At 43.4% G+C, this 272,698-nt stretch overlaps 38 protein-coding genes across 73 annotated transcripts in view; 15 read left to right on the forward strand and 23 right to left on the reverse strand.

Annotated features, from left to right (window-relative positions):
- Positions 1-5,559: 5,559 nt before the first annotated feature.
- LOC6553985 (cytochrome P450 315a1, mitochondrial) lies at positions 5,560-8,180 on the forward strand. The gene is made up of 6 exons (XM_001980464.3): positions 5,560-5,921; positions 6,493-6,702; positions 6,790-7,016; positions 7,079-7,431; positions 7,493-7,699; positions 7,754-8,180. The coding sequence occupies exons 1-6, from the start codon at positions 5,680-5,682 to the stop codon at positions 8,072-8,074; spliced, it is 1,560 nt and encodes a 519-aa protein (XP_001980500.1). The 5' UTR covers positions 5,560-5,679; the 3' UTR covers positions 8,075-8,180.
- Positions 8,131-10,971, reverse strand: LOC6553984 (sphingomyelin phosphodiesterase 4). The gene is made up of 7 exons (XM_001980463.3): positions 10,819-10,971; positions 10,463-10,762; positions 9,583-10,409; positions 9,258-9,521; positions 8,883-9,195; positions 8,566-8,823; positions 8,131-8,506 (listed from the first exon to the last, which is right to left on the reverse strand). Exons 1-7 carry the CDS (start codon positions 10,849-10,851, stop codon positions 8,204-8,206), a joined length of 2,298 nt encoding a protein of 765 aa, XP_001980499.1. The 5' UTR covers positions 10,852-10,971; the 3' UTR covers positions 8,131-8,203.
- Positions 10,972-11,174: 203 nt separating this feature from the next.
- Positions 11,175-20,807, forward strand: LOC6554056 (RNA helicase aquarius). 2 transcript variants are annotated; one of them, XM_001980461.3, is made up of 8 exons: positions 11,175-11,405; positions 11,467-11,947; positions 12,009-12,352; positions 16,927-17,961; positions 18,025-18,479; positions 18,573-19,788; positions 19,847-20,215; positions 20,276-20,807. In XM_001980461.3, exons 1-8 carry the CDS (start codon positions 11,292-11,294, stop codon positions 20,723-20,725), a joined length of 4,464 nt encoding a protein of 1,487 aa, XP_001980497.1. In that variant the 5' UTR covers positions 11,175-11,291; the 3' UTR covers positions 20,726-20,807. The 2 variants fall into 2 exon arrangements, with proteins under 2 accessions (XP_001980497.1, XP_026831685.1); XM_026975884.1 differs by lacking the exons at positions 11,175-11,405; positions 11,467-11,947; positions 12,009-12,352 and adding an exon at positions 16,839-16,862.
- Positions 12,354-15,633, reverse strand: LOC6554057 (probable G-protein coupled receptor Mth-like 5). 2 transcript variants are annotated; one of them, XM_001980462.3, is made up of 6 exons: positions 15,048-15,633; positions 13,844-13,968; positions 13,610-13,780; positions 13,371-13,552; positions 12,812-13,312; positions 12,354-12,742 (listed from the first exon to the last, which is right to left on the reverse strand). In XM_001980462.3, the coding sequence occupies exons 1-6, from the start codon at positions 15,298-15,300 to the stop codon at positions 12,484-12,486; spliced, it is 1,491 nt and encodes a 496-aa protein (XP_001980498.1). In that variant the 5' UTR covers positions 15,301-15,633; the 3' UTR covers positions 12,354-12,483. The 2 variants fall into 2 exon arrangements, with proteins under 2 accessions (XP_001980498.1, XP_015009895.1); XM_015154409.2 differs by having other exon boundaries at positions 12,812-13,315.
- On the reverse strand, positions 20,720-21,886 carry LOC6554055 (putative inner dynein arm light chain, axonemal). Of its 2 annotated transcripts, XM_026975885.1 has the most exons (3): positions 21,717-21,886; positions 21,256-21,649; positions 20,823-21,203 (listed from the first exon to the last, which is right to left on the reverse strand). In XM_026975885.1, the coding sequence occupies exons 2-3, from the start codon at positions 21,626-21,628 to the stop codon at positions 20,824-20,826; spliced, it is 753 nt and encodes a 250-aa protein (XP_026831686.1). In that variant the 5' UTR covers positions 21,629-21,649; positions 21,717-21,886; the 3' UTR covers position 20,823. The 2 variants fall into 2 exon arrangements, with proteins under 2 accessions (XP_001980496.1, XP_026831686.1); XM_001980460.3 differs by having other exon boundaries at positions 20,720-21,203; positions 21,256-21,886.
- A 37-nt stretch (positions 21,887-21,923) lies between these two features.
- LOC6554054 (cadherin-87A) lies at positions 21,924-78,686 on the reverse strand. Of its 7 annotated transcripts, XM_026975878.1 has the most exons (19): positions 78,196-78,683; positions 77,275-77,337; positions 76,794-77,082; positions 66,251-66,269; positions 47,143-47,172; positions 30,625-30,687; positions 30,212-30,558; positions 30,004-30,149; positions 29,636-29,943; positions 28,507-29,570; positions 26,960-27,976; positions 26,850-26,900; positions 25,363-25,962; positions 24,701-25,299; positions 23,858-24,641; positions 23,524-23,799; positions 23,198-23,460; positions 22,797-23,139; positions 21,924-22,733 (listed from the first exon to the last, which is right to left on the reverse strand). In XM_026975878.1, the coding sequence occupies exons 6-19, from the start codon at positions 30,677-30,679 to the stop codon at positions 22,659-22,661; spliced, it is 5,928 nt and encodes a 1,975-aa protein (XP_026831679.1). In that variant the 5' UTR covers positions 30,680-30,687; positions 47,143-47,172; positions 66,251-66,269; positions 76,794-77,082; positions 77,275-77,337; positions 78,196-78,683; the 3' UTR covers positions 21,924-22,658. The 7 variants fall into 7 exon arrangements, 6 of the variants coding, with proteins under 6 accessions (XP_026831679.1, XP_026831684.1, XP_026831682.1 ...); XM_026975883.1 differs by lacking the exon at positions 77,275-77,337 and having other exon boundaries at positions 76,794-77,126; positions 78,288-78,686; XM_026975881.1 differs by lacking the exon at positions 77,275-77,337 and having other exon boundaries at positions 76,794-77,134; positions 78,288-78,686.
- Positions 26,006-26,848, forward strand: LOC26526728. Its single transcript, XM_015155030.2, has 3 exons — positions 26,006-26,324; positions 26,384-26,584; positions 26,646-26,848. Exons 1-3 carry the CDS (start codon positions 26,080-26,082, stop codon positions 26,770-26,772), a joined length of 573 nt encoding a protein of 190 aa, XP_015010516.1. The 5' UTR covers positions 26,006-26,079; the 3' UTR covers positions 26,773-26,848.
- On the forward strand, positions 60,234-62,481 carry LOC6554053. The gene is made up of 2 exons (XM_001980458.3): positions 60,234-60,898; positions 61,215-62,481. Exons 1-2 carry the CDS (start codon positions 60,234-60,236, stop codon positions 62,479-62,481), a joined length of 1,932 nt encoding a protein of 643 aa, XP_001980494.1.
- A 271-nt stretch (positions 78,687-78,957) lies between the features above and the next one.
- LOC6554052 (arginine/serine-rich protein PNISR) lies at positions 78,958-83,260 on the forward strand. 3 transcript variants are annotated; one of them, XM_001980457.3, is made up of 9 exons: positions 78,992-79,663; positions 79,736-80,087; positions 80,167-80,323; positions 80,561-80,761; positions 80,985-81,087; positions 81,415-81,471; positions 81,866-81,990; positions 82,048-82,276; positions 82,334-83,250. In XM_001980457.3, the coding sequence occupies exons 1-9, from the start codon at positions 79,114-79,116 to the stop codon at positions 83,146-83,148; spliced, it is 2,589 nt and encodes an 862-aa protein (XP_001980493.1). In that variant the 5' UTR covers positions 78,992-79,113; the 3' UTR covers positions 83,149-83,250. The 3 variants fall into 3 exon arrangements, with proteins under 3 accessions (XP_026839494.1, XP_001980493.1, XP_015010083.1); XM_015154597.2 differs by having other exon boundaries at positions 82,048-83,260; XM_026983693.1 differs by lacking the exons at positions 82,048-82,276; positions 82,334-83,250 and having other exon boundaries at positions 78,958-79,663; positions 81,894-81,973.
- A 121-nt stretch (positions 83,261-83,381) lies between these two features.
- LOC6554051 (major heat shock 70 kDa protein Ba) lies at positions 83,382-85,746 on the reverse strand. The gene has a single exon (XM_001980456.3). It carries the CDS (start codon positions 85,490-85,492, stop codon positions 83,564-83,566), a length of 1,929 nt encoding a protein of 642 aa, XP_001980492.1. The 5' UTR covers positions 85,493-85,746; the 3' UTR covers positions 83,382-83,563.
- Positions 85,747-87,029: 1,283 nt separating this feature from the next.
- On the forward strand, positions 87,030-89,330 carry LOC6554050 (major heat shock 70 kDa protein Ba). Its single transcript, XM_001980455.3, has one exon. It carries the CDS (start codon positions 87,264-87,266, stop codon positions 89,190-89,192), a length of 1,929 nt encoding a protein of 642 aa, XP_001980491.1. The 5' UTR covers positions 87,030-87,263; the 3' UTR covers positions 89,193-89,330.
- Positions 89,331-89,391: 61 nt separating this feature from the next.
- LOC6553791 (zinc finger protein 345) lies at positions 89,392-91,406 on the reverse strand. 2 transcript variants are annotated; one of them, XM_001980454.3, is made up of 2 exons: positions 91,128-91,406; positions 89,392-91,074 (listed from the first exon to the last, which is right to left on the reverse strand). In XM_001980454.3, the coding sequence occupies exons 1-2, from the start codon at positions 91,281-91,283 to the stop codon at positions 89,614-89,616; spliced, it is 1,617 nt and encodes a 538-aa protein (XP_001980490.1). In that variant the 5' UTR covers positions 91,284-91,406; the 3' UTR covers positions 89,392-89,613. The 2 variants fall into 2 exon arrangements, with proteins under 2 accessions (XP_001980490.1, XP_026834740.1); XM_026978939.1 differs by having other exon boundaries at positions 89,392-91,061; positions 91,128-91,190.
- A 248-nt stretch (positions 91,407-91,654) lies between these two features.
- Positions 91,655-93,333, forward strand: LOC6553790 (aurora kinase C). Its single transcript, XM_001980453.3, has 3 exons — positions 91,655-91,952; positions 92,012-92,342; positions 92,404-93,333. Exons 1-3 carry the CDS (start codon positions 91,839-91,841, stop codon positions 93,222-93,224), a joined length of 1,266 nt encoding a protein of 421 aa, XP_001980489.1. The 5' UTR covers positions 91,655-91,838; the 3' UTR covers positions 93,225-93,333.
- Positions 93,334-93,594: 261 nt separating this feature from the next.
- Positions 93,595-96,116, reverse strand: LOC6553789 (putative protein tag-278). Of its 3 annotated transcripts, none has more exons than XM_026975786.1 (5): positions 95,808-96,115; positions 95,425-95,753; positions 95,084-95,368; positions 94,171-94,912; positions 93,595-94,111 (listed from the first exon to the last, which is right to left on the reverse strand). In XM_026975786.1, exons 1-5 carry the CDS (start codon positions 95,965-95,967, stop codon positions 94,053-94,055), a joined length of 1,575 nt encoding a protein of 524 aa, XP_026831587.1. In that variant the 5' UTR covers positions 95,968-96,115; the 3' UTR covers positions 93,595-94,052. The 3 variants fall into 3 exon arrangements, with proteins under 3 accessions (XP_026831587.1, XP_001980488.1, XP_026831584.1); XM_001980452.3 differs by having other exon boundaries at positions 95,117-95,368; positions 95,808-96,114; XM_026975783.1 differs by having other exon boundaries at positions 94,171-95,368; positions 95,808-96,116.
- Positions 96,117-96,320: 204 nt separating this feature from the next.
- LOC6553788 (mitochondrial glutamate carrier 1) lies at positions 96,321-100,455 on the forward strand. The gene is made up of 6 exons (XM_015154598.2): positions 96,321-96,525; positions 97,886-97,945; positions 98,789-98,923; positions 98,984-99,469; positions 99,539-99,679; positions 99,738-100,455. The coding sequence occupies exons 2-6, from the start codon at positions 97,887-97,889 to the stop codon at positions 99,880-99,882; spliced, it is 966 nt and encodes a 321-aa protein (XP_015010084.1). The 5' UTR covers positions 96,321-96,525; position 97,886; the 3' UTR covers positions 99,883-100,455.
- Positions 100,456-100,489: 34 nt separating this feature from the next.
- Positions 100,490-101,610, forward strand: LOC6553787 (mitochondrial glutamate carrier 1). The gene is made up of 3 exons (XM_001980450.3): positions 100,490-100,536; positions 100,600-100,734; positions 100,798-101,610. The coding sequence occupies exons 1-3, from the start codon at positions 100,496-100,498 to the stop codon at positions 101,564-101,566; spliced, it is 945 nt and encodes a 314-aa protein (XP_001980486.3). The 5' UTR covers positions 100,490-100,495; the 3' UTR covers positions 101,567-101,610.
- Positions 101,611-101,683: 73 nt separating this feature from the next.
- On the reverse strand, positions 101,684-103,594 carry LOC6553786 (solute carrier family 35 member F6). Its single transcript, XM_001980449.3, has 4 exons — positions 103,163-103,594; positions 102,937-103,084; positions 102,691-102,844; positions 101,684-102,629 (listed from the first exon to the last, which is right to left on the reverse strand). Exons 1-4 carry the CDS (start codon positions 103,228-103,230, stop codon positions 101,854-101,856), a joined length of 1,146 nt encoding a protein of 381 aa, XP_001980485.1. The 5' UTR covers positions 103,231-103,594; the 3' UTR covers positions 101,684-101,853.
- A 251-nt stretch (positions 103,595-103,845) lies between these two features.
- On the reverse strand, positions 103,846-105,940 carry LOC6553785. 3 transcript variants are annotated; one of them, XM_001980448.3, is made up of 4 exons: positions 105,713-105,940; positions 104,836-105,232; positions 104,064-104,355; positions 103,917-103,952 (listed from the first exon to the last, which is right to left on the reverse strand). In XM_001980448.3, the coding sequence occupies exons 1-3, from the start codon at positions 105,810-105,812 to the stop codon at positions 104,157-104,159; spliced, it is 696 nt and encodes a 231-aa protein (XP_001980484.1). In that variant the 5' UTR covers positions 105,813-105,940; the 3' UTR covers positions 103,917-103,952; positions 104,064-104,156. The 3 variants fall into 3 exon arrangements, with proteins under 3 accessions (XP_026836397.1, XP_001980484.1, XP_026836396.1); XM_026980595.1 differs by lacking the exon at positions 104,064-104,355 and adding an exon at positions 104,665-104,780 and having other exon boundaries at positions 103,918-103,952; XM_026980596.1 differs by lacking the exon at positions 104,064-104,355 and having other exon boundaries at positions 103,846-103,952.
- A 1,393-nt stretch (positions 105,941-107,333) lies between these two features.
- LOC6553784 (L-galactose dehydrogenase) lies at positions 107,334-109,343 on the reverse strand. The gene is made up of 4 exons (XM_001980447.3): positions 109,037-109,343; positions 108,342-108,783; positions 107,897-108,273; positions 107,334-107,456 (listed from the first exon to the last, which is right to left on the reverse strand). Exons 1-4 carry the CDS (start codon positions 109,180-109,182, stop codon positions 107,384-107,386), a joined length of 1,038 nt encoding a protein of 345 aa, XP_001980483.1. The 5' UTR covers positions 109,183-109,343; the 3' UTR covers positions 107,334-107,383.
- A 387-nt stretch (positions 109,344-109,730) lies between these two features.
- Positions 109,731-111,204, reverse strand: LOC6553843 (L-galactose dehydrogenase). Its single transcript, XM_001980446.3, has 3 exons — positions 110,710-111,204; positions 110,114-110,652; positions 109,731-109,916 (listed from the first exon to the last, which is right to left on the reverse strand). Exons 1-3 carry the CDS (start codon positions 111,136-111,138, stop codon positions 109,856-109,858), a joined length of 1,029 nt encoding a protein of 342 aa, XP_001980482.2. The 5' UTR covers positions 111,139-111,204; the 3' UTR covers positions 109,731-109,855.
- Positions 111,205-111,531: 327 nt separating this feature from the next.
- LOC6553842 (periostin) lies at positions 111,532-119,980 on the reverse strand. Of its 7 annotated transcripts, none has more exons than XM_015154408.2 (10): positions 119,897-119,980; positions 119,375-119,508; positions 118,638-118,709; positions 115,799-115,929; positions 115,258-115,399; positions 113,860-114,051; positions 113,504-113,789; positions 112,970-113,438; positions 112,219-112,901; positions 111,532-112,156 (listed from the first exon to the last, which is right to left on the reverse strand). In XM_015154408.2, exons 1-10 carry the CDS (start codon positions 119,978-119,980, stop codon positions 111,671-111,673), a joined length of 2,679 nt encoding a protein of 892 aa, XP_015009894.2. In that variant the 3' UTR covers positions 111,532-111,670. The 7 variants fall into 7 exon arrangements, with proteins under 7 accessions (XP_015009894.2, XP_026833681.1, XP_001980481.1 ...); XM_026977880.1 differs by having other exon boundaries at positions 115,799-116,124; XM_001980445.3 differs by having other exon boundaries at positions 119,375-119,486; positions 119,897-119,968.
- A 1,139-nt stretch (positions 119,981-121,119) lies between these two features.
- On the reverse strand, positions 121,120-122,621 carry LOC6553841 (tachykinins). 2 transcript variants are annotated; one of them, XM_026984009.1, is made up of 3 exons: positions 121,952-122,621; positions 121,589-121,799; positions 121,120-121,353 (listed from the first exon to the last, which is right to left on the reverse strand). In XM_026984009.1, exons 1-3 carry the CDS (start codon positions 122,606-122,608, stop codon positions 121,340-121,342), a joined length of 882 nt encoding a protein of 293 aa, XP_026839810.1. In that variant the 5' UTR covers positions 122,609-122,621; the 3' UTR covers positions 121,120-121,339. The 2 variants fall into 2 exon arrangements, with proteins under 2 accessions (XP_026839810.1, XP_026839809.1); XM_026984008.1 differs by having other exon boundaries at positions 121,589-121,823.
- Positions 122,622-125,988: 3,367 nt separating this feature from the next.
- On the forward strand, positions 125,989-130,016 carry LOC6553840 (beta-galactosidase). 2 transcript variants are annotated; one of them, XM_026984010.1, is made up of 6 exons: positions 125,989-126,144; positions 127,432-127,623; positions 127,759-127,980; positions 128,037-128,251; positions 128,315-128,732; positions 128,800-130,016. In XM_026984010.1, the coding sequence occupies exons 3-6, from the start codon at positions 127,760-127,762 to the stop codon at positions 129,857-129,859; spliced, it is 1,914 nt and encodes a 637-aa protein (XP_026839811.1). In that variant the 5' UTR covers positions 125,989-126,144; positions 127,432-127,623; position 127,759; the 3' UTR covers positions 129,860-130,016. The 2 variants fall into 2 exon arrangements, with proteins under 2 accessions (XP_026839811.1, XP_015010085.1); XM_015154599.2 differs by lacking the exon at positions 127,432-127,623.
- A 4,645-nt stretch (positions 130,017-134,661) lies between these two features.
- LOC6553839 (kelch-like protein 18) lies at positions 134,662-138,107 on the reverse strand. Of its 2 annotated transcripts, XR_003408368.1 has the most exons (5): positions 137,902-138,107; positions 136,956-137,809; positions 136,635-136,893; positions 136,029-136,561; positions 134,662-135,564 (listed from the first exon to the last, which is right to left on the reverse strand). XR_003408368.1 is itself a non-coding variant. In XM_001980442.3 (4 exons), the coding sequence occupies exons 1-4, from the start codon at positions 138,031-138,033 to the stop codon at positions 136,079-136,081; spliced, it is 1,728 nt and encodes a 575-aa protein (XP_001980478.1). In that variant the 5' UTR covers positions 138,034-138,107; the 3' UTR covers positions 134,662-136,078. The 2 variants fall into 2 exon arrangements, 1 of the variants encoding a protein (XP_001980478.1); XM_001980442.3 differs by having other exon boundaries at positions 134,662-136,561.
- A 248-nt stretch (positions 138,108-138,355) lies between these two features.
- LOC6553838 (GRIP and coiled-coil domain-containing protein 2) lies at positions 138,356-142,643 on the forward strand. 2 transcript variants are annotated; one of them, XM_026977966.1, is made up of 5 exons: positions 138,356-138,562; positions 138,622-138,724; positions 138,785-141,843; positions 141,907-142,024; positions 142,087-142,643. In XM_026977966.1, exons 1-5 carry the CDS (start codon positions 138,533-138,535, stop codon positions 142,164-142,166), a joined length of 3,390 nt encoding a protein of 1,129 aa, XP_026833767.1. In that variant the 5' UTR covers positions 138,356-138,532; the 3' UTR covers positions 142,167-142,643. The 2 variants fall into 2 exon arrangements, with proteins under 2 accessions (XP_026833767.1, XP_001980477.1); XM_001980441.3 differs by having other exon boundaries at positions 138,625-138,724.
- Positions 142,519-144,523, reverse strand: LOC6553837 (DDB1- and CUL4-associated factor 12). Its single transcript, XM_001980440.3, has 4 exons — positions 144,121-144,523; positions 143,497-144,051; positions 143,036-143,440; positions 142,519-142,974 (listed from the first exon to the last, which is right to left on the reverse strand). The coding sequence occupies exons 1-4, from the start codon at positions 144,385-144,387 to the stop codon at positions 142,822-142,824; spliced, it is 1,380 nt and encodes a 459-aa protein (XP_001980476.1). The 5' UTR covers positions 144,388-144,523; the 3' UTR covers positions 142,519-142,821.
- Positions 144,524-144,705: 182 nt separating this feature from the next.
- Positions 144,706-146,094, forward strand: LOC6553836 (transcription initiation protein SPT3 homolog). Its single transcript, XM_001980439.3, has one exon. The coding sequence runs from the start codon at positions 144,798-144,800 to the stop codon at positions 145,953-145,955; it is 1,158 nt and encodes a 385-aa protein (XP_001980475.1). The 5' UTR covers positions 144,706-144,797; the 3' UTR covers positions 145,956-146,094.
- Positions 146,095-153,756: 7,662 nt separating this feature from the next.
- LOC6553835 lies at positions 153,757-154,371 on the reverse strand. The gene has a single exon (XM_001980438.3). It carries the CDS (start codon positions 154,369-154,371, stop codon positions 153,757-153,759), a length of 615 nt encoding a protein of 204 aa, XP_001980474.1.
- A 201-nt stretch (positions 154,372-154,572) lies between these two features.
- LOC6553874 lies at positions 154,573-155,311 on the reverse strand. Its single transcript, XM_001980437.3, has one exon. It carries the CDS (start codon positions 155,239-155,241, stop codon positions 154,573-154,575), a length of 669 nt encoding a protein of 222 aa, XP_001980473.1. The 5' UTR covers positions 155,242-155,311.
- A 158-nt stretch (positions 155,312-155,469) lies between these two features.
- LOC6553873 (band 7 protein AGAP004871) lies at positions 155,470-157,105 on the reverse strand. Its single transcript, XM_001980436.1, has 5 exons — positions 157,054-157,105; positions 156,852-156,996; positions 156,438-156,797; positions 156,217-156,382; positions 155,470-156,153 (listed from the first exon to the last, which is right to left on the reverse strand). The coding sequence occupies exons 1-5, from the start codon at positions 157,103-157,105 to the stop codon at positions 155,470-155,472; spliced, it is 1,407 nt and encodes a 468-aa protein (XP_001980472.1).
- Positions 157,106-158,565: 1,460 nt separating this feature from the next.
- LOC6553872 lies at positions 158,566-160,948 on the forward strand. The gene has a single exon (XM_001980435.3). It carries the CDS (start codon positions 158,690-158,692, stop codon positions 160,823-160,825), a length of 2,136 nt encoding a protein of 711 aa, XP_001980471.1. The 5' UTR covers positions 158,566-158,689; the 3' UTR covers positions 160,826-160,948.
- Positions 160,949-165,841: 4,893 nt separating this feature from the next.
- Positions 165,842-168,660, forward strand: LOC6553871 (band 7 protein AGAP004871). The gene is made up of 8 exons (XM_001980434.3): positions 165,842-166,049; positions 166,109-166,259; positions 166,319-166,681; positions 167,255-167,420; positions 167,471-167,906; positions 167,972-168,013; positions 168,214-168,276; positions 168,343-168,660. Exons 1-8 carry the CDS (start codon positions 165,908-165,910, stop codon positions 168,399-168,401), a joined length of 1,422 nt encoding a protein of 473 aa, XP_001980470.2. The 5' UTR covers positions 165,842-165,907; the 3' UTR covers positions 168,402-168,660.
- A 5,418-nt stretch (positions 168,661-174,078) lies between these two features.
- Positions 174,079-175,023, reverse strand: LOC6553870 (ubiquitin-conjugating enzyme E2 H). Its single transcript, XM_001980433.3, has 2 exons — positions 174,950-175,023; positions 174,079-174,890 (listed from the first exon to the last, which is right to left on the reverse strand). Exon 2 carries the CDS (start codon positions 174,782-174,784, stop codon positions 174,173-174,175), a length of 612 nt encoding a protein of 203 aa, XP_001980469.3. The 5' UTR covers positions 174,785-174,890; positions 174,950-175,023; the 3' UTR covers positions 174,079-174,172.
- Positions 175,024-186,959: 11,936 nt separating this feature from the next.
- LOC6553869 (probable citrate synthase, mitochondrial) lies at positions 186,960-188,696 on the reverse strand. Its single transcript, XM_001980432.2, has 4 exons — positions 188,551-188,696; positions 188,275-188,504; positions 187,427-188,198; positions 186,960-187,374 (listed from the first exon to the last, which is right to left on the reverse strand). Exons 1-4 carry the CDS (start codon positions 188,584-188,586, stop codon positions 186,961-186,963), a joined length of 1,452 nt encoding a protein of 483 aa, XP_001980468.1. The 5' UTR covers positions 188,587-188,696; the 3' UTR covers position 186,960.
- A 5,478-nt stretch (positions 188,697-194,174) lies between these two features.
- On the reverse strand, positions 194,175-216,335 carry LOC6553868 (phospholipid-transporting ATPase ID). Of its 4 annotated transcripts, XM_026979780.1 has the most exons (20): positions 205,487-205,894; positions 202,742-203,378; positions 202,525-202,583; positions 202,219-202,431; positions 201,612-202,148; positions 201,329-201,550; positions 201,016-201,264; positions 200,272-200,730; positions 199,130-199,420; positions 198,899-199,072; positions 198,553-198,829; positions 198,335-198,487; positions 198,067-198,253; positions 197,182-197,328; positions 196,956-197,107; positions 196,675-196,898; positions 196,289-196,618; positions 195,942-196,190; positions 195,760-195,876; positions 194,175-195,694 (listed from the first exon to the last, which is right to left on the reverse strand). In XM_026979780.1, exons 2-20 carry the CDS (start codon positions 203,316-203,318, stop codon positions 195,356-195,358), a joined length of 4,956 nt encoding a protein of 1,651 aa, XP_026835581.1. In that variant the 5' UTR covers positions 203,319-203,378; positions 205,487-205,894; the 3' UTR covers positions 194,175-195,355. The 4 variants fall into 4 exon arrangements, with proteins under 4 accessions (XP_026835581.1, XP_026835579.1, XP_026835572.1 ...); XM_026979778.1 differs by lacking the exons at positions 200,272-200,730; positions 202,742-203,378; positions 205,487-205,894 and adding exons at positions 208,332-208,656; positions 215,930-216,335; XM_026979771.1 differs by lacking the exon at positions 200,272-200,730 and having other exon boundaries at positions 198,109-198,253; positions 205,487-205,893.
- A 4,247-nt stretch (positions 216,336-220,582) lies between these two features.
- Positions 220,583-238,034, forward strand: LOC6553892. Of its 5 annotated transcripts, XM_026984003.1 has the most exons (8): positions 220,583-221,502; positions 221,841-222,831; positions 233,482-234,446; positions 236,529-236,766; positions 236,898-237,112; positions 237,188-237,293; positions 237,425-237,622; positions 237,693-238,015. In XM_026984003.1, exons 2-7 carry the CDS (start codon positions 222,462-222,464, stop codon positions 237,574-237,576), a joined length of 2,046 nt encoding a protein of 681 aa, XP_026839804.1. In that variant the 5' UTR covers positions 220,583-221,502; positions 221,841-222,461; the 3' UTR covers positions 237,577-237,622; positions 237,693-238,015. The 5 variants fall into 5 exon arrangements, with proteins under 5 accessions (XP_026839804.1, XP_026839802.1, XP_026839805.1 ...); XM_026984001.1 differs by having other exon boundaries at positions 237,425-238,034; XM_026984004.1 differs by having other exon boundaries at positions 233,485-234,446; positions 237,425-238,034.
- Positions 238,035-248,074: 10,040 nt separating this feature from the next.
- On the reverse strand, positions 248,075-254,794 carry LOC6553891. Of its 3 annotated transcripts, none has more exons than XM_026983774.1 (6): positions 254,437-254,794; positions 249,992-250,390; positions 249,820-249,905; positions 249,466-249,549; positions 248,670-248,920; positions 248,075-248,384 (listed from the first exon to the last, which is right to left on the reverse strand). In XM_026983774.1, the coding sequence occupies exons 2-6, from the start codon at positions 250,386-250,388 to the stop codon at positions 248,258-248,260; spliced, it is 945 nt and encodes a 314-aa protein (XP_026839575.1). In that variant the 5' UTR covers positions 250,389-250,390; positions 254,437-254,794; the 3' UTR covers positions 248,075-248,257. The 3 variants fall into 3 exon arrangements, with proteins under 3 accessions (XP_026839575.1, XP_015009876.1, XP_001980464.1); XM_015154390.2 differs by having other exon boundaries at positions 249,992-250,393; XM_001980428.3 differs by lacking the exon at positions 249,466-249,549 and having other exon boundaries at positions 249,992-250,393; positions 254,437-254,793.
- A 12,444-nt stretch (positions 254,795-267,238) lies between these two features.
- LOC6553890 (mucin-5AC) overlaps positions 267,239-272,698 on the reverse strand; it is a 16,361-nt gene continuing 10,901 nt past the window's right edge. Inside the window, exons 3-6 of the mRNA XM_001980427.3 lie at positions 272,667-272,698; positions 271,470-272,212; positions 270,755-270,860; positions 267,239-267,602 (exon numbers count right to left, since the gene is read on the reverse strand). The exon at positions 272,667-272,698 is cut by the window's right edge and continues 203 nt beyond it. Of these exons, the coding sequence (XP_001980463.1) occupies positions 267,292-267,602; positions 270,755-270,860; positions 271,470-272,212; positions 272,667-272,698 (1,192 nt within the window). The 3' untranslated portion in view covers positions 267,239-267,291. The remainder of the gene's footprint in view (positions 267,603-270,754; positions 270,861-271,469; positions 272,213-272,666) is intronic.

Here is a 272,698-nt window from a genome sequence, read left to right on the forward strand (position 1 = left end):
AAATAATACAATAGGGATCTCTTGCGAAGGTGGGCAACGTTGTAGAAGAGTAATTAAAACAATAACGCTCTGCTGAAAATATGAAAATTAGTAGAGGACAACGAACATATCAGTTAAAAGGTACTTGCTTCCTATAAATGAGAAATGGCTGAATTCCTGTCAGACTTTTTGGACAATCCGCATATGAAATGACTTGTTTCGCGCTGGTTCCATTCAAATTGGCTGTCGTTATCCATGGACACTGACCAGTGCCCCCTTCTAAGCCCGCCCTCCCCGCGTTTGTCGCACATTTGTGGGCTAATTAGTTGCGCCGCAGTACGGATCCAAGTCGGGAAATATTATAGTGCCGGCTAACTGATAAAGCCCTGCCCCTGGCCACAAAATGCCATCATCATCGATGGCGCCGCAACTGTCAGTGCAGTTTGGGCCATGATTTATGTGTGGATTTGCCAGGGGAAAGGTGGTGGAGGAGGGGAGGAGGGGAATCCAAATAAATATTACGGCCCGAACCGAACTGAACCGAAAAGCAGACAAAGCCAAACAAAACTATTGCTAATGAGGTCCGCAATGCGCGACGCAAATAAATTCTGAAGGGAGCTGACCTTTAACCCTTGAACTCGCATTCACGCATTCACCCCTTTCGCCCGACCAAAAAAAAAAGGCTACTCCGCTAATGACCAAAAGCGGATTTCGCATTGCAGGCAATTATTATTTCTTGTGCTTCCTTTGCTTTTATTTTTATTTTTTAACATAAATTAAACTAAGCCGCTCAAGTGGTGACCCCACAAAGCACCCTCACTTGCCACTTTCCTCAGAGAAAATGACCTCCGAAAGTAAATAAAACCCGGTGAAGCGTTTCAGTTTTGTACGTTGCTTGATTCACGGCTAATGCGAGGATATCAAATTTAATTTTGCGTAATTAATGTTTCCCAAACTTCCATTCGCAGCCCTTTGCAACCTTGATAGAGGTCCACATCATGACCAAAAGAAAATTCATTAATATGATTTAGGCCCGCAGGATAAACAACAACAACATCAGCTTAGAGGCAGAAAACAAACCAAAAAACAACAAGCAAAAAAGGGAACATTTTTGTGCCCATACTTTGTAGGGCAAAATGGGTATGCTAAATTCTTGGATTATTTATGGGATTGAGCTTGTAGATTTAAGTGATGGACTGCCAAATTTAGTCAAATTGCAGGAATAGGTAATGCTCAAGCGTGAATGTGTATCGCCATCTTCTTAGCTGCGTAAGTGGTATCTGATAGTCGAGGCACTGAACTGAGGCGCTTTTCCTTGTTGTATATTTGTATTTTGGGTCCCTTATCGTGCATGACTGAGCGAAGAAATAAAACCCTTTGGCCAACGTCTGGCAAAAAAGGCAACTGAGGAAAAAGCAACAGAACAGAACGAAGTTGGTGATAAAAGTGTTAATTTTGGTCACCTAAATGTCAAAGGAACTGGAAAAATACGACACTTCGATTCGAAAAAATCCCTTAAATCACATGTCTCTATAAAAAATTGAAGCATACAAATTAACATTTGATTGGTCAATTACAAAACAAGGCAATTTTCGCAACGATAAGCTGGTTTAATCTAATCCTTTTTTTTTAGTTATTCAGCAAATAATTTTATTGGTATGCTAACGGTTAACACGTTCTGCGTGAAGTAATAAATATTTCGCGTAATTAAAACGTTTGTTACACACCGTATTGCTTTCACACTGTCCAAATATGGAAAATTTACATTTCCAGTATTGAATTCGCGCCAATTAATTATTTTTGCGGCTGCACACATGTTTGCGCAATAGGAAGTAATATAGCCCAGTACTGAAGCCCCAGCAACCAGGTTCTTCCAGAAGTTCAGGCAGCATATCGAAAAGGTTTTAGTCAGCACGTGGCATGCACCCTGCGCAAGTCCTCGAGGGTCTGCGGATCGGTTGTTGTTTTGACGCTTGGCTATCTAACCGCTCCACCACGAATACTGCCTCCTGCGACCAGACTGTCAGAGAGGCTTTTCTCATTTTCCGACTGGTCTGACTGTCAGCCTTGTTTATTTGTATTGGCTGCGGCGATGGATTTATGAGCGAAGCCATTGAACTCGCTGCCCGCTATCGTTCACTATGCCTGGCTGGCTTTCCTGGCTGGTCCTTACTATCACTCATACCTACTCAGATGTGTGCTGTTGGCACACAAATATGCCAAAGGCACGCACATAGCCTAAGTCACTCGTGGGAGCCAGAACAGCCACCCACCCACACGCCCACCGCCACGCCCCCTCGCACTTGGTGGAATCGCATCCCATGGCACACCCCTTTTGGCCATTTGACCCGTCAGCCTGACCAATTTTGACATTTGCGTTATGACGCACACGGCGTATACGTAATTTCTGACTCTGACTCTTTAAACCCTGTTTCCGCTCACGCTGCTGACCACGTGACCAGAAAATTGTTGTGGCTCCTTTTACTTGGCAAAAGTTTTCAATTCTAAGTATGGACGCGGTTAAGTTGAACGCTGACTGTAAAATACACCACGTTTCGCAACTGATAAGGCATCCGAAAATAGGAGCAATATCCAAAAGTACTGATATTATTTAACTATGAATTCGAATTTCATAAATTCATAGAATATACGAAGGCAGTAAGCGTTTTATAGGCAATTTAAGCCGACAAGGACTCGAGTAGACGTTATATAAATGAAAATATGCTTCAAGTTATTAAAACCAGCTCTGGCCATTACGACCATACTGCAGACCTCTCAACTGTCATCCGATTATGAAACGCACTTTATGTACCATACACACTATGGATGCGTGCGATTTCTCATATATCATGGCCTGGCCTCTCCTTCTTTAGCCAGTGGTATAAATTGTTTGTCCTGTTTGAGCACTGTTTGCTGTTGCTTTTGTGTTTATTTTTATGACCCAAATGTTGGCACGTATAAGCGGAGGGGTCCGAGCAGCTGCCTTATAATACTATAACCAATATAAATGTCATTTATGTTTTGGACACATTTTTTGGTAGCGGCAGTCCTGGCCCAGTGGCTGCACAGGAGGTGGAGCAGCATGGAGGGTCCCTTGGTGGGGAAAAAATACAGTAAAGAGTGAAATTCTGTTGTGGTCAGCGATACGAAAACCACAGCGAATCGAGGATTTGGAAAGGGATGGGGACGGTGAATTAGAATCAACAAACACTTGAAGCTCACAAACATAGAAACAGGATATATGCAGGATGCACAGAGTGCTGGCTCCACCCGTGGGTATCTGTATCTGCGAATCCAAGTGTATTTGTATCCCTATCTGTACGTGAATCCAAACGCTGTTGTGGCGTGTGATAACCATCACATTCCGCACACATGAAAGAATGATAGCACCACTTAGTGGCACTTTAGGATATGCAAAAGCTGTAAGGACTTCCGCTTCAACCGAGTTGGAGTAAACCTAAAGTTCTCCTGGATCTGGCTGTGTTCCCCACTTACCTTTTGGCCTGAGAAAGTATTTGGATTTGCGTTCTCTGCTGCATTTTGTGGCAAGGATGTACTTTTCTAGGGAATCCTTTTTTGTGCGTAAAGGTATGCTATTACCTTCGAATAAGCTGGTTGAAGAGTAACAACGTTAATTGACATTTAGATTAAATATACAAGCCAGAAAATCAATTTACCATACCAGGAGAATATAGTTTCAGCCGTTTAGCTAAATCACCAATCTACGTGCCTATCTGCGAACTATTCAGACACAATATTAATGGACAAGGAAATCCTGGCTCATCCATCTCGGCATTCTCATTTCCAGCTGAGCCGAAGACAGTCTTCCATTTGCTCCATGTGAACTGCATGACACGCGGCACGAGGATGGGCCCATCCTTTGGCCCATCCTCCAAAAAAGCTCGTTCCAACTTCCGGTCTCCCGCTGCCGCTTTCCCCTACCAAAGTTGGCAATAAAAGCGGAAGGCGTCGCTTTCCAAATGGCGTCATGCTGCTTGGAGCTTTGTTTTCCGCCCCCATTGCTTTTATACTTGTATATTTTTTTATTTATGCTCTTTGCGCATCGGTCTTATTATTGCATTAAGTGAAGGGGAAAGAATGGCGGGGGGTCCTTGTTATTTTTGGTTGTTTGTTGTCCTTCGTGTTATTTTCCATTATCTTTATATGAATTGGGGAACCCCCTGAACCCTGTACATTTTCCCGATATTATTACTTTTATTATTATGCATGTCGCGTGTGTTGCCGCAAAGACGGAAAACAATATTTATTTATTTTAACCCTTTTCGCTGCTTGGGCTGCAGTAAAAGTTGTGACACTGCTCCCCCTAATAGACCATAAATATGACAAGTCTTAGCACAAGAATTTGCACAACCTTCGTCAAGAAGTGAAGTTTATTCCCAGGTCACGATTCTGGTCGTCCTTCGTTTGATAGCCCAATTCAAATTGCAACTATTAATGCATAAATTTCATTACCCAATTCGCCCACATTTAACTCGCTCTGTCGACTTTATTTGCTGCTTGTTTTGTTTCCTGTCAACTTTCTGATGGTGCATTTGCTGGGCTTATCTGGCTTTAGTGTGTTTCTATTTGATTTATTTTTAGTGCCAACTAAACGTGAAACATGCAAAATATGGCACTTTTAATGCAGCATTCAAAATATATGGGGGCTGTGAAAAAAGCGCATTTTAAGCTGTCACCGAGGTGATTTAAAATAATGCGATTGCATAGGCTTAAAACGCACAGGACGCACACTTTAAATAGTATTTATTGGGTTAATCTATTTAAAATGACTACTTAGACATGTTTATTTAAAGAGTTGAATATTTCATTAAAAGTCACCAACAATTAGTGTGGTCTAAACACAATTTTGGGTACTGCTTTAGACAGTGGATTCTGGAAACTTTTAAGGATTTTATAAATATATAAAAGCTAAACTAAAACCAATCAAATATATTAAAATAAATTAATCCCCTTCAAAAAAGACTTTAAATAATAAATGAGCGGGAAAACTAATTCAAATTACCAGAAACCGACTTGGTTCTTTGAATTGTTATGTGCAGAATTATCTGCATTGTGCATTGAATTGAATTAAAATGAAATTTTGATCGCACGTTTTACATTTTTGCTCAATCATATTACATGGGGGCATATAAACAGCACCAGTCTGACACAGAATTGACCAAAACAATGGAGGAAAAGTTGGCCATTACCTCAACTTTCTCGCTCTCCTTGCCCTTCCTGTCGCCTCGCTCCCCTCACCACCTCCCATGAAATTTGCATGGCCAGCAGAGTTTTGGTGTCCACTCAGCGCTTCTGGCCAATGCCGATCGCATTTGATTTGCGCATATACATATATCAAGCCGCAGCACTATCCATCCATATATCGAATATGTCGGATATGTCCGATTCGATGCCCACCGGCATCGCCGTCACACTGATCGTGGGCAGGCAGCGCAGGTAGCCGATGCGATGCGATGCGATGCGATCCGCTCCGCTACGATCCGATCCGATCCGATCCGATCGGCGATTTGGTTGCCGGCTCTCGATTCTCGATGGGTTAAAAGGCCCGCTCCGGCCGGCGGGTCGAGTCAGTCTGCCCCTGGCCTGGCCCTTTGTCGGGACGCGTTTTCCAGAGCGTTTCACAGCCGAGAGCAGGTGCAGGTGGTTGCCCCCCGCTGCCACCGTGACGTACATACACCGATGACCGAGAAGAGGGAGCGGCCGGGCCCGCTGCGCTGGCTGAGACACCTGCTCGACCAGCTCCTGGTGCGAATCCTTAGCCTGAGCCTGTTCCGCTCGCGGTGCGAGCAGCCGCCACCTTCGCAACGTTTACCCGCATCGGAACTACCGCCTGCCGTCAAATACGTGCCCATTCCGAGAGTGAAGGGGCTTCCGCTAGTCGGGACACTTGTGGATCTTATAGCCGCCGGAGGAGCCGCGCAGTAAATCCGTATAGTTGAACTTCTGAAAGTCGGAGAGCTGCAACGTTGACTTGACCAGCACTCCTGAAAACGCACTCTTGAAAATGCATAGTAATACTTGTCTCCAAGAACTCTATAAACTTGGCTTAAGCCGGACTAGTTCAATGTTAAACCATTCAACCTTAATTGGCAACCTTTTGGAAAAAGTGATTATTGGTAGTTTTTTCTTGAAGGAAAGTGCTTAACTCTACTGAATTAACCAAATGTTCGAAACGTAAAAGAATTGTTTATATGCGGTTGTGTTAAAATCTAAAATCAAAAATGCTACATGGAATAAAAAATGTATTTTAAAATCTCAACGTTTCATACAAAGTAAAATCGAAATAATTTTAAAAATATCAAAACTCAAGCAAAGATAAATATCAACATTTTGAAATATACAATAACGAAATATCAATTCATGCAATGAAAAACTATTTACGAAGCCTGCGACTTAAGGGAGTTCAACTATTAAAAGTTGATAATATGATATGTCCTTATATACCCGACAAAAGGATCCCCACTATAATCCGTATATCCTCACTCTGCACAGCCTTCATAAATACATCGATGCGAGGCACAAGCAGTATGGACCCATTTTCCGGGAGCGATTGGGCGGAACCCAGGATGCAGTGTTCGTGTCCTCTGCGAATCTGATGCGCGCAGTCTTCCAGCACGAGGGTCAGTATCCGCAGCATCCGCTGCCAGATGCCTGGACGCTGTATAACCAGCAACATGCCTGCCAACGCGGGCTGTTCTTCATGTAAGTGGAGTGGATCAAATGAGTCCGTTGAATTGCAAATTCGGAGCCGACGATACCGATCTCTTGTCTCTTCTTCGTTGGGATTAGGGAGGGCGCCGAGTGGCTGCACAATCGACGCATACTTAATCGACTGCTGCTCAACGGAAATTTGAATTGGATGGACGTGCATATTGAGAGCTGTACCAGACGAATGGTGGATCAGTGGCGAAGACGCACCGCGGAGGCGGCGGCGATTCCGCTAGGGGAGAGTGGTGAAATCCGAAGCTACGAGCTGCCCCTGCTGGAGCAACAGCTCTACCGTTGGTCTATAGAAGGTACCGACCGGCATGCATTAAGTGCTGATCCCCATACAGAATTATCTCTTATCTACTTGTAGTACTGTGCTGCATCATGTTCGGCACCAGCGTGCTCACCTGCCCCAAGATCCAGTCGTCTCTGGACCACTTTACTCAGATTGTGCACAAGGTGTTTGAGCACAGCTCGCGACTGATGACATTCCCGCCCCGCTTGGCTCAGATTCTGCGCCTGCCAATCTGGCGGGATTTCGAGGCCAATGTGGATGAGGTGCTGCGCGAGGGAGCTGCCATAATCGATCACTGCATCAGAGTGCAGGAGGACCAAACGAGCCCGCACGAGGAGGCCCTCTACCACCGTCTGCAGGCGGCGGATGTGCCAGGCGATATGATCAAGCGGATATTTGTAGACTTGGTCATTGCAGCAGGTGACACGGTAAGCGGGCGATCCGATTAATCGTGGAACCAATTACTAATTGTAGTTATGCTTCATTTAGACCGCGTTCAGCAGTCAGTGGGCTCTATTTGCCCTTTCGCAAGAGCCCCAGCTCCAGAAACGGCTGGCCAAAGAGCGAACCACCAATGATTCGCGGCTGATGCACGGCCTGATCAAGGAGTCCCTGCGTCTGTACCCCGTAGCACCCTTCATTGGCCGATTTCTGCCGCAGGACGCGCAACTTGGCGGTCACTTTATCGAAAAGGATGTAAGTGAAAGAAGTTTCTTTGAGAGCTTAATCGTTCATGCATTCCGCTTTCAGACCATGGTGCTGCTCTCCTTGTACACGGCAGGTCGCGACCCATCACACTTTGAGCAGCCGGAACGTGTGCTCCCGGAGCGCTGGTGCATTGCAGAGACGGAGCAGGTGCACAAGTCACACGGTAGTCTGCCCTTTGCCATCGGCCAGCGGTCTTGCATTGGTCGCCGTGTGGCCCTCAAGCAGCTGCACTCCCTGCTGGGCCGATGTGCCTCCCAGTTCGAGATGAGATGCCTCAACGAGAAGCCCGTTGATAGCGTGCTCCGCATGGTCACCGTGCCTGATCAGACTTTGCGATTAGCCCTTCGGCCGCGAACCGAGTGATACAGTCATACACGCATAAACATAATCATAGAACTAACAGTAATCGTAATTGTACTCGTAGTTTCTTTAGTTTTATACAAATATATAAATGTCACATATTTAGTAATCTATCTAGTTAAACATTTCAAACTAGGAAAACAATGCCTGCAGCAAGGTATAGACTAAGAGCACAGTGGCCAGAATAAATATTCCCAGGACTGGGGCACCCCACAACAGTTGCCCCAGGATCAGGGAACAACCGATCGCTGTGAGAGCGGGTATAGAGCCCAATGGTCGTAGGCAAACTCGCGGAGGAACCAAGTTTTCACATATGTCTACTTGGCCGGAGCTTTTGTCAAACCACTGTTCCGTCATCGGAGCATACAACAGTTGCCGAGCAACTTTTCCGCAGTAATCGTCGCGGACGTAGAATCCATGTATCTGACTAGCATACTGGAACCAATATTTTATTATCATCAGGAAAAATAAAGGGCCATTTTATTGAAACTTACCTTCTTGTTTATCTTCTCAGATACGAAGTGCAGTATTCTTACCAATGCCTTAACTTCATTGGTCTGGATGGGCAGCATTGCGGGATCAACGGTGGCATGCATGCTAGACGCATTGAGCGACATTTGGTGCGGGTTCAGTTTGGAGGTGTCCAGGGAATTGCTGGCGTCGAAGAAGCTGAAATTTTGCACCGCAGTCGCAGTAGGCAAAGATGGTTCCTCTGGCAGATTTTCATGCATTGATAGATTCGCTTGATCAACCTGGTTAGATATTCAAGTATTTAAATGCTATGTTAATCAAAAACGAACTGTAAACTTACATTAAACGTTCGACAGAATGCGTCGATGCATTGACGCAAAACCTCCGGAATGCGACTGAACTCGCGCAGGGTCACTTCTTCCTGGGTGCACTCGCCAAAGAGCTTGTTAAAATAGTTCTTGAGAAATCCCTTAGAGCGCTGTCTCTCCGCGATTTCGTTGCGCAGCTTAGCGATGTCTCTGAGCACCGAGTTTCGGGCTATACTGATCAGGAACAAGAAGCTTTCCATTTGCGTTTGCATGGTATAACTAAAAAGCTTGGCGGAGCTTGTGCTAACCACTTGATTCCACTGAGAGCCTGGAGAATAGGATTTGCTAAAAGAAATAGGATTGTTTCTAAATGAGAAAAATTATTTAATTAAACAGTCTTAACCCACTTCATCATGTTGACTTGACGCTGGGGCGAGTCAAAGCCATAAGCATTGCCTCCATGGAGACGCTCAAAACGCTGCAGTCTATCTACTAAATCATGTTGAGAGAAGATTGTGGCCAGCCGGTATAGCATAGATGCATTCCGATATACGGTGTAATCCAACCGCCCAAAGTGGGGCAGCAACTGCATAAATATGTGTGTGTACATAATAAGATTGTCGATGATAAAGCCATCAAAGCAGGACAAATTGGGCGGCATGAGAAATGGACTGAGAAGAAAAAAAAAGTGTTATTCTTTTCCAGCATTTGAATCTATGAGTGTGATCTTACGTTTTATTGTTCAGCGCTGCCATAGTGTATCTCCATGGCTGAATGTAACTGAGCCAGAGATCCAGCACCACCATCAGCGAGCTGTCCAGAGGCCAACGATCGATCAAACCACATATAAAGGCGTAGATCCTTGCCTTAACCATGCTCAGCGATACCTTACGCAGCGCGCACAGCGAACTGTGATCGTGCTGCGCCCCATTTGCAAAGAAGTGGACCTGCTTGACCAACGTGCGTACGCCGCGCACAAAATCGCTGCTAGGCAAATGATGCTCCGACTCGATGTCGTAGCGCAGCCAGATGTCTACGAAAAAGTGGAGTACACTTTCAGATCGCCAGGCGTAGGCCCTGTTCGCGCTGGCATTTGGGCTGTTGGACTGTGCTGATGTGTTCCCGCCGCCAACGCTTGCATTGGGACTGCCACCTCCTCCCGACACGTTTCCGCCATTGCGATAGGAACTGGGGATCTTAATGTAGCGCGGTTGTCTTTGCGGCTGTAATGCCTGGGCTGGCAGCGGCTGTGGAGCCTTAACCCCGCTGCTAAAGTGTACCGGTTCTATGCGTGCATCTGGTACCAACGGCAGGAAGTTGTTAAGGTACTCGGACACCAGTTTCAAGTAGATCGTTTTGCTGCGCACGTTGTGGATTTGCATGGCTATGGGATTGATAGAGTGTAGCGGCTGTAGGGCGTACAGCACAAAGTGAATCACGTAGAAGTCGAAGGCATTGAGCGAGAGCGTGGACACCTGCTGCACCATCGAGTCTACATTGATGAGTTCCGCATAGAACCTGGGATTTTGACCGTTCTGCAACAGGCTAACGAATTTGGCCTGAAACGGATGAAATTAGAGGGAGTCAGGGTACTCCTTTTTAAACCACTTACCGGCAGCAGATTGATGTCCAGCTCGAATTTGTACTGGTCGAGGAGCAGGCGGTGGCAAACGTGCATCCAGGGCCCACAGACGCCGAAGAACTGCTGCAGCGTTTGGAAGTGCAGCGGATTGTTCTCCAGCGTCGTGGTCCGCAGGCCCCAGCCCAAAGGATTGCTACTGATCCCGAAGATGGAGTGCACAATGTGGGGGAAGATCTCCTGCACTTGGCGCAGGGAGCACCGATCGAACAGGATGCTCAGCTCGTGCACGCGCTCGAAAAGAGGCAAACTGAGCACCGTCAACAGGCGGCTCTGGAATGGGATGACATTGGGGCTCAATCTGTATTGGCTGGATGCTTGCTACTCACACTTAAGTTGTCTGGCGGCATGGTCTGCGACATGGCGAGTTCGTATGTGTAAAAACCGTCTTAAATTACAAATAAATATATCTTTAATGCTTAAGAACTGCAGCCGGCGTGCTGTAAACAAAAACCTTTTGTCGTGCTGCCGGACCTGTGGAAAATGGTTCATAGTGCTGCCACTGCGGTGGAGATAACATAAAGGGTATCTGCAGTTTTTATAATAATTATAATAATTTTATAATGAAAGTTGTTAGAAGTTCTAATAAAATACTGCCCAACTATATTGATCTTATTTCTTGGATTTTTAAATTTATGATTTTTACAGTGGGTACGCACTGAGGTGGGAACAGTGGATTTCAGATTGAAAACTTTGGTGTATTTTGCCGGCCCTGCAACGGTCACACTAGCGACCGGCAGCGTTTGTTTTGCTGCAGATTTCTGTGTTTATTTTCGTTTTTGTGCAATTTAATAAACGCAACATGAAGCGAAGAAGTCAAACTAGAGCCCAACAAGCCGTCCCACCAACAAAAGCTACAAAGGAGAAAAGTGGGTCGCTCACAGTGGCCCAGCTCAGCTCCGATGTCATTTGGCAGGTGGGTGCTCCGCTGGACAAATCTAAGTGGGAAATATAAATCTAGAATAACCTATTTACAGCTGGCATCGCAGTACTGGACGCCGGATACGAAGGCAGATCACCTGCCGTACAGCGCCAAGATCATCGAACGCATCTACAAGGAGGAGATCGGCGATGGCGGTGGCCACAGTGCGCGGCGGATCAACATGCTGGAGTTCAGTCAGTATCTGGAGCAGTATCTGTGGCCGCACTACCAACGAGAAACCGCCACCCATGCCCACCTTATGTCCATCGTTATAATGGCCAACGAGAAGTTCCGGGAGCGCGTCGAAGTTTGGACCGTGTTTGAAAAGCTTCCGGAGCAGTATCCAGCCTTCTTCCGCCACGTGCTAGAAAGCTGCTTGCCAAGCAAGAAGGCAAAGGAGGCAAGCAGCACGTTGAGGGAGCGAACAGCGCTGTTAATGTTCATTAACCACTGTTTCAACAGCATGGAGATAGAGCTGTGCCGAGAACAGGCCAAGCGACTAGTCTCCTTGTCCATGTGGCATTGCCTGCAGCCCCGTAAGTTCTCCTCAAAAGTCGAAACACCTTTCGAAGTGATCCTAAAAGTATCTTCTTGCAGGCCGCCGCGAACAGGAGCTTCGAGAAGTTCCCGAATGGCGAAAGTACTGGAAACGGCTGCTCAAGAAGGAGAAAGACAGCAAACCAGAGGTCCTCTGGGAGAGACACTTTATGCAGAATCTTATTATTGACTTCCTGCACATACTCGAAAGCATTCCCGCCGAAGGCGATGTGGCATCTAACGTGGTTCACTACTGTGAGCGCTTCCTGGAGTTTATCATCGACTTGGAGGCACTTTTGCCGACGCGGCGCTTCTTCAACACGGTTTTAGACGACTGTCATCTGATTGTGCGGGCTCTTCTGTCACCCTTGGTTCGTCGCGAGGAAGGAAAACTGTTTGGCCAGGTAGGTGGTCAGACTTCTCTTTACAGCATAAATATCTCGTACAGCATAAATTAGTTAAAATTAAGTACAAATCTCAATGTTGGACATTGCTAAACTACGAAAACACTTATATTAGTGTGGACGGTGGCTCCTCAGTAATCGTTGCCATTCATGTAATGCAGCTCATCGCCCCAGTCGTTTGCCGAGGGCGGCTCATTGTAGCAACAGGTCTTCTTTAGCAGAAATGTTACATGTCGCTGGCGCAGCACGCAGATGTAAAGCAAAAGCGGTGTCTGCAGGGCGTTGACTACGATGTGGGCATAGAGCAGACCTTCCATCTGCAGCCAGGACATTATGAGGAATAGCCAGGCTATCGACATTACCAACAGCATCAGCGAGAACATGATGAAACTGGAAAAAGAGGATGTTTCCATATGCTTATGAGTCTCACGAGCAATGTCGAGAAGTAGATTTACTTACTTGGCCTTCAACTTGTGCGCAATGCGGCCGTATACCGTCCGGCGGTTGATTAGCTTCCTGGTGGTCACATAAAAGAATATGTTAACCAAAATGGTACAGGCAATTGGTGCAAAGAATATGCAGATGCCAAGCCAGCCGATCGTCTCTTGCTCGCCAACCATGTTCTCCTGTTTGTAGGAGTCGGCGTCGAGGAAAAAATGTGCAAAGACGGCCAGTGCAGCCATCATGGCTGTGCATCCCCAAGCATACGCGGAATAGTAGCAGTACTTCCTGCCGTCGGTGACTCGCAGGAAGACGTTCCTCGAACGAAAAGTCTTCCAAATATAAAAACCGAAACTGTTCAGCCAAAAGAAGGCTGCTAACAGGCTGAAGCACAGAATAATGTCTGCCACAATGAAGCTCACATGGCTGGTCAGCTCGGTGAATATTCTCACCAGGTCCGCTGCCTGGCTAACCATAAGGCAGACGGCTATCGTTGTCACGATGTTGCCAACCAGATCTCTGCTGAATGGATTTGGAATTAACGCATGAAGGAAGTCAAATTCAAACCATTGCTCACCTGAGAGTAGGAAGTATAAAATAGATGATGGCGATAACCAGCAGGATAATAAGCGAGATGCCATGGAATATGGGGTTTAAGATTTTGCGCAGCAGGAAGTTTGAGTCACTCCACTTGATCTCCTTGCGGGCCAAGCAAATCTTGGCGAAGAGAACATTTTCCTCTCCAGTACTGGAGGTGGCCTGCGAATGGATTTTATGTTTATCTATGCAATTTACTTGGACTGTAGCTACGCTTACCCTGTCGATACAATACAATTCCTTATCGTAGTCGTGGTATAGGGGCTCCAGACTGCCGGCAATATCCTCCTCATAATCCGACTGTATCCCATGACGCTCCTCCCCTTCGTTTTCTGCGTTGGTGTAATGCCTTAGCTTCCCATCATCCAGTAACACTAGCTTATCAGAGCTCTGGAAAATATTAAAATATACATGACTATCCAACAGTTTCGGGCTAAGGGACTCAAAACTCACGCCAGCATAGTGGTATATGGGCCACATCTGCATGGATCCACAATTTGGAATACCGATGACGAATTTGAAATTGACGGGCCTGTTTTGCTCTCCTCCATAGCTGGTGAACATCGGCTGGAAGTAGTCTGCAAATGGAAACCAACGATAAATAGAGAACACAGACCGTGGAAAATCATTAAGGCAGTTCAAGTTATTGCTGCCTTTGTTGGACTGGTGGATCAGGGGTAGCCAGATTTTCTTTGCTCTCCACGAATATCAATATGTACGCTTCTGGGCAAAGAACTTGAGCTGTGCAATGTGTCTTCATCAGCTGGTTTTGCCATTTGTACGGACTGGTCCTTCTCCAATTATCGGAGTTCGGATACATTTTTTCCAACTCAGCCATTGATATGTTAATCTTAGCTAATCACACGGAAATAAGATTGCATGTTTTGATTATGGGCCATGTTTAAGTATTGGAATAACTCAAATGAAAACAATTAAAATCTGATGAGATCAGTACAATGCAATGATTCAACGATTCGTATAAGTTACACTTTTATGTGTCACCTATATGGCCAACCATGGTCGTAAATGTTTTATTCAGTTCTAGTTGTTCGAGCTAGAATTTCGATATAGTTGCTAGAGTATGATTTTCTATTTTCCACAATTGTTGCTATTGTTTGTCAAACATTCATCCAAGGCGAATAGTCAGTGATAATTATATAGGCATTCCCTTCCTTGGCAGTATTATAATTTTTGTATTCTTTGTTTCACTATATTCAGCATTAGCTCCACAAACAATAAATATGGGGAACAGAAGCATCTACAGTACCTTACTAATGGCTTTTCCGCATCATTTTACTTCCAAGAGATGATATTCCCGATTGGGGAATCCCTCATCAAGTGGCTACTTAAAAGTTTAAACAGAAGCATGCCCCACAGCATAACTAATATTTTCCATCAGGATTGGGGTCACCCTTTGTTTGTTTTAAGAACTTTGTTGGGGGAGTACGACCGTGGAGTTGGGGATATATAGCTGTTGGCTTCGTTCCACTGATCCACTGATAGCCAACAAATGGGCCATTTAATGTTGGGCATACATATGTTGCATGCCAGGAGGGAAAATCCATAAAGTTGAATGGCCAACAAACTTGGTAGTGGTTGTTATGGCAACTTTTTCGAGGGGCTAGGAGTTTTCCGCCTCGCCAGCTGTTGAACTTACCCGTTTCGTTGACCTGCCGGCACCCATGGTCCACGTGTATCTCGAACTTTTCGCAGCATTTGTAGACCAGCACTAGGTGGGGATCGGAAGATAGCCCCGGTGATGATCCGGCGTTAGTGACATGACTGTTTACTGGTGAAGGGCTTAGACTAAGGAGTAGTACGCAGAGCAGGGGAATCAGCAGAGCGGAGCAGCTGCATTTTTTTGCATTTTGCCCGGCTGCAAAATGCGCGCCAAGCGTTTTTACGAGCATCTTTCGCTTAGTAACACAGACACAGATACAGATACAATACACAGGTAAAAGGCAGTTGCTGTTGGTGTTTATGTGGATCTGCGCTTGCTAAGAAATGCGTCATCAAGGTGCCGGCTGTGAGCCAAGATCATGACTTGCATGCCAGAACTCAAGTAAGGCGACACTTTTTTGTATCAACACACACCCACAAAGGCACTTTCGTCTGGGATTCTGACTCGTATTCGGTTAATAAACAATGCGCGCTTTACTTCCTCTTTAAACAGTATTCAAATTGAAATAAAACTCGAAGAAGCAACATCAACCGACTCGAAGCGACGACAAAAAGCGAATGGCTCTCTGTCCCCTGCTCTTAATATCAAGTCACTTAGGCGGCGAGAGAGTGGTGAGTTGGGAGAGCAGCGCTCTCCCCCTCCAAAGAGCTCCCTCTCTCGCATTGAAAACCAGACTGAGCGTTGTGCCCGAGTGCCCCGACTAATCATTGCCCTGCCTGAAGGAATTCAAACCCACATATAATATCTTATTTCGTTAATGTATCTTATTAGATACATTTTTGGGACATGAAAATATATATAGTCTTGCTATCAAATACTACGGCTTCTATAAAATAAATGCCGGAGGAAAGTGAAACCCACATATAATACCAAAAGTAGCATTGCAGAATACCCTTTGATCAATCGAGGGTATAAAATGTTGAAGCAGGGCTTTGAATTCGCGTCCTCTTTCCCTCTTCGTGCTCTCTTTTTTAAATTGAGCGGCGGAAATTATCAATTGGAGCAAGTATTCAGTACGAGTGAAGCAGGAGGAACCGGCAATGTCTGGCTGTATGAGTATGCGACGGCTTTGTTTGCTCCTCCAGCGCGCTCTAGTGCTCCCCCTCCCCTCGCTTCCTGCGCCAGGATGGGACTTGATGATGCGGTGCGATAAGATGCAGCTGTGTGCAGCTCTCTATTGACGCGTGCTCTGTCATCACACTTGTCCTCTCGCACCTCCACAAACTCTGAAATGGAAGGGAAGATAGGAAAGACAGGAGTCTTTAAAGTTCTATAAAGACTTCCCTTTAGTCAAATGTTAGCCAGCAACACCCTTCAGCTAACCTTCAACACAGATTTGTATTGAACACACACGCATGTATTGGGTTTCAGGGAATGTCCCCCACTCCAAAAGCAAGGACTTCCGCTTTCCGCTCACCTGGCTGGTCTAATTAGCACTACCTCTCTCGCACACATAGTCAAACTTAGCTGGTGCAACTGTGTGAGTGGTCTTGCCCAAAATGATGACGTATCAACCTTTTTGGGGTAAACCAACCGGCTTGGCTTATATAGTGTGTCTGGCTTTGAATACCTGTAGTGCAGCTGAAATCAAGAGAAAGAGAGGAGAGAGTTCGACAGGGAAAGAGAAACGCTCAATGTTTGCGTGAGTTTGTAGAATTCACGAGGGCAGGTAGTAATACAACAAACACGTTCCATTCAGCACGCGCATTTGGGCAATCGAACAGGAGCGGATCAGCCAAAATGGGGGTTACAAATGATTGATCATTCAATTGTAATATCCCATAATTAGATGTAACTACATTTTAATCAATTTCCTTAACAATATGATAAGCAAAACGCAATTTCATACCTACAGCTCCTGGACATGCTCAAGTTTTATACCCGCTTCGAGATTAACGACGTTACTGGAAGTTCGCTCACGGATCACGACATGACACAGCTGCACTACAAGAAGATCACCTCGCTGCAGCGAGCGGTGTTCGCCAAGTTTCCCAGCCTGCGGGTCTTTGCCTTGTCCAACGTGGCCACTGTGGATAACAGGGAGTCGCTGGAGCAGCACTTTGGTGGGTTGGATGGCAAGGGACTCCTTCAGATTGCCACGTTCTTGAATCTGGTGCCAGAGGAGGTGGTCTCACCCTTAGACTGGCATCGGGTAGACGAGCAGTTTCTGCGTGAGCTGCTGATTACGCGCCATGAGCGACGCTGCTCGCAGTTGGAGGCGCTCAACGAGATGCCCCTGTATCCCACGGAGCAGATCATCTGGGACGAGAATGTCGTGCCCTCGGAATATTACTCCGGTGAGAGCTGCCTGGCGCTACCCAAGCTTAATCTGCAGTTCCTGACTCTGCACGACTACCTTCTACGCAACTTTAACCTATTCCGCTTGGAATCCACCTACGAAATCCGGCAAGACATCGAGGATGCTGTCAGCCGCATGTTGCCATGGCAATCGGAAGATGGCGATGTTGTGTTCGGTGGCTGGGCAAGAATGGCTCTGCCCATTGCCAGCTTTGCCGTGGTCGAAGTGGCCAAACCTCATCTGGGCGAAAAGAAGCCCTCAAGAGTGCGTGCTGATGTGGGCGTAACTCTCTCCGTGCGCCGAGAGATCAAGGCGGAGTGGGAGAATCTTCGAAAGCACGACGTGTGCTTTCTCATAACGGTCAAGCCCACGCAACCATATGGCACTAAGTACAAGCACCGGGAACCTTTTATACCGCAGGTGGGCTTGGTAAGTGTCCGTGGATGCGAGGTGGAGGGCATGCTTGATGCCAATGGTCGAGTCATAGAAGACGGTCCGGAGCCAAGGCCACAGCTGCAAGGTGAGAATCGTTGTTATCGCGTTTGGCTGGACTCAAATCAGTACCGCTTGGATATGGACGACCTTCAGGAGGTAGGTTTCCGACTATTTTCTGTTGAATTTTCAACAGTGTTAATTAAAAAGTTCTTCATTCAGGGTGCTGACGATGTCTACGAGAGTTTTAACATCCTGATGCGCCGCAAGCCCAAGGAGAATAACTTCAAGGCCGTGCTAGAAACCATACGTCACTTAATGAATACAGAATGCGTGGTTCCGCCTTGGCTGCACGACATCCTCTTGGGCTATGGTGATCCTGGAGCTGCGCACTACAGTAACATGCCCAATCAGGAACGCAGTCTGGAATTTAATGATACCTTCTTGGATTACAATCATCTGGAGGCCAGTTTCCCCAACTACAACTTGAAGTGTGAGGTGCCAGAGGAAAACCGCCAACCTCCCTTTAGGCTAATATTTGAGGATGTGCCTATTGAAAAGGAAAGCGATGGAGAGGATCATGAAGAGACACCTGAAGGGGAATTGACCAAATCTATTTTGGTGCAGCCCTACAAATATGAAGCCAGGGGTCCATATCCCAGCGACAAGCCTAAGCAGTAAGTATTGTAATCTAATATTCAGCTTATATTTTATACAACATATATGATTGAACCAAATTGACTACAAGTGACCCTACCATTTCGTTTTAGAAACTCAATCCGCTTTACACCCACTCAAGTGGAAGCCATTCGAGCGGGAATGCAACCGGGTCTGACACTGGTGGTCGGTCCGCCTGGTACTGGTAAAACTGACGTGGCCGTGCAAATCATATCGAATATTTACCACAACCACCCTAATCAACGAACCCTTATTGTGACCCACTCCAATCAGGCGCTGAACCAGTTGTTCGAAAAGATCATGGCCTTGGATATCGATGAGCGGCACTTGCTGCGTCTTGGACATGGCGAGGAAGCCCTGGAGACCGAGAAAGACTACAGTCGATATGGACGAGTTAACTATGTACTGGCCAAGCGTATGGATCTTCTTAGCCAGGTGCAAAAATTGCAAGAGGCGCTCGGCGTGAGTGGTGATAATGCTTACACTTGTGAGACCGCCGGCTATTTTTACCTCTACAATGTCATGGCGCGATGGGAGAAGTTCCAGAGTCAGATATGCGTACATGAGGAGGAGACGGATGCAGGGAAGCTGAGAGCGGAGTTTGAAAAGGAGTTTCCCTTTGGAAAATTCTTTGCAGATGCCCCGCAGCCATTGTTTAAGGGTGCGAATTATGACGAACTTATGGATATAGCCTGCTCTAATTTCCGATACATTTCGGATATATTCAACGAACTAGAGGAATTCCGGGCTTTTGAACTGCTGCGCACGGGACTGGATCGATCGAAATATTTGCTAGTCAAAGAGGCAAAGATCATTGCCATGACTTGTACCCATGCGGCACTCAAACGCAAGGAACTGGTTAATCTGGGTTTTCGATATGACAATATCCTTATGGAAGAATCGGCACAGATCCTAGAGATCGAAACGTTTATTCCCCTGCTCCTGCAGAATCCGCTGGATGGACTTAATCGTCTAAAGCGTTGGATCATGATCGGGGACCACCATCAGCTGCCGCCCGTGATTAAAAACATGGCCTTCCAGAAGTACTCTAACATGGAACAGAGTCTGTTTACCAGGCTGGTACGTCTCGGAGTACCTACCGTAGATCTTGACGGGCAGGGTCGTGCACGAGCCAGTATTTGTTCGCTGTACAAGTGGCGCTACAAGAAGCTGGAAGATCTGCAGCATATTTTTGAGCGGGATGAATACAAACAGGCTAATCCAGGATTTGTTCACGACTACCAGCTTATTAATGTTGAAGACTTCAAAGGAGTGGGTGAAAGCGAGCCCAATCCCTACTTCTACCAGGTGAGACGAAAAATGAAAAATTCCAAGGGTTTCGTTCTCTGATCCTTTAAACCTACAGAATCTTGCCGAGGCGGAGTACATTGTCGCCGTATACATGTATATGCGTCTGCTGGGCTACCCTGCAGCTAAGATTTCCATTTTGACAACTTACAATGGTCAGAAGCATCTCATCCGCGACGTAATCAACGCCCGCTGTGGCAACAATCCTCTTATTGGTTGGCCACATAAGATCACCACCGTGGATAAGTACCAGGGTCAGCAGAACGACTATATTCTCATCTCTCTAGTACGGACCAAGGCGGTTGGACATCTGCGGGATGTTCGACGTTTAGTGGTGGCCATGAGTCGAGCGCGTCTTGGATTATATGTATTTGGCAGGGTCTCCTTGTTTAAGAACTGTCTGGAACTTCAGCAGACTTTTAAGCTTGTAAGTTTTAATGGCACTTAATAATTTGTTTCGGGGTTTATAATTCTGACACTCTTTCAGCTAACACAAAGACCTTTGAAGCTGAGTCTGGTACCGGAAGACAAGTACCCCACGGATCGTTTGGCTAGTGCTGATGTGGCCAGTCAAGATATGAGGACGGTCGAAAACATGTCCGAAATGGCGCAGTTTGTTTACGAGCGGTACATGGCCAAAATGGAGGAGCTTAAGGACACTCTACCTTCCGAAGAAGAGTTGCAAGCAATGCGCAACCAGCTGCCCCAGGAAGATGAGGAAGATGTTCCAGAAGAAGCTTCCGAGGAGCCACCGGAAAAACGAGCAGCTAAGGAGGAGCCATTGTCCAAAAAGAAAACAACAGAAGCCTTTAAGCCCACCCCTATTCTTAACGAAATAAACGTGGACGACACGGAGATGACTCAAAGGGAAGAAATTCAACAGGAAGCTACTGATGAAGATCAAACCCAGGAATCTGCTCCAGCTGAAGAGTCTTAGTTGTTGTTCGATTGCTCAAATAATTTAATTTAAATAAGTTCCAACAAAGTTAAAGTGACAAATGGAAAACGCATAGACCACACACCATTAATCTCCGTCTACTTTTTGGGTGCGGTTATGCCCTCTAGCTGAGCCTTCAGTTGGGCGTTAGTCTTCTTCAGGAAAGTTATCTCCTCCGTGAACTTCTTCTCTTCAGAGGCTCTCAGCTCAGCATTACGACGTTCTGCCTGTTCCTGCTTAAGCTTCATATCCGCGATTATTTCCTCTAGTGCCTCTTTATCTAGTTCAAGAGTCTTGACCCGATCCCGGAGCATTTCCTTTTCCTCATGTGCCTGCAAAGCCTTGCGCATGCCGAAGGCTACGGAACTGCAGTACAATGTTTCATAGGCCTCCATAGACATGGCGATCTCATCGCGGATGCGCAGCAGTAGCAGGCCACGCTCTGAACAGTTAATGGTAACCTGCCGAATGATCTCGTCTGCAATGAAGGAGTTTTAAAAAGATGGAAATTGGCATAAAAGTGATCTTACCAAAACACTGGGAGTAGAGCTCGCGGCGCACGGGACAAATACCTGTCTCACGAGCTTGGGTCTGCTGCAGCCTAGTATCAAGCATCTCCTGCAAATTTATCACATCCTGGCGTGTTGCTGGAGTACTAGACACAGACTGCTGCCACAACTGGCCATCCTCTTCCCAGCAGCGCGGTGGCAATATGGAATTTAGAATCTCCTCGGTTTCCCTTTTGGTATCTAGTAAAGCGCCCGCCGTTTGCGGCCTTTTCATCTCTATCTCTGTTAGCGGAGCGCCCCCCTTCTTATCCGGGTGCTTCACCACCAGCACCGGGTTGTTGTAGCGCACCAGAGTCTGGAATTGACCCACGCTTGTTATATCCAGCTCCTCCATTTTGTTGGTATTCTTCAATTTCTATCTCATAAAATATATATATTTAATGTAAACTTGTGTGCTTCTGGAATTCAGCAGGTTTGTTCACCGCTGTTGTTGATTAGAAAATCAGAAATGCCTGCGCTAAGAAAATTCCAGGGGATGTGAGTTTTGTTATTTTCCCTTCTAGCAACCATGCGCAACTCGGCAACGGGTTCAGTGCTTGTTTATAGATGTATCAAACTTGCAAATATCAACAGGTGTTAAAATCCGCAGTTGAAAACGACGCCACATTTCAGATAAAACCACAATTGCCTTATGTATGTGTATATGTTTAATGTAAATGCAAACATAAATGAGTTTCTGGCTCTGCCCGTGAGGAGTCGGACAGCGGTCAAAAGTAACTTAGTTCGTTGCACATTTCCAATTCACTCCAACTTAAAATATGAACTTATAAGTATGAGCAAGTTTGGCTAATTAAACTAGGATCTAAGTAACTAATTGTTAACACACAACTAAACGTGTTACGGAATTGGAAGAGCAAATAATTTAGTCTTTTTAGTGGTACAACTTAGGCTGTAGACGATTTTGATCGCCATTAAAACTAATATCGCGGAAGTTTTCGAGTACAGACTGAATTGTGTAGATGCAGATGTAGATGTACATTAGTAACTCTTACATATTCATATCGTTTCATTACGGCTAGACATTGTCAATATATAATAGTACATATATATTATTGTCATTAATTATGCGGGAGAATTTCCTCTATGGGTTCTTGTAGTTCTGTTTCTGTTCCTGGCTCTCTATCCTGATTACTTGAGTTCTAGATAAACGCTGGCTTACCAGTTACAACTACGCTATTTATATAAGTATTTATATGTGCTATGTACGTGTCTAGAATATTGTTGATCAAAACGCAACGACGAACTCAAAGGTGCAACAGAACAGATTCGGTTGAACTTAACCACGGCGAGGCTTTGTCTACAACACAGATACACAGCTACTACATAATTTACACGTCTTCTTGGGCAGCAGTTTCCATCGACCCTTAGATCAGCTCGGCCACGGCATCATCTCCGTCCCGGATGGGAGCCTGGAATGTGGATCCTGTGAACTCGTACAACTGAAGGCGGGAGGAGTGTAAATATAAATTGTATTCTTCACTTTCCGCTTCGTGGATTCTTACCGATGGCGCTCTATTGTTTCGCAACGTGGCATAGTCCGCAAATTCATTCATGTGCGGATCAACGCGGGCTAGGAGTAGACCAGCACCTCCCACACCTCCGGCGCTGGCACCTCCCCCGCTGCGCATTGACCCACCGCCGGCACCACCGCCGCCAGTTAGACGATTTTGATTATTGCGCGGCTGAATGGTGGCATACGTGTTGTCCACCGTCTGGCCCACATGATGAACCTGCTCAAGAGAGCTGCGATGGTCCATGTGGCCCGGTGCCTCAGAGTTTGAGATGTGATCGGGCTCCGAGAAAACCTGCATTGTCAGTTCTTGTTCCTCATACAGTTTCAGTTTCCTGAACGAAAATAAAGAAAATCACGAACTATTCAAAACATTTTCCTATAAGGTCTCACTGTTCTATCCACAGCGGATTTTCGGTAGTGTTCAGGTCCTCTATAATCTGTTTCTTAATCAGGGCCTCCTTGCGACGTGTCTCCACGGGAACAGACAGATTCCAATGCTTTAGGCAGCAGCACAGGACAATAAAACTAACAACGCCTACGAAAAGAACGATGACCAACGCCACCAAGCCAGCCACTGCTAGATCAAACTCATCTTGCACAATAGCTATGTAGGCGGGCACAACGTTCTCTATGGCTAAGCCAGCATAGTAGTCCTGAAATAAAACAATGTCAGTAAAAATAACATACATAAATGAAATCAAGTTTTAAGGAATTACCTTTAGATAATCGTAGTTTCTGTCGATATCCTTGAGAATCTCATCAACTGGTGCAATTTGCTGGGTCTGAGGATCCACTGCATGGAAGTACAGGTCACACCAGTCCATACGTATGCGGCCAATCGAGTCCAAATGGAATCTTATCTCATCGACGATGATGCGATGCTGGGTGGCATTGCGCAACTCAGCAATGATCTCCTCCTGTTCCTGGTAAACCTCTTCCGGTGGACGGGACAGTATGACACGCACCAGCTGAGTGCCATCAAAGACCCAGATCTACATGAGATAAAAAAATATTTAAAAGATAGTTGTGTAAAACATTACTATCACTTACATTCACTTTAGTACTGGCCGAGCGCTGAGGTTGCTCCAATTCTCTGGCCACGATCTCCAGCTCGAAACGATCCTGGTTGTACTCAGCCATGATCGTGTTTGCTGAAATGCGCCCATCCTGCGAAATGGCAAACGGACTGGGCACAATCGAGCCGGTGGATTTGGTGGCTCCAAACTTATACAGATTTGAGGCGACGATCATGAACTCGATCTTGGCGTTCTTGCCCTGATCTGCATCCGTTGCATTTACCAACCTAATAGATACGCCCATCTTGGCATTGGCATTTACTCCGGCATAGTAGGTGGGCTTCTCAAACACAGGAGGATTGTCGTTCACATCCAACACCGTGATGGCCACTTTTGCGACTGTGTTATCCCGATTGAGGGTCTTAATCGAGAAAGAGGCGCGTTCCTCCTCGGAGATATGCAGATCCGCCTTGATGCTGGCTAGGATGTATAAGGTGTACACATCCGTTTCTTCGCGATCTAGGCTCTTGTTTGTGTAAATATCGCCGGTCAGCTTGTCCACATAAAACGCACCATCCTCATTGCCCAACAACATGTAGTAGAATATATCACGGTTGTGCTTGCTTCTTGAGGCCGCTTGAATGTGTCCAATCTTCACATCACGACCGCTATTCTCGTTGATTGACACCTTGTAAGGATTGGAGGCATCGGGAAACTCTGGTCGATTTTCATTGGCATCCACAATGCTTACGCTGAGGAGACGTAGGGACTCAAATGGAGGATTGCCTGCATCTCGGGCAACCAGTATTATATCGTAGCTAAAGGATTTGAGGATTACACATTATGAAAGCTTTACGTAAAATGAATGTACACTTACTTGGCGCGGTTTTTACGGTTCAGCTGGGTCTTGGCTCGCAATTCTCCCGTCACTTCATCGATCTTGAATTCCCCGGTCTGCTGCTCGTTCCGATTGTTCACCTGCAGGTGGTAGCTAATTTTGCCATTTTCCTCCGTATCATTATCCATTGCTCTGACGGTGAGCAGTAGATAATCGGGCTGGACAATATCACCGGGTATCTCAATGGTGGCATTGGACAGCGCGGGTATAACAAACTCCGGCTTATGGCGGTTTACCCTTAGTACTGTAATAATCGCTTTCGTTGTGCTTTCCATGGTGCCCGATCCCTGGGTGTCGCGTGCCGAAATGGTTAGCTCGTAGGCTCCATGTTTCCCGGACAAACTTTGCGCTGGATACACAATGCCCGACTGCGCATCGAGCTTGAAGAGGCCCATTTCGTTGCCAGCTGTAATGATATAGCGCACATCCCCATATAGACCCTCATCCTGGTCAATGGCCTGAACTTGGAGCAATGCTGCTGGTGGCTGATAGGCCGCATTTTCCGCCACCGTAGAGTTGTATACATCTCGTGTAAAAACGGGGACATTATCATTGACATCCAAAATGTTAATGTGAATCTGTGGGTAATAAAGTAACTAAGGTTAGGTAAAAAGTAAATCGTTGATAACTTTTCAACTCACCGTTGCCGTCGCCGATTTCTGGACGGCAGCTGGAGCTTTATCCTGTGCCACCACGGATAGTGTGAGCTCCTTGATCTGCTCTCGATCGAGAATAGTGGAATTGGCCACCATTACGTTGCCGGTATAGGCATCAATGCTAAAGTACTTGTTGTTTTCTCCGATAAGCGTGTAAGTGATTTCCCCAAAGACGCCCACATCGCCATCTTGAGCCTCCACTTTTCCCGCCACCGTGCCACGGGGTGAATTTTCCGTAACATTAAAGTAGTAATCAGATTGAGAGAACTTAGGGTCATTATCGTTCAGGTTAATAATGTCCACCACCACATCAGCGGTGGCTGTTAGAGCGGGCACACCCGTATCACTGACGGTTACTTGGAACTTGACCTCCTTTACCGCTTCGTAATCAAGTCGGGCAATGGTGTAGATCATTCCGCTGGTCTGGTTAATGGCAAAATAGTCGTTGTCACTAATATTAAACTCCCCAATGCTGGAATCCTCATCGGTTGCCTGAAGAGTGTTCAGTACGGTGCCCACAGGCTGCTCCTCCACCATTTGCAGCTTGATTTGCTGCTGCTCCAAACTCCAAGGCGCATTAAAACGCTAAAAATATATATTATTATTTTCTTATTAGCAGTGGCTTTGAGAACAGTATCAAAATTATTGGCTAAAATTTCACGTACATTTTCTTCCTATGCCATCAAACTCCTCTGCGGAATAATGATCAATGAGCTATCCGCTCCTAAGCTTAAGCTTCTATTCATCAATGTATTTTCGATTTTGCACAATGCCACTTATTTAAATGTATACCGTCTATATGCAGACTTGAAAAATGTTAAAGCTGGCGTGGATGGCTCTAATGAGGAGATTTGGATAAGGGAGATCTTCACATTCCTTATCAGTGGTCTCATAGTGATTCGCTTTTGTCTATGCTTCGTAGGATTGGCCTCTAACATTGTGGCCATGTGAGTGAATCTATTATGCAGATGCCCCATTTAGTAATTGCAAAAATCTCTATATTTAGATACCCAGTTCTAACAAATTCGCAAGCTGAGATGCTTATGCCTACCATCATAGTGCAGGCCATTGACAATGTCATCCTAAATCTCTACGAGATTATTTTGGGCTACGGCAGCTTGTGCTATCTCTACCCTGAAAGTACAGCTGTTTTTATCTTCTTCGTCATAAAGATGGGAGTGAAGATTGTCTGTAGCATCTCCGTACTGTAAGCTCAATATAATATATTTTAGAAGGAAAAAGCTACATAACATTTATATTCGTCTTAGGAATATTTATTCAGATCAGCACAATCACTTGGCAAGTCTAGTTTCCTTCAACGAGGAATCGCGTAGTCTGGGTCCAGACAGTGTGGATGAAATCGAATTGGCCAACCAAAACTTGGATTTTTCCTAACTAATTTTGAAAGACAACCTTCTTGCATTTCAAATTGTAATGTTTGACCTATTAAATCGGAAATATTTTTCACTCACCGGTGGATTCTTGTTGACATCAATGATTTGAATGATCAGCAAACCGCGACCCTAGAAAATTAGAAAACGATTAAATTGTTAGTTTAATGCTTTTTATGTAACTTCCCCACCTGCTGGACATTGGGAGCCGTGCTGTCCGTCACCAGAACGTTGATCCTCATCACAGCAAACAAATTGCGATCCAACTGCTTGTTGACCGAAACCTTTCCGTTTCTGGAAATCTTAAAGTACTCCTTGAACTGATCATTATGCGGCAACTCCTTGCCTTCCTTATCGATTGCAGTGATGTCGTCGGTGCCGGCGAACTCCAAAGCATTGTGGCTGGCAACATCGGGATCCAAGGCGATTAAAGTGTAGACCAATTGTCCGGGTGGAGCGTCCGCTCGCACCTCAGCATGCTGTGTAGCTGGCACAAAGTAGGGATCCTTATCATTGCTGTTCTGAACATTTATCGTCAGAGTGGCGGTTCCCGTAAGACTGGGCGTTCCCAGATCGGAAGCCTGAATCTGCAGCTGATAGGTGTTGCGTCGATCAAAATCCAGCTTCCGGGAAACAAACACCTCGCCGGTGCTCTCAACGATGCCAAAGTCGTCAAAGCTGCCCTGTTGTATGCGATAGCGTAGTTCGGCATTCTTGCCCGTATCCAAGTCGGTGGCATGCACCCGCTCCACGCTCGTGCCGATCTCCGAGTTCTCCTCGACGACGGCACTGTAGCTCTGCTGCTCGAAGTTGGGAGCGTGGTTGTTCACATCCCGTACCGTGATGTTCACCCCGCAGTGAGCAGTGAATAATCCATCGTTGGCTTCCACAGCGAAGATGAGCTGATCACTATGCAAATTGGTCACGTCTAGTGTGGCATTCGGCCTGATGATGATCTGCCCGGTCTCACGATCAATATCGAAAATGCTCTCCACCTGCTCAGAGCCCCGGATTCTGTAGCTTATTCTGGACATGGTGTCCGCATCCCTTGCCTTGACAATCAGCGGTGAATCAAAGACCACGGCTCCCTCATCTACGCTCGCCCTGTACAGAGGACTTTCACAGATTGGCGGGGAGTCGTTGGCATCAGTTACAGAAATCCGTAGAGACACTACGGATGCGGAGCCACGTCCATTATCGTCGGTGGCCTAAAGAAGAAGATGGAATAATTTGAATCAAACTTCATAAAATTCGAAAAAATGTAAGTGGAATAAGCATTATGATCTTGGATTAATTTCAGAATTTCTCATTAAATGCGTATGCACATAATAGTTAATTAGTGTCATTTGGAATACTTAATAGGATTATATATATGTTAATTGTTCAATTGTTAATTGTTCATTCAGGTTTTCATATTTGATGTGCAGCGAACTGCTCAGATTTTTTAAGAATACGTTTTTGAGTGTAAATTTGAAAGGGTAAAAAAGAAAACTGGTTACTGAGCAGGATATCTAAATGATAAAATCGGATGCATTTGTTTAAATTAGATTTAAGGCGTTAAGAAAGTATCAAATGTATGAAAACGCAGGCCTGAATTTCAATCCTCTTTCGTTATTTATATTCTACATGTTATGGAGGGATCTGCCACGCGAGGCATATCCCACATGATTCCCCCACCAGCTAACGTACATAAAAAAAAACTTGCCACCCGCACACGAAGATTGAGACAGTCACTCACCTTGTATGACAAGAAGTACGTGGTCTCCGATTCGTAGTCTAGACACGTCTGCGGTGCCTTGTCGTCATTAGCAGTCGCTGCGGGAACTCCAGATGGAGCTGCGTGTGGAACAGGAGCTGATAGTGGAACCGACGATGCCTGCTCCTCTGGCGCCTGGGTGATTAACGTGTACTGGACGGTGGGCTCTGTGCCAATTTCTCGAGGAGCCGCCTCCATGGAGAGCATTTCCAGGTGACTTTCGCCATCGCCTTCCTCGACATGCTCATCCTCGTTCAGATCACGTCGCTCGCGTCTATTGCTCTCCCCTTTGCCATGGCAATTGGCTAGGCTTATAACACCAGTCTGCTCATTGACATGGAAAAGTTCAGCACCGGTTCCGGATAAGCTGTACCGAATGCCGGAGTCACCATAACTTCCGGAGTCCACATCCCGAGCAGTAATGGTGGCGATGTACTGACCAGGTAGCGCCGACTCCGAAACGGTTGCAGAGTAGCTCTCCTGCTCGAAAACTGGCTTATTGTCGTTCGCATCCAAAACACTCACGGTAATCGTTGCCGTGGAGGATAGCCGTGGATTGGTGTCTGTCTCTTCGGCCACCACCAGAACGATGAATTTCCGCTGATTGGGATTCTCGTAGTCCAGAGTGCCGTTTGCAACGCGAATATTGACCTGGGAGTAACCGGTGACCAGCTTAGGTTCCACATCGAATACGCCGGAAACGTCATCCAGGCGCAGGGCGAATTTGGAGTTTATGCCCACATCAGCATCACCGACGCTCATGTCCAGGGCGAGCGGTGTGCCAGGGAGGGTGTTCTCCAATAGGGACACGGAGTACTCCTTATGATTGAAGACCGGTGGGGAGTCGTTTACATCCCTAATGGTCACCGTTGCCTTGGCCGTAGCACTTGTCAGAGGATCTTCGCTGGGCACTCCATTCACAAGCTCACGAGCACGAATCACCAACGAGATAATACCAGTGGAATCCTCCAAAGCTTCGCGATCTAATGGTTTAGCTGTGCGTAATTCTCCAGACTGAGCATCCAACAGGAAGTAATCATTGGGATCTGTATATTGAAGTACATACACATTTGAGTACAAGTTAAAGCAAGGTTATATTGACTCTACTTACTTGTTCGGAGATCATAAACAATCTTCCTTGGTTCACCCGTATCACCATCGCGAGCATGGACAGTAAGCACCAATGTGTTAATGGGACTGTCCTCATCAATAATCGTGGAGAGGGAGCCCTGAAATACTGGCGGTTTATCCTGCACATCCTTGACCCTCGCCTCAAACGTTGTTTGGGTCTTGTGCGGCCCATCGGTGGCTTCGATTTGGAAGTGGTAGACCATCCGCTGATTGTAGTTCAGGGTATCATTGAGCACAACTGCTGCTTCCAGAATGGTGGCATCTCGCTTTATAATATGCAAGCGAAATCTTGTTGGGAATTAAAATGATTAGTTTGATGTTTCTCTAGATTCTTTGAGAGCTACTCACTTTTTGCAAGCTTCGGGACTTTGCTGTTGGGGCAAGCATTTCAAGTCGAGACTTTCGCCAACTATATCCCGGTCCTTGACGGTAATCTTATCAAATATCGTTGTTCCCACCGCGGCATCCTCGTTTACATCGGCCTCATAGGGAGTCTGCATTTTAATTAACCAGTCATAAATTTGTAACAAACTTTAAATGTTAATGAGTTACTAACATTTTGAAATTCTGGGGGATTGTCATTCAGATCAAGAATAATAAAAGTAATCGGCACTTCGACTACATTATCCCTTTCCGACTCTCCTTCGGGATCTACGCGATCCCTTATCGAGACCAGGAACTTCAAGGTATCCTTCTCCTCGCGGTCCAGTGGTTTTATCAGCGTTATGTTTCCGGAAACCGGGTCCACGCTAAAGTGATCCGCACCGATGGCTCCATAGGTTACCGGACTTCCTTCGGGATCGTAGGCTTCTAGACGGAAGACTACCGTACCCACAGTCACATTCTCGTAAAGGATTATGTTGTTCAGGGTCTGCGTGAATACGGGTGGCAGATTTGTCTCTCCTGTTTTAGAAAGTGAGAAATGTTTAAATTTATGCAATTCCTTCTGGGGTATTTCGTGGTACTAACCTTTTGCGAGGGTCAAGCCCAAACAGATCATCAACAGCTCCGAGAGGAGCTTCATTTTAGGGCCTGCAAAGAATAAACAAAATTAACGTAAAGTGTTTGTTTGATTTTATACTCGGCAAACATTGAAAGCAATGCGCTTAAACCAACAGATTTGCGACACAAAAGGGAGATATAAAAAAAAACGAAAAAAATCGATGTTTTGAATACCCAAAAAAAAGTACGTTTTCTTAATAATTGCAGATGAACAACGTTTACATTTAAGCATACCGTATAACAGTCATTCAATTGGGAGCTTAAAAGGGGGGTAATTTATTGGGAAGATTTAAAAATAAAACACTCGGAATTACAACAAAATATGAGCTGCCAAAGAGCGCATTAAAATGCTGTTATCATATTTTAGGGTGTTGTATATTGTTTTTTGATTTTTTCGGCTTTGCCGTGTTTTTCTTTTCATCATTTGGTGGCATAAGCAAACAATAAAGATAAATTAAATTTCATTTCATGCTGAAAATTCAATTAGCTGACAATGCACACAGGGCAGTAAGAGCGTGACAACCATGATGCGGATGATGATGATAATGATGGTGCTGGTGGGGAGGCAGGAGCAGCTACTGATGATGATGTGTATAACAACATAACGTTGTTGATGACAACCAGCAACAAAAAGAGGCAACAAGCAACATTGTGGCAAATTGTGCACTTTGTCTGCGGGCTGGAGGAAACAGGGTTTTGGGCCAGGGAATCGCCGAAGGCGCCAACATTCCTGATGCGTCCGTCCATTTGTCCGGCACGCACCACCTAACCGAGAACCAGCATCGCAGGCCCGTGGACCAGTGGCGCACATATTTGGCAACCAGCAGACGGACCAGCCGGGCGATGACCACACAAACAGGCGAAGGGACACGAGCGCACTTAGAGAAACATCGTGATAGAAAACCTATGTGCACTCTGTTTGTCGGAAGAAAGTTGTTGCGAATTAATAAATAAATAAAGAAAAGAGCTGTACAAATGAACTATTTCTTATACATTTAATCAAAAATATATACAATATATAACAAATTTGAAAAGATTCCCTTTATAAGCAAGGGAACTGTTTTCTATATAATTATTTTAGAAATTTTCCAAATTTTTTTTAGGTGCATAAGCAGGAACAGCGGGGGACTGGAGTGAGACCAAAACCAGGCTAGGCCAATTAGTTATGCATAAAAGCTCGACTAAATATTTTCAGTTTGGACCTTGTTTTGTGTGGGTTTATTTGCTTAGAACACTGGCCAAGGGCCTAAATGGGCAGCTCGAGCACGAGAACGAGCACGAGCAGGAGCAGAAACACAAACGCACACCTCCAAAAAGTAAGTACCGAGTATGCATGTCTGGCAGAGTTGGGTCCATAAATTCACCTACAAGCGTTTTGCAGTCTTCCAGAACTGACCATAAACTAAACATTTTAGGGTTAAGCGGGATTGTTTTCGGGTCTGCTGGGGGTTTGTCGAGCTTGAACTTAAACTTATTTGCCCCCGTCACGAAACTCGATCCGTCCCCTAATCCCCACCACAGGCCACAAGTTCTGGCAGAGACTCTAAATACTCTAATGGCGAATAAACTGTGAGTAGATAGAAATAAGTTTGTGCATCGGATATGAAGTTGTTGTTTTGCACTTTAAAATCGGTATTCCGTTTGAATAAATATTTAAACACACAAATTACTTATATATTTTTTTATTATTTTCCTTTAATGTCCTAGTTTCGATACTCTGTGCTCCGGCTCAATATAAATTCAATTCCACATTCAACTGGTTGTCTCCACACAAAAAGCACACACCTTTATCAACCCACCTTCCATTCTGCCCAATGGAAGCCCCAACGTCATATAGTTTTGGCTTTAAATGCGGTTTCCAAACGATATTCTTCCTGAATGGTTGGGCGGGGTATTTTGGTAAGCTTTGTTCCGTTGATTAGAAGCAACCTGTGTGAATTTATGGACGGCCAAATCATGTTACCCCCAACTAAATAGAATCCTACCCATTGTGCGTTAATCTGTGGAGATTATGGGCTTAGATTTCGACATCCATTGTTTTCAGGAGAGTCAGGAACTAATGATTGTTCCTGTGGCATTTCAGATAGTAAGGCATAAGTGTCATTGGTTTTGTTTTTGATATTTCTAAATTTTGTGGCACACATGTCTGAAGAATTTGCTGGATCAAAATAATTGGAAGAAATTCCTCGCCCTTTCAAGCTCAAAATACAATTAAATATGCAAACTGGATGCCTATATTTTACATGTAGCTTTATGTGAACAAGTTTATGCATTTACTCACACCCTAATAGTTTATTTTAAAGGCTTTAGTTTACACCCCATTTCTTTGCAGGGAATTTACGTATAAGCGAACTTTAAAAAATGTGAAAATTGTGGCACAAAGGGGAATGATTTGTTCCTACATATCTTATTCATTGTGCACTGCATTCTATTTAAAGCTTCAAGTGAGTGTGAAAATGCCTTGAAGTAAACAAGTCAGATACTTTTTAACACTTGCACTGGCTTAAAGTCTTTTGGGGATTGGATTATGTTCAATGCAATCCCATCATTTCCCTCAATTTTCTGGCTCCAATAAGCTGAAAAGATTCCAACCCACATCCCCCTAATAACCGGCAATCTCCTGGCAATATATTTTTTGGATATTTTCCAGTCAGCTCTTGTGCTCTGTGTCAATATTATATCACGACCATTAAGGATGGCTCCATGGGTTTATATATGTACATGCGTACCCACACAAGTATATAGACACGCGTTCGATGGAGCATAACCAATATCAATCATACAGTAAATTTATATTGCATTTATGTACGTATTTTCCCTTTCGCGTTTGTCAATCCAAAGCCCAAAACGGGGGGATTTTACAAGCCTGCCCAATCCCCGACCAACCTGTTGATGATTCAAGCCTTTCGAGAGGTGGCAGCCACAATCCATCCCCTGGGGGTCAGGTCGTTTGCCCCAATCACCTTCCCGTGGCACCATAAAAGCCATGTGTACCTTAAACCAAAATGTACTTTGAGTACACGGCACAGGGCGGCGGCAGTTCTTCGAGCAGATTGCCTTTCCCGTTGGGGGACCCATCCATCCATTCCCTTTATTCGGTCATGTCAAACATAATAAATCATATTTATTTAAAATACATTTTGCTTAGCCCGTCCACCCTCGGCTGACTCATACATTTTTTGGGGAGTGGCAATAATAATTGAATTAGGTGCGCTCCAAGAGACTCTGTTCCCCATCGGTTCACCCCAGGATCTCTGCCCCTCATCCGATTACGACTAATGCTTAAAACTTGTTTGTCCGCGTCTCTGGCGCGGTTTTCGACGCTAATCCGAGGAATCCCACTACGACTGTGACTGGCTGGCAAACTTGACACTTGACTTCCCGGGATCCGTAGCTTTTACGCTTTACTCGCACTTCTCCGCAAACCGAACACTTTAGGTCAGAGTTATTTTGTTGAGAACTAGAATAAAGGTTTTAAAGTCTTTGCTAATGCAGTGTTAAACTTAAGTTTTACCTATGGTTTTTTATAAGTAAAACGGAAGACAACTTTTTTATGAAAAACAGTAAACCGTCAAGGGGTTTATGTCATACAAATTGATGTTACGAGTTTTGTTGAAAATGTGAATACCATTTGTATCAATTTTAAACCTTTGGTTCACAGTGTATCTCATCAATGTTTCATCTTCCCCATCGTTATTCTTTTTATCTGATTTCAGCCCTCGCTGGCATAATAAAAATGTTAAACTCCGTATGCTGTCGCTTGTAATACATTTTATTCATAAAATGTTTTTTTCATGATTTCAGTCGGTTGTTGCCTAGCTCCCTTCCACTTTATGCCCATCTCTATCGCTCGTCATCTATCTTTTTCTTTCTCCAGCTGATTTTTGTGTGTGCGACATTTGTTGGGGCTGATGATGATGATATCCCAAATGCGGGATTGGGGGGTGGTGCTCACAAAGTGCTCCACTTAAGTATGCTATGTAAATCACCTGTGCGAGTGGCGCCTTACCGTCTTACCTTTCGCTTCCCCTAAGGTGACAAGCCCCCTACCCCTTCCCCTACCCTTCACCAGTGTCAGTGGCGTCATTTTCTTTATGTCTTGCAGTTTACTTGGCCCAAAGCGTCGCCGGCGAAAAACCTTTGCCAGGGATTCTATTTAAACGGCATTATCTTCAGTTGCCGCCCGCTCCTATCTCACCTTCCCAGCCCCTCGGATTCGCCCGGCTCCTTGGAGATGCCCCAACATTTTTCGTTCGCATTTAAATTGCTCTTTTTTATTTGCGCCTTCTGTCCCCATTTCGGGTGGGGTTTTCCCTCTTAATTTATTCATAAGCCTGATGGCGTTCGCCGGATGGCCGAGGAGGGGGTGGTGCTCTACTTCTTGAGTGGGCCAACATCATTACTATTACTCATGCACGGCACACACACACACACACACAAAACACACACACACCAACACCAACACAAACAAACTCACACATTTACGTGCGTGTTCCATCGTAACTCAAAGTTGTCCTGTCCGTGTTTGTTTAGGAACCATCCCCATGCTCAAAAGTCAAAGTTTCCTCTGTCTTCAGGTTTGTTTTTGTTATTTTTGCTAAGCAATTTTCACATTCACCTGACTTGCCACGCCCCCCACTTTCCAACTCCCGATTCGTGCCACTTCGCATCGTTCATCGCCCCCCTCACAGTTTCACAGATTTGCGCTGTATAATTATGCCTAGCCCGGCCCAACGCAATCCATATAAGCCGAGGAAGGTACGTTTCGAAAGTATAGGCCTCAACCACTCAGCACTTTAACGCCTCAAAAGTGTGGCTGCCTATTGGAGCATTATTATATACTGAATTGTTTTATATTTATGTATATATTTTATATTTTATAGATAAGAATATATTTTTAAATAATGTATTAAATATCCAAAAAAGTGTTTTAAGAGTGGTACATAATTAAGTTTATTTTTTCCGACTTTTAAATTAGGAAAACCGAACCTCGAACAGAATATTATGGTGACAAAACGTGCTGTCCTCCGGCGCGACTTCCTCATTTCGTATTCAAAACACTTGTGACAGTTTAACAAATTTGGAATTTAAATTGCACTTGCACTTAACTAAGAAGGGGATTGGAAGTGGGTCCTTTGCTACGAAGGGAAAACGCGACGAGTCCTGGCACCTGTTGGAGCAAACACAATCACACCCACATACACACACACACAATCTCATATCATAACCAACACAGTTGTATGGAAACACGTGTGTGTCTATAAATCTGTTGCCTTAATCGTTATCGTCGAGGATGCTGGTTTTTATTATGAGCGAGTCGCTTAATTTCCACAATCCCCCACAATTATGAAAGACAAACGGTATAAGAAAGGGGACTGGGAGCAAACGTGCCACATGCGCATCCTTCAGAGGGGGCATGGCTGACGCCCACGAAAACTTCGGGTCTTAAGGAACAAAGCCAGGAAGCAAGCGAGTTCGAGTTCGAGTTATTATCAAGTTTCTTCTTTAACAGTTTGCCTTGCCGCTTCAGTTGTGTGTGTTTTTTTGAACTTTTTCCTTTTCGGCGGGATTACCATTGTTGTTTTTCCCACGAGTATTAAGTGGCAGTACGCCCACGCCCACGCCAACGCCCACGCACACCCAAACACACACACACCCCACACCCATCGGCAAGGACAGGTGGTATGTCGAACTTAAAATTACGGCTCTCAAATGAAATTAAAATGGTTTTCTTTCTCGTTTTCCAGCCAAAGTAAAAGCTTGGCGCGGTAGTTTGTTATTGTCTGTCTGCATATTGAGGAACCTTAAACAGTCCTCCACCCGGCAGAACCCATCCGGCCACTTGGCCAAGTTTAAATTGGTTTTATGTTAAAGCCAAATGAGTACAGCTCGGGGGGTCGAGAGCCAGGAGGTTGGAGTTGGGCTCCGACCATCACCACGCCACCGTTTCCAGTTGAGCATCAGGAAATGAAATTTCTTGTAAATTCCTCTTATTTTTTGCCTTCTTTTTCTGTTCTCCTCTTTCGTGCGGAAAATAGAGGGGTTTTGGGGGGAATGGAAAGTGCCGTCGAGAGGCAGATTTCCCAGCACTTGACGAGCGGCCGCTCAAGGAGTTTGACTGCTTGTCAAACACAGCCAAATGTTTTGATATATTTCATATACTTGACAATCAGCTTCGAGGGATTGCTCCTCGGTGGGTAGACTAGGGTACATAGGCCCAGATGAGAGCATTTCAAATAAATGACCCGTAATGTATTAGTTGGCCTGACCTTGAAGGAACTTCTACAAACTCTTAACCCACTAAAGGCTTTAAAAAGTAATAAGAGTTCGTATTTAAGTTGTTTTTCCATCGGATGTATTCATATAATTCACAAATGTTATGTGTAATAATTTGGATTAAAATATTATAAATTCCTAAAAATCTCCAACAAAACCTTACTCCTCAGATGTGCTTAACTAAAAACACCTTCCTGGGAGTTCCCACTTTAATGCCATTAACTTTAAAGTGTTTTCATCAGAACCCAGTTGACGCCACAGGGTTAATTGTTTGTTTGTTTTCCGTCAGGCTCAAATGCAGCGTGCTTTCCCTCAGAGAAGAACAGAAAATTTTCTTTATTTTCTGTATTTGCACTAAACTCATTGTTCTCATGGGGTAAAAGCGGTGGAAAATGTGTCGGCCGCAACAGAGGGAGTTTGGAAATGATGTGCCGTCTAGATTTTCGGTGCTTTGTTTTGTGATTTTCCCAGTTTTACTGCTCCCTGCACAACTTTAATAGCAATACCATTATCAGTACAGTGCACACAGCAATTGCTGTGACAATAGCAACAGTAGAGGCCAACCTGTTACCAAACACACAGCCAAATCCAAAACACCAACATCAACGATACTACATACTTGTATTGCAACCGAAGCAACAATACTCGAAGGAACAACAGAAACATGGGCAACAGAAAGCAGGAGTCATGCCATTAATGCAATGCATTTATAATGCATGTGCATTAAAGCCCTTGGAATTGCATCAGGACCTGGTTGTGTCCAAACATTCCCCGAATACAATCTGGCCATGGGAAAGGCAAATAAGAGTAAAGTTTTAATCCTACCACCATAACACACAATACCAAGAATGTGTGCTTATAATCATAGAGTTTAAAGCAATTCAACAAATATTCCATTACCTGTACAGAATTATGCTAGCACCAAGAACCACAGGTGTAATTACTAGTCGCAAATATGGACAATATTGCTCGGCTCCTGAACCTTAATCGCATAATATTTCCCTTGCCTCGTCGATAATCGACTGCTATCATCTCGATTGCAGTTGGCCAACGCCACCACCCAACAATTTCGCATCGAGTTTACTCCCTCACGCGCTTCAAGTGGCCATTCATTATGGCCCTTAAACCAGACATTGCAGCATGGCCTAAAGCATTCGCCCCGTTAGATGGGCAATCCGTGGGTTTGGTTTGGTTCGGTTGGGTTGGGTTGGGTTTGGTTTGGACGGGTTTAGTTGGTGGGCGGCCTATGCCATAAGCACAGCTATTATAATATAGTACCTGGAGCTGTGGAGCTGTGGCCGTTCGCCTGAATATATAAGCTGTCCTGGAATGGAGCTGGAACACGAGTAGTCGGGGCACGTTCCGGGAGAAAGCACTTAAAATATCTGCGCACGCATGACTGATGATGACTACTTAGGGCCGGGCCAGGCCAGGCCAAGCCAGGCAGGATTTTCCAAAGCTCCCTCTTCGCAGCACAGGTGAGAGCAAAAGCTGATAAGTATTTTATATTTAACGGTATTGTTTGTTGTACGTGCCCCAAATGCCACCCACATAATTGCAAGACCCGCTACTTTTCACTCCGCATCGAACATCGAGGAGCAAACATCAAACGTTGCATTACACAAACTGCCTGAAAGACATCAGTATTTAATTGCCCCTAATGCGCCTGAAATGGCAAATGCAAACATGCCACAAGTGACGTGGCGGGTAAAATACGTATGTTACAGATGCACATACATACTCGTATGTATGTATGTACCTATATGTGCGTGTGCAGATATGTATCTTGTGGATTTTCCTGGCTGCCATTGACTGCAGCCTGCAGTTCAATTATGCCTGACAACGACTGCGTAATTATCGTAACATACACAAAGAAAGTCATGAAGATGGGGCCCAGAAAAACATGGCTTACATCGAACATAAACTTAATTAAATCAACCCATCAAACTGTTTGCAACAATTAGTTTTGAACTCTAGTCAATTAGTTAAGATTAATTGGAATTGGGCATTTGTAAAATGCGGTTGAGCTGCAAGATAATTTGAAAATGACATGTACGTAATAGGCAGAAAATTGTATAAATGCGCAATGCAAAAGTAACATTTTTGTTTCATTTCATAAAATTATTTTCTTATTTAACTCAGCTCATTCTTAAGAAAACCTATTTTTTCCATGTAATCACATTGTCTGATTTGCTCAAGGTCAGACAAGAAACCACGTAGTTTCTATCCACTAAAAGTCACGACGTGACCATCACTCCATAAATCGAATCTTCGCATAATATAAAACAAGTAAACAAAGCAACCAAAAAGAAAGCAAACATGAATTAAGCCCAAAAACTAAGTCCACCGGAATAACAATAACTTTTATTCAAGACACGGAGTTCTATCAGTTTCGGCGTGGCTTCGTGTTTGTGTGACCGTTATTGTGATTTGCTTTGACTTTATTTTGTGACTTTTTATCAATTTGTCTGATTTGCTTTTATCCCATTCATCTTGCCATTTCCCCCTTATGTACGTCACAATGGGAAACGTACGACGAAAAGATTGGCAAAGTGAAACAGTTAAGCGCATTTGATGCTTCAAAACGTCAAGAAGAAAGATATATTACGTATACGACTAGTGTATACCTGTCGATGTAAGAACAATAAACAATTCAACACTGTTTTTCTAACCATCCGGTAAACAAAAACACGCACAGATTATATCCTACATATATTTTAGCCCATTAAAGTTTTGTAAAAAACCAAAAAATATTTTTTGTTAAGACCTTCTAAATGTAACAAGTGCAAGCTATAGTAAAATTAATATGACAACAGATACTACATGAAATAGGTTATCTCAGAATAGAGATTCTAAGTATCAAACATTTATGTCAAACCACATCTTATGTGGTTGCATTTCTGCAATTTGGAATTAATGTATATACCCCACATGATGTACCTCATACCCTACACAAATTTCACAATAAATATTATGCCACTAAAGCTCTAAGAGAATTACATGACAGCAGCAGCATCCACAGTAGCAACAAGAACTACCGACGACTTCTTGCCCTGCTCCTCATACATCTCGTAACCCGAAAAATAACGAAACAACAACAGAAGAGGGGACCTCGGAAGTGGTTGGCAAAAAGTATAAAGAAATGAAAGAAATAAGCGTTATTATCGTTATTACGTGAGCAAAATACATACACACAGCGCAGCATCTAAGTAAAAATAGCAGCGACTACAGCAGTAAACAGACCTATACATTAACAAACAATAATAACAAGCCAACGATGGGAAAAGCGTAGGGAAGGGTGTCCTTATAGAGACGACGATGACGAGGACTTCGAAAAGGAGACGACAAAGTGAGGAGCAGAGTGCAAGTGAAAGGAAGTGGGTCGAGAGGGAAGGGAGAGGAACGTTACCAGAACGTCAAGCTTGGAAGTGATTTCAGGGAGCACTTATACCACTTTTATATATACATATATTACTGCTCATGTGGTATATATAAACGCACATACATATGTATGTATATGCGATATATATGAAACTAAATGGACACACGTACGTCGCCTTGAACGTGAAGTGCACTTATCAACAAAAAAAGACAGGGGTCAAAATAATATTGCGCACAGCAAACTGTAGATGGAACATAGCAGTGGTTCAACTGAAACAAATGCACATAAAATACATGATTCATGTTACCCACACACACACAAACAAACGAATGTAATGTGTCAGTTTGAAAATAGATCTGTTAATGCCGAACAAATCTGTGGCAAATGCTGGCTAACTGAGCCAAATATGTTGGTAATAACCGGAAAAACGTAAATCTTTTCTAAAAAAAAAAAATCTAGACATGTTGAGCAACAAATATGCGGTAGAAATAAATGGTTTAATTATGGCCGGCATTTGCAAAGGAGATAATTTACACATTCCTCACAATATGAACTCCAATTAAGCGCAGAGAATTTGCATATCATTTGTTGCCATTGAAGATTAAGGAATATATTAATAAAATCCCAATGGTAACAAATTAAATTGTGATAATAAAATAATTTGTTTTTTTTTTGCATTTTTAAATACATGCATGAACCCTTTTAGAAGCCGTTTAATAGATTCCAGGGGATCCGAATCGAATTTTATTCCGCAGCTTGTAGTCCTATTCAAATTACGGCGGATTTGCAGCCGCCAGTCAACATATGGCCACCAAATGGCCCTCCACCAACGACTGACTTCCTTTGTGGCCATCAATGGGCTCCCACTGGCGGCAGGATGGGGGCAACATGGCAAATGCCGTTGGATTTGAGCTGCTTATGCCGGGGATTTAGTTATAAATTCCCTGGTAAAGCGGGCGGAGATCGCTCCTCGTCGCTCTCAGCGAATTGAAATTTAATGCAAATGTAAATGTGTTGCGCAAAACGAGGGGAGTAGTAACAGTAACAGAAGCAGATTATTTGTAGCACACATTTGGGGGCTCTCCACTTGAACAGAATTGCGATTTGCAACCCTATCGGCATTATGGCCCACCAAATCCAAATACACATCCATACAGATTTACATACAATATTAATACATTTCTATATTGGTTTTATGTTTTTTACGCCATACGCGTATTTTTTCGTTATTCCAACTTGATTTAATTTGCACAAAAAGTGTAGAGAGCTTATGTAAAGTGTAAGGACTGGTTTGCTGTTAAGCCTCTACTTATTTTATTTTTCGCTGCATCTTGTTTGAAGTTGACACAGTGCTTGAAAAAACAATGAAATATGCGCAACAAATACGCAAATAATGACAAAAACCGCCATCAGCGAGATGAAAAAATCTGTAACAATATTGAAATATTTTATGAACGAAAAAAATGCATGGTGGCAATCTTCACTCTCCAGCTCCAACCTTACCCTCGACTCATCTCCCCCCTGCAGACATTCCAAAAAAATATATACAGTGTTCACTTCATATAAATCGATGCGAGCGTTACGACCTCTTTCGGATTTTGTGGAGAGCCAAGGCTCCTTGTTTTTATTATTTGGCTTTCATTCAACGCGCAACATTTAAAGCGCTTTAAAAGCACATTTATCTGCCATTTCCTCAAATACCACGGGCTCAGCAGCCAACAGCAGACGAATCCTCCTCTTTCGAGAGTCTCGTCCTGCGTCCAGGATTCAAGTTGCCGCCAACCAATCTCGGCTGCTTCCAACTCTCTTTAGAACCTCTTCAGAGACAATTGCATTTGCTGCAGGATGGGGGGAGGGGTATAATGCTGAAGGCACAGGACACACTCAAATATTGATTTATCGAGTTGCTCACATGCTTTTCCCATATGTCCTCGCAGCAACTTCTATTTCCTTCGGCCTCCTTTGTCCTGTTTGCCTCCACTTCTCTTTCCGCAAACAATAAAAATTGCTGCAAGATGGCAAGTGGATGGCAGGGGTGCGAAAATTCGCAACCGAATCACTTCAGGTTAACCTCAAGTCGTTTGCACCTTTGTGGGAGGGAAAGGAACTGTAAAAACTTTAAGTCTAATGACTTTTATAGACACTCCACAATAAGTCTATGCTCATCCCCCTGCCCCAACTATTCTTCTCTACTTCAACATCTGCCTTTTCCTGGGTGTGTGTTTGGTTGGATTTGGCCAATGAACTTGATTGTGGCAACAGAGTCTTAGCCGGGGATTGACACAACTCAAGTGGAAGAGGAGCCAGCAGCACAAAAGGCCAAAAAGCTCATAATGCATTAAGCCCTCTTTTGGGAAAGGATGATGGGTGAGGAAAAAGAGCCGGAAGAGCATCACTAGGTTCAAGACGGATAGGGAAGGGACTATTTTCCATGAATATTCTTCACTTTTATTAGCCTCTTACTCAATGGGGTATTATTTGAGTTTGCCTTATATCAGTTGATGCTTTTATGATCAGCTTATAAGAGTCTAAGCGTGCTGGTTTCATTGAGATTATGAGGATAAAGGTATCTTTAAACGCTATATTTACCAATGGAATTTTTTAATATATTTTTTACTGCTCATGTAAATAAAGGAATAAAATTTATCATATTAACTGAATGTTCTCGCTGCATAACTGTTACTTAAATTTCAATTATTTCACTGAAGAAAAAGTCTTCGTTTCATTTCTTCTTTCCTTATTTCCACCCATTTATCATAGGCAATGACGCTGCGAAAAAAGGACTCCCAGGACGAACTCTTCCTTTGTCCCTTAATAATCGCCGCTGCAGTAGGGACTGCAGTCCCTGAACACCAGAGCCCACTGCTACTTACTGACCAAGCCCACAGGAAAGAGAATAAGAAGATCACCTCGTATATAATATATGTACATATATCCACTGAGCGTTATTACACGCTTTCGGCACCAAGGACGTTCCCATCCCTTTTCTCCGCTCTTGTGCAATAAAAATTATATAAGAAGGACTACAAATTGCCAGAGGCCATAAAAGAAGAGGTGTTGAACAAAAGTGGCAAAACTTTATTGTCAACCAGAATGAAATTCCTTAAATTGTGGAATGGATTGTGTGCATTCTGCAACTGGGAGTAAGCCCCCGGATATTTAAAAGCCTTGTTTAATTACAATGACGAACAATTGACAGCTTTTAATGAGAGAAAAACACGGCACAAATTGCGAGTAAAACATTTCGTTCCCATTCGCATTCCAACTTTTATGGCCTTCGATGGATGATGGTATTGCTTTGGCCGTAGAACTCATACCCGCCCAGCTTAACCAACACCATTTACCCCCTGACTTAGCCAGAAATTAATGGCCTAAAAGGAAAGGACGTGGGAAGAACTCTTTATGGACTGCCAAATGGGGGTACACAAGTGTACAAGAATGGAAGGAAAAGTAAAACAAATTCCAAATGCTTTTTACGGCAAATGGAAATGGAATCGTAATCGGAGTTAAAATCCGAATCGGAAGTGCAGTTGCCCAGGGATTATCAGCAAATTAGCTGGGCAAATTACAAAAGCGAATTAGATAATTAAAAGGAGATTGATTAGGATGTTGGATTCTACTTGGATTCGTAAGGGTTATAATTAGAAATCAATACAATCCACATCGAAAAGCAATTTTCCTTGCCAAATGAAGAATGTTATCATAATAGAAAGTAAGCATGATTATAAACAAATAAATTTATATATTTAAACTGATTCTGCGAGTTATAGTATACCATCGAATTTGCATTGTCAATAAAAAACAAACAACGGTAGAGTGGGCGTGGAAACATTTGGAAATAAACTTGCATGCTTAATCTCAAAATTGTAGCTTTTGTAGATCCTGAGCTTGAGGACACACGGGCAGACGAACGGACGAACGGACTCGGCTATTGATCAAGAACTGATCAAGAATACATATACTTTATATGGTCGGGAACGCTTCCTTCTGCCTGTTACATACTTTTCAACAAATCTAGTATACCCTTTTACTCTTTTTTACGGGTATAAAAAGTATAGAAGGAACTGAAAAGTTGCAACTCAATTGGCTCCAAATTGTTGCCCAACTCGAGCATCTCGAGGCAAGCTGGTAAAAGTGCATAATTCTATAAAAGGCACACAAATTGAAACACAAACACAAGCCGAAGCGAGAGTTCCAACTTGGTGGCCCTCCGCCGATCAAGTCAGTCAGGGAAAAGTTGGGCTGGCAGTCTGGCAGAGTTTCTATTAAAAATATTGTCAACTCAATAGTGTAGGAGGAGTCGGTGCAAGTGAGCGGGGCTAGGACGGCGGTGTGACTTCGAGTTGATTGTTGTAAACAAAGTTTTCATAAAGAATTTCCACGCCGCTAGTATTAAGGGGGGAAAAAATGCAAAGCCAAAAAAATAGGAAGCCGACAAATTGGCAAAACCTCCAACAGAATCACAACACAAGGAAACCCAGCCAGCCAGCTGCGGTTGGTGGCACAACAAATAAATTGACATTCCCCCGGCTCCGCCATTCACTCCAAAATCCCCCCTTTCTGAGCTACTCGTTATCATAGTTATGGTTGAGGCTGTAGCCGCAGCCAGGCAGCGATGAATGCGGCGGCTTTTCTGGAAGATTAAAGGAGGGTGCGGTGGGGCAGTACCAAGGTGTTAGGCTGAGGCATAGAATTCGGATGCTGCCGGTGGCTTTTCCATATTGCAAGCCGATTCTCTTGCTACTCCTGTTACTCCTGCGGCAGCGCCAGCGGCGGCGGCTGTTGCTGCCACAAATTAAAATGTGGCTGCGCTTAAATTCCCCACACAAAATTTATTGTTTGCCGCCTGTTTGGCAAGGAGCCCAAGGAATAGGAACAAAGCCAGCCAGTCAGCCAGAAATAGGCAAATAAGTTAAATGCTTTCTGGGCCAAATATTTATTGGCAAGGAATGGGCACAAGTGCCAATGAGATCATAGAATGGTTTATGTACATTCCACTTTGATAGAACGGTTGAAAAATTGGAACAGTTTTCAGAGTTCACCCCTAAAACAAATAAAATAAACCTGGCACAATTACATTAAAATCCAGTTACATTGGATTAACTAGGTGCCCGTTTTAAGTAGATTTACAATTCACTTTGACGTTTCCCATCGCACAAATTAATTTTTTATGCCGCACATTAGTCAAACTGTAAAACAGACTTATGAATCCATTGTCGCTAGCTAGTAAAAAAAAAGAGAATAAATAAAGAAAATCTTCTATTCAGGAAAAAAAAAACCAAAACAAAAATAGCTGCCAAGGATAATGCGCTGCAAATGTCGACGACAATAAAAGGGATAATGCGACAAGTTGAAAACGAGCCAAAAGGCGACCGAATGACCGCCATTTTTGCCCAGAAAAGTTTGCGCCAAGTACAAAGAACAGGGAAGGAACAAAAAAACTTTGTTAAAACGAGAAACAAGAAGTTGAAAGCGTTTAATGAGTTTATTGAACCAATTGCACAAGTTGCACGTTGTTAGTTGCAACTTGCAGGTTGTTGCGTCATTGTACTTGCAGAAAGCCGAAGGAATCCCGGATTTGCTATTTCACTTGGCCAACTGATTCTTGGCCAAGTAAGATGAATGAAGAAAAGCATCATCTTATCGTTCAGTTGAGAATGAATTAAAGCTTAAGTTACGAGGAGACTACAACTTTTTGTGTAACTTGCCGCCTCTTACGGCTAATTCAGACTATCTTCCAGCCCACTGCAATTCTTCTTGGCCATTCGTCTTGGCCATTCGTCTTGGCCATTTTGCCCATATCCGAACCGAATGTAGCCAGGGTCAGCAGTACTGGCAAACGAAATTGCGGCAGACAGAAGTCATTTAAGGAGAATTTATGGGATTTTAACTGACATTTAAACAGTCGCCAAGAAACAGGGACAGATAGCCCGGGGAAATGAAAACGAGCAAAATGGAGATCGGGTTGGGGATGTGTATGGAGATGGAGATGGGACAGAGGAACTTGTCGACCAAGATTACCGACGACTGTGCAACAAAATGTTATGGACAGGGCCGGATAATGAACGACTCCGAGTCCTCCCAGTTCCGGGGATATGAAGAGATAGAACGACCGAAAGACGCGAAGCGAGAAAAATGAAATGTAATTACATTTGAAAATGGCAAAAGGGAAACTGCTCAAGAAAAATGTAAACGACGGTCAGTCTGAGAACCATCTGCAGCCGATGGCCAGTTTCGGGGGGCGTCGCTTCCGAGCAAAAATCACTGCAGCATTTCCTTGTAATTAACTTCATGAAGATGTTCCCCGTTACAGAGGAGCTGCAAAAATTAATAAGCTTCGCAGACAGCTTAGATTGAACTAAGATGACTGAGTGAAAGGGAAAACGCTTTCTGGAAAATTGAATACTTGCATTTGCAAGTTAACGATGAGAAAAGCTATTGGCAGGTATATTAATTAATTAAATGTAAGGGCACTTCTTGAATTCCTTTATTAAATGGAAAGTATTTAACTTTTAACTCCATTTACCTACATCATTTAACCTGATTGACTGTATTTTTCCCTCTACATGCATATTATAGTTCGTAGTTTTTAGATTACCGCTCGGGGCTTAATGTGTCATTGGAGATATATCTTCCATTAAAACACCCATTGGTACATAACAGTGCACTTCGGCAAACAAGGGTGGAATTAATGAAAGCAAACATGCTTTAATACAGAAGGAAGACTTTATTTAGTAAGAAGTCAGTGGCAATTTAATTAAGAAATTGAATGGCACGATTTATCATTTTATAATTTATATTAATTGCAAAAACAAAATTACTCTTACCTTTAATACTGATTATCACTCTTGTCGATGCTGAAAGAAAACAAGAAAAGATTTAATTAGTAAATTCAGTTTCATTAAAAAGTTGCCAGTTTGGGAAAATAACAAGTTCGCAAGTGAAAAAGTTTAGAGTCCAAGCAATGCTTGAAAAACTTTAAAACAACTTTAGAAGTATATCTTTTCTAAGATTTTAATTTCGAAGCCGTAATTTGCCATTAGGAAAATCTAATCTAAGATTTCAAGATATTTACTAAAACTTTTATACAATCGCAATAAGGTACCTCACTGTATTCTTAAGAAAACATACAATAGTTATTTTATGGTTTTTATATACATACGAATTTTTATTAAGCTATACATACGGTATTTTATGTATTCTAGTGTGTACATATATGTAAATATATAGAGGCACACTCTGAAAAAATCAACTTCAACTTAACAAGGTCGACCCCAATTTACTGCCCCCCATGAAAGTGTGAATAAAAAGAGGGGTTTCCATAGGCCACAGGGCAGAAAGGGGAGATTGTGGGCTTTCAAACTGCCAAACCGCAAAATTTGCAGCCACAATTTCTGTCTGTGATTTGCTGCTCTCCAGTGCGTTTTAGCACATTTCCATAATTCTTTAAAAATGTGCGGCATTCAGAGGGTCTATCCGAAAAACAATTTACTCGTTATAAAATTCCTCGACCCTTCATCCAACCTCTCACTTCGATTTTTATTTTTGTTTTTTCTTTCTAAAAACTGCACTTGTAAGTTTCTTCTCCTTGGCAGCAGTAACAAACTGTGGCAACAGTAATCGAAAAGTTAATTCTCCGAAAAACAAGGTAATTAGTGTAGCAGTGCCCATAAAACCCAAGCGAATGTGCAAAAATAACGAGAAAAGTTTAAAAAGTACCCAACAAAACGGCGTTAGAGATGAGGAAAGAGGAAAAGGCTATGGAAAAAAGTAGAGCTACAAAAAAGTGGGCAGAGCGAGGAACTACGAAGTGGGGAAAAGTGTGGCATTGTTGGTTGCAACTAGGCAAAGGCAAACACGCCGTAATGAATGGCTCCGACTTGTAGGATGCAAACAGGGGCTACAGGTGTACTCGTACTGGTCTGGTATAGTTAAGGGGCCCCAGGTAAAACTATAGTAACAGCCGCAGCTCCAAATAAGGGTACCTGGCCAACAGCAACTGGGAACATCTCGTTAGGCGTTGCCAAGGTTACCAAACATGCAGGTTAGTTCGTAAATAGTTGGATTGGCAACTGAAATCACGTCAAGGTTTAATTGCAACGAAATTTTGTATATGCCTTATATTAAGTTTTTGACTTTTCAGCATAACTGATTATTTTCGTCAGTAGACAATTTATTTCACACTTTTTTATTATAAACCATCTACCAACGTTATATATAGCTTTCAACTGCTAATCTTTTAGATTATTTTTATAATAGCAAACCACTCCTTGGTGCATTCTGATCTAATCTGATTTGTTGTACCAAAACAGTACTCAATGAATCCGCCCAAAAACCATATGGGCTGAGAATCTCTTAAACTTTGGCTCTAGATAGAGCAACTCTTTTCGAACTACTCACATGCACGAGCCCTCAATTAATTAATAAACAAAACTTTTCGCAAAGCCCTTCGAGTGCTGCATCCACAAACGCGCGTGGCGAAACGAACTTTTTGCCGACTGTCGTTTGTTATGCCAAAAAGTTGACTTCTTCGCCCACAGCTCGCCGATATGGGCCAAAAACATAACCGAAAGGAAACCCTTTAGCTTCCCCCTTGGCCCATTTTACCCAACACGGCATCCTCTAGTTGCGCCTAATGACAAACATGAAGTTTTTGCCACCACATCAATCAAAAGTTTTTCATCAACGTCATCAGAGTTATCACCATGGCCGCAGGCGGTACACAGATAAAAACAAGCACACACAATCACACCCAGAAATATAGATTCAAGAAACAGGAACAACCACAGCAATAATAAAATGCTGCCAACACCCTGAGACATGTTGACAAACAAGAACAACAGCTAGCCGAGAAGACAACATCGGTGGCAAGAAGAGCAAACTGCCGAAAGCGGGAAAAACTTAAATTATGAACGGACAAGCGGCGAACACGCGGCGTATACGTAATGTTCCTCGGTCTCGTGGCTGCTGCTAAATGTCTGCATAATTTATGGATTTAACAGCAACAACATCAACCACAGGAGCCACCACAAGAACGAGCTGTTGAAGCCGAAGGAGAGGAACCGGAATGGTGGCATTGCTGATGCGCTCGCACCTTAAATAAGAGAAATGGCAGCCATAAAATGCCAGCAGCAATGGCAAGTGGAACCAGAACGATCGAGGGGAAAATATCATCAGCCGACCAACTAAATAACTCAAATAAAATGCCTCGAATGCCACACAAATCTTTGCAACTTGCTGCAAAGGTGAGGCGCGGAGTATATGCTGTTGCTCAGGGGATATTGCTGTCTATAGGGAGACACTGTACAAAATAATTGAGTAATGTACCATGTAAACTTCATTTGAAACAAAAAAAATAGCGTAATGAGGAATTTAAGGAGGTATTTCTTTTAAATAAATCCGATTATTACCCCCCAAATATGTTTCAGTGTAATATTGATAGACCAAGCGCACTTCATCTTCTTCATAGGGCCACGTAAAAAATTCAAGACGAAGATATGGCCAAAAGAGGCAAAAGATAGGACGTAGCCACAGAGCCAAACATAATCAGCTTCATCATCAGTGCGATGGGTGGTGGGAGGGGGGAAGGTTACCGAGGTGGCAGATTGCCACACCTTCGCCTTTACATGGCCATGTCATGAATCAGGCTCAAAAGGTGGTGGCTGGATTGGGGTGCAGCTGTCACCATCAACTTCTTCAGCTTGCTCCTGTTCCCGTTCTTCTCATTTGAGGCGAGGGCGACATCTTCATCTTTCAAATGCGTTTAATTATGTCAAAGTAGGAACCTTTTTTTCTGCTTTCTTTTCACCATGGCTCCTGTGCCTTCTCGCTTTTCTTGGACCGACTGTCCTTCGGGAGACACCAATGAGCATCTAGACACCTTACATACATATATAAGCCAGCAGGAGATTGTAAGAACCAGATAAATACACGTACTATATATCTATCCGTATTTGTGTCGAGATTCTCGTGAAGTATGGGTGCCCAAAAGCACACACAATATAACCTTGTCTTAAAGCCATGTGTAAGATGTGTCATTTCCATTTTATTTTTCCACCCAACTCCCCACACCCCCGGGCTGGACCAACCTATCGCTTTTTGCATTTGTTTCATTTGTGCGACATTTCACATTAAGCTTGACAGTCGGGCTTTTGTGCATAATCGTGATGCCGTTAGCTCCGGCTTTAGTCCTGGCTCTCCGGCTCCAGCACTGGTCCTCCGTTCTGGCTCTGTCCCTTCATTTCCTTTAGTTCTTCCCTTGGACTGGAAAACACCGACCCCGCAAGCCAGTTCGCCTGCTGATGGAAATAAGCTACCAATTACTAAAGTGTTTCATTCTAAAGCCACTGCAGCTGTAGTTGCCCCTGATGTTGCTTCGTTCGCTGCGTTTGATTCCGTAACTCCTTCGCTCCTCCGATTCCCTTACAGCTCCTGATCTGGAGTTGAATATGAGCATGGAAATGGACTAAAATGCTGGACGTCTGCATTAGTCGCCGCTTCAGGCAAAAGAACAAAGCGGCTGGATATATACAAATGCCAGTAAAATATGAAATTAAGACTTGCATTTTAGCTATTTTGAGATGAATTGTTCCTTAAACATGGTTGACTTCATCTAGCGTTAGGATACATATCAATTAATTCGAAATTTAATATTTTTCAAAGCCCAGTTGCTGTCATTTAGCCATTTTATCAAATTAATTGAGGGTGAACTTCTTGGTACTCTCTTCTCACACTTCCACCGGAAATGGTAGTGCTGTTATTAATCATTCCCTGATTACATAAAGTGTTTACTTATCTTAAGCTTACTGGACGATTTCTTGTTAAAAATATAGACGCATGTGCGCACAATTAATGCTGTTATTATTCATTCCCTGATTACATAAAGTATTTACTTATCTTAAGCTTACTGGATGAATTCTTGTTAAAAATATAGACGCATGTCCGCATTGAGACCTACTTTACTGACACGTTCTACCTTTATTATTTAGATAACTGATACTACCGTTTCCGCAATGCTTAAAGTATAAGCATATAGATTGGAAAATATTATTTCATAAATTTCACATTAATAATTTAAATGATGTAAAGATTGATGGCAACTGCCGGCCTATACAAAAGCTTCATACCACTCACATCTGGTCGCTTTTTCAATTGGCATTCGAGCGTAACATACGCCGACACATACACACAAGTCCGTCCGTCATCATTTTAGCATTGCAGATTTAATTTCGTCAAAGTGGAAAAGTCAGTGAAAAGGTCGCCGATGGCAGACTACGCACCAATGAGTGCCACACCAAAACACTCTGGTGCCACCGCCCCAGCCCCACGAAATCCATTCCTCCCGGCCAAATACGCTCCTTGCGTATGCGTATGACCCACAGATGGCGAAAGGACCCAGGATAGCGGGCAACGACCAGGACGAAGGCAAACCTAAGGGGGCAAGGAAGTGTGCACAGTCGCATAGGGTAGCTTTAACAATTTAAAATATAGTAAACAAGCTGCGTATGCTTTGATGTTATAATAAACTGTATTACTCTGTATTAATTTGGAATAATCTAAAGCTCCATTGCTATGGGTATTTAATTATGTAAGTAATAAGATTTAATTAAACTGTATAATCTTAGAGTATACAAATTTTGTCCGTGCTGCACATTGTTTGAACTAAATCTCTCTTACTAATTTAGTTAGGAAGTTACAGGTTTCGAAAACTGAAACGCCTGGTACTTAAAGCTTTAATCATCAATGTTTTCACGTTTTCATAAGGACTTTGTCTCCAGTCAAAAATGAAGATTGGGAATGATATTTTTCTAATTTCCAGAATGGCACTCGAACAAATTTTATCGTTCCCCCATTTTTGAACCCCCAGATTGGCTGAATAGATAGCACCTTGAAGTTCTCGTTTAACCCTCGCCTCAAACCCAAACTTGAATACTAATGACATTTGCTATCTGTTCATTTGTCTTTGCTGTTTCCCATTTTTTTTTCTGCTATTTTGCGTTTAGTCTGAGAGCTTGTCAAAGGGTTAAGCGTTAGAGACAGAGACGGAGACGGAGAGGGAGAGGAGTGTTCCTGTGACATCTGCTTACTCGCTCTAACTAACCGTACTCGACACGTTCCACTTCGCTGGGTCAATATGCTGGCGGATTTGCTGTGCCCTGTAATTAAACACTTTTTCTGGGACGGGGCGACGAGCAGGGTATTCTCTTGATGATTAGCTAAAGGTGAATGTCTTGCTTTTGCACCGTCAATCCTCCTGGCCTGGCCATCAATGTCTAGCACTTTATTCCCCGAAATTAATGAGAATCTTCGAGTGGGCACCTGAACCCAAGTTCATTCATCTCAACGCGTCGAGCAACTCAAACGCCTTAAAGACCCAATTAGTTGACTCTAACGTTTATTTCGGGCCACAAAACGGAGTTCCCAATTTTCTCGTCATTTCCATTTAATTGACAACTGTTGACTTTCGGCCTAATTGATCTAACCTTCCATGGCTACTCCCGAATCTATAAGCACCATTGCAGGCATCGTTTGTTCTATTTGAGAGAGGAGCCGGCTAAACAAATAAATAATTCGAGATATAAGCAAAGAAGCACTGGTGGCACTCGTGCTACCAAATGGATTCGAAATAGTTGCAGTCCATCCGTAAAGCTGTTGAGTTCGCCCCGGTCATAAAGTGAAGAATCCACTTGCCAAGTTGAGTACTCGAGGACCTCTGGTGTGGGCAGTGCATAAATTGTATAAATACGTTTTCAGCAGCACATCAGTCATGGTCAGTCCGAACAGGACCAACTGCAGTCATCTGCTACCCATTCATTTTCATGTGAAAAGGCATGTGCATTTCTAAAATCAGTTTGCTGACTAAAACGTTTGTTTAACATCCATCGAATATCGTACTAAAGGCCTTTGAAATTAACATCAGCAATGTTTCAAGTCCAATCTACCCTGATCCAAAGGATTAAAGATAGTTTAAATTAAACATAAGGTAACTTAAAATATGTATTATAATTTCCCCCCAAGTGGGTGATGGGTATAAATATTTTTGAAAATCAAAACTAAAAGAGGTATTCAAAAGCCCCGACAAGAGGCCAATAAATATTCTTACTTATTTTTGCTCGTTTCGAGAGCTATGAATTCACACAAGAGAAGTAATCTGTGGAATTTTTCGGACATGATATCTCAGCCTGAACCCACATGGCGCACATCACCATCATCAGCATCAATGTCGGAGGAGGCTGCACCAAATGCATTTTGAATATTTATGAAACATGTCAGGCTGTCACCCACTTCGATCGAATGCGTGCAGTATGGTAATTATTCAAAATAATCGAGATGCACGTGTCTCTATCTTGAGGATAGGCAATTCATGAATATGGAAACAGGCATATACACATACGCCTCCTGGGCGGATGGCTTAATAACAAATTGTCCACCCCGACCAAATTGCCCTGAATATTGCTGGAAAAGTCCCCAAATCTGACCTTCCATTGCTTCAGCTTGTTTTGCATTGTTAGCAATTCTGTTGTGGCTGCTAAAGGGTTTTTGAGTTTATCCAATTTATTACTAAACTATTTGCAGACCTAACAATGAAACGTGATCATGGCCAAGTTGTTGGGACTGTGGAAATCGAAATTGTTTGCTTGAACAATTATTGACAACTACACTGTTTCATTCGGAGTAGGATACAAACATTTTATTGCGAAATGCAAACTACAGTAGAAAACAATGGTTGTTTTTTTTTTTTGCGTTTAGGCCATGTGTAAGCCAATAAAAAATGTTTAACTTATCTAACAAAACAAATGGTTTCATTTAGTACAAATTTTTATACATTTATCTAATATATAGAACATTTCATTATATTTGACAATCTCTTAGGCGTGCCTTTAAAAATAAATTCATTTCAAGAGAATAACAATTAAACCATGTTAAATTAAACAAACAATAATGTTTTTGCGTAATCAAAAAATAAATTTACACTTGATCGGCTTTTTTCAATTAAGCATTAGAGCGACATGCAAAAATTCAATTAGATGCCATGTCATAGATTCGCTGTCATTCATTGTTTGCTCCTTCTGCATTTTGTTGAAACCATTAAACAATAGATTTATGTAGTAAATCAATAAATGCATTTGACAGGAAATTCGAGTGAGCCAAAGAGTACAACAAATGAACTATGGCACCCAAAGAGTATTCCCGCCCACTCCAATCCCATCACCCCCTGGATCACTCGATTTACTTGTCCACTTTTGTCCTGCCGACAAAACCCAAAAAGAGTCCGACAAACTAATTCAATCTTTGCCGCTTGTACACGTTTATCACTGATTTTTTTTTACACCCTCCACCACCAGCCCAGCGTCGACCATTCCCAATGCGCCTGTCACTGTTTTACAGCGAAACGGGGGGACAAAAGTCCATTTGTGTGAATTGCATTTTTATTTGTATAGAATTTTCATAGCGAGCTTCTCCTGGCATTCACACATGTCCCCTGTCCCTGTCCCTGTCCCCATCCCTGTCCTCCGGCAGGATATTCGACTTTCCAGGGGCGGAAATCTGGATGGCGGCAGGAGGCGTTGTCTCGTGTTGCTTTGACAGTTTTTTGGCAAACTGCCAGACGGGCCGAGCGAGCCACCGGCAATGGAGTGCACTCATCGAGAACAAAAAGGCTAGCTACTGCTTTGGGTTTAAAATCCGAAATACCCTCTAATTAAAAACTGCAAGCTGGGAAAAATAAAGCTGGCCAACATTATAGGTGGCTATGTTGTGTTGCAAAAGCACATAAACCACATTTACCTATCTGATTTGAACAGCAACATATCCGGGATTTTATTAAATTGTTACTTTCTTCTCCTTTATATAATGCATATATAAATTACCAATGAATTTATAATTGTATGCATACTCAATAATCTATCAAGAATCTAATCATGTATCACAAATCATAAATAGATATCAATTAGAATTTTATGGCCAATTATCCTATTCATTCTTACAATGAATGGCAATGGAAATATTATAATACAATACAGCTAATTCATCATTTACAGGATATGCCGAACCAGTATATTGGAGGATTAGATACATGAATAGGGCCGAGTTCCGTGGATATAACGATATAGGTAGAGATAGGGAGATAGAGATAAAACGAAGAATGCGTGCGGAAAATTTAGCACGCTCTACGTGCCATGCCGGCAAATAAAAAATTGAAGTAAATTTGGCAACTGGCTACACAGTCGTTAGAAGGATCAGGAGCGGGGAGTCGTTTTTGGCTGCCACGGGAATCTGTGGCGTCAGTATTGGGGGCCCATCCCCAAACCTTCGCCCCACCGCCGGCACACAATGAAATCCGCTCAAACCAAGGGCCCCAACTCAAGTTCAGCAGTGCGGCAATGCAGTTGAAAGGACAGACACAGAAAGAGACACGAATCCTGCTGCAGACTGCAGACATCCTGTCGCCAGACTATCGTCATTTTTTGCGTTCAGCTGCTGTGTATTCAGATGCAGCTTAGACCATTAGCGTTCGTGTTCTTCGATTGGTTAAAACACAAGAAAACCATTGGGATTGCGGTGCAAGCTCGGTCAATTACAAATGGCGTACAAACGAGACGTTTTTTCCAAAAATTTAAGAGCTTTGCATTACGAGAGTCTTTGACTTTTTAGGGAATTTTTTTTTCAATTTCATATTGAATGACTAGCATATATACGTTTTAAAGCAACGGGGTAATTTAAAATTTGGGCATTTACCACAATTTATTGACCAATGATTTAAGACTTAAAGCAAGGGCCTCCACCAACACCTACAACGACAACGTATACGCACTGTTGGACAGCAGCAGCGACAGGAGCAGAGCAACTACAGCAATCGGCCAACGAGTCTAATGAATGCCCAACTATGGCCAGCTGGGCCACAGCCAACCCACCAACCTGGCTCGAACTGAAGCAGGAGGAAGTATACATTATGGTGGCTGGAAAAGCGTGGCCCGAGCAACTTATTAATATGCAGAGCAACCAGCAGGTGTCTTTGCTACCGTTTTATGCCACAATTTGCGCCACGTGCGGCTGCTACCGCTGCTTTTCCTGCCGCTGACAAGGCTTTAATAATGCTGCCACTCGGCTGCGTTCGCTTGGCTGGCAAAACGATTTCTTTGCTCAGCTGCAGCTCGAAATTAACAATTCGTAGCTCATTTTTCTGCCGGCAGGGTGGGCGTAAATCCATGAAACACGACCGAAGAACGGGGGACCACTTGCAGCGACAATTAGTTGAGTTATTGGCAGCACGTTGGTCCTGGGTAGTTCCTCCCCAGCCGAATCTATGGCCAAGCCAAGTAATTTTGTAGCTTGACAAACAGCACAGGATCACAGGAAAAGGTGAAAAGAAAATGTTCGTCCTACATGTTTTATTACGTTTCGCATTTGAAGAACGAACTTACGTAAATATCATAAAAAGTCTGTTTCTTATAAGTAGCGCAAGTTAAAATTTCTAAACTTAAAAAAAAGGTTATTTTTTTAAATAAAGAATATACAATATATGTTATCGAGAATATTGGAAATATTTTTCACCACAATCCAAGGGGAAGGAAATGTATTTCGATAACTCTTAACAATTTACCTTGAGTGTGTTCAGGTAATGTTCTGGCCCCCGCATGTGGGATGATGATCAGCTTGTTAGCTGTTCATTCAACCTCCCTCCCAGCATCTACGGGCACATTTGGGCAAAGGTTTTGAGGAGCCCACTCTTGTCAACGCATAGTTGTTGACCAGGACAACGGCCAGAGCAGCAGCAGGTGCAGAAGTTGCAGCAACCGCAGCAGCAACATCCTCCCTCGGACGCATACTCATATGCTGCATCCTCTGACAGGTTGGCATACCGGGCCAGAGGGCAACTGCATACTGGACCCGACTCTTCTGGTTGGTCAGTCAGCAAGCACAAAGACTTGCAACATGCCACACTGGCAGCAGGCGGGGGCAGGCAAGGATGAGCACTGGCAGATGATGAGCACTAAGCAAAAGTAGCAGTATTAGGAGGAAAATCAAAAGGAGGAGCTGCAATCCCAGCAATCCACAAATTGACTGCTGAACATGTCAAGTGATTGAAACCCTCCTCGAACTCTTCACGACCAGGCCAAAAATTGTCCGTCCGATGACAGTGCCATGAGGCAATTCTGTGTCCACTGCAGGATGAAGAGACCAATCGAATCAATTGCTGCACCAAGCGAAGTCATCCAATTTGGATTGCCTGAAATCTGATTTCATTTTAATACGATTATAGTGCTGATCACGTGTAGACATAACACAACCGGTACACATATTTTGTACACAAATTCCATTTCAAAGATTCCGAGTACTTCACATTTAAGATGCTTTTAAGATCTTAAAAAAAATAGAAAAACAAACAAAAAGAAAAACAAAGCAATTAAATTGCCCTCTATGCGGACCATCGTTATCCAATTACTTAAAAATGCAAAAGTCTAAAACGCTATAGAAAAACAACAACATCTCATGTGTTATCCACAGCCACAACGACATTTTCATTATGTTTTCCGTGGATCGTTGTGTGCGTATACGTAACGCAAAATGAAGAAGAACTTATTGCACATACGCAGTGGTGCACATACGCACGGACTTCAGCCACCATCCTGACCATTCCCACGATTCGTTGAAGTTTTTTTGGTTGCCTTTTTCGGTAGTCTCGGCTGTATCTGACATTTCTTGATATCATCTCCTTTTTGTCGTATTCAACTCTGAATGTAACTGCGGCGGTAACTTGCACCGAAACATCCGCATCAGAAACGATGGCAGCAGAGGAAAAGCTATAAACCTGCTCAATGCACAAGGTTTCGCAGCCGAGGGAAATGTCAACGAAAGCTACAAAAATGCAAAATACATTGGCAAAAACGGAACAAAACCATAAAAAAGGGAATTATATCGAGCAGGAGAGGGGGGAAATGTAAAGAAGAATTCACGCCAAATGAAATCTGCAACGAGTCTGACGCATTTAGCTGTCAGTTTGTCTTAGCGAGTCGGTCGTGGGATGTGCCGTCGTCATGTCTCGTTGTGTCGCTCTGCTACTCCGAATCCGGTGAAAAAGGAGAATCCAAAGGATCCTTGGCAGAAGGCGAGGCAGGATGGTTATCCAACCAAACCGAGGCGACGCGAAACGCAATGCGCGTAAAATAAACAAATTTCCGCAGACGACACTCAACTATGCAAACTGTAATTGGAGCAGGCGGCGGGTGGGTGAAATTCAAGTCGAATCGAGTCGAGCTGAGAGATGCTGGTGGGCGGTTTGGTGGGTGGCGTAAGCGCAGGTAAAACCTTTGGCCAAAACCAAAAACTGAAACTGAAATTCAAGGAAATAAAACAACAACAATCAGGGCGAAGAAGAAGTTTTTAATAGGGGCTGTGGGAATTCAAGGATATCCTGTAAAATCCTTTGAGATGTGTATATTTACGGAACTTTTTATGCAGATTTTGATCTACCTCCCTTATTTAACATAAACATTTTAATGATTTTTACGCAACGTTTTGGGAAACACCACAAAATGATCTTTCTAACTCTAAGCATTATTTATAAATTCTCAAAAACTCTTTAACCACCAAACTATACTCTGCATAAGTATTTACAGGGTATGCACGGGGAAATTGTAACTCAAAGCTAACGTGGGTGAGCGCAATGGATGGCGGCAAGAGGTCGCTAGGATCCACAGGATTCGCGCTGGATTCACAAAACGCAAGACAGTTGGCGGTGGGGATGGCGATGGCTAAAGGCACGGGATGTGGTATCCAAAAAATAAGGAAAAGGATAGAAGTGAGAGAAATGTTTCTGCAAATGCAATATTGTTATGCTGTAATGGTATAAAATGTATGCATATGTTTTACACAGGATACAGGATGCTGCAAACGAGACATGGCCGAGGAATGGAAAGCAGTCGAAGCAACGGTTGGAAAGAGAAAGGATCACAGGAAGGCAGGAAGCCGCCGCTTTGCTGCCTCCGTTTGCGGAAAATTAAAGGAAACAACATCGTGGAATTCGCATACGGCAATGGGGAAACAATAAAAGGGATAGCGAAAACGAGAATGAAAATTGAATGAGGAACACAATTCCCATTTTGTCTCAGACTGTGAAATAGATCCGGTTACTCTCGTTTGGTCTCCGGCTCAGTTGGATTGAAGGATAGCTCCTGACTCAAGTATCCAGGATGCTTACCGGTCCACCGCTGGGTTTCCAATTTAGTAATTTAAAGCGAACTTAAAAGAGTTAGCTGGCTAAGTTTACAGATCAAATTAGCGTATCTGGGGAGAAATGTCATCATTAAGTTCTTCCAGTTAATACCTCCTGTGGTGCGCATCTTAGATATTTATCCACAAACTTTATTGCGAAACTAACTAATTTCTTTTGAATAGGTTTCTACTCCAAAGTGTAGAACAACTTACTTGTCTTATCTTACAAATTGGTAGAATAGAAGAATGAACTAATGAAGACAAGCTGCAAGAGTAAAATCCAATCAAGTTAGCCTAATTAAAAAACGTCCGACTATAAACTCAATCGCTAAACGCCTTTTTAAATGCCCTTTCTTCTTTAGCTTTCCCTTGTTTTGGATGGTAGTTTTCCCTCTTTTTGCAAACACAAACAAAGCCAAAAGGCCAAAGAACTGAAACTGTAAACTATGCTAATTGACAAAGAACAAACTGCAACAAGACAAGAGCGGAAACAAAGTGAATTTAAAGTCAATCAACCAAGGAGAATTACGAGCAAAATAACTACAGTTTTAGGGATCTGTGAACTTTCTGGAAAATTTTGATTAGAATTGTGCATAACCAATGTTTCAAATATAATTTTCCTAGATCTAGATACCTGATAAGAATTTTTGTCTGCTCTAAAAATATTACTGCCTTCAACAAATAAGGAATATAAAACTCTAAAATGGGATATAGCCAATGTGTTGTTGAGATTAAGAAGAATAGTTTCATATTCATACTGCTCTTCATTATACTCTACGTATTAATACGTTTTCAAGAACAAGTTGAACATAACATGAAGGACAAGCCGCCTATAGAAGGTAAACCGGATACTAGGATGCTATTTGTGAATTCCTCGCAATGCCAAATAATTTCCATGGATCCCCTTTCTCCCGTGGCGATGTACCATATGACAGATATGCCCACAGTTTGGTGCCCTATGATCAAGCTGATCCAGGCCAATTCCATTGAGGAAAGAAACTACCTGTACTTGGCCGCCAATGCAAAGCAGCTTTGGAAAGAGCTAGGAGTTCGAAGGTTAAGCCAAATCTTTTGCGCCTACAAACGCTTCGTGCGCTTGAATGACTTTGTGAACAGGTACTTCGAATTGAAAGTCTTTCGCTTTAGCAAATCGAGGAACTTCACAGAAGTAGAGCCGGGTAATATAACCCTGCGTGTTTGGTGCTGGATGGACTATGGTCGTCTACTGTTTCACGATGTCTTTATATTTCTACCATTCCCAAACGACCGGATATTAAAGGTTCCTAATTCTGAACCAGTGAATCGCCTTTCGGTTCTAATTCTGGGCATAGACTCTATTTCCCACATGCATTACCAGCGCTACTTCAGGTTAGTACCTAAAAAGTTGTAATTGCATAATTTTACCAAAGGACATTGTTTAATTGTTCTCTTATTTATTCGATTTGTGTGATACAAAACAAAATAAACATAGCGTTTATATCACCAGTTATCCAATTAAAACATAAACACACCTCGACTGCAACAAAAACCACCGGCTTTAATATGTCGCAGCAATTCAACAAAAAAAGTATTCGCTTGTAAATATTTTAAAGTACTTTCTAGCTGAATGCGTCGAATAAATAATTGTACACATTCTACATTCCAGATAAGTTAAACAATATAAGTAATTCTATTAAATTCACAGTCGAGTAAAAGACTTTATCGAAGATCTGCCACAAATTGAACTATGGGGCTACAACCGCGTCGGGCAAAATTCGTACCAGAATCTGATTCCCTTGCTTAGCGGTCAGAGTGTGGATGAACTGGAGGCCAGCAGTGGTTGCTTCGAAGCAAGCAAGGGCGCCAATTTCGATCGGTGTCACTTGCTGTGGCACGATTTTAAGGCTGCTGGCTATGCCACCATATTTGGCGAGGATTCCCGCATAGCTGGAACCTTTACTTACGTAAGACCTGGCTTTAAGCGTCGGCCAACCGACTTTTATCTGCGAAGTGTAATAAACGAGATCCACATGAGATCCACCTATGTCGCACGAGGACCAGTTGAAATCAAATGCAGTGGCAATCGAATATATCATCATGTTCTGTACGACTTTATATGCCGTTTGCTGCCCCATATGCACGCAAGAAGTTACGATCGAGGATTCTTTGCATTTTTTTGGCAGACAATGGGCGTCCACGATTATTTCCAATACGGCGAACGGGCCGACTGGTACTACCATTTGATTCTGCGCGCCCTAAAAAGCCGGAACATCTTTGAGAGGACCCTGGTCCTAATCTTGTCCGATCATGGCCTGCGATATGGTCCTTTTGTGAACACATTTCAGGGCATGAGAGAAACATCGCTGCCCACAATGGTGGCAATATATCCACGATGGCTAAGTGAACGATTTCCTTTGGCCTTGGCAAATCTTAAGGCGAATGCCCACCGCCTAGTGACGACTTACGATCTGCACGAGACCCTTAAAGATGTGGTCGATCTGGAAAACCTTAGCGACGAGCGGATTTTGAACCGCACTCTGCGACTGCGAAACGATCACAACGTTTCATTATTCCTGCCCATTCCTGAGGAACGTAGCTGCTTCTCAGCCCGCATTCCACTGCATTTTTGCCAATGCGATGGATTTGTCAAGATACCATGGAATGCGCGTAGTATTCAACGGATTGCCAAGCTTGCTGTGGCACGCATCAATCTACTACTTGAACCCTATCCACAGTGTCATCAGCTGGCACTTCTCAATGTGGAGAACGCCTATCTGAGAAAACAACACGAGTTCAATAAAACGATCACTGTGCGACTGGTGACGCAACCAGGAAATGGCCACTTCGATGCCACTGTTCTTGCCAAAAATGAAACCTCGCTGCAAGGAGCCATCACAAGGACTGATCAATACAGACACCAATCATTTTGCGCCCGAGAAGCTCCCATCGAGATTTATTGCTATTGTTCATAGATTTTAGTTTTCATTAGAACCCTGAATAGGGAATAAATTTTATTTACTTCAAATTATTAAAGAAAATAAATGAAAACAAAAACTTTCCAGTTTACTATTTCTAGAATTGAGAAGCCTATGCAATACAACGTCATTGCTTCATAAAAAAAACACAACTCATAGTTCCAGTAATCTACAGATTAAATTGCCATTAATGTGCAAGTATATATTACAATGCAAATATGTTTATATATTAGCTTCTTTTTTTTTTTGAGAACTACATCCATGTTAATGAAATTTTATTAGGAATATTTGCATTTTTTAATACGCGATACATTTAAGTCTACCATAGATTAGGTAATTAGGTTAAACGACAAGAATCTCGAGCTAATTATCTATCGTTTAAAATAGGGCATTTAAAAGGTTGGTAGAAACCTGCTGCTTGGCGCAATAGAGCAAGCGATGAAAATGAGGAAAAACTACCGCTGCGCCAAGAACCTGGGTGAACCAGAGTAGCTGGCATTAGGATAAATGGCTAGCAAATGTGTTTAGATTTCTCTTAATTTCATTTACCGCATATAAACATCCAGGCACTTAACTAGAGCTGTTTTTGCGACAAACTGTCAACAGATGGCGCCGTTGTGTCTCGCCATGCAGGCAAGTCAGAGATAATCGCGTGTCACGGGATTTTCTCAATAAAACCATATATTGTTGTGAGTAACGCAAAAGTCCTGAAGTAAATGCTCATTTCTGGCTATAAAATTACATACCAATTTACTTCAATGTAATTCTTTGTACAGGCCACCGAAAACATCCTTTTATTCTTGGTGATTCATCAGGGGAAAAAAACAAGATTTTAAGCTAACTTAAGCTATGTTGATTGACCATAAAGATTGTTAATATACTTGGTAATACTATTGGCTCACGTGGTCATCTCTAAAGCAAACGTCAGCAGTGAAAGACAGGGACAGTGCGAGTGGCACACATATGGCGGGCATAAACATTTGTCGTCGCTCTGCTGTAATTAATAATAATTTGCATTCACAGTTTGCAGTTCAGCGCCCCGTGCGAGATTTCATTTTAATTAAATTATATGCAGCCTTGTCGACGAGTGCGGGTGGATGTGTTCATGTGTTCATGTGGTGCCAGCTCAGTGGTTGAGGAGGCGTGGCTACTACAAGATAACTGTTGAAAGTGGGCGGTTGGGTGGTTGGGCGATGGGTGTCGCCCGATGTTGGCACTCCACTTGCAACATGCAGCATGCATAAATTATTATCGCTATCTGTTGTCATTTAGGGTTCGCCTTAGTTTAGTTAAATTCAGTTCAGTTACTCGTGCTTGTGTGTGCTTGCAACACCTACAATAATCGCAATAACAATGACTCAAACCACGATAACCATGTTATCAGCAACCACAACAAGCAGTCAAGTGAAGGTGATGTCGATGGTGGTGGTTGCAACCTGCCTGAGTGATGGCACCATTTTGTTGTTAGTTTAAATTAAACTTCCCTTAATCATGCAAAATACCATTTTTAAATTTAGACAACCGCTAAGCTGTTTTGGAAAATAAAATAAGTACCATAACCATAATTTTTACCATAAACTCAGATTGCCACAAAGTTTTTTTAACTATCCAAAATTAGGTGCTCATGAACTATATTTTAACACTTCCAACGTAAATTGCCGCACTAGCAATTCTAAACACTAAAAGCCCTTCCATTCATCTCTGCAGCATAGCGCAACATGTCGCATACTTAATATCACGCATACGAACCGTTGACGGTTATAACATCACAAAGCGCAAACTTCATTTCGGAAAAACGGATGGCCCTGCTGAGGGACGAGGCCAGGGATTTGGTACCAAACCGAGCGGGTTAGGGAGTCAGAGGGTAGCTGGACTCGTGGCAAATGCCATTAAGAGCTTTCGACCAGAACGCGTCGTAAATCAAGTCACTTTAATTCAATAACAAGTTCCCCAGAGTGGCCCAGAGGTTCCAACCAGCCCAATGTAACCATTGTAGCCTCCCGCACCGGTGGCCCCTCGAATCGGCACAATGTGCAGATGTTGCCATTTGGTTTTGGGCCCGGTCCGTGGACATTGATTTCGTTTATCTGCGATGCCAAATTATTCATTTGGACCACAGACAGACACACGAACAGAGATAGAGATACACAGTAAGACAGAGAGAGAGAGAGAGAGATAGAGAGAGAGCAAAATAGAAGCAATATTGGTTAGCCCAAGCATTTGGCTGGCCAAGTAATTTGGCACAATTTGATTTTGAGTTTGGACCAAAAACAATCGGAGTAAACTTGGGCTGCCTTTTGGCATTTCGAATTGTCTTCAATGTAATTCAAATGTTTTTCTGTGAGGTTGCTGCTGCTGTTGCCATTTAATTTCCATTTGGTATAGAAGCCTATTCAACCTTGAACAAGTTTACACAATGCTAAATAAATTAGACAACAACAAAGAAAACTTTTAAACTCCACTCAAGTGTCAAGCAATTGTTGAATTTATGTTTTGCATTTTCCGTCTTAGATTTATTTGCTATGCAAATCTCAAGCACAATTAATAGCAATTATGGATCATTGAAGTTGGGTAATGGAAGGGGACAAGAAAATGAAGCCGGAAATGGACGAAGACAAATTTCGGTTTTTATTTGCACATTTTCTTGCATAATTATTGTTATTTATTGTGCGAGTATATCTTACTTACTTTCCAATTGAGATTTATTACGGGAAAATGTTTTGTCATCTGCTCTCAATGAAATTCAATAAATCATAAGATTGTCAATTCATCCAAACAATTTTGAGCAACTGAGTATTGATCAGATTGGTGAAAAGTTTCGGAATTTTTGATTTTATAAAAAAACATTTTAAATGTGCTTGCTTCTTGTATGTAATAGAAGAGTATATTTTATTAATCTATGATTAAAACTACCAATGTCAAGCATTCGCTTGCATTCGATGTGCAACAGATTAAATAAAGATAATATTGTTTGGCTCATGATTTGAAATCTAATTTGGAATACCACATATCTCCCCCTTTGAGCTGCTTCATGTGGGCCAATTGTGGTTGACACACACAAACTTGACTTCTGGGCAGTCACATGCATATGTGTGTTTAGGTTATGATTTAAGCAACCACAATGGCAATAGGACATGCACCATATACCGGCATTACGTCCCCCGTTTTCCTTTTTCACATCTCTTGCTGATGGGCCACAATGGCTTTGGCTAATAGCACTGTCATTGCGTTAACCGCATTTCGTTTATTTGCCGCATTGCATTAAATGACCAAATTAGTGGGTGGAAAACGGGCGGTATGGTGTTATATAGGGTGTTGGCATAGCATCGATAAGAATGCTACCACAGAGTTCGTTCTAATGCATTTTCTATGGCATATTTCATTATCAATTTGCACTGAAATCAATTTGCAGGGAGAAGAGGCATGTGCCCAATGCCCGAAAACCAATCGCATTCAGTCTGTTTGCATAGTTTGCGGGCATCATTCGAGCTTTAAACATATCGAACAACCAATACCAGAATTTCAAACAATGTTCGACCCTACATTGGTCTGTATGAACTTTGGATGCATTTCAACTGATTAGATTTATCAAATGGGTGTAGGGTCATTTGCAACGGGAGTACTGAAAACTGAACTGGACTGGTCTGGGCCGCAGATAAGTTTGGTATCTGAGTGATTGGAAAAGGATTTAGGGTAGGCAAAACGAAAGTATACGATACTCTTAATAACACATATTTAAAAAGTATATATCTTGGTTTTGACTTACAGTTGATGGCGTTTTATATCTGCAAAAAATTAAAATATTGATAAAAATTTTTTTATTTAGGACTTTAATACTATTTTTAAGGAAAGGGTATACATGCTTGACATATAAAGATCCTACAACCAAATGACCTAATCCCTACAACGAGTAGCTCCAGTTACCTACTTACATACATGTGTGATACCCACTCAGCTCCGCCCCAAAAACCCACAGCTTTCTATAGAGTACATTCCCACCCACCGGAACGAGCTACTGACAATGGCAAAATCTATAAACTATTGAATTGCAAATTTCGTATAAAGTCAGAAGAAAATTTTTGCAATGTAAATTAACAGTCAACGAAACTGGGCAAAAAAAAGAGCAAAAAATCAAAAATCAGAAATCGCCGACAACAAGAAAGAGAGGGCGATGTAAGAACAACGAGAATAGAAGAACAAAGTCATTTGCTGACCCGTCCCCACCCACTTCGCCACCCCCGATTGCTTTCAGTGGAGAAGGGAATTGTGCTGTGAAATAATCCGCAACGACAAATATGCGCGCTGTTTTATATATGTCTGTTAGCCATGTTTGTAGAAGTGAGTCTGTGTACGTGTGTGTGTGGAGCGTGGCCAGTTGGTTAGCCAAGTATCGCACAAAGCCGTATGCTGTGCAAGTATTTTGTATTTTCGGAGCCAGTTACCCAGACCCCAACAGCAACAACAACAGCAGCAGCAGCAACAGCAACAAAAGCAGTAGGTAACTGCCACAGCAGCCACTGGCGAACCACACACATAAACCGGTTCAACGAAATTCCAGACAGCAGCCGTCGTCGCCAAAAGAGCAAAAGAGGCCCCCAGTCTCAGTCCCAGTCTCGTTTTCAGATTCAACCGCTGTCTGCCGTCTCTTTCTTGGACTTGGATTCTGCCCCAGTCCCCGTTTGAGCCACCATCGAAGCGCCCAAGACATGGCCAACACAGCAGCCGGCACTAAATGTCAAGCAAGTGAGCGGTTTCAGTTGAGGGCCGCTACCCAAAAGTGGGAGTGGAGTGGAGCAAAAGGTTTAGCAATATGGTTTAGGACTCGATTTAATTACCTTCCGTAAAGGTTATCGCACTTTGAAAGCTTAATATCATTAATCTTAAACTTTAAAAAAAAAAAAAAAAACAGGAAATGTAGTCCCAAAGATAGACCCATTTGAAAACAGCACCGAAGAGAATGCAGTAAAGTCTAAGAAAATAAAAAACTCTTTATAAAAAATGTACAACCGACACCAAGCGGTTGATGAATGGGAGTCCTTTTTCTGTAATAAATACTCTGTATTCTGTAATAAAATACTTAAACTTGTATCTACAAGCTATCCCTTAACTAGTCCAAAAATAAACTAAAAATATGAAGCCTGGCAATGACTATTCCAAAACAGACCTCCATTTCCTTAATGGATATATTATGACATGTGGAAGAATCCAACAAAAGCCAAGTATTCATAGACAACGATGAAAACCATTCCAGGACATACCAAGCTCAAAAAATCCAGAAAAGTATGAAAAGGAATGTTCGCTTTTGACAAGTCAGACCTGTATCTAAATCTCCAATTACTATACCAAATCATATTTCAATATCCTTAATGGATCTTTAATGGAAGGTGGAAGTATGCGACAAAAAGAAAAGGTTAATAAAACCGGCATATCGACATACGCAGACAAGTACTTACTCGCTTACATACACACATATATCGGTTATATAATCACGTTTATTTCTCTCTTTTCTCCAAAGCCGGCGACAACTCCGAACGAATGGCGACGGCAAATTTGTTGTAATCAATATGAACTGGCGTCTGGCAGCCGCCTGAGATAACTCCACACAAACACACACACGCAATCACACAATCTGCCAACAGGCCATAAACGAAGGAGTGTGTGTGTGCGTGTGTGTTAGTGTGGAAAAACAGATTTGTGAAAAATGCGGAAAATGGCAAGAAATGAAATCGATGGTTCCACAATCCACAGCAGGAACCATTGCGTTATATTGCAAAATATAAGTGTTCGGTGAAGGCAAGGGAAATGGGAAATGGTAGCTGCCCAACATCTTGTATGTGTTTTTGCGTGTGTGTGTGTGTGTTCCATGCGTCAGCCATTATGATAAATCGCACCTTTTATTGCAGCATCAGCGCCTTGGTAACTGATTCATAAAGGGTGCCTAGGGCGGGCTTGATTTTCAGTTGATTTTGTTCGATTCGTTTGGATTTGGCCAAATAGACAAACACGATACTTTGCAGAAGTGAGATGGATGTGCACAAGAAAAAAAAAAGACTGAATGTGCGAATATGACATCATTCGACAATGTCGCTTTTCCTCAACTTCTATACTTTTTTCGGTGTCCCATATCTGGTACACCATCGCCTCCATCTTCTGCCCTTCGCTCTAACAACTTTGCTGTGTGCCTTGCTGCAATTACGAATACATATTTTTGATAGACTTGCTTAAGCCAAGCAAAAAATGTGATAAACGACCTGGTAAAAGGAGAAAAACGCGCGGGGCAAGGAGATTGTTCAACGCAAGTGGAGCAATTTTTATAACAGAAACCCACATATATGCAAAAATTCCACGAGGAATTTAGAGCAAACAAAGTGACTCTAAAGCAAAGCGAGGTACTCTAGATAAGTTCACGAGTATCTTAGGGGAAATACTCATAAGTAGATTGGAAAAAAAGGAAAGGGGATAAACTTCAAGAGATCACTTTACTTTGGATACAGTTCTTGATGTGTTAAGTGTTTTATCGCTCTTGAGATGATAGCATGACAAGTTCTGGAGCACTTGAAGGGTAATTGCAGAGTGGATACAAATATTATTCAATCTTAAACACATACAATTCCCAGCGTAATGGAATGGTAATTTAAAATTGTTAATTCAATCGGCAAACTCATTACCTTCCCCCAACATTTTCCAACTGAAGTTTGAGGGCAAAGTTAAAAATGCATTTCGCTTGAATTTCTAACAATATTTTCCGGCAACTTTGTTGACATTGCAACATGTGAGAATTTGAAAGTTTCGGCAACGAACCACTCCATGATGCCTGACCAGATCCCAACCCAACCCTTCCACCATCATCCAACCCCGATCAGCACAAACCAACCCAACCGAACCGAATTCAGTGCAATCTCCGCCCCATCAATATGTTACCTCAAAATGTTTTTGCTGTCGCACTGCCCCATTAAACATTCATCATTTTCCATGGCCATCCGTCATCAATGCGTGGAAAAGTTAACGCCAAGAGACGAGGAGTGAAAATGGTCCGATGGTTGGAGAATAAGAGGTATAAGAGTAATGGGGAAGTGCAGCAGGGCTAAAGGAAAACAAAAACAGAGATATAAAAAGACCGACATCGGTCAGCGGGCTCACACAGACACCCGCTCACACAAATAGTGCAAAATACTCAGTTCGCTGACTGATACTCGCACAAACCCACAAACATTTATCGAAATATTTCACACGCATTCGAGCCGAAGAAATGTGTGGTAACAGCACAAACAATTACAAAACAACAAGGTCTTTTTCCGTGATCGAAGATTTAACACACTGGCACATTTTTTTACTTTCCCATGGAATAAATATATAACAGGCTTTTTTACAGAGGGGTAAAACTGATTTTAAAAATCGGATTCCGTGGTGACTTTTAAAGTCAGTGTTTTTGTTTAAATATGTTAAATTTTCGAAAATGTTTTACAACAAGAGCTATCGACCCAACCAAGAGTATAAAAAGTGCAAGAACCAACGAAACGAGAAATCCAAACACCGATAAAGTGCATTGAAAATCTGCAGGTGAGAACCGAAGTGAAGTGAAAGCCACAGACTGCACTGGAAAAACCCTGCATTCTGAGCTTTGCATTTCAACGGAGAGAAATGTGGATTCCCAGAGTAAAGCTCAAAACTTATGGACATACAGACACCTGCGAATAAGGTCAATAGAGTTACGGAAGAAATGGGTAAGTCGCAACACGATAGAGAGAAAAGTAGACCCCAGAAATACATTGGTCCAATGTCATACCATCATACCAAGAAATTGTTGCTCTTTTTTCGTTACCGGTATTTTATTTGCTTTTGCGGTTAGCACCAGCATCAGAAATCAAAGCTCCACTTTTGCCTGACCCATTCATTACCATAAAGAGTGGAGGGGTAATTCGAGGTGATGAGGTGCAGGAGCTGGAGGAGTGGAAACAGGTTTCGTCATCATCATCACCAGCAGAACAAGAATATTCATTGGCATCTCCAGGGGACAGCGAAAGTGGTGCCATAGAAAGTTGGCTTGACTTTGAGTTGCTTCTTTTTATTTTTGCTTAGCTAGGTGCCACACGAACGCACACAATCATGCAGGCCGAGAACTTTTTAATTAGACACTAAACTGCAACTGTCACGAGACCCTTGGCCTTTTATTTCTTTCTATTGAAGAAGAAAGGCACTCATTATCCTGCTGTTTAATAAGGAAAACAATTTAGGTTTAGGCAGTGGATGGAAAGGCTATCGATGATTGAAAACGATTTGAATTGCCTTTGAATGGAACTTAACTTATTTTGCATTTCATCATGTGATGACAACATAAAAATGTATAAGAAAGTGTACAGATTATAAGTAAGCTATAAAATAACCAGTTTGGGGTTACATCAAATCCCAATGCAAATCGACTCTTTTATCTCTCTCTTTCATTTAAGTAACGATTTGGGCACTTATTTATTCCTAATTTATCCTGCCCATTATAGAGTAATATCCAATGCGACCCTATTCCTTACAGAAATACCACCTGTCATGCTCCAAACGATCAAGTGACTGACGGACAGTTGGCTAACTGGAACAAGTCGGTGACTGAAAAATGCCCGGCAGGCAGGAAACAAGTATTCGAAAAAAACACTTTTTTGAAAGTGCAAAAAGTGCTGAGCCCAAGATGAAAGTTTAACAACATTTAGCTGAACAGGCACAAAGTTGGCAGGCGGCAAGAATACAAAAAAAAAAAAAATAAACCCCCAAGGAGGAGGGGAACTTGGGGCGAAGGACTGGCAAACGGTGGAGGATGGAGAGAATGACTGGGATTCTGAGCTGACTGAATGGGATCAAACAATTCGCTAGTTTACACCTTGGACTCATTTAATTATATTCATTGTACCAGTCCAAGTCTCTCATTAGTCGCTCTCCCCCTCATTACGCCACCCCCTCGCGAAATATTCCATCCGTGGCTCTTTGCCTTCCTTGGCCATAACAACAACCAGTTGGCAAAGTTTTGTGAAATTTCTTGAACAAGTGACCCATAAGTTGGGCCAGCCATCAAGAAGGCAGCCAGACCAAGCAAGTATCCTGAATGGAACCCTCCCTTTCCTTTCTTTGGTGGAAAACCCTACCATCTTCCGACACCTCCTTTAAGCCTCCTCCGCCACATTGCCTAATGAATATGCGCCTTCGGGCCAACTCAGGGCGTCCCGGCCACGTTTACTTAGCAAACTCAAACGGTGTTGGCGTATCCGTGGCTCTAATTGCTTTGTTAGACACCGCTGGGGCAAAATATGATGGTCCTGGGAGGAGTTGCAGGCGGAGAAGTTCGCTTCTATCTGAGAGAGTTGGTGGCAAAGTTTGCTCGCCGCAGGATATGCAGTTTGCATGTGGGTCCTTAATTTAATCAGAAATGGGATATGATATCTTCAAGTGAATAATTTCATTTCCTCGAGTTTCAGGCATTGTAACATAATGTTTGCTTAAGGGATTTACGTGATTAGGCAACAAAAGCACATTTTAAGTTTAGCTATAATTTAAGCATCACATCTACCTTTATTTATATATTAGAGTCTTAGGGGACTAGCGAAGAGTATCCCCATGCAAATGACTTCAAATACATAAATTGTCAATCAACCCTCGCAAGGAGAATGTGGGCGGAATGCCGATCTATCCGACCGGATTCGCACAAGTCTAAAGTCCCGAGGCTGGCAATTATAAATACTCTTCCACGCTGCGATGGCGTTTAACAGGAAAACATCACAGGACACTTCACTAATCTCCAGGACAGCACCAAGTCCATGTCAACACCGGAAAAGTTGTGGGTGGGCAAAAGGGGAGCAGGTCACTGCTTTGCCCCAGGCAATCAAACTTCGACTTCATTTGACAACTTTAATGGAGTCCGAGGCGAAGCAGCAGTTTGAAAAAGTTGCTTATTGCATTACCGCTGACCGTTGACTAAACTTTGTATTACATAACTACTCTGTTGGCTCAACTCCATCCAGTCCCTTCCCCTTTTGCCCGCTAGTGTTTTCCCATAGCGCCAGGCCACTGCCCATTGTCACTCATAAATGTTAAACAAATTGTGTGCAGATTAGTGTGGTGGTCACACACTTTCTAATACTCTACTTGAAGGAAGGAAAATGTATGCTAGACCTAGAAAGTATGAAAATATAGCATGGATAAATAGGAAATATCCATAAAAAATATAAATTATATCTTTAGTCTCAGAAATAAATTTTCCATATTAGAAAAATATAAATGCAATTTAAAAAACTAAGATTTTGAAAACGAAACTGTATGATAACATTTAGGCACTTTTGAACGAATTTTTGTCTAACGAAAGTGTCATAAATTTAATAATATGATATGATAACCCCGCGTAGAATATCGCTTTCATAATTTCCCAAAATGCCGCATACTGTCCCTATCTTTTTTTCGGTGATTTTAGTTGAAAACTTGTTTGGTAGTTATGTGTGCAAAGTGCCCATCCCACCAGCCACCGCCCACCGAGTAGACCAACTGATGCGACATGTTGGCTTACCGCTAATTGTAAGTGAAATTAGCGGTTTTTGTTGTTGCTAATGAAAATTGTTTGAGCCGCGAACTTTGCATCGCTTACGGGGGCAGACATTCTAAGCGATGGAAAAACTTTTCCCAAGAACCGAAGAATGGGAAACGGATGGGCAGCGAGCGATTAATCGGATTTTGTGTAATTCCAATCAAAGTTTGACTCACGTTGTGCGCATAATTAAAAATTACTTTTCTTAACAGCAGTGCATTCATTGCCTTTTCTTTTCGGGTTATCCTCTATTTTTTAACAGACTATGTCGCCATATGTCCAGGCCACGCCCAGACATACCGCTCCTACTTTTTTCTCGCGCACTTTCGCCCGATTCTCGTAACATCTTCGACGAGAAGTGAAATTAATGGCTTTTCTATTATTTTGCAGAAAGTTTCGAAGCGCATTTGACGTTGATTGCATTTTTTGCGCTTTCCAAGGACGAGCATTACGGGGAAGTGGCGGGGGCAGCTCCAAAATGGCTTCCACCAGCGGAATCACAGCTGCTGGCAAGCTTGATTAAAAATTTAGTTAGTGTGCGGGCGTATTAGTGTGTATCTATGTGAGTGCCGCCGATGCCAAAACGGGCAATTTGCCTGTTTCTCATCCACGTATTCCCATTAACCGGCGGAGATAAGCGTGGAGAGGGGAGTGGGGAGTGGAGAGAAGTGTGGGCGGATTGGTTGGATGGGGATTAGTGCCCAGAAATTGCAATCCACTCTCCATGGCGTGGTCCATCATAGCCGCATATGTTCCTACGACTGTCTCTAGTTTATGATTTGATTTATGTGCTCCAAGGTGCTTTTGGCACAAATGCAGTGCAGCCAGCTGCGGTGGAAAAATATGTGGCATAATCTAAGAATTAGTCTAGATACGGTTGGGATATTCAATTGGAATTTTATGGGGATAGTTTGGAAATCTTTAAGTAAACTTAGCAAATTGTAGTTCAATCACTATTTGCTTTGGCAGAAACTTATTAAAAAGACAAATATATCACTATTATTACTTTCCAAGTTGCTTTTACATTCCCTTTCTGCTATAAGAAAGACTTTCGTAAGTTTTCTTAAATTTTTTTAAGAATATTGTTATATTAAAGCACTCCTTTAGTTTGATCGCACGATTGCACTATTTTACCAGCGTTATCTGATCTCTTCAGCCTATTCAAAATAGCAAACAGAACAAGGAGGGACAACTGGGCAGACACGCTCCTAAAGTAAAAGTGTGAGAGCGGGTGAAAGCGTTAAGTTGCACAAAATGAACTTCCTTCCGGAGCTGTCTTCCTGTCGCGGCTGAATTGCCGACTTCCACTAGCCACTACACCCGCCCACCACCCGCCACTCTACGATTGCAGCACACACTCACACACACGCGCCCTTACTTCTAAGCGTAACCGCCCACTTGGCTAGCAAAAGTTTTTCGGCGGCAATCCCAGACGGTCCGGTCGAAAACCTCAACGCTCCAAAAGAACCAACTAAAAGTGAGCCCAGGAAAACTTTAAGCTCACTTTATCCCCCACATACATATATATAGTACATATATAGAGTTGTCCGTCGCGTCGCCGTCGAACAATACAAATGGCTAGATGGTTGCGGCCCAGACAGGATTCCAGGGCCAAAAACAACCAAACCAGTTAATTTCCAAATTGTGAACAGTACCAAAAAGTGCGACAGACCCCACGGGAATGAGGTTATTGGACGGGGGTAATGGATAAACTGTGTACGAGGTAGATTGGTGGGCAGTGCAAGGCAAATTATTGGCTTAGAAATGGTTAGCGTTCCTGACCGTGAGATCGAAGGGGTAACATAGAAGATACATAAACTAAACATTTTAAACTAATTGTTACCTAAAACCTGTCAACATTTCCAGAGTGGCAGAGAGGGCATTTTATTAATTAGTTTTTTTACAGCTCAAACAATCTAAAATCAATTGCTCATATTTTTTTAACGAATAATATAACATTTATTATTTAAAGCTTGCTCGAATTCTTTGCTAATGGTTCCTTTTGAAGGTAACCGTTGTAATCACGCTTCCAGCGTTTGGTTAGTGTAATGGTTCAGTCTGATTTGAAGCACCGCAACTAGTTCAAAACTACACAACGCGGCTGCACCACAGCACCACCACTGAACCATACAACACGAAGTGCGCTGGGGAGCAGACCGACCGGTCTGGTTTTTGGGCCGGGAATCGCAATCCAAGGTGGAATCGGGAGGCGGCCCAAAAGGGGGAAGCACCGAATTGTGTAGGCCAAGAACAACAAAGGCAGATAGCCACAGAACTGGTCAGATGGACTAGCCAGAGTACCAGTCGCAGAGAGTTGGAGTCAGTGCTCTAGCGTCATCATTGGCAAAGCATAAAACTTGTTTCTGTCTAAGCACGAAACCCGCCAGTGGCACCCAGCCCCACCGTCCCACCGCACCACGCCCACTGCCCCTTTTAAAGGCCCGCTTGCAAGCCAGTCTGAAATATCTTCCGGTTTGCGTTGGTAACAAAAACAGAGACTGAGTCGCCAAAAGAGCCGAGTAGCAGCAGCGGTTTGCACTCAGTTCCGTCGACGGCTTGGGCAAGTTTTCCTTTGTTAAAAGGTTTCCCAAACAAAAAAGAGGCAGCCACTTCTTCACCTGGATTGCAACAAGCAACAACATTTTTCTTATTGTGGGATCTGCATTAATATTGGGATTTTCAAATTCTCAAATTCTCTAGTGGCGGATAAAATTAAATGCGGCGAATATTGCGGTTTCAGATGCTGTCCCTGATCTATTGTTGCTGTAGCGCCGAATCCGGGAAAATCAGAGAGAATTCTGTAGACGATTTCCTCGACTACCATATACCTCTTACTCAGCTAGTACCAGAAAGGTATTTTAAACTTTTGTAGGAATAGCGATGGAAATTGTCAGCGGGTTGTCCGTGGTGTCCGGGTTGTGGTGCGGGTTGTGGTGCGGGTTGTGGTGCGGGTTGCGGGGTCCGAAGTGCAGAGTGCGGGGTCCGGAGTGGAAGAAGTTCATTGCCATGGGATCGGCGGAGTCAGCTATGACTTAAATCAATGGCCCACGCAATCGATTGCCTGGGGCTCTCCACTTTAGCTCGCAGCCCCAATCCTAAACCGTACCACACCAACTATGAAGCACGCCCAAGCAAACACCCGTACTCCAAAAGGGACAGCCGTGGACCAATTCATAATTAACATAATTGAGGAACCCGCCGTTGAATGTTTTTGTGCTTTGATGAGCAGAAAGCTGATGCGGGAGGTGTAGCGTGGAGCAGGGAGTAGGGAGCTGGAGATGCAGATGGATACGGAGGGATTGGGGCTCTTCGCAGGCGCTTGGCAGAACAACGATGAATGACGACCCATAAAAATACAAGAGGCTCGCCGGAATTGAGGTAACAGAAGCAGGCAGAAGCTACCCGCCCGTAACCAAGCTACAAAACACGATGGCACAGGTGGGCAGCAGGCGGGGAGGTGGGCGGCGTTGGGGTCGCTGGGATGTGAAAACGAAGCAATATGTAATTTCTACGCAAAAATGTTTTCTCGTGGCGGTGGGCGTGACCCAACAACAGCAACAACAAGATGGAGAGCAGCCCAACATTGACGTTGATGTTCTTGCTACCTACAGTGTGGAGTGTTAAGAAGAACTAAACTAAGATATTTCATAACTAAGATAGCTTCTTAACTTAAAATTAACTGAACTGCAACATCCCATAATGCCCAACCAAAATTGACTTTTCTGACTTGCTGAAAGTTAATATCACTTACCGAGTGCTGTCTGTACTGTCAAAGCTGACTTACACGCAGATGTTCTTTCAGCGATTTCAGTTGGGGAGATGTGAGTTTTCCGGCGAAAGAAAGAATTCGGCGACCCGGGTTTGGCGGCTGCACCGGCCTTCGCCGGCTGATGACGTTGGAATGTGGCCACCAAGGCTTGGCTCTTCCTCTTCTTCGTTGGCTCTGCTGACGTCGCAGTTGCGTTTTGTTGTTTTCCCTGTTTTTCTCTCTTTTTTCACATCCAATGCCGGCTTAGTTGTTGCTTTTTGGCTTCTCTCTGCTGACAAAGGTGATGGCAATTTGTTGTTGTTTGCTCTTCTTCGACTTCGCACCTCGCAAAGTGCCGTTATTCATTGACGAAGGGCAAAATTAAACACACCGACACATACACACACACATTGAAAGAGGAGAAGAGAAGGAGAAAAAACACAAACACTAAATATTTCAGCAATTCAATCATTCACATACGTACATATGAATTTATATTTCTTTTTGTTGCTATTTAGCAATTATGCACGAATTATCTCACGGTCAACTGGTTTTTTTCGAACGATTTTTATTGTATTTTATACGAGTCGAATTTCGCATTGATGGAAATGCAAATAAACGCGCAGCGAGAAGAGAACATTTTCCGGAACCCAAAGCAAAGGAAAAAGAAAATTCAAAACGGCACGCGACGCACGAACTTAATTATTTACTACGTGTGTGTGCGTGTTGTTGCACAACTACATACAAAAAAAAACTCAAAAAAGCAGACAACAACAATGCTTCAATGTCAGAGAGCCACCCACACGAATTGAAAAGTCAAACGGACAAATTGAATTTCGGACTGCAATTTACGCTTTTAATTAAATCATTAAAAGGGGCCACAAAGATTACGATTACGCCATTACACAGCACACAGAAAAATCAAGATCTTCATATGATAAACAATTTCGCAGATCAAGTGGATATTTAAATTTTGTATCATTTTGATGTACATATGAATGATTGACAATCGAGATACATACAAATGTAAATTAAACTTTTGTTTGCTTAACATGATAAGAACACATTGCAAGGAAAAGCCAGATATTCAGACTAAATATTTGTATATTTTTTAGTCACATTTATTCACGTTATAATGATTAAAGTTTACTTTTTTTATTACATCAGCGAATTGAGTATCAAATCGACCCTATTTGCTCCCAGTGTAACAGCAACAGTTGCACTGTTTGTGTTTTGTAGCTCAAAAATGTAATTACGCACTCCAATGCAAATGCAATCGAAAGCAAATTACATATTTGTAATGGTTTGCAATTGAACTGCTTTTAAAATTGAATAGCAATTAAATTGTTGCTTTGCAAACACGCACACAGACAGCCCGAAAAAAACCAGACAAACCACTACACACCCAGGCACACACCGACGCTGCTGCGCCGACGCAACTGCGCTGCAGAACTTCTCTTCCTCTTCCTCTTCTGCCTCTGCTTCTTGATTTTTTACCTTTGACTATTATCTATTTTAGCATAATTTCATTCACACACCAGCCTTTGTTTGCATTGAAATTATCCGCGGCGGCTGTAGAGCTGTATTAAACAATGCGGTATTTCGAAACACACGCTGAGAACGACCGACAACAACACCAACACAGGCAGGAGCGCGCCCTTCTCGCACGCACACAATTTTATTATAACACGTAAACAACAAAGCCGCAACGCCGACGCAACTTATTTTCCCGGCAGCTACGCGTCCGCACACGTCCGCTCACGTTCGGTTCCGAAGAGAGTTGTTGAAAACGTAAACAGAATCACTTGTTGCACTCTTTGGCGTTAGTGGGGCTACTGGTGAAAAACCACCCGAAAGTGGTGCAAGTTGTGGATGTTTCCTCTCGTGGCGTACGGCCACACTATGCGTCTTTACTGTTAACCGCTACTGTTACCCGATAACTGTGATGGGCCTCACTGTCAACAGATATTTGAATCTTTGCTTATTACTACAAAAAACTATTGTAGAAATTAAAATTATCTTGAATTTATTTCGATCCCTTTTATAATGCCTTTTGACGGAAAATGGTCAACAAATAAATCAACTGTTTGATTAAAAGTGAACAAGAAAATGGATTTCGAAATAACAGTATTTGTACCAAAAAAGTGTACTAAAAAATACCGAACTAAGAGTGACCCGCTATCGCCGCTTCGGGCCGAATGACAAAACGGGCTGAGAAAATGGCGTAGAAGTCGACGAAAATTCATTTCATTCGTGTAAAACACCTGGAAAACTTAGGACAACTTTGCTGGAATTCAAAAAACATATTCAAGCTAAAGCAGAGATGTTTCCTGGTGGAAATGGAAACGCCGATTTGGGCTACAACAAGCACGCCCATGTCCATGGACACGGGCAACATGGCCATGGGCACAATCATAATCACAATCAGTTCCTGGCACAGCCCCCGCCGCCACACACACATTTTCCAATGCCCCCGGGCGGGGGTCAGGGTATGGTGACGCCCCTGGTGGCCGCCGGCCTTCCGCTTGCCATGCAGGGTGGCGCCGGCATCGATTGGGCGCAGCTTGCCCAGCAATGGATCCACATGCGGGACGCTACTCCGCTGACCATGCCCCTGGCCCCTCCACCGCCCATCATCAGCAATGTGCGAGAGTACCACCAGCAGCCGGTAGCAATGCCGGTGCCCAGTGTGGTCAGGGCGGGATTTCCGCTTCTGGAGGAGCACGGTGAGGCGGATATGGACATGGACGATGAGAACGAGCGGGCACATGGCTCTGAGACGCCACCACCGCCAGCTCCTGTGGTTACGCAATCCCAATGGCTGGCGGGCAGCGAGTTGCCTGGTCACATCCTTGACGCCTCCAACGGAGCGGGTTAGTAGAGGATCCAAGAAAATGGAACACTAAGTAGGTCAGAATCTAATCCTCTCTCTTCGTTCCTTGCAGCTGTCACGCTGGGCAAGCAGCCATGGACCGGGTGGCAAACGCAGCCCGACAAATCGGGCAATCCCACGGCGCATATACCATCTCTGCTGAAGCTGAACGTCAGCAATCCGAATGAGCCGCAGCAACAGCTGCAGTTGCAATTGCAATCGCAGCAACAGCAGCACCATGCGCCCCAGCCATCGCATCCCCACCATCCACCAGCAACTCAGCCACATCCACATCCACACCACCTAACACCACACACACACCTGCCGCCACAGCACACACAGCAGTCGCAGCCGGAAAGCGGAAGTAGCGCGGCCAGCACTGAGATCGATGCCAACAAACGGAAAATGTTGCCAGCTTGGATAAGGTGAGTGTGCCAAAGAGATAAGAGGCGTTCTGAACCACCATTATATGCAATTCTTTTAATCATTTTGTTTATGCTTTAGAGAGGGCCTGGAGAAAATGGAGCGAGAAAAGCAGCGGCAACTAGAGCGCCAGCAGTCCTCTATTAGTACGCCAGATGATGAGGACAACCATGTTGTTAAGCAAGTATCAAGCAAAACACTAACCACACCTGGTAATCTTTTGAACATCGCGAACGTGGTAAGTAAGGTCGAGGGGCGGCAGGGTTAACTGACTCTCAATACGGACCGAAAAGTGCCGAAAGTGTAGCACACATATCACACTCCAATTGGTTGCACACAAACCCCGACGGGACTGAACTAAACTGCAAAACGATGTTCCGTCATTGGATGCACACAAACCTAAAACCATTCGGACAGTAGGGCAGACTGCAGGCTTAAGTGCAGGCTGTCGATTAAACATTCCCTTGAAATTCAGGCTAGCGACAGCGAAGATTCCATTGACGTGCCTGGGGAGGCGCAGCAAATAGGTAATGAATTGATAAGTAAGGACGGCGATATGAGCAGCAGCGAAGAGCCGGAGTGGGAGCATCATGGAGCCAGCGAAAGCGATGATCGGGCAGTGGCTACCGCAAACGATGTCAATGGTAAAAACTACGAAGAAAGACTGGCGGATCTGGTAGGCATCAACATTTGACCCGGATGTTTGCTCAGCCAGGCGATGAAATCGAGTGAGTCTCAGAGGCGAAGGAACTGCGGATTACTGGCGACACTTTCTTGGCTGCTCTGCAGTTCGTTCACTCTTCACTAGAGTTTCATTCCCTGGCCACCGGCGGCACATCCAAAAACCCATTTGAATAGTTGCAAACAATCTATGAACACCCAATACCACCCATCTGTAGATGCTTGTGGTGCGTCGGACACTAACCGAAATCCTGCTGGAAACCACAAACGAAGAGATTGCAACCATTGCAGGCGAGGCATTAAAAGCACACCGTGTTAAAGGTACATTACGCATTACACTTAAGTTTATCCCAAACCGATTTCTTCCAGCGACCGCGTGTGTGTGTGTGTAAGTAGTTATAGATCGTAAAACGGTGCGGATTTATCGCGGACTATTGCTATTCGATCGTAGCTTGGATGACCGGATGTTTCGGCCAAGCGAGTGCAGCCGAGTTTATACCGGCCAGCGCGTTATCACCTCTTTTAATCCTATGTCTATGCTAATCCTTAAATCCCACACAAAACCAATGAAATCACTTGCTGAATTTTTTAATCTTAATATATAATATATACCTATATATATATATGTATGTATGTGTAAATCAAAAGCGTCATCAGCCCAAGTGATTCGCAAAAGCGCCTTGTCCTCCATTACCGGCAACTTGGGTAAGTAACCAAATTCCAGTTTAGTTCGTACATATTCTTTGCACTATTTTTGTTCAGAGGTAGTCTGAGTTATGCTTGGTCCTGTCTTTCTATACCCCCAATCCTAATGACAAAACGAAAAGTATATAAAAAGTATTGGATATTCCCATGGCCGAGATTTAACTTTCTATGCTTCTTGTGACTTTAAGCCACGGCCAAATGATTTCGACCCCCTCGGCGCAGTTTGGTCTTACTAGCCCGCTTCTTCGCCCCTTCTCTTCCCATTTCCCGCCCCTTTTCCGTAAATTCTTCCGAAGACATTGAAAATCAGTTCAAAACATACCAAAATCTGCGCCCGATCTACTACATTGAAGCTTGGTAGCAACAATTAGCACTTGACTGATTTGAATTATAGGTTTAGCAGCCTATGGCGATTCTTCCAGCGAAACCGAAGATGATGAGGATGACGATGATGAGCGCCAGGGGGATGCTGGAAAGGATGCGGACAAAAGCGCGCAGCTAAGCGCGGAGGAGTTGAAGGTCAGTTGACATGGCGCTTAAAAACGAAACCATTTCATATAATATTTTGGTTTTTAGGCTCGCATAAGGCGCAGCAAACGATCCTTCGAGAAAGTCATTGACGACATTGAGGATCGAGTGGCCAAGCAAGAGCTGCTTGATGAGCAAACCCTGCTGCGACAACGCAAGCGGGAACTAGAGCGCTCCGTTCCTGGTGCTGGTGAGCATCGTCGACCGGTGGCCAAGCCAGATCCGCCCAGTGAGTCTGCCAGTCAAACAACCCAGGAAAAGCTTCAGCAATCCAATGGTATGAGAGTCCCAAATAAATCCGATGAACTCCAATCAATACATTGCCATCACTTAGGCAAAAGACTCAGTCGCAAGGAACGGACCACCCGCTTCAGCGACAACAAGGACGGTAAACAGCAGTCGCAGACCTTTGTCCAACAAGTGGTGGCGGCCGCTGCTGTGGCACCACTGGCAAGCCTCGCTAGTAGCACAAGCGTCGGTCCACAAAAGCTGAAGCCCGTTCCCAATCCGGCCACAAATCTGCTGCAGATGCCGGAGTCGGTGGCCACCATGCTGAGCGCGGCGGACAAGGCGCTGCACAAGGCCAACAAGTCGTCGCGTAAGTCCAAAAGCAAACGACGCCACTCGTCCACCTCGTCATCGTCGAGCAGCAGTGGAAGCAGCTCTAGCAGCGATAGCGACGACAGTAGCAGCACCTCGAGCGGATCCAAATCTTCCGGCAGCCGGAGCAAGCGAGACAGCCGTCATGGACACCGCAGCCACCACGGCAGCAGTCGGAGCAAATACGAACGTCGCGATCGCGATCGGGATCGGGACAGAGAAAGGGAGCGGGAGCGGGACCGCGACCGTGAAAGGGGTCATCGGCAGCGTCGCAGCCAGTTTAGTGGCGGCAGTAGCAGTGGAAGTCATCGCCAGAAACAGCGCCGACATCGCGAGTCCAGCCATTCAGGCGAAGACGCTGGCAGCAGCAGTTACCACCACCACCGCTCCACGCGGCATAGCAGCAGCCGTAGCCACGATCATGGCAGGAGCAGCAGCGGACGCAAGCGACACCGCACGAGATCCCGCTCCAAGTCGCGCAGCACTCACCACTCCAGCTCGAACGCATACTCCTCCACTTCCGCGTCGCATCCGCGCAAGCGCCATTGAGAATTTGTCTGCAGTTAATTGTTAATATATAATTATATTATTTCTTCTGTTTAAGATGCTTTTAGTAAACAGTTTTAATTCAGCCTAATAAATAAAAAACTCCCAGAAAAAAGTTTTTATTTTTAGGGCTATATTAAATATATTAAAAGTGGGTATGGTTATTAAGTACCCAATAAGAAAGTAGTGGACGAAATATTTTCCACAAGATGTCTTTAATTCAAGCAAAGAGAAGCTACCTTTTAAATTTTAGAATAATTTATTTTTTGTATTTGTAACATTTTTGCAAACTAAAACTGGGGCATTTATGTAATACTATTGTTTTCCTATGGAATATTTGATACAAACATTATTTTCAGTCTCAAAAACTTAAACTTAGAATTAACCCATTGATGAACAAATATTAGTCTCTTTGGCCTTAGTCGACCTCCTCGACCGTGGGTCCAGAGTAGCCTCCAAATCCTCCTGCCTGCTGGCCGCAATTAGCTCCCGGACCACCAGCTCCCGCTCCCGCTCCCTGCTGATGCATCTTGGTCATGATGGGGGAGCAGTGGCGGGTGAGCTCCTCCAGCTTGTGGTCGAACTCCTCTTTCTCGGCAGTGGTGTTGCTGTCTAGCCACCGGATAGTGTCGTTGCACTTGTCCAGGACAGAGTTCTTGTCGGCCTCGTCCAGTTTGCCAGCGGGTGCCTGCTCCACGGACTGCTTCACATTGAAGACGTAGCTCTCCAGGGCATTTCGAGAGGTAATCCGCTGGCGCTGCTTCTCGTCCTCGTCGGCATACTTCTCAGCCTCGTTCACCATGCGATCAATCTCGGCCTGCGAGAGGCGTCCCTTGTCGTTCTTGATCGTGATGTTCTTAGCCTTGCCCGTGCTCATCTCCTTCGCACTGACGTTCAGGATTCCATTGGCGTCCAAGTCGAAGGTGACTTCTATCTGGGGCACACCCCTTGGTGCAGGTGGAATGCCGGACAGATCGAAGGTGCCCAGTGCATTGTTGTCCTTCGTCATCGCACGTTCGCCCTCATACACCTGGATGGAGACGCCGGGCTGATTGTCAGAGTACGTGGAGAACGTCTTGGTCTGTTTGCACGGTATGCGGCAGTTGCGCTCGATCAGCTTGGTCATCACACCGCCAGCGGTCTCAATTCCCAATGAGAGTGGGGCTACGTCCACCAACAGCACGTCCTGAATCTTGCCGCTCTGGTCTCCGCTGAGGATAGCGGCCTGTACAGCGGCTCCGTATGCCACTGCCTCGTCTGGGTTGATGGATAGGTTGAGATTCTTGCCGTGGAAGAACTGCTGCAGCAGGCTCTGCACCTTGGGAATGCGCGTTGATCCACCGACTAGCACGATGTCATGGATCTGACCCTTGTCCATCCTGGCATCGGTGAGGGCCTTCTCCACAGGCAGCAGGGTGTTGCGGAATAGGTCCGCGCATAGCTCCTCGAACCTGGCACGGCTCACTTTAGTGTAGAAGTCGTGGCCCTCAAACAATGCGTCGATTTCGATGGTGGCCTCAGTGCTGGAGGAGAGCGTGCGCTTGGCCCGTTCAGCCGCTGTTCTGAGGCGTCGTAGGGCGCGAGGGTTTGAGCGCAGATCCTTCTTGTACTTGCGCTTGAACTCCTCCGCCAGGTGGGTGACTAGACGGTTGTCAAAGTCTTCGCCGCCCAAGTGCGTGTCTCCGGCGGTGGAGCGCACTTCGAACAGTGATCCCTCGTCGATGGTCAGGATGGAGACATCGAAGGTGCCGCCACCCAAGTCGAAGATGAGCACATTGCGCTCACCCTTGAGGTTCTTGTCAAGTCCGTAGGCCAGTGCCGCCGCCGTGGGCTCGTTGATGATGCGGAGCACATTCAGGCCGGCAATGTGACCGGCGTCTTTGGTGGCCTGACGCTGGGAGTCGTTGAAGTACGCTGGAACAGTGATGACTGCATCTGTGATGCTATCGCCCAGATAAGCCTCCGCGGTCTCCTTCATTTTGGCCAGTACCATTGAGCTGATCTCCTCGGGAGCAAATCTCTTGGACTCGCCCTTAAACTCCACCCCGATCTTGGGCTTACCGCCGTCGCTAACCACCTTGAAAGGCCAGTGCTTCATGTCCTCTGCGATCTTTGGGTCGTCGTATTTACGGCCGATGAGGCGCTTGGCGTCGAACACCGTGTTCCTCGGATTCATGGCCACCTGGTTCTTGGCCGGATCGCCGATGAGGCGTTCAGAATCTGTGAAAGCCACGTAGGACGGCGTGGTGCGGTTGCCCTGGTCGTTGGCGATAATCTCCACCTTGCCATGTTGGTAGACACCCACGCAGGAGTAGGTGGTGCCAAGATCGATTCCAATAGCAGGCATTGTGTGTGAGTTCTTCTTCCTCGGTAACGGCTTTTTGGAAATATTCAGCTTTCTTTTCTTGTCTTTAATAATAACTTCTTGGCAGTAGTTGTTATACTTGATTGCTAGTTTATTTCACTTAATTCAACTTGCACTTCACTGCAGTTTGTTTAGCTTGTTCAGCTGCGCTTATTTGGTTGCTTAGCTTCCGCTCAGCGATGTTTTCAGTTTGCTTGATTTAATTGAATTGACGCTGGGAGCACCAAGCGGCCATATTTATACTCCGGCGCTCTCTTCGCGAACGTTCGAGACGTTCTCTCTCGAAGCTGCGAGAACAGTATGCTGTTTAGTATGTGAGAATGAGAGCAATAGTGTCTGGGAGGGACGGAGAGATATAACGGAGAAGAAATTTCTCGAGTTTTCTTTCTGCCAAACAAATGACCTACCATAACAATTAGATTGTTTTTCGCATTCAAGAATATTCGCTTTATTTTGGAAATTTCTTTATATAAACGGCAGCATGAAAACCTAATTTTAAAGATAATCGCAGCGCTTTGTAATGCGGATAGTGTCCACCAGTGAGGAAGGTTTTGACAAGATATGTATGTACATTTAGGCCTATTAAAAATGTTAATTTTGTTTTGTATGTATGTATGTAGCTCTAACAAAATTTCTTATTGGGAAGGTTTTGACAAGATATGTATGTACATTTAGGCCTATTAAAAATGTTAATTTTGTTTTAAATTTAAATAAAACGCATTGTTGGACTAAATATAATAACTCTCACATACTCAAATCCGATTAAGATAAGTTGAGTTATGGAGATTAGAACTTCAGCCTCGGGACATTTCTTAATTTTTTTGAATTTTTACAAACTCATACATCAGAAAAATGACAAAATAATTTAAAAAAAAATGCATTTCTAAATTTAAATGCAGATTTTTAGGGAATTTCGACAGAAGCATTTAGAGGTATACCACTTCAAAATCCGATTAAGATAAGTTGAGTTTTACGTGGGCGGGGAGAAAGGGTTATTGTTATTCTAATGTCTTTTCTGGAGCTCTGTATGTGGGAGTTTGAGTTCAGCAATGCGTTTTATTGAAATTTAAAACTTAATTTAATTTATTTATTTATTTATAAATTTTGTCAGAGCTCACTGGTGGGCATCATCCGCATAACAACGAGCAGCGAATATTATTAAAATTAGTTTTTCATGCTGCCGTTATTATACAGAAATTTCCAAAATAGTGCGAATATTCCAGAATCCGAAAGAGAATCTAGTTGTTGTGGTAGGTCATAAGGTAGGAAATTTCTCCTCGTTATTCGCTCTTAAATTTGCGCCTCTCTCTCCCATACACTATTGCTATTTCACTCTGGCACATACTAAACAGCATACTGTTCTCGTTGCTTCGAGAGCACGCCTCCCCTCCCAGACACTATTGCTATTTCATTCTGGCACATACTAAACAGCATACTGTTCTCGTTGCTTCGAGAGAGTACGATTCGAATGTTCTCGAAAGGAGCGCCGGGTGTATAAATACCGCTGCTTGTTTCTTTTAGCCTCACTTCAATTCAAAGAAGCAAAGTGAACACATCGCTGAGCGAACGCTAAGCAACCAAATAAGCGCAGCTGAACAAGCTAAACAAACTGCAGTGAAGTGCAAGTTGAATTAAGTAAAATAAACTAGCAATCAAGTATAACAACTACTGCCAAGAAGTTATTATTAAAGACAAGAAAAGAAAGCTGAATATTTCCAAAAAGCCGTTACCGAGGAAGAAGAACTCACACACAATGCCTGCTATTGGAATCGATCTTGGCACCACCTACTCCTGCGTGGGTGTCTACCAACATGGCAAGGTGGAGATTATCGCCAACGACCAGGGCAACCGCACCACGCCGTCCTACGTGGCTTTCACAGATTCTGAACGCCTCATCGGCGATCCGGCCAAGAACCAGGTGGCCATGAATCCGAGGAACACGGTGTTCGACGCCAAGCGCCTCATCGGCCGTAAATACGACGACCCAAAGATCGCAGAGGACATGAAGCACTGGCCTTTCAAGGTGGTTAGCGACGGCGGTAAGCCCAAGATCGGGGTGGAGTTTAAGGGCGAGTCCAAGAGATTTGCTCCCGAGGAGATCAGCTCAATGGTACTGGCCAAAATGAAGGAGACCGCGGAGGCTTATCTGGGCGATAGCATCACAGATGCAGTCATCACTGTTCCAGCGTACTTCAACGACTCCCAGCGTCAGGCCACCAAAGACGCCGGTCACATTGCCGGCCTGAATGTGCTCCGCATCATCAACGAGCCCACGGCGGCGGCACTGGCCTACGGACTTGACAAGAACCTCAAGGGTGAGCGCAATGTGCTCATCTTCGACTTGGGTGGCGGCACCTTCGATGTCTCCATCCTGACCATCGACGAGGGATCACTGTTCGAAGTGCGCTCCACCGCCGGAGACACGCACTTGGGCGGCGAAGACTTTGACAACCGTCTAGTCACCCACCTGGCGGAGGAGTTCAAGCGCAAGTACAAGAAGGATCTGCGCTCAAACCCTCGCGCCCTACGACGCCTCAGAACAGCGGCTGAACGGGCCAAGCGCACGCTCTCCTCCAGCACTGAGGCCACCATCGAAATCGACGCATTGTTTGAGGGCCACGACTTCTACACTAAAGTGAGCCGTGCCAGGTTCGAGGAGCTATGCGCGGACCTATTCCGCAACACCCTGCTGCCTGTGGAGAAGGCCCTCACCGATGCCAGGATGGACAAGGGTCAGATCCATGACATCGTGCTAGTCGGTGGATCAACGCGCATTCCCAAGGTGCAGAGCCTGCTGCAGCAGTTCTTCCACGGCAAGAATCTCAACCTATCCATCAACCCAGACGAGGCAGTGGCATACGGAGCCGCTGTACAGGCCGCTATCCTCAGCGGAGACCAGAGCGGCAAGATTCAGGACGTGCTGTTGGTGGACGTAGCCCCACTCTCATTGGGAATTGAGACCGCTGGCGGTGTGATGACCAAGCTGATCGAGCGCAACTGCCGCATACCGTGCAAACAGACCAAGACGTTCTCCACGTACTCTGACAATCAGCCCGGCGTCTCCATCCAGGTGTATGAGGGCGAACGTGCGATGACGAAGGACAACAATGCACTGGGCACCTTCGATCTGTCCGGCATTCCACCTGCACCAAGGGGTGTGCCCCAGATAGAAGTCACCTTCGACTTGGACGCCAATGGAATCCTGAACGTCAGTGCGAAGGAGATGAGCACGGGCAAGGCTAAGAACATCACGATCAAGAACGACAAGGGACGCCTCTCGCAGGCCGAGATTGATCGCATGGTGAACGAGGCTGAGAAGTATGCCGACGAGGACGAGAAGCAGCGCCAGCGGGTTACCTCTCGAAATGCCCTGGAGAGCTACGTCTTCAATGTGAAGCAGTCCGTGGAGCAGGCACCCGCTGGCAAACTGGACGAGGCCGACAAGAACTCTGTCCTGGACAAGTGCAACGACACTATCCGGTGGCTGGACAGCAACACCACTGCCGAGAAAGAGGAGTTTGACCACAAGCTGGAGGAGCTCACCCGCCACTGCTCCCCCATCATGACCAAGATGCATCAGCAGGGAGCGGGAGCGGGAGCTGGTGGTCCGGGAGCTAATTGCGGCCAGCAGGCAGGAGGATTTGGAGGCTACTCTGGACCCACGGTCGAGGAGGTCGACTAAGGCCAAAGAGACGAATATTTGTTCATCAATGGGTTAATTCTAAGTTTAAGTTTTTGAGACTGAAAAGAATGTTTGCATCGAATATTCCATAGGAAAACAATAGTATTATCTTAATGTCCGAATTTTAGTTAGCAAAAATGTTATTGTTTATAGAAAAATTAAATTATTTTAAAATTTAAAAAAATCAAACTTGTATTTCGTTTGATGTATTGTAGACTTTTTAAAGCCTAAGATACTTATCTATCTACTTTAATATTGGTGCACAAACGGCTCGCTGTTTGGTGAACCATGTAAATTAAACTGGGTTCGTTCTACATTCTATATTATATTGCTCAAGAAATACTAGGAACCTTCTTTAAAAAAAAAAGTAAAAAAATGTTTTGGAGAATGTGAGCGCTAGATCTTAGCTTGAAATACTTGATTAAATATATTCAGCTTTGAGAATTTTCTGATTATTTCCGAAGGGATCTTCGTAGACCCTTTCGATCTCATAATGACTCATTTTATTGCGATGGACGGTCAGGAGAGCTCCGCTCTTGAATTTCTGTTCGCAGACACCGCAGTTGTAGGCCATAGCAGAGACATCCGGATTGGGGAGCCCTTCCAGTTGCTGCTGCAGTTGGTCCTCGGGAATGCGTTTCAGCCGCATACGCTCAATATCCTGCGAACGCCGCTTGTTGACCCTAGCATTTACATAAGGATCAGCAGCTATATCTGCCTCGACTTCATTGCCCGGAATCACAGCAGCCAGATGCCCCTTTCGGTTACGGTGGATATTCAGGTGTGAGCCACAGACGAAGCTCTCCCCGCACACTCCGCACTGATACGGTCGCTCGCCCGTGTGGCGTCGCATATGGATCTTCAGGTCGTTGGATTGCACAAAGCTCTTGCTGCACAGCTCGCAGGAGTACGGCCTTTGGCCCGTGTGCAAACGCATGTGCCGGGCCAGCTTGTTTTGCGAAATGAACTTCTTGGAGCAGATCTTGCACTCACTGGGACGCTCCCCGGTGTGCCGACGCATGTGAAGACTGAGATCTTGGCTGCGCGGAAATGCTTTCTCGCACTGATCGCACTTGTACGGATTGTCGCCCGTATGTCGCCGAATGTGGATGGTAAGGCTAGACACGGGAAAGCTCAGGCCACAGTGCGGACAGTCTCGCCGCTTAGTTATGCGTTTCCGGCCGGAGTTTTCCGTCGCTTCTTCGGTTTCCAATGCGACTGCGTCGGGATGGAATGCCTGCATGTGTCGCCGGAGGGTGTCCTGACGCTTGAATGTCCGCGGGCAGTGCTCACAGGTCAGCAGACCGGTGCCACAGCTCTCGGTGGCCAGCTTCATAGCGGCCACGTCCGCCGTCAGGCTATGGGCTTGGGAAAAATGCCGGGTCAGAGATTCACTCTTGGCAAAGACACGCGGACAGACGGCGCATTTGTAGATGAAGTTCGCAGAATGGTTCAAACGACTGCCCAGCTGGGAAGGTCGCGACAATTCTTTGTTTTCTGGTTCATCTGGCAGACCGTTAAGCTGAGTAGGATCTTCAGGATCATCATCATGATCCTCGTTCGCATACCGTGGCTCTTCACCTACATCTGAATGAAATGCTGGACAGTCTTGGTCTCCATACTTCTCCTCCATTTCCACGTGCTGCTCCGCAAAAGATGTGGGCAGATATTCTTCCATATCAACCACGTCCTCCTGATCAATAAGCTCCACAACATCCACATGAACTTCATCCGGCTTGACAGCCACCTCCTGTTGCTCGAAGAGATTCTTTAAAGTTTCATGGGCGTTCTCCACTTCGACGATAAACTCGTACGCGCTGATCAGCCGGCGGGCGCAATTTTGGCACAAATGCATTGGTAGATTTGGGTCTGTCCATGTCCACTTCAAAATAATGAACTGATTTTTTTAAAATTCTTGAAATTGATGTTATTTACCTTTAATTTGGAAACGGCTTCCAAAAACTGCCAGAGCTCCAGCTTTAGGTCGTTGTATTCGATCTGATCGTTGAGGTACAGATTGGTCTCGTGGGTCTCCAGGCAGACGCGGCAAGTCTGGTTGTTTATATTTACGTGAATCTCCTCTGTTTCCATAATTTGGCATCATATATCATATCATAAGCGAGGAATTCCAGAAGAAAAGTTGTTTGTTGACAACAGCTGATTTTTAGAGATGCCCGCTAAATCACAGCTGTTACGGCTCACGGTCACCGTTTTTTTTAATTCGAATTGAGATATATACATATATATTTGTAAATCTTTTCCGATAGTCAATCTTCCGATTAATCAAAATAAAGTGTGACGGATTACTTAGGTTTTAAAATTTTGGTGGTTCAATATAAGGTTTAAATGCCAAAGTATTTGGGCTAATTAAATAATGCTCTTGATTTCAACATTAAATGCTAACACATATTCATATGTATGACTGCCTTGCAGCACTGAAAAGTCTCGATAGTTTTCCACCAACCGATACTATCGCACACTTGCCATTCTCCACATCACGCACACACCCGCTTCACAATTCAAACGAACGGCATTTTATTTTCTCAGGATTCCGGGAGTCGTGAATGTTTTACCCAATATCAACTTCCATTGCTATCTGACCCAAATTTCAATCAGTTCTGTTAGTTGTTGAGTGCCTGTGCCGCCATGTCCCATCCGTCTGACCATGTGCTGCGCCCCAAGGAAAATGCTCCGGTCAGACTGCCGGAAAAATCCGCTGCCGTGCATAATATGCAGAAGAACTTGCTATTGGGAAAGATGGTAAGGAGGAAATCTGTGGCGTGCAGCTGAAATTCTGAATTGGTTCCATTGTGATGTAGCCCAACAGCGAGAACGTGGCCCCATCCAACAAACCCTTGCCAGGATCTACTGGCGCTGTGATTAGGAGTGCGGCGACCACCGTGCGTCCAGCCACTAAGCCAGTGCCAGGAGCCTCCAATCCCATAGGTTCCTCCGAAGGAAGCAACTTCCAGAAACCCCTGGTGCCGTCCGTGAAAAAGGCCACATCAGAGTTTGTTGCTCCAGCTCCAGTAGCACCCATCAAGAAGCCCGAATCCCTTTCCAAGCTGAAAACCGCTGTTGCGGGCTCAGAATCCTCAAAGGAACCTGGTGCGGCCAGCAGCACCACAGACAAAGAGAAAACCAAGACTGGTGGGTAACTGAATCAGCTATAATATTTCGCGCATACCAACTTTGTTGTAATCTTCTGCAGAAACACAGCCACAGAAGCCCAAGAAGACATGGGAGCTTAACAACTTTGATATTGGTCGCCTGCTGGGGCGCGGCAAGTTTGGCAACGTTTACTTGGCGCGCGAAAAGGAATCGCAGTTTGTGGTGGCCCTTAAAGTGCTGTTCAAGCGTCAGATTGGCGAGTCCAATGTGGAGCACCAGGTGCGCCGGGAGATCGAGATACAATCGCACCTGCGTCATCCGCATATCCTACGTCTGTACGCCTACTTTCACGACGACGTGCGCATATATCTGATCTTGGAGTATGCCCCACAAGGAACGCTCTTTAATGCCTTGCAGGCACAGCCGATGAAGCGTTTCGATGAGCGCCAGTCGGCAACCTATATTCAGGCGTTGTGCTCGGCGCTGCTCTATCTGCATGAGCGGGACATCATCCACAGGGATATTAAGCCGGAGAACTTGCTGCTGGGCCACAAGGGCGTCCTGAAGATCGCCGACTTTGGCTGGTCCGTGCACGAGCCAAATTCCATGCGCATGACACTGTGCGGCACTGTCGACTATTTGCCACCCGAAATGGTGCAGGGCAAGCCGCACACGAAAAACGTCGATCTTTGGAGCCTGGGTGTGCTCTGCTTTGAGCTGTTGGTGGGCCACGCTCCCTTCTACTCGAAGAACTACGACGAGACCTACAAGAAGATACTCAAGGTGGACTACAAATTGCCGGAGCACATTTCCAAGGCGGCTTCACATCTCATTTCCAAGCTGCTGGTCCTTAATCCGCAGCACCGCCTACCGCTGGATCAGGTGATGGTGCACCCTTGGATCCTGGCGCACACGCAGTGAACCCCATGCTTGTTTCATTCTGAGTTAATTCCTTTTAATTACATCTTTAGTTAGGGCGCGCCACGTAATTTAATTATGGCATCATAAATTTTCATTTATAGAGTAGAGATTCGAGAAATTAACATTTATCAATTAAGTTTATTATTATCTTTACCAATAAAGTTTGTGTGTGTGTTTTCGAATGCTAGTGTACATTCCCAACTTATGTGGCTACCTAATCTCTAGCGAAATGAGTTGACGAAATTGCAAATGCAGAAGTGAAACGTGGAGGCAGCGACAAAAAAACAGGCAACATTGCCCAAATGCAGTGCAGCGAGTTATTTTTATCACAGAAAACCAAGTACAAAGAAATATTGTACGCAGATGCAAATATGTAGCTAGAGTATATTGTTAAGATGGTCTCATTTGTCAATGAAATGGTTGTCGATTTAGCAACGATATCGATTATTGCTAGTTTGCGACATAGAATTTGTAAGGCTGAACCGAAACAGTCTTCATTTTTAACCGCTCTTAGCTGCTTTTGTTCGTAGCTCCATCTAAGAGTATTGTATTTCCTGCGAGTTTAAATTTCTTGTTTTTCATTTACTATTAACGAAATGATGGTAGTCATGACGTTGAACTTAACTTACAAACTAAGTAGCTTAGGGCGTGCTCAAGCCAGGATAGATTTCGATTTATAATCTCCAATTACCATACAATTTGAATGTTTGGTTTGCGGAATTTCATTATGATTAATCCTTAAATCTATGGCTTACCGAGCACGGCTTTAATATAAAGGGTTTTCTAAGCCTTTGCACACATGCCGCTCATTGTCAATAGAAAATTCTCTTAGGGTCTAATAACCTTATCTCCCTTGTTGCGCGCTGCAACATTGGAGTAGTCATCCTCTACAATTTAAGTAAAGTGTTTATTTCGAGCATTCCGTTTTATGAGTATTACTACTCACCATCTTGATCTTCATCCATGCCATCTTCCAGGTGGATGCCTTCGGCGAACTCCTTACCCTGGTCAGCTACGATTTCGTTGTTTAGATTGTCTGTGTCCAGCAGATGCTGTGGCTGCTTCACGGCCACATCACCTACATCGTCGTCGTCATCTCCATCGCCGCCTCCGCCGGCACCGGCTGCCTCCGCCATCTGTTTGGCCGTATCATCGGGAACGGGACCGGGACCAGGAGCCGGCAATTCACCATCGAAGAAATTCGGGCCGCCACCAGCGGCGGGCAAATTAAAGCTGGGCTCGTTCAACGCGTCCTTAACTTCGTGGGCACCCGAATCCTCGATGGGTTTGGGTGCCACACCTACATTTTTGTTGCCCTCCATATCATTTACGGCATTGGCGTAACGATTGTTGTTCTCGTTCTTCGGCAGCTCCTCGGCGGCGGTGTCTACATCGACTGCGTCGCCCTTAGTATCTGCTTTGTCTTCAAAGTTCTCGGGAATGGGAGCCACGTTTTCTGGAAGCTTGCGCTCTGACTTGGCTGGTGGCACTGCAAGCGGTGGAAGACCGCTGCTACTGACCTTTGGGGCTACAGATGCGTTTGGGGCATCGCCGGCTTTCTTGTCGGACGCGCTGCCCACTGAAGCTTGGGTGCTGCTCTTGCGGGGAGCACTCAGCGGAGAAACTGGACCACCGGACAGTTGCGGCTCCTCCTGCTGCTGCTTCTCACTGACCGATTTGGGCACAATCTGAAAGTTTTCAACAGAGGTTAGTATGAGGCTGTGGTTGTTGCGCACGGCAAAGGGCAGCAGAGGCAGGTGCTGCGGCTGCTCCTGGGTTCCGTCACTATTACTCTTAATTGTAGAATTAGTAGACGCGGTCGTTAGGTTTTGGTTTGGGTTAGTTGCTAGCAGATTTACCCCGCCGCCAATCCTGTAGAGGCCTTCACTCACTTGCACTTGGGCATCGAAGGACTTCTCGTTGCGCGGCTTTTCAATGCTGTGCGCTGGCTGGGCGGAATTGGAGTGGTGCGTAGTGGGCATCTGCTCGGCGGGCTTATTCAGTTGCTGCTGGTGGCCATGGACCGGGGCCTCGGCGGGCTGGACTTTAGGTACGTAGTTGCAGTTGGTCTTGAATTCCGCAATTGTGGCCTCCAGAGCGTGAATCTTGTGCTCTTTATCGCGCTGCAGCTTGTCCAGCTTTTCCTGGCGATAAGTATGTATAGTTAACAAATTTAACAGGATGCAATAGAAAAGTTTACCTTCCAGGCAGCCACTTCGCGCTCCTTGCTGGCCTTGTCCTTATGAAGGTCAGCCAGGACCTTTTGCAGCTTTTGGTCGAACGCATTTGTGTCCTCGATGTGTTTCTTCTTGCTCTTGAGGCACTCAGCCTCCAGGTCGGAGTACTTCACCTCCAGCAGCTTGTACTTCTCCACCTGGGCGTCAAACTTCTCCTGAAGTGCGTGTTCCGTATCCTGCTGCTTCTGCACTGCCTCCGCCAACTGGCCCTCGTACTGCTCCTGCAGGCTCATCTTCTCCGAGCGCAGTGCGCTCATCCTCTTCTCGGCGGTCAGTTTTTCGGCATTGAGTGCTGTGAATAATCAGTGAGTTTACGGCCAACGCAGGATTATAACAATAGACCCACATTGCATCTGGACACTGAGGCCCTCTTGGAAGGCGCGGCTCTCGTCCAATTGGTGTTGGGACATTTGGTAGATCACTATCATCATGATCAGCACGATGAACATGCTCATCAGGATGCAGATGCGGACGCGCCCGGAGCGCGCGAAGCGGGCCGAACTCATTTTACACTAGATTTAAGCTAGTAAATGACCAAATTGCACCTATTTCTTTTGCAGAAAAAGAATGGTTTTTCTTCTTGTTTTGCTTTAGAGCTGGTACGATGGTATCGGTATGGCAGATAGTTGCGAAGGCTATCGATGAATTCAGTTTCTCAAGTAACCGATGTTCTGGTTATTCCATTTTATTTTTAATGGCTCTCCCCTTACAAAGCTATTTTTTATTATTACTTGTCAAGATTTCAAAAATTGTGTAATCTCTTTTGTAATATGAAATCTTGAATAACTCTTTTCATATACTTTTTAGAGCTTAGATATGTAAGTGTGACCAGCGGACATGGGGCTTGGCAATTGGCGATAGCCGATTTGAGCCGAAGATATATTTCAAAGGTGCCGAAACGGTCACTCCGCTGACCACAAACGACGGCGACGCGCGAAGAGAATATCAATAAATAGTTTTAATTTAGCTTAATTAGCCGCAAATAAGTGTTGCTTGTCCGCAGCAGCCGTTAAGTTTAAAGTAACCAAAGTCAATTAACCGAGCTTCTCAGCAACTAAAGAAAAGTGAGTTCAATATCGCGCCTACAATTGATTCGCTCTCATTTTTTGTGAGGGGTTCGGGGAGGTTGAATTTATTTAAACATTTGCGAGAGATTCGCAGCAAGAGAGTGCGGCGATCAAACTAATTTAATAAAGGTGCTCGATGATAGTGGTAAACACCACGCATTACGTAAAGTCCGCACAAGTGGTTGCTGTTCCAGTGCATCCACTCTGGAATAAGTGTGCCTCCAATAACAGTTATAGTGTTCCACTAACGAGGAGGTGTATCTCACCTGGCCGACAGGTGAACCATGCGGAGCGCAGTGCAAAGAAAACGTCGACATCAAACGGCGAGCCTCCCTCCCCGAGTTCCCAAACATTTCGGCAATAATCAATAACTGGGCAGCCATTTCACGTTCGTTGCTGCAATCTACGCTTATTTTATAACTTCAGTTATAAACTATTATCTCACCCCAATCGGTTTCCTTTAACCTGATATCTTTATGCTTGAGGGTTCCTTCAACTTGATATCTTTATGCTTGAGTTACTCCACCAAAAACCAGAAATGATAACAAGTTCAGACGTTCTTATCGTCTGCGCAGCGTGGATAACCCGTTATTCGGCCTTGAGCGCTGAGCAGATAGCCACCGAAGTATGATAAACTTTTCCGATTCGCACCTCTGTGTGTAATTGTGCTAAGTAATTTAACATTTGTTCGCGAGTAGCACTAATGGCGCCCATCGATTGGCTGCTAATCTCCGTGGGGTCCGTCGATCATGTCAATAAACTTTGGATCCCACATTCCCTGCTTATCACCCACATATATTAAGTATATGGTACACAGTCAACTGCATTATCAGTTGCTTAACTTACATGAGTATAAACAATAATGGTTTGGTTATTGTTCGTTTACTTTAGTGAGCAATAAATTATATATGTAGATACATGCATATGTATATCCCCAATCTTTATTGGGTATCTCTATACCCCCGACAATCAAAAAGTGTAGTGTTTGTTTAAAATGAACTTTTTAAATATATATTTATATATATCATATATGTATGTACGTATATTGAATTTATCCAGATATTTCAGTTGCTTGGGATAAAGATTAATACTTGTTTGAATTGTTTATGCGAATAATAAAATATATACTATACAGTGCCATATTTATAAAACTATCTATTTTTGTACTATTGTTACAAATTATAAACAAATAAAATACCTTTTATACAAATGCAGTGGGAATAATAAAATATATGCAATATAATTATCTATTTCTGTACTTTGTTACAAATTATAAACAAACCAGTTTGTACCAATTCTTTGTTTGCTCATTATATATAGCATATATGTATCTTTAATGGCTGTGTATATTTCGCAGAATGTCGAGCAGTGAAACCATCGCAACACCGCTGCCGCAGCCACAGCACCAACAATTCGCGTAAGTTATCAATAAATATTTCGTTTAGCCCGCGCAATATAATCACAAATACAAACAAAGACGTTTGCTTGAAAAAAAGTGTATTTTTGCACGGCCAAACAAAAAAATCACCTGTGAGTTATAATTGCAAAGGTAGCGCGATTTAACTCAAAATTGAGTTCAATGGGTTCATCTCTTTAGAATATAGATAGCATTACAGATATTAAAGCCTAATGTTCTAGATTTTAAATTACATTCTCCTAGCCAATATCCACTGTATTTGAGTTTGTCATCGTTAAAGACTCGTCACATGAATAGACATTTATACACATTTCATTTTCAAGTGCTTTGCCCTCAACCAACAGACAGTTTTCCCATGCCCCCCACTTCTCCTCGTATAGTTTCAATAAAACTAGGACAAATCGGAAGAGAAGGATAGCAGTACTATGACATAATATGATTGCATTTTGCATTTGGCACATTGTTTTTGTTCTCGCGATTGCTTAAAAAGAAATGCAAGCCGAAAATAGACCCAAGCTGAGACTAGATACTACTGTATCCAATCGTACATGTAGTATGTATGTTTCTTTGGCAGTGCGCCAAATATTTCTTCCTTATTAATGGCCAACTCATTTGACCTTTCTCTGCCTTAATTGTCTGTTCAATAGTGGTATCTAAGGAGCGGTGATGGTATATGTGGGCCAAGTTCAAAGCCAATAAGACTATTGTTTACATTTTGTTGTTGTGCAGCGGCACAAGCGACGCGAGTGTAAAGTTAGCGCAGTGCAAATATTTGTTAATTGGCCAAGCGGATAATGAGATAGCGTCTACCGAATGCCCTGATTTCATACCCTTTAATTGCAGGCTGCTGCCGAAGATCATTAACGGTGGAATCGCGGGAATCATCGGAGTGACATGTGTCTTCCCACTGGACTTGGTCAAGACGAGGCTGCAGAATCAGCAGATCGGACCCAATGGCGAGCGCATGTACAACAGCATGTGAGTAAATAGGGATATATTTCAATATAGATGGCATTTCAAATTGGAATACCTTTCTAGGTTCGATTGCTTCCGCAAGACGTACAAGGCCGAGGGATACTTTGGCATGTACCGCGGCTCTGGTGTGAACATCCTGCTGATCACACCTGAGAAGGCCATCAAGTTGACCGCCAACGACTACTTCCGCCACAAGCTGACCACCAAGGATGGCAAACTTCCGCTGACCAGTCAGATGGTTGCCGGCGGTCTGGCCGGTGCATTCCAGATAATCGTCACCACGCCCATGGAGCTCCTCAAGATCCAGATGCAGGATGCAGGACGCGTGGCGGCGGCGGCCAAATTGGCTGGCAAGACGGTGGAGAAGGTGTCGGCCACCCAGTTGGCTTCGCAGCTTATCAAGGACAAGGGCATCTTCGGGCTGTACAAGGGCATTGGTGCCACAGGACTGCGAGATGTCACCTTCTCTATCATTTACTTCCCCCTGTTCGCCACTCTCAATGACCTAGGTCCACGAAGAAACGATGGATCTGGTGAGGCTGTGTTCTGGTAAGTAAAGCATAGTTCTGTTAATTGTGAGCCTACCATTTTTATATTTATTTTATACACTTTCTATAGGTGCTCCTTCCTGGCGGGCTTGGCGGCCGGTTCCACCGCTGCCCTCGCAGTTAATCCGTTCGACGTGGTCAAGACGCGTCTGCAGGCGATTAAGAAGGCCGACGGCGAGAAGGAGTTCAAGGGCATATCCGATTGTATCACGTGAGTGCCAGAAATATTTTTCCAAAATATCCTTTCACTAATATCCATTGGCCCATAGTAAGACACTGAAGCACGAGGGACCCACCGCCTTCTTCAAGGGCGGCCTGTGCCGAATGATTGTGATTGCTCCTCTGTTCGGAATCGCTCAAACGGTCTACTATCTGGGCGTAGCCGAGGGCCTGCTGGGCTATCAGAAAAAGTAGGCGGAGTTTCGTATGGGTACGCGCCAAGGCGGATTGACAAGACCGAAAGCATTTTAAGTGTACTCTCTTTGAATATTGAATGTGTATGTATATCGTGTTTAGATGTTGTTAAAGCTGTCCATGAATGTAATCGTGAAGTCTCTATAGTAAGCTAAAGTAATCGAGCGGTGCGCTAGCCAGTCAAGTTGTTAAAGTTTTCCCCGAGTCCTATCAAACTACTCAAACGATGTACTATGTATTGAAATCATGGCAGAAGACAACTCCAAGATGCTCCAATGACAATAAGATAAAGCAAAATAATCGCTTACATTATTACATTTTTGGTTAATATCCATAACATTAATATCTATAACTGTTGTGTTTGAATAGTCTCTCTATTTAGTCTTTGTTTACCGAGCAATCCGCAGCTAGCCATGAACATTTTGCATCAAATTGTATTAGTAATGCATTTTCCTTTGCTGCAAGGCGAAAATTTACTTCTAGTATCATTCAATAACATGACTAGATCAATTGTATGCTTTATAAAACCCGTCAGAATTAAACTAACGAATATACAATAATGTAAATTCAAAATTTTGGTAGAATATTATATTTGTCTTCGCTTTAGAAGAAAATGTTGGAACAAGTTGAGAAAAAGAAACCGCAACAGTTTAAGTAAGTAAAGTGCTACCATCTATTTAATACTACAAATATTATTTAACTGTTAACCAATCACAGTATATTACCAAAAATTATAAATGGCGGTGTTGCCGGTATTATTGGAGTGTCATGCGTCTACCCACTGGACATGGTAAAGACGCGACTGCAAAACCAAACAATAGGTCCCAATGGCGAGCGCATGTACACCAGCATGTGAGTGGGTTTTCTTTTTAGGTTGTGTTATTATCCGCCTAATGGATTACTCTACTGCCTTAGCGCCGACTGTTTCCGGAAGACTATCGCCTCCGAAGGCTACTTCGGAATGTACAGAGGCTCAGCGGTGAACATCCTGCTGATTACGCCCGAAAAAGCCATCAAGTTGGCCGCCAACGACTACTTTCGGTTCCAACTGGCTTCCGATGAAGGCGTTCTTCCATTGTCCCTGGCAGCTTTGGCCGGCGGCCTTGCCGGACTCTTCCAGATCGTGGTCACCACTCCAATGGAGCTCCTCAAGATACAAATGCAGGACTCGGGGCGTGTGGCTGCGGCCGATCGAGCGGCAGGACGCGAGGTGAAAAAGGTAACGGCCTTGGGACTGACCAAGACGCTCCTTCGTGAGCGCGGCATCTTCGGCTTGTACAAGGGTGTGGGCGCCACAGGAGTGCGGGACATAACCTTCTCGTGCATGTACTTTCCGCTGATGGCCTATATAAATGACCAAGGGCCACGCAAGGCGGACGGCTCTGGGGAAGCGGTCTTCTACTGGTCTCTGATAGCGGGGCTCCTGTCCGGAATGACTTCTGCCTTCTTAGTCACCCCTTTTGATGTAATCAAGACTCGTCTGCAAGCCGATAGCGAAAAGAAGTTCAAAGGCGTCATGGACTGTGTGAATCGCACCTTTACGGAAGGGGGCGTAACGGCATTCTTTAAAGGCGGTCTATGTCGGGTGATGGTGTTGGCGCCACTATTTGGGATCGCGCAAATGTTTTACTTTTTGGGGGTGGGCGAAAAGATCTTGGGCATTGAGCGAAAGAAATCTGTTTAAATTAAAGTGAAGAAAGCTTCGCCCACTTTCTGTTCCATCAGTTATCATGTTGATATATTATTCCATCCTGCTATGTCATAATACAGTCATAGGAACAATGAAAACCAATAATGTGAATTAAATAACGTGAGATGACTACTAGGAGCTCAATTAACATTTAATGTGTGTATTTTCTTATTGCATATATACATATAATCGATAAGTAATTTTCAAGAATCAGCCCAGGGTTGATTTGCAGCCCATCTCTCTCATCACAATCCTTTCACTTCTGCTGTTCCTCACTTACCTTAGATCACATCCGCTGGCCGGCTGTTCGGAACAGCTGCATTCTCGGAACTCAAGTCCACGTAACGAGCACGATACCAGCGGGCCACAGCAGCTCTATACCAGTCGAGGAACAGGGCCTGTCGATAGAGAATGATACCCATTTGCAGAATGAGGAAGCCCATGATCGTGACCAGATTCATGTACTCCCACTCCATGATAATCACAAACACCCAGATGAAGTATACGCGTAGCCCATCGGCCAGAAGCCGATTGGCGCTGGACGAGTACATCGCAATGAAAAGTCCAATGAAGTTGTACATGGCACACGAGATGGTGAAGGCAATCAAAACCATAATCAATGAGGTATTCCCCTGCACAGCCGCAAAGAGATCACTCCAATCGTCGAAAACTGCACGCGAACTGTGGTTAAATGGATCGATGCTTGGTAGGAAGTTCATACAAATGGCCAGCAGCGAGGAGATGCCCAAGCCGAAGATTCCCTGCCAGCCGGCAGCTTGCAGTGGGGCCACATTCGAGGTCTTGAGCTGTTTCTCCTCGCAAACATACTGCAGTCCGTGTAGAATCTCAGCAATGATGATGAGTAAGTCGCCGGTCAGAATGGGTTTGTAGTCCGTGTACGGCAACGTGACCAGGTCGTACTCAATACGATGGACGTCCAGACTGATAATGTCCAGCAGGCCGCAAGAAATCGTAAAGATGGCCAGCCAGTGCCGTCCGGTCAGCGTGTGGTTCAGAAACATGGTGCTGAAGATGCCCACAAAGATCAGAGCGGCGCCTGCGGGAAAGATGGGGCAACGTAAGTAAAGATAAGCAAGGCCACTCGCTGATAGAAGTACCCCTTATCATCTGAAAGCTGGTGGCATAAGTCAAGTAAAGTCCGGTGAACAGCAAAATGGAGGCTACCGCATCCAGCAAGGTGGGCAGTAGCATGCTCACGGGGCGGAACTCACTGCTGTCCTGTGACAAGATGCTATCCAGATCGGATATGACCTGTGGATTGCCAGATGATTACAATCTAACTTCCAAAACCACGAAAGTTATGTCGGTTACGATCCAACGTTCGAACCGGCATTGGAACTTACTCCACGACGACTGGAGATCAGGCGGATCACCTTGAAGACCACAAAGCACAGGAACTCGCCCAGGAACATGAGCAGTGTGAACACCACTGGATGTTGGAAGCCATGCAGTTTGCCATCGCTGCCGATTACCTGGTGTTGATTGGCCCACCTGCAATACGCACAGCAGCGAGTGCACATTCAGTTAGATCCATCATTTACTATTATTAAGCGATCTCTTGCTACTCACTTCACCACCAGAACGTTGAAGGTGCCGCTGAGCACAAAGAGCAGCGACAGAAGTACTCGATGATCCATTCGTCGGCGGAGGATTCACTTTTTGGGTGCAGCGTTAATTCGATTTATGTCTAAATATTGACGTTCTTTGTGCAATTCGCAATTGTGAATTGTGACTGCGCAGTGATAAGTAGAAAAAAGTGCGGCCACACGGTTAACTCACTGCCCTTCCACAGGTCTATATACTCTACTTAAGTGGTTGTCACCATTAACCAGTAAGTCTACCGTTTTCAAGGTCAAAAACAAAAGTAACTAGTAATTTTTTTTTTTGCAAGTAATGCGAATTAGTTTGTTTTTACGGTACTTTTGTTTATTTTCTGCTATCGCCAACAGTGTGACTGCACAGGATACCAAAGCTACTACGCAAAATATACTGAATGGTCGATAAATAATATGGTCATGCTACACAGCAACTGGTGGGTTTTTAAAAAGCGCGGGCTTTTTGAAATGAAATCTAAATTGGCAACAAAAGGATAATGGATTCGTTTAAGTCCATTTTTAAAATTTAGGGAAGCGTGGTATAGAGAATCCATAACATATTGTATAAATTTTGTGGTACAAAAAAAGAATAAATTGTTTGCACTTATTTTTGCCAAGTTTTTATTAAACACAAACTTAAAAAATATCACAGGATATGAAAAACCATTTAAATGAAAATACATGAAGTGGTGTTAGTGCATGTGCCGCACAATTGCCATCAATTTGCTTCCATTGGCGCTTGCGTCGCATTTTGTGCTAATTTCCTGTAAATAATTCAATAATTTTGTATAGTAAAGAATCGAGGAAGGTATATGCAACAAACACTAGCAAGCAAAAACACAGTTGGCAAACAAAAGCGTGTCCTGTCATCTCACCTGTAAGCTGTGGTGTTTTTTTTAAGTGTTGTGATAATGTCTCTGAGTATCGTGTTTTCTACTCTAGTACCGTTTCGTCCAGTGTAGGTGTTCCTAGAGCTCATCTCGCGCCTGGGAGGACGATGGCAACGTCACTTCCTCCACAGAGCCCAGGTGTATGGTTCTGTTTGGTCGGCTGAACTTTGGTATGTATGCGACCGAGTCGCTGTTGCTAACCACCGAGTTGTGTAGGTGTTCCGTGGGTGCCGCGGGATCAGGACTTGTGAGTGTGATTTTCGAGCCAGTGGCCACTCTGTGGAATGCATGTATGTGGGTATTGTACTGATTGAAAGCTCGGGTCAAAACAAGAGAACTAAAGAATTCGCGTGGAATTCAATTATCCCTGGAAACTAACCAGTTTCAAGTCAAGTTAGGCTTCAAAAAGTCACTGAACTAAAGAAAATGGTACATTGTACCTGAAAAATGTGTGATTCTGGGTATGAGTTTTTATCTGGGCTATAACTATTTGTTGTGTACCAGCAATGTGTAAAGTTAGTATAGCACTACTTGGCCGGCATTAGTTTTGGGGGTATAGGTAAAAAACTGGTCATCTCTCTTGTACCTTATGTACAGCTTTTGGAGGTGATTGTAGTCGAAGAGGAAAGATCTAGAGTGGTTGAAAAGATCTATTGGCGCTGGCGGGCTCCACCGCGTGCTCCACGCAATTTTTGTGGATTTCTAATGCAGATCAGAGATCGTAATCAGAGCTTCGGACTCGGATCTGACACCTTACCTGTCCCTGGCCTGCATGCTGGCCTCCACGTCCAGGCTGCGAGGCTGCCGGAAGTCGCATTCCAGCGAGAAGGCCGAATCTCCGGGCGTGATCAACTCTGGGTCGTTCTGGATCACCACGATGTTGGTGTAGAGGTCACCATCCCGGATCGTTTGGCACTGGTCCAGCTGGAAGTTCATCTCCATGGTGCGGGATCCTTGGCTGGATGTGGGCTTCATGAAGCACGGCGCAGACTGCTTGTAGAAGCTTCCACGAGTGTACATAACGCCCGTGAAGGGCTTCTCCGTCTCCAGCACCACGTTCATGGAGTCCGCTCCGCACTTGAGGTTCACCTTCTGAATGCCCTGGTCGCTGCCCTCGATTTTAAAGGTGTCCGAAAGGTCTTGTTCCCAGATTTCTGCAATAGGACGAATCAATTTCATGATACCCATGAAAAGGTTGTTTATGTAACACATTTCTCTGCTATGGACTAAAAGTATCTGACAAGTGCAAGATTTTACCACTAAAAAAATTAATAACCATAAAAACATACCTAATATTTCTAAAAACCTAACGGATAAACTCTTGAATTTGTGTATAGTTTGTACAACTTTCTTTTAGTTTTAGATACTATTACTCTCCATTTCTTTTCTAAGCCTTTCTTCTGGTAAGTAACGGTTAGAACCACCTGAGCCTACCATTTCTAGGCACCTTATTCACCGAACCGTTGAAGTTCACTCATCTCTCAGATAGCCGGCATTATTGATAACCGGTTTCTGCTTATTTTGGTCTGGCTAGAACGGCGCGCAGCAAAAGAACTTGGCATTGGGAATTTCTCCGCCCAGCCTGGATGATTCAGTCAAGTTGCTCTTTTGTTGACCCAAGTCGACGATCTTACCTTGGTTTTGATTCTTCTGCTGCTTATTGCCAGAGACGTGCACAGCCAACAGCAAATTGCAGGCGAACAAAAGCAAAAAGGCATTCATTAATCCCGACATATTATTGCACTTTATTATTATTTAAGACAAAACGATGTAAAGTTATCGCGAAGTTTCCTGCCTCTCGAAGAGATCTTCACAGCTGCAAGCCAAGATTCAAACTGACGAAACAATTGCGCCTGCGCAGCGCATATAAGCGCGACTCAAAAGCTCCGCTCACCGCAAGCGATGAAGAAACTGGAAAAAGACTCGACTTAAGAGAGAAAGAGACGTTTCCACAGAGCGTCGGTGAGAATTTGGTCAATAGCAGAGCATGAAAACCGTTAATTGCACTGCGCTTTTGATAAGGCGAAAATTTATTGGCAGCAACGATGGATCTGAAATGGATCCATAAGGAAGACAGATTGAGTTCCCATTACAATATTCTATGTTATAATTTAAATATTGTACACTAAGTGATTTGAGGAAGTACTGCTTTAAGAAGGCTTAGATTCCCATTCTGGAGACCAAAAACTATTTATTTCAAATTCTTGCAGAGCCCTTTAAATTTAAAAACTTTTGAAAAAGTCTAGCCTGGTGCGGTTAAACCAAACTTTTAAAACTTATGCATAATAAATTACAATAAATTTAGAGATTTTCGAACTATAATTATGGTTAGCTTAACCTTAAACCCACACAAAATACCTGTTTTCCAGGGTATCAGTATTTATTTAAAGCGGCAGTTTAAGGAAAACAAAATGCGGCATCGCTCCAGAGACATTTCCGCTTTTCGCGTGTGGCATGTGGATTTCTGCTGCGGTGCATTCGAATGCATTCGTTTCGCATTTTTAGCGCTGCATTCAACCGATTTTTTTGGTTGCCGTTCATTATTCAAAATGTTATTAAACTTCCCCGTTTTTTGCGACTGACTTTCGGTCTCGACTTTGGTTCTCCTTCATGCAACGAATTTAATAATTTGAGCAGTGGTTTTCATCTTGAGGTTGGTTTTCATTTTCTTCGTTAGTTTTCCAACTGCCTTTTGTTGTTGCCTACGTCTTTTGTTTTTCGCTTACTGCGTTAATTAAAGTGTAATTAGTTAACGACTCGGCTTGGCCATGCCAATCCAGCGAAAGGTGGAAGTGGCGTTGTTCAATATTGGCCAAAATGCATTTACTTCGAGAGACTTGTGGAAGCTCTGTTGCAGATGATTAAGTTGTTATGCCTCCTTGTGTTTGCTGGCTTTCATAGCTGTGGATTTCGGAAAAGATGACTGCATTTGTTCGGATTAACTCGAATTAGTACAATTAATTTTCAAGTTTTTTAAATAAACATCATTGGAACTGCAAATTAATTTAAACGAGCTTGCATATGATTTAACAGGGAATATGACCCTATAATATATGTCACATATATGTTATTTTCGCTGAAGAGCTCAGCACTTATCTGCAATTACTTATTGTTAAATGCTATCTGCGAGAGTTATCACTTGCTGATTAAACGCTTATCAATTTTGGTTTGCAACTAAATTGATTTTTCCATCCCAAGCCATCTGAAGTTCATTTCTAGGGCACTGTAAAGGTCACCCAAAGAAAACACAAATCATTTCTCGTAAAAACACATATTTATCATTCCGATTTCAAGATCATATTGCATTATTTCTTCTTCAGTGCTGCCCAATATACCTCCAGTTCATTGCCCTCCCAGTGGAAAGGCTTGGTCAAAACACTGAAAATAGGAAAATATTAAATTTACATAATGCCTTCATAGAGAGGATAGTGCAATTGGCCAAAGCAAAAGGAGTAAAAGTATCGCCGATGTGTATGGATAATGCTTGTGGAGCACGAAATGCTGCTGTGGAGAGACCCAACAAGTTCAACTTCCAGCCGGTGGGAATCGCAGATACCGCGCACTTGGGGAAGTGGTCAGTAATTGCCGGGGAGTGGGGAGCGGGGAAGAGGTTGTCTGGTGCCTACTGCACCGATGGCCAAGATTGACAATGATCATGCACACACACACACACACACTGCCGTGTATGGACAACTAACCGAGCAGTGGACCCCCATTGGCAGGCAGGGAAGTGGGATATGATGTAATGGTAACATTGTATCCGAGTTGCACAATTTTCGCTGTGCCGCTTTTGGCCAACTTCCGAGTCGGACACTCACTTTGCTTGCAGGTACCGCAGCACTTCCTGCTCCTTATCGCTGAGGCCCACTTCGCAGGCATCCAGGTTGATGCGCAGCAGCTGGCGCGTCTGCATGCCCGTGAGGAAGGTGGACACCTCGGGCAGACCGCTCATCGTGTAGTACATGGCCAGCTTTCCCAGCTCCACGCCGCGTTCCTTGCACACCTCCGATGCCCTCCGGGCAATGGCCTTCTGCTCATCACTGGCCGGATGCCATGGCTGTGGTCCGCCGTTGGTCAGCAGTCCGAGGGCATGAGCCGCGGCACAGATGACACCCAGGTTCTGGGACTTGAAGAAATCCAGGTACTCCAGGAGCGTTTCATCAGTGAGAGTGTATCTGGCATAGGTGAGGACCGTCTGGTATAGTCAAATATTATAGTCATTATAGTCAAATGTAATGTTTTAGTTGTATGCCATGAACTCACATCCAGCCGTCCAGCTGCACGGGTCAGGAACTCCTTGAGCACCGAAATCGGGTAAGCGGACACGCCAATGAACCTGGCCTTGCCCTCCTTGACCAGCTGCTCCAATGTGGGCAGTGTCTCGTTGATCACAATGTCCAGATCCTTGGCGAACTCGATGTCGTGAATCTGGATGACATCAACGTAGTCCAGGCCCAGGAGTTTCAGACTCTTCTCCACGCTCTCGCGCGTCTTCTTGGCACTGAAGTCGAACATGTTCTCGTAGTCCAGTTCATAGCGAGCCACTTTCGTGGCGATATAGTAGGATTCCCGCGGCACATTCTTCAGTGCGTGTCCAAGGACCTCCTCGGAGCGACCCTGACCGTACCACGGAGCAGTGTCAATGTAGTTGATGCCCGATTTCAGGGCCTCGTGCACCGTTTCGATACCCTCCTCCAAATCAAAGCTGAAAGGGAATATATGACCATAACGATTAATACAATTTGTATATTAATAAAACTTGAATAACTGCTAATAACGTATGATGAAACTGCAATTTAAATTAATGAATTTCCTTAAGGAATAACAACGTTATAACAAAGCAGACTTTATATAAAATATCTTTTGATTTCAACAATTAGACATCGATTTTCAAATAAAGGCCAAAATGTTTTCTTTCTGTGTACGCGAGTAGTGGAATTTGCGAAGATTTCTCTTACCCGTAGTTCGCGCACAGGGCGCCGCCTCCGAAAGAGACTTTCGAGACTTGCAGCCCGGTCTTTCCGAGACTACGATATTCCATCCGGCGCACCTTCTCCTCGTCGTGGAATCCCTTCACATAGGTAGCCGGCAATGTTCGAGACATTTTCGATAATCCGTAAATATTGCGCTGTTTGTTGAAATTCAATCGGCAGTCGGAGAAGTACTGGCTTCTTTGCCTTCATATCTATAGCTTATATTTTGAACATCACAGATTGCCTCTTATCAAAGAGCCATGCGAAATGAGTGCCAATGATGTACGTTCTGTAGTGGAGCGGTTTCAAAGTAATTGAACAAATCTTTTCAAGATTTCTCTTCTCGGATTAAAATGAAGAGAGGGATTGGATGTCGTTTAAGGGAACGTAGTTCTTAACAAAGAGTTGCTCCAGAAGAATTCTGTTGGGAAATAAACGGTAATTGCTTTAGAGAGGCTTTCTTCTCTCAACCAAAGAAAACAAATAGTAATCAACTAAATCAAACCGCTCTTTGCTTGTAAACAAAATCTACAGCAAATAGAAAAAACAAACCATTGTCGTGTATTTAGTAATGTTAAATGATCTAATCTTTTGCTCGGCCTGATTTTTGATCCTAACTCGGAATAATTAAATTATACAGGACTTGAAAGCCTTGTCAGGTGTTATTTCAGTTCGAAAATGTTCTTGTAATAACAGTTTATTTCAGTGAATATTATAATCGAAAGTTCATTCAAAATCCGCTCTTCCTGCATATTCAAAGATTTCTTGCTGTTGGAGCTCGAATTCGATTCCCATGGTAAGTGGTCACTTGAACATGTTAACCGTGGATAAAGTGGAGCCCCAGCTGTAGGACTTGGTAAAGACGCTGGAACGAAGACAGAGAAGGAAACCAATGTATTGTGGCGATTGGAATGGCGATTGGACTTGGGCAGTCTGCACTGGATCGAGTGACCAGTAACCAGTTTGGCCAGGCCGAGGCCAAGTTCGTGCCCGTGATGCAATTGCACCAAATCCGACTTGCACAGTTCCCTGTTCGGCGCAACCAGTTGTTGGCCAACTTACTTTTCGCGCAGATACTGCACCACTTCCTGCTCATGGGGAGTGAGTCCATCGAAGACCGCGTCCAAGTTAATCCGCAGCAGCTTTCGGTTGGGGATGCCGATGAGGAAGGTGGCCGCCCCATCCAGTTGCATCGCATAGTACATGGCCAGCTTGCCCAGCTCCACGTTCCTCTGCTGGCAGATTTCGGCTCCCCGTTTGCCCACGGCCAGGAGTTCCGGGCTGCCAGGATGCCAGGATTGGGGTCCAGCATTGCTCAGGAGTCCCAGCGAGTGGGCGGCCGCACAGACAACGCCCACGCCCAGCTCCTGGAAGGCCTTCATGTGGCGCAGCAGACTGTTGTCCAACAGGGTGTAGCGGGCGTAGTTTAGCACCACCTGGATGCGAACCTTGCCCCGCTCCGCGCACTCCTTCAGCACGTCCACATCGTAGGCGGTGATCCCAATGAATCGAGCCTTTCCCGCCTGGACGTACTCTTCGAGGACGGGTATGGTCTCGCTCAGCACCATGTCCAGACTGGGTGCCGCGTCCACGTCATGAACCTTTCATATCACGGTTCCATTAGTTCATCAGCTTATAGGGGAATCCACCAAACCCACCTGTAGCACGTCCACCCTGTCCAACTGGAGCAGCTCCAGACTACGCTGCACACTCTGCCGAGCTTTGGCTGCCGTATAGTCGAACATCTTCTTGGGATCCAACTCATAGCGTGCCACCTTAGTGGCTATATAATAGGCCTCCCGTGGCACATCCTTTAGCGCCTGGCCAAGCAACTCCTCCGATTTGCCTTGGCCATAGAAGGGAGCGGTGTCTATGTAGTTGATGCCGGATCTAATGGCCTCCTGCACCGTGCGGATGCCCTCCTCGCGATCGAAGTCATCGGAGAAGAGCTTGGAGAGGGTGGCACCACCTAGAGCTATTTTGGACACTCGCAGACCCGTGGTTCCCAGTTGGCGGTACTCCATTCGACGCACCTGCTCCTCATCGTGGAAGCCCTTGACGAACGTAGCTGGCAGTGATCCCGACATCCTATTCTGTTCAATTAACCAGCTCGAATGAAAGGAATGCCTAATGAAATTGCACTGTTATATGATCCGAGGTCCGGGTTTGCAGCTAAAGATAAGAACTGTCGGGGTAAAAAGTACTTTTCACTATGTATGAGTGAGCTCCGAAATAGATTTTCCTCCCTTAGCAAGCTTCTCTTTGTGAAAGCAGCTGTGCAAGAGAATGCCCGCTCTTAATTCAATACATATACATTAAACTATCTTCTCGCATTATTAATGTAGCTCTCTGAAAGAACGATTCTAAAAATCATGATATTATATACGAACCACCTTCTTTAAAGGGAAAACCCATTTCCAATGAAGGTTTACAGCAACTGCAACAGGTAATACCTTTCGATAAATATACTTCAGTTCATGTTTGTTTAAAGACTATTTATTTTATTTATCAGCGAAGATTCCGAGCTTTTTGTGGCTTCCAATCAATTGACAAATCGTAAGAGTAAATATAAATATCTGCTTTATATATCAATATGCATGAGATGGGTGCGAGCAACGCTCAGAAGAAGACATCGAAGTCGCCCTGTGGCTGATAGCCAGCTCCGGGCGGGATCAGCTGGGGTCGCTGCTGCTGGCGCTGTGGGCGTGGCACGATGATGTCGTTGATCTCGTGGAGAATTCCATTGGTGGCCACCACATCGCACTTGGTGACGCCGGCGTTCTCGATCTTGGGACGGCGATCGCGGGTGATGCGCAGATGCTGGCCAGAGATGGACTCAATGGAGCGGACAAATGGCCAGTTGGTTGGAATAATGCCGGCACAACAGACAACATCCTCAACGATATGGGTCTTGACCAGGGACATGGGATCGGCGGGCTTGAAGCCCTCGCCGGACTCGTTCAGCTCCTCGAAGACATCGTTCTTGGGCACCAGCAGGGTGAGACTCCTCGAATCGTTGGACAGCAGCTGGGTGAGATTAGCCTTGCGAACCAGCTCCAGGAACTTGCTGTAGTTGGGATTAGCCTCCAGCAGCTTAAGCATGTTCTGCGGGCAAATTTACAAACAAACTTAAGCAATATATTCCTGGAAAACCTCTAGGAACTCACATTCTTGGGTGGCGCCAAAGCACGATCCACCTGGTGGAGGACGGATCCGCAGCTCTCGTCATCGAAGTGCACCAGACGGGCGCAGTTGACCGTTGCCCGGTTCATCACGTCCGAGAAGAGGGCATGTGTGGAGTAGAGATTCAGACGCACACTGGATCCAGCAACCGTGGGCAGGGACTTCTCCGACAGGTCACAAGTTTTGATCATGGGCTTGACGACATGGTAGTTGAGGAACTCTAGCAGATCCAAGTTATGATCCAGCAGCTCCGGCTTTTCCTTGAGCATGCGAGCCCATTCCGTATTCTGCAGAGCCTTGTCAGTGGGTGCAAAGATGGTCACGTTGTCCAGATCGTCGAACTGATCATCGTAGCCAGAGGCCTCCAGCAGTCGCTGGAAGATGGTCAGGTTCTTTTGCGACATCAGCGTGGTCATGGGCAGAGCTGACTCGGTGGGCAGGATGGTGTCGATCACGTGCAGGACACCATTGGTGCCCATGATATCGGCCTCAATTATTTTGGCCAGGTTGTTGATGTAGATGGGAGTCGGCCCAGTCTGATTCGCCGCGCGGTTAGTGCGGTTGAGGAGCAGGGGTTCTCCCAGCAGATTGTAGGCAGTCGTCTTGGCGCCCGGAACAGTGGCCAGCGAGCAGAAGGTGAGGTCCAGCAAGTGGTTCTTCAGGATGTCTACGGAATGAATGCGAATCATTTTGTGTTAGTCAACTGGTTGTGGGTTAGTTTCCCGAACAACTCACTTGAGGCACAACCACGACCCTCCTTGAGGGCACGACGCAGATGGGGTTCCAACTTGTCGAAGGCGGCATCGGTGGGCACAAAGATGGTCACCGGCTTGTCATCCTCCAGCATGGCGCTCAGGTTGGTCTTCTCCAGAACAGTGCGCATAATGGACATATCCGCACGCTCCCTGATGATGTCCATCAGGTTCTTGGTCAGCGGCTTCAGCACTCCACCCAGAGTGTGGACGAGGGCCTGCTCCGAGAGCTTGTCGTGCTTCTCGATGGGCACACAGTTGGCGGCAAAGCGGTAGGGTTCCAAGCCCAAAGCCGCAGGCAGCTGGTAGCTGTTGATGCGGATCTTCTGGTCAGGCAGCTCCGTCTGCAGAAGCTTCTCATTGGGCACGTCCTCCAGCTGAACTTCGCCGAGCACAGCGTGCAGTTTGTAGATGGATGGCTTGGAAGCCTCGGCCTTGGCATCTTCAACATTCTGTTGTTTGCAATAAGAAAGACAACTTTATTCAGATTACTTTAAGTAACCAAAGGCACACTCACATTCTCTTGCTGATGGTGACCACGGTACTCCATGAAGGCGGCGTCGTTGGGCACGAAGAGGGTCACCTTCTTGCCACTGCCGGCGCCGAGCATATCGGCCAGTTCGCCGGCAGTGCGAGCGCTCTCCAGGAACTCCTTGGCACCCATGTCACTGGCCGTGGCCTCCACGTCCTTGATGTCGATCTTCTCGCAGGGCGTCGTGAAGTCGGCGTTTCTGGGGCGTCCATATCCATGGCAGCACTGGCGGGTCAGCGTCAGCGTTTTCTTCTTGCCATTTTGATTCACGCTGGAGGGGATTAGGTATTCAATCAATTGGATTATACGCGTATTAGGTAATCCTAGTGTAATCTGCTTACATCTTGGTGCAGACGTGCTTGTTGGGCTTCTCCGCGCAGGAGTTCACGCTGAATTGGAACTGGCCAAAGAGTGGGGATCGCACCACGTTGGTAACGCCATCACGTTCCTGGCCAAAGGTGTCCACGGTTTCTTCACCCTCCGTTTCGGTGGCCACGGTCTCGTCTTCCTCCTTTTCGGTGCACACATTGGGTCTGAATGAATCGAAAGATTGGATGTTGGTTAACTAAGTGATGTGGTAATCGTGCACTAGGTCTTTGAATATATGTACATATATGGTGCTTATAACTTGTAAGCAATTACTAACAAGACCTTGTTAGGTTTTTCACAAAATTCCTTTATACAGCTCTCTAGCCAAACCTACAAATTCCCTGCTAATGAGTTGGCCATATATCAGACGTGCAAATCGAAATGTCAATGTACTATACTCACAGAGCCCACAGTATAATTCTGATTCAACCCTAAAATTGCCATATACCCACAACTCCGAATCCAATCCAACTTTGTTGGTTGATCAGTGCTCGCCAACCGACTGTTTGCCCAATGGATTTGCACAATGAGGCGGCATAGAAAGCATAGTTATACTATACAAACTGACTTTTATATAAACGCGTTCGTGTGTTGGCTTAACAGCTTTGCCAGTCCATCAATTCAATTATGGCAGCGATGAGACGCCTCGCAGTTTTGGCTTCTGAATGCGAACTCATTGTGTGCGTAGATTTTAGAAATTTCTCACTGAACCATATAGCATATAGCAGTCGCATATAAACAATATACATACGAGTATGTAGTTTGTAATGCAGCTAATTTTTCAATTTGCCACATCTGTGACTTTCATTTTACTATGCCCGCAGCAACGAGTTCATCGCACACTACAAAAAAGACGACAAGTGGATTTCGCAATTTATAAAAGTGCAAGCTCGGCTGAGGAAACCGTGTAGTTGTGCACTTATCCAATGTAGTCACTATAACACTATATCTCTATATATTCATTCACTTTTCCCCATATACTTGCACAGTGCCCATCTGGTTGGGCAATTAATCACATAAGCAATCGATCCCTGGAAAAATATTAAGCAGCCTCAGCTGCGGGTAATCTTGGATGGAAAATTATTTAAGTAGGTATTTGCTACCTAATTGATATGCTCGATTGCCTCTATAATGGTGATAACCCATCAAACCCATCACAATTACAGCTTACTTTGGAAGACACCATACACCGTATAGACAATCACATATTTAATGGGTCGTATGAACTTGACATTGTGCTGTTTTAATTGCCAAATGCCAAGAACAGCGAAGTTGGACGCAGAATCACTCGAGTGCGGCGATTAGGAAAGACGCCAAATTACTGACCATAACTTTTTAGCCATCTAGTGCCCTTGATCGATGCCACTCACCCCTTCCACCAGGGCTCCTGGGCAGCTCCAAAGCCGAAGCCTCCGAACGAGTTGAAGAACTCATTGCCAAAGAAGGGGAACGACTGCTGGAAGAATATGGCTGGATTCGGTGCATTCACATCCGTGGTGATGGTGTCCACATCTGCGAAGTAAGGAAACATTTAATGCTGTGCTGCAAATTCAAGTTTATGACAATATCTGAACACACTTAGAATATATTTTAGTAGCAGTTTTAATTACGCTGAGCTTAAGTTTGTACATAATATTCTTTAAAGTGCACTTTTCATGGCATTGTTCAATCACTATAATTAAGCAATTGATTGTTGATCAAGGTGGGCCAGCTCTTGCTGGTGCAAAGTAGTTTATGGATTGCGATTAGTCGCGTCTTAGATTCAATTTTAGATTGAAATGCAGATTTAATTTGAGATTGAGAATTAGACTTGGAAATAATTGCAAGCGGAACAATTAGAAGAGTTTCGGACTTCCACTTCAATTGATTTTAATCCTATTTCTAAATATATATCCCATAGGGAGCACTTACTGAAGGGCTTCTGCTCCACGCCGCCGGGAGTTTGAGCGGGAACGGTGGCCGCCGTCTCCTGGCGTCCCTGCGGCTGCGGCTGCTGCTGGTGCTGGTGCTCCAGGGGCACGAACTCGGTGTCGAAGCCGCTGCTGAATAGGGGCAACAGGTGAGATGAGTGGAGCTGCGGAGCCAGCGGGGCAGGGCCGCTCCAGACGCTCGCCATCCGCTGCGAAGCCTGGGCATGCAGTGGATCGTGTGGCTCGAGTGGTGCAAGTGGTGCGAAGGGCAGGGGCGCGAACAGGTTGCGATGCGCCGGCAATGGGTGGGTTAGATGTGGCATAAAGCTGGGTGGTGGGTGGTGGTGTAGAGTGTTGTGGTTAGTGTATACAGTATATGCTGTGAGTGTGTGTGTTCGTGTGTTCATGCAAATTCCAGTGGCGAGCGGAACGAATCGAAACGGAACCGGGACCCAATAATTCATATGCCTTCATTGTTGCCTCGCATAAAAAGAAGCTCAGCTCTAGCCCCCACAAAACTAAATACATATATATCTGCATATATCTGTGTAGTATATATGCTGATCGTGCTCATTGTTTAGGTTTTTTGCGCAGCATTTACCTGTGCCGCATACTAAGCGCCTCTCAGGGGAGCTCTTATTTAGAATCAAATGAAAATAACTTTTTAAGTGCCGAAACAATCGCTGAAAAAGGCGAACAAAACTTGAGCAATGTTCCTGCACTTGCCATCCATCAACTGAGATTTATGTCAACGGATTTGGGTTTTTTTGCTGTGTCTCCCAATGCATTCGAAATCTAGAAACTGACTCAGATACTATACTTTCTATGAAGAGATACGCGTTAGGCAACTTCAAATCTTTTTCTATCTTCGCTGCGGCTCATTAAAATTCGCTTCGCGGGAGCTAATTAAAAAAAGCTCATAATAAGAGCTAAATGAAAAATAAAATAAAAATACAAAGCGAAACTAGCTGGAAATAAATAATAAAACAATAATGCCCGCAAAGGCGAAACGTAAACAATTTGTTGGGTTGCTGACTTTGAGGTACTTCTGTGTATCCGATTCACTTCTGGTTGGAGTTCTGCCTCCGACCAAGATGACTCATCCGGCGGGACGTGATCGGCAGGGCTCAAAGCGGCTTTGGGAGTGATACAGACGATTTAAGCCGTCATTACGATATAGAGGCTTGGCCAGTTGCCAGATGATAGTGTTCCTTTTTTCTTTTCTGCTTCTACCATGTCAGATTCACTAGAAATCACTTATATCATATTGCTGGCGCGGTAGAGCACTCAGTTTGAATCAATTGTGTGTTCATCAATCAACTAAACACCATAATATTCAATACAAAGTAATGCTTCATTTATTCGCAATAATAATGTACGCTAACACGTTATCATGAATATTTCCGATTACTTGAAAATAAGTCAAAAACTTTTTTGTTTTTCATTATAGTTACAATGGCACGTTGATTATTCAATGGAAAGAATATTTAAAAATGCATACGTTCATGAACAAATTTGAATAAAATACATAAAAAATCTAGCAGTGGAAACAGTGCTTTTTGAAACCTAGGAATAAATACTCTTTTGTTATCTCATTTTGTATATATGATTTAAAAAATTCCAAATATATACATTTTTGAAACTGTCAACTGTATGTTGTTTGATGAGATTTTAAATATATGCATTTAGCAGTAAATCAATGACCCAGCAGTTTGTGATAGATTAATGATTATTTGAAGTATTTGTTTTGTGAGCAAGGTTTTCACTCCTACGCTGAATATCTATGGACCGCATATCCAATCTGTGAACCGAATACAATTCGTAAACAAACTAAATTCTGCCCGGTTGAAGCCAGAGCGAAAGTCATTGGCCACAGAAATTTCCAGGGAAATGTTTACGTCGGGGGCAGAGATGGATCCAACCAAATGGCTGCCTGATTTAATTAAAGCGCAGCCGTGGCAGGCAGAAAAAAACAACCAAATTGTGGGTGACCCAATTCGAGGGCAGATTATAGAGTTTGTGATGGGGGCATTCTTTAGCCGGCGCATTACACTTCCCACAATATGCCACTTTATGCCGTGTCAAATGTCAATTGCTTTCAGGGCCAAAACCGTTCGAGATTTGTTGGCCAAAGATGAGCCCTGCGGCGGATTGAACCCAAAGGTGGCAAAGTCAGCCAAGTGTGGCGCGACCGGCGAAGATCGGAGGATGAAGATGTGGATGTTGGAGATGTTGGTTGCCCAAGTCCCGCGGTGTTGCCCCACTTTAGTTGCACATTGTTCTCTTGCGATGCAGTATCTTTCGCAAAAAAAAGAAGAAAACTAAGACAAATGGAAGACTCAGATCGTGGCCTTTGTGCATTCCCAATTGCGGCAAAGAACCAACCCGGTTCGATGCGGATTTATTGGCAGACTATCTCTGCGACTCAACAGTTTCAGTTTGAGGTTTATCAATTGAGGTCAGTACTCGCCGGGCTTTGGACTTTCTTTCTGAGGGAACTTTTCGCTCTTTCAGCGCCTTCGCTACCATAAACATTTCGGTCAACTTTATTTGCAGTTTCGTTTAGCGGGCTAAAAATTTCTCCAAGAACAAACAGGGCTCGGTGCTTGGTGGGCTTTAAAATGTCATAAAAAGCACTGAACCCGGTATTAGCCAACTTTTATGTGGTGTCACTGTGGTGGCCCTCCGGCGGAACCAGTGAGTAAAAAAATATTAAAACTGTTTAAGCATTTTAAAGTTGTTTCTCATGTAAGCCTCGTCGGTATGTTTGCTTTGGTAAGTAGTTGTGAATGAGCAAATCTACTGGGGAATGGGGATTGCTGGGTTTACTTATAGTTCACCTGGACTTATCTGAGGACTCGTGTGAGGAACCCGAAGAGTCGTCGAATTCGGCAACCTCATCAGAACTTGAACTGGAATTCAACATTTTATTTATTGGGACAGGTTTAAAAGGTCGGGCGCTTGGGAAACATCTACCAGGGGTAACATCAAACATTCTATGGGACTTAAGCACTTAATAATAACGATTATTGTTCGCAATTAGCGTCGAACTTCCACCACTTGGTCTTCAGCCATTTATTTGAAAACGTGATTATAAAATATCATAATGGCTTACACAAAATTCTTGGTAAATTGTGGGTTACATTAATTTTGTTACGAACGTTATTATTGAAATGTTTCAAAACGTTTCAGTTGTGGGATCGATCTAGTTAGTCATAGTTAATGAAATCAGTTTGATCTTGTACCTGTTTCGAAGTGTTTTTGAGATGTTTCCGAAACGGGTTTTCATATATTTCGGTTTGGCATGTTATGTAAAATTTTGTACCATGATTCTATGAATTTGTAAATGTTAAATTAGACGGGTATTGCGATTTTGGTGAGCTCCAATAGTTTGATTTTGTGGGTCCCAGGCATTCCTGGCATTTCCATTGTGTTCCGATAACATCAAACATTTAGTTCATGCCTTATCAGAAGATGTCGATGTATGTTAACCATTAAGACAAACTACGTGAAATGTGCATGAAACGAACGCTACACAGCGCGAAAAAGTGTGGAAAATGTTGGGATTAATACTCACTCGCCGTAGAATGGAACCGCCTGTATCTGGATTGATCCCAGGAGGAGTAGGCAGGCCCACAGCCGTAGCATGTTCGCTATCACAATCCTAATCTGGAGCCTCGGTTTGGGAGCTAAGTAAATGAACGAGACAAGCTGAAAGTTGCTGTAATCAAGGGAATGGCTGAGCCTGGCCGAATGGCTGGTTGGATTCGAGAAATTTCACTGCGATGGATGGAAAAATCAGCTGGGAAACCGAAGAAATACAGGTTTTCCACGCAGCGCTGCACTCGCGTATGTAGGTGACTGATTTTGGGAGTGAGAGCGGCGGTCGAAGAAGAAAATTTTCCACTGTCTTCACGCATTAATTGTGAATATACGGATAGACGACATAACATACATATGCTGCCTGTCGCTCACGTATAATTATTGTGAATTGTCTTGTTTTACAACAAATTGGCACACACTCAATTATCAAATGTCTCCGGCTCCTTCGGCTGTTTGGTAGTTTTAATCGAAAGAAACGGGCACTTGTGGCACTCACGAAAGTGGTTATAGGTTGCTTGATCCGACGATGTGGCCGCTTCAAGTCGCAGTTTAAAACTAACTGCCTCAGAACGTCGAGCATCTGGTATTTATAAGCTGCTCTGCCGCAGTCGCTGCCGACTCCTCTGCCGACATCAACGCATGTAGTGATCATGGGAGCTTTGGGAGAACGGAGAGAACTTTTGGGGACGCTTTAAGTCGGGTGTACCTATATACATATGTACGTATGTACATGCAAATAGTGCGGGTGGCAGGAGGCTCGAACAAATTGTGAAAGTGCCAGCTATTAGCACTTCATGGCAAAGTGAGTGAAACGAAGCACTTTTATTAATCATAGTACTCAAAATACTCAAAATACCTTAGCGTTTCGAAACTAAACGTGTGTAGGATCCTATAATATAGGCCAGTATCACTAGACTAAGACTTGGCGTTCATTTTCAACATGCAATTGAACCGCATTCATTTTATTCAACTTTCATACTTTCAGGTGAATACAACATTTATTAAACAGTTCCTAGAATAATTTTCAGGTAAAACGGCACCTCATGTCCTACCTGTATGTGTTAGCCAGTGCGCACTTGCAATTTCGGAAATTCCCGTAACCTCTAACACCCATCAATCACTGTGGTTTCTGCTCTGTTCCGCCTGATTAGAAGTCTCCTCATATTTTGAAACTGTTCCGATCGCTTTTTATTGTTTTGTATAAACAAGATGTCAGCTTGTAGCTACATGTGTAGATGAAATTGAATTTCTCGGAACTGTGAGAAGACTTTTTAATGTGTTCTTGTATTTAATTGTTTGTTTTTAGTCAATATGAGATGATGAGTCGCCTATTCCTGAATCTACAGTATGTGTATATGTATGCATAATGGAAGTCATTGTTGAAAAACCCTTTTAGTTCCCTGTAAATATCTGTACAAATCGTTTACATCAGTTTCTGAAATAAATATTTATTCATTATTTACAATATTTATTTGTGCCATTTATGTAGGTGTATATATATCTTGTATACGTAGATGTACCACAACTGAAATGTATCTTTAAATATATTTGTTTCAAATAAATAAATACTTTCCCATTTTTCTGTTTATCTTGTGCAATTGAACGCCTTCTAGTTTAATGTTCATCGTAATTTTGATTAAAAGTTTACACTTAGATATGCAAATAGTACAATTGAACTAACACAATCTTTGAAGCATCATTCAATTTGAAATGTATTCACAATAAATTATTTGCAAGTCTCGTTATACATGAAGCTGAAATTTTGTGTATCCGTGTTTGAAATAATCTCCAGCCCAGTGATTATTTAAAACACTCTTGTGATCCATTCTGTTGCCAAATCTGCTCTTCCGGCCTCCTGCGTTCATCTATTTTCGCATTTCCTAGTTTTGTAGCTCTAAGAGGAACTTCCATCAAGATCATTCAAATCGCTCAGCGCCGCCTACTCGAAAAGTGCTGTGTGGATAAAGGCGAAAGAATAATCAAAATCCATAATTAATAGAGTATATAAGTGGGTTTTCCCGATGGACGAGCAATAAATAACAAATGTATTAATTGAAGACTGAAATAAGCTAGTTGCTAATAATAGGTTGCCACCTTGGGTAACTTTTGGGATTTTAGGAACACAATATCTTTTTAAGCAAATCGTATTTTTTTACCAACGAATTTTGGTTGCATGAGTTCGAGTTACCTGGCCGTTTGCCTCGCATTCCAAGGAATCCGTTGGGCGCCCGCTTCTCTCCCCAGAGGTAGAGCCAAGGATGAACCAGAGATTGCTCATGATCTTCCCCAATCCCAATCCCGATGCCGTTGCCCTCCAGATCGCTCTTCTTGCCACGCACCGCCACAAATTTGCTGTTGAAGTCCGCGAAGCGCTGCTGTTTGCCCCTTAAGTCATTGGACTTTTTAAAGAAAGTGTGCCAGAACTAGGGTCGATTAGATCTTCACATACTCGACGATCGACAACAGTACGCAATTCAATGGTCTCTGTCATGTGTTATTCATCAAGAGAGGCCACTGTACTTGCCACCAACTGCATGGTAAGTCGACTTACATCGGAGAGAGCTGCCCGCTTGTAGTGCTGATGGGAGACGTCCTTCTTGCCGCGCATCCCCACAAACGAGTTGATCGGCGCCCGCTTCTGCTCCAGCTCCGTGGCCTCGTCCGCCTCCGCATCGTCTTCTCCAGCCAGCAGGGCGGGCCGCTTGCCTCGCATGCCCGTGAATCCAGTGGGCGCCCGCTTGCCCACCGCTGAGCCATCATACCCAGCAATGCGATCGAAGTAGTCCTGCAGCAGGCTCTCCCGCAGCCGCTCCTCCTCCAGGCTCTGCAGCACTTCGTACAGGCGGGGGTTGATCGGGAAGACCTTCTTGCCGCGCATGCCCATGAAGGCAAGCGGTGCCTTCTTCAGGCGCCGCCCGTTCTCGGAGTAGCCGCTGTCCGCCTCCATGTCGGCGTAATCTAGCGGATCGGGTCCCGATCCCAGCCAGTTGCCCTCCGAGGTGTCGCGCTCCTCGTCCTTCTTGCCGCGCATCCCAATGAAGCTGGACGTGGGCGCCCGCTTCACCACCCTGCGCGACTCATCGGGTCCCGGCGTGAGTGGGCTGCCGGAGACCTCCGCCTCCGTGCCCGTGTCCGCCGCACTCGATGATGCCGTCAGCAGGAGCAGCAGCAGCAGCGCCACTGCTACCAAACCGCTCAGTGGGCGCATTGGACGTGGCGAGCTTTTAGGCGGGCTTGGAAGTCGATGCGCTGCTGGAAAAGCGGACTTGCGAAAAAATCGATGCTTTACTACGATGTACTTATAGGGATACTTATTGGGTAACTATGTTCTTAGGGAATTATGTTTATTTTAAATATTATTATTAGGGAATTGTGTTTATTTTATATGAACCTCTATATATTTTATTAGATATTATCACAAGGAAATGTTGATAAATCACAATTTTTTGCTAGAAAATAGTTCAATTTATTTTAAGTAGCTAAGTATAATCACTATATTTATAATTGTACCGATTAAATTTACCTCTACTCAGCAGCTTTGTAAGAATTTGAAAGAATTTAGCTGTATTCTGGTGTATAAATACTCAGGGTTATATTCTCACTCGCGTAAACAATTAAAAAAATTACTAGAGGTATTAACAAGAGGAGGCGTATGAGGAGTAACCCTTTAAAAATGCTTTTCCATTTCATTTCCTGCTTTGTTTGTTTTGATTTTCCCTGCTTTTTTTTTGCTTTTTGCATATACTTGCTTTAGTGCACTTAGACTCGCAAATTCCCCGCGGCGGCGTCTACTTGACCTTTTTGTAACCGTGTTCTGGGATTAGCGGGGGGTGTGCATAGGCTAAGGAGCTTGTGGGGAAACAGAATGCTATCCAACATACATTCATGCAACATAATATTTAAAAAAATTATAATACAAACTGTGTTTTATAATAAAATGTTGAATAGGATCGGTTTAATAAAAGGGGAGAATATGCTTAAGTTGTGTGCAAATGATAGATCATAACCATTGCAATCCGCTATTTTTAGTGCCGCAAGTTTCTGCGGAAATATCCAAACACATTCTGATGCTCATGAGTGCTGGCCTTTAGGCGAGATGCAATCGAGTGCAAGTGCAACGGCGGCTGATGCTGCAACTCTAGTCCCAAATGCAAACACACTGGACGAAATGGGGGAAGTGCACTCAAGCATTAAAATTCAAATATATAGATGTCGAAATTGATTTGGCTTATAATAAATTTATTATTAAGTCGAATACAAATATTTAAATACCTAAGTAGTTTGTATAATAATGGTATTTCAAACTGTCTTCTTGTCTTTTTACAACTAGACTTTTCCCGTATACTTTCGAGTGCAGCTTCCCATGTTGCAAGTATCTCTAACGAGTTGACGCCACGCATGATTATGCCAAGCCTTGTAAAGTGAAATTGCCATGCAAATAAACCCCTGGCCTGGTGGCTAAAACCCGGGGGAAATGGGGGCAAACGGTGTCGAAGTGGCAGCTGCAACAGAAGCAATAGATGTAAAAACGGTGGCGACGTCTAACGATGCGATGCGCACAGGAAACAACAAACATGTAATTCAATTGATTGCCACCGGCGGCGACAACCACAAACAAGCAAACATTGCAGCTTCGAGCAGAAAAGTGCAGAAGCAATTCAATTGAACTTAGCGAAATGCATTTGAATTCAATTGATGTCGCGTCTGCCACAATCAACAGGTTGTTAGGCACTTAGGTCTCATCGCTGTTATGATTACGACGCCTCTGTTTGCTTGGAGTTTGAATGGAGCCAAAGTGCTAAAAGGGCCGAAAGTTTGCTGTTTTTTTGGGCTTAAACAATATAATATTAGGGACTAGAGGAGAGGTCCTAAAATGTCAAAGCATCGGAACATGTCAGTTGTACTTTAAGCCAACAGTGGTCATAAGTACCGGATTCAATTTTTTAATTACAATGTGGGAGGTATGAAAAAATAGTTGCCTACACAGGAAAACATGAGTACTTGATTAGGCAGGTTATAATTAAATATTCTCGAAATTTTTTTTTTTAAATCACTTTTGGCTCCTTCTTGGTTAACTGATACCCAGTAACTTGCTATCTTATCCCACTGTGCCCAACTAATTCCAGTAGAGTTTGCTGCTGCAAAATTAACAGTGTGCAAATGTGGCGAACTTCCGGTTCTCGAGCTACCTGGCCCGGCTCGTCAAGCCACGTCCTGGCAGGACAGGAGGACATGAGGACGCCAGGACGCCAGGACATCGGGCTGACAGGCGGCAGTTGGACAATGGAACCGCACTAGGAAAACTCAACTCCCACCGCCGCCTTAATGCGGATAAGCTGTTAACTTGGCCATGTCTGTTGTCTAATTGTCTATGTAGGACACTCTCTGTCCCAGAACGTGCGTGTGTGTGTGAGAGTGTGTGTGTGTGTGTGAGTGTGCCTCGGGGTGTGTGTGCATCCCAAAGGACACTTTAAACTGCCGACAGGCGTGCGAGATTAAAGACGTGCCAAGTCGTCCTACGTCTAGATTTACATTTTGGCCAACACATTGTGTGCTCGGCCTTTGCTTTTCGTGTGTGTGTGTGTGTGTGTGTGTGCGCCCTTTTTCCGTGGGTGAATAAGATGGGCCCATTAGCCCAGTTGTAAGAAAGGACTACGCAATGTGACCCAACAACAACAGACGAACGGAATCAGAGAGGGCCAGCAGAAATGTATGAAATTAATAATAAAACAACATGGAAAACTCACTTTTCGGCCAATTGCCCGCGGCTGCATTTCCATGTCACCCTATTTTGCATGCGAAAAAGAGGTCAGAGTTCAGGCCAAAGCAAATACACACAGTTAATGCATAAAAAATGAGGCGTGACCATAATTCGAAATCGACTCCTTTTTATTTTTTTGTACTAGCAGCTGCAGCCCAATTCCGAATTTCCACCGGCATGCGTGTGGATTTTAAATAAATTTACATTAATTTTTTAGGAAAATAACTTGAACATGCCTTAGGGGCACGGAATATTAAGCAGCACTCAATCGATGCATAAAGAGACTTCATCTATATAGTAGGTTAAACGTCAAGGATCAAGGATGGTAAGACCAATCCTTTTTTTTAATATATAGGTTGTATCATTAGAACACTGAATTTTTTTATATTAGTCAGTTTTTAATATATAGGTTGTATCATTAGAACACTGATTTTTTTGATATTAGTCAGTTTATTGTCAGTTTAGTCAGCCTATTTCTACTCAATATATTACTACTCATAAAGAAGAAATATTTTGATAGACCTATGTGAAATTATTTGGAATCTGTGCAAATATCTTTATGTCAATGGGAAACTAAAAATGGAAAACTAATAAGAAAAATAACGCTTCAGCTTTGACCAATATTTCACAATTAGAGCTGATGCTCTTTAAATTTTATAAACTTGTAAAGTAAAGTTATAAAGCACGTGTAAAGTGTTTTTTTATTTCGTTAGTTGCTTAGCCAAAATGTTGCTCAACAATGCTGCCGCCGCGCTGCAATTGCGCTGGCCTCATGTTGCCAGCCGCGGCTACGTTCTGTTCTGCACTTAATCGCGGTTTCTGGTTGCCGCACGATCAGTTTGAATTTGGATTTGAAGCGGAACAGTTGGCGCACTTTCCACAAAGTAATTGCAGCCATCGCGATCGCATTCTGTTTCGTCTGTGCTCTAAATCAACACAAAAGTTAAATACTTCTTTCACTGGGTGTAGCTGCAATCAGCGAGGTGAGTGTCACATGAATATTGCAGATTGTTTGGCTGGCTTTATTTGTTCGAAAACAAAAGAAACACCTGGACTCTTTTCGAAAGAAAAAAGGGAGTGATAGCCAACTTTCTCGCCTAATTGCGAGTAAAGTTAAGCCGCTCACGCAGTGGGTATTGAGCTTTGTTATGTCGGTAACTGGCATGCAAAATAATCTATTTAGGTCAGATGCCTAAAACTTACTGGGCTTGAGTCCACGTTTGCGTTCCCGTTCTGATTTTCCTTGGTCACAGCTGAATATATTTCGAATTCGTAGCTTAGGTGGCCAAATACGGGGGTCTTTGATGGCAGTGTATTTATTACATGTAAATTGACAGATCATTTGGTTAGAGGGGAATTTGCCTTATCGGCTGAAGAGCCATTTATTGATAAGAGGTAGGGAATCACAGCGAGTAAATCACAGCATTTATGTATTTTAAATATTCAACTTAATTGAATTAAACTGTTTATTTAGTGTAAATGAAGCATGTATGAAACTGGCTTGTCTCAACTTAAACTGCTGCATTCGGTATTTGTGTTAGACAAACAGTGAAGATTCTCTAAAGTAATGGATTTTAAATCGATTTGCTGTAAAGTATTTTGAGTTCATTGGGGGAAATTTTAAATAAAATAACCACCTGCCAAAATTGGTCAATTAAATGGCTAAATGAATCATAATGTGAATTTATAAAGTTCCCAAGCGAAAAACATTTATAAACAGATGGCGGACAAGCGTCAAAGAATAAAAAATCATAGAAATGATTTTTAATAAGCAATAATGATGACTGGAACAATATTTCATAGTTCAGCGTAATCAAAACAAGCCGCATCGAGAATTAAAAATAAAATAGAACACAAATACACGTAGCATACACTTGCCAAATAGCATAAAGTGAAGAAAGTGAAAAGCAACAAAGTGTGCCGATAAGAACGAATTCATAACAAAGTGTCCGAATACAGAAATAACAATCCATTATTATTGTGGAACAGCTGCTGGGGAAATAAAAAGTTTTATGCGAAACACTACTCTGCGTGAAGAAGCCAGATTAAATAATTGACTTAGGCTGAGCTTGAGCTTGCATTAATTAATGAGACCCGAAGGGAATGTGAAACACAAGAGTGAAACCAGAAAGAGCTCGGGCCAAGAAGTTCAGGGGGGCTTGAGTAAATGGAATTAATTTCAAACAATTCATAAGCAAAACAAACAAAAGATTTTATCATTTTGTTGTCACTAAGCAATTGAGCCGTGAACTTCAATTGAAACATTTCAGCTGAAACGAGACACGCTTTGCACTGCGATGAACTCAACTGGACTGATTTAGATTGATTCACTAGGAAGCGGAACGGGTTGGGTCTTCAGACTATCCGGAAGGAAAACGTGGCCTAGAGAGAACAGAACACCTAGTGGAATTTGTTCAGTTGTTCGACAATCTTTCAAAGAATGCACGGGACGTGTGATCAAAGTAAATAAATGTCGCCCATATTATTGTAGTGAGGAAAATAGTACTATGGGCAATTATAATATAAGGGCAATGCAATATTAAGCTGTCTCGATTCCCAGCACCTTAATTGATATAGAAATTCCCGTTATCCTTTAGAATGAAGTTTAGCATGGTGGTCCTGGTGGGTCTACTGCCGCTGCTGGGAGCTGCTTCAGAGAATCGCACTTTCGCAGTGGACTACGATAAGGATCAGTTCTTAAAGGATGGAGAACCATTCAGATTCATTGCCGGCTCCTTCCACTACTTCCGTGCCCATCCAGCCACCTGGCAGAGGCATCTTAGGACAATGAGAGCCGCGGGTCTGAATGCGGTGACCACGTGAGTCACTTCTGGGGCTTTAATGGTTCAATAGTCATGTTTCAATTAACTACAAGTTATGTGGAGTGGTCATTGCACAATCCGCGGGATGGCGTTTATGTTTGGAGTGGCATTGCCGATCTGGAGCGCTTTATACGCCTGGCCGTGGGCGAGGATCTGCTGGTCATCCTCCGTCCGGGTCCGTATATTTGTGCGGAGCGTGACATGGGCGGCTTTCCCTACTGGCTGCTCAATAAGTATCCGGGGATTCAACTCCGGACAGCAGACGTCAGTAAGTATTGCTTCTTCTATTATTTTCAGATTTTTCAGATTTCTTATTCCTTAAATGCCACAGATTATCTAAGCGAAGTTCGCATTTGGTATACCCAACTGTTTGCCAAGATGAACCAATATCTGTACGGCAATGGGGGGCCAATCATCATGGTTCAGGTGGAGAACGAATATGGCTCCTTCTTTGCCTGCGATCTCAACTATCGGAATTGGCTTCGCGATGAGACCGAGAGTCATGTCAAAGGTCAGGCGGTGCTCTTCACCAATGATGGACCCAGTGTGCTGCGCTGTGGCAAAATCCATGGAGTCCTGGCGACCATGGACTTTGGAGCCACGAACGATCTTAAGCCCATTTGGGCCAAGCTTAGAAGGTACCAGCCGAAGGGTCCGCTGGTCAATGCGGAATACTATCCCGGCTGGCTAACCCACTGGACGGAGCCGATGGCCAATGTTAGCACCCAATCGATTACTACCACTTTTATGTAAGTGTCAACTTGGTTTTCGGGAATAATTATATATAGTTGTATATAACTTTGCCTTGTCTTCCAGAAACATGCTGGATCATGGTGCCAGTGTGAACTTCTACATGTTCTACGGCGGCACTAACTTCGGATTTACAGCTGGTGCCAATGAAATTGGACCCGGAAACTACATGGCGGACATCACCAGCTACGATTACGATGCGCCCATGACGGAGGCGGGAGATCCCACTACCAAGTACCAGGCCCTGCGACGCATCATTGGCCGCTATCTCCCGCTGCCAAATCAACCCGTGCCCGGACCCGTTCCCAAGCGATCCTACGGCACTGTGCGTCTGACCATCTGCTGTAGTCTGCTTTCGCCGGAGGCGCGTACTCGTCTCTCCACTGGCTTTGTGCAGTCCGCCAAGCCGAAGAGCTTCGAGGCTCTGGGGCAGTATTCTGGGTTGGTGCTCTACGAGACCTGGCTGCCCAGTTTCCAGCGGGATCCTAGCATCCTGAGCGTTCCCGGACTGGCGGATCGAGGTTACGTTTATGTGGATGGAGAGTTTGTGGGTATTTTGGCCAGGGAAACACCCGTATTCGAATTGCCCCTTAGTGCCAGTGCCGGACGGAGGCTGCAGATCATCGTTGAGAACCAGGGTCGCATCAACTACGGTCGCCAGCTGAACGACTTTAAGGGCATCCTGCGGGATGTGCGACTGGACAAGCAGGTGCTGAGCAACTGGAACATGACCCAATTCCCCCTCGAGTCGTACGACAGCCTGGAGCAGCTGATTACCCGGTCGAATGAGGCTGCCCGTCAGGGCTTCCAGGAGCTAAAGAAGTTGCGCACAATGCTGCGCACTGGTCCCACCATCTACCACGGCCAACTGGACATCCAGAAGGAGTCGGACCTGGCAGACACCTATCTGGACATGTCCGGCTGGGGCAAGGGCATTGTCTTTGTGAATGGCGAAAATCTCGGCAGGTACTGGCCACTGGTGGGACCTCAGGTCACCCTGTATGTTCCGGCGCCCGTGCTCAAGGTGGGCTCAAACCGACTGGTGGTGGTGGAGTACCAGCAGACACCCACCTCACAGGAGCTGCACTTCCGGGACACCCCCATACTGAACGCGAGAACCGTTTAGTCGTCGGCCCAAGGACCTGGGCGACTTGCATCCATCGCTTTAGCCATACATCATGCATCATCCGTTTATGTAGATCTAAATGTAAATTTATGCGGTTTAACTTCTTTGCGAGACATTAAAGCAACTCCGAGACGGATGCGTCCTGTCTGCCTCGTTATCCCTTTTGTAAAAGACTCATTAAAGCTGTGGGGGCATGGAGGTGGGGGAGTGACAGGCCTGCCATGTGTGACCTTTGTGCTTTGGCCAAATTAATCCCTAATGATTGAAATTGAAATCCACAGAAATGCGCTGATGATGAGTCCCTAAGTCAAAGGCGAGTCGAAAAATGAGTCGCGTCTTGGTTCGTTGGTTTTTTTAGGCACCCAAAAGTTTTTATGACAATCCCACTCCATTTGTTTCCGCTGGCATTTGGCCTTCTTAAGAACATGTTATATTACTGCTGTTGATTTTGAAATGTGTACATGTTCTAGGATATTTTAGGATGGAGATTAACGATGTACTGGCCTAAAATATATTTAATTTACCGGTACTAAGGCTCGCCAAACTGTTTTCTTAAGATTGTTTAAACAAAGTGTTACACACAAAGTGTTACAAATACTGTTGTTTATCTACGCGTATTGTATATACTTTTCTCTATTAATATTTATGCTTGAACTAATAGTTTCATAGCCCTTCAGCTTTCCCACTGTCCTCGAACTGTAATAAAATATTTACCCAAATTGTGTACCAGGGCACGTTGACATTACACGGACTGCTCCCGGCCCGAAGAATGACTCCCTACTTGACCATCTCTTGTTGCCGTAATGAGTGCGGCAGCTACACTTGTTGGCCGGGTTAATTAGTCCTGGCCCACACACATTCACATGCACTGGCTAACATTTTAAAGGATCTTTCTTTTAGGCGCAGCTGCAGCTCAAGTATTTGTGTATTTTTTTTTTTTGCTGGCTACACATGCTGTAATTGCCCTGTTCTCGTTGTCCAAGTTGACATAAAACAAGTTAAGACCCAGGGGCAGTTTTAAAGCGCCGCCTCATGTTACCCGTGGCCACCCAGTCCATCCATAGTGGCTTTTTGGGAGAGTGCTCCTCTAATGGGATGGCGTTGCGTGCTGCCACCGGATGTGTGCCATCGCCATCCCAATCCCGGAATCTGGAGCCCTGCATTGATGTTGTTTTTTATTAGCTTTGGCCGCCGGCTGTCAATTGATGACCATCCTCCATAAACAATGTTTCTGCTCCCGCCGGACCCAAATATGTAAAAACAGAACGAACTTGACTCGGAGTAACCGGGTCCACTTGCTTTTTTATCACGCGATTGTTAAAAGTATCTTGTCAGCTAATCAAACCAGTTAACACTTTAATAGGACTGTCTTTTAGTTTGCTATAATAATTTCCTTTACAATCTGCAGCCTTAATGTGCGGTATTTGTCAGGATTTAAATTGTTAAATGTCAAATTGGGTGGATGCCACCCATGAAGTTTTACGGTGAGATTGGACAAATGTGCTGTCATAAAAACTTGTTGATGATATTAAGCAGACCCCCGAGATCAAATAGGATATAAAATCTGATAACAAAGCTTAAAGATTGCTCTTAACATGCCGAAGCATAAAATTTTGAATGTGTTGTTTTGCAGCTAATTTGACAAATGTATTATTATCCCAGGGGCGATTTGTCTTAAAGGCAATATTACGTAAATTAGCTTATTTTCTTATAAAATGTTTGTGCGTTTATTTGAAAAGGAATGAGAATGAGCTTAGTATATATTTTATTTTTTAGATAAGTTCTCTTCGATCGCACTAATTATCACCATCTATTCTGAGGGAATCACTGCTCAACATATATCATACTAAATAAATATCATACCAAATACTAAGCAGAAACTGCACCAAGTTAATGAAATGTTAAGGCAGAAGTTCACTTACATTTATAGCCAATTCGCTTTGGAAGTATCTTTCACTTTCAGTTCTATCTAACTGTTTGTCCAACTGCTCGCGTACCGAACGCGCCGAGAAGTATGCAACAACTGAGCGACAGATCGAAGCGACAACGGACCTTTATAAAAGCGGCAGAAGGATAGGGCCGAAACAGGAAGCCCGACCGGCAGGACACGAAGTTCGACGGCTCACGAACTGCCTCGGCTGCTGTGTGTGGGTGTGCGTGTGTGTGTGTGGGTGCGTGGGTGTGTGCTCGTGCATATCAACAATTGGTCGAATAGAATCTGCAGCGATACGAGGTGTGACTGTGTGTGTGCGAGTGTGCAAGTGTGGCGATGCGGTGTGCGGCCTCTTTTATGCGGCCGCCACTTCAGCGTGGAATAAAAAATTGCCTCCTCGCCGGAGCAATTGAATTGAACGGAAATTCTGTTTGCATATGTGAATAAAACATATGCAAAAAGTAGGCGAAATGCGAAAAAGGCATAGTGCACAAAAGGAGCAGGAGATACCAAAAGCGGAATGAGAATGGAGCAACAGCATCCAAAACTGGCCAAATGGGAAAGTTCCTCGTAGCAGGTAATATTCATTTCGATTTCAGTTGGTCCGTACTCGCTTCTGTTTTTGGTTTATTTTAATATTTATGTTTTACCTTATGCCTGCGAAATGGACAAATAAAAATTATGCATTTTGTTGATTTTTCCCTGGCTGTTTGGCCAAAAAATTTGTAATTAAATTTATTCCCATGTGCCGCCTATAAAGCAAACAAAACATTCACATTTTTAAACTGTGTTGGGTGTTTTAAAAAATGTAAGCTAGTATTCAAAACAATTATTCCTTTAAATATGCAATGAGGATAGACATTTTATGAAAAAAGTCACATTTAAAGAAATTTATTTTTTATACATTTATAGGGCTCATCGCAAAACCTAACGAATTACTTACTTAACGAATTATTACTGAACAACATTTTTTCTTGACTAATATATACTTGGATTTATATTGATATTTAAGTGTTCTTCCTGCAGAATTTTCGAATTATCACTTAGTTACAAATTTAAACCCAATCGAATGGGTATGAATCTTGCGTTAAGATGCATACCATATTTGGTGTCTCATTTTGACTTTTGAGTCGCAGCTCAATCATTTTGAAATCAATCAAATTTAAAGCCTCAAGCGGATTCGTCTCAAATGCGTCACAAGCCGAGCCGGAAAATTCGTTGCAGCCAGATTTCAACGGGTCGCGACCATCAACAATGCACTTGAGGCGAGGTCGCGGCATTTAAGATAAGACAACACCCGGATCACCCGCTCCACCCGCATCCCTCACACGGCACTCGGAAAGGCCAAGTGGGCGCCACACACATCCGGGGGCCAGCTCGTTGCAACTTGCAGCCTCTACAACGTCAGTTTTTTGGTCTAAAATTAAACGTGGAAGCACCGCCGCTTCCTGCTGGCATCTTATCTGCGCATCCTTCTTGCAGGACTGCCTTCCGCCTTTTCGCTCAATTGAGTCGTAAAAGTTACAGTGTACAGAGCCCGCTGAAAAATTTGCATTTAAATTGCAACAGATTTCGGGGCAAAAAATGGCCAATTCCTCACCCCCAAACAATTAGAGGCATTTCCTAAACTAAACGAGCTCGTTTTCGGTGGTGAACACCCACTGCGACTCCAATTGTCGACGGTGACGCAATAAATATTTACTCCAGCCATTTGGTAAACATAATTAGCATTTAATTAAAATAAAATTGCCCATCGATAGACAAGCAATTTGTGATTTGATTATCAAAATCAAATAAGACCGCCGCCGATAAAGCCCTTTCGCTTGTGCAAATACCCCTGCCGCTGCAGAGCTACAAACATATAAATATATGTATATAGCCATTGGCAATTGGGAACAGGACCATAGTGGATCGCAGCGGATCCGAGATAAGGTGCTCCATCGCCGGAACCAGCCGATAGCTGCGGAATATGGACGTTAAGTTTGCGGTTGATTGGATTATGGCCCTTTGCATTGCGTATGGCATTTTATGGGTCAGTGATAGACGGCAAATTGATTTTGGTTTTCGGTTTCGTTAGCCTCTATGGCCACCTGTTGCTCCGAATTGGTTCTGCTGCCGCTGCACTTTGAGCAGGTGGTGCAAATTGAATTTAAAATTGCATTCCGCGCGTGGGAGGTTTACAAATATTAAGGGAAGAGATACTCCGCACGCCCAACTGAGACACAACGAGGGTGGGTACACTTATTCGCTAAAAAGTAGGAAGCAAATAATGGATACTTAATTAACAATTATTTTTTTCAAAATACTATGTACCTAAACCCCGTCAAAAAAAAAAAATAGTACATTTTATAACCTACTATGAGCAATTTGATCACTTCAACATTGAAATTTGTATAATAATACTTAATCACTTCCAATTAAAATGGGAAATATTTTATAGCCAATAAACAATCGCATTACCTTGAAGGTCTGTGTTTTGACCATCAACTTTTTGCGCTGCCCTCGCCATATTCGCCTTTTTTGTCGCTCAGATTGCTTTGTTATTTGTCAACCATTTATTATTGTGCAAATAAAACGTATCCGCCGCCCATATGGATCGTCGAAACACAATTGATTTATACGATGCGCAAAGGTTGATAGTCCCTTTACTGTGAAGAAATTACTAAACTTTAACATCCTTCTAAACCATTTCAAGATTACTAATGACAAGGGTGATGGCTGAAAAAGTAATAGTATTAAATGAAATTAAATAAAATATGACATGAAGTTGGCGTAAAATGTTTAATATAAGATATATGTACATAAAATATAATATAATATACATTGTACTTTTAGCTAACTTACCCGTTTTGCAGCAAAAAACATAGCATTAATTTTCACATAACATGCATTAAACATGTTTTTATTTGGAGGATTACATTTGTAGTGAGTATTTAAGGCTAGGCGTAGAAACTAAACAATTATATAACTGGAATGACAAACACTAAAGAACCGTGAGTAATACATGAACAATTTTGCTTTAATTTATCTATACATTCATTACTTTGGTGTAATTTTCTAAGCTTACGATTTTTTAAATTATAAATTTAAATATCCTATCATTATATTAAAACTTTTATCATTAATAATTCTATATTCAAATTTCTAATTGTTTCATCTGATAATCATTGCATTAGACGCTAACAACTCTTGACATACCGTTCATTTTGAAATATTCATTACTAAGTGTACTCAAAAACTTGGCAATCTACTTTTTTGTTGCATTCATAGATTATCTAACAAAAAATTGAAACATCATTCTTCCAGCTAAATATTTAGTAGCCGGTCTGTTTCAGATGCTGACTACGCAAAATTTATATCCAAGATCTCTGAAAATTTATATCCAAGGCCCATCTGATGGGGCTGAACTTGATAATTGGAATGATAAACTTTTCATTGATAAGTTTCTTCCCAAAAACAAATTGCATCTCGTTAATGGGAGCTCGTATGAGCAATCAGATCCCAACTACACAATCAAGTCAATTCCTCCATGTTCGGACGCTTTGTTTGGGTTAAATAATGCCTATGGAAACAGTATTCTTTCCTTGGATATTCTTTCACTGGTCATCTGTAGGAGCAGGGTGGAAGGAGCTGAAGATATCCCAGAGGAGCTTAGGGCTTTTGCACGGGTCCTGTCCATTGCATGCGAATTTGTATGGACTGGCACCAGTCAAATACATCGAACAAGCTGCAGGAAGCGATGGATTGACCAATGATGGATATAAGAGATATTCTGAAATATTCAGGAGAATCAAGGGAATTGAAGCTGTACAAGACCTTAAGAACTGGATGTAAGACAACGTTAATAACTATTTTAACAGGTTTGCAGCAGAAAAAATACACGGCTAGTTTTGCGCTGTGCAGCATCTATCCACACAACCGAAAACTCCTCAAATATTAGCAACATGGCAATGCTACAAACATGAAAATCTTCAAGATGGAACAGGGTCGAGCTCCGAGCTAGGTGAATTGCCTGCTGGCAGAGAGTGACACTCCATTGACGTCTCAATCTAAAAAGATTTGTAACCCAATCAAAGTTGCAATGTCCGCGGATATTAATATGAGAGATTAATAAAAAAAAGAGCTGGAGGAGCTGAGCTGAGTTGCACACGAGGCGGCCGCAAGAAGTGCCGCTAAAGCTTGGATACACTCAACATATCTAGGCTACACTATATCGATTCAATACGCATAAATTACCTTAGACGAGAGTGGCTAGAGAAACAGATTTGGCAGACCAACCGATCGGGTTACTCGATCCGTATGACGCCGGCTCCGACGCCGCCACTGTGTGCGCACATAGGCGGCATAAATGTCCATTTATCGGTCTCCGGATCGTACACCTCGACTGTGGACAAATTTGACTCGCCATCATAGCCGCCGATGGCCCACAGTTTGCCCATGTTGGCGGCCAGAGCCACCCGCGAGCGCTTGCAATTCATGGGTGTCACCAGCTTCCAGGTGTCCGTCTGGGGGTCGTAGCACTCTACGGATCGAAGGAATGAGTTGCCGCAGTAGCCGCCGCACACGTAAATCTTCCCGTTCAGCGTGGCCACGCCCAGTCTACAGCGACGATTCAGCATGGGCGACATCTTCACCCAGACGTCTTCGTTCTGGTCGTACCGCTCTACCGAATCGAATATAGACAACCCATCATGACCGCCAAGGGCGTAGACGTAGCCGTTTAATTGGGTAACTCCACCAGCTGAACGATATTTCATCATTTGCGCAACCTTGGAGTAGTGAAATTGAATTTGGATCAGTTTTATTTCCCTTCTGGGAAAAATAGAATATGTATTGACTCACAGTCTTCCAAGTATTAGACTTGGGATAGTAAACTTCAACGGTATTGAGCGAGGTGACGCCGTCGTAGCCGCCGCACACATAGATACAGTCATCCAATGCGGCCACGCCCACGGCGCTGCGTTTGCAGAGCATGGCACAGCCTTGGGACCACTTGTTTTTGCGCGGGTCGTATACCTCAACGGTGGACAGACGTTCGGTACCATTGAATCCACCAAAGGCGTACAGCTTGCCATTGAGAACGGCCACACCCACGCGAGATCTGTTGAAAATTTCGCAATTAGTATGGGACAGAACAAAAATAAACCATCCTCGCACACCTACCTCATCATTGACATTTGTTCGCCCATTTTCCATTTCTTGGTGAGCGGATCGTATATCTCCACCGTGCTCACAGATTCCCCAGTGCTGGCCAGTCCTCCCACGGCGTATATTTGCCCGGTAAAGAACTCACCGGACCTCTGGCGCGTGCGAAAGCTCTGCAGCAGTCCCCTGCGTTCGGGCATGAGGTGAAAGTCCTTGGCCTCGTCTAGGAGATCACGGCATTGGTGCGAGGATCGGATGAGCTCCTCGCGTGCCACACGATCCGCCAGGAACTGCGGCGAGAGCAATGGCAAACGAACGGCAGCCAGAACCTGGGGAAACAGCTCAGAGCGCTTGTCTTCTGCGTACTTGACCCACTTCATGCAGGCCTCGAAGATGACCTCCTCGGTGCGTACGTTGAGTTCGTCCCGGCGCATCAGCTCCAGCAGTTGTTCGCAGTCCAGGGCGAGAAACTCCTCCGACTGCGAGACTTTGGCAAAGTTTTGATCAATGTACTTGTCGGCAGCGTCGATTAGCTGACGACAGATCATGGAGTCGGCGAAGGTGCGGATTCCCAGGACATTGTGCGGATGGAAGCGGGAGATCAGGAAACTGGCACAGGCGTCCCGGACGTTGGACAATTGCAGGAAGCTGGCGCCCACCATCAGGCTCTGCACATTCTGGTTGTCAATGCGCACTTGGCCGCTGTAAACATAGTTGATGAGACTCTCCAGGGCACTCGGCTCTATGGCGCTCTCCTTCATGGTGATCTCCTTGATCCGGCTCTCTGCCATGTTGTTGGTGAACATCGCATAGAAGTACGGGATGGTGGCCGCCAGCACAACGCGGTGCGCGGAGAAGGTCTGATCTTCAACCTGCAATTCGAATGGCGTTTTATATTTAGACGCTAGATAATGACCGTATCTCTGAGCTGCGGGTGATTGAATGCCCCAGTCTGACCACCAACCTTTAGGGTGACATCGCACAGCTTGCCCATTCTGCGGATCTCCTTGAACAGGGGGAAACTCTCGCCGAATAGCTGATCATGCTTGTAAACAAAGTACTGATCCTCCAGTTGGCTATTATCACTCAAATCCATCACTTCAGCGGATGAAGAAAAATGATAAACAGTAGAGATGCCAAATGTTGTTTGCACTGCGCAGCTAGTGGTGAGTGGCCAGCGATACCGTAATCGATAGTTGAGGGTGATCGATAGTTGAAAAGGGGCATTAATAAATAGTAATGGAACACATATTTTGTTTATTGCTCTATGAACATAAATAGGAATATAAAACTGTAATATTGATTGGAACAAATTTTGAGTAGATTTCATGTATTATTATTTAAGATTAATCTTTATGATTTTAATTATTCATATATCTGTGCTTGCGTCACCTTCTCACGAAAAGGCGCTCATCACTAATTTTGCGACGATGACAGCCCTGTCAGCTGTTAGTATTTCTGGAGTGTTTCTTTACTCGCATTGATTAGGAATCTGAAAACATTTCCAAATAATCTGTGTAAGTAATCTGGGTCGCTCTCTAATAGGACAGCCCCCCGGTATGAACTAAGGCAAGGACCCGCAAATAGCAAGTAAAATGGAAACCGCATCACCGAGAGAAACCCAGGTCAGTGGAAAAGTGTAACCAGAATTGATGATGACGTCTCATCTTGTTATTCGCATTAGCAGAAGAACTCGAATCCGATCGAGGCCCTGAGCAAAGATGAAATCATCAGCAAATACAAGGGCCTGCTCAACATTGCAAAAAAAGCCAAGCAGGCGAAAGATGGTAAGTTAGATGGAACGTTGCAGGGAATTTTCTAGAATAATGTAAGCCACTCTCTTTTAGAACTCACCGAGGAAAATCACCGACTCAAGGAGGCCCTAAAACGGGCGGCGGAGAAGCAGAGCACCCTGCCAGCCATGCAGGAAATGGTCCAGGACTTTACCGATAAGAACCTCATCCTCACCGAGCAAGTGAATACTCTGAAGCGAAAGACCAAGGAGGATGCCGACCGTCTAACGCAATTCGAGATCGAGAACGAGAGTCTAAAGCGCCAGCTTGGACGACTGAGCGATGAAAACGATGCCCTCCTTGCCGATGTGGATCGCATGGAGAAGGCTATGCAACAGGTCAATGCTCTGGGTAACGAGCAACGCAAGAATCTGGAACTATTGGAAGTGGACATAGCCAAAATTAAGGAGACGGAGGCGGAAAACGACAATCTTCGCCAGCAAGTGGCCACGATGGAAGAAGAGTCGAGGCAGCTGCAGCAAAAGTACCAGAGCATTAAGGAACTAAACTCTGAGCAGCGCAAAAAGTTCAATTCTCTTAAGGACCGCTTCATTGACGTACATCGCAAGCTGAAGAATCTTAAGGAGTGCAAGTGCGTGCTATTGGAAACGCAGCACGAGTATGCCGCCTCCGTTTCCAAATGGCAGGTGGAGATCATCAAAGCTTCGCAGCTGTTATGCGCAAAGATGGCTGCCCTACAGGCCGAGAATGAAAAGCTGAAGCTGACCAACGCAAGGTCAGACAATAAACATCCCACAATTGACACTGGATATGACCGCAAGCGATTGCTGCAAAAAGTTGAGGAAATGGATCGACTAGTCAAAATAGTGAAGCAGACACAGAGCAATTTGAACGTGGAGAGCATACTTAAGAAGGTAACCGCTATCGAACGGCTGGCAGCCATTGTCAAGAAGGAGCAAAGAATTGACAAGGAAAAAATAATGGCGATAGAGCAGGAAAAGACCGAAAATCAGTCCAGGAACATCAATATAAGCTTTATCCAGACTAACCTTGATCGAATGGATAATCTGGTCAACATCATTAAAAAGGAGCGCGTTAATCAGCAGACGAAGTTGCAGGATCTAGATGCCATCTGCATAGAACTGCGTCAACACAACGAGGATTTGCTCACGCGATTCCACCTCAAGGAGCAAGAGCACGGGGAGTTGCTGACGGAGATGCGGGAATTGAATGAGGCGCTGAAGGGACGCGGTGACGCCATTTCACGCCTTCAAGAGCAGCACGAAGCGGAGGTCAAGCGACAACGCGACTTGGAGGTTCAACTATCTAACAGTCAGCAGGCGGCGCAAGAGAAGTTACAGAAGATCAAACAACTCCAGAGTCGTGTTGAGGAATTGGAAAAGGCAAATGCTGATGCCCAGAGTGATGTTCTATCGACATCCACAATATCACGAGCAGAGGAACTGAGCCGCCTGCGTGAACTGGACGAGGGCTACGAGGAGAAGTACCATAAGCTCAGAGCCATAGCTGCTAAGCTGAAAAAGAAACTCCAGGAGCAGACGCAGCAGCTGAATGAAATGGAACAGAGTGGGGCTTTAAAGGAGGAGTTGGAGGCGGTCAAGTTGGCACAGGTCCAACTGCAACAGGATCTTAATGCTGCTCGAGCTGAGAACCAGAAGCTAAAGTCCAAGGAGAAAATAAAGCACTCCAGTGTCCTTAGTTTGGAGATCGAAGCAGCCGAAAAATCCCTTACCGAAGTTAGTGCGAAGCTAGCAGCTAAATCTAGCGAATTAGATGCCGTTAGGGAATCACTGGCCAGCAAGGAAAACACCATCGTCCAGCTGCGCAAGGAGATAGCCATCCTAGAGGAGGCCAAAAACGGAGAGGCGGCCCATTCCCTACAGCTAAAGGAGCAAATTGATCGCCTGCAGGTCCAGGTCAAGGACGCTGTTCACAGCAAGCAACAGGCGCTCACTCAGAAAAAGGATTTGGAACAGGGGGTTGAGCAGGCTAAGCTTGAGGCGGAGCAATTGCATCTCCAGCTGGCGGAGAGCGCTCAACAATACGAATCTAGGCTAAGCACGTCCACTCAACAACTACTTAGCCGAACCGAGGAGCTGGAAATGCACTTGGCGGAGCAAAAGCGATTGGAGACGGCGCTTCGAAATGCGGAACGAGCTCAGGAAGATCTTCGAGTTGAGTACACCGAATACAAATTGAAGGCACAGTCTGTGTTGCGCAAAAACCAAAGTAAGGGTTCCAACCGCGAACAAGAGTTGGAAGAAGAGTTAGTTGCGCTTAGAGAGAGTGAACGCAGCCTGCGAGCTAGCAACGATGGAAGAGCTGCCCGCCTGGCCCAGCTGGATAGTCAAATTGAGGAATTGCGACAGGATAACACTGATCTGCAAAAGCGTAGCAAAGAGCTTCTATCGTTAGTTGACGAATTGCGTCAGCAAAACGACCTGCTGTCGTTAGAAAACAAACGCCAGTTGCAATTCCAACACGATCTGATGCAGCAGCATCGCCAACAAGTTGATGAGCTGGACGCCGGGCACCAGTTGCAATTAAAGCAGATGCAGATCCAGCTGGAGGAAGCGCAGAAGATGCAAGCAAACGTTTCACAGCATAGCACTGCATCCGCCGCGAGCGTGGACCCCAGTCCAGAGCAGGCAAAGATCGATTACTTGCTCATGGACCATGAAACAGGCTTGGATGGCCATGTTGGCGAAGTCTCTCTGGCGCAACTAGCTGCTCAGCGGAAGATATCCACTGCCTCGAGACGCTCCCACGACTTTATGCCGCTGGACGAGCTGCTCAACACATCAATGAACCAAATAACCAGCGATACTGTAACTACCATTTCTAATTTCGGACGCAGCGTTTCTCAGCAGGAGGACGAGGAAGCGGAAATGGCCGGACGCGGAGACTTTTCCGTCCAAAGTGCCCAGCTTCAGGCCACAAAGGAACGCCTAAATATCCAGGAAAGTCGCGTCAAGCACTTGACTTCTCTGCTGGCCGAAAACGAACAGGATTTGGCTAAACTGACCCAAATGAACGACATGCTCAAGGAAGAATTGCGTCGCCAAGAGCGCTCTGAGGAACGGGAACAGCACATGCACAACTCGGAGTACTTGAAGAACGTCTTCTTAAAGGTGAGATCAAGAAAGCACTGACTTGTTCCACGGTTATGACTTATTTATTCTATTAACTTGCAGTTCCTTACGCTAAACAATGCTGACGAGCGTCAGCGCTTGGTTCCCGTGCTAAATACCATTCTGCGCCTGAGTCGCAACGAAATGGATATGCTGAACTGTGTGGCCAAGGGACAGAAAGGTAATTGCTAGCTGAAAAGAAAAAGCTATGACTGTTTTCTTATATCTGTATGTTTCTTTTAGTTTCTCCAGATGGCAGTCGCAGCTGGACGGGATTTCTGACTGCGTGGAGCGGCGGAGGCAGTCCCAATAACAACAACTAGTTAATATCGTAGGATAGATAATACAATTATTGGTATTGTTGGATGTGGATAGTCACCAGTAATTGGGCAGTTGCACAGCATTCATTCTGTATATCTTGTACAATTTCCTTTTTTTATATCAATGTATTTTGAAATTGCTTGTTGCTGTTTGGCACACAGTACTTTGTACACTCTTCAATTTGTCCACACCCATTGTGTTGAGTGCCCTATACAGCACTATCGTCAATATGCGCGTTGTAGATTAACATCCTTAGCATATACCTAAAAAACAATTTTTTTCAATGGTTTTTTTAATTTGAAATTCTATTACCATATAGATCAGACTATAAATCAGCTGCATTGTCTATAAATTAGTATTCCATTATTTGTATTGTATGTACTATATATAAATAGGATCGGTATTTATGCATACGTGTACACTTATAAACGGTGTATATTGTTCACACACAATATAAAATATCATTAACATAAACCTAACATAAATTTTGTTTAAACCATAAGTGGGTAATCAAGTAAAATTAAAAATCTGTCTTGGCGGAATACATATGCAGGTGAACGATTTGAATCGAAATGCGCCAAAAGATTAAAGATCACAAGTCGAATAACTACTTAAATACTATCAGTATTGTGAGCCCGGATCGCATCCTATGCTAATCTATTGCCAAACGCCCGCATAGTTGCCCACCAAAGTCGCCGGCAGTGGTCCTCCTGCAGCGAACAGGCGCATCCTAGTGCTATCATAGCAGTGGGTGTAGATGGCGGGCACATACTTCACCTGCTGGAAGCCATCCATCTCGTCCTCCGGATACTGTAATGTTCAAAATAGTTTGGCCAATTGGTCAATAAGAAACTGTAACCCCACCACTTACCACAATTCCTTTGCTGCACTTGAGTGCGACTGTGCGCGAGGCATTTACACTGCTCTCCAAATACTTTCCGGCGCGAATGTCGTAGAACAGGAGCATGCCCAGGCCTGTGCCAACGGTGAGCAGGTTACCCTCGAAAGAGGTGGCCCGTATGCCGCAGCCACTGTATCGAGATGTGATCTTCTTAATGGTTTGAAGGGTTCGGGCGTCCAAAAGGATGGTATAGGAACGGCATCCTACGGCATAAAGGCCGTCGCTGTGGTAGGCGATGCTCACGTTGTCCTGGCAGTTTGGCAGCTTTCGGGAGAGCGTCTGCTTGAAGGTTTCCGCATTAAAGATGTGAATGTATCCGTTTAGCGAGAGAGCTGCGATCTCCTTAAACTCCTTGTTAAAGCAAAGAGAGCGAATCTGTAAAGGATCATATTGATAAAATGTTTCCATTTGATTTGCATTTATAAATTCACCCTTTGGGCAGTGCGAACATCTTTAACACTAAGGGGGTGGATCGTGGCGAATGTGGGACATGATTCCTCCCCACCATCTGGAAACTCCATGTGGTCCTCGTTGATGCGCCACAGAGCCATGCGCGAGTCTTTCGATCCGGACACAAGAAACTGGTCATCCAGCCAGCACATGCCCATTATAAGTTCGCGGTGCCCACCCTCGCCTACGCAAACAGGATCTAGTGTAGGCAATCGGTATACAGCGATGTCGGATGAGTTTCGCGCCCCGGTGGCTAGGAAGGATCGGCTGGGCGACAGCTCGATGGCGTGCAAGCCACCCTGGACCTCAGGATGGTTTGCCCGGCTATTGGAGAGCGTGGGTATGGCGTCCACGCGGCGCATGTTGACATCGTAGACGAGCAGTTTGTTGCACTTGGTCCCGAAAACCACTTGTCGACTGCTCAGCCACTTGGAGCAGAAGACCTTGTTGATGTAGCCCAGACTGATCTGCGTCTCGCGCAGCATGTCGTGGGTAAGCACATAGCGGCTGGTATACTCCACATTGACACTGCGACGCTGCAGAGGAAGATGGGCCAAAGTTCACATTAGCAATGCAAGTGGTGCGACTACACAACATATACCCACATCCCGGAGTCCGCTCTCCCGGCTGCGGAGGTAATCGCACAAGTTGTATGATGTGTTCAGGACCTCCTCCTGCTGCTGGGGCGTCTCCTCGTCGCTGCCGGAGTCCTCATAGGTGACAAAGTCGTCTGGCTTGTCCGGTTTCCGTCTGCGCTCCTGGCGCATTGCCCTCTGCTTGGCCCTGCGCTCCTCCAGCCGCGAGGTCACGTGGCAGGACGGATAGGTGCCCACGACGCTGTCGCGGATGGTTCTCACCATCCCGTTGAACATCTTAAGGTAATTGTTTAATCCGATTTGTTGTATTTTGCTTTACTACTTATCATCTGCAAACAAAAATGGTGGTGCGTAGACTAAAGTGGAACTACTGGTTCCGAACTGAATTTTGCTGAACCGATTGTTTTGCATGTAAGGAACTTAAAATAATAGGTGAATAATAGGTAGTGGTGACGTGTTTCTATTTGTTATTCTATCGGTACAATAAAATGGACTATATCGTGGACATGCTTCGCTTTGGTTACCAGATAATTAATTTAACATATTACCGATGCAAAGTCTGACGTCGCAATATATCGTTACTATCGTTCCTCCCTTACGATTGTCCATCTCTTTCACAAAGGGATTTCTCTATTCTCTTGACATCAGCTGTTGCGATTGCAGTGGTGACTTTGTTTGTAAATAAAATGAACTACAACGCCAAGCGAGTAATGCGCCAGAACTCGGTTTGTGTGGGGTCCAACGACATGGCAGCGTCGCCGATAATGATTGGACCTGCGCCGCCCTCGGCGCCCAGTACGCCGCAACTGCAGACCACCGAGGACATCAAGCCACTGCATGTGCAGCAGCGCCAGGTGATTCTGCTGCAGAGCGGAGGCATACCGACGAATTCCTCGCCGCAGCAGGTCAACCTAGCTGGACAGAATGTGGCCGGTGGCGCCAGCGGCAGCAACGTCGCCAACGTCCTGATTCCGGATGATGCACCTGTCTCACTGCTCACAGAGATTGCGGATATCATGCGTAGCTTTGGCGACAGCGATCAGCCCAGGACGGCAAGTATTAAGCTGGTTGAGCAGATCCTGCAGCAGCAGCTGCGCGGCATCTTCAATGAGGCTTCGCTGGTGGCCATGCGGCGGAAGCAGAACCCATGTCCATCACAGGCCGACTTTGAGTTCCTGATGCGCAACCATCCGGTGAAGATAGCGCGGATGCGAAAGCACCTCAAGGATATGCGCATACTTAAAAGGTTTCTTAGTATCCGCACGGGAAGGCCGCAGGACTTCATGGACGACTTGGAGCAGCAGGAGGAGGACGAGGAGCTGGCCATCGATGTGTACGAGCTACACGACGAGGACCGCATGCGAAGATTATTTCGTGCAGATCGTATCTCGCAGATACTTACGGGTCAGCAGTACCTGGAGTTCAATGAGGCGCGCAAGACTTCCTTCTACTGTCGTCATGGGGAGAAGATCAAGAACAAGTTCCGTCGCTTTCTGGACCTGCCAGCGGACCTACGCATCCCCACGCCCACCATGAACATTTTGGCCTATTTGGCGCATGAGACCATTGCCGCCATTGTCGACTATTCGATCCTGACGCGCCTGAACTCGGACAACCGAGCGACCGAGCCCTACAGCCGTGTGACCTCCGCCGGCGGCAGTCCGGCTATGATGCACGTCTGTCCGGAGGTCACACAGGGTCGCGGCATGGAGGTGGTCAAGCCAATCAGTGTACCGGAGATCCATGAGGCCATGCGTCGTTTCCGGCAAATGAGCAGTCGGAAGATTGGGCGGTATCGCAACTCTTGTGACATCGATTTCCGGCGCAGTTTTCTAGCTATTTAAGTTCCTGGCAATCTTTTAATATATTATTGATTTTATTCACACATTAGTTGATTGTACTATTCATTTAAATTAATTCAATTCTTTCTTATTAATCTGCTCCACATTTAAATTATACAAAATATAAAATAAAGCCGTTTGGCTCGTTAAAAATGATTATTCCTGAGAGATGTTCTTAACTAGGCATATTAATTATTTCATTTTGCGTGTGGCATATATCCTGGCTTTTGAGGCTGCGACTGAAAGACGGAAAAACGCACTCCAATTACCCACCAGTGAATCTTCCTTGTATGGAGCCGATAAATTGAAGCGGTAAACGAAGTTGAAACTGGCACCGGCAGATAAATAAAAGCGCAATAAAGAAATTTGCAGACAGGCGCACTCACACGTGTGGAACAGAGACGGGTCAGAGTGTGGCAGGATCAGCAAGGATGCCGCAGGAGTGCGAAGCAGCCGAAAGGGGCATTAAGTGAAGCAACTCGCGAACGCACTTAATAATCAACTTGGCATGCATTGCAACGAAGGATAAAGGGGCGAAGTTCGTGCGGCAGTTATACGAGCAGGTGGGGTTTCATTCAGCTTTTTTCCGTGAATTGAAAAGGATTAAGAATTATTGCTCAATGTCACTTGAACTTTTAATTCTTTCGCAATTACGGTTATGCATATGTATGTATCCAATGCCAAGCATATCCACGGCTTTTTCAAAAACCTTTTTATGTAATTTTGCTAATTTGTATTATGTGCTTGTTTATCTGGTTACATTAGGTCCATTATTTAAATCGGATGCGTCTTTCAAGCAAGCTATCTTTTTCCTATTTTCTTCAGTGGGATGCCCCCGTATCATCGCATCTGACTAAACGCTTAATTTTGATTGCTCTCTGCCGCAGATGTAAATCCATCGGCCCATCATTCTTAATCGATTGCTCATACGCCTAACGAGCGGCAGAACCACGTCGAAGGCTCCTCGATGGCCAGTTAATGAAAACAAGCTGGCTGTGACGAAATTAAGCCAACAACTTGTTTCTTTCCTCCGTCGTCCTTGGCATTTTTTCCTTGACCCCGCTCCGCTTTCCCCACTTCTTCACTCTCACTGTTAATGTTTCCAAATTTGCATTTCATGCGGCTGTTCGCATCGTCCTCAACAGAACCATCATCATCAGCTCCGTGGAGCTCGTCGTCGTCATTTCTTCGTATTGTCAAGTCACGTAGCCAATTTCCAGGCGGCGTGAAGTCAATATGCCCCAATCCCTTTTAGCAGAGTCGCCTTTAATATCTCTTAAAGGGAAAGCACACATAGTATATGTAAATATGGCCCCTCTACCTTATACGATTTCTTTTTAGAACCATTTCAAATACAGGTTTTTTTTTCGGCTAGTATTTGAAAAATAATAAAAAAAGTTTTTGTATAGCTATGATAATTTATATATATATATTTTTTTTTTGAATAGAATTTCAGTATACATCAACGATTTAAAGGCAATACTATCACTATGTTCGTTACAAAAATAGCAGAATATGCACAATTAAATATAATTTCAAATAATTTGAGCAATTTGAAAGTTGAGTGGCTAATTAAGAAAATTTGTTAATTTCTCTAATTCTCTCTCTGCAGTTGAGAAACATGAATTTGCTCTGGCTAAGCAGTTTGAGATTTTTTGAAAATCCGTTCGGCTAAACTTTTTTAATTACTTTCTCGTTCTCGAAAAGTCGCTGACGTCAGCCGGAGGCAATTTCTCCCGATGCCCAGCCTCCGGAGTCCATTGACAGTTGTCTAGGCATAAACCATTAGAAGCTGGGAAAAAATAAAGGGAAACCAAAACAAAAACAGTCCCTCACTGAGGAGCATATTACACGGCCTTTTAATTTGAAACCATCTTGAAGTGTGTTGACACAAGTACTCAGGCTAAATACGCTGGAGCCGGTCTTATTCAAAATGAATGAGATTAAACGCCTCCAACGTAAGGATCCCGCCAACGCCATCGCCATCCCCATCGCCATCGCCATCGCTCCGTCCACCTATCTCTCCTATGAACATAGCCCAAGGGCATTCTCATCTCATTGTCATTGGTGGCACAGCATTCATGGTCATGCCACTCCACCCCCAAGTGCGATTGGCACTGCCAACGAATGCGTTTGTGTGCCCAGGTGGGCGGCAGGTGGGTTGAGGTGAGCGCACATAGAAAAATGTCTTTATTTAATTAGTTAAGTGGCAGGGGCAATTATATATATTATATGATCGAAATACTTGACCTACTTACTCAACAGCGATTTCAACTTCTTCAAAGCAGCTATTTACATCTTGAATTTGGAGCGCAAGGATTTGTGATGAAAACAAGATTTGCGTATAAAATGAAGTGTTCTAGGTGAAAGTCGTAAGTTAAATAAGTTGGGAAATGTAAGAATATCATAAATTCAGCAAATATTGCAGCCTAAAGTGTATTTTTAAACTTAATGGGATCCTATAAAGCAAATTATTTTAGCTAACATTAATTATAAATAATTTTGTACACTTTTATCAGACTTATATGAACAATTCAAATATTCGATTCTAAAAACTGGGAACAATTCTGGTAGGTCCAAGCGGTTAACAGTGAACGGAAATGGGGAACAGTCATGCGCAGGCAGCAGTGGGAACAGCATGCAACAGTTTGTCGACCCGAAAATCCCCTCAAATTAACCATTTTGGGAATGGAAATGAATGGATAGAAACGTAATACCACGAACTCCTCAGTTGCAAAAGCGAAATTCGAAACGAACCATTCCCAGTCAAAGGATGTTGGTTACATCATAAGACACTGGTTAAGATGAGAACGGAGAATTTGCTCAGGGTAAGAATACCAGGACCTCAACTTGCGACGATGTTTCTTTTGTAAGGCCAAAGATTACCAAGTGTCAAAAATATATATAAAGAGCCTCGTTTGCTAATTAAATTTGTGTTTAGGGCAAACATACAATGGGTAAACATATTATGCTAATAATTAATGCAGCATGAAATATCATATATATAAACATGCGAACATTTTTTATAAATATAAATATTTGCTACCTTTGCTTACATTAGTAGCCGCATTAATTTGTTGTTCACGGGTTCCCCAGAAAAACAAACAGAAGCATACATTTCAATGATTTCAAAGAATGCATTTGAAAATGCATTAAAAATATGCATATATATTTAGAAATTTGAATAACATGAGGGTCCAGTTTACAAACACATGTTGAGTGAAATTTTAATGTAAAACGAAATGATAACCAATTTATAAAATTATTTGAGGTAAGTGTTATCAATTTTGGTTGTTTTGGAAATTCAATTCAATTTTTCGTGGTTTTTTGATGTTGCATATCCTTTTATTATTGATTACCCACTCTTCTGGCATCAGATAAATTACATGGCAAGTGTTTAAATGTCTTTCGAATGGAAAAAGCAATGACAAAAACGGGAAACTTTTTCTACGGGCTGAGCAGAAATAAAAGTGAGCCACAACCTTTGCCCCCAAAAAGTTGGTTGCACTTTTGTTTGAATTTTCTTGGCTCTTTCACGCTCTTGTGGCCGCGAAAGTATTTTTTTTCCATTTTTTTCCATTTACAATGGCCTCTGTGTGACTTTTGTAAGGGACTTTGTGGGGTTGAGTGGTTGGGTGGTTGAGGATTACCCCGTTCTCCTGCGTCGGCAGATGCTTTAAAACTTTTGATGCTCCTCATACATATGCTACATGTGTACTTTTAAGAGCCTCGGGGCGAACTTTCCACTGTCTACGAAATTCTACGGTAAAAGGGTTCGCCCGACGACGAGGAGGGGGCGCAGGATCTGCGGTCGAGGTCGTCCTTGGGGGTTGAACCTGCCTGTCAAAGTTATAATGTGTGGCTGCCTAATTTGCTGTGAAAACTGATTTGCACATAATCAAAAAGGTTGTCTCCCCGAAGCTCACAATTGAGGTAAGGGCTGTCACATAGACTTGTTATTAACCATCATTAAATTGTTTAATTATTCTCTCTGGTCGCATCTCTGCTGGCGTTTGGCATGGATTTATAATGACAGCCTAAAGCTTACAAAAGCCGCATGACTTTGCATAATATCCATTTAATGAACAATTATTTTAAGTGAGTTCATTCAATCAAAGGTTTAAATAATTAGCACTGCACAAAGCCACCTTTGCTTTGAACTTGTTGGTTCGTTGACATCTTCGAGTGCCATCCAAAATGCTGTAAATCAATTAAAGAGTGAATTTTAAATTATGGATAAACTCGATGTTGCTTGTTATGGATTAGGTTAATTGCATTTAACACCCGAAACTTCAAACTTCATGAAACCGCCACCATATTTCAAGTCAAATAAAACATAAATATTTGTTTAATCCGAATTCATTTATATTTCGGTGTGTGGTAAATTGGGTCTTGCTAAATTGGAACCTTATGCTCAAGTGCGCACATAAACCCTCAGTGGCTGGCCAAATGTAATTCAAATTCAATCGAATCTTAAATTCATATTCACCAATTGTTCGTTTGTTCGATTGGCACAATATGCGATCTGAATTTATACTGCGCAGCTCTGCCGTTGAATTATGCAGCATTTATGGCAGGCCGAGAATAACTTGAAAGAAAATTAGTACACAAATCCGAAGGCCCGCCCACATAGTAGATGTAATCCTTAAAAACAGCGCGACTGACCCCTGAATGTGTAATGAGGTCAAACCGTGGGTGGAATAAATCAGCGATGGTGAGTATCATAAATTTCGAAGCTGTGGCCAAGAAATCGCTGGTTATTGACCAGGCCATAATATTAATATTTTCCATATCGCCTTTAATGCCCTGTTTGAGTTCTTGAAAAGTGAGTTTCGCAGCACAATGGCCTGCTGTGGATTGCAGCTGGCGCAAGGGCATTGAAATAAATCAAGAGGGCGGGTCCTGCAGTCCTGGAGTCCCTGAGTCCTTGAGTCCTTCCTAGACCGAGAATAAAAATCAGCGTCGAGATGCAGGCCACATCTTTACCGATGAAGGGGTTTGGTTGTGCGGTCTCTGATGGCGTTGGCTTATGGGGCGTATGAGCAACCCCAGCATGCGAGTCCAACTCGGTGCGAGTCTCAATCAAACAAAGAGCGGTTGTTGTGCAGCTTGCTTAAATGGCCAAAGTAAGAGGGATCAGGCTCTCGTGATTGTCCAGGCTCGGTTAGCAGCTTTTTCCACCCTATGCTCCTTTCAACTCATATACAAACAATGCCATTGGAGGGCCAGGCTGGCTTAATGAGTGTAAGCCACAAAATCAACGAGTTAAATCGTGTAAAGAATGAAGTTCAGCCCGGAAAGCAGGCTGCATTACACCAGCCGAAATCACGTTTGGATTCCATAAATATTCATTTTTCTTAGGACATATGTCATCTGGTATTGTATTCTTATTTTTGTGGTGATAAATTTTTTAAAAACAGATGAATGAATTAATGAATTACTGTTTCACCTTAGTTATCTGAATACATAAACCTTAAATCATGTGAGTGTGGAAATTTATTTTGAACTATTTTTTATAGTCTGCGCTGAAATTACGAATGCCTGCCACGTTTTGTATGCAAACAGACAGTCATGTGCCATCAGCGAGCAAATAATCATCATTATTTTTGTTTAATTTAGCAAACATTTTCTTCTTTTCTAGCAGAAAGCAATCAAATTTACACAAAACCTTAGTCAAACAATGTGGTTTTAGCCACGGGATATTCTTCCAGTGCAACTATAGCCCAGCTGCATTTCGTCCTGTATCCGTGCTGCACATTTATCAAATTCTAATATGCCTGCCCAGGCATTCGACCCACCAAATGCCCTAACCCCTGACCCCCAAAACCACCAGCTGTCGACGCTCTGTGAAATGGATGTGTGCCTTCCTGCTTACGAATGCCACATGGCGGAGGAAGTGGAGCCATACACTGGACACTGGACACTGGACACTGGACCCTGGACCCTGGACTTTGGTCAGAGCCACAAAGTATGCAGCAGGGGATCAAGAACATTGCTTCATCAGTTTCAGCTCAGTTTGGTTCCAAACAATGTGGCAATGTTTCAAAGCAAACCCAAAGGGACAAATCAATGTGGGTAAATAATTTGCGAACGAGCCTCAATCAATGGCGATTGATTCGATAAATAAATTTGCTAGACAAGCGGCAGCAAATTGAATTCTAATTTGACTTAAGAACTTGTATATACTTGTATTGTATTCGACTGGATAGCATGCACTGCAAAGTTTAATTATTGCAAACACACACACCCACACACCTTTTAAATTGTTTGGTTATACTCGTATTAAAGGCTCGAAAGGGTTGACACGACCAAAAACAGAAGCCTCAACTCGTTTGCGGTCTGCGGCTGGTGATTTACGACGACAGTCTGTCATAATGTCGCAGTGGCCTTTGTTAATGCACCCAAATCGAATCGAATCGAATGGAATCGAATCAGATCGCATTGCACTGAAATTGGCAGTCGGACAGGAAAGAAAATCAATTTGTCAATAGCAATCAGTGCGTTTTTAAAGCACTAAAGCGCATTGCAAAGCTGTTAAACTTTTAATTCCGATTGAATGGCGGGATGGTAGCAACAAATAAATCAAAGTCACCCGGGGGTCGACGTCCCTATTTATATTTTACTTTTCCCCTCTGGGTCGGCAGCTGCACCGAATGAATTAAAAGTGCCGACCAACAAACATACAAACAATCCAACGAATGGCCAAACAAACAGTCAGCATAGTAAAAGTTTTCAATTTTGCTACAGTTGCGGCCGTGATTTAAGTGCCACGCCTGCTGTGACACACCAGCTCGGCATATATACGATTCGGAATTCGAGTTCCATATCCCCAATCCGCAAATAAATTCATTAAATATATATACAAAAAATAAATAAAAATACAACTGCTGTAGCGACGGCGGCGGAAAATCGCATATAAATTTCAACTGGCCGCCATAATTTGAACAATCATTTAGACATAACATATACACAAGTGCATTTTGTCTAAATTGCTTGCTACAATTTCGATTTGAGTGTGCATTCAATTGAAATTAAATTCAATTGTTTTTTTATGGCCAATCCCATGCACTCTGACACTCACTCATTCAGCGCCAAACTTCCATCACCATCCTTCGTTACAGCCACCCATCCGTGAGATACACAATACCCCATGCATTTTTAAAAATTGCTTGTGTTTGAGATTAACGACATCCGCCGTATTTATAGGCAAAATGTTGATACGCTGCCAGGAACAACACTTGGCCAGCCACTTCTCTGGGGTCATTCCGGCCAAATGTACGGACATGCATGTTTTGGGCCCGTATCCCGATCCCGATCCCGATCCCTCTTGTCCACACTGGGCTCGCGTTGGAACAAAGAACAGACTTTCAATTTTAAGTTGATTAGGATGGTTAGGCATGTTTGAAAAGTAACGAAGTAAAAATGTACCAAGGTGCTATATTCATTGGACATTTTTTCTTTTGATTATTTAATTATTATACAAAATGCAACGTTATCCAAGTTTGTTTCGACTTTTTAGCCATGTTCAGAGCCACGGTGGCAACGTCTGAATATTTATTTGTTTTTGTGTTTCGTGCAGCGCGGCAACATAAAAAAGGAAACCGACAAGGACTAGAGGCGAACCGGGAAAAAGAGAACAAATCGGGGCGGAACACATTTCATAAATCTTATCCGCGATTGAGCACAGCTCCGGCAGCCTTCGAATTTGTTTTCGATTTTTTGGCCAGCGCTCCCTAGCCGGTTATTTTGTGGCCGATTTGTTTTTCGCCGATTGCCGGTCGACGGGCTGCTCCCGGGGCGGGAGCTAGTGCTCCGCCGGCTGGCATTCCGGAATGGAGGCGGTCTGGAGCAGCTTCTGGTGCTTGTACGGACCGAAACGTGTGCGTGGGTCGGTGGTCCGGCCGAAGGAGATGAAGGCCTTGGGCTGCTTGGCCGGCTTGCAGGAGTCCTTTTGGGGCGGGGTCTCCACATCGACAGGAGGCGGCGGTGGCGGGGGTTTCTCGTCGGGTTTCTTCTTTTTTGTGGGAGCAGACTTCATGCTGCCCGACCAGCGACGCAGTCCATCGCAGAGGATTTTCAGGACACACACCATGGCGATCAGTGCGGAAACCATTACCATGAGCAGCAGGATCAGCTGGCAGATGGTCCACGTGACCGGAATGTCTTCGTTCTCAAGCCATTCCTGATCTCCTCTAGTCGTCACCTGGTGGGCAACTTCCTTGCGCAGCTTGTGGCAGTCGTAGGCGGACATTAGATCCACTCGAGGCTTAAAAGGAGCGGGCAGATCGTCCGACCACCACTTGTCCCAGAGCTCCGCCTCCTCCACGCCGGGCAGCAGGTGGGCGCAGTGGGCACACACCTCGTTCATCCACTCCTGGCATTCCTTACTCTCCAGGTTCAGTCTGCACGCTGGATTCATTCTTTTAACTCTGGCGAATATAGAATCTGGAAATGTGCATATATTTTAATCCTTATAAATCATTTTTTCCTTAGCTTGCTGTTGTTATATTAATACATCTTTATTTCAATCAACGCAAAGTTTTAGTCAAAAGCTGCATTTCTGTAAATGAAATTTTTAATTGAATTAAAGGCAATGTGAACTTCTTTTTCCAACAACTAGTCATTGCGGGCTTTCAGTTTCGGACTGATTTTTTCGATTGCGCCTAATAAACTTAGACCACTTGATCCGGTATTTTCTTTTTGGACTGCAGAAGGATAGGGGTGATCCGGCCAAAGCCTGACTGGTGGAAATATCCGTTTCCTTCTCATCAGTTCTTGGTAAAGATTCGGTCCCTTTGTGTGATGATTCGTACTCCGTTTCCAAACCCGGAGAAACGGAAACAGGCGATTTTCTGTTCAAATCCATTAGATGACAGTAGCTAGCCTTCAAAATACCCTGCTTGGAACCGCTGTAGTTCAATGGATTGCCATCCCAGTCAGCCACTTCATCAAAGCAACGAATCTTGTGGCTTCTGTATCTTGGAGTTGAACCTCCAGAAATTCGACCTTTATCCATGGTGTTTTTCTCAACCTGCTCGGGTTGCGAAAAGAGGCAGCTTCTCGAAATTAACCAGATCCAGAACCCGATCAGGAAAAGCAAAAAGGTCAGCATAAGGCACAGGATCATGGGACTAACCTCGAACTCATCCTGACTCTCGGATTCCAGCTCACGCTTCAGTTGAATGCATTCCAGGGATGAGATTAGTTTAGCTTCCGGTAGCTTGTGGATGCTCTCATCTGACTTCCATTTTGGCTCAGGTCCACCGCATACTTCTTTAAGGATTGACATTTTCACAAAGCAATGTATTTTACGTAGTGGGGAGCTAAAAAATTGGTGGGTCTCACAATGAAATAAAATTCATGACGCGTTAATTGTGTTGAACTTTTTGATAAACCCTGGAAAATATTCTTTACTTTGTTTTTTTTTTCTTCTCTTTTTATTTACAATCTGTCTTAAGCAAGTATGACAATAAGTAAATTTTATATAAAAGCTTTGTAGATTGCAATCTTAAAAGTATTATTTTTTGTCGGCCCTTGGAACTTTTGGATCTTTTTCTGATAAAGGCGAAGTGGGTTTGGGGGGTGGCATGGGACGTTCCGGGAGGGGGGGTAGAGTTGGATGTGGAGGAATGGGAGGAAGCTGCGGGTGAGACGGCACTGGAGGCAGTGAGGGAGGATTAGGAAGCGGAGGATTCGGTATGGAAGAAGGCTTAGTAGCAGGAGATCTCGAGCGGGCTGGCTGCTGGGCCAGAAGTGGATAGGGTTCGATTCCATCATCAGCTCGATTGGATCTGGGCGACGGTTGACCACTTTCTGGAGGAGCTCTCCGACTGCTGGATGGTTGTTCGCCATTATTGGCAGCTCTCGAGGGTCTGAAGAATGGTGGCCACAGCCACGAAAGCGGCGGCTTGGATTCGTCTGCATTCTCCGTGGTTGTTGCTTCTTGGGGACTTTTAGTTGTGCTATCTGTTTGGGCATCATTCAAGAAATCCGGAGGAGGTCCCGTGATGTATACTTTTGGGGAAAATAAATGTAAATAATCATATTCGTCATCGCTATCCCTGCGGTCATCATCATCTTGTGCTGTTTCCGACGAGTCCTTTCCACCCATAAAAGGTTCCATAACTTCCAAAGGGATGGGAAAAAGCACATTAGTCCGACGTTCCTTGGCCATAGAACAGAGAATCTGCAGATGCCTTAGCTAAGTTGGATAGAAAGAGTCAAGACTGTGATTTTCGAAAGCAAGTGTGGTATTAGTCATCACTTGTAGGGTAATTTGGTTGTCCGACATCACATCAGAGCATTCTTTCAAGGCCTTCGAGGCTTTGGCTTCTCCTTCTGCCAAAATGATCTTGGCCCTGGCCTCCCTGGTCGCCTCCGCCTCGCTGGCCAATGATCGTGCCAGACTACTTGGCAAGGATATCTCCATGCTGCGGAAGGGGTATCAAAAAGTGGAGATCACTTAAATGTCAAGGATTAGCGTACAGGTCCACTCGCTCCACTCGCACGCCCCAACGTTCTGTGATCCTTGCGACTGCCTGCTGGATTTCCCGGGAAAGTTGCTGCCTGGATGCCAGAAGTTCGTGGAGTCTCTTCGAGCCCACAATGTTGCGCAGGGTGACCTGGCAGATCCTTTCGGTGGCATCCTTGGCATCGTCCACCTTGATGATCGAGTTGATTGGATGGTAGATGCAGTAGAACACGACTGCGTTCACTTTGATCGTCACCGAGTCGTTGGTGAGCATATCCTGGGGATGCACATTAACCACATCGGTGCGAATGTCCACTGTATCAAACGAATCGATGCAGGGAAGCGTAAAAACTAGGCCAGGTCCTAAGCAACTCCTGAAAATGGAATTCCTATTACAGATCATACTTCTAAGTAGGGATTAGGTTTACCTAATACGACCCAATCGGAATATTACAAGTCTATGGAACTCATAGGCTATACTCAGACAACAAAACAGCGAGAAAGGAAGCAAAATTAACACAAAAGTCCATGACAGGAACACTGCTATTTGTTCAACAATATTATTGCTCTTATCTAAAAGCGTAATAATTTAAGAAAATGTAAGAAAAGGGACCTGACCTCAGTTCTTACCATCTTCTGGATTGGGTTCCACATTATCTTGCTTCTCAAATGGCTCCCTCATTACAAGAAATTTTTGTACGACAATTAAGATAGATTTCATTGAATGTTATTTCAAATGTATGTTTTTTTTAGGGTATTTATTAAACACCTCAATCCAATTTATTGCCAAGTGCTCGGTGCAGAGTTAAGTCATTTCCAATTTAATCATTTGCATATTGCGCTCGCAGGGAAAACAAAACAAACTTAAATTTTATATGAAATTTTTGAAATTACGTTTTTCCTCTTCGAATGGAGAACTTTATTTTCGGCTGCAAAAAGGAAGCAGACAAATATTCTCAGGATGGCGAGTTACGAATAAAAATTGTCCGCAAAATAAAATAGAAGGCAGAAACTTTATCGCAGAGCGAAGCTGGCAAAAGTTCGTAGGGCAAAAGAAGGAAAACTTTTGTTTTCTCGCCTTCTTTGCTGTATGTGTTTTTTTTTCATTTTCATGAAGCGACAAACAAATGGAAACTGACTGACCAGGCTTTAATACTGCAGAATGGTTTGGGGAGCGGGGTAATAACTTCGAAATGACTTTTGTTGCTTCCTTGTGGCGGTCTGGAAGTTGCCACTCCTTTTTTATACAACTCTTATATTTTTTATATATTTTGTTCCTTTTCGTGACCACATGTGCCAGGCTGAAAGAAAGTTTTCCCTCTCTCACCAGATTCATGGCCCAAGCGCCATCATAAAGTAATTTATGTGATTTGCCCATTCTTCTGGTGACCCCGGTCCCGCCATCCACATCCACATCCACATCCACATCCACACCTCCTGCCACAATATATCTGATTGCAAGTGCAGCGACATATGGTCAAGTCCGAGTTCGAGTCCGAGTCCGAGTCCGAGTTCGGGGCCGACTCCAAGTCCAGCCAATTATCCTGGCGCGTCACATAGAAAATTACTCTATTATATTTCGTTCTGATGATGGATAAAGTTATTAGTCCCCAAGGGGGGCGAGTGTGTGGGTTCTGCGATGAACTGCGAAACAAAGAGCAAATGAATGTCCTGACCCGCTCTGATAAACTAATCCATCATTGTCAGATGTCAGTTGTCGGGTCGGGAAATGGGGCTTCCTCGCATGGAACGTACGTAAGGTGGTGGGTGGCTAAAAAAGAACGGGCCGCGGAGGAAAACCATACGGGAATCCACCTGTTGCCTGATGGAAGGTGGCAAATTAATGGCTTTTCAGTGCAGTCTCAGATAACGATGCAATTGCCTCAATCATCGCCGATAAGTGTGTTGGCGTGTGAATGGAGCTCGGATGGGTTGAACGATGCATGCGAAAAGGTATTTATCAGTGGCCTGGTTTTACTGAAACATAGTGACACCCAGTTGCAAATTAAGTACACGTATTTCACAAAGAGAATGAAGTCTGCACTTTTGTATTCAACTGGGAGGTATTTTTTTTGCTAAGTCTAGAGGCGATATGATATTTATATGACGAAAAGTGTGCGTTTCAACTTAAAACAAAAATGGGTTGGTTCAGTTTAAACTTTGCTTCAAGCCTTTGCACACAAAGCATCAACAAAATTTTAAGTTATTTTATTTAGCCTATTTCTGTTACCTCTTTCGCGATACAAAATAAATAGTTAGAGTAACCATGCGGGACAAGCCAGCACCAGTGGGGGCCTCATGGTACACCAATCTGTCCGACTTCCAGGTGCAGGCCGTCGAGGCACTGGCCTTCTCCATCCGCGATGACAACGCCGAAGGGACCGTGTACCGCACCCAGTTCTGTCTCAGCCGCTTGGGAGTCACTCCCATGGTGAAGACCCGAATGCTGCGCAAGCTAATCGGGATTTGTCGCGGCAGCGACTTGGCCTTCCTTTACTTTCTGCTGGAGGCCTGCTACAAGGGCGCCGGAGTTGCCTACAGCGAACGGATCCTGATGTCGGCCATCACCTTCCTGGATCTGGAGATGACCATGAGGGAATTGGACAAAATTCTGCCGCCGGGTGTGGAGCGGCTGAATAAGAAAGAGTCAATAGCTCCTGCAATGGAATATCACTCCATCTCGTTGCCAACACCTTCACCGACCAGACGGTCATCGGATCCCCGAAACGTTCGGTCCCCCTACTTCACCTCGTTGCCCAAACCAAAGCTACCCAAGGGTGGCGGCAAGTTCACTGCCAAGCGACCCTGCCACGTTGTCTCCTTTCCATTTTGGCCAGCCGGCGAGCGGCCCAACTACAAGGTGAATGAGGAGAACCGCTGGTTCGCCGCGTACAGGTTCCAACCGGTTAAGCGGATGCTCTTCAAGATGGTGGCCGACGTCATGACCGACTACTGGTCATCGATAGATGGTGCTCAGCCGGCGGAGAACGAGGCGATGCCCATATGCGAGTTCCACAAGGAGGCGCGGCGTCAGGAGCAGCTGGTCAAGGATGCAGCGGTGGTCAAGGCACATAAACAGTGTTTGGCTCTCGTGGATATCACTTCACGGCAGGATGCCCTCCTTAAAAAACGTATTGTGGCCCAGTTGGAACGGGACATTGAGGAGTTCACGCTGCGATGGAAACGACTTCGCGAGCGCCACCACACGGATGTCATGTTGGTGGAGGATCACGATCAGATCTGTTCGGTGGGCAAGGTGCCAACGGCTGTGCAGGGGATCAAGGTGAAGTACCTATCGCAGGAGGCGGACATCGGGCGTCTGAGTGCCAAGCCCACCTTGGGTGTCCATGTGATTACCGGCAGGGACCACGTGAGTCGGCTAAGCAAAGTGCGGGTCTCGGATCCCGATGATGACATCCCGTGCCCCACGCTACCCGAGGAGGGGAAGCTTTCCAAGTGTCCACCCCCTATACTAGGACACATCAAACGTCCGCGCAGGGTGTCTATCACGCAATCAAAATTCGGCGACGATAGGCAATCTTCCTGCAAGAAACCTTCGAGGCCGGGACGCTTTTTCGTGGGTCCTCACCAGCATGGTCCCTTCGTGTTCAACTACCATGCGGTTGCTCCGCAGGATCAGAGTCCAGTTCCCAGGGATGTGATGCGCGCCCAGGCCATCCGCTCCTTGAAGGAGCAAAGTTGTCCCTCGAGCGAGGATGACTACAACGGACGGATCAATCCCCGGGACCAGTTGGTGGCGGCCATCGTTCAGTGCGCCCAAAACATGTGGTTCGGCTCCTTGGAGGCTCATCAACGCCGCCAGTCATCTGGCCAATCCGAAAACCCAATCAATTTTATAGAGCCATCCAAGAATGAGCCGGAGGAAATGTGCAAAACACAGGAGGCTCTGGATTGGACAAAGAGCATCAAAAAGTTCGACCCCAACAACCAACATCTAATGGAGCGCCTGCTGCGCGATGGATTCTCCATACTGAAACGGGATCCACGCTGCGTCTTTGCCGCATTTCCCGACTCGCACAAGTCCTTTGTGATGCTCGAGTGGATTAAGCGTCGGTATGGGAAAACCTACTGCCACGAGGAGATTGTCGATCAGATACAAAAGGGACTGACCACCTTTGTGAAAGTGGAGACCCAACTGAACATAGCACCCAGTGCAAAGCGCGAAGGATTCTCGGCCAAGGACACCTTCGATGACTTTAAACGTCTGCAGGCGCTGGCCAAGAAAATAAAAACCGAATACCGAATGCCGCTCAACGACAAGATCCTGAACCTGACGAGGATCTGCTGGAGTGCCCTGAGTCCCCACTTGGTCAGAAGTTCCTCCATGCTCAAAACCTTCTTCGCCTATCTGCCAGTTCGATACGCTGACATGCTGAAATAGGATGAAGATCACAGTTCGTATAGGAAATTCATTGTTGCTAAATTGTTTGTTGTTAAATTGTTTGTACTGTCCAGTTTTAATGTAAATTGATGCATATTATATAATCGGATTTGTTTAGCCCGATGGATTAAAGGTGTTTTTATTTGGAAGTATATACACTATGTAAAGAGTTACTTTTAAGCATTTAAAGAAGGCGAGAAGTAAACTGTTTAGATAATAGTGTAGAAATATATAGGCCCCGCTTCCACCTAAGGAAACTATTCAAACTAAACGTATCCCGTATAAATGAGAAAATTTAATTAATGACCGGCATACAAATAAGTGGATAGCGTGCCGTGGCATGGCATGTCCTGCTGAATCCCCGCAAAATTCATTGAAATTACCAAGCGTGAAATGAGCAGCTGTCACAGCGGCACAAAGGACATCCTGAACGAGGCGACTTGAGTCGACTCCTGACCGACATGCAAAGCCCACGATGAAGGCGGAGAAGAAAGATTCCGATATTCACACTCGCCGATTCTAGTTTTTCGTTTATTTTCGGGTATGTATACTTGCTGCCAAAGTGACAGAATGAAAATCACTATGTTATGATGTTAATTTACCGAATTCTTTTGTTTATTTTTGGAGGCAAAAACGTGACTCTGTTGCTAAGTGGTTACATCAGTTAATTCAATTAAAGTTGAACCCTTTAGAAAGAACCAATTCTTTAGGAGACACTTTCATGTAAAGTCTTAAAGTATAGTACAAATTTTCGAAGAGAAATCCGGAACAACCCCTTTTTGTAGCTTTCACACAACGAAGAGGAGTCGAAGGCATCCTGAGATCTAGACAGAAGGCGAATGGCAATTTGAAATTTCATTAAATTTGTCTCAATGCAGCAGACACTTTTTCCCACTTTCGGTTTCTTTTTTTTTGAATCCATTGTTCGGCGTTTGAAATGAATGGTGCGAAAGGAGAAATTTGCCATGGAAATCAGCACAGATGACTTGGCAACGATGGCACTTGGAGGAAAGTGTGAGTGTGAGTGTGAGAGGTCCCAGGAATCCTAGAAAAGGACATTCAATGGGCGTGCAGCATTTGCGGCCACCAATGTTTCGACTGAATTCAATAATGCTTTAACTGTTTTTCGCTAGCTGTTTAAGCCATAAATAAATGCTGCCGAGAAATGGAGCTGTTAATTCCCACAATCAGCTAGCAGCATTGTTGGCCCCGGTATAAATCTGGTCCAGCGATAATTCCACGTCAGCACACGAGCATACGTATTTCCTTAGCCGGAAATGTCCGGACGGCGACTTCAAGGAGCCAAAAGCAACAAGCGTCTAAAAGATAAAATCCCGTTTTTCTTCATCCGCTTCTCGTGCGGATTTGTGCGCTTACTAAAGTGCAGGAAAGTCCAAATGCCGTGACATCGGCAGCAGGGAGGGGGCTGGGGGGCTGGGAAATACGTAAATTTTCCAAGTGGTAAAAATGTGAAAATGTGTTGGTATTAACAATGCCAAAGCTGAGCTTAGATAAAACGGCAAGGCAAAGAGAATAAAAACGACGGAAGAAAAGCATTGGCAGTGGCGCAGGATAAGGATGTGCAGGTGACCAGTAAGTCGGTCTGCTAGGTCATCTAATACCACCAGGTCCACCTGGATTTGGCTGTAGGAGCATTCACTTAGCATATAGATGCTTTCAATCACTATGCATGTGCGGAAATTCAGTTGAAATAAACAAATAGCAAACACTCCACGTCAAATCTTTATAGCAGTGTTAATAACTTTAGAATATCGCCTGCTGTTTTTCTTTTACCTCTAGTTGTGGCTATCTTTATCTTTATACTCTTTAGAAGTGCCTTTATTGGATACAAATACTTAACCATATTTAATGGGTTATGAATTTATGGGGTTAAATGTGTTTTCATTGAATTCGATATACTACTATCTAGGCTGCTTTCCCAGAAATTCCAATATCACACTGAGCCGATTTTCCGCTACTTAGGTTTCTTATCCCCCTGTGTAAGTAACGCACCCCGCATGTCCTGGGTTCTTAGAAAGCCTTTGTTGAACATTGAGCCACACACATGTTTGGCAAAATGTTTTTCCTTGTCAGCAAAATCCTGGCCTTGACTTAATTTATGCTCGGCAAAAGGTTGCTGATATGCATAAACATGTGTTGGGTGCTCAACTGAGGCGTATAAATGTCTTGCTAATGACACTCATCCAAACACACATCCATCCACACACTCGCAGAACACCCACAAAAGAAGGGCCAATTGTTATTTAAATTGCGTGTTGACTTTGCTTAAAAGTCAAACATTCGGCAATGCCAAATTCCGGAAAAGACCAGAGGAACTGGCTAAACGAAGCCGCTGAAGATGGAATTTATGCGATACGGAAACGAATCTGGGGTATTCACATAAACGAGCGGGGGCTCAATAGACAATCGACATGGAAAACTCAGCCAGAAAACCACTAACGAGCACATTTAGCCTGTATTTTTTCCACCATTTCCAACATTTTTGCTTCTTTTTTTCGGCCATACGAGTGTTAGCCTGTTTCGCGTATTCCCATTCATGTCTTCCACTTCATTCATTCTTAAGCTCCAGGGCGCTCCAATTCGCCCTTTTTTCGGCTCCATTTCTTTTTTCCGTGCTCCTGCGGTCACACACTCCAAATGCATTTTCAGCTGCATGTGACTGGGACGATGGGTGGCCAAAATGGGCTGGCGGCCAGTGGATATGAGGTCAAAGACCCTTATACCCTGGCTGAGAGCTATCTCTACTTGTTTTGGAGTGGCGAGTGTTTTCGTGTTTATATACAGATAAAAGGTAGACTTGGGAACCCAGCTTTGAAGTCATTTAAAGAGAATCTGAAGTTATGTATTCTGTGAATTTTTACAATCTAAAAGACTTCATGTTAAAATATTGGCTAAAAACATAGTTTAAGTAGAAAGCTGTCAAAGGGTCTTGAATCAAGCTAAACTTAAACTTATAGTTTCTTAAGAGTTCATCTATTTCATTTTCACTGAATGGATTCAAACCAAACTTGAACTTGTAGCTTCTTAGGAGTTCGTCTTTTACATTTTCCTTTTTAATATTTTTTCAAAATATAATAACGATAACAAAGTGCATTGGAACGTCGGTGGTGATATAGAAATGCCTAACCGCATCCCGCCCCATCTGCTTATTTTGGCCTAGTTATTACCATCCGCTATTGCTGTTGACTCTAACTTCATTTGGGACTCGTTTTCATTAGAACGTGGCCAGACAGAGGGCAAAAGCAGAGTGGCGCACCAGCCGCCAAAAACCGGGTCTGAACCAGTCAATTTGTTGGCTTAAAGCTGGCGCAGCTCAGCACTGAAAAACAAACATCAAGTATTCAACTACTGGTGCTCTAATTATTTCGTTATTCACCCCCCAAAACAAAAAGTGCGCAATAAAATCGGCAATTGTTTTTTTCTTAATTAGATTTTTTCAGAGCGAAATCGTTAAATCGTTTTTCATGTTAATTTGGAAATTCCCCCAAAAACGGACACCCACCCACCCACTTTTCGCACCACCCGAGGCCGCAGAAAACCGTCGGTGGGAATAAAATAAACCAATTTCCTATCGTCGCATTGCCGAAGGCTTCCGGTTGGGCGGACGGATCCGGAACCGAATCCGGAGTTGACCGCAGACGCGGATGTGTGTTTCGAAATTTGGCATGGAAAATGGAAACGAAAACGAAAACTTTTCCACCGCACCCACCCCCGTGCGGCCCTTGCCCACCCCACAAACCGAAAGTTGTGTAAATGTGGGTATTTGAGCCTGGGAAAGCATAAATATCGGCATAGTCCAAATGTCACGCTTCCGCGCCCCGAAAACCAAGCTGGCAAATTGAAATAGAAGCAATTTTCGAGCGCTTTTTTGGCCGCTGCATTTCCACACGAGTACGACTATTTGCCGCTGCACGTTTTAACCCAATTTTTGGTGCTCGCCCAGCCACGTGGCTTTTAATTGAGCTCCCCCTGCCGTCAGTCACATCTAATTATAATTGTCCACGATGGGAGCCGAACTTGGAGGCGAAATTGGGCAGCCCCCTCATCCGGGAATCCTTGGCCAAGGTAATATTTCAATGTTATCGTGCCAGTCATCGTCACGTTCACGCCGCCAGGTATTATCATCGGAAAAGCCTTCTCGCCAGCCAGCCCCGTATATTCCTTCTTCCGGCCACTTTTGCAACTTTGCTCAGTACTTTGGGTTTTCCGCGTCACAAAGGGTGCCAGCAAGAAGCCCGCCACCAAACGGCTTTTGTTACTAAAATTAGGAGCTCTTCGTGTTGGGTTCATTTTTCCATGTCAGATTTTGACACTTTCGGCGCGGCACCTCTGGCCTACGGTACAGTGCGTTTCAAAGTTGTAACAGCAATAGGAAATACCTAATAACAAGGCAACTCCTATAGCAGAGATTTCAATAATGCTGCTTACTTTTAAAGTTGGAAAACCTTATAATGGATAATGTGGAATATCAGATGAAGTTACTCTACTTTCATTTATATTAATACACATTTGTAAGCAATTATCATTGCGGCGTGTTGTTTCACCTCATTTTTTATTATGTAGCACTCTGCTAATTAGTGCCATTTTTCAAATGAAAAATCAGAGTCAGGAATTTTCTTATGGCACCAAAGCCGCCGGTTACATCTCTGCCCAATATGTATTTCCATTAGCTTCCGATCCCCCATCTCATATGCTGAACATTTTCCCCCGCTGTCACCGATGAATTCTCTGGGAAAATGTGGCTCGCTTATAAGCAGAGTAATGTGCACTTCTGGTGTTTTTGTGGGTCGACAGTGAATGGGTTGCAGTTGAGCTTTTCTAGCTGGAAAAAAGGGAAATTTATGAGCTCTCGCGGGCTGTGTGCTATTCAACACCCCACTCTTATTTGCTCGAATTTTCCTCTGTTGCATGGCAAAAATAAATGGGAATATTCATGGGGGTATTCCGTCGTCTTCCTGGGTCAAATATTTTATTTCGTAGTGTTAGCTTTGAATGAAACATCATACACACAAGTAAAGTAATATTCTTTTTATACTAAAATCTATTATCAAATTTGGCGTTATGAACGATCAGAATGAAAAGAAAGATGCGGCATCCAATGGGGAGATGAGTAAACCTGACCAAATGAAACCCCCCAAGGAATTTAAACGACCTTCAGCCGATGGTGGTTCTAGGCCTCCACCAAGTCGATACATTCAAACCTGTATGAGCAATGAAGCCAAATGTCCTGGTTCACTCCTAATAAGCTAGCCTATTTTTCAGCTGAGGACAATAAGGATTCCACGTTCGAGATGGTTCTCGTCGGTATTTGCTGGTTCCTTGTGATCATAACGTTTCCCATTTCCATTTTGTTTTGCCTAACCGTGGTTCCCGAGTACTCTAGAATGATTATACTTCGGCTAGGTCGTCTTAGGTGGACTTTTCCAACGTTTACCTGCTTCTATTGCCTAATTCGACCTCTATCTCATCCAGGAAAGGTCTTCGAGGTCCAGGACTGGTGTTCATCCTTCCGTGCATTGATGACATTCACCGAGTAGATATGCGCACCGACGTGACCAATGTTCGCCCACAGGATGTACTTACAAAGGATTCGGTGACGATTACCGTAAATGCCGTCGTGTACTATTGCATTTACAGTCCCATCGACTCGATTATCCAAGTGGACGATGCAAAACAGGCCACCGAGCTGATATCCCAGGTCACGCTGCGTAATATAGTGGGATCAAAAACGCTCAATGTCCTCTTGACCTCCAGGCAGCAACTTTCTAGGGAAATCCAGCAGGCAGTAGCAGGAATCACATTTCGCTGGGGAGTTCGCGTTGAACGGGTGGATGTGTAAGCACATGTTATTGTACCCGTTACTCGTAGAGTAAAAGGGTATACTAGATTCGTTGAAAAGTATGTAACAGGCTGAAGTTCTATACACCATAACTCAACTTATCTTAATCGGATTTTAAATGCCATACTTCTAAATGTTTCTGGCGCAATTCTCTAAAAATCTGCATTCAAATTTAGAAATTTATTTTTGTAAAACTTTTTTTGTCATTTTTTTGTTTTATTTTGTAATTAAAGCTACAAGCCTCCCAAAACTGTCGCGCCCACACTTTTGAAAAATCTTGTAAATTTCTATAGATTGCCAAACAACTTTTTGCCACGCCCACACTAACGCCCAAAACGCACTTTCAAAATTTTTTATATTTTTTTTTTGCATTTTAATTATTTTTTTTTACCACTTTTTATCGATATTTAAGATAACTTTGAAATTTCTCGTTTGCACTTCCACTAGCTAAGTAACGGGTATCCAATAGTCGGTGAACTGGTCTATAGCATTCTATCTTGTTTTCATTTCGAATCTAATAGATATTACCACACTCTATTCATTAATACTTATTTGTATTTCAAAAATAGAATGGACATCACATTACCATCTAGTCTTGAAAGATCCTTGGCCAGCGAGGCTGAAGCTGTCAGGGAAGCTCGTGCCAAGATAATTCTGGCCGAAGGTGAGCTTAAGGCTTCAAAGGCGCTGAAGGAGGCCTCCGATGTGATGTCGCAGAACAAGATTACACTTCAGGTAAGAATGAGGGTTTTATGAAGCTATTAGCTCATTTTTTTCTGGTTTAGCTGAGGCACCTGCAGATCCTTTCATCGATCGCTTCGGAGCGAAGAGTTAGGATAATTTACCCGATTCCTCTGGAGATTATGGAACCCTTTATGTCTGGTAAGGATGGGCAAAAAAAAGACGGTGATGGGGGAAGAGGTGGTGGCAAGGAAACTAAGAATGACGATGCTGCCGGAGGTAGCAAGGAAACCCGAAAGGAAGGTGGTGGTCCTATTCGTTTCAGTGACGGAAGTAGTGGAGGACTTTTGTCCAAATTTATCTTTTCTGGTAAGGACGAGCAGAAACAAACTACTAGAGCAGGTGACAAATCAAGTGACCCAAATGAACCCTGCTTCTCAAAGGGTCTTATGGAATATACTGGTGAAGACCAAGCATTAAATCAAAAACCCCACGAAGGCCAAGAAGTTAAGATAGATGATGAAAACCGGAGACCTACATGTACGTATATAAAACGCCGTTCGCCCAAGGAAGTTTAATCTGATTTTACTTATAATTTTTTCTAGATGTCGCCTATGAAATGGAGTGTGTTAAACGAAGTCCTGCGAGTATGGCCTATAACTTAACATTTTCTACACCCAAATGATTTAATAAATTAAGTAAACTATTTTTCTAAATAAGCACATTAAAAGTAGTCACTAATTCAGTCAGAGCTAATTTTGGCATGTGCTTAATTATTTAAATATAACTTTTAAAGATTCCTGCTACATAAGATATATTAAAGCTTCTTATTTATTCTTGTTTTTAGAATTTTCGGATACCGTTGACACTGCCGAGGCGAATCAGAAGCGCACTGCTCCACAGCAACCAGGCGAGTGATATAGAAATACGAAGTGATTTGTGGTTCCACCTCCTCTAAAAATTTCTTTTCCAACAGGAGGCCTGGCGTTTATGGACCTGCAATCTTATCGGGACTTCCTGCAAACTCGTTGGTAATCAGCCGGCGGGCTGGCAGCCTCCTGGCAGCCTCCTGGCAGCCTCCTGGCAGCAGGACAATGGGAAGGCCAAGCGTGAAATGAGCAACAGTCACGTCAGCCACGTGGGGCCACAAACTTGATTGAAGGGCATTATCCCTGCTCTCCTTTTCCACTGGAGCGACATTGACACTGCCATTGAATGGCCTCCAAGCGTTTTTTTTGAGACATGATAAAAAATAGCCGAACACTGGGTGTGTTTCAGTAGCGGTGAGAATGGATCTCGGTTGGCAATTTATCTCTTTTAATAAATTGGGAGTTTTCGAGCCGATACTTCAATGGCGGGATAAAATATAGTTAAGCCTCTATACCCAAAATATTATTAATGAGCTTATTCTTTCTTATTCAGCTATTAACTAAATCATATTACTTTGAAATGATAATTCTAATCTACTATTTTCCAAGTTCCTTGCATTTCTTACTGTCATAAATCTGAAATTATCAAGCGAACCAATTATCTCGCAATTATCCCAGACAGCAAAAATGTACTCAAAAGTCACTCAACAATTTGGAGTTACATTATAAATTTGCTCAACTTTGCGCATTATTTAATTTGGACAAGGCAAAAAGTTGCCACGAAGTGCGCTGTGGGCGTGGCAGGGTGTTAATGCACTTTCTGTGTGTGCGGGCACGAACTGTGGGCAAGCGTGTGTGTGTGCATCGCAGCGTAGCAACGAAAGTTATTCAGCTAATGTGCAAGAAATTGCGAAGAAATCAAAGGAAATGTGAGCTTGACAACAACAACCTACCAAAATGTCAGAAGCTAAAAATATAAAGAACTGCAAATATAAGCTATTACATTTTTCCAGTCTTATTAAATGAAATGTATAAATAATATTTTGTAGAAAAACGCTTTTCAGAGTCACTAAAAAAACCTTTAGCTTGGAAATATACTGGAAGTATGTACAAAATTAATTAGATCATTCATTATACTATGCTAATACTATTTTCACTTGTGGAAATAGCAAGCGTTATAGAATAAAGTCCACGCAGCTGAGCTGCCACGAGCGCACAAAAGTATGCTATAAACAGGGAGTGCAGAAAGTTTTACCTAGAGGCTCTTGACTCTGGAGTTTTGACTGGCTTTTAGCATTTAATGGCACATCGTTTGGGCTTCTTTTGTCGGAAGTGAGTTTTTGGCACAGCTTTGTCGCTATTTGTGCCTGCGCCTGTGTGTGTTTGCATTCTCATTTGTTTTTGCGTTGCAGTGCGGCAGGCGAGCGTGCGTAAGTTTGGCTGCGTGCTCATTGCCCTGTGCGTGTTCGAGCACACACACTCACACTGACACTCACAGGTGGATCCTTATGCACTCATCCTTCTTTGTGTGTACGTGTTTATCCAGCTGGAATACCTGGCAGCATGAGTGTGTGCCTGTGGAGAACGGAGCTTTGGGTTCTGCGACAGGAGGTAGGAGCAGCAGCAGCTGCTGCGGCTCTTTCTCACCCACTGCAGCTGCTCGTTGCAGGCAGCAATGCAAATTCAAATTTGATTTATGCAAATGGCACATGCAGCAGTAGCAGCAGCAGCAGCAGCAGCAGCAGCAGCAGCGGAAAGTGGCGTTCAGATCCTGGGTACCCATGTTTGCACTTGCCACTCTCGCCAAGTGGCCAACAGCCAAATAAGCAATCTACCACATGAAAATGTGTGGGGATTACAAAGTTCCCATTCCCCTCGGAACGGAGATTCTTTAATTCACGTTTAAACAAAACGCTGACAAATGCCGGCTATGCCATTGGCTTTGATTTGTTTTTGCCTTCCTCCTTCGGGCGTGCACTTGACATTTGCTCATTTCAGTTGACCATCTCCTGTGCCTTCCTAGCCCGTGGTTACACTTCAAAAAATGAAATACGCGTTTGCTAGCAAAAGAGAGGCAATGATTCAGTTCTGGCGTTGCGTTTCATCAGAATAAATTTTGTGTATTAGCAAAAACCTTACATTTTTGTAATGGATTTTTTTTGGATATCTATTCCAAATCCAATCCTCTAACTTGTTTCCTGTTCACTGTACGCCAACATAAGTTCATTGATTTAAGCTGGTTTTGGTTCCACCTAATAGTAAAGTAAAAGGGAGTTTGCTTTTGCGAGTGTACCACCACTGGCCTGCAATCATCCGGACTGGCTCCGGTTGACATATGTGGTACTGTGACCGTATATGTTCTGCCATCTGTTAACCCGGAGACGGGACCATGAACCAAAAAAGGGCTAAAAGGGAACTGGGTGCAGAGGTTCGGAGGCTCAGAGGTTCAGCTGTCACTCAGATCTCTCCGCTTTGGTTTAACATTTCCCATTTTTAGCTTATCCCAGTGACCTCACTGTGGGGATTTTGCTTTTTGGGGATTTTATTGACTCTGAGGGGCTGGGGCAGCTCGCTCTCCTTTCTGGCTACTTTTTCGCTTTCATGTTTGTCATTGTCAGTCTCATTTATCGACATCCGTTTAATGTCCAGCAATTTGAATGGAACAGAGCTGAGTGGCATTCACAGCCTTACTTTATCATTCGCATTCCAATTCAAGGTTGGATGTGATTTTCTTGGAAGTGTTCGGGGTTGTCTTACATCCGCTTAGATTTATCTTAAAGGCAGATGGATGATTATTGTTTTTATCAGCGATTGCAGCGAAATCGTGTCTTTTGATGAATTATTCAATGATGGGCAATCGGCTTACAATATCCTTGTATTAGGCATTATAATATAGGCATAATAATACAAGTAAGCAATTGAATTTTAAACTGCCTAAACTTCAGGTATAACTCCCAATTGAGATGCTCCACAGTGTCTGCATCATTAAGAAAAGTTTTGATTGCCACGGAAGGTGTGTGTTCGCAAACAATCATCCAGCTCGGAATGAGGTTCCTTCCTCGAGCCTAACCACCAAGGCTTCGGACAAAAACATTCTCTGCTAAACAAGCTGTAAGCTGCCTGGTAATTGAAGCTGCATTGTTTGGCGTATGTCCAAAGACACGGCTTCAATCCCTGACATTGCACATTCCCAGCCACCAGTTGGGGGGCAAAGGTGGTGGGGCTGGTGGGGGTGGTAGGGACCCAATTGTGTAGGCAAACAATGGTCATGTTCGTGGAGGGGAAAACCCGGCAAGCCAAACCGCTCTGCCGGAGAACTCTCAAGGGTCTCAAGTGTGGTTAGTCCTACGGAATGTTGAGTACCTTTGAGTGGAGGCAACGATTGCCTGGGTTTTCAGAAATTAACAAGACATTTATGCGGGGACACACACAAAGGTGTGTCTCCGGCAAACGTATACCCATCTTGTTCGTCATCAACAAACTACTGTCTTGGCATAAATTAGCCGAGTGAGACAGAGAATGAAAGGAATGAGGTCCTTCGAGGAACTGGAACACATGTCCTTTGGTTGTCAAACAGGGCGAAAGAAATAACTTGCAAGCACTGGAACTCCTTGGCCAGGTGGAGGGAAACCCAAATGCAAATTGTGTGTCGGAAAGTTGGCAGTCATAACTAACTCGGCGAAGACGACGACCGAATTTTGTTTGCCAACAACTCGGGAAGTCTCGTGAAAGGAGCTGCTCCTTAATGAGAATGTGTCCAAGGCGGGCGGAGTCGCAAAGATTGCTGTGGAATGTTGTCAACCCTGTAGCACTGCAAACTTTCCATCAAGTACATGCGAAGTGCCTGGTTTTCATTCCCAGTCACGCCAAATTGTCAGCAGCTAAGAATTTGGCATGAATACCAGAATTAAAAGACAGCACGACTCTTCCAAAGGGCTGGAGACAGTACCAGCTTGTCGGCAGCTTCAATTTCATTAACTAAGTGGTCCATACCAATTAAGTTTTGTGCATTCTGGAATAATATAAATTAATTAGAATATGCTAATGAGGCTAGCCTCCGCGTCCCATTACCGTGCAGAGTCAACTAAACTCGACTCGCCTCGCTGCGAGTCAATTGCCTTGAATAAATTAGCGCTAGCGGATGCATGCTCAATTCCAGGACAGTTGGCTTTAACCGTCTATTGACCCATTCATTGGCCATTGAAAAGTCCATTCACCGTCTTGCTCAAGCATTTTCCGTTTGAGTCAGAGCTGGGCTCACAGATGTCTAGCCCAAAATGTTTTAGCGAAGTTGTTTGATTAAATGATTGATGTACTCGAACATTTTATGAAATGTCAAGCCCATGTAGACTGTTCTGTTTGATACCCGGATTTTGGATGTAAACATTTACCTGCAATTGGCAGGCGAATGAAACTTGTTTGATCCGTACGTATTTTCCGGAAAGTTAATTGAGAAATTAAATGCTTCAAGGGCAAAAAGTGAAATCAAAACCCAAGATGGTGGTTGAAAATTAAAATTGCAAAAACACTGGCCGTATAGAAATGTAATATAATAAATTATATACTAATTATTTGTATCTCTGTGATAAATGGCTCGAAATTTAAGCAAAATTTAAAGAACGCCACGTGTTTGTACCTCAAAGAGAAAAAACGATCTCATTCCAATTGCATTTCGTTCGACAGACCCCATCATTTTCAATCGAATGTCTCACTAAAGACATCATTTCGTTGTGGAAATGTGAAGATAAAGTCATTCAGATTCGAAAATGGCAACGACTATTGCATAAATTCGTTCCCGGTGAGATGAAGAGAGTGGGCCACATCGTATTCTAATTCGATGGCAGCACACGCAGACAGGCAGGCATTCGACCTGGCCAAAACCCCTGAAGCCCCTCAAGCTCCGTCCTCATCCTAGCCAGAATTGCCGGCGCAACTGTCTGGAACACTGCACTCACATTGGCCATGGTTTCTGGGCCTGATAGGCGGGCGGCCAGGAAGGTAGGTGGCCAGGAAGGTAGGTGGCCAGCCATTCAGTCAGAGATTCAGACCAGGCCAAGTAGCAGGCGTCAATAAAACCAAATTCACGTCTAGGTGGCCTCCATCCCCACATCATCATCGTATTCAACCAGTTTTGGGGCAGGCAGACGAATTCATTTCGTCAGTTTTGTGAATTATCACTTATCCAATTTTTTCCCCACAGTTATAGATTGGTCTACACCCCATACCAGTGTCAAGTAGAAAGACATCTGAAAATTTGTACGGACATTGGAAACTCCTTTCGAAAAATGATTGTTTGCCAGCCTTTAAGTTCAGCTTAAATTGGCAACCGTTTTGCCCATTCCACAGTCCCATCAAATACAGTTTATCAACCATTTAGCTCCATTGTTATGGCTTTTAAACTTTGAACTGTCATCAGCTAGGCGTAGACTCTTGGGCTTTCAAAAACACTTGTTTAAATAATTATCACCATTAAATCGTTGTTTTCACATGACTGCACTTTTGAACTGAACCACATAATGGGATTACCAAAGCCTTTCTGGCATATTGCCTAATCAGACAAATTAATCAGAAATCACCTGGTTGGAGCCCTTGTGGATGTGCTGAATGGAGTTGGCATCAGCTTTAATTATGCCTCTCGAATTTGTAATTGTCCTTAATGGAGCGAAATTAATTTCTTATCTGAACATTACAGCAATCTGGTTTCATCTCACTCGGCACAATTAAGGCGCACAATTTAATGTCAAACATTTCTTCAAGACATTGGACAAGCCATAAAATTGTTAATTGTCTTGAACTTATGGTGGGGAATATATTAAATTATGGTCCCCCAAGAACATGGCCAATATTACTCCAAATTTCGATATATTTGCCCATATACAAACTATTCTCATACACAGACACAAAGAAGACCTTCCAAATACTCAATAGTTAGCTTGATCATGGTTGGGCGATGTGTGCGTTGTTCCCGCTTCCATCCACGTCATCATCCGAGTCCGTCAGCAGGTCGGATAGGCTGAGATCCGAGGAACGTTTCTCGAGTCCCTCCTGCACCAGTTGTCTTGTCGGAAGGATGGCGGGCATGGCGTATGTCTTCATGCAAAGGATGACGTGCTCGCGGAATAGTTTTTCCGAGTGCTTCATGATGGCGGCGGCCCGGTGATTCAGTGAGTCGTGCGGATTCGGGTGACGCAGCAGCTGTGGCAGAAAGGTCTCGAATATATTGACCAGGTCATAGCTGGATGACCAGGCCTGCTTAAGCACATTCATGCAGACCAGGCCCGTGATGAACTCGATGTTTGGGTGCAGGATCTTGGTGACAAAGCGAACGCGCGGCGCCTTCAGCGGATACTCCTGCGGCATGACCACATTGACCGTCCAAACGCCGCCCTCGTAGGCGCTGCCCAGTGGCCCCTCGAGGCAAACATCCAGCTTGGCCATGTTGTCGTCGACGGTGGTGCGGTAGCCCGAGGCCAGCAGCCGGTTAACATCCCGGTCAAGGCGCCGCCCCGCCATTGGCAACGTCGTGTTCACCACCATTTGATCGGCCATCGTGTATTCTGGCGCTCTGTCCTGTGCCGCCTCCGAATCTACTGGGATCTACTGGGTTTTTGAGTGCACTCGTCTGCTACACAGAGGTACCTTCAAAACTATGCAGCTGGCGTTTGGGTTGGTTAATCGCCATCGGCGGAGTTGTGAATGCGATTTAATACTCACATAAAATCAATCCAGAATTTTGCTCCTTTTTCATTGAAATTTATTACAAATATGTATAAAACTACCGCCTACTCTAGTCTGCCAAACAAACCCAGATTACGTATTTAAAAAACCTTGGCTTGCTGAAGTTGAATCTAATTTCAGTTTATATTAAAATTAAATTAAATATTAGATATAAAGAAAAATTAAAACTTGCATTTTTACAGATTAATCATAACTAGTGTCAGTATTATTATTTTTTTATTTTATTTATTTTTTTTTTGCTCCTTTTTCATTGAAATTTATATAAAATATGTATAAAACTACCGCCTACTCTAGCCTGCCAAGTGAAACCAGAGCTAAATGCAGATTATTTTACAATTAAATTAAACATTAGATATAAAGAAAAATTGGTGTCGGTATTTTTATTGTAGTAGAAATACTCTATGTGAAATTTGGATATTTGTTTGTTGCAGTCTTTATTGTTTTGATATTGACCTGCTGCCAATTTAGAAAAGCCTAACCCAAATCGATAGGCCGTGAAAGTGAAAATTTATAGAGTTTTATATTTCTGTTCTCCCCAGTTTCGTATGGTTTTGTTTTTTTGGCGGACTTGTCGCATTGCGTCTAAGCGGATTTTGGCTCTGGGCCGAGCATTCATTAATTGGACGTGGGTCAGATAGTTGGGCGAAATATTTTGGCCGCAATGCCAACTGTTTGCAATTGGGCACCGGGGAACCAGCCGAATGACCCAAGGCAATGACAAGTGGGCACAAGAAGGATGAGCTGCATCCTTGCAAGCTAAAACACCCGCTTCTATAAGTGGACATTGCAAGTTGAATGCTTTTCCGACTGCTGGCAATAAATCAAAGATCGTCTGCTGGCGTTTCCATAAAGGAAGCTGTGATAACTCCAATGGAAGACCCAGAGTGAGAGTGCATTAAAGTTAAATGGACTCGTACTAAATGCTGCAAATTGCTGCCATAGCCAGCAGTCATGGATACAAGCACCCGTATCTAAGGGAATGCATCTGTATCTGCGCATCTATATTGTATCTCCATCTGTATCTGAATCTGTATTTGTGCATCTCCTACAATGGTCGGAGCTGAAACAATGGTAAATAACGACTAGAAAATTGTAAAAAATGTTGACAATGTTTCTCATGGCTGGCGAATCCTTTTGGCCCGAAGCTTTATTTTTAGTGCGACAGTAAATGCGTCACTCCCCCCCTCCCCGCATTTTCAACCCCCCCTTGGCACCATCCCCTTTTCTTTTTTTCAGTCTGGGTTCGGAATGCGCTTTGTTGCAGTTTTCACAGTTGAGTGCGCTCATTGTTTTCGCTGTCAGCGAGCGGCGCGTCGACAATGAATAATTAGAATTTTGTTGAAGGTCCATTGCTCATTTCCCCAACCCCTTTACACCGCCCGCCCCCTTGTAACAAAATCCATGGAATAAGCTCCACCACTGTTTGCTGGGGCCAATTCATGCGACTTTTAATTTGCCAGCCATGGACAGCAAATCAAACAAAACCGATTTGGGATTACAATGAAAGAACGCTTTGCAACTCGGTTGAAATATCTAAAAATGGAGTTGGACATCGAAGAACAAAATCGTCTATATCCTATATCTGCTTTATCAGCTTGAATTAACTGGCAATGGCTGGGGTAAAAATGGAATTTATTTAGTTAACTTTATCTAGAGTCCAAGACTCTAGCTAATATGAGATAGAGTCAAGAAAATTAATAGAAAACAAAACTTTACTTACATCAGGACGTTAGCGCTACAAAGTAATATACTATGATTCAATTCCTTTATCTAAGGAAAAGCAATTTAAATATATATACTCTCCGCATTAAAATTCCAGAGTAGTTGGCCTGCCAGCGCTCCCCTTTAAGTAGATATATATAAACCAACTTTCGCATTGAATTCGCAGCCAAGAAAACAAAAATGAAAGTAGCCACGCTTCAATTTGATTTTCGAGTGCATAAATAAAATCTCAAATAGATGCCATTAAGAGCTTTTTAGCCGCCATTAAAGCAATATGGGAGTCCCCGCCCCGAGAACCAGTTTCAGACTATTATACGAAGAAATACGATTATCGCGGAAAATTAACGCGAAATTAATGCAAACTACGCGCGGCAGCCCAAGGATGACTCTCAGAAAATGCTGCCCGGGGTGTAAAATGGGTGGGTTATCTCACTGGCAGAGGCATTAAGGAGTAATCTCAACATGGGCGTTAATTTCGTGAATTGTAATCAACTGGGAACGCGCACCGTAATGAAGCTGTTATGGCGCCCAAGCATTGACCACGTCAAAGTCAACACTTCAACAAGTGAAAACGGCGAAACCCGGCAAAAAAAAAAAAAAACAACAATTCCTTTACTAGGCACCAAAACAATGGCCAAGCTCGAACACAACCACTCCCTTCTCCAGCCCCGCCCAATCCACGAAATTTCAAACAATGGACCAGCTAACACAATGGCAAGCGACAAAAGGTAACCGCGAAAAGGATAACTCAAAAGCCAGAAACGTGGAGTACCAGAGTACCAGAGTACCAGAGTTCCAGCACCAGTCCAGAACCCGGACGCGTTCGGGCCAGAACAGGGCAAACCGCAACCGCAGGTCTAACCCGCTGGCATTTTGGCAACATTCCATAACTCAGACCAGCGCCAACCCGATGTCACCCCATTGTGCCGCCCCTGGAGGCATTCTTCACTGGAACTGGTGGACACTCCCTGTGGAGGTAGTAGAATACACACAAATTTGTGAAATTAACTTGATAATTTTTAATTAAATTTCGCAGCAGGCGCTAAAGTGAACAACAAATTTTAGCCAATAAAGAAGGATTTAAATGGGATTTTCGCTGTCATCGATTATAAAGTTTGCATTAAAGCGAATATATTATAATATCCGTTGATTTATTCCTGATTTTGGATTAGCAGGGATTTGTGTTTTTTGATTTCCGTGGCTTTTTGGTCTCAATGTCTAATGGCACAACATTAATGCATACATCCTAATTACTTCTATGGGAAAAATAACAGAACAAAAAATGTCAACATTATGTTAGAAATCAAAAATGAATTATATTTCTTGATATAAATCAGTAAATAAAAGGAGCGAATATTTATCCTTATTTTCGTTAGCTAATAAATTAAAATGTAACAAGAAACCCGAGCACTAAAAGCCAATTATTTTGACAAGAACGACGAAACTCAGGAGAGAGTGAGAAGCAGTGGTGCTAATAATTGTTTGATTTAAAATTAAAGTGAAACACGATGAGAAAAAGCTGTGAACCAGGGAAAAGTGGCAGCCAAACTCTGCGAAAAACTGGATGGGTAAAAACAAAGTAAATTGTTGCTGTTCCCTAGTAATAAAATATTTGTCGAGCGCCATTTACAAAGTCATTTTCAAGCTCAATGTACTTTCAAAGTAATGCGCTCCACCTGCCCGCGTTTAGAACCAACACCCACCTCCGCCACCCGCCACCCGCCACGCCCAGCCTGCCCCAATTGCCCCAGCTTTTGGCCCACTGGCAGTTGTTCTAGTTTTTATTGCCAACGCTCGCCATTTTATGGTCTCGTTTCAGGTTGCCTGGTTTGGCCGATGCCGATGCCGATGCGATGCGATGCTGATGCTCCTGCCACACTTGCTTGTACCTTCGCTGTTTATTTTTTGTGGCGCGAGTTAGGTGCGATATTTGAGGCATAAGCGCCATCGTTTGCCTTGCTAAACACGTGCTTTCATTTAAAACGCCGTAAATATGTCGCGTAAATATACGCGCTTTTTCTTTGCTGACATTTGGCTGTAACGCACACATACGCGTACGTAACTCGAATTCCATTTTTATTGAATATTTTTTACGTTTCGAACGAGATTTGTGATTGCGTGCACTAAATCCCAAGGAGCTTGTATTGTATGCTTTGGCTGATTTCAAAAGGTAAGGAGAAGACTTAAACATACGTATTGGGATGCACTACACAGACGAGTACTGTCTTTAAGTAAAAATTGCGTATACGCCCGAGTAGCGCCATCAAATAACTGATCCATATAAATATGCGTATAAGCAGACAATGTGTAAACCTTTACCTTTATTTGAGCGGCTTGCATTTCAGAATTGCTTTATAATTCTTAATGCAGCAATCATCCTAGGTTTATCAGTTTAAAGAACTGACTGAAACCCCCGATCAATTTAAAAACAGGACTCAGGATTAACCCATGTTCCATTTCTGACATATGTCGACGCTGAAAACTGAAATGGAAAATGTGAAAAAATAGCAAGAGAAAGTAAAGCCAACTTCATGACCAAAAGACGTGCAAAGTGCTGGCGATTATGGCAGTCATAAACCGATTAGGTCACATGAATATTTATGGATGAACGCGATGGGAACTGAGCTCAAATGGAGATGCAGCTGGAAATTGGAGTGAAGCTGAATGGAATGCAACAAGCGAAGTAATTTTCCGCTCAGTGGGGTCATAATAATATTTCCAAGATGTGACCGGGGTCAGCCATTTAGAAAGCAACTTTCATATTCTTAAATTGTCGCAACTAGTTTTCTCTTTAAAAACCAAGCAATGCGTGTCGCCTGCCAGTAACAAAAAAGGATTTCTTGCAACTATATTGAGAGATATTTGCTGGAAACATTGGTATGCTGGTATGAAAGGACCTCTGTTTGCACTTTGTTGTTCCGAAACGTTGCAATTTTTTCAAGTAAACCCAACAATAGGGAACATCAATAATACGTTTTTCTTCGTCTCTTTTTCCGCAATATAAATAAAACATTTGCATTTAAAAGGCTTTCCATCGATCGCTCAGGAAGAGAGTTTGCAAATAATATTTTTTTCTGCAAGGATAGCAAGCACAGATGATGAATGACGGTTCCCCTCTATGACAATACCGATAAATGCTGTCAACCAAAGACTACTCGTAGATAAATATACTCTTGCAGTAATGTTTATATGCCTACATGTGATCCCGTACATCATTTTGGCAAAAAAAGGGGCTGGAGATGTTTTGACCTTCGCCAGCAGATGATTTTGGCTGGTTGATTTATGCCGGGCAATGGATTAAATCGATTTTAATCGCTCCCAAATGTGAGTGCAGTCTAGTGCTCAATAAAACACACGCGAGTCCTTTCGCGCAAAATCCTTGGTCCTTGGCTTCCTCGTTACGGAAGTGGATTGTCTGGAGTGGGCGTGTGTTTGAATAGCTTCAGTTGACTCGTTCGCCGATAAATCTCTTTATCGCCATAATCGTTAAATCGTTCACTCGTCACGGACATTGATTGCCTCCACCAGCCTCCAACAATGAAGTCCAATTCAGCTAAGACTTTAAGTCAACACTGTTGCGGCCATATTTTGCAATATAGAAAGAATCAAGTAGGCACGCTTTAGTCGAGTGACTGCACTTTAAGATACCCGCTACGTAACTAATGAATTATAATGTACCTAAATGTATGCATGAGTACAAACTATTACAGTCCGCATGGACAGAACTAGATCGACTAGCTAGTGATTCTTTTACTCTCACTCTTTTTAAGCTAGCTCGTATAATAAACCTTTATTTTAAAACAATTTCATAAGTAAACATATGTCCATTGCAGATCCCTGATATACCAAAAAATTTAAAAGAAAATCGTACAATCTTTATATATTAACTATAAAAGCTTAAGTAATCCCTGTTAATAAATTTTTATTTGTTATTCTAAATATATTTTAAAAAGCCATAGAAAGAGTGACTAAATTTGGAAATTATTCTCGCTAAATAATGCAAACTGTTGCGGCGGGCCAGATAAAATACAACAGCCTGCAGCATGAACAGCTTGGTAAACAAATTTCCATTTGGTGCCGAACATTTTTGCAACAAATCTGCCAGAGACCGACATCAGTGGAAGTAAGTTTATGGCAGCGTGTGTAATGTTTTACAAATTTTCTGATTTATTGTAAAAGTTTTTTATGCGCATTTCGGATGCTGTTCAAATAGTTGAATGCGATATGTGTGCAAAACATTCTGTGTGTTGACGGGCACATGACAGTCGGACTGCAGATATTTTATTTTTAGAAAAATATATATTCAAACAAGTGTGTGTATAAACCTTTTGCCTGTATGCAACATGCAATTAGAGCGGGTAAAAAGCTAGAAGTAAAATAATAAAACAACCAAGTGAAGGTCGGCAAAGCTCTTAGTTATCATCCAGAATATGAGCAAAAATTATGTTTAGTTAATGTCGGTAAATTTACACACATGTTCTTCTAATTTGCCAGCAGCTATAATTTGCAATTAAAACGTATCAAATTGAGCAGGAAAATTAAATGAGTTTTGCTATTCAAATATGATTAAGGTTAAAACAAAACTAAAAGCTTTTATGAATAGGAAAAAATGTGCAGCTGGTTAAATTCAAACTTTTCATTTCATTTAAAGCGTGTTTGTTCAATTTACATCGATTATCCTTTATGAACGTGAAGTTCGGGCATTTCAATTAAAATCTTAAACTAACTATTTTAGACAAAATTCTCAAAAGGCAGAAATTCTTTAAATCGAATTTAAAATCCCTTCACACAAATCCAACCGAAATCAAATAAAAATGTAGCTCGACCGCAGGAGTACGGAACCAGAATATTCTGCAAATAAACAAAGCAAAGTTTATTGAACTCTACCGCAAAACACAAAGCCAGCTCAAAACACATATATACATATATATATACATATATTGCTATAAGCCATAAAACAAAGCAAGGATTATTTTCCCACAGTGCGTGTAAAGTTAGCTGAAATTTCTCCTTAAACTTGGCGGGACATTTTTCTTGATCAATGCTGTCTGAATGTTTTTAATTTCAATTTTCGCTTTGTTTTTCAGCCTGTTGTGTCATCTTGATTGACAAATTGAAACGAATAGCTACAGATATTTCAGGCAAATGCGCAGTGTATTGATTTTTGGCCATGGGTGGATATCTGGATGGTAAACTTCATAGCAACAGATGCTGCCACTGCTTCTGATGTGAGATTAACTTAATTTATCCCGCTTTCGCTTACTCAATTCAGCAGCTTTTCCGAGTTTCATATGAGCTGAATTATTAATGAAACCCCGCAACAGGAACAACGGGAGGTCAGTGTTTGAGTAAATTTATGGAGGGCTGGCCGTTGTATTGTGTCAAAATTTGTTACCAAACGAATGCCAGAACAATAATTAATTAATTAACTTGAGTTAACGTAGCAAGTAGCACGTGCTGCAAATGCGTAATCTCTTATTAAAGCGACTGCATTCTTAAAGCCAACATCTCCATACTTGGGCATATCTTGGGCATATCTTATCTGCCAGTTGGCCAGAATCAACCGAGTGGAAAGCATAATTCGCGATTTGAGTACTCGAAAACAATGGTCCAGGGAGCAGGGGCAGAGGTTCCTTGGTCCTTGGTCCTTGGTCCTCGGTTGATAATTACAAGGACAAGCAGATAAGGATAAGCGACAACTGCAGTCCATTCACCAAAACCTAATTCAAGGAACAATGGCACAGAGCCCAACTAGATGGGAACGATGCTGATGATGTTGACGATGGCAAAAATGGGATACCGAATGACAAACAATGCCGCAAACTTTCCCTGTTCCTAATTAATTCGCAGGCAATCAGAAAAGGTAGCAGAGCGAAGAACAGGGTCCAATCTCAAATCGCGCATACGCCCCATGTGCAACCGTTTATTTCCAATCAGCCTGTTAATCAGTGTTCTTAAATGGCTATTAACTTAAATGCGTGCTAGCGCAAATAAAAAAAACACTCCAAAAGTCAAATGAAAGTTTTCAAAGAGCAGAAAATAAATATAAATCAGTGAAAAGCAGGTTGTGTTTGTTAAACACTTTTACATATTATTAAAAAGCACTTGTGCATTCCTTTTTTTTAATGTTTTGCTCCATTCAGTGAAATGAATGTTAATGTAATTAATCTTTACTGATTAAATGTGTTATTTATGTACCATTTAATCAGCCATTTTAAAACAGTTAATTAGCTCATGAATTCTTTAACAGTTTAAAATATTTGGGCTCATTAAAGTTTACAAAAAATAGTTAAAGTACATTGTGATTTCCTATTGCACACGGGTGTAAAAGGGGGCTAAACTGGAAGATACTTCGCTGAAACCAGAATGCCATCAGACCACATTCACTCCATCTTCTGCCTGTCCGGAAAAGGTAAATTCCCCATCCAACTCCGCAATTCCCAGCACCACTCCCTTTTAGTGTTGCTGTGCGGAAAAATAGCGAGTATAATCGCAATTATTTTTACCTGCCGGCGCTTTTAGCACATTCCGCCGGGCAAAACTATGTGCGAATACTTCTTCGACTGGAAAATGAAATAGTAAACGCCAGAGAGAACCGGAATAAGGGGGCTAGCTGTAAACTGGGTGCAATATAAATAGAAGGTAGAACATTAAAAAGTTCTGCTCGGAAAATGGTTAAAGCTGTTGCGCTGTTGGTTTTTGTGTAGTCTTAAACAAATTTAGAAATTAACAGCATACATGGAAAATGAACATGAAGATTTGTTGTCCCTTATAATTTTCAACTTTTCAAACAATAGCAATTATCCAAAATATCAGTTATCAAAACCGACTAAAATGCACGAGTGGCCCATTAAAAATCATTAATTTCAGGCAAATAACCCAATAATGCCTTCCTCATTAGCGACCAAATCCATAGCGATTTATTTAAAAAGCAATGTAAAATGTATTTTTTTATTAACCCTGTAATTAAAAATGATTTAATTAAATGGAAAATAAATATGAAAGAAACATCAAAATAATTAAACAATTATTTAATACGTCGTACGTTTTTCGAGGCACATGTTTCATGAATAACTAAATGAGCATTTCAACGATATCCATTTTAAATAACCTTCGCTCGAAGACCATACCAATTTATAAAAGTCATTAGGAAAGTTCATTTAATATGTATAAAATATTAAAGGAGTGCAGAATCTAGGGCAATTTATTTCGAAAACTTCCGGAAAACTGCCACATAGAAGCCAACAGTTACTGACACTCAGTCAGTTACTACTGCTGCTCTTTCAGCATGTCCTTTCCTCCTTTGGCCAGTCGTTGTTTAGAGAGGAAGAATTATAATTTTCCTGCGTACCCGGCAAACTTTTCACTCATACCAACGCAACACATATACGCATATAGCATATACAACATGGCACATAGCACATAGCACATATACATGCATACATAAACACATAGTTATTTTTCACAATGTCTGATGTGTTTGTCTGCAAGTCGCCTTTGTCGAAAGCAACTGCAACTTATTTTGCATATCTTAAAAAATAGAACATACGCAGATCCCCATGCAGCCTTGGTCCGCGCTGGAGACCATTATAATACAATAACATTGTGACGGGGAAAGGAGCTGAAAGCCGGAGGGGCTTAATACTCGGGTTTGATAGCGACTCGAGTGCAGCTGCTGGCGCAGCCATAAAGTTTTCGGTCTATAAGGAAGTTATTGTATTGCCCCCACCGCCTTCCTTTTTAGCCACATTTCGCTTACATTTAAAAAGACACAATTTTAGCAGCTCCTCCTCTCTCTCAGGCAATGAAAGTGATTATGGAGATATGCAAAACACAAAGCAGTCCTTGCAAGGAGTCACTCGAAATGTCTTCGGAAAGTTGAACGGAAGTTAATGAAATGAAACCGCTGGCAAACTGCAAAACAAAAGCGCAGCTCTAAGTGAAAGTTTTCAAAATGCAGCCGAGAGTGTTTTATTTCGCAAAATTTTTTTGTGCCCCGGAGGAAGTTATAGTTATAGGAGCAGCATGGTTGCTACTCCCGTTCAAGATAAACTGCAAAAAAGCCCATTATCTTAAATTCGTTTATGTTTTTGGCAAGAAAAACAGATTTTTTAAAGCCACCAGTGTAGTCGGTCACATGGTACCTCAAGTTCAGATACTAAGTTAGCAGTAGAATTAAGATACTCGTTCTTCATAAAATTACGTTGGGCAGACATTTATTATTGTGTGTAATACATTTTTGGGCATTTTTATTGCGCAATTCCATCATAGCCATGCAACATTGTTACCAGTAAAGCGAATGATGCCATGCGCTGGTCAGTTTTTAAAATATCCCCACATAGTTGCATGCCAGACACAATTTCGAAAAATTTTTTAATCTACGGTTTTGTTTTCTTTCCAGACCAACGAGAAGAGGGCGCAACTGTGGGCGGCAACGAGGGCGATGGGTTGGAAAGCACTTTCGCATTACTTTTGTTTTAATATTGCAGCAAATGGCTGAAAGCAAGCTGGCATATGTGCGAACATTCTATATGACTACTACTGCCACACACGCACACGCGTCCCACATCCAGATGGAAGTCGACCATGGTTTTATTTTCGGGTCTGGCCAGGCGGCGGGACAGCAGCGGCCACATGGACAGGAACATGGTTGATGCGGATGTGTATTGTACCCTTTCCGCCCATCTTTGTGGGTGTGTGCGTGCTCAAGTGGGTGAATTTGAGCGTATGTGTGGGTGTGTGTGTGTTTGGGCGGCATTCGCTTTCCTTTTCTGGCGTCCAAGGCCACTGGAGCAGCACATACGAGTAAAAGGCCAGAGGCGTGATTCTGCATTTCGCCCAACCCAAAACAGTTTCAAATTATGTTTGAAAAAATTATATAAAAAAGGGAAAAAAGAGCGGTGTGTAGCTGAATTGCGATGAAAAAGTTTTTAGTGATTTCCCTCAACAATAAAATAACTGTGCGGGAAAATAGTAAATACTTTTATTAAAACGTTTTGCAGCTTATTTTTTCCACAAGCTCGGGTAAACATATTTCAACTTTTATCATTTACACTCTGCTCCCCTCAACGCATCCTCATTTCCCATTTCAGTCGAATACCCCCCATGCTCAAAGCAATTAATATTAAGTTAAGGACCCGACGGGAAAAAGTAGTTCATGATCATATTATTATGGTTACAACAAGGGGCGGAAATGTATTCATGTGTGGGGAGAGCTGGAAAATTAAAATTCGATAATTGTCGGTTTTATTGTGGGATATATCATGTTAATATAAGAATGAAAAATTAAGTGTTATTAAGTGTTATGGACTATAACAATTTCTTGAAATACCTTTTCCAATCTGATACAAATTAGGATTCTAGTTCGCAGTAGGTCACTTGTTATGTAGGCCAAATACATACCCATTAAAAAATGAATATTAAATCCAAGAGAGTGGAATCTAGGGACCTGGCTTAATAATCCCCAAGGACTTACACCCATCGAGAGATTGGTATAATAAAAATAACAATAAAATATCAGTTACAGAAACAAGGGGCCGTTTCAATGAAACTAAAAGTGGGGAAACCAATGGAAGTGGCAAGAGGCAAGCCACACAATGGGAGAAATTGAACAGAAATCAATCAGTTGATGGAATGCTTTTATAAAAATTACAATAATCATGAGTACATTCAACGAAATTCGAAACGTTTGGCATAGAGAATAGCTACATGGGAATTGAATGCAATTCACAGTTAGCGATATCTCAACAATTTCAATTAATTTGTGGCCAAACTATTGAGACTTCTTCTACTCATTGAAGTCTTCCCTCAACTGTAACCGAAATCGCTTACATTTAATCATTTTAATTGTGCTTGTGCCAAGCTTGGATTACACGACTGATTTATGATCCACTTTGGAGGGAAAAATAAATTATGCCGGGGGAATTGGATATTAGACGCGTTTTTGGTTGAAACTAACATCAAAGCGATGGAAATGCGGTTTACTTAGGCCAAAGCCATAATTACAACACCGGACTAAAATAAGACATTCCATTCCCCCAAAATTATCTCATATCATACCCAGGTAAATATGTCAAACGCATTCATATGATAATAACGTATTATATATAACTACAACACTTAACGAAAGAGAGGAATATTTTTTCTAATCGTTTAATAGACTTTCAGAAAGTTCTTAAATTGCAAACCATTATCTATTTAAGGAAGAAAAATATAAAATTAAAATTTAAGCAAAATAAAAAGAAACATTCACCTCAGTTTTTCTTTTAGCACTTCTTTTTTTCGTTCTTTTTTCCCGACTTCTTGTCCGCTTCCCTGATGAAGTTGCAGATCTCCGTTGAGGAAAATGACTTTGGTCTTTCAATTGGTGCCCCCAAGGCCCGGGACCAAATCAACTGCGACAGTACCCCCAGCGCCCGGGAAACTCCAAAGAGAACGGTGTAGAAATTCAGCTCCTTCAGACAGTAGTGTTGCAACAGGACGCCGGAATGGGCATCGACATTTGGATACGGATTCGCCACCTTGTTAAGCTTCTTCAGCACCTCTGGTATGATCTTCCACATGCGAGTCACAAGCTTTACGCCCGGATCATCCTTGCAGTGCTTCATGGCGAACTCATTTTGCAGGACGAACCGAGGATCGGTGTCTCGGAGTACGGCATGTCCATAGCCGGGAATAACCTGGAGTACAAGTTAGATTGAATATAGGAGTATATGCCAAAATCAAACTCACCTGTCCTCCTTTTAGCGTATCGTCGATGAACTTCTTTAGCTCTTCATCCGAGGGGTCATCGCCAATAGCCTTCCGAAGCTTTGTCAGCCAAACTAGCACTTCCTGGTTGGCCAATCCATGAAGTGGTCCAGCCAGGCCGCACATGCTGGCCGAGAAAGACAGGAAGGGATCGCTGAGTGCTGTCCCAACCAGGTGGCACGCGTGGGCGGAAACATTGCCGCTCTCATGATCCGCATGCAGGACCATGTAGAGTCGCATGAGGTCGACGAAATCCTTTTCCGGTAGGCCAAGCATGCGGCAGAAGTTGCCGGACCAGTCTTCCTCATCGTTGAGCTCCCGGGAACCCTCGCCATCCTTGAACACGTTATTATAGATGGCAGCCGCCACGGTGGGCAGCATGGCGATCAGGTTCATGGCATCCTCGTAGGTGTATTTCCAGTAGTCTGCACGTTTGGCCCCTTTGGTGTAAGCCTCGACGAACTTGCTCTGCGGATTGAGACAGGCGCTGGCGGCGCACAACTGGGCCATCGGATGCACCCGCTTGTCCATGGAGTCAATCAACCGGAGGCAATAGCGCGGAACTGAGCCACGCTTCAGCCACTCCTTGGTGATTTCCTTGGCATCCTTCTTCGTGGGCATCAATCCGCTGACCAGCAGATAGAAGCATCCCTCGGGAGTGCCTTCATTGGTGCCCTCTTGCACCCGCGGCAGCTTGGCACACACATCCTTAAGCAGTTTTCCGCGGTAATAAATACCCTTGTTTTTGTCCAGGCTGGCATGCGAAAAGAGGGGAAAACGTATTGTAAATGGCCAAATTTCAAGCCCATTCAACTGCCATGCCAACATACCTGGAAGTCTCGCAAAACAGAAGCGGAAGTCCTCGCATTCCTCCTATCACGCTATTAACACTTATCTGGCCAATAATCTTTTTGCCGTGCAGACACCTGATACCCAAAAACTTTTCCCGTTCCATAGGAATTTTCTTTGCCAACTTGGCCTTTAAGCCGCCCTTGCCGCCCTTGCCACCCTTACCACCTTTGCCATTTTTGCAACCGGCATATGAACGAAAAGTAACGCCCTGAAAAGAAGGTTAGTGCAGATTCTAGACCATTTATATAAATTACCTTGATGCAGATTTTGTAGTTCTTGGTTCTGAGCATAGTGAAAAGAAAAAGTAAATTTAGAATTTAATGATGAAATAGAATATGGAAAAAGATAAATTGGCAGAGGAATTAAACACAGCCTACTTCATGATATTCACAAAAGTATAATAGATTGAAATGATTGCTCGGAATGTAATAATAAAATATTTGATTTATTCGTATGATTTTCTACCATTCTACAAATCCGTAATATTAACGAAGTCGATTGCCCAATATGCCAAGCCAAACTATTTAATCCTTAGAGCCAAATTCCATTGCTCAGAGCTTCAGCCTTCCCTTCAAGAACAAATGATTTTCTTGTTGTCCCTGGTGAGTCCTGATTTAAGTGCAATATTATTCCATGGCATTTCAATGTGGTCGTGTATGGCCAGAGAGGCTAAATAGTTGTCCGCAATTTGTCGAGTGTTTCCAGGGACTAACTTTAAGCTACAACCAAAATTAATTCCTGTTTGTTTGTCGCTTAACGAAATTTCTGGGTCATTTGTGTGGCACCCACAAGCCCACCCACTGGCACACACACTTTCGCTCTCGACTGGGAAAACTGTGTATGAAATGGCAAAAAATTAAATATCTATTTGTAGTTTTGGGGCATTGGGGAATTTTACGTTACTTTGGCTCATCTGCCAGAAACAGAGGGCTTTTGTGCGGAGATGTGGGGAATGCGAGTATGAGTGAGTGGAATTGGTACTTTGGTAGCGTTTTTCATCTGCCATTGCCCATTGCGCTGCACTTTGGGGATTTTTTTTGTGTTTTTTGCCACCATGGCTGGCTATTGCTGCTGCTGCCCAGCAAATTTATATTTGTTTGTTTGCCATTCTGATTTTGTCCAGCTTTGGGGCAATCAGCGCTCAAAAGGGGCCGGCGAGAAATAAAAAACCATGTAAAACTTTTCGTTTAATTAAAACATATTTTACATACACATACAACACAAGCAAAGAATCAAAAAAAAACCTGAAAATAATACGTATAAATATGAAAATGTTTTTGCACTGCTTCACTAACAGCCATCAAATGGAAATTAAAACTTTATCGCGCGGTAGATCTCGCCACGCTTTTTGTGCACCTTTTCCGGGTTGAATCCTCCGTAAATGGGCATTCATTCAGTCAACAAGTATTTCACTCTGGCTTTATCCACTCATTATTCCCCTATTTTTGTGCCACTCAGTTTTGCTTTTTATTAATTAACATTCAATTAGCGAATACGATTGTGGCCTTGCCGCATTCAAGTGGCATTTAAGCTTTTCGCAAATTTTCGAGCCGGCCATTCAGATATTCAAATGGTGCCCAATTCTAAAATGTTCGTTAAAATACGATTCACCTTTTTTCTCTGCTGTTTTAGTTTTATCTCCTTTGGGGGCTTTTAGTTAGCAGCACTCAATCGTTTTCTGCCGCGGCACTGAAAACAACAATTAAATGAATTGCGTATGGCTATTTAATTGAATTATTTGTTTGCAACAAATGGAAAATTCTTTCAATTTAACAATATAAATAGTGTATTACAGACTTTGTTAATTTTTAATGCAAATCAAGCACATTTCTTTCAGTCTAACAATTACATCTTGTTACTTTATTATACTTATTTATTACAAGCTTTGAAAAAGTATAATGTATCTTTTAATATAACTGCATTTTGCATTTAATTTTAATTATATTTCAGAGATTCTTTTTAAGTGTCTTGAGCTTCAGCACTGTCGTTTATTTCGCCCTTTATAAATTTCCCATTCTGATATTTTTTCCGCTTCGCCTTTGCTGTTCGGTTCATTACAAGTTTAAATTATTTCCCCTTTCACCCATCCCTTTTTGCCTTTTGCTCGCCGCTTTTGGCCAGATATAGCGGAAAAGCAGGAGCTTAAAGTGGACAACGCCCTTGAATGCGAAATCGAATTTCGCACTTAAGCAGCTGTCAGCAACGGTATCTATCTTGGCCCAAACCCCACCATGCCGACCACTCCACTCCCACCAATTTTTGTTTCGCTTTTCTTTTTTTTTCCTGCTGTGTCCTGGAAGTTGCATCAGTGGACAAGTTGCAAGCTGAAAACATAGGAGCGAAAAGGTTGGCAACAATTTGGTTGCCTTAATGCATAATAGAAAGTGTCGTATCCATGACAGCCAAACTTTAAAATGATTTTATTAACTTAACTTTGCTTGCGAACCAAGACGTACCCAAAAAAGTGAAAACGCTGAGAGTCACAGCAGCTGAGGGAACGATGTCCCTACTTGTCTATATTTATGTTTAGGAGTATCTATCTATCCCAGCAGCTTATTTCGGTGTATGCATTTCGGATTTATTTTTGAGAGAGTAAGGCAATAGGTATTTTCTGACGAAAGTTCCATTTAACTTCTGGCAGGGTGGCGAGGATTTCTTAAACTTGAACGGAATGTCATATGCAAATGCAATTACAGTAGTTTCAGCAGCGCTTTCTTATTTTCTCGGTGCCACCCAATCGATGGCTCTGCATTTCGCCACTTGACGGAGATGGAGCGTTCTATGGGGATCCTTTTTCCTTTTCCCCACGAACTTTGACGTTTCCACTAATGAAAGTTCGTCCAAATACGTGCGTGGCTGTGTGTGTATGTGTGTGTACGATGTGTGGGAGTGTTGGTGTGTGCATGTGTGGTAGTGTGGGTGTGTCAAGGAGTTTTCGCTTAGGTGGATATTGCTTGGCTTTTGTTGACAACACGTCGAACCTGTTACGAGTGTCAGTTGGATTTTCCCTATTTCCTCGTTGGAGCCCGAACTTCACGTGTCTGAGGTCACGGTGAGTCGATGATTTTGACAAATCGGTAACAAGGACGTGGCCACCCCAAAAGGTCAGAACCTTCTCTGGTTCGTAAAAAGACGTTGGCAAAACCAAATATCTCAATTTGCCTTCACCGCAAGTTAGGAAGCCGTATTGACTAGTAGACAACAGATGGCTAAATTAAAGCTACTCTTTAATCTTGTTTTTAACTAAATGAATTTACCTTAAAAAGAGTCAAGTGTGACTGTGTGACTGCTTCGATTAATTGCTTGTTTATAACTGGTTCAAATTAAATTTAAACTGACTTTTGGATAAGCAAACAAGTGTGTGAGTTTCTGGTTGTCAGAGGAGCCAATTAAAACATGTACTCTCTAGGTAGAAGGCATGAATCAGCAACTTAAGCGTTTAAGTTATAAAATGCTTTATTATTTTACTATCGACCTCAGCTCTTGATCGCAAATGCAAAGTGCATTGAAGACCGGTGTACATGTGCATATGATAAGAATACGTTTATACACAGGAAATAAGGCCATGAACTTTTCATATTTGTACACACAGAGGTAAACAGAAGGATGACGATTGTAAAAATTCACTCGAGGGCCCTGGCAGCACGTTGATTGTAAGTACAGATTTTTAATTAATGTTTTATTGCCGTTTGGCTCAATTATACATTTAACAGCGCCACTGCTACCTTGCCTGCTTGCATTGAGTGCCTGATTAAATGGCTGGATAAACTCGAGCATAATGAGCAATTAAGCGGTTAAGTGCCACTCATAAAAGCCTCAAGCTCTGCAGTCTCCATAGATTTATGCCAAGCGCATTCCGCATTCCGCACTCCGCTGCTCTGAATGGATTTCTTTAAAATAAAAGCAAATCAAAGTGAAATACATTCAAGCACCATTTGGTCGGCAAGTGTTTGCTGCAGTAGCAGTTGCAGTGCGGCAGGATCCAACAAGTTATTCAGCTGGCTAAAGACGCTTTTATCTCGCTTTTGCCGCCCAGACGGAGCCCAGAAGGAAATGCGACCAAGTGGGAAGCAGTTAACACAACACACATGCGCTCCAATCCACATCGTTCCACTTTCGCCCACTTTCGCCCACTTTAAGCCCTCTGGCACTCGTCTGGCATAGCATTTCGCTCTGTCTGTGGGTCTCTCGGCCAAATTGAGTATTAAGTATTTTGAAAAATTTTCCTTAAAATGAAATAATATAAAAAAGAAACGTTGAAACGAGAATGAGGATGCGGATGCGGATGAGGCAGCAGGAAGTGGCCACACAAACTCACATACGAGTATACACATACGGAAGCGGAAGCACTCACATTACTCAACGTAGCAGAAGTGGCGCAGTCCAACTTTCAGACTGATTACTACTCCTCCACCAAACCTGCTTTTGAGGGCTTTAACTTAAAGCGCTGGAAAATATAATTAAATAATTGAGGTTGAAGCTTGGAAAGTATAAGACATTAAGTTGATTTGATAACCAACTATTGCAACATAAATAAATAAGAAGCTCTTTTTTTTTCAATTGAACAATGAGCAGTAAGACATTGGACCAATTATGTCTATATATATTGCCTATATATATTGCCAATAATGCCTAATCGCAGAAGTAATAAAACGAAATCATAGCTAAGTGGTATTTAGCTTCTGTTAACCAGTGTAACAACTCATCAAATAACTTTTATGATTTTGCTTTTTTTCTTCATTTTATGTACCCTTTGCTCTGAATACCACAGATACACATCAATTTAGTTTTATGGCCATATCTTAGATATTCTACTTTCCCCGAGGGTCCCATTTTCGGTGATCCCTTTTGGCATTTGAAGTTATTTATCTGCGTGTAAAGATTTTGAACAACTTGCAGAACGATTTTCCTCGATAATGTGCACCAAGTTTTGGTTACCTTAATAAAATGGCCATTTTTATGATGATTTCTCTACGAATCTCGTATGGAGTATAATTCAGTCAATTAAATTGTTTGACCCTAGAACCAGAAAGAAGGCCAATTTTGGGCCAAGGAATTGCGTCATTGCGGCAGCTTCTGGCCATTTCTCTTTCAATCTTCACTTTCCTTCAGCTTGTGGCGCATTTCGGCCGCATTCATTGCTCACTTTAAGTCTCGACATTTTGACTCGCAAATTAAAATAAATGGCATCACATTTTTTCCTCCAGATTTCTGCTGTTGTGCTCCATCGCTTTTATCTGTTTCTCCCCCTTCAAAGTGGATACTTAAACGACATTAAGTTGACTTAATTCCAACGCCTTAAATTTACCCAGCATCATTCAGTTTCTTAAGAAAAGATAATGAAAGAAAAAAGTTTGCCAGGAAGTGTGGCCAACGAAAAGGTCAAGCAATTTGATTGTAACAGATTTAATTACAAAGTTCCGACCAAGTCGTGTGTTAAATTTGACCGAAAAGTTCATAAAAATGCATAATCTTAATGTCCAGCTAATGAGGCGTAAACAAGTCACGGGTTTGGGCCGGCGTTCTTTCAACTTTTCTTTTAACAAATTAAATGTAATTTGTTACGCAAATTGAGCACAATCTGAAAAGGAGCAGATATACAAACGCGATGATGTGGAGCTAAATTCGTTTAAAAATGGTGGATTAAAATAAGGTTAATTATTTCAATAACAGGAAATGCACATTAATGTTGTGATTCTCAACGAAATTCAATTAATATTGTCGGGTGTATTATAAATAACAATAAAATCAATATGTTAAAAATAGTAAAATCGGCTTTGGCTTATGCATTTTATAAATATTTCGCTTTTATTTTGTCATTTAAAAATGTACTTAATGCGTACTTTCATTGGCTAAAATTGTAGATAAAAATAAAATGTTTTCTCTTTATTTGGTTTAATTATTTTCTTTCACTTTTCGTCTTGTATAGCAACAATTTGCACATTAAAGGTAAGTTTAATCTATTCAATTTGCAATAGCTTTTTTTCTTATTATGCTAAATTATTTACCCAATACATTCTGTTGACTTAAACCCATTTTTATATAAAAAGCGACTTTAACGTACTTTCCCGTGCTCATTAATACTAAATCACTTTAAATCTCTGTTACTGCTCAAACACACAGCCCACTCATTCGAATGTCCATCCTTAACAACCGAATAATAATGGGAGTCCTTATTACAAAACCCGATACTGCTCTAAGGACTTAACCAACCCGATACTGCTAAAAGGACTTAACCAACCCAAGGGACATTCTAAGGCAAATGTAGGCTTTGATTCTATAACTCAATTTAGGAACACAGACGTGTGGTCTTTCTATGTGTTGTTGTGTCTTTGTTGGGGGTAGTATATAGCATATAGCATATTGGACTTTGAGACGAGAGTTGGTTCAGCTATTTGTAGATAAGCTACTCTGAGCGGTGGTAAGTACCGCATTTATATTGGCTAAGCACACAGCACATCTTTAAGCAATTAAGTACACTTTCAGTTTCCCAAAGACAGTATAAATCTAATATAACCTATGCTACATCCTAAAAAAACCAAGCACTCAATCCATCATTCAGGGGGCTCACTCTCTTAAATGCAGTCAACGATGATATAAATACGTGAAAAGGGATTTTTGTGCTTTTTTTAGGAGGTTGGGTATACTAGTACTGGATTGTCACAGGAAAGGATAGGACCTTGTTATAATAGAGTAGAAATTATGGGAGATTATGGGTAATAATAAATAGGCTTAAGACATTGTACGATAATTTACTGGTTTCTAGTACAAATACTTTTAACTTAATTACTGAGAAAAACAATTGAAAAACATATAATGCACCCTCTTAAGAAGCAGAAATACGGAGATTGAACACGCGTTCGTCATAATACTTGTTCAATTTTTTGGCTCACACTCACACGGACCTTAATTAACTATACCCTCACTAAATTCTAAAACTACTGATAACGTTTTTAAATGAAACATAATTCTTATCCTACTTTCCGCTAACCTAAATTCATTGAAATTTTTGGTGTTTGTTACTAAACCCGCTACCGATCCAGCACCTGCATCTAAAGCTTAGAGATTAATCGTATCCAGGTCCTGGCAGGGAGCACGAGGACTCATATCATCCGAGCCTCCACTTCCTCTGCCATCATCTCCCCCATTGCCCCGCCCATCAGCCGTTATATCCGCCATCGACGAGTGGTGTTGGTTTTGATTCTGTCGCATATTTGTGTTGTTGTTGACCATATGGTGGCCAGTCACATTGTTGGTCTTTGAGTTCGGTCCATCGGCCGAGTTCAGGTTGTTGTGTAGCACCTGTGTTTTCTTGGTGCCCAAGCCCAGAGGAAAAGCAAAGTCCTGCGGCAGTTTGTGCATGATCTTGCCGGAGGTTATCAGGCGACCAAAGCCCTCCTGGAAGGTGAAATATCCGGTATAGGTTAATTATGTTAAATAAAAGATATTTAATGCGGTATTACCTGATGGGCAAAGGCATATCCCGAACGTACGGAGCGACGTCCACGACGTGACGAGGCAGTTCGCCTGACAACACTTGAAGTTCGGGAGTGGATCTTCTTCAGGGACTTTTGTCGGATCTTTGATCGGGCAGTTCGTAATTAGTATCAAAATGCATGGATTACTTTTAAGTAATGATGTTTACCTTATCCGACAGGCTCGGATGTACATCGAGCAAATAGAACTTGTAGGCCAAAACTGGAGCCACCAACGCCATCACTGTGATCAACATGGTAACCCAAAAGGTAAGGTCCTTCATGGCTTGCGACAAGGAGCCCACATAGGGGCCACCGATAACATAGTTGTAGAAGTAGTCCAGCACAAAGTACCAAACCAAACTGCCCCAGATGGTCACATGATTGACAACGGTCCAGTAGGAGGTGTACAAAGAAATCTACAAGAACATTGAAATTAAGGATAACGACACTCCACGGAATGATATAAAGGTAGAATAAATGCTAATTACCGAGAATAATTTTGAGCTTTACTTACCTGAGCTGTATTATCCACTATAAGTATGGTAGCCACCACGGCGCCGAGGGTCATGTGATCGCTCACAATAAATCCGTTCGCCGAGACGCCATCCTTGTAGACGCCATACGGAATCAGGAACAGGACCAGCGAGGTGAAGGCACCGTGCAACACACTATAGATGAACTCTCGAATGTTGAACAACTCGCTCTTTAAGCCCGGAGTGTAGAGGCGCGGAAACTCTAGACTGTTCTTGTCCGAGACATCCTGTTCGAAGACGCCCAACGCCAAAACGGGTAGGGATGTGTAAAACAGATTATACACCGATATGAACATCGGGTCGAAAACCGTCTGTGGAGGGATTGAAATTAGTTGTTGCACCGAAAAACTCTTGTAGTTCAACGCACCTGAGCGCTGAAGCCGCAGAAGAGCGAGTACCAGCAATGGCACAGTGTAAATGCAAAGTTCTTGTAGAAGAAGTATCTGAGGAACTTGCACATGCGGTAGTAGGACCATCGACCATGTACCAGCAACAATCGCTCGAGGTATCGAAACTGGGCTATGGAATAGTCACTGGAGAGGACAGCCTGAAGACCCTCCTGTCCGGAGATTCCAACGCCGATGTGAGCAGCTTGAGGGAAAAGGTTTTCAAATATTACATTTTAATATTTGTCTTGGCATCACTCACCTTTTATCATGGACACATCGTTGGCGCCATCGCCAATGGCCAGAGTTACGGCGTTTTTGGCACGCTTTATTAGCTCGACGACCAGCGCCTTCTGAAGGGGCGTTACCCGGCAACAGATGACCGCCTTGCACTGCGAGGCGATGTCCAGGAATCTGTAGATTAGGTAGATTAGGTTAAATTATTCCATTATTAATTGCCACTCGAAAATTATGGGCAGGCCACGCACTTGTTCTCCAATTCCGGGGAAAGGCAGTGCACCAGCGAATGACCATTGACCACCAGAGCAAATCCTGTACTTTCATCCACCACAATGGAGGCAGTGCCTCCATCCTCGCTCCGCTTGTCATCGCCGAACAAGTCATTGCACTCAGCACTGTTCTTGCAAAACAAAACCCTAGATTAGTACCACAGCATGACTTGATGTTGAACAATTAAAATGGAAATGTCAGTGTACAGAGTGGTAAAGCTTAATGAGTTATATGTACAGAGATTTAGTTAAGCAACTACTTTGGATAATCTATTTAGGTAATGAACAAGACTGGACAGTGACTGTTTGTTTTCGTGGTTCTGGAACTGGTATTTGTTTGAAATTAATTCTTAAGATTGGTATTTGTACAAGGAATGGGGAACAGACAGAACGTAAACAGATGTTGCATGTTTTTAATTTGTAAAAAGTATTTAGTTTGAGAAATGTTTATGTATAGTTTACTTGACGGGCGGAACAAGCACCAATAGAGGGTTACATCCTTTGGTGGGTACTACTAAACTGCTCTCTTTCTAAGGTATCTATATTCTTGTAACTTAATGTGAAACAAAAAGGATATATTGCTATTGAAGTCAAACAGTCCTCTAAGACAAAACTAAAAAGAATCTGAGGTTAGAAGTAAATAAATTAATAAATAAACATATAAATGAAAAACTTTTAGATACAACGAATAATACATAGAAAAGTAGTAGACATTTGGCTAAAATAGGTTTTAATTTGTAAGAAAGAAAGATAGTCTAGCACTGAGAAGAAGATTAGGTTTCACTTCAGCTAGAAATATGTTTGGAAAATCATTCAATTTTAAAAGCTAATCTAATTGGGATATTTTTAAGGATTGCCCTCTACCTGTCCGGTCCGCCCTTATTATCCTTATTTTTCTCATCCCACCTAAAGGTAACCACCGAAATGGCAGGCGGTGGAGGCGGCGTGGGCGGTAGGTTCGTCTCCTGCATGAAGGCCGAAGTTTGTGTCATGGTCACGCTCAGCGGATCCATATTGCTGTCGCTGTTTAAGCGGTCAAGTGCCTCAAATCCTGAAGGAATCAAATTAAAACAGAATCAAACAAATATTTTTTAACAAAATGAGCTGACTATCGGGCTTTTAAACAACCTACCTCCTGGTCGAAACCGATTGTATATCTTAATAGATTCCTTAAACTGCCTCAGCTGCTTTTCCACTTCCTCCACCGAGTTGCCGTCCACGATGAAGACATCCGCAAGTTCATCCGTAAGCAGCTGGCAGGAGTAGCCGATGTTGATGGCAGTTTCTGTTGGTAAAATAGCTCAAATACTTAAGTGGAAGCCACGAGAAAATTTTTCCATCATGGCTTACCCTGCTTGTCGCCGGTTAGGACCCATATCTTTATGCCTGCATTCTGCAAATTAGCAATTGACTTGGGCACGCCGTCCTGCAGTTTGTCCTCAATTGCCGTCACCCCAACCAGCTGCATCTCGCTCTCGATCTCCTCGTAAATGGCATTCAGCTTCTGCTCCCTCGAGTCCATCGAAAGGGCTGCCTCCTGTTGCCGACTCCTCCAGTCGTTGTAGTACTGCTCCGTTAAGCGCCGTTCAGCCAGAGCTAGAGTACGTAAGCCCTCGCCGGCAAATTTCTATGGGAGGAGTGGGAGGAGTGCGTCACAAATCAAATCGAGGTCATGAAAATCTACCATTTTACTCACATTAAGGTGGTCCTGGGTGCGCGCCTTTAGGTCCTCCTGTCCGCCATGCAGACGATCATATATCACATTGTCCGCTCCTTTGCAGTAGAGCACCATGGAGTCGCCGCGCCGGAGAATCACAGACATCCGCTTGCGGACGTTGTTGAAGTCAAGGATATTTAGGAGCTCGTATTCCTGTAATATTTCACCATTTAAATTATTCACATTTTTTAATGTGCAGCAATTACTCACCTCCGTTTGTCCCATCACCTCGATGGTAATACTATTCGGTGTTCGTGTGCGAAAGACAAAGCCAAAATTGCGAGCGGCCGAAACGAGGGCAGCCTCATCGGGACTTTGGGCCTGGTACTCCAACTTACCGTCCACCGTTTCGGCCATGACCGTGTGGCAGAGGGCCAGGAGGCGGAAAAACACGTGGGAGTGCTCCTCATCCGACCGGACGGCATCCAGCAACGTGCGATCGTACCATCGGAAGTCAGTCTCGTGATGCGGATTGGCCGAAAAGTCAACACTTTGAAGGGCCTGGGATAAACAAATGTACTTCAGAAACTGCGAAGCTAGAGTCTATTCTGAGTTACTGTACGATAAGCTTGGCTGTATACAGTTTTAAGCCAGGTTAGCATAGTGTCCCAAAGCATATAATGCTCTACTAATATTAGTGGTGTTACAATGAAAGTATCTACTGTGCCAAAGCGTTAAATTCCCTTAAAAGCGATTCCTCTATCTCTTAAATCGAATAGTGTTTACATATTGTTCATGGACGATGTGATGTAAAATACTACGTCGTGTTACATAAAGGTGTAAACAAGTAATAAACGGTACTATTTGCATAATAAACATAAAAACGTTTCTTAAAAAATAAATATATTTTTACACTTTATTTACACAATACCGATCCACGACTCTGCTGTATGTACACGAGTATTGTGGGTATCAGAAAAAAGTTTGTGTGCAGCATACGTTCGAAATAATAAATACTTTTATCATGTTCAAGCCAAAAGATATCGTTAACTGGTAGGGTGAAAGCGATATAAGCACGCGATGGAAACACATAAACAACACATAACAAGACACTAATTGGTAATTGTGGGTGTGAATTGAAGGACATGCAACATGCATACGTGCACTCTGTGAGGCGACGAACTCCAATTGGTGGCGAGTGCCTTGTGACGATGGTGGTGCTTGGTGGTGCTAAGTGCGGATGTGGATTGTGGCTCCTCTTCGAGGTGGTGCTCGAGCTGAGAGAAGGCACCATCCAGCGCGGCTGTGGATGGCGCTTTCTTAAACCGGATCTTGACTAATCGCTTGCGATTGTGACTTGAATGGTGCATGTTGTGTGTTTCTGTCTGTTGGCTGTCATGCAAAATCTTTACTTTGTCGCAGCTGCTAGTGCGGGACAATTGGCGCTGCATACATCCGGCTCCAATCCTTTTGAAGCCACCACTGCTTCGTCGCTCCTCACTGCCTATGGGTGGACTGAGAGCTCCACTTCCGCCCAACCTGGGCGACAAACGGCCAGAGTCTTCGTCCTGACTTCTACCGGGCGCCGAGTATCGCACATGCTTGAGTCCTGGCCGCTTTTCACTGGCCTCCAACGGCGGCGCAGGCCGCTCGTGATCCGATCTGGGTCTGTCTGGCAGCACTTGCGCCTCCCCGGAGGATGTGACCACCATGGAACTCTTCTTCGCATGGACCTCGGCCTTGTGCACTAGGATGATGGGGGGTGGTGCTGCAGGAGGTGCTGCAGGTGGTGCTGCAGGTGGTGCTGCGATAGCTCCACTTGAGGGGCTGGGTCTGTTGTTGGTGTTGCTATTTTGGAAAATTGTTTGCTGCTATAACGAGTAATGTGAGTTGTTGTTTCTTCTCTTTGTTCTTTTCATTTTTTACATTGTCAGACGCACAATTAAACAAGGACGCACAAGGTTGGGGTCAAAGGAAAATGTCAAAGTTTAAGTTTGATTTGAAGGCACAGCCTCTGGCGAGACTGAACATTCTTGGGGCAGACTGTGCAAGCAACGGACACCGACACACACAAGACAACATTCCCTCAACCAAGTTAGAGGTTAAATTGGCCTTTCGGACCCGAAACCCCGAAACCCCGACAATCCGCCACTCACCTCCGTAATCTCGACCAGCTCGCCGGTGCGCAGGTCAATCACATCGCCATAACTGCGCCCATTGATGCTGCACTTGTTGAACGTCATGATGTTCTGGGTGAGGGTGCCCGTCTTGTCCGAGAATATGTACTGGATCTGGCCCAGCTCCTCGTTGAGCGTGGTGGTGCGGGCTTTGGCATAGGTATTGGTGGTCGGGTAGTACATCTCCTCATCCCAGTTGATGAGAAACGATTGTACGAAGCGTATAACCTGTGCAGGATTATATGCGTGCTTTACAATGCCACGTAATTGCCTCGTTAAAATAGATACATACCTCTACTGAAACGTAGAGTGAGATTGGCACAACTGTGTTTAAGACTATGGCATACGAGAAGAAGACCAGCAATCCAATGACTGTTGCTCCCGTGGGTATGTAATCTTTGGGTATGATGTGCTCCCAAGGCAGATACAATTGGAAGTGCTGGCCAATCAGGCCCTCCCAGATGGCGCAGCCTATCGCAAAAAGGGCACAAATCGACACCAGAAAGAGGACGATCTGAAGGGAGTGATATACGTTAGTTGTAGGTAGGCTTAACGAAAATTTAAAACGCCTCTACCCCAATAATAATAAAGTTGAGCAGGCGATCCACGCCAGTGCTCTTGAACTGGGTCTTTCCGGAGTTCTGCATCAACTTGGTGTCCACTCCGGCGAAGACCACAACGCCATAGCACCACTGCGTGTTCCGGAGAACACAGCCCCTCAGCAGGATCTTCTCGTTGTCCAGGGCGAACCTCTGACCCCGCCAAATCAAGGTGCCATCGAATTTGTTCAGCAGGTTGTTGGGCCGCTCGCAAATGATCTCGCCGTTGAAGTTCCACAGCAGATCATGGCGATCACCCAGCTCGATGGTTTCCGTCAGGCATTGCTTTGCCTTGAGATTCGTCTCCCCATCCAGTTCGGCTGTCTCGATGAAGCACAGACCATTTGGCTCCGATGTGGACAGCAACAGGGTGTCGGCGGCCACGAACTGATTGTTGTCCAGCCGAATGACATCGCCCACCTGTACCTCCGACCACTTGGCCTCCACCAACTTGCCATTGCGCAGCGTTTTCGACTTGCGATTGTTCACCTGCGAGTCAGAAATATGCCGTTGCTGAAAAAGAAAACACAGATTTAGAAACCCAATTTAGAAGATACTCGTACAACTAGTATTTCGTACTCACAATATCATCATAGGCATCCTTAACAGCCGTCAGAGTAAGTACTCCGATCAGGGGAATTGCTGTGGTCACCGGAGTGAGCGAGGATATCGCGGGTATCAGCTGGAGGACCAACAGGCAGAGGAAATAGAAGTTGGCCAGCCGCTGGAATTGCTCCAGCAGGTTGAAAGGCAGAAACGTGAACAGCGAATACTTGGAGGTCTTGATGTAATTGTTCTGTAAATTAATGGGGATTATAGTATATAGATCAGCAAACAAAAGAATTAAATGCTTATATGCATTCAATAAGAAGAGTAAATATTTACTTACGTGATATTTGAACTGGGCATTGAACTCTTTGTCGTTGGCTCGAATTCTACGTTCGTTTTCTGTGAAAAGCAAAAAGTAGGTCTTAGCTGGGATCCGTGGCCACTATTAAAATGTAGATGAAATGTTATCACTAAGTACACTAGACTAAGATATTTTTATTATAAAATTAAAAGTCCTTTATCTGTAAAGCTAATTTCCCATCTTAATCCCCTTTTACCAGAAAAGTAGTACGAGCTGCGTCGCCTTCTAATCTGTGAAAGACGTCTCATACTGGGCGCCGACTTTGACTCAGAGGTCACCGAAGGATCTCTCTGCTTATACAGCTCCAAGTCGTCGGATTTGTTGGCTGATGGATTGCCTCCTCCCGGCGCCAGGCTGTAGAAACTGTCACCCATCATCAGGGGTGTGGCGATGGTTTGAGTTGAGCTGCCTATATTCATGCCCTCAGGTTGGGCGAGGCACGCCCTCCGACTGCCCTCCAAGTCGGAATTCCTTCTGTCCTGCTGCACAACTTCCTCATCTTCATCGCAGTGCAATCGTTTCCTTCGGTTTTTGGAGCTCCTGGCGAACTGAAACCAGCGTGTTCTTTTGCTGGGCGCAGAGCGTGAAACTTCGGTAGCTCCTAATCCGGATTCATTCACATTTCCGGCTCCCTTTGATGGGGTCCCTTCATTATCCTCTTGGAGTTGGAGTTCCGTTTCCATGGGTTGGCCATCCAGAACGGAAAGCTCCAGCGTGTCAGGACGCCTTTTCAGCCGCCGGGCGGCTTCGCTGCATCTCCTGCCCCCGATCATGACCAGCTTAGGCTATAGGTGGAACAGTATCGATATGAGGCGTCCACATTACACTTCATTCTACGAGGAAAAGCGAAAGTTTAACGTGTTGCTAACTCCCGAGAGATAAAAATGCAATTGAAAACCCATCGGCACCGGACAAACTTTCCTGGGGGGCTGGCTCAATAAGACTGTTCCATCCATCATTTTGATAGACTGCTACCCCTCCCACTGCCAAAGAGCCCCAGACAGCTGGAAACGATTCTCATCACACAGTGAGTGTTTGCACGCATATGTCTGGGCAATAAATAAATAAACAAATTTCTGCTTTGATTCTTGGATACCCAGGGGAGTCGTCTTCAAAGGGTATATCAAATACTTGTTGAGATTTTTTAACTGGGTTTGATTTCGAAGCTAAATGCGTCACGAAATGTACACACATTTTAAAGCAATTTAGGAAAACTTACTTCCGTTACTGTTTTCCAAATAATTACCAATTAAACTTTTTCCAATAAACATTGTAGGTTGTTCTAAACTGGTTGTTCATACCTTTTGTGTTCTCCACAAGCAAATATAGTTTAATAGCTATGGTGCATTTCAATTAAAGTTCATCCAATAATTATTTATTGTGTGAGATTTTAATATGGAGCTCAAATAAACCGATTGTAACAAAAACTGGTAATTAATTTGGAATTGCTTTTCAGTGGTTTTAAATTAAACTGGTTACTGTTTGGTCTGCTGTATGTAAGATTTTAATGAAATAATAGCTTTGGCTTAAATGCATAACTATTTACGTGACATATTTGAGCTATGTTCTAAAAGAAAAATGTTTCTTAGGGCTGATATCTTCTTGGCGTAGTATTAAATTGCAAGAATATGTTTTTCAGAATCTTTTATCTGATTCCTTTGCTTTGGCTTTTCATTGGTTTATTTTATAAAGCACGCACTGTATTTACTGCCAGTTTCCATTTCAAACATTTTCACCTTGCTTTCTTGGAACTTTCTCGGAATTTTTATGTGAATACATCTGGGTGCATTATGGTTGAGCACTCGACTACAAAAATACGAAGACATGTGTACTACTTTATGTTTACTTTACTGCCTTATGGCCGATTGAGCAAATCTGCAGTAAGCAAGTCGCTCTGACGTCACTAAGCTGCCACAGAGTGTGTGTGTGTGTGTGTGTGTGTGTGCGAGGGTGTAAGCATTCCGCATTCAACAGGTGGCCTTTATTTGGGCAACAAAGAAAAGGAAGCTGCAGCAAAATAAAGTTCTCTCTTTTTACACTCTCTTTCCGTTCATAAATGTGGAAAAGCGGGCGGGTGTCAATGTCAAAACCGTTGTCAAGGCCACGGCGAATGCAGGCAAAAGGTGGGTATGAGAGGCATAACGGTAGGGGGAGAACGGAAATTGAATCTGAGACGAAAAGTTGATCCCAAAGTTTTTGTCTCTCTGTTAAGGACAATAAAGGGAATCGACAAAAGTTTGGCCCCACATCCGCCCGATTTCGAATTACAGCTGATTGGCGCTCTCTGTTTTTGTATGCCTCTTTGTTTGTAGGACTCTCTCAACTACACTGAGAAAATTGCCTAGGTATGCATAAGTTATTCTGGGCTGGTTTTATCTGATGCCCAAAAAATAATCCTTAATTTCTATTTATGTAGGTATTTATACATATATGTATCTTCAGGCCTCTTTTGCAACCATTGAAATTGTAATTTAAACTTTTTCCCTGTGTAGCAACAACAATGCCGGCTAAGCTCTGTCGCGCTCTCTCTCCCCCCTTCTCGGCCATGCACTCTTCCGCTCTCCTTAACGATATCCTGCTGCGAACATGAGTCATGCATGTGAATGTAAATTTGCTCCTTGCTCTCAATTTGTTTCGCCTTCTTGAGTTGTTTTTGCTGTTCGCTTTTCCTTCGCTCGCATGCGTCACCTTTAGTGTGTTGGCAAGGGGCGGGGCGGTGTGAGGTGGTGGAAACAAATTAACTACAAGAAAAGGCCAAAAGAATCGATGAAGGCTCAATAATTATGCTGGGAGCTAAGAAAACACAACCAAGCTGGGGCAAATGGGAAATATGTTTTCAGTGCCAGGTGCCAAATGCATCATCATCATCTGCCTCTCTTCGGCCCTTCGCCTTCTACCCCTATTCCTCCTCTCCTATTCCTCCCCCCACTCAGCTTCGTACATTTTTAGCACATTTCTTGCACTTATTTTGCACCGCTTGCGTTCGGTTTTTCCGTTTTTTCCGTTTTCATATTTTTTGCCTTTTATTAGTTTTCCGCGGAAGTTTTTATGGCAACGCGGAAACACCTTATTTTACAACTGCAACTCGAGTTCTTCGCGAAGCAAGGAGTTATATTCTATTTAAGTGGCCCAAGGCAACGCGAATTGCTAGGCGGTCGGCGGTCCGCAGCGCGATAAAACAAAAACGGCTAACGCCAAAGCCAAATGCCCAACTGCCGCGCGCAAACTGCGGCCAAAATGGGCGACGGCGACGGCGACGGCGACTGCGACGCCGTCAGCTGAGCGAAATGCGAGCAAAACGATGACAACAAATTGCCGACTGCGCTGCCAAGGCAACCAAACGGGCGGGTTATAAAGCTATATCTTGGCAACCGATTCACGCACACCTTCAAAAGCGAAACGGTTGGAAGCGGTTTCAAACGGTAAAACCAGCTTGGCTCAAAAGAGAGCTATGGAAAAGCTTGGACATCCAAAGTTTCCAATTCCAACTATTTCTGTGGACTAAAGTGATCTGCGGTTCAAAGGTTCAAAGCACAATAGGTAATAAATTCCACTCTCAAATTTGGCTTGAAGAAAAGAGGTTTTACTTGGAGCGAAGAAATCGTTGGAAGAGCTTTCATATTATGATCTGAGCTGACTTGATCGATTGTTTGTGGGTATTGATGTATTTCAATGGGCATATGAGGAATATTCGCAGAAACTATGATGTTACTACGGTCCACCCTAATGTTCCTTGCAGCGGCGGATATTTAACCCAATGTATACTTTTAATATTTAATATTTAATTTTTGAAAACAAGAAATATTATTACTTGATACCTTATTGTTCATATTCAAAAGGGTATTTCGCCGTTCGTTGCGGCAAAGAGTCGGTCAACAATTTCCCAAGTTTGTCAAGCATAAAAATGAGCAAATTTCGTAAGTCACCCTAAGAAAAAAACAAGGGAACAAATTCGAAAGAGAACGAGTGAGTCGACAAACAAATAACAAATTAGAGGTGCTCTCCCTCGCTCTGGCACGTGAGTTAAACAAGCAAGAGAAAGCGTGCTCTCTCCCATTCTCTTTTCATTCAAAGCAATGTCAATGTCAAAATGAGAAAAAACATTATTGGCGCTTGAAGAAGTGGCGCATATGGGTTAATGAATGATTGCCGGGAGGGGTCCCCACCCCCATTCGTAATCGCACCCCGTACACATTGCTTTATGTTCTTTTTTTCCTTTCGGAACAAGCAAACTTTCTCAGCGAAGCGCCAAACGGTGAATGTACATATGATAGATTGTGTAAATTTATTGTGCGGTTTTTGTGGCCACAGACTTACATTCCCGGAATTCCTTTGAAGAATTTTGCACGTGCTCATATACTAAGTACATACATACTATTTAACGAAAGAGCTTCATTATCAAAAGCAAAGAGAAAAACCACGAAAAAATGCAGGTAATTCAGCTTACACAAGGAAATAGTTCCCATTAGTTCGTACTCTCGTTTTCGTTAGGAAAAAAGTTGGGTCGTTTTGCAGTTTCTCAATTTGTGTTATTTATAAAACAACTTTAACAAAATTGAGTTTAAGGGTCACAAACTTCCTTGGCAACTTCAATGCTGGGTCGTCAAGATACTTGTCTCAAGTCAATAAAAAATTTTTACAAGTTTTCCTGATTCAACACTTTTGGATAAGCATCGAAAGGTAAGTTTGTTTCTTTATGTATGGGACAGATTATAATGTTAAATCATAATAAGCTTAAAAAAATGTTTTCCATCAATCCTTGCCACCTTAAAACCTTGGTTTCGCCAGGTACCCATCACATTATTGTTAGCTGTATTTTGCTGACTAGTGTATTACACAAAGTTATGTGTACACACTTACAAGTCAACAAGTACCCACCCTTACTGATGAATCGGAATAATTCGCATTCATTCATTGAGCGGCCAAAACAAGGTGCCTAATAAATCGAAGTGCCGTTTTGACCAAACTCAAGGCACTCACGCACTTACACACATACACTTCGACTCCCCCGCACACACACACGCACGCTTTGGGGCATTGGCTAACAGTACCTTTGCGGAATAGTGTCATGGCCAAAATCGAGCAACGGGCGGCTTTTGGTCGGAGTTTCCGTCGTCTCTCCCTGCAATTGGTTTAGTAACGCCGAAGAACTGGGTCACTATCTGGCCGAAATCAGTAACAACTGTTCAACTTTTTGCCTCCCCGCGGCATCGAGATTTCCCAATCTGAAATGCCAAAGGCTTTGAGCAAAATCAATTTGTAGCGGGCATCGGGCTTATGCTGGTTATTGATTCGTAAGTCGAGTTTTGTTCTATTGCTGAATGCATTCTTTTTGTTTTAATTGTTAGTCAGCATCGTAGGTAGATCTGCCAATCAGGAGAACTCCACATTTATGATTAGAATTGCGGTTGATGAAGTACAATTCCAGCAAACCAGCAGAAGTATCTGACCGTACCTGACCTACCAAAACTCTTATCTTATTTATCATATGTATCATATCATATGTATATGTATTCTTATATTCATTAGTCGTACATATTTCTGAACCCTTTATTAAAAAGTAAAGTTTTGATAGCACCACTCTACTCTACAATAAAATTGTTTGCCAACGCAAAGTCAAGCGCCCGCTTGGATTTAATTGAAAATATTTGACATTCCAGTTCTTTTAAAGTAGATCTTTATTAGCTAAATGCGTGCGGTTTTGAATTCTAAATTGTATTCATTGCCATCGAAAGTGACCACTTGATGGCATTTCAGACCAACTCAACTTTCTCTCATCCACTCACCTTTGGCCAATTGTGGTTGGGTTTTTGTGCCCATTATGAGGGTGTCTCTCGGGGATGTGTGTCCTCGGCGGGTTTCTATCTCATCTGATAAGGCCAGCAGGACTCACGCGGCTGGCGGCATCCGGGGCTGCTTGACTCCGGTTCCGACAGCGGTTCCGGCTCCGACTGCGAATGGGACTGCGACTGGGACTGCGACTGGGGTTGCGACTGGGACCGGTTGGGCAGCAGCTCGGTTTCGATTGTCGTCGTGGCTGAGCGGACTGATTGGACCGAGCGGAAGCCAACCTCCTCCATATGGCGGCCTTGTCGAGCCGCCGAAGGCTGCCTGGAAGAGGGGTAATAGGAATGTGTGGATTCAGTAAGCATTCAAATGATTCGTCATCGGGGGAAAAGTTTTGCTTTTTCTAGATTTCTCTGTTGAATTTTTAATGGCGCTCGTAAAGCGTTTTAAATGGTGTCAGCTGGTGACCCAGAAGGTCGATCCATTGGTCACTATTCACGGTTGGATGTGGGAAAGGATTGTCCGCCGCCCAGCTGGAGGAAAAGGAAAAGTTTCCCCAAACAAATAAACTTGGGCTGGGTCGTGGACTGGTCTATTTAAATTTTGATGCGTTCACATGCTAATTGTCACACGAATGAGCTGATTTACAGGGACTGGTGGTCTGATGTATCCATTAACAGCTGTCTACTGTGGTGTAACCGCTATTAAAAGCAAATACGCCCTCCAAGGATCATGTCCTTGGCGGTTATAGGTGCCACACGGCGGATACGTAATGTAAAATGCATTAATTGCATTTGGGTGCGGTTTCTCCGAAATGCTGGCGTAATATTTCATAATTCATTTGCGACCGGATGCACAAAACTAAGTCAATGATCAAAAATTAATACAAGCAATTACAGCCCCGACCAAACAAAACACAGCCAAATTAAATACAAAGAAACGATTTACCTACAGTGACTCACTCCGCGACTCGTAAACAAAGCAGAAAATGAAGTACAAAAGCAGATGAAAAACGTTGCGAGTGCACATGAACCCGGCCGAAATCAAACAGAGTTGAGATTGATGCGAATTGTGAACGCCCTTCCGGTACATTTTGTAGTGATAAGATACATTTCTAGGAACACTCCTGTAAATATTTATACATTTTACACATGTTTACTATATTAATGAGGTTAATTCACAATCAACATCAATTTAAAAAGTCTGATGATAATAATTATTATTTTCAAAACTATTTGCTTTTCCCTGAAGCTCACCAAAGTACCCCATTGCAGTAGTTCAACTGTATGCTAATTGCGTATAATAAGAGACCATTCATGAATAATAAACAAACGACCGATTTGTGTGTCGATCGCAAGCCCCTATAGGTCACTCGATTGGAAGCTTTTGCCGATCGTTTGCTTTTCGAATATCTTCCTCTTGCCTTAGAGCTCAAGAGTAATTGACTAAGTGGCAAAACCCCAACAAAATTGTTTATAATCACATGTGGCTTGAATTACATTGCAGCTGGACAACCAGATGTGGCAGTTCGTTATTTACCGGGAGTTTTTATCACTGTGACCAAAACTAAATATCACTTATCAGCAATTATTCCAGATTCTATTGTTGTTTTCCTATGATAGGAAACGAATTTCTTCAATCTCCAATTTTGCTATTGTAATTTATGACCCACTTAACTTAAGCTCTGGATAAATAATCAAACCAAACTTCTCAAACCATCCAATAATAAATCAACATTCCCAAAAACATTAAACAGACTTCAAGCACTTATAATAGACGACCGATATATGAATTATCCATAATTACATTCATCCGTAATATTTTCGATTATTTCGATATGTTCACCCCTCCATAGATAGGCATATAATTGTTTCTTATCTATTTATGGATCATTGTAACAACAATCCTTGTAAAAATTAGACTGGTCACACCCCAGAATATTTTTAGCTAATAAACCTTGAACTAGTTAACAGCTTACACAAATGCGGTATGAGTTTGGGTCCTCAAAATGTAATATGTCTGAAAATAATAATAATGTGTTCTGAAAATAATATAACGCTTTACTATGTTATTTAATGAACTATTAGTAATGTATTACTCATAATGGAAGTCTAACAAATAAAAAATGTTTTCTGGAATTTTTAGGCTGTCTGTTATCTTAAACCAAGCCCATTACTTTGGAATTAATAAGAAAACAGCTCATGCTAGAGAAGCAGCTTATTTCATATAAAGGCATCTGATATGCAAGTTTGAAAAAAATACAAAAAATTGTTTCTCGAATAAGAGTGCCCCCTCCATTAACCGCTCGCAAAAGCAGCAAAATTCCCCGAGATACTTGTTCAGTCAGTCGAGCAACTGCTAATGAAAGGCAATCAATGCAATTGAATGTTGGAGCATCAATTTCAATTGATTTGGCGCAATTAGAGCACCAGCAGCAAGAACTACAAAGAAAGTGACTGTGAGGAGGGCCATGGAATCACCCACGTGCAAATTCAATAAGCACTGGGTCAGATTCTACTGCGGTGAGGTGGAGAATCGGGCTCTAGGAGCCGCTTGAGCCCCACCATAATAGGCGCATAAATTATTTAGCCTGCATTCATAGTTCCTAAATGACGCGACCGCCGCGGAAGCGAGCGGCTCAAAATGGAAATGTGCAACCAAGGTCAATGCTTCCCACATTGCCAGTTTTTCCTCCCCCCCTGCTAAGCTCCCTGCAAATTCCATGAAGTACCTATTCATCGCCATTAACTGGAGGGCTGAAGTCCGTGCAAAATTCCTGCTGCACCATGGTGGGGGCATCTATTATAGCATTGGAATTCTTAAGTTGCGTGGAAATTTCAACACGCTAAACGGCTGATGAATAAGTAGAGAAACAATATTCAACCAGTATTAGCAAAATGTGTATACAACATTTTAAGTTTACAATGGACATTTTTGCAGTTAGTTGCTTAGTTGACAAAAATTATTTGGCTAACATGTTGAACACAGATATACACTTAAAGAGTACGTATATCCGGTAGATACTCGCTGCACTTGTGTGCTTTTAGCACTCTGACAGCTAAGGAAAATCCATTAGCTAGCATAGGTGTCAGGGGGACATCTTAGGTTGAACTATAATCCCTCGCAGGACTTTCCCTCAACCCTAGATTGACAATCAATAATTTAGCCGTCTCGTGGTCGAGAAAGGACTCATCGCAGATAATTACCATGCAGTGGCCACTAATCCCGGGACTCGTGGGAGTGCGTGCTCCGTGTGTTGCATTAAAAATGTATTTGCTACTGAAAACCCGGTCTTGGTGACACGTGGCCCACAATTGGAAGTCTTGCCAAGGTGTGGGAAATGGGCAGGTTCCCGTTTACCCGCACAGCTCCCTTTGGAAATCCTCCCCAGACTTGTTGAACCAAACGCCGCAATGAGACATTTCATGTGGCAACATCTGTCCGTCGATTTCCCGAAGCCATTGTGCGCGGATACGGCGGTTTGTCTTTGGGCCAAGTTGTCACCTCACTGGAAGCGACGAACATGGAGTTTCGGATACCCCAGGTGGGCTGTGCGTGTGCCAGCAATCGCGTGATGGGAACACCACATCCTATCCTATCGCTGTTCCAACTCGCACGATCCCATCGGTAGATAGCGAAATTATGTACCCGATGTGGGCAGAAAAGGAGATGTGGGCCGTGTATAACAAACGCTTGAAGCCAAATTGCCGCTAGGAATGCAAAATGAAATGCGGGTTGGGGTCGTAGTTTGGTAGATAGTTTGAGTGGGATATTGGAATGCGCATAGAAAAAACGAATAAAGATATTCCTTGTTAGGTCTATCTAATGGAATTCAGGACAGCTTTGGCACTTTTTGTTGGAATCGATATTATGTGTTCAAATGGGAATTCATTTGATTAAATTACTTGGAATTTTTATTAAAAATTGCGTAATTAAAGTGATTTTGTAAACGAATTAAATTGTTTTTGTAATGTTTGGCTAATATACAAATGCCCTAAGATTTACCTAGAATTGATTGATTTTTCGAAATCAGTACATTCTCGGCTAACTGTAACGATAACTTAAAACAATCCATTAGCAAAGACCGCCAATGCTGATTATAAACGTGCCATGAAGAACCCAAACTACATCAACGTACATTTTGTTACCAAACCAGACAAGTTCATGGCGGACCTTACCTTGCCCAGCTAATTTGAGGCAATGTTAATGGGGCTATATGCCCCATTGGGCATATTGGCACCACCTTTCCCTTTCTATGGTCATATCCCAACTCTTGTTTCCTAGCTTTCCCTTTTCGTTTCCCTTTCAGTTGTCTATCACTCTTTGGCCTTTCGGGAGGGCCATATGAAATGCAGTTGGAGCTGAGGTAAATCAATTCAGTGGCCAACAATTCTCTTAGAGTGCTTCGGCATACCCCGTTCTATATGTGTATATATTTATTGTCCATATAGGAATATGGCAACTATAATTTGGTTGGACATTTTGCGGTTGTCTAGTGTACTAAGCTTTGTGCACGTTGTGGCGTTCAGTTTTTATTTTCATTCATAGTTCGATGAGTGGAAAAATTCGTCTGCAGATTTTAATATATTTTTTCTCTATAATTGGTTACTTTTTCTGATGTTACTCCATTTTTGTTACACGGTACCGATCCTGAAGGAAGGCATTTCATTTATCTTGAAAACAATAATGGTATAATAATTGATATTAATGTCGAACCCATTAATCAGAAGGCCTTCTATATTTACTGTTTGCGAAATAATTATACTGTAATGACCGATGGCATTTTTTATTGAGATCCGTGGTCAGGGGCGGCAAATATTTTGCGCTGTTTTCAGGTTGCCAGGTCAGGTAAAGCTGGGCCAGTGAAAGCGACTAAACCGATTATTCGGCTCTTATCTGGCCACGAGATTGCTTCCACCCTAACTACCTATTTTTTACGCCACTTTCACCTGCCCACGGTCCTCGCCCTTGTCCTCGTCCTCGTACTCGTCCTTTGCGTGTCCGTCTATTGCCTTTGACAGTGACCGTCGTCGTGGTCGTCGTTGTTGCCAGTGGTGGTGGTCACTGGTTGGCGTGTGGCGAGCACTTATAGCCGTGCTGACCGATTGTCCATTGTCCGCTCCGATGGAGCTATGCGGGGGATTTGGGCCACAAGTAAGTGCTGGGCCCACCCGGACTCGGCCGTGGCCTTACAAATTCGGAGATAGTCGCGGAAAGGGCTCCTGGACGAAACTCTCTTCAAAATTGAGCTGTAGCCCCAAGTGTGTCAATTAAAAGTGCCACAAGTGTCTCCAACGTGTATCGATATCGGCTAAGATAGCAAGTGGCAGAAATATCCTCAAGGTTGCGCTGGAGCTATTTTCTCGTTGAATCAATTGAGACAAATATTACACTGGCACGCCTTATAAAACATTGATGTTTTTCTGTTTATAAGTATCTTTTTTTTGCACCAACTTATCTCTTAAACAGTTGGCGATTTATATCTGAATGAACTTTGAAAAAATGTACAGACTTTTTAGAGGCAGCTTTTACGGCTACATTATTTATTTAAATAAATGTCGATTTTGTAGATGTGATTATAGGTAGTTGGAGCAATTTACAAATTTTGCCAATGCATTTTAGCTTGCTACTGTCAACAAACAAAACAGCAGCGGCGAAAACAACCAAATTTGCATTTATTAAATATTTAAGCTGCGCCCGCAGCCCCCAGTTAATAGCTTTAATTGTAAAATATGGATTTTTATTTTCAATAATGTATATCCTTGTTTACCTTGTTTAATGTTCTTTTCGCTGCTCTTCTGATGTATAACATAATTTTGTTGTACTTTTTGCCTTGGCAATCTTTGCGCTCATTGTTCAACTTACTTATCTCACATGTGTATCTCTCATTTGTATCTCTCAATGCCTTATCTTTGTCTCAGTTGTGTGGATACTAAATATTTCAATCTTTGGAATGAGTCAGAAAGGCAGTTACCTTAGGTTTCTAATTCACTTTCATAAATATCTTGAAGTTACAAAAATTCACCAGTTCCTAGAATTTAATTGCTATATTTTAAGATCCAAAGTGCGTTGCCACTGACTTGTGTTTAAGTTCTACTGAACTATATGCTCCATTTATCTCTGGTTCTTTTTTGCTTCTATTATCTCAACTTTGGCAAACACAAACAAATTGTATGAAACAACCACAGAATTGCCTTGTTCATAATATCTACAGTTTTGAAATAGCCATATTCTTAGGTAATTATTATTAAAAGTCGAGGGTTAACTGCCGGCAAACACATATACGAAAAGATAAAAACAATTGGAAACTTCGCTAAGGAATGGAGAAGAAGTAAGCGGAATGGGAAATGCCTGAAATTAGTTTTTGTCTTGCTTTTGGTGATTTCTTTCAAACGAATCTTTTTACTCGAAGATGACATCACTATGTGAACACCGCCGCTGAAAGATCAAGAAGAGAAGCAGAATTGAGACACGTGTCTGCCTAGGCTCGATCTTCACTTTTTTTTCTGAAATCTTTTCCATTCCGTAAGCCATAGCGCTTACAGATACACACATATATTATTTTTCTAAGGCCTAATTAAGCTGAATTCAGCCGACCGACGATTGAAAGACTTACACGACGGGGAATCCCAAATACCAAAACGATTTTCGGGCATCTACCAAAGCAACGATGTCGTCAAGATGCCAGTTAAAAATTATTGGTAAATATCTATTTTAGGAGGCCTATTCTTTACTATTTGTGTGTCTATAAACCATTCACTTCAATCGTCATAACTTGTTATCTTTAAATTCAAGCTTGGCGATCTTAAATGTCTATAAATAGGGGATAACCTATTTGGGGCACACACGTTTTGGCTTATTTAATGTTTTTAATAACTATCAGTAACGCTCGCCTGGCTAAAGTCAATGACCAAGATCGACAGATAATGCCAGTCACTATAAACATGACTTTGCAGAAAAGCTGACCACCCAATAAGGGCAGAAATCGGAAAATACCCTCATACACCCCTATAAGCCCACCTGAGTGACGAGGTGTCAGCCAGTGTGTTTAACATAGAAACGGAGATTGCAACAGATTACCCCGATCCCCAGTTCAGCCGAGTTGCAAATTTTCTGGGAGAAACTGTGGCAAAATTGAAATGGGGAGCAGGCGGAGTGGAAGGGGTAAGATTGTGCATATTGCACCAGCTGTTTATAAGTCACTCAAAATAATTGGAAAGACAAGACAAGGCAGCATCAGTGCTGGCACTTTTGGCTTCGCTTTTCTTTTCCCTAAATTTACGCTTTTAAGTGTCTTAAATTCTGTTTATAAAAATACTTACTCATTAATTGTGTCTATATACATATAAGGTTTTTTTCTTTTAATTTTCTGACCAACCATGTTTGGGAAATTATGAACATGTTGGCAGTACTGAACAAGTGATTGTTTTGCAAAATGATGAGATAAATCAATTTTACTACAGTTCACTTATTTGAAAATCAATGCAGTATTGTGTGGAAAATACTGGCAACAGTGAAAAGCTGCTTTAGATTACTTCTCAATTTTTTTTTAATTTAAGAAATTTGGGTCTGAACAGCTCTGAACAAAAAGACTCACCCGGCAAATTGGCCCGATGGGAACGGAAAAGCGGCAGTTACGGCAGAGCAGAGTGTTTGAGCCGAGCTTGAGACTATAATGCCGGCGTCGACTTTTCGAAGCTTTTGAATTTGCCGCTTTTGTTTGAAGTTGTTGGGGGTGTTGTTGCTGCTAATTCTGCAGCTGTTGCATGGGCTCTATTGTGATTTGTTGTGTTTAACTCGTTTCATTGCACTTGACATAACTTTTCGAGGGGACTGAGAAATTGGTGACGAACCAAGCAATGAGAACGAAACTTGGAAATGAAAAGAACTTCCGAATTAGACCCGCTTCTTTCCCAAGAACCGTGATATTTCCGGCCGACGGAATGGTGTTTCTTTTCACCGAGCACACGACCGTTTCGTTAAAAACTTGGATTACAACTAAAAGCGGCGAATTCTCGGCGACGTAGTCCACCAACTGAGCGCCACGCTTCTCTTCCGCTCGCTCGCTCGGGAAGAGAGCTTTGCACTCTTCTTACCAACTGATAAATGTTAATTGGTGTTGCCAACCCGCGTTGCCAACTTCTGGGGGGCCTGGGGAAAAAAGCTAAAGCTGGAAAAGCTAAAGCTAATTGGAACTATCGGTGCGGGTAAAACTATAATTTCGCTTTGGGCTTACAAGCTCACGGGGGAATTTCCCATGGGTGACGAACATTAAGCACTGATGATTAAAGTTCGCTGAACATATTACGATCAGTTTAATATGAACACTATACCAGAATCACTTAAATGAAGTTTGAATAGCTTAAAAAAGGGGATTAACTAATAGTCAAAGAAGAAAAATATTATAATAGATTTTACTATGGTGATTTAAAAGAAACGGAAAATAGAGATAAAACTTCAACTTCTTAACTACGCCAGCTACTAGTGCAAAGTTAATTACCTACAAAAAAAATGTTCATAAACAAGTAAAGGACCATTTAGCAAACACAAGGGACTAGGGACTAAGTATCTTAAAACTCCCATTCAGGGTTTGTTGTGTAAGAAAAATGCCCAGCTTACCACTTAAGAGGTCTGGCAAGCCCACAACAATTAATATAAATTAAAGCGTTACGATTATGCGAGACAATCTTCATTAATTAGACGCAAGTCGAACATAGAACAAATTAGCCAAGGGTTCGCATCCAGCGGGGGAGGGGGGTTCACAACCCCAACCGGCAATGTCATTAACGTCACGTCGCTTTCGCCAGTGTCGCCTTCACCTTTTCCATCGCAGGATAAAGGGTGCAGTAATTATATTTACCGTTAATCCTGATTCACCACAAAAGGATAAGGACGCGGAGGGCAAAGGGTGACCGCCTGAATGGGAAAAAAAGAAAATGCAACAAAGAGCATTAGTAGCACGAATGTTGTTGGTGCTAAAAGCGGGTTACAGCGGTTACAATCAACCTTAATGAAGTCGAAAACCCACGCACGCGTTTTAGCTACCATTTTTTACTTAGTCAACAAAAAGTGGACTGAAATCACGGAAAAAAAAACGAATTGCTTTCGGAAAGAAATATGGATTTTGAGGATTATTAGGGAATAAAAAAAGTTACCAACTTATTCGAAGTAAGCTTAATTCAAGACCATAAAAAAAAAACACAAGATACCAGGTATCTCACCATCGACTATTCGGCATCCAGTCGATTCCATCTGCAGTTCATTTACATAGTATTCGATTAAGTGCAATTTACTTTGCGTTTCGATTTCTATGGCTTTCCTTTCTCTATGGCATTTGAAATGAAAAGCGTGAAGCTTAAAGTGCGTTTGGCTCGATTGCCTGAACACTGAAATCAAGTGCGGTAGATTGTAAGCTGCTGGTGGAACTCAAACCCCATTGATTCTCGAACTTTTACTGGTTCGGTCTGACAATAAACACAGCTCTACTTGCTGAAACCGCAGGTGCCTACTGAACTTTGGCTTGGAACTTTCTGGATTGCAGTTGATATTTACCTATTCCTGTATATTGGTTTTATTTTTCTTCATTTGAACGACAAGTACGTAGGTTCCTTGCTTGAAAACCCAAGTTTACCTGGAAATTTCTAATAGAATTAACACTAGCTGTCTTCAAGCTGTCACCTCAGTTTCAATAATAACAAAATTATAATTTGCATTATCGTTTACGGCACTGTTAATAGAACAAGCTATTCCTTGTTTAGCCTAAGTGCATAAATTGCTAATAAATTGTCACAACATTATGCATATTGGTATTTTCCAGACCATCTCCTTGGCTCCTCAATAGTTATCCTTGGCAAATATTTAATATCGTAGATGCATTTTCCTATGTACTCGCAGGATAAAATCAAACCAGATTTTCCCATATGTGTATGCGTGTATGTCCTAGTACGTCTATCAGAAATTTGTCTTCCATGTCATCGAAAACTCGCATATTCGGGGAGCAGAGTTGGGCACCCTTCCAAAACGAATGAATATGGACAAAGGAGAATATATATTTATATGCATTCGCAGGGAAAATTGAAGTCTGCTGAAATCTGAAAAAATTGAGAAAAGCAATCATAATGTAGATATTGAAATATATTGACTGGCGTGCGACTCGAGAGTTACCCCCAAATGAGCAACCCAATTTTTGAGTTCAAGTTCTTGCCCCAGGAGATATGATGTTTGTTTAAATTTATTTCTTCGCCCAGATGCCATTGCCTCCAACAACACATATTAATTTATTTACGACTTTTGTTAAATGCTTAAGTTAACAGCTGCGCTGTGTTTAGCTAATGCAAAGCAGATTGTGATAAGGGAAAACTTTTTGTAACTCCCACTGACCATCAAAAATGCACTGAATAATGAATATTTATTTAAAGTTTTTTATATACTCAACCCTGTTAAACAATGATTTATATCAAAGGGCCAGCATGTGCTATTATACAAGAAAAAGGGTATATTATAAAAAAACAGTCATAGCAACAATCTATGTTTTAAACAAGATATAAAGATTCCTAATGGATAGAAATGGAAAATGATGAGTGCCAGAAATCGTTTTTGCTATATTATATATTTTTAAGAGTACAATGCAGTCGCTTTACTGCTTGTTACAATTTTGATCTTTTGTTTTATTTCACAGCACGATTGATGGGCTTTTAGCAGCTTTTGGTTTTTGTTGCCTGGCTTTTGGCTGCGATAACTGGCGCAACTGTTCACTGTTTTCACTGGCTCAAAGGCGACATAAAGAATATTTTGATTATTTTGTGAGCCAGAAGTTGAGCATTTTAAGGCCCGCCGGCATTTGCATTTCAAATATACTTTTACGACAGCCAGTCAGCCAGGCAGGCAGTCAGCCAGCCTCTTAGCCTTTGGCTTGGCCCGCATCCCGCCCGACACCTTCCGCCGCAGGATCTTTTGCTGCGGGCGAGACGAGGTGAGCCACATGGAAGTGAGTGAAATACCACAAATGGCGTGTAAACACAACAAAGAGGTAATAACAATGGATGCCAACGAGGTCCCTGACTTCGAGGACCAATGGCAGGGCGACCAAGTAGCCGAGGGGAGCTCGTCCGCATTCCTGGAGCCTTTGAGAGGAGTCCTCTCAACGCAGCGCGTTGGGAGGTTGCAAGGATGGGGGGATTGGAGGCAGGACTTTGGCACCACGCACCAAGCACCCGCACTTTCGAAAACATTTTTATTTGTTTCTCCGTAAGCTGTGTCAATACACAATAAATTGAACTGAGCAGGAATTTATGTTGGTCCTGTGCGAGGATATTCTGCACCCTATCTGCCCGCTGGCACTGTTATCGCACTGGGGCGTCAATTGCCTGTTGGCCACCGTCCCCTGGGGATTTAAAAGTTCAATAATATTTATTTGTTACTTGCTCTTTGACAACAAAGCACACCGATTATACTTAGTGCTAGGCCGTCGTGCATCAAGTCGCGCTATTGGCCCACTGCCTCCTACATAATGGCAATTGGCGCACAATAGCCGAGACCACAGATAGGAGTATGTCTTCTCCGGGGCAGTAAATTCCGGCCACTAAAGGCGATGATTTTTCAAGAGACACAGAGCTAATTTAGTGACCGAATGCCAACGCGGTCACCGCCGTGATTTACGGGGTCACCATTTGCACGACTCCAATTATTTGTTGGCTGCCGCGGGACTTTAACCTTAGAGAAAAATAGGAGGAACGGATGAGTATATTTTACCTTAGATTAATGTCAAAACTCAGTTTAAGAGGGAACAAGAAATATTACCTGCTTAAAATCTACATTGTATTAGGTTTTCTTAAACCCGCTAGCTCCTAAGCTCTTTCGTTTGAAAATTGCTAGGGGATCTATATGTTTCATGTATCACTATTTATATTATTTAGGAAGCAGTTAGCATTCATATTTTGCATGCTGGCCCATTGTTGGTGGCGTTAAGCAAACCAATTGATATTCATATGCGACTGAAATAGGCAGTTCTCCGACGGAAACAAGTGTTTTGTTGGTCATCTACAAACGGCAGCCGATGCATAAAAAAGAAGTCTTCAATCTTCTGCTGCCAAAGCCAAAGCCCCTTAGTGCGCAGGCGCGAACAAACAGCCGGCAAACAACCCGACGGTTCGATTCCAGAAATTCAGTGCAACCGGAGGGATGCGAACAGCACAAAGCTGGGGAAGTTTGAAACGAACCGGTATGCCACGTGAAACGGAGGAGAATCCGATGTGGAACGCTGGACGGAATGTTAAGAACTCGGTGGGCAGTGGGATGGCATCGCTCGAACGCGACTTAGTCGAAAATTTGAATCCGGTTCGCGCGGACGTGACTCGGATGGTGGAGGGAAACCCAAGTCGAAAAAGCAACCGCAACCAGAAGTTGCGATTTTACGCGATGTCTGAAGAGGACTTGTGCCGAAGCGGGAGTCAGGAAAACAAAATGTGACAATAGAAACGGGGAAAAAAGTTAATGGAAAGTGGCAAACAGAGAAAAGAAGAATTAAGACAAAGTTAAACCACTTGATGTCCTCTTGGGTGTCCTGCGTCCCGAGTCCTGTGTTCCGCGTCTTGCAGTGCCGCCTGTCGAGTGTCTTTTGCCGAAATCACTTTTAAAATTTGTTTGCTCCCGCCTTATGCAAATGGATATTAGAATGCCGCGCTAAACTGAGGAGCCGAGCAGTAAAAAAACAGGACCGAAGAAAACAGAGGATTTCTCGAAGGACGCGTAACGTGAAAAAGGGATTATTGTGCATCATTTTGGGTAGCGAGAAAAATGCGAGGGAAGGCGAAATAAAAAATATTCTCAAGTCGGATTATGCGATAAAATGTTACTGAAGTGTAAATGTTTTCTCACGTGTTAAATCATTAAATATAAGCCATCCAAGCTGCACACAATTGGTTTAGAGCCCGGCCATATGGCCATTGTTACCTTTTACGAGTACCACCAACCTAAAACTCAGAGAAAGCCCATCGAAAGGCAGTGTGAAACTTGTTAAACACTATAAATGGTCGAAGTTTTTAAGGTTTTTTGTGAGAAAAGTTAGCCCATTAGTCATCGAGAACATTGTGTGATAGTTCTGCATGAAAACCGTGCAAGTTATTAACTTTTAAGAAAGTGAGCCGGGTACCAAGGAAAAGGAAATTCTGTGTAATTAATTGCATAACGATTATGAAAGTTTAAGTGGAAATAAGTTGATTTATATTTCTTTGCAAGTTCAAGCACTTGACTCTACCATTGATTGAGCTGTTGAAGTAAAAGTTCAAGATAAAGAAATATGTTTTAAAAAGTTGAGTTACCATGCAGAAGTGTTAATTTCTTAAAATTTTTTAAATAATTACCATTTTAAATGGCAAAGCTAAAATTTATCTTGCTTATGTATAGTTTAAAATAAATATTTTTATTCTTGTGCTTTCACTACTCTATTATATGGTTATTTCAAAACCACTTTAATCACAATAAAATCGTATGGTAAACAACACATTTAGGTAAATGTATTTATTAGGGATTAAACGGATTTGTGCTGTTCAACAAAATAAGTTTTGAAAAAGACCAGAAAGCTAAATAAGCAAATTGGATTACCATGGAATAAAGTCGAGTTCCGATGCCAGTTTATTTGTCTATGCTGGTGCCACTGCATCGCCAATAAAAGTTTGCAACTCAACAAAGGCGAAAACACTTAAATAAATATATAAATCAAGCAACACACAAATTGTGCAAAACGAGTTCAGAGACCGAGTAAGCCAACAATGGGTTTTCACGAAAATCGCTTGAGAAAACGCATCGAAAGACTTGTGGCCGACCCATAAAGAAGAGTTGCAATTTTTTGCTGAAAGCTGGAAATAAAATGAAATAAAATAAACTAAAATAAAATGAAACAGGATCGAGGTTAGATAGAACCCAAACGGAGGCAACCCAGAACCCAAGCCAACCCCAAGTGTATTAATTCAATAAACCTATTTATCTGAGACTTCGACTGGGATTTCGAGAACGGCGCAGAGAATGCGACAAAGTTTGCCAGCCAAGACGGCGCAGTGCAATCAGCAGATCCTGTCCGTCCTGGTCCTGGTACTGGAACTGGTCCTAGGGAGCACGAGAAGCCAGATTCGATGCCGCAAACGAGTCCCAATTGGAGGCAGGCGGACAATGAGCGCACAAAAGGCGCTGTAAGTGTCATTGCAGCCAGGAACTGGGCCACTGGGACTGCCACGCAGGACTGGAGCCAGAAGAGCAGCAGTAGCTGGAGCAGCACCAGTCGAGGAACCAGAACCAGAACCAGAATCAGCCCAACCAGGACCCGGCCCGCCACGTTGACAACCGAGATGACAGTGGCAGGACGAGCAGTACGAGCAGTACGAACAGGACGAGCAGGAGCAGGAGCGCCATGGTGTCGCCGATTTTCCCTGACATTCCCACCAGCGTCTTGGCTGCGCATCAGCTTCGCCCTTTTGGTCCTCACGGCTCTCGGCTGTGGGATACGTAAGTACAGCTTGGGGGTTTCCCTCGCTCCTTGCGTGTGCGTGTGACTTTCATACATTTTTGATTTAATTTAACGCATTCACTTCGCACACTCTAACACACAGTTAAAAGAAGTTGGAATGGTACGAACGGGTGGGATACCTCTTAAAAAGTGTGCCAAGCCAGATGCCTCTCTCTACAATCGTCTCAAATCAGAAAAATGAGAAGGAAAACACATATTTTACATTTCTTTCCAAATGCATTATTTTTTGTAAACTTAAATCGCGCCTTGCAGTACTAGGAAAACAGTGACAGCTTTCAGTGCTTTATGCTTTCATCTTGTTCTGCCAGATTAACAGGATAAGTATCTCCAACTCCTTGGTTCCTTATTTATTCGGCTACCGGGTGGAAAACCCAAACCCCGGCGCACTTGGCAACACACACATGGATAATTGTCCTCGTAAGCGGATCCCAAGACGCGACATAGCTGCTGGCAAATTGTTTTAGTAGTTCTGGATCAGCAGGGGGAGTGGAAACAAGGCAATTGTCGTCCTTGGAAATTGCGGAGGATGGAGCTGGGGGCTAAACTTCCCATTGTTTCATTGGATTTGCAGAAATTAGATTAGAAGGAGCCACTGGACTAGCGAAATAGGAAAACAAAAGCCCCTACAAGTTGACAAAAAGTAGTTGGGCATTGCGCAATGTTTCCATATATATTCTTGTGTTATTTCGCTCTCATAAATAATGTAATCGATTTTCCCACGTAATTATCAAAACTTCGTTGTACACAATGAGACCCAAGCTCATATAAAGATGTAAATTAGATCGAATGTGACTACCAACATTGTTACTATTAACAACTGGATATATGCATTTCAAAAATTAAGAACTTAGGATCGTATAAGTTTTTTAATTAAACAACATAATTTTTCGAGAAGTTTTATTTATAACTGGTAATTACCATTGAAATCTATACCTACGTAATGTTTTCATAAAACCTAACTTCCACAAGTAAGCAAGCGTTTCCTTGTCTTTTAAATTTGTCGTTTTAACCGAAAAGGAATCTCAAAATTTGTTAAAGATAAGTGATCTAAATTCCGAGTTAGCCCTTTAAGAAATGGCGTGTGGTTCTTTTAATACGTTGATTTTGGCAGCTCTTCAAGAAAAGGAGTGCCCTGTTACTTTCCGGGAAATTTTAGAGGACGTGGCCTTTCAGCTTAAAGTTGCAAAAATGCATATAAAAACCGGCGTAGTTATTGCATTGCGAATTGGCATAAATCGAGGATTAATCCAAAAGTCTGGGCACAGATTCTACGTGAAGAAATCAGAAAAAAAGGAAACCAAAGAGCCGACGTGTCCAACAAAACTTGTAGATCGAATCGTCGTATGTCCCCAGGATGAAACTTTGCTTGATAAAGATGGAGATTTTGTGGAGGTTTTGACATATTCCGACGATGAAGAGATTATGGTGTTCAATGTTGTAAAGAAACAGAAGAATGATGACCTTTCAAATGAGTCTAGCCATACAGGAACATCTGAGAACAGTTCACTGGAGTCAAGTGTTAAGTCCGAAGTATGTTATTCGGAAGAAGGAGACGATATGGAAGTTGAACAGGGGGATTCGCCAAAGTCAAATATCAGTATAAAACGCGAAGAAAATTGCTCAGATGTTACCAAGACCGATATCAGTACATGCGGCCCAGAAGGGTAAATGTTCAGTATAATTTAACTTACATGGTTTGCCAATTTGAATCCAATTTTCAAGACCAAGGTACAATTTTCTAGGACTCCTTTGAGCACTTTTAACCTTACCAAATGAGAAATATATAAAATACTTAATTTTTAAATACAAAACATATTTTTAAATTTAAGCAAATACCCCCACCTCTTAAAGCGAAAAAGTTTAAAAACTTTCCCCTGTTTCCCTTGTGAGTAAAATAGTTTCAAAAGGTCCTTAACCTCATTGCTCCATCAGCAGAATCAGCTGCTCATTCTTTCGTCTGCCCAATAATCAAGGGAAAAATTAAACAATTGACTATTCCACTTTTATATAAAACTCTGCGTCGCTCCCTTGACTTTGCAGCCCCATAAAAATATTAACGAAATTGAAAACTTGCCAAAAAATGTTTAATAAACACGTTCACAGCAGTGTGAACTCAACCCTTTCTAAATCCCTTATACGATTTCCCCACTGAGCTGCCCTGCTGTCCCTTTATTACAACTCGTAACGAAATGCGCTTTTGGAAAGTTGTGAGTGCAACTCGTTATGCCAAAATGCAGAATGGGCCAACAAAGCAGATGCAAGCCAACTCAAACTCCGAGCTCCGAAACATTCAACATTATAATGCGGCCAAAGTTTGTCTTGCTAGCCTGCCGGCTTTTGTTCTCTCGAAATGCTTATTCAGATTTTTTGAAAATTTCTGGGGGATTCTGTGGATTGTGGAATTCGGTTTTTTTTTATTTTTCGGTTTGCTACATAGCACCGGATGCCTGCTAATTTTTGGGAATGTGCCTGCAAAGTCGTTGGGCTCGAATCAAAGCGGCCTACAGGTTGACTTGGGACGACCTTTCCTTCCTGATCGCCGCCCTGTCTTCTCGCTATTACACCTGGCCAAATGGCCAGAATCCTTTAAGGCTGCTCTATGGGGTCGTGATGTCATGTCCTCCTGTCCTGTCGTGCAGTGTCGTGTGTGCGGTCGTCGTTGCGAGGGCCAAAAGTGTTTGCTTACCTTCATAAATTATAAATGGGTTTGCGGAGAGACCCAAACAACAACATCAGCAACAGCAGTATCCCTTAGGCGGCAGGACACACACACACACACACAGACACATTGCCAGTTGACCTCAGCCTCGGCAGGTCCTGTGATGACGGAAAATATTGTAGCACAAGCAAAGTTGGACAAGGCACATGACAGTGCCGCAGGTCAACAAATTGTCCAACGGTGGAACAATGTGTGTCACATGGGTTTATTAGATGCCCAGGAACATCGCGGATTTCGCATGTTTTGCGGTGCAATTCGCTTGAAATGTCTTATTCGGAATTTAAATAGCACTGAATAATTTGTGTAGAATTTCTGACAAATATAGGCTGCCATGTTCTTTACATTTCAATTTCTTCTTGTTGCATACACATTTCATGCTGTCAACAAAGATGCTTCTAGCATCTTTTACAATTGACCTCCTTTAAAAGAAGTCATTTTCGTTTCGCATTACTTTCGAATTTAAGAACTTTTTACGTGTTTAAAACAATGACGCTTTTCTCTTAATCTAGAACAGAAAAAAACGTTTTATCTTCAAGCAATTATTCTACAAACATTTTTTTTTAATTTCGGGGCTGTAGGGCAATATTACATGAAAGTACTTCTACGTATTTCATGCTGTCAACAAAGATGCTTCTACCGTCTTATACAATTGACTTCCTTCAAAAGAAGTCATTTTCGTTTCGCATTTCGGCCCACTGTTTCTCATTCGCCATGCAACTAACAATTTCCTGTTCACATACACACAATCACGCTCACAATGTAAGCCGAATGGCCTTGATGCGCTTTTGGCTCGCAAAATGTGAGCTTAAATTATTCAGAGGGTCAGGGGTCAGAGGCAGCTGCAGCTGCGTCGACGCTTTGGGCAATCAAAGGCAACAACAAGTGTGTGTGTATGGGCCATTTAATTGCTCAGAGAATATCAATGGGGCGAGGTTAAGGGGGATAAAGGCGAAAAGGGGCGCAAGGGGGCAGTGGACGAACGACAAAGACCAAGCGAGAAATGACCCACAAATGACAAAGTGCAGCGGCAGTCAACGAGCCTTGTCTTTATTCCTTGCCGAAGTGTGAAAAGAACAAGACAAACCACCAAGAAATAAAAAAGGATATACAAAGCAAAGGCCCTAGGGGCTTCTTTGTGGTAATTTATGAATCGCAGCATGGGGGCTCCAGAAAGGGGGATACATACTCGTACTATATCCTGGCAAAAGGCCCTCTGAAAAATTATTTCATTTCTGGTCAACATTTGGCTACATATTTATAGCATTTTCGCCCCCGCCAGCTTTCCTTTCCCACAGTTAGAGTAAAACTTGGTGTTCTACATATTTACCAAGAAGGCCATAAAATCAACTAGATAACGCAAAAGTCTTATATTTGTAGGATGCTGAGATTTCGCATAATTATTTCCCTTGATTTATTGAAGGCAAAAGCACAAAGTGTAGACAGCGGAGGAACCCGTCGCTTTAATGAAAGCAAATTGTGTAAGAAACAAGAGTTGAACATACAATTATTTAACATTTTTCCTTAAGTTCATAATGCAGTTAAACAGAAATTGGTATATCAGAATAGCAACTATAGCTAATATGTAGTATTCCTACTTTTATTCCATTAACCCTGCACATTAACAAACTGTAATACATTATAATCATTCTCCCATTTTCCCAGTAAACGTTTCATCCATTTCAAATTCACCTAACATTACATTCACCAACCGAATTTTTAAAACGTCCCTACCCCAGATGAATTTTTTTTTAGAACACATTGTTATTCGACCTTTTTCCTCACTCACTAGAAAGCCAAGCAACCGCTTCACCCATTTGAAATTCAACTAAACTGAGATATCCGACTTTTCTGCTTTTAATTTCCCTAAAGGATTTTGCCATCCACCACAGCTCACTTAACAACCCCACAGCCCCACTGATTCATCTTCATCAGCTCGAACCTTTTGTATCATAAATTATTTATTTTTATGCATATTGCGATGACATTTGATCACAAGTGCTTGGTGTTCCCATAAATATTTGAGTAAAAAATCAAACGAGGGGTCGAGAATTGTATTTAAAGTGGCATTTATCAAATCGATCAATAAACAATTACCGAATGCCAATGCTCGCAATATAAATAAACAAATAGCTCTCGCACATTGCAGGCATGAAATCTTATGGAAAGTATCTGTGTGTGTGTGTGTTTTGGCGCACAGAAACACTGTCTACGCATTAAAGATACATTTGCGCAAGTGTGGGTGCTTTGAGTGGGTGAAAGCTGCCATATTCCACGCCATTCTGTTATTCGAGTGGCTTTCGCTGCCACAAAGGTGGGGGAGGGAAATGTTTGTGTTTAGTGTGAAATTGCTCTGTGCCGCCATTATCCGAGGATTCATTCAAAACTGAAACATATGTTGGGTGTCACTGTGAAAATTATACAACAAGCGAACAGCGAGGGGGTTCTGCAGCTCTAGCTGGTTCAATATGTCCTCTTCCAGAGCCCGCTCCACGCCCCCCTCCGCCACTGTCTCTGCCTCTTTGTCGGCACACCCACTTTTCTCGGTGACTGTGCTGGCTCAATTTATTTTTATGGCGTCGTGTTCGCCGGTCTACGTGTTCCCAACAAACGGGCCGAAAAGTAAAGCAGCAAAGATGGCAGCAGCCATCCTGCCCGTTGTCTTCCCTTTGAGGTTCATTTCAGTTTCAGTTTCAGTTTCAGTTCAGTTTCGCAGTAAATTGAAATTGGAGCAGTGCCCAGTGTTGCGTATACGCACTGTTGTATGTGGCACGTTGCCGGGTGCGCGTTGCGTGTTGTTAGCCTTTCGCTTAAGTAAAGTTGTTAATGGCCGGGCTGGCGCTACGTATTCCTTTTATTTATATTGTTTTTAGGAGAACTGGCGACAAAGTGAATGCCAAATGCAGTTCTTTAAGAGCATCTGTAATTAATTATGTTATGCTTTTGAAGCATTGCGTCTTTGTAAATATAGTGCTTACTGTACTTAAGCGGCAGCATTTTTTGTTTAAGATCTGTTGCAAGGAAATAAAATAATGAATTACTTGAATATAGGGAATTTTGCTTATGTGTAAGAGGTAACAGATGGCGTTGAAGTTCCTTGAGCAAAAGTCAAAGTTACCCAATTAGTCATTGCGAGACTGGAATTTACTCTAATTTGATCTCCTTTGAGGTGGGGCGCTTTCATATTTTTTCACCCACTCTCTATGCAAGCTGTTTTCCGTATAAACATGTACATACATTCCCAAGGCCCACCATTTGACGTGACTCCCAGCTTGTAATTTGGCACATTTGAACTTTAATTGCTTGGCGGCCCCCAAAGGGGACTCATTAAGATTGCCAGCCCGCAGCTGGAGTAACACGAATCTGGCGACACAACTATCAGGCCCAGAGTCTCGACCCCACCGAAGTAACTCGTGAGTTAGATAGATGCAGCAATCTGAGTCCTCGGGCTCGTGTTTTATGTGCACTCGAGGCGGCTATAATCCAAAGTGCTCCCCGGTGAAAAGTTTTCTGGTTTATGCGAGAATGTGTGTCGGCGTCTCCTGTTTGCTCCGCTGCTCCGCTGCTCCGTTTGCTGGCTTTTCCACATAAACACCAGCGTTGGCGGATGCGGGCAGGACGCGGATGGCGTTACAGGTGCGGATGAGCTTCAGATGGCCACGAGTCAAGTGGCTCTCCGTCTTCTTTTGGCCACAAGCGCTTGGCGTTTTAATTACGGCCGCCGCCATTTTGTCCTTCCAAACAACCATGACTTTTTATTGGACATGTAATTACTGCGTGCGTTTTCGGCTCGTGGGCCCACGCATATTTTTATAATTACATGAAAAATGAAGACCCGCAGCTGATGCGACTTCCCGAGCATCCTGAGTGTCCTGATGCCACGCTAATGATGCACGTCCCACGAATATTGCGCAGATTAAGACCTCTTGACCTTTGGCGAGACGAAAAGTTGAGTGCCTTGAATTATAAAATAGGAACCCAAGTTCTTACTTGGGGTACCATAAAGACCGAAACTGAAAATGTCAACATAAATATATAATATTTCTATTATTTTGGCTATTCAGTTTATGCAATTTATGATGAATTAAGTTTGGAAACCATTAGTTTTATTTTTCGCGCTTTTCCGCTAATATTTGCCGACGTTGTCCAATAACTTTGTTTTTAAATAAAGAAGTTGCTGCAAACAACTTTCAAGCTGTTTTTTCGCAATAAATATTTTGAGACTAATTAAATTTCAGTTTTTCCCCTCGAAAGTTAATCGATGGTAAAAGAAAAGCTCGTGCCTCCAACAGAATCTAATCATTTTTTAAGCTCTTCCTTTATCATCCTCTATCTTTCTCTTTAGCCTGCAGCAAAAAAGATAAAATCCATGAAATATTAACTAAGAGGTCAGAGTGGCAGGACGAGTACACCATGTGGGCCAGTCTGGACAGGATCCCCGCCCCCATCCCCATTCTAGTCCATCATCCTCCAGGTGACTGCGTTATTGGCCGACCAGGGCTGCAGCATACAAAGTGAAACATGGCACATGCCACATGGCACATGGCACATGGCTCAGTGGGTGGGCTTACTCACTTTGGAGACCATTGGGATGAAATAGTTGTTCGAATGGCTTTTGTGGAAAAACCTACGCACCAACGCCGCAGGCTCAGCAAGACTTTTCGAAATACGAGTAAACACTATACTCTTAATTAATTGATGACATTTGTATACAGCTGCCCAAGGATAGGTATTGGTTTGGCTAGCTTTAATTGAGTTGTCCCAACCAGGAACATAAAATAGGCGTGTGCAAGTTTGCTAACGATACGTATGGGCGATATTATAGCTGGGTAAAAAAGGCAAAGTGTGCAGTAGAACCTGCAACTTTTAGTTAACATAAGCCGTTTTAGATATTTTAAGCTCAACATCTTTTCCGCATTTCCTTGTAAATATTGATTAATTTTGAGAGTTTCTAAGCTATATTTTTTGCTGCTTAGTATCCGACTATCGCCATTTCTGATGACATTGGGGATGCCGATGAGCTTTGGCCTAATGTCCAAAATGGTTGTTCATTTTGTAGTGGCCTAAACCAATTGCAGAATTTGCATAACTGCTGGCTGGGCATGGTGAGCATGCTTGCTGCCGATTTTTGTCTGCCACCGGTAGAATGAATGCCAATTTCAGTAATATTGCGTCTGCCACTGGCCTAATTTGTGGGCATTACTATTCCGCTGGCGTTTCAGTCCAAGCCGGCTTAAATATGAACTCCAAGTCCCTGTGGGGTGCGGATTTGGGCCACTGTCCCTGGAAACGGGCAAATTCTGGTTGAGGAAAACAAGAAAACAATTTGAGTGTTATTGCACGTTTCACTCTTTTTGCCTCGTGTGTGTGACTGACTGTCGTCAAGTGCTATAAATGGCCAGATCACACTTTTGGCCGAGAGTAGGCGCTTTTCCATGGCAAAACCAAACAAACCGGGGACACGGCAAAAACCCAGTAAATTAATCGGCTTTGGGGGAATAGTTCCTCCCATTTTTTTTTTTTGGTCACTCACCTTCTTACAAGGACTTACCAATACCCAATGCACCACAAAAATAAATTCCCTCTTTTGTGTTTGACTAAGCAAATTCCTTTGAGGGAAATCAAAACCGATTTGATTGCAGGCTAAATCGGTTTTAATTGAAAATGCAAACTCTGCCTTGAGCAACCCGTGCCGGTTTTACTTTTTTTCCGAGCCCTTTCGGATATTCCATCTTCACACACCAAGCAAAAGGGACACAAACTAGAAGGGGAAAGTATGACACTCGGGAGTGGATTTAAAATTTACTATTTTTCTGGCAGTGAAATTTTCAATTTGCATTTTAACCAAAATTCGCTTGCAACCTTTTCGTGGCCAACGAATTGGGCCTGGGTGGACCTTATCAACACAACCAAATCACACGCATTCGTTCGAAATGATTTCGTGGGCAAATTTATGCGGTTGCCTTGTGGATTCCCTTTTTTTTCACTTCTACCTCCACTTTTTTGGCTTTTCTTCTTTTTTTTGTCTTTTTTGTGAACCAGCAGACACGTAGAATTTCAGGGTAGCCGAAAGGTAACGAGAGCGGCTGAAATTTCTTGCTCAACCTAAATCAAGGCTCTGACAAGCACGTGAAATGAAATAATTTAAAAATGCAAATTCTATTTTATCAACCCACTGATATCTTAGCCCTGGAAAACAGTACCAAATCCCAGTCCGTGCAACTCGGGCCCCCATTGTTGGCCATTGAACTGGCTGCCATTGGTGGTTGGTTCGCCGCAAATGAGTTCATTTTCCTCTCACGAATATTTCCGATTTTATGGGAGACGACAGGAAGAATAATACTGATTTATTTTGGGATTCTGATATTGCTACCAACGTAAATTTCCAACTGATGGAATTTTCCCAAAGTTGTTTCCGGGCTAATAAACTTTTATGTTAGAGCATGCACACATAAAACTAAGTGTAGAAGCAATATTGAAATCAAACCGCTTCCACAGCAGCTGGACATGTTAACGTTTCTGTTCACCATTTTTGCGGTTAGCCAAACTTACTTTTTCCATGACTTGGAGTGCCAAGTTCAAACTGCACTTCATGCTACTTGCTCCCTGCCTCCCAATTTAGTGGATGAGTGTCCTGGGGCAACATGTCCTTGCCAGCGTGTTGGGGCAGAAAGTTGCTTAAAATAACTTTATTTGAGTGGTTGTGTTGAGCTAATCAATGGTGGTGTTGCCTTCGCCTAGTCAAAAAGCTGCTCTTTTTTTTTTGCTTTTGTTTGGAATTTATTGCCTGAAGTTATTAGCTTTGTAATCTTTTAATAAAGTTTTGCCCCAATTGATGGGGCTTTACATCACTTGTGCGGAGCAAAATTGATTTTGGTTTTGGCCATCAGTTGTGTAAATATTTTCGCGATAGTTGCGATAAATGAATCAGATTTTTTTGCGCAAATAAAAGCAAATTTAATGCAGTACTCCACAAATGTTGCATGTTTACACTAACACTTTTTGCAACTCGGCTGCATTTTATTTGATTAAACATAGCCACTTGGTGCCAGGCGCAGAGTTACTTCAGCCAAGGACGTTTGATGCACGTGTATATGGAATGATTATGTTGCTAAAGTTACCATTTATTTTGTATGCTTAATTTTCCTCTAGGGCACAAAGCCAAAAACATAAAAAGGAAAAGTTTAAAAGGGAAACGGCAACCAACAGTGGTAAAAGGAAAAGGCAGCCAAAGCTACAAAAACAAACAACTTTTAGCTGCAAAAAGTGTGGCAAAAAAAAAATTAAAAGCTAAGAGGAAACTGAGAACCAAATGAAATAAAAACCGCCACAGGCGGTGACATTAAGCGGCAAATTTTTATGATTTTAATTAGCATAAAAGCGTAATTGAAAATTAACTGAAACGAAATGTGTACATGTGGCGCGGGAAGTGTGAGTGTGGGTGACATCGTTTCCACGGCCGAAGAGTGGGAAATCACATTTGTTTTACCGGAATTTTAATTCATTCACCTTGCATAAGCCGATTGCAATAATTTTCCTCAATTTCCCAGAGCTTTGATGTCCGCCGCATACATTTATAACATTTATTTATTTAGGAAGCGTACGTATGCATATGCTTGATAATTGTTATTATTATAATATCTGGCCAAAGCGTGGAAACGAATTAAGAAAACAAATTTGGCTATACACTTGGTACTTTCAATTTAATTCATTCATTTCTTGTCCTTTATTTATGTGTAATTACCAAATTTACCTAAGCCTTGATTTCTTTTTTGCGAAAATGGAAGCTCGATTTATATATTTAATTCCATTTTTGGATACTACGAACCCTAATTACGAACCACTCTAATTAGCAGTTGTCTGCCCAAGTGTACTGTTTACCAACGTGCTCAGCTTTATTTCTCTTCCACAGAAGTAGTCACCTGCAGCAACCCGGAACTGGGAGCAAGTGCTCCAGATCCAGCGGACTTGACGCGGGGAGGGAAGAGCACTGAGGGACAGCTTACGACGGCCACAAGATCCACTCTGCCAGATAGCCCAATGACAACACAAAACGATCTAATTACGACAGCCAGCAACTTAGCGACAGCAAAAAAGCCAGCCACAGCAGTCTCAGAGGCAGGGGCAGGGGCAGGGGCAGAGACAGAGGCGGCAGATGCGGCAGAAACGGCATCACCGACAGAGGCAACCAGCTCATGGAGCTCCACTGCCGCAGCCCGGGGCATGTCATCAGCAGATGGAGCAGAGGAGGCGATAGCAACCAGCCAGTCAGCACAAATTGGGCTAACTACTCAGGCCACAGTACGGCAAACAGAAGCGCAGACAGCAGCAGCGACACAAGCCGCAGCAGCAGCAGCAGCAGCAGCAGCAGCAGCAGCAACTGAGACCGCAGCAGAGATGCGCGTATCAACAATTTATCCAGCATCAACGGAAACGGATGTGCAGAACTCCATTGAGCGACTGGCGGGGCGAAGTGAAAAAATGGCGAACGCGGTGCATCCGGGTGTCGCTGATTCATTGACCAAGGGCTTCTCCATTCCGACCTTCCTGCCGCCATTTCCCGTTTTTGCGGCTGCGGATTTGCCAGCTTACCGCGCCGCTGCTGATGCCGCCGAGGCAGCCAAGTTGGCGGCAGAGGCGGCGGCCCAGGCAGCGGCCCAGGCAGCGGCCCAGGCAGCGGCCGCCAAAACATCCTCGGAAGCGGTGACAATGTCGCCGGAGGAGCAGCGCCGGCAGATGTTTAATGAGCAGCACTCCTACCTGGTCGCCCACCGCGATGGCGGCGAGGGGGCGGGGTCGGCGGTGCGGCGCAACCTGACAATGCCCGTGCTGAACATCACCGCCCAGATGGGGAACCACGCCTACATGCCGTGCCAGGTGAGTGAGGAGAGCACTGGAAAAATAGTTACCCATAAAAGTGTGCTAGGAAAAGTACCAAAATATCAAGCAGTAATACTATTGTTCGCTTAAAAAGTATGTGAGATAAGGCTAATTCAAAGGCCTTTCGTGGTAAATAGAATATAATTTTATTAGAATTTCTTTACTGTGTAGGACGTATCAGGGTTATAGATTTAATTTTCTGACTTGTGTATATGGTCTCATTAACCAAAAGTTTCAAGTGCTCCACATTAACAAGGACTTAAAGCTTTTAAAAATCAATTGACCGAAAAAGGGTTGGGAAAATAATTCTTGTTTAATTCTTCTAGTTATATTTAAGCTAAATTTGTTTTCAGTGCATTGTTTTGTTGTGTGTAGCACAATCCGTTGGACTTTTTCGCCTGTAGGTCGCGGAACATCGTGTGACGTAAGTCGGTTAAGCCTTAAAGGTTCGCTGGGGAAAAAAAGGGTTTTATTACGAGATTACGTTTAATTGCGAATATTATATTTGAATTAAATGTCACGTGTTATAAATAGCTGTCAGCCAGTTAAGCGGCTTATAGGTTTATCCCATTAGGGAAGCTTTAAAAATGGAGAATAAACATACATTTAAGGTAACGGAAAAAGGTCGGACTTGTGCGGCTTAGAGAAAATCAATTTAAAATATAGTATATACAAGGACGTCTGCCAATTTCTTAGCAAATACTTATTAAACCTGCTGCTGAGCTGTAGCCTTAACTTGAAATCAGAGCAACAACTTCATGCAGAGATGAAATTTGCTGCAGCCAAGCTTAAGAAATTAGCCAGACCTCAAGGCCACACACGTCACCAAGGATTTAATTCGAGCATTAAGACTTTAACCACTCAAGGCAAACGACCCTGACTGACTTACGAATTCCTCGAAACCTAAACTTAAACGAAGACAAGCCAGCGACAGACTGACTGGCTCAGTGTCCCCCCATCTGCTTCACAATTCCTTTTTAATTTCAACGGACCGGAGATAAAACTAGCATTTACATATTGCACACAGACACGCTTTCACACATCCGCAGCTACAGAAACAGAAACAGATACAGATACAGATACACATACAGATACAGATACATCTGGATAGAAGGAAGCGAAACACTTATTTGCATGCATACATATTGCACAGTGTATTTTCCATACGGCTACAACAGACATCAAATTTACATGGGTTCGTAGGTGTTTTCTTTCCCCCATTTATATACATACATCCAGAGGTACCTACTGAATGGAATTTAACAAAGCCCAAAGAAGAGGTTCTGAAAAGAGGCTGGGCTAAAAAAAGCGAATATATATGTGTGTATATATTTATAAATTGTGCGGAATTGTAAATGGCAAATAGAAGCCAGAGTCTGGGCGCTTGTGTACGTCATAAAAAATAAACGTAAACAGAATGAATTGTTGATATGCAAATGAAATTATGCTGATCTGTGCCGGACCACAAGTGAAAGCAGAAACAGGGCTAAAACAGGAGCCCTACGAAAAATAGGGCCAAAGGAAACGCCAACTGTGAGAATATTTTAGCACAAGGATGCGCACCCCCCTACCCAGAATCCGCCTTCAGATCCGACCTCATTTCCATTTCCGGCCCTCAGACATTCACTTGGATCTCAGATTCAACGTCCGTTGACGTCGTTTGAGCCATCAGATTTTTTGCTCTTCCGCCTTTGTGGAACTTGACACCGAAGCGACAGGCAAACGTGGCCGGATTAGTTCGCCGGGCCGGGGTAATTATTCATGTATGGATTAGTCAACATCGAATGCAATCCGGGTAATGTGAAAGCTCATTAGCGGCAGATTGGCGGCGATTAACATAATAATAGTTATGTAAATGCTGGCTGCCTTGAGTTTTGATGCCCTAATAGTTGACTGGTTTTCGGAGAAAGGGTACCATGGCAATTAATCACTGATATGTACCCGTTAAATGCATAGTTCATCACGTAAATCGCACCCATTTAATGGAAATTGTTTTTAAGATTCTTAGGAAGCTGTTTCTGAATTAGTCCCTTCACCATTTCAAATTGCTTTTCCCTTAGTAATACACTGCCCTTTCAGATACATCGATTGTCGGATAAGCCCGTTTCATGGGTGCGCATGCGCGATAACCACATCATCAGCGTGGACGAGACCACCTTTATAGCGGACGAGCGATTCCAGTCCATATACCAGGAGGACCACGACTATACCTGGTCCCTGCAGATCAAGTACGTGGAGCCAAACGATGCCGGGTGGTACGAGTGTCAGATGGCGACGGAGCCAAAGCTGAGTGCCAAAGTCCACCTGCAGATAGTCAGTGAGTGTTTTAAGCAAGCCACTCTTCCAAGCACATTTTTACTTTCTTGCCAGTTCCAAAGTTCCAAAGCGATTGTTTCAGTGCACTGTAATTGTAATCTCTGTGATCCCATTCATTTGCCTCCTTCACAGAACCCAAGACTGAGCTGATTGGGGATCAGAGCCGCTTCGTGAAGGCGGGCAGCAAGGTGGCGCTGCACTGCATCGTACGGGGCACCTTGGATCCGCCCAAGTACATCATCTGGTTCCGGGGCCAGAAGAAGATAAGCGAAAGTGACGAGCGGACCGGCTGGTATACGCAGCTGGATCGGAATATATTTGGCACCGTGGGCGATAATCAGAATACGGTTAGTTGGGTGTTTACGAGGGGAGCGACGGTTATGGACTAGTTGAGTGCCACTGAACATAAACATTTATTGCAGATCGGCTCATTAATTATACCGCTCGTGCGGAAGGAGGATTCCGGCAATTATACGTGCCAGCCGTCGAACAGTGTCTCCGTGTCCGTGGACCTGCACGTGCTAAGCGGTAAGTTAATAGCCGCCGGGATGCGGATGGGACCCATCATATCCTATCCCATCACCTGTATGTGTGTGCAAAATGAATGATTCATATTAATCGCAACTGTCGCCACCACGACGAATTGCGATGGCCAACAGGTGAATATTCCGCATCGGCCATCATGTCAACGGCGGCAAGGACGACGAAAGGCGGTCGGAGCACGTTCAACTCGACGCTGGGACTCCTGGGAATCCTTGGACTCCTCTGGGCGATGCAGGGAGCAATGCACACACCACCGACCCAGACGTGACTCGCCTATTGAACGCCTGGTCGTGGCGTCCGACTTGCAATTATTTGTAAGCTTTTGCGCCATCTGCAGTTTCGTAATTTAGGTTAGAGATTAATTAAAGGCGGCCTTGTAAATAGCGTGGATGACAACAGGGGCGGGAGGTGGAGGTGTATGTGGAGGAGGATTAGGATCTGGAGCAGGAGCAGCAGCAGGAGCGCTGTCGAAACAGAATTGACGGCTCTGTAATTAGGTTAAGCGTTACCATAACTCTCATGTCTGCGTGTCTCACATTATCCCCATACCATACTGCAAATCAATCTAATGTAAAATTCAATTTAAGCAGACCCCATTTCAAGTTGTGAAATCGAATCAATAATTAGATTATTGCCGGAGAGAAATATTATTAAATGAAAATAATAAAACTGAATCATAAAAATCCATCATAAATAACAGGCATTCAATAAATCATGTGAAACTTTATTTAAATCTGTGTTTCTCTCTGCCCGCTTGCATTCGGTTTCATCCAAATGGTAAACTATTTATGAATATTATCAGGCTTAACTAATTGATTGGGTGTATTAGTATTCTCTGGCGAGCTATTGATTAAAATGGAAAAAGTTTCATTTAAATCATCTCGTTGCTATAAATCTGCTATCGATGCTAAATGCGCAAATGCATCGAATGAGTTATTTCGCTGGTGCTAACCGAATTCATTTGGTGGATGGGCGTTCAGAATTATTTGTGTTTTATCTTCAGCAGGCGTAAATAAGATTTAGAGAGATTTATATAAAAAAAGAAGACGATGGAAATATTGTTTTATTTTAAGATGGAATTATTTGTTGTTTGCTTGTTTTCCTGTTTTCCAGAAAAACACCTACATGGAGTGGATAATTCCGTAGTTCTTATACAAGTATTTGTCGAAAAGTAAGTATTTGACCAGCAAGTCACAACCCATTTTCTGCTGACCCTCCGTTGACGTGAGCGATAAAAGCGGCAACCAGCAAACGAATTTCCTCGATGGCGATATGCATAAATAATTTCATATTTTATGGTAATTTGGCAGTGACTCCAACTGGCGGCCTTGTTTGGGGCATCAAAGTGACGAGGGGAAGACAAAGATGAGCCAACACTTATGGCCTGGCCAAGGGGAAAAGCCAAGTAGAGTGCATAAAAATAACACAAGCCATAAACTGGCGAATTCCAAGAGTCATAAAGCCTTTAAGGTAGCCAGTCTATTTTATTGCAGCGGAAATCACATCTCCGTTTTCCCCGGGAACGACGGGTGTAAAAAACAGGGCGGGCAGAAAACAAACAAAAAGTGTGGAGTAAAAAGTAAAAATAAGAAACAACACGTAAAATTTGTCGTTGTCCTGTCAAGTAGGAAAATTCTCTCGGAGCGAGTGGGTTGGACGTAAGCGAAGCAATTTTCAAGAAACACAGGGGCCTGGACTTCGGGGAACGGGAAGGGGAAAAGCAGGGGAAGAGCAGGGGAAAGTCGGTAGCCGACGAAAGGCAGTAAATATTTTTCACTATGTTGCTGATGCTGATGCTGATGACTGACTCGCCTGACGACAGCCTGGGATGAGGATCCTGGGAGGAGGTGGCCGGCGGCGAAAAAGGGGAATCCCCGCTGGCTTAAGTCCAACAACTCAGCAGGGCCCGCGTCAAGGCAGGAAAAGTCAAACAAGATGAAGCCAGTTGGAAATGTCCTTGCTCCTCCCTGGCTCCACCCGGCAAAATAAGACCCGAGGAACAACAAGAAAGACCAAAAAATAAAAATAAAACTTTAAGATAAGCTGCATAACGGAGATGGAGAGAGTGAAAGTAAAGTGAACACTTTGTAGGGACAGTTTCATCCACCACTTAAACATTTCTTTCTCCTTGGAAATGTATTCAATATCCGATAAAACATTGCCAGTCGCTGCCTGGATTTGCAAAGGCATTTTATTTGAATTTTCACTTGAGCCGTCCTGCGGATGGCAATCAAATTACGGAACTCGTCCCACACTTCCAAGCGGGATAACTTGATTGCTGCGAAAAAGCCAGTGGCTAAAATATGATACTTTTTTTATAACTCCCAGACTTGTGCGGGCTAAAACAAAAGTTTAGTATCTATTACCATTCAGCTAGGTATGTTAAATTTACGTTTGGGGAAGACAAGCCGTGATACATAATTGTATTATGTTAAAGCTCAGTCCTTCCAAATTTGTTGATGGTAAAATGGTCAGAAAGGAATCATATTACCCCTTTTCGACTATTGAACGTCCTACTTGCACCCTTACAACTTTTTGCCTTAAAAAGAAGAAAAAAGCTCAAACATGTCTGGCATTTCCTTCACTGACCTCTTTCTTCTTCTGCGACGACTTTCAATTTGCACCGCGTTTTACCATTCCGTTTTTTGCTGGAAGTCCTAATTTTTTCTGATCTTTTCCCCATAATGACCAGCGGACTACATGGGAAACAGGCGAGTGCAGCCAATGACATCTGCTCCAGACCTGACCACTTTGTCGAGTAACAATTTGTGCTGCCACTGCTGCCACACTGGTGGTGACCCAAGACCAGATAATTGGGTTTGCTGCGAGACAGGACCCTTTTTAGTCCCTTCCCCTTCCAAGGGGAAGTGCGAGTGCGTTTTATGATCCTTTGATGTCTAAAGTTGGCCTCTGCTGTTCCTTGCACTTCGCTCCATCAGCACGAGTTTGGTTCCCCGCCTTGCTCGGTGTTAAACATATTTTTTTCAGCCATTCCTTGTTTTCGGAGTACTTGGGTTTCGCAAGTATTTCTTGTTGTCTTAGGTTGGCTATTTGAATCGAGGGCGGTAGTTGTGTTTGCGGTTTCGCATTTCTGTAAACAGTAAACAAGGCCAACCGAAAGTACGACGAAATCTTGTCCAAAAAGTAAATAGGTCCCAAGTAAATAAGTGGGAAGAAATCTTTAGATAATTGTATTGAACCAGCCAGATAGCTGGCGAATTGTGGAAGTCAACAAATTATTATTAAAGTATGTTATTCTCTTGTTGGCAGAAGTTCCTTCGCAGTTCGCAAAAAGTTTGGGTAATCCTTATTTTCCCTTCCCCGAATTGGGGCTTTTGATATACGTCAGTTCTTTTATCGGACACGTATCTCTGGAACAGTTCAATTTGAGGAAGATAAATTGCGTTTGCATAAGAAATTTCTGTCCGAAGAATTCCCATCATTTCGCATTAGCAAACTGAAATAGGTTTGCATTAGCGAACTGGCGGAGTTTGTGTACCTCATTTCAAATTCCTTGAAGTGCAAATATTTTATTAGCTTAAAATAATACGTACCTATACGTTAGCCATTAATTACTGACTTGTCCTATGTGCCCTTTTATTTATTAACTGAAGTTAAATTTCGCTTTAAGCCCGCTAGCAATTTTTCTGTGTGCACTTCCGTGCGCAGTTCACCATTCCTGAAATGGGTTAGCAGTAATGCGCGTAAATGCAAATCATTATCAACAACATTTGCATTGAGCAGCATCGATGATGGGATGGCATGAAAGGCATGGTGATCTGATGCGGATGGTGGGGCATTGGATGGATTCTCGGCCTGGGCCTGGGCCTGGTCCGGGCCTGGGGAGGATTCCGAATGAGTTTACCAGCGGCGCCTGGCTGGCAACCGCACACTGTTTCCCCAACTGGCAGGCTATTAGAGCTGATGAATTTGCCGCGCATTTTGCAGTTATAAATATTTGCCCATTTCGCAGTCGAAGTGGCCAGCAGGCAGTGCAAATTGGGTGCCTGGAAATCGGAGGAATTTAATGATTACCCGGCACCAAACAAAGGCTCATTTCATTTACATTACCACTCGCACACCACACACCCAGTGAACTCATATTGTCCAACTTCCCAGGGGCAAACAAAGAAGCTGGATATTTTACCAGCTGTATACTTTACGGAAATTCTTTTCCCGAGTTATGTTCGCTATTTTTGGGCCAGCCTTCGCCTCCCCGTCCATTTCCATTTCCACTGTCACTGCCATCATCCAGTGGCTTCCGCAATCTCTTGCAGATTTTTTTCTTTACAAACTATGGCTCGAATGTTGAAGTGTACATTATTCTTAACTTTTTTTGAGTTCGATAAGCGAGGCCAGAAAATTATGATGATGGCGCTGATGCTGGGATGCTGGGATGCTGATGAAGCCGATGATGCTGCTACGGAGCTGATGTGCTGCTGATGATGATGTTCGACTTGAGATAACCCACCAACTTAGGGAACAAACAACAAGTTTGTCTTCGCAGCAAATTCGCTCGTCATGTCGATGGAGAGAAGTTGCCAGGAGGATACAAAGGACGCGGTTACACACCCTAACAAGTCGAAGTTCTGACTGGCATGGCTGCTTTTTATTTTGGCTGCTAAAATAATAAATACTATAAATAAACACGTCCTAAATGCATTCAGAGTCAGACAGCATTGCATTGGTTTTTGCTGAGAAGCCCTCTGCCACTTTGGCAGCTTTGGTTAGCTTTACAAGCCAATTCATTTGAATTATTGAGATAGTGATTCGATGTCGGAGAAGTGAAGTGTTTCTCCTGCAGCATGACACACATTTAAGGGTAGAAGCGGACATTCCCTTCCGTGAAGTTCATTGAACTTTTCTTTTACATTACGCCTTCAGATTTTGTTGACATTGTTTGAAACTAAAGTTATCATTTAGATGCCAAAACAAGACCGAGACTTTTATTCGCCCGCTGCTAATTAGAGTCTGCCCCTGAAGAAAGCGCCATAAATTTGAAAGCAAACTTTGCCAGTTCGGAATAAGTTTCGAATTATACCCGGGCTCGAGCTCACACCAAGTGGCTTCAATTTGTATTGGTCGTAAAGTTTGGCACTCACCTTGCGGCTTTAATTAAAGCAATTGCAGTACAAATTTTAATTATAAAATGCCTTCCTTCTGCCAACCTTCTGCAACGAACAATCAAATTAAATGTTGTTTACAATTTTGTGGTGCGCGCCCGCGTTTTATTTTCGAACTTATTTGTATTGGCGGTGCCTGGAAGGAATGGAGACCGTGCTGGTGACGTGCTGGTGACCCAGACAATTGCTTTAATTTTCCGCACGTCGCGCGGCGTTTAGAAGGCAATAAAAAATTATTGGCCAACTGCACAATTAAAAAAGTCGAAAAGGCCGGGCTTTACGAACTCGAGCCAACTTTTTTATGGTCGCAACATATTTATTATTGTGCGGGGCCAAGGGGTCAGCTCATCGGGATCTAAGCCAAATGTTTAGTAGCCATCGCTCTAGACATGCTTTTACGGCTTATCCCTGTTTGCCCTTTTTATGACATTCTTAAGCAAATATTCGAATCGAGTTTATGAGATTGTGAGCCGTACTTTGTAGCAACTGCTGATGATGCAGACCGGCTGTGAAGCAGGCCTCGCATTTGTTTCCCATAAAACATCTCCGGCTTATATCGGCGGCGATAAAGAAATCACTTGATGGCCTTGGCCAAAAAGGGTTTCCCGCTATGGGGAACCCCTCGACCCCGTCGAAGGCGGCTTTATATGTGATAGATTATGGCGAATTGGTGCGTTGACAAGAGCTCTCGGCAGCCCCATCAATTAATCACAGCGCTCCCACCGAGTCGCACTAATTTGCCGCAGGGCAGCGTGAAAATTAGCTGGCAAATTGAGCAGGCAACGGCAAATAAATGCTCATAATAAAAAGATAATAGCACTCGCATCAATCGAATATTGATTTGATTGGGAAGGATGCCGCGTTGGAGGACGCCGAGTGCGGAAGAGATAGAAGAAACCAATAAAAGATAAATGCAGGCACAACCCAAAAGGAAAATCGTGAGCCCGGCACCACACACACACACACACACGCACACACACACACACACACTCCCACGGCCAGCAAATGCAGCGCCAGCAATTTTCCACTTTAAGCAATTTGTGTCGGAAGCAAGGGGCATCGGAAATACAACAGCCAAATATATATATGTATATATATATCGTATACATGTATCGGAAAATATCACTAGCATGGCTCTGCCCGAATTTCCATCGGCGGATGGACACAAGGGGAGTTGCGATTGGGAAACGCAGATAGGAGAGCCAAAATACTTATCGCCGGGCGGCGGATGCTCCTCTGACCAGTGGAAGTTCTTCTATGCCCTACGCGGTCGTAATTAAAGTGGCCAAATCGAATTCCGCTCATGTGGGCGGGTAAACCGATGCGCGCCAATTCGGATGGCCAACTTTAAGCCAGATTTTGTTCAAATTGAGAGAGGATTAAAACTTCAGCTAAGTGTAATGAAACTGATGGAGGCATTCCGCAGAGCCTTTTATTGCAACATATGCTGCTCCAAATAGCTCAGTATACGTATATATTTTGGCATCCTAAGACTTTCACCGCAAGTCGGTTGACTCTAAAATTAGTAGGGCAGTGAGGGACACATTTCTTTGCAATCAAATAGATGCCGGCCACTTTGACAGCTTGTTTACATCAATGGCGAAGGGGAAGTTCAGGAGCCCATGACTTTGTGGCCCAGACGCCCCCACATTGCGCTCCCCCAACTTTTTGGCTTATCAGGCCAAAATGCCCGCCCTTGGGCCACATCGGAATGTAGTTTGTAGCCAAATGGCTCTGTGATATTTTCCGGTTCCTGCTCCAACAGGAAACCACGGAAATTAGCCGGTAAAATACCACGAATAGATGGATGCCTGCCAAATTCGGCGCTGCCAATTAAATATTTCACACATTTTTCAATGCTAATAATTCACAATGTTTCACACGCCCTCAAAGTCTCAATAATGAATGCGCAAAGTTGCTTGCAAATAGTTCGGATAAAAGTGGCCGAATTCCCATTGGCTGTTACTTTACTTTTTCATTTTGAAAAATGATCTGCGAATTTTAGCAATTCCAACTTGTCCGAAACTGAACGGAAAATCGCTTGTCAATTGATGGACAAAAACTGCGAGCACCACACTGTGCTGGCATATATCAAAATGCGCGTTCAGTGAATCATTGAAATGCCTGTGAGTTGAATTTCATTTATTTGAATGGATTTTTGGTCGCGACTGCTTGGGTAATAATCTCGCATGAAAACAATATAAAATGCCATAAGCGCAAATAGGAACTCATTTTACGTGTGATACAAGGCACGGTGGCCGCGAACTTTGCCAAGCTGCCATCACAAAAATGGGAATCGAATGGGGCGAAGCGGGCGAAGCGGGCATAGAATGCGTTTACTGGATGTCAGGGCGCCTTCTGATTTTCCAGAGTAACAACCCCCCTCCGCCATTCACTCACCCATTCCCTGGATCAGCCGAAAAAAAGCCAATATCGTCGGCGCTGACGGCGCTGGTGACTCTGATGGTGATTCTGATGGTGACAACCACTGACATGCCCCACACTTGCCGCGGGGAGAGGGGGTGGTGCGGCTAGAGTGGGTTGAAATGCCAGTGGGAGCGCGAGGGGGTGAGGACTAGGGCAAGGTGAAAGCCAAATGCAAATTCCGACTGTATGCCGCCTTTTGGTATTGGTTTTGTTTCGCTTATGCGCTCAGTGTATCGATTTAACTGCCCGCGCGGCTTCCCGTGGAGCAACCTCCTACGGCGGATCCTCCGGTTGTCCTGCCTGTCCTGGCTGTGGTTTGTTTTGGGTTTCATTTTCCAGCTCTCCAGCTCTCCAGCTCTCCAGCCCTTGTTGTATTTTTATGTCCAGCCCTCCGGCTCGCTGTAGTTGTCAGCATCAGCAGAACATCCACGTACTCGTTGTACAGTTCGTCGTTGTTGTCATTGTTATTTCTGTTGTGCAGGAAATTGTTGTATGCAAACATTAAATTTTCAATAGGTCAATTTTGGTTCAGCGCCTATGGCAAATATATATATGTATGTATATATTTGATGCAAGGCAAATTCCATGCTCCATTTTTTCGTTAGCCACTTTACAGTTTGTCGCCCAGCTGGTTTTTCTGCAGCAGTCGTCCTTTAGCTGAGATTATCAAACAGATTTTCGCACTTTGTCCATTCGAATAAATTGATTTGCACAAAACCAAACAGGAGATCAAATCAAAAAATGCTGGCGCAAATATCAAAATAATTGCCAGTGACTTTGATGGACATTTATGTACCTGTTTGTGCGTGGGCCACTACATTTGTGAGAGTGTGTGGATTGTGGTTGGCTTTTCCCTTCGTATTTTCCGCAAATAGTTTCGGGCTTATGTCAGAGGATAAATGTTTGCAAAAAGTTATTATTTCAGCATGACTCTGTCGGTTGGTCGTCAGAGAAATGTTTTACCTCATGCGGAAACTAGTACTCTCGAGATGATGGGATTAGAATGAATTTTGGATTCTGACCAATATTAATAATATTGCAAATGTTATTAACTTCCTAAATATTTCAGTTGCCTTAAAGTTTGTATAATATTCTATTTAAAATAAAAATACTGTCACTTTTATTGAAGGAATTTGTTTGAACGCTTCTCATTGATTGGTATATAATACGATAAAAAACTTAAACATTCAAAGCGTAAATGAAATTGCTTCAGAGCAAAGATTAACGAGACTGTGCAATATGAGTTTGATGCAATTTAATGTATCATACGTGCGTATGTGTTTTTCAATAAATCATTACAATTTAAAAATGATTGTAAAATATCCCTTTTTTCTTCGCAGTCAGTAATTCGTTTTGAGCAGCGAGCTCGTTTTCACAAATCGGTTTCAGTAATACAATAAGCCAGTTGCGGCAATTCAAACTTTCACCAAAACCCTCAAAGATTTTGGGAAGCAGATTAATTCCACCGGACAAACAAGAAGTAAATTATAATCTTCGTAAAACAATTTAAGCAGTCTGACAAAATTGTCATTCCCAGACAGCCGGCTACAGCTGCTCCATCCACGGTGGCCAGAACTTCTGGTGCAAATTAGGTCGTTGGCCAAATTCGATTTTTTCATTTGCAGCGCATTCGCCGCTTTTCTTAACCATCGGCTCCATTTTCCTGGGAGTGCATTTGGTGTCCGAGAAAAGTTTTGCGCACAGCTCTAATTAGCACGCTAAAGATATTCAACACTCAACGTAATTAAATGGAATTTCAAGCGATGCATCGCAGCCGGTCGGAGCGCCAGTTGTCGGTTGCCCGTTGTTAGTTGCCAGTTGTCGGCTGCAAGTTGGGCCAAAAGCGCCTTTAATTACTAGCAGCTCCTGCTGCTCCTGCAGATAGTGGCGGCAAACAGTCCGATGGATGGAGCAACTTTTTCGGTGGGTGGCAGCAGCAAAACTTGGCCACACAAATTAATCATAACTTTGGAGGCACTGCCACTGCAGCAGGAGCATTGCCTTCATCTTGGACAAAATGTAGCCAGCCGCGCCCCGCCCATTAAATGTGGGTTAGGCCGACTGCAGATATGCCGACCGAAGTCTCAAGTCTGGAATCTGGAGTCAAGTTTCCCCACATTGCATTTGCATGCTGCAATTTTCTTTGCGTCGGCGTTGCCGGCTGTCCAATAAATTTCAGCTGTGCTGTGGCATTTATCAAAATAGCAAAAACTTTGCGAGCGGCTGCAGCTGCGCAGTCGCACGAGACAAGACAAGTTCCTTGCCTCTGGCATCCCAAGTTTGACTGTTTGTTTTCCCGAAATTGCCTTCCAGAAACTTTGCAGTCAGGGCTGTGGGCGTGCTGTCAACTTGGGAGCCCTTATCCTTTCTTGGAAGACTTTACAATTTACAATGCACCTAACAAAACAAGTCCTTCTGGGGAACTCCGTTTCTCTAATAGTTTCTATCAATAGTTACATAAATTCCTGTGAACTAATTACTAGCTTTTAAGAAAACTAAACTTACTAATATATTTATAAGACACACCACAACAGCTTGCAGTATGATAACAATATTTTATTTTCAGTGTCACGATTTGCTCACGTGACCATCCCTTGTGACATCGCCCCGAACTTTAAGTCTGCTACTGAATGTTGATACGCTATAAGAACCGAGACAGCGACTACTGTTGCATCAGAGCAACTCCGAGGGGCGCAACTTTTTTGACAGCGGGCTTACAATGCAAGAAAGAAGGTTGAGAGTTCGATTGTGTACTGCTAGCACCTACTTTCCGCAATGAGAACAATAATCATAATTCGTAATAAATTGAAATGAAATCTAAGCTACTCAACTTTTCGATCATACGCGAACTTTGTCTGAAGTCCAAAGCTAAATGACCGAGTCCGATTTCTTGATGGCGGCCACCATTTCGTATACGTAATACTAACCGCATAGTTGTGCAAGCAGTGCTGTGAGAACTGCTTGAATGCGTACTGCTTGTGCGACTTCCGGTAAACCTGCTTGCAGTTGTACCCAAGCAGTTCGTCAGTGCCATAGCAGTTAGCATATGCCAGCTACACCTAGCTAGTTACTTTTTGAATGCTGCGAAAGCTTTTAGGTGCGAGCTTTTTAACGAAACTAAAATCAAAACCTAGCAGATACCGAAGATAATCTACAAAATATTGAACAAAAATATAACCACACTGAACGATAATTGTTATAAATAAAGCACGGTGCTGTCATTTAATGCATGTATTTTTAACGGTTTTCTTTGTCAACTTAGAAGCCAGTCGCATTTTCGGGCGACCATAAGTACAGACTTTTAAATAAATAATATAAATAGCTAGCATCTAGGGAAGTCATAAATTAATTTAAATTATTTTAGGGAGTGGACGACTGGACGGGTGAGCACTGCGTAGTCTAGACCTCGTTGCACTCTAGATAGATCTGGCGACAGTCGAACCCGGAGCGACCTCTGCGTCCGGCGTCGTACAGCTCCTCGAAGTTGCTGCCACTGGTGCGGCCTAGGACGTAGCTGGTGGCATAGCTAGAGTGGGAAAACAAAGTATTCATTAGTGTTTCATAGAAGCCTTATGAACAGGGGAGATTAGAAATCTTAAGATTTTCAGAAACTAACGGAATCAGTGCATATTTTTGAGTGTCAATAGGTCTTTATATAAAACAAATTTCGAAGTACTAGAAAGTTACTCAAATAACTATGTCTTCACATGGTGGCAACACATTGCTGCACAACCAGCGAGCCCCAGCCTGATGTATAACTGTGGCAAATGATCCTGAATTGTGTCCAAATGCACACTTCAGCTGTACTTACGATCCCAGCTGGCAGAAGATGCTGCTGCCGCCGATCTCGCGGACGCACTCCGTGTTGGCGTCGCACATGTACCGCTGCGTGCACTTGTCCTCCGAGGTGCGGTAGGTGCGGACGTAGCCCTTCATCAGGGAGATTCCGGCGACGACGGCGTCGCTCACCGAGTCCCGCTTGCCCATGGAGCGGGCGGTCAGGGAGCGGTGCGAGAAGGAGGTCTTCAGGGCGTCCAGCAGGTTCATCACGATCTGAATGAACTGTGGATGCGGAAGGGGGAGCGTTTTGTTCAGTGGAGTGGAGTGTGTGTGTGTGTGTGTGCAGGTGTTGATAGGGTGGAGGGGTAGATGGGGTAGAGGAAGCATTAGTCAATTAGTTTTGCATTTGCTGTGCCAATACTAAAGTGGTGTCAGTGGTGTGTGTGTGTGTGTTTCAGAGCGTGTATTTCGGAGTGTGTGTTGCTGTGCATAGAAACAATTTACATTCCCGGCACTGGGCAACAAGATTCAGGTGTAAATCATTCAATTGATTAGCTAATCCGATGGCATTTTAAAGCCAAAAATAAAAAATTCAGTAGTTAGGCAATTACCGTCTAGAAAATGTGTCTCATCTTATTGTATAGTGAAATACTATGTTATTTCCAAAACCTTATGATAGCAACCATTAATTAATTGTAAACGATTCACTTTACCCCCTGAAAGAGGTTCGACGATTTCCTCATTTCCTCATTTACTTAGCCCTATTTCACACCCAAATCTTGTTGCTTGGTGTAGTGTGTGTTGTGAAAGCAATAAAGATGTTTTACCTCGCCAGCTTGCTTGGCCATCGAGTTGACTTGGTCGGGGTCTCTGGAGCCTAAAACGGCAGACATCACAGCCACCAATATGCCCTGTGCGATTATTAGCGAGGTAGAGGTAGAGGAGGTAGGCGGGAAGCAATCATAATCAAGAGAATAAGAAGAGCCAGGCACCCAGAATCAGTATCAGTATCAGTATCAGAATCAGTATAAGATATAGGATATACATAAAACAAAACGAAACGAAACGAAACGAAACGGTAACAATCGAACAGCAAAAATTACGATAAAGCAAAACAAAAGTGGCACAAAAGCAATCAGTGAGTGTATACCATGTTACGGGCTAATGGATCGAGAGATTACCTGCATGGGAGATCCACCGTTGTCGACCTTATCGATGCCATCGCTAGGGGCTCCGCCGCCCAGCAAGGTGTTGATGATGCGAAGACCTGCGGAGAAACGGGCAGAGATCAGTTATGGGAATTTTCTTGCTTTTCTTAGACACCATTAAATCAAAATCAGACTCGGCACTTACCCATGGAGATGACATTCGCCCAGGGACTGCCGCCCAAGCCAATGGAAGTATCCACATCATCGGACTTGGTTGGTGCGTTAACGGCTCCGTTGAAGAACATGGTCATCACGGTGGACAGCATGTTGGACCAGGTGAAGCCGCCGGGACCTCCCACGCTCTCCTGGATCTGGTTGGTCTCCAAATCGTCCTCGATGTCGTCCAGAGCCACCTTCTTCGAGGCATTGGGCTTCACCGCAAACTTCCTGGCCACACTCTCATCCCGATAGACAGGTGACTGGGTCACCTGGTGCTGCCTCTGATAGACCTCCTGCTGTGGAAATGCGTAGGTCATCAGCAGACAATTGCTGGCCACGATGGAGAGCAGCAGGTAGGCGTGCACTTTCCGTTGATTCCACATGACTACTGCAAGAGACCGGACGGGAATGGGTTTAGCCTATTTGAAATTCATTGGGGGACGGACACCAAGCCATCCGCATAACAACACTTTCACATTGCCCAACTAAGTGCGATGGAGTTTCCTGAACCTATGCACGGCTTGAGCATTGGAATCAGCGGTGGCCCATTTGGATGGCACATGCTTGGCCCGATTGAGATTTGGCATTACATTATATTATTGAAAAATACGTTGTTGGACCTGACAACTGCAGACTTGGATAAATAGATTCCTAATAAACCTTTAAGTGTTCACAATAACGATAATGCATTCCTATATTTCATTCTTGATGAAGAAAATCGAGTTTATTTTATGGATATTAAGCTTGTGATTCTCTTTTTAACTATTAAAGCACTATATTATTATTTTCCGTCGCATTTAAATGTCAAGTGCTTCCCAACATTTTCCCGTTGCCCAGGTCTCGAATATGTTACAATTTCCATGAAAACTAGATAAGAAAGTTGTAGCGGCGTGTAATTAAAGGCGAAGCGTCTCCACTCGCTTCCGAAACATCTAGAAACGAGTCAAACTGCTCCCAATTAAGGTGTCGGTCAAACCGAACCCGTTCCCCAGTGCAAACCCGCGGCATGAAGAGGAGCATTCGCGGCAGTGGTATCAACCGAGTGGCAGGTTGGGCAACATAGAAAGCCGCCACAGGTGGGGTGGCAAGTACCGGCAATTAGCAGCGACTTCCTCGCGGTTAGATATTTATTAGCGATATTAGCATCGAGAACCATTCCCAATTGATCAGTCCCTGGCTGCGAATCATAATGGGATCGCGAATATAAGTGGCTGGAGATTCTTCTTCTCTGGGTCTTCGCAATACAGAAGCAATACACAACCAGTTCCAGCTAGCGGTTCTTTTCGCTCAGATGTCATGCAACAGGTTCCCGTTACAATTAATAAAGCCAACGAGGCTGTGGAATGCCAATGGCTGGGAGATTGCATTGATTTCCATTTGATTGCTGGCCGAGAACAGGCTCTCCAGAATGGGTCAGCGTGGAAATGTAAATTGTGCTGCCATTGATTAATCGGGCAACTCCATCTCGCGGCTGCCGCTCTGAAGAGTGGAGTTTTGATGGCCTGTGACACAATGCGACCCAGTTCCGTGGAAATTATGGTGGCCATGTAAATTTAGAAAGCTGTTTGAGCGGGAGACTGTGGCTTTGAACGTGATTCAGCGATTAGTGGTTAAGATAATGGTAATTAATAGCTGGAATGTGTGGCAGAGAAATTTTATTGATTGTGGGAAATTAGCCGTGGAAATTGTGATGCACAAATTAGTCACATCGATATCGCCACTCTGGTCTTTTATGACATAATTCTACCAGCTTGCCTGCTAGCAAGTTCCCTCGTTATCTTTGGCCGCCTTTCCTCTCTCTTGTTAAGAGAAAAACACGCACCTCTAATTGGAAACTTTGCACGCAACTCTTACTTTCATGGCCTGCCTTAAAACGGCAATTAAACATCTTCACAAACAGCGGGCAATATAACTATTTCAATAACAAAATAAAACGAGAGCAGCAATTACACTTGCCGTTGGTCAAAAGTCGCAAATTAGAAAGTGTGGACGATGGAAACCGCAAACGGCCAGAAAGAGAAACAATTTTTCGAGTCACGGAGGCGGGGTGTAACAATAACCAAGTTCTTTGGCAGTCTTAGCCGAGAAATATCATTGTAATTTATGTGCTGGTCTCCCAGATATTTATTTTCATTTTCGTTTGCGGTCTCGTGCCAAAGCACGCTCCACTGGCTCCTTGGTCAAAGTCAAAGATGATGATAATGATGATGAGAAAGCGGCAAAACGTTCGTGATTTGCGGTAAGTGAGCAAGCTCTTCGTCGTCGTCGTCGCCGTCGTCTTTGGTTTCTGGGAGTGGATCGGCTGAATTGGAGGGCCCTGAGTCATTCTGCGGGGCTCAGCCGGGTTTTCTGGACGGTCACGGACAGGTTTCCGGCTGAGAGAAACTCAGGCAGCCTCAAAAAATGCACATTTCACTTTCTTTTCGCCCAGAATCCAGCCAAGGTTTATTGACCAAGAAAATAACACATAATAAAAAATTTAATTAAGTCTTGCAGAGCGGCAATTGCTTGCCGTCGAGTGCTTAACCTTAATTGGAATGCCCAGCGGCTTTCTAGCGGGTTTGTGCCTTAAGTCTTTCGTTCCCACTAACGCGATGGTCAGCAACCCCTGACTGGAAACCGCTACCTAGCTGTCAATTGGCCAAAACGCGCACTAGCTGTGCTGCATTTAAATGTGAGCGGCGCGAATTGATTATTGAGTAAGACCCTAAGCCCTGATGCAATCCCAGGCCGGGATGAGCTATACAACGGTCCACTTTTTGCAGAGACAACTGCTGCTGGAAACTTTTACTGACCCCGAAACCCAGTCGGCAGTGGGCAAAATGACAAACAACTTAAGGCCGCACGAAAGCAGAACCAATTGCACTTGCAATTTCCACAGCCATTATGGTTATTAGTCAGCTGCATTTGATGGACAAATTGCAGCTGCCATTGTTGAGCATCGCTTTGTTTAATCCACAAATAGTTGTGCGGTTTTCCTCAACAGAACACATTATCCAGTCTGCATGGAAAGGAAAATTGATTTAGTTTAGCTCGAATCCGATCGGACCCAACATAAACTGTATTAAACACAACTTAACAGCTTCAAAGAAAAACTTTCACCTTGCTCAGCCTGACAACGACAACCGCAAAATGCCAAAAGCAACGACGGCCAATGAATGAAAGTTACGAAAAAATAAAACGAAAAATACTTGCTTTAAGGCAGAAAAAGGCAGACAGTCTAGGAGTGCACACAGGCGAATGGGTAAACAAATAGCAGACAGTTTACCCCTTTTGCAGGCAATTAAATAAATATATTTTCCATGAGAGTTGGCCAAAGACTTGGCCAAAAGGCAGGCGTTAATTGGGCGATCCACAGCGCAGAGAGATATTCCGATTCCGAGACAGAGACGGAACGAAGTCGGATACCCACATCGAATCAAGGCCACCGACAAAACGGCCGCAAGGCCTTTCCACCTGAAAGTGGTGTGTGTGTGCGTGTGTGTGGCTGCCTTCTCCTGAGTACTCAAAACCGAAATTCTTTGAAGCGGCAGTCAACGGGCGCCCATTTGGGTCAGTGGGCGGCCATCATCGGTGCACGATGTGTTGCTTGTTTGGCTTGAAAAGAACTTGGCTGAATGCACATATCCGTGTGCGTGTGCGTGTGCGTGTGCATGTGCGTACGTGTGAGTGTGTCCCCGACGCACCTCATCGCACCTCGTCAACGAAATGGAAGGCCCCTCCCGTCTCCAAAAAGAGAACCCCCGGACTCGAACGCTTTGACATGTTCATGCTCCTCCGTCCAGCCGATGGGTTTCTGTTTGCTTTTTCATGCAAAGTTGTTAACTCGTTTAACAGAAAATCTCCTCTCTTTCCGCTACTCCCGGTTGTTGCCTTTTTCATTGCTGGATTTATGCCCCGAGTTCTGTTATTTCTTTTTGGCCTGACCCAAATATTTGGCTCTTGCCATATAGCCCCAATTTGTTCGACAAACAAACGCACGACACGACTCGAGGCCAAATAGTGGCAGTCGATCAATTGTCAATAACTTTCTACTACAAAATTCTAGCTGAACGCACTGCAGTATTTGCGTTACGGATTAGACGTTGTTGATTTCTGTTTTAAAATTGATTTATGGCGTTTTTATAATATCTATGCATTTTGAAAATAGTTCTTTTATGCTGATACATTAGGTAGTGCAAATTTCAGATTAATACCGTTTTTATTGCGTTGAATCTCGCATGCTAAAAGTTTTTTCAAGTAAAAAAAAATGTTCTTTGTGCATATAGTAGAGGATTGCCAATTTCGACATTTAAGTGTCCTCCTAAATGTCAGATTGGTTTAATTTAAGCAAATAAAACATTTATTTTCGGTCATTGATTTAATATTTAATGCACTTCAATGCCATTAAAATTACTCCAATGTCCTCTTCCACTGAACCATTTCTCTTACCTGTCTATTTATCTGCAGTCTGTTAGTTGTCGAGCTCGAAGCAATTTCAATTTTAATTACAGCTGCAGCTGAGTTGGTTTGGCTGGTCGCACTAGAAGTAGTGCAGATTTCAGCACGCGATTGTCAAGCACACAATTCACTTAAAAATTCACCCAAAACTTTGCACACGAAAATTGCTCTCTCTTTTTGAGATAGTCGGATCGATGGCAACTTTCTTTCGCTAACTTCGATCTTCGAGAGTGTTCGGATTTTACTTGGCACTACAGCGATTGCTGGTTACTGGCTCTAAGTGGAGCTGTTGCTGTGACGGCTGCTGGAGTTGTCTGAAACGGTGATCGCCTTGAACTTCTGCTTTTATAGCCTGACCCATTTTACCGTCTTCGCGATGGGCCTGGAATCGAGCCGAAGAAATGCAGCCGCAGAGGCTCGAAGGCGAACATGTTGGAAGACGGCGATAGTTTCGCACTTGTCAGTTCGCTCTAGCAACAAGCTCTAGCTTGTATAAAAGAAAATAAAGTCATTGTACTATGGCCATGGCATTAAACATCAAGTATGTAAATCAACTTTAACACAAGAAAATGGTTTTTCTAGTAAAATAATAATCATAATTATAATAATTATGTTATATAATATAATTATATTATAATAAGTATAACATATAGGCAAAATAACAATTATGAAGGCATTTGATAGATGTCAAATTGAAATAGAATTTACTTCATTCTTCAACAAAATAAATGTTCATATATGTAATCCGTAGTATGCCCATCTTAAAAGCCCTGCTTACTTCTGAACGGAAAATGCCCAGATTGGCATCACTGATCCCATGCGTGTGGTGGCGCCTGCGCAGATGACAAACGAAGTTCGATCCGCGGCTTGAGCTCGAACATGTTGCTCGATCGCAGGTGGGACTTTGTGGACACGATCTTTTGCCTGTTGTGTTAGCTCCGTTTTGTTTGCCATTACCTTAATGCGTTTATGGCCCATTGTTGTCTGCTGCCTGAAAAATGGGCGTTAACGGTTGGTGTTAATCTACCTGTTTGAACTGCCGTCAAGGTTTTTCATCTCATTTACATGTCGCTGGACCGGCGATCGTGTTCCTTGATGTGGGTGCAGAGTTATTGTTCCTCTGGGACCTTGACTAGGACAGTTCGTCTTGAAATTGTTTTGAAAGATTCACAAGCAGAGTGATTCATTAGGCTTAAGCCGATTGCTTGGTTCAGTCTCGAGTCACTGGTAAATTAGGAAACTTCTGGGCAAAGAAAACCTTTCAGAGGATTGCCAAGGAACAAAAGAATGTTTTTTTTTCTTTTTTTACAAATTTAACTAAAAGTGTGTCCTCGTCCCCGTCTAGCGACCATCACTTTTAACAGCTTCTGCTGGCCAACTACACGTGCAAAAAAGTTAAGCCGTTCAGGCAAAAGTTTGCTGAGAATGTCTGCCAGACATCCAGTCGTCCGAAAACCCCATCGTCTCCAGCCCAGAAACTGAGGCATTTGAACCCTTGCGAAATCAAATCGGAAAATAGAAATGGAACAACCAACGAAGGTTGCCATCTTCAAATGCAGTTGTATGTGTTTACATTTAGTTGTATTCGATTTGCATACCCGATTGGAATTGGGCCCGGGATTGGGATTGGGATGGCAAGTGGGAGGCAAGATGGAGCTGAGTTCCTGGGACCAGTCCACCCGTAAATCAATGCCAACTGTGCGGGCAATCAGCATTTTGGGGAGGGACTCTTTTAACCCGTCCGAGTGGATTATTAAGTGGTCTTCGGGCCGAGTCAAGTGGCTCCGGCTCTGTTCTGTGTGGCTTGCTTATTGAATAAATGTGGTGGGATTTATGCAAATCCTTACGATGCACTCCAAAAACCCCCACACACGCCAGTGGAGGGGTTGACCACTCGGGCATATGCTTAATGCGGCCATAATTGCTCCGCATTTGTTATCGCCGGGCGAGCTGACTTTGCATATCGGGCACTTTCAGCTGTAGCCGGGATTCGGTGGGATTAGCGATTTTCCGTTTAATTTATGTGCCCAGCTCGATTTTGTTTGGCAATTCCAATATTTGTGTTTACATTTCGCATTCTCGACCAGTCGATCCACTCGACGCCATTCCACTCACCCCTCAATCACATTAGCCTAATGATTTCCCTGTCAACCGAGAGTGCAAATCAATGGAACCGGGGCAGCCGCAGACTAAACATGAAGCATAAATCAGCTTATCAAATCGGCATTCAGTAGTTTGGCTTATAATTTGTACAGGCAACACAATATTTGGCATAAATGATGAATTGTTTGCGGAATATTGCGCCTGTGCCAGTGCATGTTTGTTGGCGATGTGGTATTATCAGATAATTCCCAATAGAGCAACAGCCGGACACAACTAATTTTTGGGAATTTAGCTTAAAATAAAATTTTAATGCGGTGTATTAAGGGCGGATAATATTGGTCGATTTTTCTCCTATCAAAATTCTCATAAATAAATATTCAACCAATATTTTACACTTTGACGTTGAAAAACAGGCATGAACATTTAAAGCCTTAATAAGTAAATTGTTTCCCATTTCTCACTTTGGATATATTTTTACTCAATTAAAATTGCCCAAAAGCATTGCAATTCAAGGAAGTGAAAATTTTTCCACCTTCATATTTAGCATAACATTAAAATGAAAACTGAACTGAAAGAAATCGAAACTCGACAACAATTAGGAAACAATTTAATTCAATTAGCAAGTTCTTTGGCCCCAAAAATTCTGGGTTCAAATTAGCAAGCCAACCCGAAATGAAATGGAGAAAGAAGCTGACCTACATTTGGGCGGTGGAGTGGGGCAGACAAACCGAAATCAAGGCATTAACAAAAAATACAGTGGAAAAAGTGGTGCGTCAACATCTAAATTGCGTGGGAACGAAAGCGAAAGACTTAGTTGCACACTTTTAGGCTGATGAAAATTTATGCACAGAACTCCCGACTTTCCCGGACTTTCCCCGATCATGATGTGTGTGCGCAGCGAGAGTCTACTAATATGAAATCAATAAATTGTAAGCATTTTTTTTATTGCCATCCCGAGCCGGGAAGAAGCCTTCTGTGTTTTTATTTACTCGATTTGGCTGTTTTCTCCCCGCTCCTTTGCATAAAGGATAAAGACGCCAAAAGACGCCAAAAGACGATGATGCTGCTGTCCTAACTGAACCGGGTCCGGGATTGGGATTGCGAAACTGCCACGCTCTGCGAGTTTATCAGCGCAACAACCACTCGAGGAATAATGATGTCTGCCGACTGGGGGCTGAGGAGGAGTCGGGTAACAAAGCAATGGCAATGGCAGTGGCAGTGGCAGTGGCAGTGGCAGTGGCAACAGAATACTGAATACTGCACAATGCTGAATGGAATAGATCCGAACGGAGCTGAATGGAAGAGAACAGTCACTCTGTGGGCAAAGGGCAAGACAATATTGTGATGTCCCATATTAAATATGCCTTTCCTACCCAATACACATGTATATATTTATGCAGTTGTGTTCCTTAGACAATAAGAGGGCAGCTTGTTGCAAGCAGCAAACGCCCTTTGCCATGGCAACTAAAATTGCAAGGGAAAATAAGTTTATAAAGTACTGAACCGATTATATGAGACTTAGAACAGAACTAAGGGCCGTGCTGCATGCACACATCATTTCGGTGATTCTATAGTGGGTAATCAGCTTTTGAAAGACTCTTGCTTAAACTTTGCCAGCCGATTTATAAATAATCTGGATTGCGGAGAACAATAAAACAGGAATGAGGGGCTAACCCCAAGAAGGTGAGGACAGCAATAAGGTTTCTCTTATTAATTATGACTTTAGAATTCACACAATGGTTTCGGACATGCATACCCAGACTGAAAAGGAAAGGGTTTTTTTAGAGTTAAATTTAAATAACTTAAAAGCTTAGCTTATAACAAACGATTTTAATGCTTCTTAATCTGCGGTGTTCTCAGAATGTACATTGAAATGCCTTCATTGCAAGTTAGCTGTGCGAACTTAAAGCCATAATGGATTCCCAAATGGACCACCCACTCGCATATTTCAGGGGGCCATCAATGACAGGGTATATGTCCAGGCCAACGCCCACCCATCAACAGCCGGTCAAATACAGGCCAGGTCAGCTTCGGACAGTAATGAACTTATGCAAATGAGTGAGTTATACCGCGCGCAGAATATTGCATTTGAATCAATATCCCGCAGACTGAAGGCATTTGCATGCATGCGACTTGAAATCAGCAGGCCAGGTGAAATCGAAAAGTGTGAGGGAAACAGACGAAGGCAATTGGAAATTTTTGGGGTAGATCAAAATCATATCGTGATGAATTTTAAATACTAAAGCCGAAGCTTGCTTTTGTTTAACCTTTACAGGGCGTATATCATAAAACAACATTTTTTATTCGCATCCATCAAAATGTACGTAAACATTAAAAATACATACATATTGGCAACATTCTTTGGGCCTTTAAAAGTGAAAATCAAACACATGTTGGCCGATTTTTACGACACAACTTTTGCCCCATGCGGGCTTATAATGCAAGTTTAATCATATAACAGTGTGCGGCGGTATTTTTATAAAATTTAGTTCGCATGGAAAGCTGCGCAGCATCCGCTGGCAGGCAGATGGGAAAGGCAATATTACCGGCAGATCTCTCTACTCTCTCCTCCACAGGGAACTCTCCTCCACAGCAGCTGTTGACGAATGTCCTGGCCCAAGGGTATAGGGTTGCGGGTCTCCCGCCTCCGATCCTGCCGCCAAATGTCTGGCTCTCCGCGCTGAGCACCGGCAAAGATAAAGTACATTTCTGTGATAAATATAACAACAAGTACCCGAGGCACGCACAAGGGCCCATCAGGGCTCGGGTGAAAACGCATCCAAATTTTGAAGCCCAATCTTGGTTTCATGGGAGGGGCTTTCATGAGGTGGTGATGCACAAGAAGAAAAACACACTTCGTGATGGATTCATTGCTTAAGTCTTATCAAAGGAGAAACTCTGTACAAAAGTAAGTATTGCTATGGATTGTATATACTATTGTATTGAGTTGAGCACTTGGCCTAATGAATTCTTATGATCATTTGTTAAGCTTCATTGCGATGTAAATGCCAAAAGTTGGTAATACCCATTATAATGCTGCTACACTTTTCTAGGCCAAATTATCTTACTGTGCACTTTTTGGCAGCTGTTATAATGATGCCAGCGATACATCATCGCAAAATGCTAACATTTTCGGCAGCCCCGGCAGTCAACAGCTGTTGCCGCTGATGAATCCTTTGGGTCCGGCCAGTCAAGGGTATCGCATCCTTGCCTTGCCGGTCTCGGTGAGAGTGAGTCCTTGGCCGCCCTCTAATATTTCAATATGTTGCGCATAAAAAGGCGCAAGTTATTTTTCATACTCTACCTCGTATCTTTGCCCCTTTTTTCATTTTTGCTAATTTTTCCGACAAAAACCAAATAAATCGTAGAAATATTCAAAAGTTTGCATCATGGACAAAGATATTGCTGAAGTTGGGAGCAACAACAACGCAATTAACAGCCATAGAATATTCAAGACACGCACAAAATATACCAGTTTCCTATTTTCCACAATCCCATTTGGCAGTGAAAGAGTTTGCGTTTGTGTTGGGCAAAAAACACACACTCATGTGAATCGTTTTAATTTGTTGTGCGTGCTTTGTTTATTCGAAATCTGCATTTGCGACCAGTTCGTTTTGAAAAATTGGGGAGCTTAAAATGCTGCTGGGAGTTGAAATTGGAAAGCCAGTAGGAGAATGACCTAAAAGCCGCTTAAAACGAATATTGAACGTTTTCAGCATGACGCATTGGTCACTTTAAGTAAGTAATGCGATAAGTGTGAGCAGTAAAAGGAGTATTAGTCAAAATCGGGTAAAAAGGACCCTTAAATAAACAGAACATTACTAGCAAGTGCCGACTGGCATTAAACAAAAAGTATAATAAACAAGATAGAATGCAATAGGCGAGTCGGAAAACTCCGCTAGTGGAAGTGCAGACCAGAATTTTCAAAATTTTCTGAAATATCGGTAAAAAATGAAAAAAAATAAATAAAAATGTTAAAAGTGTGGGAAAAAGAGCTTTTGGCGGTTTGTGGGCGTGGCAACATTTGGAAACAAACTTGCGCTGAGTCAATTTCTCTGGAAGATGAATGCTTAATTTCAACATTTTAGCTTTTGTAGTTCCTGGGATCGAAGGGATCATACTAACAGACAGACAGACGGACGGACGAACGGACAGACGGAATGGCCAGTTCCACTCGGCTATTGATCCTGATCAACAACTTCTACATCATTAAATCAAAAATATTACAAAAAAATTAAAAAAATTAATTTCTAAATTTAAATGCAGATCTTTAGAGAAAATTTAGAGGTATGCCACTTCAAAATCCGATTAGGATAAGTTGAGTTATGGAGTTTAGAACTTTAGCCCTGGGTCGTTTTTAATTTTTTTGTATTTCTAATAAATTTCTAAATTTGAATGCAGATTTTTAGAAAATTGCACCAGAAACATTTAAAGGTATGCCACTTCAAAATCCGATTAAAATAACCTGAGTTATGGAGTTTAGAACTTCAGCTTTGGGGCATTTCTTACATTTTTTGAATTTCCACAACATCATCACATCAAAAAATGACAAAAAATTAAAAAAAAAATAAATTTCTAAATTTGAATGCAGATTTTTAGAACATTGCGACAGAAACATTTAAAGGTATGCCACTTCAAAATCCGATTAAAATAACCTGAGTTATGGAGTTTAGAACTTCAGCTTTGGGGCATTTCTTACATTTTTTGAATTTCCACAACATCATCACATTAAAAAATGACAAAAAAATTAAAACAAAAATAAATTTCTAAATTTGAATGCAGATTTTTAGAAAATTGCGCCAGAAACATTTAGAGGTATGCCACTTCAAAATCCGATTAAAATAAGCTGAGTTATGGAGTGTAGAACTTCAGCCTTGGGGCATTTCTTAAATTGTTTGAATTTCCACAACATCATCACATCAAAAAATGACAAAAAATAAAAAAAAAAAAAATTTTTAAATTTGAATGCAGATTTTTAGAAAATTGCGCCAGAAACATTTAGAGGTATGCCACTTCAAAATCCGATAAAGATAAGTTGAGTTATGAAGTTTAAAACTTCCGCCAACCTAAAAAAGTAGGTTGAAACTTAATTGTTAATGGATAGCTATCTTTACAAGAACAAGTTTGTATAACATTAAACGGGTCATTTGTTAGCTTGGAATTGCTAGACAAATGGATGAAAACACAGTTTAATGAGTTATTTCCTATAAAAACTATAAATTGATTTAGGGCACAAAAAATATGAATATCGAACCAAATGAATGCCGAAATGAAAAAGGCTTTGTACTGCATACCGGTAACGTTAAACTCGCAAAGAGCCTAAAAAATATACTATTGTGTATATACTATACTATACAAGTGGAGTGAAATGAATAAATAAGAGTATTTCACGAGCTGCACCTTTGCTACAATCTAATTTTATACGTAACAAAATGTAATTGGATTTAGGATCTAACATTTTACTTGCATACAAATTTAGGATAGCAAAAATAATATTTATTCCCTACCAATACGTAACTCTTAATCGTTAGCCCGAAATTGCACGAAATTATTAATCACCTAACACTGTCCATCTCCAAATGACAACAACGCGGTTGATGATTAGATGGCTTCTAGTCAATTTATAAGGACAAGACAAAGCTGGAAACCCTCGCTCATGGGAGATTGGGATGTGGGTGGGGGACTGGCCAAGCCAGTGAATATATCTTGGTCAACAGACAAAGAGCTTTCATTAATTCAATATGCTTACGGGGGAGGTCAACTATCATTAACTAGCGCAGCAGGCAAGCATCGTTCTAATGATGATGACGATGATAACCGATTGGGTGTGCTGGTGTGAGTGTGAGTGGATAGTGATGTGTATACGTGGAAATGAATTAGTTTGCATTAAGTATACGCCGCAGTGTACACAGCAGACGCTGAGCAGGATTTAAGAAGTAGATGTGGATGTGAGTGTGCTTGTGCTTGTGCGGCAGGACTTATGACTCTCGCTCATTTGGCTGCCGTCGTAGAGTGCCAGAAGCCCTCGGGGAGATTAAGTTCCAGCCACCTCCTCTCCTCCCCAGAGAGCCCCTGTGTGTGAGTGTGTGTGTGTGGGTGTGTAAAGCATGGAATATTAATTCCTTAAGTAATTCACAACATTTGCAACTAATGTTTGTTAATGAGCTATGCCACATCTCCCCGCATCTTGGCATCTTGGCATCCTGGCATCGTGGCATCGTGGCATCGTGGCATCCTGGCGTTCGCCACCGATTTTGGCCATGCCGGAGGTCAAGGCGAGTGCTGCTGGGGATGCTGCTTTCCGACTTGTTAAATGCTGGAATTACCAAAGTGGAAAAGTGAAAAGGTCCCTCAGAAGGGCCGACGACTGGTGGCTCAAGACAGCGTCGGTCTCAAAGTCGCACACAAAACACTTAATGAAATAATTATGTAAAGCAAACAACCTGTCGTTATGTGCCCGCCTTGGCCATCACCTTTGCCGCAGAGACTTGCTTTTGACTTTCATTAATTTAATGACATCCAATCTTAATTATTGTGCATTTAATTAGAAGAGCTTTATCCGTACTCCATGTACTGAGCTGTAACCAGACATATCTGAATCGATCCCAAGCCAGATTACCATGCACCTGGGCTGGAAACTATGTCACAGCACCCATGCCCGTTTATCACATGCTAATCAGACCGCTTTTCCATTTTGTATGCAACAAATGGCGAAAGGGTTTCCACACGCCGGCGGGTGGGGGCTTGTAAAATAATTTGAAAACACGGCATTAGCGTAATGAAGCATGCAAAAGTGGGCGGTCGCCGGGGGGGCGGGTGTGAAAAGTAGGGGAAGCTGTTGGCAAGCAGGTGAAAAGCGCACATAAATGCCAGAAGTTATGCAAGTCCTTAACTTTCATGAGTATGCCACGCTGACAGACGAGCTATCTGGTGGGCGTGGTGTTGACGAAGTGGGTGGAAAAGGCTGCGCCAAAGAAAAACTGTTGTTGCAAATGCAGATAGCACTGGCTGCTGGCTGGGTGCAAGTGGCGTATCACACATGTTTGTCATGTGAATGGCGCTGCCTCAAAGTGTCTGTCTGGATTCAGGTTGAGTGCGAGTTCTCTCGCAGAACTTTTCACCGCACTCATACTTACAGCCATTTACAGAGAAACAAAAAAGGGTTTTATTCTTATAAACAGTTTTATATTGCCTTTCTTTAGCCACAAAAAGCTAAGCTGGCGAGTTTTTGACCGAGCAACATTTCTTGTAAGTCTCTAGCACTACTACTTGCAAGCCAACCAGCTTACAAAAAACAATATCAAATGCTCAACGCTTTTAAAAAGCAAAAAATAGTGTTCATTTTCTGAAAGGCATTCTTTATACCTATACATGTTTAGAAATGTTTCCACTTTTATATTTTATATTTTTCTGTAGCTTATTTTCGTTCTCAAATTGAACAGAAATTAGATCATCATTTTTTCCTGTGCACTAACGCCCATTTCGGAAAGCCTCGTATTCTTATTCAGTGCGTAATCTTCACCTCTTTCACAGTTTTCCCGTGCACTTTTATTGCATCCTTTCAGGTCGTCCCCTTGGCATGCTGGTGAGTAGGGGTGCGGTGAGGGGGAGGACCAGAAGCTTGTATCGACAAAAGTTGCACCTTGAATTTGCCACTTTATGCCGCGAGCTCCCCGCACTTTGCCGCCAGTTAAGTAGTTGTAAGCTGCATAATGTATTTACGCAAGCACCGGAAATTGGGTGCCACGAGCTGGGTGGCAAGGCAGCCATAAAGCCTTGTGGCAGCCATCGTGCTAAACGCGCATAGACAAGTGTGATCCCCTGCGGATGCCAACGGAAAGTTGGGATGAGGATGGGGATGTGGATGTGGATGCGGGCACTCTTCGGTTTCTGCTGGCATATTTTATGGCGTTCTGAATCCAGCTAAATTGCAACAACTCGCTGCTGCGGAGCGGATTTGATTAATATGCAACGTGCACGTAGCTCGGAATGCTGTGGCATACTGCCACCCATATGGCTGAGATTTTAAACTCGTTCGGTGCCAAATTAACGTTTGCTGAACATTAAAATTTTGGGCACATTAAAGTGAGTTTTCCCAGAAGCACAAAGCCTTAATATACAATTTAAGCAGTATTTCCCTTGCCAACTATATATGCAGATGCTGGTAATTTCAAAATTTCTTTGAATGGGAACTTTATGTTAATTGCCGGTGTAATTGGCCAACATTTAGTTTTAAAAACTGACTCGGCACGATAAAGGAGCGGCGAATACAATGCAAATATAGAGCTTCCACGAAGCGAAAGCAGAAGTGTAGGTGGGCCTGGGCTCTGACATTCATTGACGGAGTTCAGGGCCCAAACCATTTCCTTGCCCTCATTGTCATAATCATCGTCAGCCTTGGCAACCGGCAGGCGGCAAATTTTGTGCGGCAATATGCAAATTAACTTAAATGTCAACGTTGGTAAAATTTTAAAAACGACAAACGCAGAATTCCACTTGAAAAGGGTGGCGAACGTGGTCGGCAGCAATGGCAGCAATGGCAGCAATGGAAAATCGTTGGATTTGTGCACCAAATACAGGGACGAGCCAGCAGAGAGATGGTGACAAACTGCAAACGTCAACCAATTTTTTGTGCCCCCTCTACTACGGTATGTACAGGAGCTGGGAGTGAGTGAAACTCGGTGACAATGATGTTAACTAGAGTGTGAAAACTATGATTGGCTGACATGCAGGAGCAGCCAGAGGAGCGGGATGCGGAGGAGGGTTTGTCCCATGTACAGCCTGATTTATGCCATATTCTTGCTCATTTCACCGCTCAGGGGTCGTCACCTGCATCGCATCACATCGCCTTTCTCGACTCGTCAACCACTTTGCGTACGCTTGTTGAAACAAATGCCACAAACGGTTTTCATTTTCATTTTCAATTTTTCATTTGCTCGCCGCTAACGCATCCGATTTTCTTAGAGAATCTTTAAGCGCACTGGAGACATGCATTTCGCTGTTAAAGCTGCCATATTTGATATTATCAAATGGAAATGGGTTTTTAATTTGCCTTAAAAACTAAGCTATTTAGTTGACTAATTGGTTTTATAGCCGAATAAATTCAAAAGAGAATAATCAAATAAGTAGTCATGCCTGGTTTTTATAATTCCATTAGGCAAAATAGCATTTATGAGGCTTAAAAACCGAAAAATGGGCTAAAATTCATTAAATTAAATAATTTGAATAAAATACGGGAAAGTATAGTTTAAAATTCACAAAAGGCCATCGACTGCCGAATTCAGAACTAATAAACCGAGTCCACAACATATAGCTCGCACAGTTGGCTTATGCCTGGCCACGCCCTCTTCCCGCCCAATAACCACAGAAAATTACTGTTGAATTCATTTCAGCAAAAGTTGCCTGCTGGGTCACGGGTGGAAATATTTTGACATTCAGTTGGTTTGCCAGGCCCTCAGGATTTTACATCAGTTTAATACGTTGTTAGTGTGAAAAAATGGTGTCCCCCTTTTTTTCACCGCCCCTGGTGGTTTTTCTGGACTGTATGCCATTGGTGAATATTTAACAAACTTGTCAGAAATTCTGAAGCGACGTTGGAATATGTGAGTTGACTAGACCAAGACGGTAAGGTAGCATGCATTTTTACTGATTTTTATACAGTGCGAATTTGATTAGAAAAATGTTTTTGTTTAGCATTTGGTTAGCACGTGTCCGAAGGTTTAATGGTATGTAAGCTGATTTCAGAAAGTAATCGACTTGAGTCCGTTGAAGAAATTTTATTTTATTTACTTGTATTTCACTTATTTCTTATGGCTTAAGAATTATTGCAAACACTTCATTTCAATTGATTTCCATTTAATTTCCATTTTCGTTTGCATTTGCATGTCTTAAAATTTCGTGTTGCAAATCAAGTATACGCAACGTTGGAGCAACTCCTTACAATTCTGTTTATTTAGTTGATTAAGTTTTGGTTTCACATTGGGTTTTTGTGGCTTGGCTGCGTCTAAAATTTAAGTAAGTCTTTTATATACTAACTAAGGTTTACATTAATTTTTTGGCTTGCTTGGGATATTTATTTAAATAGAACGCTGTAACACCCTTTTTTTTATTTACACTTGTATTCAATATTCGTTTATCATTATCCTTTATGCATAAAAATTGATTTTAGGTCTTAAAAAATCAGGGTATTCATACGGATATCATAAGGTATACATACATATTTACAATTTATAGCTTAAGGAAACCAAAGAAATTTGAAATTCATTTGATACTCATTCAATCGTGCTAAATGCGCTGAACTACACATTGGATTTTATTCCATAAAATTCCCTTTGAAAATGTGTTAGTGCTCTCGAGCCTTACGAATCATTTTTGATTATTTAACTTATATATGATACAACCATGGCAGATTCCAATTGATTAACGTAATGCAAATGTTCTTATCTGTTAGGGGCGAATTCTGTGCATTCTATTTACACAATTCTTGCAACTTTTCAATGAAAATACGCGATATGGCGGAACATAGGCATGAATCTCAATATCAATTTACACTCAGATGGGAAACAAACATGAATCAGGTATGATATAAATTTAACTTATGCCCTTAGTCCTGTATATATTGCCTTGGCGAGGGTGTATCCTTCTTACTCTCCGTTAATATGTAATTAAATCGAGTAAAATCTTAATTCGTAGCCTCCTTTAATGCGTAAAATTCAAGTAACTAGGCGATTGCCTGAGGACAACTCAAGTCTTGTCCTCGGCCACTTTGGTGGCACTAATTGAGCTGCTGACCCTGTGGAAGCTGGCCCCTAATTTGGGTCCTGTTTCCCCTGTCCCATCTGCTGTTGCTCCGTCTCCTGCGAGTAGAGCCGATGTCCTTGTGGTGGCTTTGCTGATGGCATTCGGTTGGCAGATGTCCCTGGCCAGTGCAAATTTAATAATCCACAAAAGTGTCAGAAGCGTTGAAACATTCCGCCAGTGCAAATAGCCGTGACATCCAATTAGCGCACTCCAGCTGACACTGCCCGACTTAATGGCCGAGGCGGAATATTCACCTGCCGATCAGAATGGAATGAAACAAGTTATTTGAGAGCACGGAGCGCGGCATTTTGTGGTTTTGCCCCAACACCAGCTTAAATCCCGCCATGGTTGCGAAAAACTAATTCAATAATGTCACTGCAATCCGCCCAATTTCACAAGCCCAAATCGCACACAATCCGCAGCCATCACAATCAATTTTTGACTAAAAATTAAATCCATCCAGACACTTTCCTCACAGTTCGGCTAAACTCGAATGCGTTCGATTGGATAAATGAAGTGCCCATTGTAATTAAATATTTCTATTCAAAAATTGAACAGCAAACACGAGTTAGTCCATGTGGGTTACGCGTGAATTTCGTGTATGGCTAATTCAGCTGATGGATTTTTGTGGCATTCGCGTGAAACGCGCACATGGCAAATATTGATATGCTACTGGCGTTGGCCCGAAATGAACTGAAAGTTTCAAAGCAAATAGGCCAGAACCTGATCCCTGCGTCACTCATTAGAACTAAATGTGCACCGAGCACTATAAAAGCAATAGAAATGATGATAAAATTTAGGGTACGTATTCGTATTCATATGTAATATTAGTTTAATTAGCTTATTACTTTTCAATGCAGATCTCTCAAAGTTCCCATGGCAATAAGGAGTCGACAAGTTAACCACAACTATTGCAAGCTAATTATGGGTTTCGCAGCACCAGCTTTCCATTAGCCGCCCGATATTAATTACCAAAACCACTGAATATAAGCGACGGCAAGAGCAACAAAATCATGCGAGTCATCAGAAAATGGGCCTAAAACGAGCTGTGGTTTGCTGAATCAGTTATGCAATGCGGGGGCAACTTGTCGAATATGTATGAAATTACTTATTTAAAATAATTAAACTTGAATAAATTTAAAAGCCAACCGCACGCTGACATTGCCACTTCACAAAGCGCAGGGACGAGTTGTGAGTGAGCAAGCAAATTAATTATGCCACCGGATGGGGCTCGGGCCACCAGGCTAGCTGATTTAATAAATCACAGAGAGAGGGAGTGCAATTAAAATAAAAAATCCCTGAATAAATAAATGATAATATTATTAAGTTATTAATAATCATTTGTCATGACACAATGTCCGGCCAGCGGCAATACAAAAATTGTAGTATGCCACAACAATTGCGCCGCAGAAATGACATTAAGTTTATTAACCTTTTCGCACTTGCACAGGACTCGTGCATTTTATTAAAATTATGTAAAAAGCGCAAAGTATGGGCCTCTTATGTCTGAAATTTCATTATTGTCGGGCACTCAGCCAGGCTCTCACACACACTCGCACACACACCCACACACCCACACACCCACACACACACACATGTACATTATCTCTGGAGCATTGTTTTTCATTATCCTCGGCGTTAACATCCTTTTACACGTTTGCCCAGCTTAACGGGTGAAAAAAAAAAACTCGTGGCAAGTGGGCTGTGAGCCTTTCTTTTATCTGCGTCAATTAGTCGAATATTAAAAATACATTAATTCGCTGTTATAAATGATGTTTGCTCTCGCCCCACATTGCGGCCATTTCATAGCAAATTAAATTGCGAATTTATTTTTAAGCGCGCGTCGAAAAATTGTTTGACGATTGTTTGCCCTTTCTGACCTACACACAAGTACTTTACAGACAGGTCGGCGTTTTTATGGCCATTATTCGCTGCGTAACAGTCCTGCCAGCGACTGGCACCTGTCTGCCCCGAAAATCCAGCTGCGAGTCCTTGTCCTCCGTCAGGTGTCATCAGTCACAATCGCTCGACATTTGTTTTGCCGGAGCTGGTACGGGTGTGGGTTAACACTCGGCACTGTCGAATCATATTGTCATCTGCTGAAGTGCCTTTAAGTAGCGTGCTCCAAACGGAGAGCGACAGGCTACAAATAGCAGTCAAACACAAACACAGACCTCCGACGAGGATGAGGATGAGGACATGTCGGAGTTGACAGCCAGGAACGGGAACTGGATCAGGAATAGAAAGGACAACACAGCCGGCGGGAGAGATATTCAAACGATTTAAATGCAAGCGGAAATTTGTGGCAACCACACCACACAGTCGAAAATGATGCATATTTCAACGGCTTATAAATAAGTCTCAGAGGAATGCCTAGTGTTATGATATTTAATTCGATTGCGTTGAACGTTATAATATTTTTTCGTTTTGAAAACAATTATTTGTTGTTCGGGAATTAAAACGTTGATTATTAAAAGGTAATTAAAACACAATCGAATGAGGTGGAAGTTATCGTATGAAACGTGGCAGAACTTTATACTTCGTTTTCTCTCTTAATAAACTCTATAATTATCCCGCACAAAATTGGAAAAAATTCATTGAAATTATATAAAAGGCCGTGGGTTACTTTCAACCAATCGGTGGCCTTTCAGGCGTGGGCTGTTTTTCCTAAGTTTTTTGCTGTGTAAGCCAACCGAGAGGCAAATAGAGCAGAGTGAGATGAAAAATCGGACAGATAGCTAACCATTACGTTGCGACATTTATAGGTCAGTCATCGCAATCGCCGGCATCACTGCCATTGTTGCAGGCGTCCTTCGTCCTCGGACTCGGCCGTGTCCATGTTGCCCGGCGGACATTGAGCAAATAACGCAATTGTGGCCATTTCGAGATAACAATAAAACTGCAACTGTTCCTTTGCTGGAACTACCGACTCTTTCGGTTGGGTTTGGGTTTGGGTTTGGGTTTGGGTTTCGGTTTCATTTCGTTTCGTTTCGCTGCCATTGTGTTTGCCACTGTAGGAAATTGTGTAAACAAAATAAAAACCACTCAAATGGCTGGAACAGTGGTTTGTCCGGGGACAAAAGGCGCTAACAAACAAAAATTTTGTTAAATTTGCTGTGCTCTCGGCATCTATTTGCCGTAGAACTTTCTGTTTAGCCTAAGTTCAATTTACGCTCATAATTGGCGGGCCTGTTTCACTGTGCGCATATTTCGCGAAAATCAAAAGTCAAAGCAAACACAAACGCATCCGAATGAAATTCAATTAAGCTAAATGAAAACTTAATTCAATTGCTCAGCCGTAGAGACAGACAAACAGTTGAAGCCGCTCCGCCAACGACCTTACCTTAATTCCGCCCACCACCCACTGAATCACCCACATTACAGCCCCTACCCCCTTACCCCTTACCGTTCAGCACGTGGAGCACAATGGTGCGGGGGGCACTGTTCGAGGGGCTGCACGTGTAGTTGCCGGAATCCAGTTTGACTACGGCCGGAATGATGAGAGAAGCCGTCTGAAATGAAAATTTAAGGACAGGCATATAGAGATACAGGGAGTATTCGTTAAAATTAAAAACTTAAAATCAAGGATAATCATTCCGCAGCACTTTAGCACTTCCTAAATATTTTGTCCAACGTTTTTGTATGATTTTGGACTATGACGAAAAAGAATTTAATTAAACAAGTGCTCTGCGCATGAACTTCAAGTGTACAGCTCCAGACTTAAAAAAATATTATTCTATATCCTGAAAATACAAATTTCTGCGTATAATTGCTGTATTTTTTCTATTTACAAACAGCTGGGAAAATAAACCTGAAACTGAGCGATGGAAATGCATTTTTCCTTTTAAGGACACGCCTCTGTATTCATATACGGAAATATTATTCATCTGCCGAGCCAGCCGCCATACGCAATCGAGTGTGGCAGACGCCGACTGCTGGGGCCGTATTAAAAATTATAATTTGACAAACGTTGACAATAAGAATTTAATAAAAATTATTTTGCCCACCGCGCGCTCACGCCCATTTGCGTAATGAAAAGCCATTTAATGGGAACGTTTTCAGCGGGCAAATTGCCAGGAGGCGTGCCGGATACGGGGGGCGGAATGCGGTAAGCCACTTACCGTTATCTGCTTAATGAAACTGCTGCTTGGCAGCATGGTTGTCGTTGTTGTGGCCGCAGTTGTTGCCGCCTCAGCCTCCATTGTTGTCAGCCAGACGCTGGTTGTTGCTCCTGCTGCTGCTGCTGCGGAGTCACCTGTCACTGCAGCAGTTATGCCTGCTGCTGCAGCTCCTCCAACGGATGCAGCACTGGTGGAGGCAAGGAGGAGTCCTGCGCCCGCCGACGTCCCAGAAGTCGAAGGCGTTGCCTCCACCTCGGGAGCCAGCTGAGCTGTTGGCGCCTCCGTTGCAACAGCCACTCCTGCAGCGGCCCCCACTTCGGAAACATCATTCTGGGATATGGCATCTAGAATATATGAACGTGTTATGGTTACCAGACCATTAAGCGTAGCCGAGGGTGTGGCGCCTTCTGTTGATCCTGTGGCCGATGTCGATGGTGTCGATGGTGTTGCTGGTGTTGTGCTGCTGGTGGTGGTGGTGGTGGTGGAGGTGGAGGTGGTCGTGGTGCTGGTTGTTGTTGTCGTAGTGGTGGTGCTGGTGGTGGTTGGCACTTCCGCTGGCAGATCGATTCGTTCAATTTCCGTACGCCAACCGCGACGATTATGCAAATAGATTTGCTTCTGATTGTAAAACCAATTAATGAATAGCGGCGGCTCCAGAGCCTGGCTAATTATGCAACGCAATTTCACTTGACTTCCGGCCTTCACATGTCGCGTTGACTCGCCAATTAATTCGGTTTTCGGCTCTACAAAGGCAAATGGGGTTAAAGTGAGACGGATGCAGTGAAAGCAGAGATTCACACACATGGATCCACAAGTTTGCTCTCGAAAGTGCAACGGTCATTGATTTATTGTCACTGCCATTGCAGATTTATAGGTGTGGTCAGGGGTAGCATTTGATTTCGGGTTTGGGTTTCAATTTTGATTTTGGCATCGGTTTTGCCGGATGAGGGATAATGGAATGTCTGGCCAGTACTGTGGTACTCAGACTTTTGACAGCACAACTATAGTTTGTAGTTTACAAATTTATTTGTCTAAAATAATAATTGTCTGGCACCTTAAGACCATTAAACAAATTCAATTACAACATAAGTCTTATTACTTCAGTCAACTAATATGGCAATTTGCGTGAGCCCTTTTAGTTGAAACTATTAAGTACAATAGTTGCCCCAAAAAGTAGGCTAGTTTCGGATTACTCACCCACTATCCTTAGATGCACAATGGCACTGGCC

Source organism: Drosophila erecta, unplaced genomic scaffold, assembly GCF_003286155.1.
Source record: "Drosophila erecta strain 14021-0224.00,06,07 unplaced genomic scaffold, DereRS2 tig00000000-arrow-pilon, whole genome shotgun sequence".
Taxonomy (NCBI): Eukaryota; Metazoa; Arthropoda; class Insecta; order Diptera; family Drosophilidae; genus Drosophila; species Drosophila erecta.

Excerpts from the sequence above, each read along its gene's own strand:
- LOC6554057 (XM_015154409.2), bottom strand. The coding sequence starts at position 15,300 with ATGCTCGTAAAAACGCTTGGCGCGCATTTTGCAGCCGGGCAAAATGCA. Across the intron at positions 13,969-15,047 it reads CCGGCAGGTCAACGAAACGG|ACTACTTCCAGCCGATGTTC; the intron begins GTAAGTTCAACA and ends TTCCATTTGCAG. Across the intron at positions 12,743-12,811 it reads GCGCACAAGTTGAAGGCCAA|TTTCATCATGTTCTCGCTGA; the intron begins GTAAGTAAATCT and ends CTCTTTTTCCAG.
- LOC6553870 (XM_001980433.3), bottom strand. The coding sequence starts at position 174,784 with ATGGCCGATCAAATGGTGGTGAACACGACGTTGCCAATGGCGGGGCGG.
- LOC6553788 (XM_015154598.2), top strand. The coding sequence starts at position 97,887 with ATGTCGAGCAGTGAAACCATCGCAACACCGCTGCCGCAGCCACAGCAC. Across the intron at positions 99,470-99,538 it reads TCTGGTGAGGCTGTGTTCTG|GTGCTCCTTCCTGGCGGGCT; the intron begins GTAAGTAAAGCA and ends CACTTTCTATAG. Across the intron at positions 99,680-99,737 it reads GGCATATCCGATTGTATCAC|TAAGACACTGAAGCACGAGG; the intron begins GTGAGTGCCAGA and ends ATTGGCCCATAG.
- LOC6553874 (XM_001980437.3), bottom strand. The coding sequence starts at position 155,241 with ATGTCAATCCTTAAAGAAGTATGCGGTGGACCTGAGCCAAAATGGAAG.
- LOC6553786 (XM_001980449.3), bottom strand. The coding sequence starts at position 103,230 with ATGGATCATCGAGTACTTCTGTCGCTGCTCTTTGTGCTCAGCGGCACC. Across the intron at positions 102,845-102,936 it reads TGATCTCCAGTCGTCGTGGA|GTCATATCCGATCTGGATAG; the intron begins GTAAGTTCCAAT and ends GGCAATCCACAG. Across the intron at positions 102,630-102,690 it reads CAGCTTTCAGATGATAAGGG|GCGCCGCTCTGATCTTTGTG; the intron begins GTACTTCTATCA and ends TCTTTCCCGCAG.
- LOC6554056 (XM_001980461.3), top strand. The coding sequence starts at position 11,292 with ATGAAGCGAAGAAGTCAAACTAGAGCCCAACAAGCCGTCCCACCAACA. Across the intron at positions 17,962-18,024 it reads ATATGGACGACCTTCAGGAG|GGTGCTGACGATGTCTACGA; the intron begins GTAGGTTTCCGA and ends TTCTTCATTCAG. Across the intron at positions 19,789-19,846 it reads CCAATCCCTACTTCTACCAG|AATCTTGCCGAGGCGGAGTA; the intron begins GTGAGACGAAAA and ends TTAAACCTACAG.
- LOC6553892 (XM_026984001.1), top strand. The coding sequence starts at position 222,462 with ATGCCGCAAACGAGTCCCAATTGGAGGCAGGCGGACAATGAGCGCACA. Across the intron at positions 222,832-233,481 it reads GGCTCTCGGCTGTGGGATAC|AAGTAGTCACCTGCAGCAAC; the intron begins GTAAGTACAGCT and ends TCTCTTCCACAG. Across the intron at positions 236,767-236,897 it reads AGTCCACCTGCAGATAGTCA|AACCCAAGACTGAGCTGATT; the intron begins GTGAGTGTTTTA and ends CCTCCTTCACAG.
- LOC6553871 (XM_001980434.3), top strand. The coding sequence starts at position 165,908 with ATGAACGATCAGAATGAAAAGAAAGATGCGGCATCCAATGGGGAGATG. Across the intron at positions 167,421-167,470 it reads AGAACAAGATTACACTTCAG|CTGAGGCACCTGCAGATCCT; the intron begins GTAAGAATGAGG and ends TTTCTGGTTTAG. Across the intron at positions 168,014-168,213 it reads TGTTAAACGAAGTCCTGCGA|AATTTTCGGATACCGTTGAC; the intron begins GTATGGCCTATA and ends TCTTGTTTTTAG.
- LOC6553789 (XM_026975783.1), bottom strand. The coding sequence starts at position 95,967 with ATGAGTTCGGCCCGCTTCGCGCGCTCCGGGCGCGTCCGCATCTGCATC. Across the intron at positions 95,754-95,807 it reads CCTCAGTGTCCAGATGCAAT|CACTCAATGCCGAAAAACTG; the intron begins GTGGGTCTATTG and ends GATTATTCACAG. Across the intron at positions 95,369-95,424 it reads GCGAAGTGGCTGCCTGGAAG|GAAAAGCTGGACAAGCTGCA; the intron begins GTAAACTTTTCT and ends ACTTATCGCCAG.
- LOC6553838 (XM_026977966.1), top strand. The coding sequence starts at position 138,533 with ATGGAAACCGCATCACCGAGAGAAACCCAG. Across the intron at positions 138,563-138,621 it reads CATCACCGAGAGAAACCCAG|CAGAAGAACTCGAATCCGAT; the intron begins GTCAGTGGAAAA and ends TATTCGCATTAG. Across the intron at positions 138,725-138,784 it reads AGCCAAGCAGGCGAAAGATG|AACTCACCGAGGAAAATCAC; the intron begins GTAAGTTAGATG and ends ACTCTCTTTTAG.
- LOC6554055 (XM_001980460.3), bottom strand. The coding sequence starts at position 21,628 with ATGGAGGAGCTGGATATAACAAGCGTGGGTCAATTCCAGACTCTGGTG. Across the intron at positions 21,204-21,255 it reads GCTCTACTCCCAGTGTTTTG|ACGAGATCATTCGGCAGGTT; the intron begins GTAAGATCACTT and ends CCTTCATTGCAG.
- LOC6553891 (XM_026983774.1), bottom strand. The coding sequence starts at position 250,388 with ATGTGGAATCAACGGAAAGTGCACGCCTACCTGCTGCTCTCCATCGTG. Across the intron at positions 248,921-249,465 it reads TGGCCAAGCAAGCTGGCGAG|TTCATTCAGATCGTGATGAA; the intron begins GTAAAACATCTT and ends CCGCATCCACAG. Across the intron at positions 248,385-248,669 it reads ATCTTCTGCCAGCTGGGATC|CTATGCCACCAGCTACGTCC; the intron begins GTAAGTACAGCT and ends TTCCCACTCTAG.
- LOC6554050 (XM_001980455.3), top strand. The coding sequence starts at position 87,264 with ATGCCTGCTATTGGAATCGATCTTGGCACCACCTACTCCTGCGTGGGT.
- LOC6553787 (XM_001980450.3), top strand. The coding sequence starts at position 100,496 with ATGTTGGAACAAGTTGAGAAAAAGAAACCGCAACAGTTTAA. Across the intron at positions 100,537-100,599 it reads AAGAAACCGCAACAGTTTAA|TATATTACCAAAAATTATAA; the intron begins GTAAGTAAAGTG and ends AACCAATCACAG. Across the intron at positions 100,735-100,797 it reads GAGCGCATGTACACCAGCAT|CGCCGACTGTTTCCGGAAGA; the intron begins GTGAGTGGGTTT and ends CTACTGCCTTAG.
- LOC6553785 (XM_001980448.3), bottom strand. The coding sequence starts at position 105,812 with ATGTCGGGATTAATGAATGCCTTTTTGCTTTTGTTCGCCTGCAATTTG. Across the intron at positions 105,233-105,712 it reads GCAGAAGAATCAAAACCAAG|AAATCTGGGAACAAGACCTT; the intron begins GTAAGATCGTCG and ends GTCCTATTGCAG. Across the intron at positions 104,356-104,835 it reads AGCATGCAGGCCAGGGACAG|AGTGGCCACTGGCTCGAAAA; the intron begins GTAAGGTGTCAG and ends TGCATTCCACAG.
- LOC6554053 (XM_001980458.3), top strand. The coding sequence starts at position 60,234 with ATGGGATATAGCCAATGTGTTGTTGAGATTAAGAAGAATAGTTTCATA. Across the intron at positions 60,899-61,214 it reads CATTACCAGCGCTACTTCAG|TCGAGTAAAAGACTTTATCG; the intron begins GTTAGTACCTAA and ends TTAAATTCACAG.
- LOC6553869 (XM_001980432.2), bottom strand. The coding sequence starts at position 188,586 with ATGCTCAGAACCAAGAACTACAAAATCTGCATCAAG. Across the intron at positions 188,505-188,550 it reads ACTACAAAATCTGCATCAAG|GGCGTTACTTTTCGTTCATA; the intron begins GTAATTTATATA and ends CCTTCTTTTCAG. Across the intron at positions 187,375-187,426 it reads ATACGCTAAAAGGAGGACAG|GTTATTCCCGGCTATGGACA; the intron begins GTGAGTTTGATT and ends CTTGTACTCCAG.
- LOC6553790 (XM_001980453.3), top strand. The coding sequence starts at position 91,839 with ATGTCCCATCCGTCTGACCATGTGCTGCGCCCCAAGGAAAATGCTCCG. Across the intron at positions 91,953-92,011 it reads ACTTGCTATTGGGAAAGATG|CCCAACAGCGAGAACGTGGC; the intron begins GTAAGGAGGAAA and ends ATTGTGATGTAG. Across the intron at positions 92,343-92,403 it reads CAAAGAGAAAACCAAGACTG|AAACACAGCCACAGAAGCCC; the intron begins GTGGGTAACTGA and ends AATCTTCTGCAG.
- LOC6553791 (XM_001980454.3), bottom strand. The coding sequence starts at position 91,283 with ATGGAAACAGAGGAGATTCACGTAAATATAAACAACCAGACTTGCCGC. Across the intron at positions 91,075-91,127 it reads AAGCCGTTTCCAAATTAAAG|TGGACATGGACAGACCCAAA; the intron begins GTAAATAACATC and ends ATTATTTTGAAG.
- LOC6553843 (XM_001980446.3), bottom strand. The coding sequence starts at position 111,138 with ATGTCGGGATCACTGCCAGCTACGTTCGTCAAGGGCTTCCACGATGAG. Across the intron at positions 110,653-110,709 it reads ACAGGGTGGACGTGCTACAG|GTTCATGACGTGGACGCGGC; the intron begins GTGGGTTTGGTG and ends GTGATATGAAAG. Across the intron at positions 109,917-110,113 it reads GTGCAGTATCTGCGCGAAAA|CGTCTTTACCAAGTCCTACA; the intron begins GTAAGTTGGCCA and ends TCTTCGTTCCAG.
- LOC6553984 (XM_001980463.3), bottom strand. The coding sequence starts at position 10,851 with ATGTCGCAGACCATGCCGCCAGACAACTTAAGT. Across the intron at positions 9,196-9,257 it reads CGTCAAGTCAACATGATGAA|CAAATCCTATTCTCCAGGCT; the intron begins GTGGGTTAAGAC and ends TATTTCTTTTAG. Across the intron at positions 8,824-8,882 it reads CATTCTGTCGAACGTTTAAT|GTTGATCAAGCGAATCTATC; the intron begins GTAAGTTTACAG and ends ATATCTAACCAG.
- LOC6553835 (XM_001980438.3), bottom strand. The coding sequence starts at position 154,371 with ATGAATCCAGCGTGCAGACTGAACCTGGAGAGTAAGGAATGCCAGGAG.
- LOC6553873 (XM_001980436.1), bottom strand. The coding sequence starts at position 157,105 with ATGAGGGAGCCATTTGAGAAGCAAGATAATGTGGAACCCAATCCAGAA. Across the intron at positions 156,997-157,053 it reads GGAACCCAATCCAGAAGATG|ATAAGAGCAATAATATTGTT; the intron begins GTAAGAACTGAG and ends TTACGCTTTTAG. Across the intron at positions 156,154-156,216 it reads ACAACCAAATTACCCTACAA|CTAAGGCATCTGCAGATTCT; the intron begins GTGATGACTAAT and ends TATCCAACTTAG.
- LOC6553840 (XM_026984010.1), top strand. The coding sequence starts at position 127,760 with ATGAAGTTTAGCATGGTGGTCCTGGTGGGTCTACTGCCGCTGCTGGGA. Across the intron at positions 127,981-128,036 it reads GGTCTGAATGCGGTGACCAC|TTATGTGGAGTGGTCATTGC; the intron begins GTGAGTCACTTC and ends ATTAACTACAAG. Across the intron at positions 128,252-128,314 it reads ACTCCGGACAGCAGACGTCA|ATTATCTAAGCGAAGTTCGC; the intron begins GTAAGTATTGCT and ends TAAATGCCACAG.
- LOC6553841 (XM_026984008.1), bottom strand. The coding sequence starts at position 122,608 with ATGCGCCCACTGAGCGGTTTGGTAGCAGTGGCGCTGCTGCTGCTGCTC. Across the intron at positions 121,824-121,951 it reads AGCGGGCAGCTCTCTCCGAT|TTCTGGCACACTTTCTTTAA; the intron begins GTAAGTCGACTT and ends AATCGACCCTAG.
- LOC6553839 (XM_001980442.3), bottom strand. The coding sequence starts at position 138,033 with ATGGATTTGAGTGATAATAGCCAACTGGAGGATCAGTACTTTGTTTAC. Across the intron at positions 136,894-136,955 it reads GAACAAATGTCAATGATGAG|ATCTCGCGTGGGTGTGGCCG; the intron begins GTAGGTGTGCGA and ends AATTTTCAACAG. Across the intron at positions 136,562-136,634 it reads AGTCTAATACTTGGAAGACT|GTTGCGCAAATGATGAAATA; the intron begins GTGAGTCAATAC and ends CACTACTCCAAG.
- LOC6553836 (XM_001980439.3), top strand. The coding sequence starts at position 144,798 with ATGAACTACAACGCCAAGCGAGTAATGCGCCAGAACTCGGTTTGTGTG.
- LOC6553784 (XM_001980447.3), bottom strand. The coding sequence starts at position 109,182 with ATGTCTCGAACATTGCCGGCTACCTATGTGAAGGGATTCCACGACGAG. Across the intron at positions 108,274-108,341 it reads GTGCAGCTGGACGGCTGGAT|ACGGTCCTCACCTATGCCAG; the intron begins GTGAGTTCATGG and ends TGACTATACCAG. Across the intron at positions 107,457-107,896 it reads CTGCGGTACCTGCAAGCAAA|TGTTTTGACCAAGCCTTTCC; the intron begins GTGAGTGTCCGA and ends TCCTATTTTCAG.
- LOC6553837 (XM_001980440.3), bottom strand. The coding sequence starts at position 144,387 with ATGTTCAACGGGATGGTGAGAACCATCCGCGACAGCGTCGTGGGCACC. Across the intron at positions 144,052-144,120 it reads GGGAGAGCGGACTCCGGGAT|CGTCGCAGTGTCAATGTGGA; the intron begins GTGGGTATATGT and ends CTTCCTCTGCAG. Across the intron at positions 142,975-143,035 it reads AGTGCAGCAAAGGAATTGTG|TATCCGGAGGACGAGATGGA; the intron begins GTAAGTGGTGGG and ends TGAACATTACAG.
- LOC6553985 (XM_001980464.3), top strand. The coding sequence starts at position 5,680 with ATGACCGAGAAGAGGGAGCGGCCGGGCCCGCTGCGCTGGCTGAGACAC. Across the intron at positions 6,703-6,789 it reads CAACGCGGGCTGTTCTTCAT|GGAGGGCGCCGAGTGGCTGC; the intron begins GTAAGTGGAGTG and ends CGTTGGGATTAG. Across the intron at positions 7,432-7,492 it reads TCATTGCAGCAGGTGACACG|ACCGCGTTCAGCAGTCAGTG; the intron begins GTAAGCGGGCGA and ends TGCTTCATTTAG.
- LOC26526728 (XM_015155030.2), top strand. The coding sequence starts at position 26,080 with ATGATCAATGAGCTATCCGCTCCTAAGCTTAAGCTTCTATTCATCAAT. Across the intron at positions 26,325-26,383 it reads GCCTCTAACATTGTGGCCAT|ATACCCAGTTCTAACAAATT; the intron begins GTGAGTGAATCT and ends CTCTATATTTAG. Across the intron at positions 26,585-26,645 it reads GTCTGTAGCATCTCCGTACT|GAATATTTATTCAGATCAGC; the intron begins GTAAGCTCAATA and ends TATTCGTCTTAG.
- LOC6554052 (XM_015154597.2), top strand. The coding sequence starts at position 79,114 with ATGTTTCCTGGTGGAAATGGAAACGCCGATTTGGGCTACAACAAGCAC. Across the intron at positions 81,088-81,414 it reads AAAAGCACACCGTGTTAAAG|CGTCATCAGCCCAAGTGATT; the intron begins GTACATTACGCA and ends GTAAATCAAAAG. Across the intron at positions 81,991-82,047 it reads TAAGCGCGGAGGAGTTGAAG|GCTCGCATAAGGCGCAGCAA; the intron begins GTCAGTTGACAT and ends TTTGGTTTTTAG.
- LOC6554051 (XM_001980456.3), bottom strand. The coding sequence starts at position 85,492 with ATGCCTGCTATTGGAATCGATCTTGGCACCACCTACTCCTGCGTGGGT.
- LOC6554054 (XM_026975883.1), bottom strand. The coding sequence starts at position 30,679 with ATGAAGCTCCTCTCGGAGCTGTTGATGATCTGTTTGGGCTTGACCCTC. Across the intron at positions 24,642-24,700 it reads AACCGTAAAAACCGCGCCAA|CTACGATATAATACTGGTTG; the intron begins GTAAGTGTACAT and ends CAAATCCTTTAG. Across the intron at positions 23,461-23,523 it reads GAAACTACGATTATCTAAAG|GACTACTATGCTGGCTTAGC; the intron begins GTAATTCCTTAA and ends GTTTTATTTCAG.
- LOC6553868 (XM_026979780.1), bottom strand. The coding sequence starts at position 203,318 with ATGATCGGGGGCAGGAGATGCAGCGAAGCCGCCCGGCGGCTGAAAAGG. Across the intron at positions 201,265-201,328 it reads CACTCTACGTTTCAGTAGAG|GTTATACGCTTCGTACAATC; the intron begins GTATGTATCTAT and ends AATCCTGCACAG. Across the intron at positions 196,191-196,288 it reads TAGTGGATAATACAGCTCAG|ATTTCTTTGTACACCTCCTA; the intron begins GTAAGTAAAGCT and ends ATGTTCTTGTAG.
- LOC6553872 (XM_001980435.3), top strand. The coding sequence starts at position 158,690 with ATGCGGGACAAGCCAGCACCAGTGGGGGCCTCATGGTACACCAATCTG.
- LOC6553842 (XM_026977880.1), bottom strand. The coding sequence starts at position 119,980 with ATGCTCGACGTTCTGAGGCAGTTAGTTTTAAACTGCGACTTGAAGCGG. Across the intron at positions 113,439-113,503 it reads GTCACCATCAGCAAGAGAAT|AATGTTGAAGATGCCAAGGC; the intron begins GTGAGTGTGCCT and ends TGCAAACAACAG. Across the intron at positions 112,157-112,218 it reads CTTTGGCGCCACCCAAGAAT|AACATGCTTAAGCTGCTGGA; the intron begins GTGAGTTCCTAG and ends ATTTGCCCGCAG.